At 39.9% G+C, this 243,785-nt stretch overlaps 7 protein-coding genes across 11 annotated transcripts; 2 read left to right on the top strand and 5 right to left on the bottom strand.

The window, feature by feature from the left end:
- Positions 1-9,960: 9,960 nt before the first annotated feature.
- LOC310924683 (aldehyde dehydrogenase, dimeric NADP-preferring-like) lies at positions 9,961-15,647 on the bottom strand. The gene is made up of 9 exons (XM_083886482.1): positions 15,489-15,647; positions 15,166-15,397; positions 13,971-14,056; positions 12,722-12,930; positions 11,921-12,038; positions 11,691-11,832; positions 11,435-11,601; positions 11,241-11,340; positions 9,961-10,291 (listed from the first exon to the last, which is right to left on the bottom strand). The coding sequence occupies exons 1-9, from the start codon at positions 15,642-15,644 to the stop codon at positions 9,975-9,977; spliced, it is 1,527 nt and encodes a 508-aa protein (XP_083742608.1). The 5' UTR covers positions 15,645-15,647; the 3' UTR covers positions 9,961-9,974.
- A 1,309-nt stretch (positions 15,648-16,956) lies between these two features.
- Positions 16,957-26,351, bottom strand: LOC310924680 (aldehyde dehydrogenase family 3 member A2-like). The gene is made up of 11 exons (XM_083886478.1): positions 26,300-26,351; positions 24,413-24,574; positions 23,868-24,099; positions 22,522-22,607; positions 22,222-22,430; positions 21,423-21,540; positions 21,058-21,199; positions 20,420-20,586; positions 19,698-19,797; positions 19,357-19,595; positions 16,957-17,324 (listed from the first exon to the last, which is right to left on the bottom strand). The coding sequence occupies exons 2-11, from the start codon at positions 24,572-24,574 to the stop codon at positions 17,304-17,306; spliced, it is 1,476 nt and encodes a 491-aa protein (XP_083742604.1). The 5' UTR covers positions 26,300-26,351; the 3' UTR covers positions 16,957-17,303.
- Positions 26,352-29,946: 3,595 nt separating this feature from the next.
- Positions 29,947-62,081, bottom strand: ulk2 (unc-51 like autophagy activating kinase 2). Its single transcript, XM_083886312.1, has 27 exons — positions 61,959-62,081; positions 58,208-58,300; positions 57,976-58,017; positions 47,772-47,804; positions 46,797-46,833; positions 43,012-43,185; positions 42,451-42,524; positions 42,258-42,359; positions 42,115-42,173; positions 41,167-41,249; positions 41,010-41,060; positions 40,816-40,904; positions 40,240-40,408; positions 39,077-39,134; positions 36,079-36,228; positions 34,646-34,791; positions 34,469-34,549; positions 33,550-33,815; positions 33,271-33,449; positions 32,942-33,051; positions 32,647-32,784; positions 32,282-32,523; positions 31,597-31,775; positions 31,346-31,464; positions 31,066-31,223; positions 30,826-30,961; positions 29,947-30,542 (listed from the first exon to the last, which is right to left on the bottom strand). The coding sequence occupies exons 1-27, from the start codon at positions 62,046-62,048 to the stop codon at positions 30,478-30,480; spliced, it is 3,123 nt and encodes a 1,040-aa protein (XP_083742438.1). The 5' UTR covers positions 62,049-62,081; the 3' UTR covers positions 29,947-30,477.
- Positions 62,082-65,883: 3,802 nt separating this feature from the next.
- Positions 65,884-69,708, bottom strand: tmem97 (transmembrane protein 97; the record flags this gene model as incomplete). Its single annotated transcript, XM_083886878.1, has 3 exons — positions 65,884-66,143; positions 69,327-69,471; positions 69,595-69,708. 3 exons carry the CDS (start codon positions 69,706-69,708, stop codon positions 65,884-65,886), a joined length of 519 nt encoding a protein of 172 aa, XP_083743004.1.
- A 5,559-nt stretch (positions 69,709-75,267) lies between these two features.
- On the top strand, positions 75,268-189,664 carry myo18ab (myosin XVIIIA b). Of its 4 annotated transcripts, none has more exons than XM_083886750.1 (46): positions 75,268-75,289; positions 101,116-101,213; positions 101,765-101,797; positions 102,334-103,488; positions 107,699-107,764; positions 108,241-108,328; positions 110,469-110,575; positions 112,245-112,421; positions 112,644-112,854; positions 114,325-114,467; positions 114,669-114,769; positions 115,418-115,481; positions 115,704-115,848; positions 122,863-123,033; positions 123,571-123,661; positions 126,424-126,616; positions 127,598-127,684; positions 131,102-131,243; positions 131,332-131,491; positions 133,504-133,690; positions 134,132-134,339; positions 134,616-134,725; positions 138,909-138,974; positions 143,916-144,044; positions 153,926-154,069; positions 154,750-154,839; positions 155,097-155,216; positions 156,699-156,810; positions 157,511-157,638; positions 157,942-158,096; positions 159,001-159,124; positions 161,162-161,269; positions 161,374-161,466; positions 163,411-163,521; positions 164,230-164,334; positions 165,181-165,327; positions 165,947-166,060; positions 170,035-170,151; positions 170,997-171,080; positions 173,556-173,693; positions 175,577-175,762; positions 175,906-176,045; positions 177,123-177,167; positions 182,258-182,380; positions 183,749-185,221; positions 186,868-187,007. In XM_083886750.1, the coding sequence occupies exons 2-45, from the start codon at positions 101,175-101,177 to the stop codon at positions 185,211-185,213; spliced, it is 7,722 nt and encodes a 2,573-aa protein (XP_083742876.1). In that variant the 5' UTR covers positions 75,268-75,289; positions 101,116-101,174; the 3' UTR covers positions 185,214-185,221; positions 186,868-187,007. The 4 variants fall into 4 exon arrangements, with proteins under 4 accessions (XP_083742876.1, XP_083742874.1, XP_083742875.1 ...); XM_083886748.1 differs by lacking the exon at positions 75,268-75,289 and adding an exon at positions 98,936-99,116; XM_083886749.1 differs by lacking the exon at positions 75,268-75,289 and adding an exon at positions 98,936-99,116 and having other exon boundaries at positions 183,749-185,225; positions 186,868-186,988.
- Positions 189,665-200,976: 11,312 nt separating this feature from the next.
- Positions 200,977-202,662, top strand: LOC310924369 (tripartite motif-containing protein 16-like; the record flags this gene model as incomplete). The annotated part of the gene is made up of 1 exon (XM_083886079.1): positions 200,977-202,662. The coding sequence occupies one exon, from the start codon at positions 200,977-200,979 to the stop codon at positions 202,660-202,662; it is 1,686 nt and encodes a 561-aa protein (XP_083742205.1).
- Positions 202,663-207,838: 5,176 nt separating this feature from the next.
- Positions 207,839-240,319, bottom strand: pipox (pipecolic acid oxidase; the record flags this gene model as incomplete). 2 transcript variants are annotated; one of them, XM_083886080.1, is made up of 8 exons in its annotated part: positions 207,839-209,388; positions 220,573-220,648; positions 222,120-222,269; positions 225,333-225,485; positions 231,222-231,404; positions 233,979-234,192; positions 238,047-238,195; positions 240,209-240,319. In XM_083886080.1, 8 exons carry the CDS (start codon positions 240,317-240,319, stop codon positions 209,258-209,260), a joined length of 1,167 nt encoding a protein of 388 aa, XP_083742206.1. In that variant the 3' UTR covers positions 207,839-209,257. The 2 variants fall into 2 exon arrangements, with proteins under 2 accessions (XP_083742206.1, XP_083742207.1); XM_083886081.1 differs by lacking the exon at positions 240,209-240,319 and adding an exon at positions 238,615-238,710.
- Between the last annotated feature and the right edge of the window lie 3,466 nt (positions 240,320-243,785).

Genomic DNA, 243,785 nt, shown 5'->3' with positions numbered 1-243,785 from the left:
CAGACAAAGGTGGCAGCTCCTCCCTCTGCCCAATTAGCTGAATCGGTCTGCACATGTGTCGCCTCGCAGCTGCATGGCCATCGTTAACGGTCAGTATTTTAAAAGCTGCTTGAGACAGAACTAAAAACAACCATCATCCACGACTGATCCACACATCGCAGCAAAGGTGGAGAAAGTACTAAAATATTGTACTCAAGTAAAAGTACCAATACTTTGATGAAATATTACTCAAGTAGACGTAAACATAGTCATCTGAAAATGTACTCAAGTAGAAGTAAAAAGTAGTTCATTTGAAATGTTACTTAGTTACTTTGTGTGGGGTGTGAGGGTAGTAGAAATATGACAAGGGGTCAGAAATCCAAAACTATTTTGTACCTCACAGGACACAGGATATTAAATAATTTTTGGCGCGCGCCCTCTATGTTCACAGTGCTGGTGCTAATCACATCATCATTCGTCTGGTTGTATATTTCCCCCCTGTAGGTCTTCATTGTGCTGAATTTTTATTTTTACTCAGTAACGGATAGGATTGATAAAGTAACTAAGTACAATACTTGAGTCAATACGTACTCAAATAAAATACAAAATCCTGATTTTAAATTGTACTTAATATGTAATACAAAATATGCAAAAAATGTATTCAATACAGTAACTTGAGTAAATGTATTTAGTTACTTTCCACCTCTGCATCGCAGACAGTGTGAAATGTATTTGAGGGCACATCGGAGGAGCACGGCTCTTACCGTGTGTCAAATCTCACACTTTCAGCTTCTAATGAAGCAATTATATATATTATAAGACACTGATGCATGAACAAAGTGAGCTGTTTATTCTACATTTAGATTGTAGCTCTACTTTAAAACAATTGCTTAATTATATCAAAGTATTCATTAGCCCATTTGTCCCTAGTTTGCATGATCAAACACGTTAAAACTACACTAAAACACAGAACTATATGCTAAAATTGCAAATGCATATTTATAACAACAACAAGCTAAACTACATTACACACAATTGTCAAATCATAAATATAAAACATAATCAGTACAATAAAGTTTTGGTAAAACTACACTTGATAAAACACAACTTACAAGTCAAATAAAAGTAATATACCTGAAGCAATTAGCTTCTGTTTTTCTTCAGGAGTTGACAGTTGAATGCGGATTGTCCAAATGTGGTCTTAAGATACAGTATTTTACAGTCACGATTCATGTCACTCCTGGTTACTCTGGTGCTATTGTGTCTCTGCGCCGAGAACATTTGTGAACATTTGAAAATGAGTTTGAGAAAACAAAGATGAATGAAGCTCTCAAAGTAAAGTAAGTTATGCTTTTTCAGTAATTGGCCATCGGATGGATGGGCTTTTTTATCCATTATTTTGAGGGCTCGGTTATACAGGGATGAGGAGTGTCTGCTTAAAGAAGGCGATGCTTGAGCCCAAACCATCACACAATAGGAGAGATGCAAAAAATAATTGCATGCATAAACATTTGAGCTGCCTGAGCATCATTGATAATAAATCCATTTATAAAATAACCACATATAGATGTGGGTTAGAGAAGAGAGTGACACTGCAGTATTAATACAATAACACATGTTACACACAGTGTGTGTTTGTGTGTGCTAATGCATGCTGTTGTGTTGTTGTGTGAAGCTCTTGTTTACTCCCTTCTTTATCTGTGCAAATGGTGCTGTATGTTTGAGCAAAGTGCCTGGAGTAACACAGGATCTCATGGTTGGAGGGGAGGCGGTTACCATGGCAACAGTTGCGAAGTGAGGCAGAATGAATGTCTGTCACTCACAGATTGCACAATGCTTCATTTTACATAAAGGGGTAGACAGACACAGGTGATGCTGAAAAGCAGCTTCATACACCAACTCTCCATCCCCTGAGAACATACATTCCTTGTATCCGGCAGAGATACAAGGAAACACTCATTTCAGACAGTAAATATCAGGATGACGTGCAACATTTTAAGAATAATGTACTGTCATTTTATCTTGTCGTAAGAAAGCTTTTTCAGGAAACAGGAAACTGACGTTTGTGCGGCTTTGTAAACCGCTCTCTCCAAGTCCATAGACAGAAAGAATAAAATAGACATAAATCACAGCATTTATTGGGGTGTGGAGCAACATGATTGACAGCTAGTGCTGTCTTATAGATGCATGATTGCAGGAGTTGATAGACACACAGTCGATGATCACTCAGTCAGGTCCACTGTCACTCTTTCAAGCATGGTTACAACATGACACGGGACAAATATACTAAACTGAAGGCTTTAAAATTGAAAGTTTATGGGTGACAAACACTGAATCCCTGTGTGTGAATGGTGTGCAGTGAATGTGAGTTGCAGTGTTGTTTGCAGTGTAATCACAGGTCACAGTCACTGGTCACTCAGCCTAAACACCCAGGTCACTTGTTTCCTTTGGTTGTTTAGGAACATAATGCTCCGCTCTCATCAGCAGCAATAACTACAGCAACCAAGGTTGTCGTGCAGACTGTGTGCATATACAAGGACAGATAAGAGCGCCTGATGAAGGAGGTCACGGCCACAACAAACAGAGTCTCAGTGCTTCTCTTTCATGCTGCCCTCTCTAAGCGGAGACAGACAGAATCAGGATATAAGGGTTTGATCATCATTTTCCTTGATGTGCTGAACAGTGAGGAAGCATCATTACTTGTGTTTGCCTCTTTTCACAAAGCCAGTGAAGCCAGAAAGAACAGGAAGGAGAGCAGATGAGTGGAAGCAGTAAAGGGTCCAAAATCAGGCACCGAGTGCTCATCCATGTGCTCTCCACCCATTCAACCATTAGTTCTGTTGTTTAGGAATAGGAGATGTGTCATTCATTTTGGTTTTCATTTGGCTGTGAACATCTGTATTAATAAAAACCTACTGAGTGATTGATTGAGTTTAACTGGAGCAGAAAAAAAAAAAGAAACCCTGTCTGTGGATTCAAAGGGTGGCCGTTTGCATGTACATACAGGTGAAATACTTTTATTAATTGCCACCACAGATGTAACAGTATAAGAGAGGGAGAAGCGTTTGATGCTGCAGCAGTCATTACCCTGGGTCTCAATGAGATTTTACCTGTATAAATAAAGGTTAATAAAAAATACATTTAAATTACTGTACTCTTAATATAGGTATATTTACTGTAAGTATGATAATCTGGCTAATATCACAGCTTAGGGGTGGGATAGTAAATGAAATAAAGCAATGCTTTTGCCCACAAGTGCCCGCAGGATTGAGTGAGTGAGTGAGTGAGTGAGGGAGTGAGCTGGCACATGATGCCACACATTCATGAGCGAGTGAACAAGTGGTGACAGGCTGTATGTGTTCTTCAGAGAGGAATGTGAGCGTGCTGCAGAACTGCTGACGTGACGACAGATTCTTTGTCAGAGAGCTTAGCCTTTTATCTGGCTAATGGAATTAATGCAGTGTGAGGTTTCAGAAAATATGAAAAGAAGTGTGTGTGTGTTAAAGTTGTGTGTTTGTGCATGCGTGTGTGTGTTCAGAAAGTCTTATGGCAAAAACAGCCCAGAGAACTCAGTGTTGAAAATAGACAATTTACCACTTCTGAATCAGAAAACACAGGGAAATGAGCAGTATTCGGATTATGTATTTAAAGCAGCAGTGTGTAACTTACGGGTGAGTTGTTTTGTTGATATTATTCAGTCTTCATGAACATAAATGCTGTAACATTACTTGTATGTATTCATCTGAAAACACTGTCAAAGCTCAGTCAAACGACATTATAAGACCTGAATTAGGGGGCATTTGTTCGTATGCAGCTGCAGGGTTTAACACGAGTCATGTGGAGCTCATAGGATTTATTTAAGTGTTGTGAGAACTCCTTTGACAATGATTTGAATGTAATGGACATTTTTTAATATATAAAAGTTGAAAACTACAGTTTTTAGTCAGAGTACCAATGCGTCCATATAAAAACAGTCCTGTACAAAAGTCTTCCATGAAAACCCTTATTTGTGAAGTTAAAGGTGCAGTAAACAGCTAATATTATCATTTTATTATTCATCCACAGGTAGTTAAAATACTGTAATCTCAGACCCTCTCAATCTGCAGAATATGACTACAGTTATAGATTCTCACTGACCTGCTTTTTGCAGGAAGTGCATATAGGTAAAAATGAAAAGCAAACAAAACCACTTCCCTGCCTCGCACTGCTGAGTACGTACTGAAGTGGAAAGAGTCAAAACTTTAATTTTAAAGTCCTTTCAGGGAACAGAACAGTGAAGTACTTTTATAATAATGATGTTCAATGTCGTTGATGACAATAATGATGACGATGATGTCTTTGGCAGAATATGTTGCTATTTTACTTTTCTGTGCATCTCAGGAAAGACATTACATTTGTACATTACATTTTTGAATAGAGAAGAAAATTTAAAGTGATCTTTGGCAAATTGTAAAATCAGTTTTTATAAATATTTTGATTACGCGACGGTGCAGTGAAGGATTTCCAGGGTGAACCCATGATCTTTTTTCTAGTCTCAATCAGGTGCAAAACCAAACCCACATTCATCACCAGAAAACGGATATCCTCACCCTAATTTCCTCTGCTCAGCAAAAACACAAACAGTTATGCATGTCTGTCGACATGTAAAGGAAATTTAAAAAAAACAAAGTTTGGTTCAGAAACTTCAGCTCACAGGTGTCTGTGGTTGGCAGAAATGCAGTCATGACGCTGGAGAGAGAATCACAGTCGCTCATGACCGACCTGAGGCAAAGCAGACGCTCACGACGACACGTGAAGACTGATGAGTGACTTGTGACCTTTTCTGGTAACATGTGGTGACACTGAAACAGTGCAGACGTGCAGAGACCTCAGTCTGCCTCCACCGTTGTAGAACGGCGACTAATCAGTGTCACTGACACGGTTTCATTACAGCAGCTTCAGTCTAAAGGACCGGGAGTGAGTTTATGTGTCCATATAAGTCAGTTCACGAGGTGAGGCATCAGAGGTCATCAGAGGTCAGTGGTTTGATCCCCAGCTCCTGCACTGCTGTGACTCATGTCACTGAACCCCCTGATCTCCTATTGTGTCCCAGTATACACAGTATCAAAACAGTGGTGATAACACATTTGTGCATATGACAATATTTCTTGATATTTTTTTCACTATCATTCCTGTAACACATAATATTATAACCAGTGTTAGGTTTATAGATAAAGTTAGATAAATGAATCCCAATTTGATTTAAATGGGACATATTATGCTAAATCAACTTTTTAATCATTTAAACCCTTATATTTGGTCCTATCAGTCGGCAAAGTGTGAAAAAAGATGACTCACTCATATTTTTGTGGTCCTCCTCAGTCTAAGTACAGGAGAAAAAACGCAATGTTGACTTCCGCACTCATTGGGACGTCACATTGCGCTAAATTCATGGAATAGTTGTCTCGCGGAGCTCCGCTTTGTCCGTAAAACACACAAGAGTGCAGGCGAGGGCAACAGTATGCAAAAACCGGAAGTCCTCGAAAAGTTCTATTCTTGGCTCCACAGTGCAGCACAGAGTCCTACACAAACTTGCAGCCTCAGAGGATTTATCTGTCCAGTGGATACATGTTATATATGACAGCAATGTGCCTGCTAGAGCCTGCAAATGATCACTTTTCCAAATGCTAACTGCTGTTAGCTCCCAGTAGCCTCTGATGGCTGATGTCAAGTTTACTTTTTTTTTAAGGTGGACCTAAAGAGATACTACTAAAACGAGTGTTCTGAACAGGGCTGTTTTGTCAAGGTGATTGAACTGCTGTGGTGCTTCATCCGTATGTTATTTTGAGCAGAAATAGGGTAAAACATGACCCCTTTAATGCATGTCATCTTAAAGTCGTGGCGTGTCATTTTTAGATAAAAACAAAAACAAATTTGGTTCACAGGACGCTGATGAAGCCCACATGACTCTTCCTGTTTCAACTTTCGAGTTGAACCTGGCAACATTCTCTGGCTGCACACAGGAAGTGATTTGCTTGATGTCAAGACAGAGATGGCTGCAAACAAGAGTATGACTGAAAAAACACACACACAAAGAGGCGTCCATGGGAAGTTTCACAAGTGAATTCTGCTGCTCAAGAAAGTCGGCCGTTCAGCAGTTTGACACTAGAGATCCAAGCCATTCTCTAGGAGCGCTGTGTGGGTTTAGCTGCATATAGAAGAGCAGTGTGAATGTTTGTGTGAATGAGCGAATGGCAAAACTCGACTGTAATTTGCTTTGTGGTGTTTTTTTACAACGAGACAAGAATATAAAGTCTAAACACAAGCAGTTTATCATCAAACCTTTAAACCCTCAACAGTCCTGGACTGCTGTTTCTTTGTGTTTTCACTCCTGCAGTGGAGCCAAAAAAACACTTTTACGCCTTTTGCTTGGACAAAATGCAGCTGCTCAGCTTTTCAATAACACTTGGAGACTAAACCATATCAGTCCTGTTCTTGGCTCACTTCACTGGTTACTTGCTAACGTCAGAATTTTGAAAGATTTAACTCATTGTTTTTAAAGCACTTGGCTGCGTCCGAAACCTTTTGGTGGCTCGAAGCAGAATCTGATTTAATTCTTGATTATTTTGAATGTTTTAATCAGTCACACAGTGGAGGCAGCAGCCAGCAGAAATTCATTGTTTTCAAGCTGTCGACATAATATTACATCTTTGTATGATGTGTCGAATAAGTAAAACACTTAAAAAGGACACTCAGCTCAGGCAATCTCAGTTTAAAACACTGTAGAGCGTGGCTGCCAAAGGTCCCAAAAACATGGAAACAGACACGTGTGCATGCCATGTTGCTTTATTTAACATGTCTCACTTGCCCACAAGGCAATAGCACAACGGCAACGCTCTGACAAACCTCTGCTAGAGTTTTTGTGGATTTTTTGCATCCACATTTGAACCTGACTGTGTTAAACACACATCATATACTCAAGAACATCAAAACAAATGCTCAGCTTACATAAATGTGTAATATCACAGGCGGTGATGAAGGTTTGTTTTGGTAAACACAGCAAACACTTGAAGCGAACACTATCATTAACTTGTTCAGAAAATTGAAATAGTCTGGCGAGGTGGGGCCACGTGTTGGCACATTTCTGGGATGGACCTCTCAACTAAATCTTTGTTGAGTTTTTTTAAGTTTTTTTTTAAGAAGAAGTAAGGTACTCACGGTTATGGATAGAAATGTAGAGGAGTAAAGAGTACAATGTTTGCCTCTCAAATGTACTTGAGTAAAGTCATGAGTACTCCCTAAAAACGATACTCGAGCAAAGTACAGATCCCTCAAAATTGTACTTAAGTACTGTGCTCAAGTAAATGTACTCCGTTACTGTCCGGCTCTGCTTATACCCCAGCTCTTATACACTGCCTTCACACCATCTGCCATTACTCATCCTAGTTCCTTGCCTTTAATAAATGATCTTAAACTGCTTCATGTCTCCAAGTCTGCCTGCTCCTGGGTCCTGAGTCAAATCATAACAAAGTGCAGCCTTCTGGGTCTAAGCAGTCATGGTCCTCACTGATCTGAAACCTCCAGTTTAAGAGCTTTCTGCAATACGTGTCTGCAGAGGTCCACTAGGGTCCATGTGGATCCTACATGGAGAAATCCATGAACACATCCATTTTGATTCCACACTGACTTCAAGTGCCCTGTAGGTACAACACTTTCAAATCCAGTTGGTGGCCACCTTTTTTTTTCACAACAAAGAAGACAGTAACCATGGAAACTGCTCCGCGACTTCTTCATGGGTTACATGTCAAGTTGACTCAAATAACGGATCAATGTTGTGATGCACCTCCACAAACAGAAAAGTTCCCTCAGAATTCACAAGAGACGATTAAAGGTTCTGTTGAAGTTACTGCAAATACCAAACACAGCCAGACTTATTATCAGTGAGGTCACAGCCAAAAAAAGAAGGTATTTTTTCTGTAAAGTCTAAACCATAAGGGCCACGTCATCCTTACCACGTCCCACATCTGTTAAAAGCCGCATCACATTTCTGCATGCGTATACATATTCCATTTGAGTAACAGCAATTTCTCACCAGGAAATCACCCTCATTTGTTTTGACTTGTATTCTTTGAGCGCTGAATTGTAAATGTGTGCGTGCTGGTGGACTTTGTTGTCTCTCTAACAGAAACAAGGGTTGGAGGACATGGTCTATGGAGGTATGCACAGATACATTCATTCAAACGAAGACATTCATGTCACATGGACCACAGCAGCTCTCAGTGGGTTTGTACATGGAAAGTATGAACTGTTTTATAAAGTTTTAGCACACAGCATCATTACATTATTTTAGCATTAATCATCATTAATTCTCAATGTAGGCAGTTTGTATTTTAATTGCCTGATTTTATTGAGTGTGCTTGTGTTATTGTGTTAAAGCACTCTTCTAACTTTGTTTTGAAAAGTGCTTTACAAATAGTTGCTTCTTTTACTGCTTTCTAAGCTGAAGGCTGATATCCACAGAGCCATCACATGGTAAAACTGTCTCTTTAGAGCTTATAGAGCATCAGAGGAGCAGGGAGGGTTTGCTGCTAACGGGAGCCTCACGACAGCATTAAGTGACTCTGGCCAAGTGGGATGGTACAAACTGCTGCACATTACTGTTGTTTGAAACTGTGCAACTTCACTCAGGGTCAGAACACGCTGTATTTGACTGTCAATGAAACTTTAAAGGTGCCATATGTAAGAATGTGGACAAAAACGGTTACTACATTCAAATTCAATTCCGGAGCTGAGACTCTACTGACTGCAATGATTGGTAGACGGCGGTAGGTGGCGCCACATGCCAAAACAGGAATATCAAAACATAAACATGATTTGCAGTCTGCAAAAAAAAATTTCATGCAAATATTTTGTCTGTACTGTTGTTGTTGTTGGTGAGTTCAGTTTGTTATATGAACATTATTCCTGAGTCTCTGTGACATATTAGGAGGATTTAATGGCCAGTTGTTTTAGATTTATTACATAATGCACCTTTAAATATTCTCTTAATTTAGCTGATATTCAAAAGTGATAAGAATTAGTACTGGATTTTACTTTTAATTTACTCCATATCTCTACAGTCATTTTAGCAGCTCAGCTTTGAACTAAAGGAGAGAGTCAGGGCCCAAAAACCCTGGACTGACCTACCCAAGGGTCAGAGTTCATCACTGATTTTATTTGATTTTTTATTTAATATTTCAGCCAATATTTTGGTTTGAATCCCTTTCAAACTGTGACTGCTATGATTTTGGTTATTTTATTTTGTTGATATTATGAAGCATCAATAAAGTTATAAAATAAAGTGACTATTTTCATTATCACCAGTAGTAGTAATAGTAGTAGAATCAGTTGTATAAAAGCAAAAGAAAATGGAGATTGTAACTTACTGTTTGAGCATCGATCTGTTGATGTAGTCTTGGCTCTCTCCTGCCATCTGGTGGCCAAGCATGGAAGAGGGCATCCATGGCGTGTCATCGTAGAAGAAGATGCTGCTCTCCTCAGTTTTGCCTCAAGAGAAGAATATGCTGATTTTTAACGTTTATTAAAATCATACACCTTCATGTTTTTACTGCAGTGTTATTGTAATTACCTCTCTCAAGTGTATAACCCAGCACTGATTTAATGATTGTAGGGTTAAATTAATGTATGTTGGAACGTGTGAATGTATATATTTATAACTTGCCTTTTGATCAGAACTTTGAGAATCCACAATATGAATTAGTAACATGTCTTTTATTTTATCAATAAAAAAGCAAAAAATAAAAAATACTGTTCTAAATGCTGTCAGTAGACAGTGGATTTAGAACCATTTACGACACAAAGAGGCTGTCGCATACAAAAAAAGACACAGAATAAATGAAAGTTAGTTTTTACAGTAGATTAAAAATATCCATTGTAATACAGGATTGACTGTGTGTTCATGTTCTTGTTTGCACAGAACACAAACATGGAGAATGTGGTTGTTGCAGTGTCTCTAGTTAGTAGTTGTAAAAGCCTCTCCAGTACCAGCAGGTACAATTGAGGCCTGCAGCTATGAGCAGGATGACCACGAGGGTGATTAAGAGTCCAGCACCGATGATGGTGGCGACGACAGCCCAGACAAGCGTCCTCTTGGACATGTCGATTAGAGGTGCCCTGAGGGCCATACGCGACCTCCGCGCCCGCCGGCGGTCCTGAGGAGGATACCGAGACAGGTTGACGTTCTCCATGCCCAGAGAGCGGATCAGACACGCCCTCTGGTGGCTTAGCTGGTCAAAGCTGTGTTTGCCATGGTAACGGCCCATACCACTCTGACCTGGAGAAGACACAAACAAGTCATGTGGTTTCAAGATGATATCAGTTAGTCCTCACATGAGAGTCTCATTTTATAGATGAAGCCAGTCTCACTGCTCTCTTATTAACCTACTATGGCACTCGTTGCAGATTAAGCACACAGGATTTGCATCAACCACAAAACATGTCCATACATTGTTGAAATGACTGCTCTTGATCAACTTTTCTTTTTTTAAGGTAGAGAGAGAGCTTATCTTGAAAGAAACAAATGAAAGTGGTCAGAGCGCAGCCCTAGAGCGCAAATGGGTGGTCATGTGTGGACCCGCAAAACATACGTCCAAAACACGTACTAGATTTCTACCTGTTTTGTCACCGTGGCTTAATGGGCACATACCTCTTCCTGCTGCACTAGAGAATGTACAATTATTAGCCATAGTCATTCCTCAGGGGCCAGAATTGAATAGCCCTGCACTACAGCTTTAATTTATTTTGAATTATATAGGTTACGGTGATGATTTGAGTTTGTCTACATCTGTGTTTCATAGTTATCACATTTGTTCTAATATAAATAATGTGTGTGTGGGGGGGGGGTGGCTTTCTTCTCTGGTTCTCTGGTTTCCTCTCACAGTCCAAAAATGTGTAGATTTGGGGATTAGGCAAATTGAACACTTTGACTGTAGGTGTGAGTGTGAGAGTGGATGGTTGTTTGTCTCTATGTGTCCCTGTGATGGACTGATGACATGTCCAGGATGTACCTCACCTTTTTCCCTGTGATGTCAGATGGGATTGGTGCCCCCACAACCCTCATGAATAGGATAAATGGCTAAATATTGCTGACTTTTTTAAATAAATAGATACATTTTTACTTTATAAAGTGGTGAAAATGTGTCTTAAAGCTTTTCAAAAGTGACATTTTGAAAATGTGTGCACCCATATGTAAACACTCAGTGTGCAGTCAGAGTCAAACTCACCAACACCTCCGAACGGGAGCGAGCTGAGTGTGTAGTGCATCATTACGTCATTGACCGTCACTCCTCCACTCGTCGTCTCACCAATCATCTTTTTTACAGCCTTGAAGAAACAGGAAACAGAGGAAAAGACAAACGTAAAGAGATCTTTATGAAAGCATGTATAATATCTGTGTTTTTCTGCTGTTCCCTCTCACCTTTTTATCAGAGCAGAAGATGTACATGGCCAGGGGTTTCTCTCGCTCGTTGACGAAGCGAATGGCGTCATCCATGTCACTCACAGTCACTATGGGCAGCAGAGGGCCAAAGATCTCCTCCTGCATCATCCTGGAGTGTGGAGGCACGTCCTTCAGCACTGTCGGGGCTTTAAATGCAGCATTAATACAGTCATCACACAGGAATACGGACCAGACACGACTGTGCACTGTTGCAGGTGGACAAAGTAGTCTCTACCTATGTAGCACTGCGATGCGTCACTCTGTCCTCCCAACACAGGAATATAACCTTCCATCAGACTCATCACTCTGTTGAAGTGGCGCTGGTTGATGATTCGTCCATAGTCAGGAGAGCATTTTGGATCAGCGCCATAAAACTCCTGAGACAGATTTAAAATGTCCTGATAAAGCAGATTTACATAGTGCACTGCAATGTGGGGTCAGAGAAGCTCAGAGATGAAACTTTACCAGCAGAGTTTTCCGGATGCTTTCCACCACTTGGCCCTGGATGCAGGGTTCACACAGAATGTAGTCTGGAGCGATGCAGGTCTGACCACAGTTGATAAACTTTCCCCATGTGATGCGACTGCACACAAACCAGATATGGATGCACAGATTATCACACAGAGCATACTCATACACACACACACACACACACACACACACACACACACACACACACACACACACATATATATATATATATATAAATATATATATATATATTTTTATATATATGCTGTCACTCTCATTCAGTTTCAGGTCCCTTTACTTTAAAAAGTCCCTTCACACACGTAGAGACCCATCACATTGTGGTACCACCTTACAGTTAGATGACTACCCTTATAAAAGAAACTCATACACATTTTAACTCATACATCAATCTCAAATCATGTACAGTATATTTTAGAAAATGTGATGTAACTTAACTTTAATTAGAAAATCAGCAATGTACCTTTAAATGGTGCAGAATCCTAAATTATTATTCTCAAATTGCATCATAAGACTAAAGGTGATGTTGTTCATGAAGTCCTAAATTACTCCTTAACAGGACTGCAGACACTTGTGTATAGCACCTTTATTAAATAGATAAAGCTAATGCTGTGGACAAGCTGAACCTCTAGAGGGCAGCAGAGAGTCATCATTTTGAATCACTGCAAGATACAATACAGAACCCTGTATTCAGAGCCCAAACCATAGGCTAAAACTGTCTAAACAACAAGTGTTGACAACTGCTGCTGATGTGTGGTACTCTCAGGAGAGCATTACCGGCAGGCCACTCTGATGTTGCATTTCTTGTCGATGTAACAGGGACACTTTCCTCCCAGTTCCAGGGTGACTGGGGTGAGGTGCTGAGCTGCAGCCTCCATCACCAGTTTGCCAACAGAGCTGCTTCCTGTGTAGAAGACGTGGTCGAACCTCAGCCTCAGCAGTTCCTGGGTCTCTGACGCTCCACCCGTTACTACTGGATACAGCTCCTGGAAACAAGCAGCATGAACAGGAAAGTCCGTCAGCTGCTCCGGCTCATCTTTCTGATAAAGATTCAGTTCCGATTAAATCCAACTGAATGTATTAAAAATTCAATTATAAACTGCTCATGGTCCTGTAAAAGAGACGTTTTTTAGCTTGCAGGGATTTGAAAAACCTAAGTCATGAAATTATACATTTAAACGTATCGATTAAATATTCCTGATGTCTCCCACTTGTGTCTGCCAATCACCTGTGTCTTCTAAGCACAGGCAGCACACAAGACCCAGTCTACTGAATTATTCTTGCAAGATGCTGACCATATGCACGTAGCTCATTCATCCACACTTCAAACAAAAAAAAGAAAAACTGTCACTTTAAGAGTGGAGCATGTCCAAAAAGAGCAATAACTGTGTTTTAATGCAGCTCAAACTCAGCCAAGTCTTGATAGTCTCTATAAAATATTCCCGCAAGTGTAATAAATACAGGTCACGTAAACTGTGCAAACTTGATCCACTGATGAAAACTGCAAGGTAAATCCAGTGGGACAAATTATGTAAGTTGACCTTGAGATTGATTTTTAACAAAAAAAAAGAAAAAAATCAGTTAATCATCACAGTTAATCAACAATACAATACTCACATTTGAAATAATCCTAATAGTCATAGCCAAAGGAAGATTTTGACCCCTAAAAAGATTCAAACTAATTTACCTTTATTGTCAGAAGACAATAAAATACAAACACACTTTTGTTGTCTCAAATGTATTATGTTTGTCTAGGGCCATTTTGGTCTTTAAATATTAGAAGTGACCAAATTTGGTTAGTTGGTAAAGCTGATGGCAATTCACCAATGGCAATTCAAGTTTGAGACACTTTCACATTGGACTGTAATGAGGCCACAGCGTTCGTAACCCATCTCTATAAAGTGTGGATACAAGTCCCTGTGCTCAACGGGAGAATTCTCTGGCAGTGACCTCAATGCCAGAGAATCAGAATACTGTGATTCACCAGGCTTTGACGTGACAGTAGCTACATGAGCATTGTTCAGACCTTGTCCAGATAGCGGGACAGCAGCGCCCGCAGCAGCAGGGAAGAATACTCGCTGAGCTCTGACGGCTTCACCACAGCTGCGTTGCCTGCAGAGACAGAACAAAGTTTTCTGTGAATGGGATGAGATCAGTGTGTGACGCAGAGCAGCAGAGGCAGAGGCTGAGAATGCAACGCTGCATGGGCTGGTTTATAGTTCACAGCAGGACATAATTCCCTCTCACTGTAACTTTGAGTTGTGATACTTTTATTGGCCGTTACCTCACAATATTATAATAATAAACTTTATACAGCATTTCTCAAAAACACACAGTTACAAAGTCCATTAGAATTAAAACAAAAGAAAAGTAGCGGAAGCACTCAAAGATCTTAAACCTCTGCCAGTGCTGCTCAGGTTTCTACAGTGACAACATCAAACAACATTCCCAGAACATTTTATTCAATCTGCACTTTATTTCTTGAGATTATGCTGTTCAAAGATAGACAAACTAAAATATAATAAAAACAACAACATGATGAGCTGAAAGGTTCTAAAGCTAAATAATAAAAGGTTATTAATTTTTTCCTCCACTTGTTTCCTCAAAGTCCAAATTCTAAAGGTAAATCAGAAAAATACAGCAACAACCTCCCTACAGTCCCTCAGATTTGATGACCCCCAATGGAGATTTTCACCCAAAACAGAATGATGTACCGTGTACTTCCATAAAGTCAGCTGAAAAACTAAGCAAGCAAGCTGATAACGCTCATCAGTGGACAACAACACAGCATTACCAGCTTCAGCTCCTGATTAACAGAGAAACCTCTGACCTACAGACTCTGGATCTCTGCCCATACCATTAACATAACATGTATAGACCACATGCACACATAAAAATGTATTCTGATTGTTCATGTACAAGTTTTTCAACCGGAGATAGCTGATCTTACATTCTGGATAAGTCTGGAGCTAACACAGTATTGTTGTTGTTGCCATAACTTTGTTTTTGTAAGGTAAGAGCGGCAGAGGTATATAAACCTTCAGCCTCATCCTACAGACTTTTGTAAGAATTTAGATGTTCTTTTGTCTTTGTGTTTTTACTACTACTAAACATACTCCAAATAAATCACTAGTCACTATATCTACTCTATCACCTGCACTGCACAACCTAGCAGATGTCTAATCTGAAGGTCTGCTCTGTGGACACATGAAGGTTCTTACCTGCAGCTATAGCACCAATCAGGGGCAGCAAAGTGAGGGCCCATGGGTAATTCCATGCTCCAATAATGAGCACCACCCCCAGAGGCTCTGGTTGAATATAAACCTCATCTGATATAGTGAGGACGCTCTTGTCCACAGGACGAGGAGCTGCCCAATCTGCCAGCTTCTCTATTGCAAGATTGATCTCATTCTCAATGCTGATCAGCTCCAGCAGCGGCGTGTCGTACTGGCTCTGTCGAAAAACACAGCATTTGGTCATCTACTTGACAAGTAAATTACAACATTCAGTACAATAGACAGCTGCACCTGCTGTTTGCACTCACCCTGTTGATGTCCTGTTTGAGAGCAGTGGAAATCTCAGTCTCTTTCTCAGTGATCATCCTCTGCAGAGCATTGAGCTGCTGCAGCCTGAATTCCAGAGGCCGAGTGCGGCCGCTCAGGAAGGCCTCCCTCGCCCGCTGAACCGCCTGCCTCTCCATGTCCACACTGACCCGCAGGAGAAGACAGGTGTCACAGCGGTGTGAACAATAAACCATTTCAAGAGGCATGGCATTGTCCTTAGGAATTTACATACTGGAATCTAAAAAGTTCCTGTATATTCTAGGACTGTACTCTACCTAAGTCTGACACCATGTTCACGTGGAATATTAAATGCACAGTGCACAACATTAAATATAGAGCAAACCAGCCAATGACTATTGAGCACTTCAGTGCTTTTTTAATGGTTTCAAACTCTGCAGTGAGAATTTCTCGGGTAGATAATAAATAAAGAAATATGTAACAAATCAGGGATAACAGAGGGTATTAAAAGTTAAACAATACACAAACAGTCCACTGTAAATAGGATTCGAGAAATTAGAAAAACAAACAATAAAAAAAGCATGTATAATTAGCATAGTCGAAAAAGTAAAAAAAGTATTATGTTTGTTTTTAAACACATCAACATCCTCTGCCCTCTTTATGAATGATTTAATCATTAGTTCTGAAGCAGAGAGGTGGTGCAGTCAAATGTTCTCATTGGCCCACACCAATAATCACCATAATAGAATATTTTGTCGATAATCATGACATGGTATCATTTGCATCCATCGTCTGACCGTTTGATGTGCATCATTTACACTAAGACAAACAGTGTGCAGTAATATTGTTTTATTTAAATTTTACTAATTATTTGTTATATTTTTCCAGTAAAGTGCAGGTGGAATAACACTTAAACTGCAGAGTGTATGGAATGTGGTTATAGAGGAGTTGTACTTACCTCAGTGCAGAGCAGCTTCTCTGTGAAACGCTGTGTCAGTGAGCTCCGTCTCCACTCTGATATAAGAGCAGCTCAGATGTCAAACACTCCTCTGCCTCACTGACTCTCACCGGCAGCCACAACAGCCACTGCAACAAAGAGACCACCCCCAACCACACACACACACAGACACACACACACACACACACAGACACAGTGCACAACTATATATTCAGTCATAAACATGCACACGGTAACTGCTGTAGCTCACTGGCGTGTGCTCTTTCTTTACAGCCTGTAGTTGAGCGAATTTTTAACTCCTGCCATCATGATAGTCAGTGTATGATAACTATAATACAACTGTGATATTACAGTTCAATAACAGCACATCTGGTAATAAAAAACAACAACCTTGGCATCGAGTAATCAATATTCCATTGCTAAGATATTCATCATAACAGTAACAAAGTCACACAAGCAAACCATTTCAGTTATAATAACAATGTTGATGTTTAATTTGACAATGAAATGTGATAAGTATACAAAGTGAAGTAACAGACTTGGCTTTATAAAAGCACATGATGTTGCACTGTGATGAATGTCCACATTGCAGGTAGTGTGTGTAGTTACGATAATTAAATTAGCATTGACATTGATATTACTGCAAATCTCCATTGAGGAGTTTAATCAAAAGTGTTACAGATTTAACTTAAGAACATTTAAACTTTAAAAGCAGCTTAAGGTGCAACAGAGATGACTTCAAATTTATTTAATATGAGGTCATGTATGAAATTATCTGGACCAATAAATGGCAGGTGTGGCCGGTTTCACCGGAGGTCAGGAGTCCGTGTTTCTGTTCCAGGGTCAGAGTCCAACACACACACACCACGGTTTGTGTTTCTCAGCCTCTGCGCAGGAACCGCTGCAGGAAACACAAGACACCAAACATAAAGAGAGACATCACACAGATAACAGATACTTTAACTGTTCACTGAACACAACATGTGTGCATGTCAGCAAAGAAAAAGTGGGGGTGACCCAAACAAAAGAGGCCATTTAACCTATGACAGTGAAGCATGCTGGGTAATTAAAGAGAGGGTAGATGAGGGGGCAGTGGGTGTTTGATTTCCTGGACAACACCATGCATTGTCTGCTGCAGACAAAGCCATTGTTGTGTGAGAGTACAGGACTGTGGGCCTGGGTATGTGAGGCAGAGTACTCATATCTGGATGTCTTGGGAAAAATCTGTCTGTCATTATTTAAATCATTTAAAAGCCTGTAAACAGTCACAGGACAAAAGGGCCACTGTTCGATTACATGCATTTCTCCTCTTCATGACACATGACTTGTTATTTGAAACATTAATATAACTTAATAACAATAAATAATGCAGTAATAATTAGCAAATTAATGTCCTATATCAATTTAACAAAGGCTCAATTATCAACACTGACTACTTAGACCTTTTTTAATTTGGCCATGCGATTCCATCAGTCTTTTATCTTGTCTGCACTGACTAGCAGTGAATAAACATCTGGGTTTAGAGCTTGGGTCAGACAGTGGAAAATTGAGGGGAATTAATCATTAATAAAGAAACAGCACTTACAACATCTCGACCTTTTAGTCAAGTCTTTAGTGACACCTAAAGGATGTCAGGCAATTTGCTTCTCATGTGTCTATAACAGTTTCTCACTCCTGGTCCTGAGGAACCACTGTCCTGCATGTTTTAGGTCTTTCCCTGCTGCAACACACCTGATTCAAATAAATGGTTTGTTATCAGGCTTCAGCAGAGCTTACTTATGAGCTGACCATTTGAATCAGGTGTGTTTGAGCAGGGAAACAGTGGCTCCCCAGGACCAGGAGTGAGAAACCCTGGTCTATAAGGTCAAAGGCAGAACCGTGTTGTCGTGTGACCACATACAGTACACACTAAGAAATCAAAGTATGATACTACACCTTTTTGCTCCAGTTGTACCTTTCTCAGTGTGTACAGGTACATTTTTGTCACTAGGGGTGCAGAAATGTTTCTTTAGAGGTACAAACGAGCAGGTACACATTTTAAAGGTACAGTGCTTGTACCCTGATAGGGTACAACTGGAGCGACAAAGCATTTGTACCTTTTTAGGTACAGTCTCGTACTTTGATTTCTTAGTGTGTATATATAAAAGTCCCTTTGTCAGAAAAGGTATAGGGATGTACATATGAGGAATTAATTTCCTAACTTCACTAAAGTCATTGTCACTGTCATTGTTTTAGGTCATGACAATGTGATGTTTACTTGTATGAATCTGTTTGTTTTATTGTTTGATGCATCTATTTTTGTTTTTAATTTGTACTCACAAATCCCAACAAATAACTGGAACACTAAAATATTCTGGTCCAGTTCAAATGTCAATAAATTATTGTAACCAAAAAGCTGTGATAAAGCTTGTGATAATTCTGAACTAAATAACATCCATGGTGTACGTCATGGTCCTGGTTTGTGTCTTTGAAAATGTTCCTACTGTACTTTAAAATCAGAGAAGGGCATAATTCAATCTATGGCCTGATTAAAGCTGTAGTAGGCAGAAAAAATGTTGATCAGTGTAATTCTCATCTTCAACTCTCACACATGATGAAGCACGTTTTATTGGGTTTATTGTCCAACTCTCTTTTAGATGCATTTTCCTTTGATTAAGTGTCTTTGCAGCATATGAGGTTATGATCAGTACTGGAATAACAACATTTCCAAAGAGATGTGTATGCACAGCTGCTCGGTAGAGCAGCCAACAGGAGTGCCACCTCTCTCTGACCTGCACTGTGATTCATCAAATTCTCTCCTCACACACTATATTTCTGTAAGGCTGTAAACAGGGCCTAGAGAAGGAGCAAACATCTTGTTCTATTTGTTAGATTACTAGTTTTACATTGTGCTGAAAATGCTGGACGAGGTTGTTAAGTTTATGTCCCTTTACCTGCACCACGATTGCTGCTATGGCAGTAAATAAGGTGAGCACTGCCATGCGGCGCAGTCTGCACATGTTGACCTGCTTGACAAGGAAGAACCGAGCCCAGCCCATTTTCCTGGCAGTGTGTGGAGGATACCGCATGTTGTTCACCACCTCCATCTTCAGCTTCTTGATAAGACAGCTGCGCAGGTGGCTCAGTTGATCGAAGCTGTACCGGCCATGGTAGCAGCCCATACCGCTGTTACCTGAGGAGGCAGTAAGAAGGGCATTTTAGCTTTGTTCCTGCACTTAAAAATGTTCATATACTGTAGCTGCAAGTGTTTATTTTTACAGTCACAAACACTCACCAACACCTCCAAAGGGCAGAGTATTGACAGTGAAGTGGACCAGACAATCGTTAGCCAGCAGAGCACCACTAGATGTCTCAGCAATCATCCTTTTGATCAGCTGTTTGTCAGAAGTGAGGGGTCAGGACAAGTCAGTCAGACAGAGCAGTTACAGAAAAAGTCACACACCAAAACCAGGGACACAAAGGCCTTGTTTAGAACCTTGTATTATCATCTATTATGATCACCTGGCACTAAAATGGGTCCTGGATGAGTCTGCTGTGACCATATGAGATCAGACAAGAGATAAGAGGAAGGTGATCAGTGATAAAACTGACCTTTATGTCACAGAAAAACAAACAGTGAACGGCAAGAGGTGGATCGTGCTGTGGTTCTGTATGTTTCGTACCTGTTATACATGTTAATTGTGTCACGAATTAGACCGAGCATGGGTCTTGTGGTTGCTGTGTTGTCTGAAGAAAGACACCGCCACCGTATGATGTCTGGCAACGCTACTGCAGCTTATACGCTACCTTCTTCTACTTCCAAGTCAAAGACAAAGTCATGTCTGACTCCAGTCCAACTAAGCGTGTTATACAGCAGTAATCGAACCATGAATCACATTAACCAGGTATGTTAGTCCAATTAAGACTAGCTCGACTTTAGTCGGACTAACGTGTTCACATGCATGTAAAAGCACTGAGGGACACAGCTGTGTCTGAGTTTGGTGATGGTGATTTTACCTTGTTGTCATGGGTGAAGACATAGACAACCAGCGGTTTCTCTCTCTCGTTAATGAAATGAATGGCCTCGTCCACACTGTTCACTGTGATGATGGGCAGGACTGGACCAAAGATTTCCTCCCTCATCACTTTAGATGTCCCTGTAACACCTGTGAGCACAGTTGGGGCTGAGTAAGGGGGAAAAAAGAAACAAAGGGTCAGTTTGAGGGGATCAAATCTCATGATTTTACTCTTGAGACAACATTTATTTTCTTTAAGTATATTTTTATAATTTACTTTTGTTCAATTGTTTTTCTTTTTTAACCAAAAGCGTACAACACTTCTGCCAAGTAAGTGCTATCTGCCTGTCTGTCTGTTCACCAATTTTCATGAAATATTATATAAATTAGCTTTTCACTGTAAGTTTGGCAGCTGAATGTGCTGTCAGAGCCTTTTCAAGTTTGGTTATGAAGCATTTACATACACAGATAGTGAAGAAGCACATGCTGCAAGAATGGAAACAAAGTTTTAAGGCCTTATCTTGGCATTAAACTTGGTAACAGTCTTTCTCTGAAAGTAACACAATGACATGTTGGCTGAACAACAGTGCCCTCTGCATCTGAGAGTGGTTAAACATTCTGTTGGGTTGTTTCACCTACCTATGTAACATTGAGATTCATCACTGTCTCCACCAACAGCAACTGTGCTGCCCTCCATCAATGCCATGATCCTCTTTAAGTGCCTCTGATTGATAATGCGTCCATAGTCCTCAAAGGTCTTTGGATCATCTGTGTAAAACTCCTGAAACATGTCACATTCAACATAATATTTAAATTTCAACTAATACAGAATCATACTTCTTCCAAAAAACATGGATTTATAAGAGAAAGAAAGGAAAAAATGGAGAGTGTTGTGTCCTGATGTCCAGGAAGATGAAAATATCTTCCTGGGATCCTTTTAATGATGTGTCAGATAAAAAATGTAAGTAAAATATTATTTGAAATATCATTTTTACCATACAAACCTTAATGTTCTTTTTAATCTCTTCTACTACTCTGCTCTGGATGGAGGGTTCACACAGGATGTAGTCTGGAGCAATGCATGTCTGACCACAATTGACAAATTTTCCCCAGGTGATGCGACTGTGTTGGGAGACAACAAACAGAAATGGTGTCATGTCTGAGAGGTACATCTTTCATATGAGCTGCATTAGCAAAAAACAGCTGATGTTCATTGTCTATGAGACCATTGTGGACCTCCACAATGAGATTGACATATTAAAAAAGCTATTTAACAAGGAGATGTTGTTAAACAAATATTATTCTGTGTGACAGGCTGGTAAGATCCAATCAACATCATCTCGATGTACCAGGAGCAGTCAACGCCAACAATTAACTACATGAACCCTTATCATAAACAAATGGATAGAGATGATTATTGTCATTGTCCGATCTGCTATGCCAGTGTATTTAAAGTTACTGTCAATTAAATACTGTGATTTAAGTCTCTCTTATGTGTCTGCTCTATATTCTGGCAGCTATCACATACCTAGAGTCTTCGCCCACTGACATGGGTCCCTCAGTGTCAGGTTCTGACAATAAAATACTTCCAAGTTGTCCAATCATGAGTATGTTGAGTTATAAAGCTTACACATTATGTGTCCCTAGGTATAGCATGACAAATTATCTCATCAGATTCATTAAGAAAACGATTTCTTTGTATCCATATATGTGAATGTACGCTGACAGCCACTGGAAGCTAAAAAGTCAATAAATAAGCAGCCAAAGCATCACTTTTGCAATGAGTTAAAAAACGACACTGACCGACATGCGACAGTGATGTCACAGTTCTTGTCGATGTAACAGGGACTCTTCCCTCCCAGCTCCAGAGTGACTGGCGTGAGGTGGCGAGCTGCAGCCTCCATTACCAGTTTACCAACTGTACTGTTTCCGGTGTAGAAAATGTGGTCAAACCTCTGCTTCAGCACCTCCTGGGTCTCAGTCACTCCACCTGTCACCACTGGGTACAGCTCCTGGAGAAGGTATATGCAGCCATTAAAGCTCCATGTGCACTCACAGCAAATGTAGATGATGGCAGTAAAAGGAACACAGTGGGAGACTCACTTTGTCAAGATACTGAGGGAGGAGGTCCTCCATGAGCTTGGCAGAGTGTGAGCTGACCTCTGATGGCTTTATTACTGCTGCATTACCTGAGAGGGTGAGGAAACTCATAGATCAGACAACTGAGTGCTATAAGGGTTTGCTTTGCTTAATCACATCATAGTGGCATGTTAATGAGAATCCTTAATTCATTATGCTCAATAAAAATCCTGTGTAGCAGGAGGTAGATGGACTGGTGCTGCATAAAGCAGAGGTTGTACCAGTCTGGTCCACTGTGGTAAGGAGAGGGCTGAGCCACAAGGCACAGCTGAAAGCAATAACAACAACAATTCATCAATTACCTATGTTCAAGAGCTTTGGGTAATAAACAACAGAGTGAGCTCATGTATTCAAACAGCTGAAATGACTTTCCCATTTCTTTGTTGGGAATTTCAGACATTGGGAGGGAGCTTGGAGTCGCTGCTCATTCATGTTTCCAGCATCTGATTAAGATGCCTCATGGGTGCCACCTGCTGGTGATTTTCTGAGCACCATGTGCAACTGAGCAAAGCATATACTGTTTTTATGGCTAAATGTGGATATTTATCTCCTTGCTATGGCTACTCCTAAACCTACAATATAATCAACAAAATCTCACAAGCCTTTGGTAACAGTTTACATAACAACAAAGTAAACATGAATAATATAGACTTATCAGTACCTCTACTAGACAAACTTACATTATGTTTTTCAGTGTTGTTTCTATCTAAATGATCATACAACTCCTTTCTTCCTGTTGCAAATTTCGTATCTCCTCTTGTTTACTTTGACGCTGTCCTGACTGAGCTCCTGCGGGTGCTATGTCTGAGCAGATAAAAAAAACCTGAACTTTTTGTTCACCTGTTCTTCATCGTCTAAGTCTCATCACTCAAATCGTTGTGAATCGATCCAAGAACAGGGATAAGGCATCGAGGGCTGACCTTAACATATAGTTTGTTCACACTTTTGTAATTTGGAGGTAATATGGTAATACCATCCTTTTATTTTAAAGAAATTTCCACATTAATAATGTACTTTTACAATAAAATAATTTTATTTCCAAAGAAATATCCAGAGAATAGTTTGTGTCATAACTTCACATGAAAATGTATGTGAATCTTAATGAATAAATACCATATCATAAAGTTAAAACACATCCTCCATTGTGTCCCACTCACATTTTTATAGTAATTACTAAGTTAATACTACTGCACATCATTAAGGCCTTTTATATAATCCGCATTTGACCAGTCTGAGTTGACTCAGATTAAGCTGATATACTGTAGTTTTCAGTGAGTGTACATGTAGGTGTAAATGGGTGTGTTTTTTACCTGCAGCTATAGCTCCAACCAGTGGATGGAGTGTAACAGCCCATGGGTAGTTCCAGGTTCCAATAATAAGTACCACTCCCAGAGGCTCTGGCTTAATGTAAACCTCATCTAATAACGTCATGGGGGTCTTTTCAACCGGCCGAGGAGCTGCCCACTCTGCCAGTTTCCCTATGGCCAGCTGGATCTCCCCCTCCAGTCCCATAGTCTCAAACAGCGCTGTCCCATGTTCACTCTGTAAGCAGGAGATGAGACAGAATCCAAAGTCAATCCTTCAATCATTGCATCAGGTTCATTCATACAATATACAGAGATTGAATCACTCCCCTCTCCCCATCATGTTCTGCTCTGTTTCTGTAATCAGCTCAAAGACTTAAAATCTAATCTTGCGAATAAGTGATGTTAAACAAAGTTGTAAAATTCATTCTGCTGTACATACAGTATAATCCTGCAATGTGACCTGCAGTCACCACACTCCCCAGACAGAATGTCCAATTTTCGGACCAGTTACAGACTATTGGACTCCTGTAGAGTTTTGGCAGGCTCACCTTGCCAATGTCTCTTTTAACAGCATCTGCGATATCCTTGTGTCTTTCTGTGATGAAGCGGAGCAGACTCTTCAACTGCTGGATTCTGAACTCCAGAGGTTTGGTGTTTCCTGTCCGGAAAGCCTTCCTGGCTCGATCAACAACGAGCTGTTCTCGGGACATCTTGGAAAGAAATTAGCCAATAATCAGTTTGACATTATCTGGAACCCTCAAGGATAATTCAAACATTAACAAATATCTAAAGTCAGTGAGAGCTAAGTGTCCATTAACTGGCTTGTCTTCATTGAACCCAACATTGGCTGCGCAAGATGACCTACACCACAAACCTGGTTACCATCTGGCTCAACGCTTATCCAGAGCAGTGTCTTGAAATGCATGACAATTGTACTAATTTCATAACTCATTACACAGATTGAATGTTTTTTGTTTAGTACTCTGATTTTTCAGCTTCTTAAAATTGAATATTGTACGGTTTGTTTGTATCATAGAACCAAGAAAAACAAAAAAAACAATACATCGAAAACATTGTCATTTCGCAGTCTGAGAAACCACATTTTCTGACATTTTGTGAGCAAACAACTGATCGATTAATTAGAGAAAATAATCAGCATATAAATCCACTGTGAATGTAATTGTTAGTTGCAGCCCTATTTATAGTCAAATTTAAAAGAGTATTAACATGTCGAGTTCAGGGTTAAGCAGGTTAGATAAGTTTTAAACCAGTACAGGTTAGGATGTAACTGCATAAGTTTTGAGCGATAACTTGAAATAGCTTCTGATAGAATAAGCTACTTATGCGAGTTTTGTATAAAAAGTAGCTTGTCCATCACTGCCTAGTTGTAACCATAGGGGATATGCTGCAGGACAACTGAAACAAACAGAGGACTCCACTGCTCACCCCACCTTCACCCCAGGGTGTCAGGGAACTATAGCGGCCCCTTACATACAAGAACGTTTTTCTCTCATCTCTGTATGTATAGTGAGCTCCCACTTCAAAAAGTTAAATGCATGCTCTGGCTTGTTTGTCTGTTCAAGGTGCTTGGAAACATGGCGGTGGAAGTGGAACCTTAATTCTAAGGCTACAAAGCAAAACGGTGGTGATTATACCCTACAAAGATACTTCTGGATAATATATTCAATTTAGTCTGATAAATCCTCCTAAATGTAACATGATTAAACTATGAACTTGGGGAAAACACCTCGAAAGGCAACAGAGCACTACATAACGCCAGTGTTGTGCCATAATAAGCACCCTGTCATGAACCTTGTTCTGTAAATTCTGTCTTTCTTTGCACATAATAGTTGCATGTGGAATACATTAAACACAGCTTACGCATTTATTATCTGTCCCTGTTTTTAGCATGACAACTTTAATTTACAGTTACAATTATGTTTCACGGATGTGACAACAGTTGGTGCTGCATAGGTGTTGTTTATCACAAGGTAAGGCATCACATGACACAACAGCTGGTTCTTAGGCTTACTCATCCAGGACGCACGCGCGCGCGTACACCCACACACAGACACGCAGCTGTTCTTGTTGGGACATCGCATTCACTTCCATTCATTTGGAGAGCCTAAACAAAGCATTAACATAACCCTGTCTAGCCTTAACATTAGCCCCAAACTTAACTAGCTCCTCAAAAATGAGGTTCTTCCTTTTTAGGACGGGGTTTTTGGTCTCCATAAGGACCACTGGTCCTGACACGGTCAGTGTTTATGAGGTAACAAATACGCACACACAATAACGACGAGCCTTGTCTGAACCTCTAATCCGCATTAGCTTGGTTGCTAACAGCTAACTAACTAAGACATGTTCAAGTGTTGACAGCGACGTGACGTTAATAAAATTATAGACGAAAACAAGCTGTAACAGAAGAGTTTTACCTTTTAGCCTAACTCCGGTCGAGCCAGTTATATACAACTACGTACACAAACATAACATCCTGTTGTTACTACAGTTATATCCGAATAGAGGCGTTACCCACTGGTCAAGAGTTACGTCACTCAAAAATGCACCAATCGACATTCAACACTCAGCGGAGCTCCTCCCACCTATCAAATGCCTGAGGTTAGATTTAGGGCTGCAGTTTAAGCCATTTCGCAGCTGAAAATCCTGCCACTGTGTTTCTGTTGTTATCATACTCGACCCACATAAATAATACAGAAGTGCACAATAGCATCCCATAATCAGAACACACATTAACCCTACGTGCATGGGTGTTAGCTGGACATAACTTACATCATTTTCTCTATGCATCTTCATCATCGTTTTATCAGTGATAACAAACATCAAGATCATTTAATTCCCTGCAAACTTAGAAACCGTAAAGTCCAGTGTTTGATCCTCGTCACTGATCATCACAGCACTCTTTTAGGCATTGTGTCTGATGTCAATGCCGACTCACAGGTGCCATCTGCTGGAGCGACTTGATTAAACAACAACAAGGTCATCTGCAAAAAATAGTAAGGTTCACTCATTTTGTTACCCATCACAGGCATGCAACTGTTTGGACAAGTCATCAGTATAAAGACGAAGCTCAGTGATTTGTAATTAATTGTATGTAACGCGAAGAGAATGCGTGTGGGTAATTACTGTTGTAGAACTTTAATAGATGTTTTAAATTTGCATTGGTACCACTACCAATATAGTATCTATTTATATACCTATATAGCTATATGTGTGTCAATGCATTTATTTGTCAACCTATCTATGTGTTTGTCAATATTTTGCAATTAGTGTATGACTGTGAGTAGTGAATGACCAGACTGTACTGTACCGATATCTCATGAAAATGAGACCCTCTGTCTCAATGGCATTACTTTTATAAATAAATGTGAACTATTTTCAATGTTTTTGTTGGAAAGCTTTTCAACAAAACTTAAACTGTACTGAAATATACACAGAACTAAGACAGAACAAAACACACACAAGACATGTTCATTCTTTTCCTTCTTTTAATAACAAAGAGTGTATTTGAGTTCCATAAAGAACAAAGAGAGACACCCATCAATGAGAGACACAAGTATAATGAACATTTCTCTTTGAAAAATCAAAGCTCGGAAAATTGCATCTTCAGGGTCGCAACTGACAGTGGGGTTCTTCGAAAATGCATTCGGGGTCAAAGTGGGGAGGCGCAAGACAACGGGGCACATACATTCAAGACTGTAAATGTTCTATATAGGGCAACATACAGACTGGGTACCCATGCTTTATCTAAAACTTACAGTCCATTGACAAAATGGTACAGAGCAAAGATGGATTTATATCAGCTTTATTCATCCCTCCTCACTCAATGTGTGTGCAATGAAAGACTGTGTGTGGTAACGGAAGAAGGAAGGGAGTGAGGAAAGAAAAACCCCTTATAGGTAAAGAAAAGAAGAACCGTACATCAGATTAACAGGACCAGAGTCCACTGGCCTATGAATGGGTTTATACACATTTATACACAGAAAAACTATGTATTGTATTCACACCTGTACAGGAGTAAGCGTACGTCTCCTTTCAAAAGAAGAAGGCATCTCCTTTTCCATCACTTACTCTTTACTACCAGTCTTAATGTTCACCTGGCAATTATGTGTATATACAGTCTATGTGTATATATAGTCAAACATACAGTACATACACTGTTGTGAGGACAGCAGACTTGAGGGGAGGCAGAGGGACTAGATAGATACTAGGCAGTGAAGATGGTGACAAGTCATGTCTCTCAGAATTTTGAGGAAATGAGCACAAAATCTGAAGACCTCGTGCTAATTTCAGAAAATTTCAAGAGATCCACTGAACAAATGTGTGTGTTGAACTCGACAGTGAACAGTCCTGGTAGAAAGAGTTCTCTGGAAAGTTTCAGAGCTGCCACAAGTTATGTTTTATTGGTTGGCACACCCCTGTTGTGCCATAGTAGGTTTCATTATCAAACCCTTGGCAGGCAGACATGAATAAAACGTATCAAATTCAATTATATACATATAAAGATTTGTGCTCATTGACTTACAGGCAGGGTGTCAGATGGCATCATCAACAAGCCCAAAACTCACACTCACTCAATCACTCATTCTCCTCTCCAAAAAAGGAATCATTGCATGAACCACATATAAATATATACAAGATTGCAAACATCAAGTTTTGTTAAAAGTAGCTACAGATATTGAGAAAACATAAAAAGCTCTAGTATATTTTAGTAGATTAAGCTTGTTTTTCCAGGTAACTTGTCAAGTAGTGACCATTCCGTTTTACAATGCACTCCATCACTGTGGCACAGCCTGCTGCCACGGCAATAGTCCAAAATCTCTTTGTCTGCACATGTACGCCTCGTGATGAGGTAGTGAGCCGATCAGTACGTTCCCATGACGTGATTTTGTATCATTTCAAATTTCTTGAAAAGTCAGACTAACATGACCAGATAAAACAATTAGGAGTCAAGCTTCTACTGAATGTATACCTTGAGAGAGTCAAGAAATAATAGAAACCAGTTAATCAATGGTAGACTCTGAATGGTAACAACAAACTGCATGCTCAACAGGAAGCCGCCTTATACTAAGGCAATCTGAATGTGGGTGTTTCACCCCCTGGTGGAGTGGAGGTGGACACCGTTTGGAAACGTAGTAACTGCTACACCAAACTCACATCAACACCTCCTCATCGTCATGAGCAACTTCATCATGTCACAGTAGAATAGAGGAACAAATACCTGTAATGTTTATTTATATTCTTTTGTGTTAGGGACAGCACTGCATTCAAAGTGCCTAATGAAAATCGAGCTGATAAAAGCCAATCAAAGTGTTCCAGCCGTGCGTTCTTATCAAACTCTGATTTGATTTCCTTATTTTTTGATGATAGTGGTAGAGAAATTATTTAATGGGTACATTCAACTTGTAGCCCATGTTTGATGCCAGAAAACGCTAATAGAGCTGACATTAAAGGGGTATCCCACCAATATACTGTTACAAACTCCAGAAACACTACCAAGATCCTATAATTCCAACACATGGATGCCTAGTAAAATCCCTCATCTGTCTTATTGACAAACCTGATGACATCGTCATTGAGATAATGACACTAAGAATACATAGGAAGGTACAACCATTTCCACAGATCGCGCAACGCTCTATGTGATGAACTAACTCATCCTACTGTGTCAAAATATATGTGATATGCCCCTTTAGTTACATGTATTTACAGTCCAGATGAATGGAAGTGCAGACACATTCATCTCTGAGAGCTGTAGCAAATGTGCCACTCTGCACTGAGGGAAACTTATGCAGTTGACTTTTTGCTGATGAGCAAAGAGCGAAAGCAGGAGTGATTAGAGTGATTAAAGACATTTTCCTTTACATTTCTACTTTTACACATTTACAGACACCTCTCCTCCTCTCAGTCCACTATAAAGTGCTTGACCTAACAAAACGAGAAAAATAAAAACAAAGCAATCCCAAATCTACTGCTTCATTTGCTCTCACGGCGGTCTAGTTTCTGTAACAGGAACATGTGTTTTCTGTAAATGTTCATGTTGTTTCTGAGTTGGATCCGTTACCGTGTGCATCCATTAGCCTTTTGTTGATTTCTTCTGTTTACTACCGCTCCAATACTTCGGGGTTTTCAAGACAGACAGGAGACTCAAACACCCATGTTTTTCCTCAACCAATAAATAAGAACAATGACAATAAAACAGTTAATAACCACTGATTTGATGATTTTTAAAAGATGTGTCGAGCTTGAGTTCGTTCAAGTTCACAACATATTCCCATGGTTCTGTCCATTCTTGTTTTCTTCGTGTAAAAAATGAAACGTATTAAAAAGACATGCACCTCAAAGTGCATGAACTATGTCCACATCAGGTTTCAGCCGTTAGATTCTGGATGTGTGGTCATCTTTGGTTGTAAATTTGTGCATCAGTCACGTGTTACAGTTCAGTCTGTGATGCAGCCAATAAAAAGAAGCAATGATAAATTCAGATGAATCCTATCAAATGAAAAAAGTGCTTGAACTGCTACATGAGGAAAAAGCGGCTCTGTGAAGAAGGTAGTCTATAGTCCGAGGACATGGTCCCTGTGTGTGTTCTCTGCTATTCATAGAGCGTGACAGTGCAGTAGCAAAGGGTGGAGATCCTGCGATCCACACTCGCCTTGTCTGCAAAGAAGATGCACACAAAAGAGGATTTCATTGAAATAAGAAGTTCAACCATTACTTGAATTTAGAAAAAGCCACTACAGGTCTGACATAAACACAATGTGTCTCATGCAAGAGCATTTCTGCACATAAATGAGATTGGATCACTCTAATTAACAGCATTCCAAAATTGCCTTCCTCTTCTACTTCTTCTTCTTCCATTTACTTTTATTCACAAAAATGTTTCATATCAGTGCCATCTAACCACTAAGTGGCTCCTGCAGTAAGTGTAGTTCAGACTCACATTTGACCACATTCTCAATGTCACTGGGGTCCTGCAGGATCTTAGACAGGCCATCGAGCAGCATGGAAGCTTTGCTGTAGCGGTAGGCGATATCCTCCGTCTGCTTGAACATTTCGTCAAGAGCTGCTGACTGAACCTGACGCGCACACACACACACACAGACAACAGTATGTTGGGCTAACGTCTACAAACAATAAGTCTGTTCACACTCAAGACAGTTTTTACGTGTCTGACTCTCACCATCTCCACAGCCTGATTGTAGATGAGCTTTTCTGCTGTGACACTGTTGATCTCATCCACAAATCGCTGCTTATCAGAGAAGAAGTTGTTGAGTTTGTCTGTCAGTTGCCGGCAGAGGGAGATGCAGGTTTTGTAACGCTCATTCAGATTCTTCACCACTGAGAGGAGGAGGGAGAGAGAGTAAAGTATTTTTCACAAACTTCCCTCTGAATGTTTACAGACAAAGAGTTTGAGAGCGTCTTTCTCTTCAGGTTTGAGATTGAGACTGACATGTCCTTACCCTGTTTGACAGCAGTGGAAGGATTGAGTTTGGCTGATTTAATCTGAGCCTTGGCCAGATGGAGGGAGGAAGCAAGAAGCTGCGCTGCCTTCATGTAGAGAACCAGCTGCTCTACCTGCCTGTAGAGGGCAGCACAACCACAGTGTATTAGAAGCACTGCAGCAACCACACTGGACAAAAGGCTCACTGAGGATACATGATGTTATTAATTGCACTACATGAAGTCAGAAGACACTCTGGTCATTCCTTACCCCCACTCTTTGCTGAGCTGGCTAATCTGGTCCACAACCACACTGTCTTGAGGAGGGTAAAGGGAGGCCGCCGACATGCCAATCTCCGTCCCTCCGGCTCGAACGGCCGCCATCTCCAGGACGCAGTCGGTGAAGGAAAGCATCATACGCAGGTGCATCAGAGTGTCGGTATGCTCACGCTGCACCAGAGCATTACAAAAAAAGAGATTTTCAATGCTGTTAGCATAACCAACTTCACTGTTAAGTGAATAGACCAATCTAAAATTGATAGTCTTCCAGTTGTAAAAGTGGATGGAAGTAGCAGGGGCGACTCCACTGGTTGCAAAAAGAAGTCAGTTTGAATGAAGGAAAATTGGCCCAATTCTCACTTGATTTATTACTTCAGTAGACATTTTCCTGAGGAGATAATGATCTCAATTGCTAGTTTTGAAGTCCTCTTCAGTAGAGCTTAATGTCAATTGTGTGATTGTGTGATTGACAGCTAGTATCATCCAACAGGTGCCTGGTTGCCTGGGACATCTCTGAACAAGGTTGTTTTTTTTAAATGATATGGTGCTGATCAAATCATGAAACTTCACAAAGGAAATTGGTTTTGTAAGTGGACGACAACGTCCACGTCTGTGGCTAAGTAATGGGTGAAACAATTTCTTAATTATTAATTAAGCGTTGCAGACTTCTCTCTCACCTCCATAAGAGTCTCCTCAGGCAGTTCAGGTGCTTCAAAGGTGATGAAACCTTCCAAACTTGGAGGGGAAGTCCCATACGGTACATAACGCAAACTGCTTGGTCCCGCCTCTGCCCCGTGAACAATTTGCCCACCTCCAAAACATCCTGGTGGAGAAGAGCCAATGGTCATGCCTGGAGGGGATCCAACATGGACCCGACCACTGGTGGAGCATAGTGAGCCAGCCGAACTGTTGGACCCCACTGAGGAAATGGAACAGATTGAGATATTAACTAACCTCTAATGCAGAAACACAGAACTGCTGGCTGTTAAAACATTTGCTAATTTGCTTGCACACTAGCTGCTCTCATGTGAATGGTGCTCACCAGAGGTGGTACGTGGCCGTGTGCACAGGTGGCTGCAGGTGGGAGGAGTGCTGCTTTTAGGCGGTGAACCAACAGTGAAAACAACTGCGCGGGGACTTGGTGACCCACCATGAGCAAGCCCGACTGGACCTGCAGGGGCTGTGGGGATAAGAAATATTTCCTTGTTAGTAATAAAGTCAGTGTGGTACTGAGAACAGTTTAGATTGTGTTCATTAATTATATTTTTTTATATGGAAGTAGAGACAGTAATCATCCCAAATAATGACAAAATGACTGAACTACAGTAAACTGATACCTGTGTCCATGGGTCGCTCTGTGTTTAAGCTCTCGGTGCTGCCCTGATATGCTTGCCCACCCAGAGTGATTCTGACTGGATGCTCAGACAGACGACCTGTGCTGACCGACCTGCAGAGAAACCCAAATCAACATCAGCACAACATCAACGGGTATCATTCGTTGAGAGAACCACAGATGAGAGTCAATGTAGTACACAGATCCAAACTTTTCACCTATTCAATGATGACATTCTTACAAGGTTTAAAGTCTCCAATTATAAGTGACAGAGATTGTGTTCCAGACATGTGTGTTAAAGAAATAAAGTGGAGTCCCATCAGTGAGTCCTACCTGCCAAACGTCCGACTGGCCTCAGGGGCAGCTGGCCGTCCAGTGAGATAAGGGCTGCTGAAGTGGGCACACATATCCCTGACATCTGCTAATGTCCTGGTGGGCGTAGGGCTGTCCGCCAGGGCCATTAAGTTACAGGACGCTTGTGTTTTAGGAATTTTGAATGGCGCAGAAATTATCTGGGGAAAAAAATTATAACAAAAAGCTTAACTTAAGTAACAGACATATTTGTGGTTTTAGATATGGGACGTCTACAAACTTGCCAAATACTGCACTCACCTTGGTGGGAGAACCAATAATGGTGGGCAGCGGAGACTTCTGCAGCCAGTCAGACATACGGGGGGAGGAGCCCAACAGTTTGGTTGGGGAGGAGCCAAGGTTGGCTGGTCGGCCAAGCTGAGGGGAGTGACTACACGAGGAGGAAGAAGGATGAACGGGGTCTGACAGCTGCTTGTGGAGCTTCTGTCTGGTCTGGTAGAACTCAGTCAAGGTAGGGGCACTCTGGAGTCGAGCCCCAAGCAGCTGAGAGGATGGAACAGGGGAACCTGGAGAGGATAGAGAGAGGAACTTGTGCGTAAACAAACTATCAACCAAAAACTGATCATACAGTGCAGTTGAACTCAACACTATCCCTATACTAAGTATTAGTGGAGACACTTTTATGAGCTTTTTTTTTTAATCACAAGGTCTGGTTTTAACATGTGTACTTACAGAGCCAATGCTTCAACTTATACATGTTAATAGGTCTTGAACTTAGACATATTACATGTGTTCAGACCTGAACTCAGAGCTATACACTTGTGATCCCATCACTCAGAACAGATGTTAATACCAAAGTCTGAACAGGGTCAAAGTCTGGTTGTTTGGGTGACTGTCCAAACAAATGGACAAAGTGCTGTTGTCTGTCTGTCTCCTCCGCTTTCCAAAATGGTCACTATGAAAGCCAACCTCCTGACACAAACATTGTAGGAGGTGTAAAATATCTGAAGTGTGACTGTAACCACAGCGTCAGAGACACGGACCTTGGCCCATGGTGACTCATATACTTTGGGGACATTGTGACGCAGAAAATAGACTAAAAACAACTCCTTACTGCAAACAGTGGTAAGGCTGCTTGATTTCAAATGTAATTTTAATACAGATAAGTTAAGCATTTAGGTTTTACAGTGAGCAGCTGAACGTTTGTATATGAACTTACCTCCTGAGGAGCTGCGGCTACGAGGCTCGTGGTTCTGCATGTGACAGCAGCATTGACCCAGCTGCTCAGGGATGGTGCCCACTGCAAACAGATTTGAAAATGTGACCGTTAAGATAAGTCCAATTCATGCCTGGAAGTTTTTACTGAAAAACCAATGTTTTGGAGACATGATCTTACCAAGAGGTGAAGGAGAGTATGGCCGGGAACTGCCAATGGAGAGGCGTCGTCCTACTGTTTGAGGAACATCTCCTGAGCTGGGGGACCCTGAGACCATTTTGGGGAACCCCATTGGACTAGTGTTGGAGCGCCTCACTGTGCCAGGCCTATAAAAACCACAAACACAAACAAAAAAATTATAACATCAAATGAATCTAATTTTCGTAGAAGGATTTACCAGCAGCCTGCTGCCAGAAGTGAAAGACCACAAAATAGATTTGAATCCCACAGAAACACTGTATGTGCGTGAGCATTGCTCATTTGCACATTTTAAATTGGTCACAAAATATATTTGGCACAAACACAGAATATAGTTCATCTAGATTTACTTCTGCAATTAGACTGTCAACATTACATTTCAGTAAAGTAGCAGATACAAATATATAAAGTGCTTTGATCAATAGGAAAAAAAAGCTGCTTTCAATGTTTCAAACATTCTCCTGCTGTAACCAACTCAAGCAATCTCTCCACTGCATTTGTCATTATGTGACCCCAGTTCAACATGAACATTATTTTCATTATGAAAAATTACAAGAGTGGGAGATCAGGTGAAAATAATTTAGGTTAGTTAACAATGAGCTGCATAGGAACTTCATGGACTCACTGAGAAGTGAAGAAAAAACATTACCAATGTGATCAACAAGAAGTATCCCACTTCCTAAATGAGGATATGGTTATAGGGCATTACTTGTACAGCATTATTAACATTTTTACAGTAACAATGTATGAAAATCTATAACTCTTTAAATCGTTTCCATAGATTTACTGTATCTTTTCTGAAAAGACTGACGTTCAGAAACACAACAAAAGCAGAGCAACGGGTGCAGGATGAGACTGTGGGTTATCATTAACTCCCATGGCTGCACACAGACTGACGCCTCAACTCTGCACTTTTAACATTAATATCAACATTACATTGATCCTTATCTTGAGAGCTACATCCTCGACACACGGTTTTAAATGAAAAAAACAAAACAACCACCAGAACATGAGGCCAAATACAAGTCAGGACAATAATACATCAGAATAATAAAGACATTAGCAGCACAATACAAATGATTAAAATCCACATTACCTCTTCTTTCTCCTTTCAGACAACAGAGTGTAAGTACAAACAAGAGAACTAATCTGCCTGTGAAAGCATCTCTCTTCTGCCTAACTGGCTGCTTTGTTCACAAAAAGATGTTTAAAAAAAAAAAACAATCACACCTAACAACCGACTGAGAGGGCACAAACTCAGGCTGATGTAATTACAGACCAACTTTATTGGCTGATGAAACAACAGCCTGAGGTTTCATTACATATGTCACTCCTCCTAATTCATTCCAAACTGATTTATACATGAGTCACACATTGATAGTTCAGTCTGGACTTGTATCACTGGAAGCTCTTACCTGGGGGAGCCGTAGAGTGTGGTAGTCGGGCTGCTAGAAAGGTTCTGCTTGATGCGCTGGTAGTTGCGGACCTGGGTGGGAACAGGGATGGGGGTGGTCTCTGTCCGTGGGGACACCATGGGGGTCTGTCCTGGTGTGGGCTGTGGTTGCCTGGAAGGAACGAAGGGGGACATGAGTTCAGTCAGATAGTCCACTCAAGTCTGCTGATGGTCCCATTAAATGATATACATTTAAATCTAAAAGAAAAATCTTCATGTGAATAGGTCTTTGTTTACTTCAGACTAGAGGCAGACTAAAAGGAACTAAGCTTAGCCTAGATCATGTGGGCAGTCAGTGGGTGAAAAAAGGGGGCTGGACTTTCATGTAAACAAAATGATAGGACCAATCAGCCTCAAGCTGCACAGGCTGGGGGCTGGACCAGAGGCGGGGCAAGCCAACAGCACATGTTCTCTGTATACTGTAGACACAGGAGGGGAAGTGAAAAGAGGCCCAGCTTCATTTGCATTCCTTTGTTATTCTGGAGGAGACAAAATGTTCTTAAACACAAAGTCATCACCGTGTCACCACAGTGGACCTCTGCTTACATACAGGAACAAAGAAAAAATAGGAGGAGAGAGGGAAATGGCTGTTACAGCGGAGAACCACTTGGAAACCAGTGTTATGTAATGATATGGAACCTGGGAGGGTCTACTGGGGAAAGACGACAAGGACACGTGAGCCAAAGACAAGCCCAGACAAAGAACCAAAAAGCAGTTGGTTTGTGTAGTTCTGAGACGCACTGTAAACTAGACCATGTGCTGTTCACTCAACACTAAAAGACATTTGATACTGCAACTTAACATAATGGAGGCTATTTGTCTCTAGGTTGTGAAAAGATTTATTGATTTCAGCAGAGGCTTATCATGGAGTTGAACATTGTTCTCTCTCGTTAAAAGAGACTGAGATTTGTAGGTCAGTGCACTGTTGTTTGAAAAGAAAGACGCAGATGGAAAATGGAGAGAGAATAGATCTAGAGTGAAATCAGCCGTCTCTATACTGACCTGGTTGTTACCAAGCAGCCCCAGAGAGGGGGATGGTATAACACCCATTTCATCGTAAAGCTTCTGCTTATCCTGCTCCCTAATTTGCTTGTCTTGTCTGGCTTGTATTTTTTTCTTATCTCTTGGCTTTCTTAGCAATGACTGAATCTATCTTTCTTTCTGTTCATCTTCCTCCGTCCAATTCTTCTTCCCTGACACTAATCAATACAAGACACACAGGTCACAGTGGATGAACAGGGTTGTGAATTGAGAGTTGTTGATTTGCATGCACCTCTAAATTGCATGGGGCAAATCCTATAATTAGAAAAAAGAACAGGTTATTCGTGTGTCAATGGTTAACAATTTATGAAAGCAGCAGTGAGTTATTTAATGGAAAAAGCCGTTAGAAAGGTAGAACAGGGCGGGAGGAAAACCGTCAAGCATTAACAGTTCAAGCAGGGTGAGATAGACAGGACCTGTTTGGCTTGAAGTTATTTACACCTGCAGAAAGGAAAGAGTAAGGTAGACGAGGTTTCACACAACCTCTGTCAGTTCTGGAACTATACAACACCAGAAACAGCAGGGGAAACTACTGGACATGAGAACGTGTAATATACTGTATATGATGACTATTGTTGTGTTACTAAAATTACATAGGACTCATTCATCATTCATTATGACCACTGTCGCGCTGGAAGGGACTTATTTTCGTGACTTAAAGTGTCTTTGTGTTTAAGCAAAGAAGTAGGTATAAACCTGTGGGATTTGTGGTGAATGTAGACAAAAATTGTTGAATCATGCCAGCTTTATAGTTCCAGTGTGCTGCTGTGAATTGTGACTGGGGTGTTTTTAGTCTTGGTTATCAGGTCCACACTGATCTTTCATCTTACAAATAAATCATGACATTAACAAACATAATTGCTTTTTAAGGCCCTGCAAAAACCCTCAAGGCCCCAGAGTCAGAGATATCAAGTGATATATGCATATACATGCCACTTAAATTTTACCTAAATTTGAATGTATAGCCAAAACACATAATGAAGTACATGGCAATGATGCAGCGTATAAAAATGGAGAAACTGTAAGTAGGCAGAACAACAATGAACTCTAAAGGTGAACTGTGGAGTCAGTATAATGAGTACTGAGGGTAAAGTCTACTAACTGTGGTTTGCACAGGTCTTGTTGTGAGTTGACCAACACAGCACAGCGAGGCATAATAACAACAGTTACACTTTTCAGATAGCGTGTGAGGCTATTGTTATCCCGCAGCCCTTGGTGGGTCAGGTGCTGTTTTTATCACAGCACCATCGTGTTGTTTGTCTCAGGTATGATGCAGATTTCAGGGTGTGTTAATGGAGTGCGAGTGTGAGCAGAGATAAGGCTGTGCCTCTGGTGGTCAAAGAGTCAGAAATAGCAACATGAAGAAACAAAGAAGGGAACATAAACACACAGACACACTCAGTATTCTGCCACACTTCCATTGCATACACAGTCTATTTTCCACAATGACTTTTGTCAACACTGGTGAACTGTCCAGGGTGCACCCCGCCTATCGCCCTATGTCAGCTGAGATTGGCACAACTCCCCCTGCAACTCTCATGTGGAGGACAAAGAGGTAGAAGATGACTCTTGTCAACATCTATGGATTTTTATGACTACACAGTCACAAATTAGTTCTATTTCATCTATTTCAGTCTGCCTTCTAATGGACTATGGATGGTTAATCCCTCAGCGCAGTGGTTCCCGAAATGACCTCCGAACCCCAAAATAACAGTCCTGGAGACTTTCATGATCCCAGCAGGTGGCTGAAGGACACAAAGGACATTGATTTGAGCTAGTTGGCTAAAAAAAATACCTATGTTTTCTATTGTGATCTGAACTGACCTGCTGCAAATAACACTGTAGCTTATCTGTCACAATGACTATGGGGTGATGTGGGTTTAAAGGGTTGATTACATTATGCACTGTATCATACTCACCCTCCACACATAAGGAACTCGCTGGAAGGCCTCCGACCAGCTCCTATCGGTTGGTCATCTAAGGGAGAAAAGGAGATCAGGGATGATGAAAGAGTCACAAATGTGTAAATCATCCGTAAAAGCTGATTGAAACAGCACTTAAAATGTCACCGACACTGCCAGAGCTTTTCACTCTGTCTATTGTCAGTGTGGAGGACGAGCAGGTGTGTTCGTGTTGCAGCAGGTGCAGAGCACAAGGATTCATTTTACCAGTGACTTGGGTGAATATGTGCGTGCCTCCCCTTTGTGGGCTGCAGTCTTCAATTACAACATGAAATGCTTAGCAGCTGTCTAATTTACAAGCTGTGGATTTAGTGACATGTGCTAAGTGAGTGTGTGTGAGCATGTGTGCTGCTGGGAGTGAGTGAATGCAATTTCTCTATGTCTGCATACAAGTCTATGTTGTATAAAACAGATGTCAGAGCATATCTATCCATTGATCTGTTGGACGTGTACATGCAAGTTTTTAGTTAGGTTCATACACTACTACATTTTTGTTTTAAAAAGTCATCAGCTACTTTGTTTTCATTTTCCAAACTATATCACAATATAACTACACTCCACCAGAGTTTTGAAGCCTCTAATCCAGTCACTTTTGGAAATGCTGCGAGCTCCATTTTAGTGTGAAAACCACAAGGCTGCTTTTTATTCTGGATGGGCAGAAACAGAAGCATTTGAAAGCAATGACACAGTCACGAGAGGTTGCTTCTTGAATAGTTCTCATTAGTCAAGACTCCATGATCAGCACTGCACAAAAGGCACCATTAACACTATCTGCCTCAGTTTCCCCATCTCATTAGTCTAATAAAAGAAATCCTGCACTTACTTATGACGCTGAACAACTGTTGTTACTTGTCTTGCAAACAGTGCAATGGAAAAATGTTCTCTTTACACAGGCACATGCATGTCTACTGTATGTGAATGGTCATGTGATGTACACTTACCAGCCACCTTAACTTAATTAAATGTAGATAGAAAACATGGTAGTATGGATGTAGCCTCTATGTACTGTGTTGTACTTGACCTTTAGAGGAATGGTATTTTATCTCATATCTTATAATGCATTGATTTCAAATGACACAAACCACGTGAGTTGTATGAATAGACTGTCTGATTACACTTACAACTGTCAATAGAGATGTTGGGCACCAGGACAAAGTCGTCAGTGTCGCAGGACGAGTTCTTACTGCTGGTGCTTCCTGCAGACTCTTTGGACAGCTGAAGGAAGTTAGGAGGACCGAGTGGAGGGGATGAAAGACCATCTTCTGCGAGAGTCTGCATGTCTGGGAGAGACTGTGTTTTCACAGGAGGAGAGAGACAGAGGAAAACGTTGTAGCACGGGTCCTGATTGATGCAATGTTAAGACATCCTGGCAACACTGTGCTGACTTGTCAAGTTAATGAAATCACATCATTACAGAGAAAACTGACATGCTGAGAAAGTGACTCAGCCTGTATTCCCACCACTGCTGCGAGATGAGTTGTGCCACTGAGAGATTATTTTAACTAGCAGCACCGCTTACACTAGCAGAGATTGTAGTAGACACATTAGTGACAGCTGAGCCAGCAGGGAATACATTAAGAGCTGTTTGCAATGGTGACTTTTTAAAAATTATTTGTATTTATATTTTTCATACATACACAATAGTTGTAACCCCCTCTAAATGAGGATCTTACATTATAAAGAAATATCAAACTCACAGGAGGAGAGTTGTATCGGATGCACGGCGAGCTACCACAGGAACAATCCGTCACTGTGTTAGAGGCGCTGGGAACCGGCACTGGACACGCTGTGGTCAGTAAATACACAGTAGTCGTGTTTTCAGGTTGAACAACAAAACATAAGCATAGACACAAGCATAGAGTGCGTTACATGTTGCTCGGGAGCGACTTACATTTTTTAATGGTCGATGACGGCTCCAGGAAAGGATGGCTAAAGAAGGCGTCTGCAGAAAGAGGAGTTTCAACACAAAACATTAATACCAAAATTGATATTTATCATATATTTGGCATGTAAGTTTTTAAAGGCATCCCTTTTATGTAAGCACTCACCAAAGTCCATCCTATCTTTCTGATTCCTCTGCAGTAATCCAAGTAGAAGGTCATTAAGCTGTGGTGAAGCTTCTCTTGGGATGCTGGGTAACGAGATCAACGAGAGCAAGGAAACATTAATGTGTTTTTCAAAGATGCCCACAGCCTGTGTCAAATAAGAATCTAGAAGTAAGAAATAAGAAGAAAGTTCACAGCATGTCACACTGTGCCAGAAATGTCTAAGGAAATACAACGTATTGCTGCCTGCAGACCAGGCCATTATCCGGCCAAAAATATCTTGATTGTCCTCAAAGAAAAAAAAATAAATGCACACAAATGTGTATAATGAAGGCCAAGGATAGTGAGATTCACCTGCTACTATTACACCTCACAGAAGATGAGACTGGGTTCAGTATCTGTATCTGAGTGCTATATTAAGTTACTGCAAAAGCAGATCAAATGAATCAGCTCTTACTGCTACTGCTGCTGCTGCATCTCCACATTAAAAGGATTTCAGTCACAGAACACAGGCAAGTGCAAGGTGTCAGTTAGTTTACCACTTCCTGGGACAGGTCAAGGGCTGGGGTGCCCCCGAGTAAGGCATTTAATCCCCATTGCTCCCCGGGCACTAAAAAGTTCAGCTCCTGCGCCCAGCTAGAGTGTGTTCACTACTGGTGTGTAAGGATGGGTTAAATGCAGAGGTCAAATACACTATCATTAATGGGTGTGTGTGTGGAAAGACTACTATTTCTAACTCTAGCTCTCTTCCCTGCTCCTGTTTCCATCTCAGGTTTGTTACTCGTTTTTTTGAGGATGGTTCTTGCACACACTCACATTTCTGTTTGATAAATGTTGGAGATTTAATTTGATGAGCTGTCATATTGCTGGCCTCAACTCATGCAATCACAACTCTCAATCACAGAGGGTAGAACAGAGATGAGAGGAGAGTCAATAGACAGTGTAACTTACATAGGTTGTAGACTCTTGTTCTTCTCATAGAACATCCTCAGATCTTGGGGACTATTGGCCTGAACAAATTAAGATACAAATTATCAAATGTAATGATACAGTAGTCTACAAAACATTTGTCACAAAACTTAAACAGGATTTACCTGGAATGGTGGCTTGCCGACCAAACACTGGTAGATGACTGTCCCTATGCTCCAAAGGTCGGCCTTGGCGTCATAATTCTGGGACATGATGACCTCTGGGGCCTGGGAGGACAGAGGTAACAGGTTAGGCTCTACTGTAATTAGACGTATGCTTCTATAACATACTGCTGGCAGAGCACACACAAACACTGACCATGTACATCGGTGACCCGCACAGTGTGGCAGCCATCATGTTGCTCTGGAGATATCGTGCAAAGCCAAAGTCAGCTGCAGGGAAAAAAAAACACAACATACACCAGTACCAGTCAGTATTAGTGTTATTATTACCAGTAACACAAACCACCATTGTTGGAGAGTGAAGAATACCTGGGTGGCAAACACATGAACTCAAAACAAAGCTGCGACTGTGGTGAGACAGCCAGCACACCTGTCAAGAATGTATTAATTACAGTAGTCCAGTTGCCAAAATATGATGTTTGGAGTGTGGACAGTCAAGGTTTTGTTAACAAAACATACGTACACATACACAAATAAAATGCTCTCTTCCATGGCCAGTGCACCTTTCAGAATGGATAGATGCATGACACCATTTCAATAACAGCCACCAAACAATATTACAGCTGGACCAACACAGTCGGTAGGTATACAAGCCAATTAAATCAAGGATCTGTTTTATAGCTTCAAACAGATCTCACAGGGAGTCACTGCTCCACAGAATATTTGCAAGCCAGTAATGTCTGCATGACTCTCTTACCTATTTTGACGCGAATGCCACTGATGTTTGACCTCTTGCGTCCAGCGTAGGATAGCAGGATATTTTGTGGTTTCAGGTCACGATGGATGATTCCTTTGTTGTTGAGGATACGCATGGCCGCAGCGATCTGCTGAAGGAACACTCTCAGTGTTTCTTCTCTCAGAGTACCCTTGGCTAAAAGAGGGGAGACAACAAAATGACTGTCACTCAAAATTAAGATCAAAATGTCATTGTCTGTCATTGTCTGTACACATGTGCTTATGCTAATGGAACAACAGCTGGGACCACTTTTGACATGTTCCTGCTTCCTGAAGCCTGGATTACTGTCTCAAAAGGTAGTCTAAAGGTCTTTCTCATTCTCAGACATGAAGTCCAGAAAAAGGAGAAAAGGAGAAAGTCCTTAATATGCAGGTGAGGAGTGGCACCCAGCATGTTCTGCTGGAGTTTTCACATGGACAAGTATGGGCATTATCCAGAGAATATTACTAGAATACAGTAAAATGTTCAGGCCAGGAATCGATGCCGACTTGAATTTAGCAGAATTTAGGAGCACACTCCTAAATTCTGAAAGAAGCTATACTGAGATGTCCTGTGCTTCTGCAGTGACATGATGAGGGTATTAGCTAAAAATGGTTTTCTACAATCAAGAAAAAGTACTTTACCTCAAAAGTGTATAATTAACATATTACAGTAATAGGGCCTATTCCCCAGAGGGAGTTAACTAACGCCTAATCCAATGTAAAACGCACTCTCTCTCTCACGTCAGCTTACCAACAATAATCTGGGATTTCAGCTGTTCTTAGCCCACAACAGTGGACTAATTTGCTGACACACCTGACACTGCTGTAACTACCAGCCAAATCTTTTATAAGCCAGATCTCATTATATAAGGAAAATACGGTCAGCAGAGTTCAAAGGCCTGCGAAACACCTTGTAAAACACAGAAGCCAGCCACTGATAAGAACATCGTTCGAGTGACTGATGAGTCCAGGATGGGGAGCCAGTAGGGCAAAAAACACTGTTAACGGTGTAAACACAAATCCACTTTGTGTTAGATCCACAGCTATCAGTGTCACACCACCAGAGACTGCTGGACGTGCCTTTTTTCTACGTCTGACCATAACCCACTCTGTACACTGCATGAAATGTGGGACAGCTCCATTAAGCAAACATTCAGTGAGATAAGGAAGGCAGTTCCAGCAGCACAATCAGTGCTTCTAACCATCCGTGTTTGATTATCTAAGAGATTTATTGGCAAACAGCCATTTATATGAAGGGATTTGAGTTTGCAGCATGGGAGCAGTGGGGTGAGCTGGGGACAGTGTGTGATGGGGCTGGAGGCCTCTTCAACATCAAGGTCTCACCACGCTTTCTGAAATCCATGCTTGTACACTATCCACAAACTGACAAAATCTCCTTTCCTGCCTTGCAGCTATAAAATCATGGCTCTCTCAGACCTTTCTTTAATTCACTGATGAAAAGTCTGAGGCAATTTTATTTGGTGCACTGAACTCTGTCTGGAAATCTCACACAGGTGACAAGAAATTCATCTTTGATTCTAAACTCTCTTTTGATGAGCAGGCTAAAGGTGTTCCTCAACTCAAAAAGATCTCCAAAACAAAGCAACCACTCATCTCCAAAATACAATGATTGTATTAATGATTTATGTATCCTCGACTTGACACTGCTACTCGGCTAATCACAATATGAGCACATCAGTCCTGTCCTTGCTTCCCTTCACTGGCTCCTCTTGAGCTTACATAATGATTTAATTATTATTTTTACTTCCCTTTAAAGCTTGAAATAGTATCCTTGATCTCAATGGTTGGGCAGGTACATGCCAAATTAGTTCAACAGTTGGAGCCTTACTGGTTATTCTAAAATCTGATCTTGTTATGTGGCACTCTCCTATTAATATTGCAAAAACATATCCCTACCATCTAATAAATAACATCTTAAAACCTTGTAATTTACTTTTGAGATTATTTAATCTGCATACATTTAGATTTTATTGACCCCACATAGGAAATTTCTAACTTCATAGATATTTTAAATGTGTTCTTACATTGTTTTGTCTGATTAATTTGTTTTTAATTATATATGTGGCCACATACTTTTAATCAACTGTTTCTTTGACTTGAAATACTTTTGCTACTTGTTTTATGGCAGTTGGCATCCATAATGTTGCCTTACAGGCTTGTTTTGTTTCCTCATTCCTCCCATTTCTCTTTTACATTAAAGCGTTAAGTGCTTTGTAACACCATGAAGAAAAGTGCTATATATGCTACTACTTAAATTCATACTCAGTAATGGTCCTCATCCACGTGGTCACACATATTGTGCTACACATAGACGACAGAATACAGGTATATGCCACCTGTCATGGACATGGGTGAAGGACACAATTTTTTGTCTTGCAGAAAGAGAAATTATTAATAGCATTTCGCATTTAGCTAAAGAGCGTTCAAGAGCGTTCATTGAATTCACCACATGTGCAGCTTGCAGCTAAAGGCTCTGGTAGACCACTTACAAATGGACCTTGAGTTTAGACGCTTTTCATAATTAAATGTAAAAATCCTACTAGAGAATAAAATCTCAATTTCCTTTAGTGATCATTCCTTGTAATTTCAATGTAAAAAAAAAATATATTTTTAATTTTAGCTTTGCGTGGCCTTACCATATTGATACAAACATTTTCCATAGTATACACTGCTTAAACAAACATGAAACTTGGCATTCTGGTTTTACTCTATTGCAACTTTACACCCTAGATGTCAGAGTGAGACATCCTTCACCCATGACATCACTGACAACAGCAATGGCTACACCTCAGTGGTAATGCAAAACTAGTAACTGTAACGCTACTGTCACGGAAGATATGATTGCATGAGCTTATGTCTTCTTCTTAATGTAGTGTTCCACTGGAGACGGCCTGCTATGTAACAGCATTTAATTAAATCTATATGTATAAATCTATATATTCTCATTTCACTGACTAGACCAGAACAAGGACTGAATAATTAGTGTTGTGTGTACAGTACGCAACAGCGTTTGGACTATTTGTCCATTATTTTTATTGCTATTAGAGGTTTTTCACCGTGCTTCCAAACACCACTTTCTATTATATGTCCATTAGGCACCTTTTACCCATCAACTAGAAATGATGACCTTTGTTATAAACTATCACAATGATAAACAGTGTGCTGATGAAGAGAGGGAACTCTTTGTGCAAAGCAGCAGTGGGTCCCACACACACAGCCCCCACATAGAAATCCTCAGAAACACACAGGCCAGCTCTCTGTCTCATACACATGCATGCAGACACACACACTCATACTCTCTAACGTTCTCACATAATACAGACTCTCAATATTTACACTTACTATCCATCACACATGGATAATACATGTGCAATCACACACATAATCCACAACTCTCCCTTCATAATAACTGCAGTCACATGGATATTCCTCATCTGCAACATTAGTTACTTTGTGTTGATGAACAATAATGTGAGTGTGTGTTTTGTGTGTACTTGAATTTGTTACCTATTTATGATCTTTTCTGACATAAACACTGACCTTGTCAGAACCAAGTGGTCCTCATGGAAACCAAAACTTTGTGGTTACGTAAATTCAGAGTTAGGCATAAACTGGTTATGATTAAGGTTAGGCATAAAGCTTCTCGTACTAAATGGATTAGGAACATGAGGAATAGCTGTGCGAACTAATGCATGTGTGTTTGTGCATATGTGTGTGTAAGAGCCAAAAAGGTATGATGCTTACCTTGCAGATAATCAGCGAGATCACCTCCATTACAGTACTGTGTGTGGGAAGACATACATTGACTATCAACAATTACATTTCAGATTAAACAATGTCCAAAGAGAAGCACAGTCACTTGAAACAGGCATGTATGTTAAAATGTGTCTGTGTTTGCCAAAACCCTAGGTCAGATTATAGCAGTCTCGTCGGTTAATCTGCTGAACAGCAAATTTAACTGCTGAAGTGCAGTTACTTCTCATGGGGGACAAGAACAGATGGATAAGGTTGGTGTGGTGTGTTACGAAAAAGTAAAATACTTGGAACAAATGACGTCAAATTGTATCTTTAATAAATAAATAAATCATGCCGACTTAGATACTTTTTGAAATATTATCAAAGTGCTGTACTGCAGAGATCCTCAAACTCAAATCTAAACAAGATTTCACTGAAAGACTTTCGTGGAACCTGATTCCTAGAAAACGGAGGGGTGTATTTTTACTGAGTAACTTGAGGTTGGGTAATGGTTTGTTTTCAATCTTGCAGCCAGCTGGGAGTGCAGCAGCAAAAAGAGTAGAGAGAGTGCTGGGGACGGTGCCAAGAGTGAGGTTGTTGGTGAGATAACAAAGGACAATTCGGACACAGTGTGAAAAGAAAATAAGAGAGGAGAAGGCGCAGCAGAAGCCTGTCAGGAGGGGGCAGTGAGTGCAGTAAAGCATGTGAGGAGGGGAATACTGATATTACTGTGTGTATGTGGTGACTGCTTCGGGTGCTTTTTAGTGGTTTGGGCAAATGTAAAGCTTATGTCATCACAAGCATTGCTCTTAACAGCAAAAACATGTAAGGTACTGGACCTAAATGTTTTTTTTTACTGTAAGTAACAAAGTGAACATTTTTTTTAAAAAGCCCCCCCCCCCCACACACACACACAACACACAGGAGAAGAGCATATGGGCTCTGACTCATGAAATATCCACACAGTCACGTTTCTAAACTTACCTCCATGACCAGAAAAACAGAGTTGGGTGTTTCCTGGAACAGAAGAGACAAAGAATCAGTTACAGAAGCTATTTATCCTGAAGCAGCTGTCCACTCCATCATACTCATACACACACGCGTGCACACACACACACACTCACACAAGCAAACAGCCGCTGGAGGAACTTGTTATTTATGAGTGTTTTCTTAACATGTATTTTAGGAATTGCTGTTAGAAATTAATACGTCAATGTGAACACACCTACTCAGTTAAAATGTAAATATAACTGTTGTATTTTAGGAAATGTATGTACACTTGCCGGCCACTTCATTGGGTACACCTGTTAAACTGCTCCTTAATACAAATATTAAATCACCAAATCACATGTAGCTATGATCAACAAAGATCAGAATTGCTTTGAATGCGACATGCTGGTCTAATTTTCACAAAGATGATGAAAAAAAAAAAATATTGGCAATTACAGAATATTGACTTTGGACAAAAGCAGCTGCCACATTAATACAGTGCAATACAATATAGTATACCTTTTAATAAAGAAGCCAATAGCTCCTCTTTGCCATTTGTGCAAAAAAAAAGTGGAACCAATAAAGACTGAGTAAATGAACAAGCCTTAAACCTCTACACTATTATAATATCTATTACTTAGGCCTCAAAAACATAGTTTTGTCATTCATAGAATGAAAATGAAGTTGACGTTTGCTCCTAGGCTGCATAATATTGAGTGATACGTGTTAAAATGTTACTTACACAGTTGTATTAACACAGAACGTAAAGGAATAAACTGCCAACTAAAGTCACTACAGTATTTTTTTTAAATAGTTTCCGTACAATTCAAAAAAACGTGCGACCAGTAGTTCCTGCACTGTCCCACTATGAATGTCATCTGACATGTGACCCCATGCTAATGAGCTTGGTTGGTTGGTTGGTAAGTAGCTCAAGTCTTTTTCAATCCTCTAATGCAATGTAACGCTGAACGTATCGAGACATCACCCACAGGAGCTGTGCGTACGAACACAAACGTCCATGTTTTTTGAGCATGTGTCCGATTAACCAATAAATATGAAGAAAAAAAAACAAGACACTCTGATTTCCTCAACATATTCTTTTTGTCATATTCTGCCTACTGGACAATTTACACAGACAACACCTCTCGCCCACACTGAACAGAAGCTACAGCCACATCAAACCATACTATTCACTTGAAAATACTGTGGGTTTTTTCCAACTGGGGCAGGTGGCGGTGGGGGATGGAACACCAGTATTCATGCCCACTGTATGTGTGAGAATGAGTGTGTGTTGGGGGGGGGGGGGGTTCAGGGGGATTACATAATGTGGCTGTGGTCTACAATCTGTAAAAGAGGGGGGATGGGAGCAGAGCATTGGGCCAGGGATACATCTGTCCTGTTTCAACACACGTGCAGAGTTAAATGCATGAAAAGGAAGAACATTTTTGCTGCTTATATCAATATCCATGTGCCTCAGTTTCCTCCGTTTTATGTGTGGCCTTTTCACATGACTTTAGCTGTTTTTCTCAGTCTGGTTTGTTGCCTAATTAGTAAGGAGTGAGATGAATTTCAAGAAGCAGGTGGTGACAGAGGAAAATAGGGCCTTTGCTTATGAGGGTTTAGAAAGGAGAAGCAGCTCACAGAAATAAATGTAACAACCAAACAAAGTGATTACATGAACAAATGTTTTCTACAGGTCACATACTACTGTCCCATTTGAAAAGAAAATTGCTGGACTTTGGACATGACTCAATACCAGATGAGGGCCAGGCTCAAAAACATCCCCTTCCAGAACAAAATATTCCAAAACAACCATCATATAAATAACCTCTCTGTCACAACAACCTTGTCACACTCACTGTAACATTTAGATGGTGTTTCGCAAGCAGGAGAAATTAATCATCATCCTGAGACCCTTTATCTTAAGATGTGACAACTGCCACAACATGATTACTCAGGCACTGAAACATAGGTGACACAAAAACAAAAAAAATACTAGAGTCAATGGAAGAAAAAAGAAAAACAACACTGGGTCTGGTCAGCTGCTCAGTTGTTGCGTCACACTTCAGCACAAGTAGTAAAATGTTACGTAACAAAATGGGGGATGGGGTCAAGCTATAGAGGATGGTGGAACTGTGTGTGTTTATGCTGGAGAGGAGGGGGTGTCACCCATTTGAAAGCCGGCGTGTTTCTCATACGCAAGAGACGAGCATAATCTGGAGTTTTCTGCACTTTGTGACGGGAGCAGCACACAATGACAGACGACTGCGTCAGTGGTGGTCATAAGTAAACCTTTATTGCGTTCCCAGGGCAAAAGGCCAGGACTGCTCGTTGATTATCCAGCGGAAGTGAATGTTGAGTAATGAGGGAGAGAGGCTGTTTTTTAACGTCATAGGTTGACAATTTGTTATTTTTCAGATATGCTTATATGGCCACATTCACGCCCCATAAGAAAGCATATTAATCACGTCACACACTGAAGTTCATATCTGACATTTCAGACACCGAATGCTGCATTATGGTATTATAATATATGAAGACAAAAGTGGCACCTCCATCAATTGCCTTACTCTGCACTGTTAACGTCTGTTCTTGCTTGCGAGGACAATCTCCCTGAAGATGTGCATAAAGGCCAATATATAGGCTATGTTCTGCTTGAACTGAATGTCGCAATCAACATGTCCTTGACAGTAGGTACTGACATCTGTATACAATTTGAAACTGCACAGTATTTGTCAAGGGTTACTTGGTCCAGGAAGGCCAATACTGTGGGGTCAATTTAGATTTTGTACGATTTCAGTCGTGTTTCCACCGAGTGGTTTGGTACATTTTTATTTGCGTTTCCATTAGGAATAGTATCAAAATAAACAGCCTCAATTGTTCAATTCTCGGGCACCACTCGCTTGGGCTACCACAGTAAAATGGTACGCTTCTGTCAGTCAGCTGATTTGGCGACAGAAAGACATCAGTCCCTTGTGACTGGTGTAAATATACGATGGATTTCTCATATAAAGCTTGACATATTGACAAACAACCACAAACTGAGCAGGAAAGAATGGACTGCTGGATGTCCACCATTGTTGTCTGCTGTGTTGCATTTGAGTTTGCAGCCAAGTAACGCCTACCATAATGTCCCAAACCGAACCGCCCCATGATGGAAACACAGCATAAATGACAATAGCTAATTATGTAAGGTTAACATGTATCTGTCAGTGTGGAATACCAGATTGACATGTACTGTCATTTTATCATTAATGGGCTCATACATGGTACTGGAATGCAGAAATGCAACTCTCTTTGAAGACAGAACATGGAACGTAAGCAGAGGCCTTAAATGAGCCAAAAAGCTTGAGAGGACGCACACATTGTCCGACCACGCTTGGGCATTGTGACGCATTTAAGAGCGCACAAACACTGCAATCAGTCCTGTCAACTGCACACCACAACGTTCTTAATCGAGAAACACCATAGCTTCACTGTATCCCTTTAAAGCCTAGACCACATTGAGGATGTCACAGCTATACTAACACGACCAGCCATGCAAACTGACTCCCGGATTGTGCTGCAAACATAGTTTGGGGCCTGGATTAATTTTTAAGACACGTTTTCAAACCAAAACACTCCAGTATGGAGTTTTAGATAACGATAAGTGAGACACATCAGGCCCATTTAAATAACTTTCCTGAAGTCGGTTGCTTTTTTAACAGGCATAACCTGCATTGAGAACACCTATACACTCATTTTGGTGTAAAAGTGTTTGAGTGCGTGTCTGTGCTTCACTGAGCAGTAACTAAAACTCTCAGGTTCCGTCTCAGTCGGATGAATACCTGGAAAAAGCAAAGCTATGCAAAGGAATGTAGACGGAGCCCAGGGAAGTTCACAATGCAGGTTTTCTAGGAAAAGTCAATGAACTCCAAAACAACTCTGTGAAAGTATCCAAGAACAAGAACAGCCCCTTTTTTTTCCCTTTTAAGCTGTCGTCATGTCAGTCCTGCTTCAATACCTTGTGTAATTAGGAGTCACACAAACACACAGTAGACTGGGGGCCCATCTCTGGGCAAGAACACAATGTCCATAAGGAGCAAAAAAAAAAATCTCAACCTACCCCCTTCCTCATTTGAATCTCCACCCATTTCTTTATGTTCCTGTTATGTCACAGGAAAAATAGCAGTCTTCATGAATACTACACATGTCTGATTCAGGTTTAGGAACAAAGCAACAATAAAACTGAATATTTCCAAAGTTATATGAAGAGATAAAACGCGACATAGAAAGTGACTCATGATGATTTAAAAGGGCTTTTTTTTCAAGATTTAAGTACAAATTCCTACTCTTTTTTTTGATGAAACGCACGTGGTGAGCCTTTAATGTGCAGCATGACTGAGAGCGAGTCATATAGCTGACACAAGACACCTCATCTACCTCATACATGAAGGAGGAGTTGGAGCTGATCAGACATGTGCTTAAAAGCTTCATCTGTATTACTACTTTTTGCTCCAAAAAGTATTAAAACACGAAAACTATAACATATCAAAGGTAACTGCATCCACATGACAGTTCATGTATACTGGTATGGTCGTGCAAGTGGAAACAAGCAGATTCTCTACTCTCCTTTCCAATGTACTTTCAAAAACTACTACTAACAAGAAACACAATGGTGAAAAATTAGTGCAGGGTTTTATTTCATGGGACCAATGAGGTAAAAGTGAATCTGAAAGTCTGGGTTAGCAGGGGTTTTTGTTCTCAAATGATAGTCGTGTCACGACTGTTGAGAGCCAGTCAGAAAGCAAATGTGGGTAACTGCATCATTGTCAGCATTTCCAAATTTCTCTGTTGAAGTCTGTTGTAATATCGGTGCCAGGTACAAAAAAGCAGTCTCAGACGAGTATATTTTTCAATACTGCATCTAAGCTGGAGATTGCTTTATCCAGGAGTGTGGCAGGACTAATACAACAAACTGTTGCCAACACAGTCTAAATGATAAATTGTAAACATAGATCTGTATACTACATTCATTTGCATATTGCTCATATGTCTTATCCCATATCATTAACTACACTGAATTCATAGATCTGACATGTAGTGAAAAAAGGTCAGAAGTCCTGAGAACTGCAGTTGATTCCTCTTGTGCATTGACCAAAAGACACAATACGTGCTGAGGTAGTGTGTTGGTGTGTCACACATTATGCCAAACATACAAAGGGCCATAAGCACTTCCATTCACTGTTTATTCAGTGTACACACCATCAATGCCGCTGAGTGAACGCAGTGCCACGCGGCAGTGTGAACAAGCACACAGTCAGCTGTAAGCTTCAGTGACCTCACAGAAGAAAAGAGAGTTTAGGCCCTGGTTTTAGGTTCAGGACAATGCCATTAACCAGAGCTACCAGAAATCCACAAATGATGAACATTGCAGCACCTATGTTCATCATTTGGCAATATTTTAAGTTAATTAAGTTCACATTTAGTGGATATAATTATTTACCATGTTCATTGTCTTAGTGTATCACATTTACATATGCCAACTACAGCAGATGGCTACAAGAATGCCATTAGGCTTGAATGCATCTTGTACCATAAAGGAAACATTAATATCAAATAACTTCATAGTACTGCCTTGGTTGGTTGTTGAGATACTAAAAGCCACAAATGTAAACCAAGAGGAAAAGTGCTACAGCAAAAGTTAGCAGAGTCACTGAGATTCATCCTGTGGGAACCATGGGTGTTTGCATGGGATTTGTAATAGTTTATATAACAGTTCTGGGTATGGAAAGATCAACTGACAGACAGAGGCATTCCTTAAGTAGCTGAAAATGTCCTGTACAGACATGGCTTTGTTAGGATTAGACTGACTTGAGGTTTTCATTAGCAGTCATTTTAAGAAGAGCAATTGGATAAAACACAATTATAATGTGGCTACTTATACTGTATATCTACAGAGTGCTTAGTGCCCACAATGTTTTTAGTCTGACCAAAAGCACAGAGTCAATTTTATACCCTTCTGGGACAAAGTCAATAGTCTGACTAGATTTTGGAATAAGTTTGAACTTTCTCTGGTCTCAATCCACACCACAGTGCCAGTAACCAGAGGTGAGCCACTGCATCAGCAGAATCATGCTTATCAAAAGGTCAGAAACCCTCAACATCATCATCCCTCTTTATGAGTTTGCACTGACTCAGGTTTTTTCAAATCAGGTTTGCTCAAGTCAGAGAGGTCGTTATTATCATCAGACTTTTATATAGGTAACTGTGCTTCACAGGTGCAATGTGATAAGTTCTGATAAAGCTGGGTCCAAATTTCAGTGTTCAGTTATTCCACTTCTTTCACCACGAGCGTCCTCACATTTTAACAAAGTTCTCACTTTAACCAAACCCATAATTATTGATTTTCTTGTACCAAAGTGTTTTGTGTCAAGTGTTGGAAATGCATTTCAGACAGTCTATACAAGAAAAGTCTTCAAATAAGGCTTTCAATGTCTATGTGATGCGAGTAAATCTGAAATTGGTTTCTGAATAAAAATAGAAGCTAGATGTGACTAAATAGTGTGCAGTTGCACCAACCAGCTCATATTACATTTCCTGTTCCGTTGGGTAAACCCAGTCACACAGCACATGGGCTGATGAAGATGGAAATAAGCCAAAGGGGGTGAAAGAAGAAAGGTTGATAAAGGGCAAAAAAAGAAAAAACTAAACCTATGGCATAAATGGTGAATAGAAACAATGGAAACGAGGAGAAAGAAAAGTGGGAGACATTAGTTGGTCTTGGTTAGCAAAGGGATGCAATACACCAGAGTCTATTGAAAGACGCCACAAGAGGAAACGCACACCATTAGAGTGGCTACCAAGAGACAGATCAATACTGCAGGGGAGTGAAGAAAAAGGTGACTCGTAAGAAATGAGACAAGACTCGGTGGCTAAAGCTGAGCAGAAGCAGCTCAGTAATTGTACATAACAACAGGAAACAGAAAAAGGATGGACTGAAGTGAAACCAAACAACTAACAAAGTGGGTTTTAATGGACTGAGAATACATCATAACAGGCACAGCAGCAATATCTCAGTGTCTGTCAAGTAGGTTTTTCCATGACAAGCCATGACAGTGGCAAAGTCCACAATTGATTTCTACATTCCTTTTTCCGGCAGTGCGTCCCCTGTAAATTTCAAAGCACTAAACCTTGGACAAATAATTGTATATAATAAACACCACTAAATACATATAGTATGAATGGATTCCAATCAGCCAATACTGTATTTTTCTTTTTGCATTGAAGCAATGGTTAAACATAAATGCTTGACAGAAGATCAGTGCAGCATAAAGGGAATGTCCAGAACTATAGGCCTCTATATTTCCACATTGCGTAAATCATTGGTGTTACCTCCCTTTTTGGTCTCAATACGACATGAACCAGCTGCTGTCAACCATTCCCTTATATCTAACATAAAAGAAGACAATGGTACACATCCAAATCTACATTCTCTCAAACAGATTTCTACTTGAAGATTTCTGGTTGAAGATTTCTACTTCAACCAGCAAGGCTTTACTTGTCTTCACAGCACTGGCTCAATTCAGTGACCCAGGAAACTTACATAATGACTGTATGCATTCTAAATCATCTCAAGTAATGCTGCAAATTCAATCATTGCTACATGTTCCACTTCTCACTTTTTAATATCATCTCTAAGATCATAGTCATTGTCATCATTGTCAATTGCTAGTTTATTAATTTACTTCGTAAATATTCTTCATATAAATATAAATATTTATTTGGCTGTCGAAGCAGTTCCACCATTAAATGACTGGACTTCCCTCTCACAAGAACAGGGCTGGTGGATGGATGAAATCATGAGTGGGAAAGTGGAGAGACAAATGAAGAAGTGGTAGGACGGATGGTTCAGTCAGGACTCAGGAGTGTCCCAGTGGGAGGCTGACGCAAATACAGTTAAGTACCACTACAATGTGGGAAGTGTTTCATCATCATTGCTGTCCATTTCTCCTTTTGGAATTCAAAATAGCAAAAACCAATATAACAAAAACTCCATAGGACTACTGGTAACAATAGTTTGAAGATGAGAGCTAGATTTAGATCCGTTTTATTGCATGTTCACACAGTGAGAAGCATAATTATCAAGTCAATGAAAATCCAATATTTCCCTGATGAGCTATGAAGGGATAATACTTTGCCTTTAGCATTGCGTCTTAATTTTTCAAAACACATTTTAATGGGAATCTGTTCAATGGCGAGCTCCTAGTCAGCTACAAAGGATTTGTTGTTCACATGTGCTCATGTAACATGTGAATATAGGTTCCTCAGATGGGCAGCAGATAGAGTGGTCTTTCAGATTCAGCACAATACCCTCTCATCCACTACTCTGACACTACTCTGTCATACATCATACTTACTACATACTGTACAACAGGCTTCATAGTTCGGCCAAAAGTCTCCTGAAGACTTTGCTTAGAAAAGCTTGTTGTTGCAGTTTCACGGTCAGCTCTATGCAGTCATGGAAAAAGTGTTTAGATGGGTGAGTACCTGTTGTGAGCACACACCACATGATAACAGATCCTCTGAGCAGCTATAACAAAGCAGGGCGAGTGATTCACCAAATGACCACATATGCAAGTCTTACTGTTTGTACTGTATAAACTTGAGTACTCAGTGTTGATTGGTTATAAACGGTACACTCTGTACACAGGTCCCTTTGGTGGATAAACAGAAAGCACTGCTCCACTGCTGGCGATGTTGCAAATGGGTATCAATATTGGCAAAGAGTTTTAGAGATGGAGCGATTTTTGTCAGGTCAACTGACACATGTGAAACAAATGTGTCCATCCATGTTCATCTGATGAGAGGAGCTCAGGACAGACAGCTGTGCTGAAGTATTTCAGACCTCAACACAAGTTTTTTTTCCCGCCTACTGCAGCTTTAAGAAAGTCATAATTCATCTGGGGAGTTCGTCTCCTTAGCCTCAGTTGTTTGAGTCATTGATTCAATAAGACAAAACTTTCCTGTGAGACCCTGCCTCCAGTTGACATGAATGCAACACATCATTACAGCAGATTTATCAGCAGTGCATTCATGCTGCCAGCAAAGCTGTTGTACTGGATTCACACGTGAAGTTCACTGAAGTCAGGAAACCAGTTTGAGACATTTACTTTGTGACATGCAGCAATATCATGCTGGACATAACCATTAGAGCAACTGCAAATTGTGGCCATAAAGGGATAAACATGGTCAGCAAGATGCACTGTGACATTGAAATGTGACACAGTGTTCTGCTGTTGTAGATAATCTGTCTAAAGGGTAGCTGCACACTGAATGGTTTTTGTGTGTTTGTTTGTTTTTGGCTCCACTGGGTTTAAACGGTCGAGTCTCTTATCGCGTGTGAGAAAATGTCAAGAGATCAGCAGTTTCAGTTTCAGAAATAATTAAGCCGGGAGATGCTTGATTCCACTTTTACCATGTTTAATATTGACACCATTATCACAACCTTCAGTATCCACCAATACCAAGATCAGTCCAACACAGTCTCTTTATTCCTTACTAAGCAGTTAATAACACAGTGGTACTGATGCATTGATCTAGCCATAGCCAGCCATTTAAAAAACACAAAAGCTACAACTGAGTCACAAAAGCTCTGCTCCCAAAAATAAAAACATAAACAGCCCAGGAATATGACTCATGTTAAAATGTTGCCGCTTCTTTTTTCCCAAACAAAATGGCACTTGGCCCTTTTGCTTATTTCCTCTTGTCTCTAAAAATAGTTCCACACAGCTGACATGGTCACTGCAGCGTAGCAGACATGTGCAGCCCTCAATCGGGTTCTGGTCACATGCAACAGCAGCCACTTCACTTTTGTGCTTAGTAAAGCATTTTTGAGGTATTCAGGGTGTTTTTGTTTTTTTTTTACTCCGAACAAGTGATTTTGTCCAGTATAAAATGATACAAATACCAGGTATTAGATGAGCAGATTCAGCACTTCAAATCAGGCTGGTTTGTCTGAAACCAATAATCATGCCAGGTGAAATAACAGCTTTTCCTCTTCCCTACTGGGTTTTATACATTGCATCGCTGCCACACGAGTGGCTGATTTCATTATTACCTGAATAAGCAGGCGTTCCTAATAAAGTGTCCTTTGAATGTATAATCCATGAATGCGCTCATAGAACGTAATTCAGAAACAAAGTAAAAACAAACCTACCTGTACATCATAAAGTGCCACAATGTTTTCATGCTGTAGCTCCTGTGTAAAAAACAGAGTAGAAAAACAAGATGCATTAGCACTGACACTGAACAGGCAGCAAATAGACTCAGTTGAATTGACAGATCTATCAGGGAAATAAAGAAGACTGCTCTCACAGTAGATCAACATCAAATTACTCTTAAAGTGCATAGAGCAGATAAGTGAAAGGCTTATTTAGTATCATACTCACCTTCAGGATTTTGATTTCCTTGCCTAGAAGGATCTGGGACTTGGACAGGTTCTTCTTATTAATGCACTTAATGGCCACCTCCCAGTCAGTCTTCTGTAGGGCAGAGAGCAGGAAGGACAGGAAATATTATTAATAATAATATTACAAACAGTACATAGTTTCATCTGACAGCAGTTCATTGCCAGTGCAAAGATTCACAACAAAATGGTAAATGGTAAAGTATTTATATAGCGCTTTTCCAGTCTTTCCACTCAAAGCTGCTTTACACTACAGTTCCCATTCACCCATTCACTCACATACGTTTCTCTATCAGTCATCTTTCATACCCACTCACACAGCCGTCAGGAGCAACGTGGGGTTAAGTGTCTTGCCCAAGGACACATCGGCTTGTAGACTAACGGAGCCAGGAATAGAACCCACAACCTTCGAGTTGAAAGAAAGGCTCATCATGGATGATTACTCAATTAAGACAATATATGAGAAGATAAAGAGATACTGGGTTGTATTCCACTATCAACCGCTGTGTCCTTTTTAGCTATGTTTGCTCAAAAATACTGATGTGTTGGGGGTGACAGTAAAGAAATCACAATCACTAAATATCATTCCAGTTTTTCCAGTATTTATCACATTTTATCATATTTGACATGGCATGTCTCAGGTTAAAGTCAGTCGTTCATTTCCTGAACACTTTCTGTCCTTACTTATTGTTTCAGGTCTAGTTTAAACCCATAATATAGACCATGTGCAGTAGATGGCCACTGTATCATATCATGATTTTAGCCTGTCCTCTTCATCTTTGATGACTCTTTTGCATAATGGACCAATCCATTAAGGGAACGATAAAAGAGAAGACTGTTATCTCCGTCATTTTATTGGCTTTTAAGACGAGGCAGTCTTTAACATTTAATGATGTCGTCTACCACCAAGCATTGTTGTGCCACTTTCTGAAACAATTAAATATGAGAGTTATTATACATTTGTCCGCCATAGCAAATAAGATAAATGGAAGCTCATACATATTATATATTTATCATAATTATGCTAAATAGCTCTACAGAGTGGTTATTAACTTTTATTTAAATGATTTTACACCAAACAGGTGCCTGTTAGTAACTTAAATCAACCTCTATTGCTATATTGTTGTGTGTATACAACATTATCAGCATGTCTGTGCAAGAGATAACAAGAAGGATGGGGGGGGCAGTTATTGAAAGCAATTCAGGTCACCTGAGGTCAACAAGAACAGTAACCACTGTTACTAGAACTAGATGTTAAGTTAGACCTATTTTCTCCCTGGGCTATTATTTCCAGATCAGCTTGTGAAGAGGACAACTTCTGGAGTTCACGTGAGCTGAAGGATGCTCAGGACGTGCTGCCCACGCAAACACCCAACCACGGAAACCAAAAAAAACTCAGCTGACTGCCATACTGTTTGTGTGTACTTTAGGTAAAGCTGAAAATCAAGCAAGTCATTATTTGCATTAAGTGACATGTTTTCACATGAATCTAGGTTAATATGAGGAGTCAAATTCTGCGGGTGAACACCACTGAGAGGCTGGCACATCGTTCTTTCTCCAGCTCAGTGATGCCCCTTCAGCCAAGTGTGACTAAACTGCTAAGGCTATACTTGGAGAAGAAAAGGAAGGAATTCATGTACTGCTGGAGGGTGAGAGGTGTGGGCACAATGCCTTGGTGATGCACCCAGCAATAATGGAAATTTAGAAGTGCAGGGCGGGCTGATACTTTCTGCTCAGAGTCATACTTCAGAGATGGAGGTATGCCTTCATTTTCCAGACTAAGATATGATCTCATTTAGAAATCATAGCCAATTATATGTGGCGTGAGCAACAAAGGGGATTAGCCTCGGTGACACTGCAGCCAGACACCGCTGTAACAAACAGGGAAAGATTCTAAAGAAACATACTTAATGTGGTTCTTGGACAATTTGACAAAGTGACATTTTTGTATGTGCAACATACATCCTCACATTACACATCCAATGTGTGACTTGTAATGTTTTGTTATTGATGATGTTTGATCATTTTGCTATCCATTCTTGTTTTGTCTGGGAAAAAAACTAAAAAATACAGTTTTTATGAGATTTATGATCATTGTTATTGATAGTTGTGGCTTTAGTGCACATCCTTTTAAATTCAGACACATGCACACTTGGAAATATTTTTGCACTGCCACTGCAGCAAACATCTGTGAAAATGTCAATTAATTGGATTTTGACAAAATAATAATAATGCTAATTTTACAGGTGTCCTATTGGGAAATATTTAACAAAAACAGAAGCACTGATGCTATGAGCTGAATGTCCTGCCTCAAGTCACATGAGGCTGCACAGTATAATAATGTGATATTACAGTGTAACAAGAGCCCATACCAACACTGCCTATTTGTCATATTATCGTCTGTTGGTCAGGTGGTTTCAACCTTCCTGTTGGGCCAAGGTGGAAAAATGCTGAACAGCATGTACAGGATAGGATGATGGGAATTAAATAGTAGATATCTTGGTCACATCATATTCCTCATCCATTTTAATACGATTGGTTATTGCATGTGACTAATAAGAAGGATGGACAGTGTACAGTGTGACTATATCAATTGTGACATTATCTTGAACACAAGTGAACACACGACACATTTAATTTTATATTAAAAAATATTATTTAGTTAACCGACAGTTGTCATGATGATCATCAATATCACATTTGTCGCAATGATTACTGATATTACTAGATTTCCCTTTCTTTTTTTTACAAAATTGTAATAACTTATTTTGGTCATGTCTTCCAGCCCCGGGTTCATACAAACACAGAATCTGCAGTGCTTCAGGAAGTGAGGGGATGCTAATATTGGCATTCATTGATAAAATGAGCACCATCTGTTTCATACCAGCAGCAAAGGGGGTAACATGATGTCGTGTGGTGCATCTCTGTCCCTCTCTCTCACACACACACACACACGCACACACACACACCAAGTGAAAACCACACTCCATTCAAATGGACTTCAATTTCAGAGCTTTACACTCACAGAGCCATAGGTTTGAGTGCTTCAATATGAATACAGCTTATGCAGCTCTTACATAAGGAGTGTATGTCCTTAAAAGCTGAGGAGAAACACATCACCTCATCCTCCCTCAGTACGTCAGCAAGACATTCAGTGCTGTCTGACTCATCCATTTCATGAATGAACCAGACATACACATACACTAAATCAGCCAGCATCAAGCAGCTGACATGACACTGATACCCCAGTTTGTACAGTCCTGCAACATTACATCAGCCTGTGTGTACATGTTTAGTTTCTGTTAATATTACCACCACCAAACATGGTGACAGCCCACACATACAATGCTGCAGGACTGCATTGTGCACTGGCACTGGCTGACCCAGATTTTCAATTGGCTGCCCACACCTGCCCCTATTAAATTCAATTAAAAGATTTGGTGTCATTGAACCAGATAGATACAGGATTTGCTGAGCAACACCATACATTCATGGGTGTACACTCGTCCATACACATCTATACGTGAGGAATAGTGAACATAAAATAACATTAAGAGCTTTAGCATCATGATAGCTTAATAAAAGTGACACATTTTATGTACCAGGGTAATACTCAAATCTCACTCCAGTGAATGCACAAAGAAGCTGATAAGTGGACTAAACATATAGTTAAGCTATCGTTTTCATGCAAGATATGGAAAGAAGGGGTAAGAAAACATTGCCGGTTTGTTTACCTTTCTGTGTCTTCCTTTAAACACCACAGCAAACGCTCCATGACCAACCAGGTCTTTCCTGCTGTACTCAAAATCTCCCACCGTCTCCATCGTAACGGGCCGATGGTCCAGCTGGTGCTGGCTACTGGTTGAATAGCCTTGAATGTTGCTCTGCTCTTCAGAAAACAGTCACTGGAGCAAATGATCCACTCAGTACCCGAAGGATGCTTCTAGTTATTTCATGTCGGGCTGCTCCGATGAGCCTTTTTGCATAAATAAGAGATGCAGTCAGGACATGGTGCATTCACGAGCCCCCTGGGTGAGTTAGGATGTTTGTGTTATTGTGCAGAGCAGACGGCTCTGAGCATGGCTAGCGACGATGCTGGCCTGAACTGTAGCACTTGTCCTCGACCGAGTTGGGTGGATGCAGTCCAGCTTTGCATTACTAACTGTGTCTACTAACGAGTTCTCGAGGACAGTCTACATGATGCCGAGCCTGTAGAACATGACCGTGCGAACATTGAAGCAGCAGCAGCAGCAGCAGCAGCAGAGAGCGAGCTAGCCTGACAGTGACATAACCATCCACTGGCTACACCTAACGTCATTGCTCATAGTAAGCCTCTGCTAACATCCTCACAATAACACAAAAAATGTCCGTTTGTCGCTTGAATTATTAAATCCTAAATTAATTACACGTTATAGCAACCTATAAAACTAAACCGACATTAACGGACTGCTAACAGCCTATGTTAGCATGTATATAAGGATGCAACACGAATGTCAACACATAGCTGCTGAGCGAGTTAGTCCTTATTTATGTCTTCCTCGACAACACGTACGAGTCCACATGACGCGTCTTTGTCCTCTTGAAAAAGAAAAAAAAACAACACTGACGTCTCCTCGGTCAGTCTTTTAATGTGAGCATAAAAGAAGAAGATTTGGTTGCTTGTCCAGTCACTTCTGAAATGACAGCGTCGTCAGTCTTGGAGGAGCTGTCGCCTTTACTTCATATTTGCTCCACGTTACGCTGCTGTACGTTAACCTGTTAATATACAGTGGACATATTAGACTACAGCGCTATGACATCAGGACACAGCGACAGCAGAGACAGCAGAGGCAGCGGACACGATGCTGTCTTTGACGTGAACAATACAGTTATCCACCAACAACTGCTTCCTGCTTTATATACGCTAATCCTTCCGCGGAAGCTTACTGTAGATGTCTCCTTCCGCTGCAAGGATTAGTCCGCTGAGTGCTTGAGCCGTAAGATTAGTTTTAATTACAAATCCTGTAATCGTAATGTAAAATATGTACAATATATATCAACATTTATACATTGCACAAACACACTTGTAATCACTTTATGTTTTACCCCAGGTGCCATACGGATATGTTAATATTTGTAGTTTTGTGTCCATATGAAAGTCTAAAAAAACACAATTTCACTGGTTTCTTTAATCTTCACTCAAAAGCAAAAGTCAGTCTTTAATTTAACCTTTTTGGCTATGATGTACACAGTTGTACATCAATTTAATTTTCAATAGCAGAACTGCAGTTATTGTGGCCTGGGTCATTATAATTACAGCTGCTAGGATAATACACATATCATTTGAATCCATGTCGATTACTGATACAAATAGTTCTGAAAATAAATTACCATATCAGAGGAAGTGATTGTTGCTTTACCCTGTTCTGTTGGAATATATATATATATATATAATTATTATTATTATTATTTTAATTTTAGTTCAGATTGATGTGTATACATTTTAGTAATATACAGAAAATGACATTTTAACATCTCTTCAAAATTATTCATTTAGCAATTTAAAATGATATTAAGTGTTGCAGATATGGCTATAAATCGGTTGCTCCATTATTCACACATTTGTAAGCAGCAATACTATTCAAGCTGCAAAATAGTGACACAGCATATATAATAAGAAACATGCAGGCAGGGAAGTGAGGTGCTCACTGTAGCCTCAGCGTTTGTTTAGTTCTGACATCCTCTGGCGGCTGAAAACATAATAGCAGTGCACTAATGTTCCCTAATGCTCAAACTCTAACTTAAGAGTTCAAGTTCACTGAGTGGAAAGGCTGACAGAACAAGTTGCATGATTTCTAAAGCCTCTCTCTGAGGTTTGACATATGATGCAGCATGTGCTGTTTCCTCTGTAGGACCTTTTCTGGCATAAATACTGACCTTGTCAGGACCAGTAGTCATCATTGAGACCAAAACCTGGACCTGACGTCCCTTTGAGGAACTGGTAAATTTTAGAGCTGTGGTTAGGCTAAGTCTCATGCGATAGGACAGTTAGAAAAAAACATATAGCCCAGACAAGATGCAGAGGTGTTGTTGTCTCTCTCAGATTACATGAAATTGAAAACAATGACTACTTTGTGTCTTCCTCATGTTAAACAAGCGTTTCTGAGTCCACTGCTCTGACAGGAAACTTTGACGAAGCTTCACATAACTATTCTATCTGATCAAAAGGCAGCAGGTAGGCAGAGAAACAAGAAAAACACCTCTCATGTTGAACAATGAACTGTTTTTAAATTGAAATGTGCAATTTGGGAACAGATAAAGAAACAAGTTATACGTGTTGTATGAAGATTGAGTTTATCTCTTAAAGGCAGATAATATTCATCATTCTTATGATAATGTGTTTGCATTGCACAGTAGTAATAGTAAGGCACTGTTCAATTTACTTTTATGTAAGCACCAAAACACAATCCCATCTCAAGGCAAGTTGCAGCCAAGTTGAACTAGAAAGGATATATGCTCCCTGAACCCACACTAGGACCTGAATTTGGACACACAATTGCAGACATTTTTGGAATTCATGTCTGTTAATTTACAAGACAAATTCTCCTGAAGTGTTACCAGAATTTGAAATAAGATTGACTGTATGTGACACAAATATGAACAGGTTGGATATTCATAAGTGAAAACAACTTTAGACACTGAGAACCTTAAGTAAGCCTACATGTAGAGAGCAAAGTCATCTATCAGGCTACTATCAGCTGTTTGCGATATGATAGGGCCTGATCATTAAATGTTAGGTGGATTTCTCAGGGGACCAATTAGTTAAAGAAGCTTACTCCAGTAACATGGTTTCTTTCAATAATGTGCTTCAGCATTCATTGGGGACTAAAGCAGGTGCTTCAGTAATAGTAGAATGAAGACGTATATGCTCCAATATTAAAACACATGAAAATACCACTGTCTACCACTTTATTCTGCTGGTGCAAATCCCAGCTGACAGGGCAAAAGAGGGGGCACATCCATTGTAGTGATGAACGACCATCTACTCACACACTTATGACTCACCTATGGTCAATTTATTGTGTCCAATTAACCTCTGGACATATGGGACGAAACCGGAGAACCTGGAGAAAACCCCACCTACACAGGAGAAGACCAGAGAAGCCACATGCATCACTGTGCCTCCCTGTTTTTAGTCTTTACTCCATAATTCTTTACACAGTTTTTTGTAGATAGCATATATAAGTAAAAAGTACAATTCATAAGTTATATTAAAAAATGGAATCTACCCATTGTGTCTCTTCTCTTTGATTAACCAGTTTATAATACAATTGTTGCTTTTTTTCCCCACAGGTAAGATCCAATCATGTACATGACCAAATTTGGTGCTGTCTGTTTGCTCTTGTGTCATGCTCGATTACACTTAATTACACATAATGACCCTTAAAGGAAGTACATTTGTACTTTTATACAGTTGATTTTGTTACTGATAAAGCTACATAACACATCCAACAAACAGGAACAAGAAGTAACATTGAAAGTTCTCATTTTGGCTTGCTGAACAATGTCAGTTTCATCCTAATTATATTGCTATGGTTTATACAACTCATACAAATTCACAGATCCATGAATATCACACATTCAAAAAAGTAGAGAATATCTCCTAAACTCAGAGGACGGTCAGTGCTTCTTGGACTTGGCTGACTTGGAGGTGGAGTTGTACGTAGAGGACATCAGCATCGTGAGGAGCAGCATCACAGGTACCAGCAGGTATGGAGAATAAATGGAGACCAGCCACAAGCGTTCATGCATCGTCTGGGGTCCAGGGTAGGGCTTCATTGGGAAATCATAGAAAAGGATATGGGCCAGGATTGGGAGCAGTGTAGTGGCCACATGTGTGGAATACACGATGGCAGGAGTCCTGATCCACTTGCAGCCACCTGACAGGAAACATAACAGAGCATTTAGGCTGATGTTACATTACTATGTTAAAACATACTGTCTATATAGAGGCTATAAGAATGTACCAAACAGAGCCTCTTATATCCTTTTATGAAATTTGGAAATACGTCACAGTGACTTCTGCACAATTATCACTACTTCAGATCACTACTTAAAATGCGATATAAAATGAATCATAACTTTGACTCAACAATGCATAAGAAGACGGCAAGAAATGCATTTCGTAAAGCCTGAATATGGCGACCTATAAACACACACATGTCCATATGAGGAGTTGTGTATTATTCCCACTGCAATTGATCATGGGTGCGTCAGCGGCACATAGCCGTGCTGTTTGAGCACTAATGATTAAAAGATGTTTAAATTCTAAAATCCTTTTGCTTTTAAAGTCCGACAACAATTTTAATCAAAAAATACATACTGAAAAAACAGAGTGATTGACTTGGGTCTTCCATAATCTCCAACTTTAAAATACAGTGGTGTAAATAGGCTGAGCAAAGTCAGCTATACAGACTTTTCACAGGAGGCAGATTTATTCCCAATAAGATAATTTGCACTGTCATTCTCCAACTATTCCTCACACATACTTTACACACTAGCATAGTGAAATGATTAGATTTAGAGAGAAATTAGATTAAGATGGAGCAATAGCATTTAGCAATTAGCACTATTTAATATAACATGGGGCCTGTTGCACGAAACTAGGATAAGGGATTATGCCACTTATCCTGGCTGAACATAGCCTCAAGTAGGTTGCACGAAAGGAATGGCGTTACCAAGTTACCATGGCGATTTATTCTTTGCAGTTAGCTAAACAACAGGATATGTTAATACTGCTGCTCCAAGTCAGCTGCTAATCTGATCAGACATAAACGTGTTTGACATGTTATTCATGATCCTTTGGGAGTTTTATTAACCTGCATTAAAATATAACAGTGAGTAGTGTACAGGTGGTTCAAAGTTATTTTAATTCTTGAATGATTGCATGAAGACCAATATATATACATATTTGAGTAAAATGTTTTTATTGTGATAATATCACAACAGTTGTTGAGAGGATTACAAACAGCTGAGGTTGTTTCATTCAAGTCAGTGAAGAGAGCAATTAACATTCATTCATTCATTCATCTGTGTCACAATTATGTTTTAGATGATGGAGCTCTGATACTTAGATGGACTTTCTGACAGTAAACAGTGTTTCAGGACAAGTACCTGCATGAGATTATTGATTAAATATTCGGTGATCTAATTCAAAATGAATCGTCACACATCACAGATGATCTGTCAGGAACTACGTTATTATTATTTTGTGGCATTTTCTTTTTTGACAGTTATCGGAAATGTAGGTGATAAAGTCAGTCATCATGCATTTGTGATTTCGCTGCATATCACCACATGAAACTTTATCTTTCATTCAGTTGCTTTTAATGCAGGTAATAATGTGTCTTCAGTAACTGCATGCACCTATAGCACCTCCTATTGGCCATAAACTGCTACAACACAAATGTCACTATAAGAATATTGGTAACCAATATTGGTCATTTAACAAATCACATTCTCTTAGTGGGAAAACTCATGTTGTGTTACAGTTTTCTCCACGCCAAATATAAAGCACACTACACTGCAGAGTAAACTTTTTTTAAATTATTATTATGAAACTGTGATACAGGTTACTAATTACATTGCAAATATGATGCTGTCAGTAGATGTTTTTCCTTTTATATGTGTTATTTGTTACGGAGCCCCAGACATGACAATGGGAAGAGAAAAAAAGTTCTCAGGAAATAGGAAAAACATACGCACAAAATACTAATTTGTTCCCACGAAGTAGGTATAATGTGCGCACAAACTGGCCAGCTGGTTAAGCAAATTGAGCACACCCTCTCGAATGTCTCAGGTAGAGGCAGAGGCTACAGCTAGATGTAGAAAGATGGAAAGGGAAAATGTTAATATGATTGAATTTTATTTTAGGCTGAGAATGAGCTACAAAGATATTCTGAAAGCCTGGCATTGCAAGGAACCATTATTACAGAGAGACATTTAAACAGAATATTGAGAGCCAGGTTGATATTGGTGTTTCTAGAGAAGGTGCGCTCCATTTGCTTACCCATCTGTCCTGGAATGATTTTGAAATTATCAATTGGTATTTTGTGCGCACATTATATCTACTTTGTGGCCACAAATTTGTATTTTGTGCGCACGTTGTACTTATTTCGGGGCCACGAAATTGTTTTATTTAGTGCGCACGTTATACCTTTATTGTGGCCACAATACAATACAAATTTTTTTTGAACATGTCATGTCTGGGGCTCTGTAATTTGTAGGATACCTATGCTTTTTTTTTTTACATGGAACCTGATGTATCCAACCTCAGTTTACAGTATAGTACAGTATAAAAATGGTTACTTTGCTCAAATAAGCTCTGTAAGTATTGGGTTACTTATGCATTCAGTCGTCAACAGTTCAGCCAGACTTATTCTCCGATCTTAAAAGTGACTGTATTGTATTTTTAAGTGTCATCTCTTCATACGTTTCCAGAATAAGCCATCATTTGCTGGTGATGCACATGAACTCCATTTCTGCATCAGTAAATCTGTGATCAACCTCACGGTCTACTACTTCAAAGAGACGTGAACGCACACTTACCGGGATAAGTTACACCTGGCTTGACCAAGCCGTGGCTTCTCATCCTGGTTTGACTAAGCCAGGATGAACTTTGATACTCAGATATCGTGGATATCTTCATTCTACTTTCATGCAATAGGCCCCTGGTCAAACCTCATACCCTGGTATTTACAGAAGAACAGTATTTCTACTGTTTTTCCACCAGAGGAAGCTCACGTACCAATGGTGGAACACGTACCACAGTTTGAGAACCATGAATTTACAGCAAATGAATCACAAAAAAATCACTCACTGTGTATTGCACTGAACTTGGAACTGTGTTACATTGTATATTTCCATGTTTTGGATTTTACTAGTTGCTATTATTATTAGTACTAATAGCAAAATGAGTGTCATAACAGATCCTGCTCTCTCTCTCACACACACGCGCGCGCGCGCACTCGAGCCACGTCTTTGAAGTAGGGCGGGACTTTGGTCAACCCTAACCCTGATTGATAAAACAAATGCATGTGAACTGTGTTAAGTCGCTGTCTGACCTTTGAGGAAAGCATATGCTGCAATGGGAAAGAAAGGCAACTGAACCAGAGCCTCGCATAAGATGAAGGACTTGAACCAGTGCGGAGGGTCCAGCATCATGGGATCCCTGAAGTCCTCAGCATACCACCTCAGCAGATCTTTGAGCTGCAGGAGAGAAGGACAAGAACGAACACCACATTTAAACAAGAAGCCACTTCACAATTTTCCCCACAAACCGACTTATAAATGAACCTGGGAAGCGTCAACAACAGCAGAAGTGTCACTCACCGGCTGAGGATACACATGTTCCGGCAGCAGCGCCTGTAAGTCGATAAACAACGTGATAGGAATGTGTGAGGCAAAGTAGAAGAAAAAGATGATTTCTAACACACGGAGAGACATTTTTGTTTCTCTGTGAGTAAATGTCAGGTTACTACTGACTGTCTGTCAGCAGAGCTGAGCCGTAAAAACTCGTGTTGTCAGGATCGATCTCATTGGCTCTCACAGGAAGGCGGGGCGTTCCGGGGGCGGGGAAATTGTTAGGGAGACCAATGACCACTAATGACAGCCTCGTCAATTCTCTCGTCAAGTCTTTGGCCCGCCTCTGATTGGTCAAAACTCTCTCTTCATTGATTGGGCCAGAGAGACCTTGTAAATAAACTTAAACTGTGAAGGCATATACTCTATGTAAGCTATTATTTTATATTTTAATGACAATGGCATGCACAGACATTTTCAGGGGCGAAAATGAAAGGGGCAGCTATTGCACACAGGTGGGGCAGGTGCCACTATTCCACTTAAGGCAGGCTTGTCCAAAGTGTGACCTGGGGCCAAAGGCTTCCCGGCCCTGGGGAAGACCTCTTTTTGATTGGAAGTGTACTCATAGGAAACAAAGTTGCTAGGGCATCTTATTATATCTTATACTTTACACTAGAAAGGCACTAGAACATTTTTTCATTTGTATTTTTGCTTTAGAGGGCACAATGTCATGCTCCACCTCGTCTCCTCCTGCACTTCCTCCTTTCCCTCCTGCATGCAATCCTCTCACCTGCATCGGTAGCATAACCCGGAGGGCGGGACATCGCCTGGACATGGAATGACTGGTTGGCTGAAGTTGGCAAAGAAAAGCTGGAACTAGATCAGCGACGTGGTCCTATACTGACGCTTGGTGGACATTTTGTAGAACTGCAGTTTCATAAAATAAAACAACAATAGGAAAGCCTTGTTTACAAACCGGAGGACGGTTTCAAGAGCTTGTGTGTTTCGCATCAACCCTCGGGAGCTCCTGAAAGAGTCATAAAATGTGAAATAAGTCAGAAATATGGATAATATAGAAAGTTAAAGCTACAAACACCCTGACTAAACATGTCATTTTCTGAGGCCTATAAATACTTTCCACCTTCTTGAAACAGCGTTGTTATGCTAATACACATGCAAATCATTAAACCCTCAGAGAGACACATATATCTACAATTTACTTTTGTTGATTCTGCTAGAGTTTATTGTTATTTATTGTAATTATACATTATATTGTGTTTAGACATTGGTTTGTGTGCATTTTAAATCTCTTTTAAAGAGCCAGTCACTTCTAGCTAGATTTGTACTATTTTATAATTTTTCCGTCTTATTTTTATGTTTTTATTGTTTTAATGTTTTGTACCTTTAACCCTGTAAAGCACTTTGGTCGAATCTGGTTCTTTTTAAATGTGCCCTAGAAATAAACTTGACTTGACTGATGATAACTTTTATTTTATTTCCTTCAGCTCTGTTCCACTGCAGCCCCAGGGCAGGTGTTCTGACATTTTGCTATATTTACTTTTACCATATATATATATATATATATATATATATATATATATATATATATATATATAGAGAGAGAGAGATAAAATAGGCAAATTTTACACCATACAATGCTCACCTTATAATGTGCTGTGATGTATTTATAAGTTAATTTATTTGACAGCATAGGCTGCCTGCAGTTTTCTCAAGTGGAAAGATGACATAATAAAAATACCTATGCTTTAATTCACTGGTATGTTGTTCTGATATGTACACTGACAAAATACTAAAATACCCAGTTTTAGACAGTGGTATGCTGTTCTGATGGGTTAATTTACCCAAAATAATAAAATACCTGGTTTTACACAGTGTTATGCTATAAAAACCTATCTAAAATAGTTTTGAAATATATACCAGTGAGTTGCATGAATTTCCTTCGATGGCTATTGACAAAATAACTAAGTGTGTTCATATCCATGAAAAAAGGAAATGAAAATGTTTTGTTTTAATAAAGCCACATTTTAAAAGGGAACACTAATGAATCAATAGTATGTGACCCTCATGTGGAGGATAAAGCAAAAGTCAGGGCATATATCTGAAGAAAAGATCTATTACCTAAAATATATGCAACTGTTTTTGTAATTGTTCTCTGATTGTGCTCGTTTTTTTTGCTTTGCAATTAAATGTATTTTTGGGGATTATTATGGTACACATATACAGTTATTCCATGATATGTATCTGCGATTAAAATATGTCATGATAAATGAAGGTGAGAATTCTAAAAAATTGTATGAAGAAAAAATACAGCCTCTTCTGGTGCCAGGACTGATAACTCGACATAACTGTGGCTACACGGTGTATCCAGCAGGGGTCGCCTGAGTACCGCCTTCAGCTGTTGTCCCGGAGCTCGCGACTCTGGTTGGCCGTGGGAGCAGCCTGCTGTGATAACGTTAGCTGGAAGTAAGCAGCCAGTCTGCGGCTTGTGTTCCCTGCGAGCCGAGCCGCGCTTCATCTGCTGTCCCACTGAATAGTGAGTATTCACTCATGTGCTTAGAGAGTCAGAGGATATGTTTTGTTCGCAGACAGCTGTGCGAAGACAATAATTAGTAGAGCAAACAGACAGGCAATAAGGCAGCAGATAGGCGGTCGGGCTTGACTGGGTGGTTTTCACTGGATCCCAGCGCGTTCCAGGGTTTGCCTTAATCTAAAAGGAGGGCAAAGCACTCAGGCTGTGACTGGAGCCAATTAGGCGAGTTAGCTAGCTACAATGGGAGGATAAAACCCTGATGAACGGACGCTTTCTTGTGTTTCTCTGGAGCTTCTCTGTTTTCATTTGCGGCAGGATAAAGTACCAGCGTTATAAAGGTAACGTTGCCCCTACCTACCAAACAGTAGCGCGGCTAGCTAATGTAGCCGACATGCTACACCTATCTTAGCCCTGTCATGCTTTTTGTCCCGCTGACTTCACGTTTTAAACGGAAGCCGGAGATATTTGTGTATAGCCGAGGGTCAAGTAGTAGTATCGTTTTAACCTCGGCGTTAAAGCAGATCAACACGAGTTGGCTTTAATGAGCTCCGTGGAGCTGAGACACTGTTTAAATGTTCCCGAGCTTTTACGTTGACACAAAAGCAGTGCTGTCATTACGGCCCTGGTCGCACTCTCTCTCTCACACACACAATAGTTTTTCTTTTGGTTTTTAGTTAATACTTTATATATAGACAGACACTGTGACTTTGTCTCCTGTGTTGTGATAGAACATGTGTTCATTCATCACTGAGTGAGCAGCACAGATTTAAACAGCAACTGTTTGACACAGTGTTCCTTATCAGAGATAGACCCCCCCCGTCACTGTGGCGTTCTTGAAAGTAAAGTACTGTGCATGATTAGGATGATTTAACCCATTTTTTTTCATTTGAGATTTAAAAGAAAGAAAAAAAAAAAGAGATTTTGAAAAATCAGTAGGGCTTTCTGATATGACTGGGTGTTGAGCTCCATGACAGTGTAGAATACAGGATGCGATACATGATGGTCCACGATACCAATGACAGCACGATACACCGATTCTGTTGTGACAATCAATACATTGCAAAACAATCCTACAGCGATACATCACGATATCTGTCTAACTGAAGAAAACAAAGTGTCCGTGAAAAGTTTATGAACCAGGATTTATCTGTTTATTCACAACATAGAGAACAAATGTATTGAATGTGGATGGGGCATCTCTGCCATTATCCTGCTGTAAACTCCCATTTCTTCCGCCAGCTAACTTCCACCCAAGTTTCCCCTTTGACCCACTCCTAGAATACAGTTTGTGTATAGTAGGCCTGAATGAGTTAGTTTGTTGATTAGTGGTGATGTTGAACCACAATTATCTGCGATGTTACATTACTTCTCCTAAATTCCAGGGACCTGAAACATTGGGGGAAAGTAATTGCAGGTTTTTTTGTGTCTTATAAATAGGGGCATATGATTTTGCATCCAGTGTGATTAAATTGATCATGATTGGTTTGGTGTTTTGGTCTTTTGCACCACCCACCCAGTAATGCAGATTGTAGCACGTTGACCCTTGGGTCGCCTGCAGATTTAGTCAAACACAGTGAACTGCAGCTATGTTCAGAAATCCTGAACGTGATCAGGCTCTGTAGTGGAGATGTGTTAAAATATAGATGTCTGAAAGTGGAGAGGCAGTTGAAGAAGGATGCTGGTGTGGATAATTTTCTCCTAGAGGCAACTGAGCTTCAGCCAAATTTAGCCAACCCTCTCTCTCTATCTGTCATTTTCTCTACCACTCTCTCACACACGATTTTTCTTTCAGTTTTCATCCTTTCACTGCTGCTGTGACTCTGCTGCTCAGGGTTGTTAGGGTTACAGTACATCAAGAAAAAAAAACATGTCATGTACCTTAATAAAAGATAATTAGAGAATAGAAAAGAATTTGTGTGACAATGTTAAATCATTGTGAATATATACTTTATTGATATAATTGAAATTTATGTTGTCCAGCTTTATGTAGTGTACAAATATTCAATATTGTTTGTATTTGACATGGTTGTGTCTCCTTGTCTCTTTCCCCAGGGGATTTGTCCCTGTTGGTCAGAACCACCTTCCTGGTGAACGGGACTTCCAGGTCTGTAAGGAAAATACCACCTCGTTGGACAGAAAAGAAGCATTTCGTTATTCATCATGTTTAATCTAATGAAAAAAGATAAGGAGCGGGAAGGGAGTAGGAAGAAGGATAAAAAGGAGCGAATGTCAGCAGCAGAGATGCGCAGCCTGGAGGAGATGAGCATGCGACGTGGTTTCTTTAACCTGAAGAGGGAGGCGAAGCGTGAGTCCAAGAACAAACTGGAGATCTCCAACCCCATTCCTATTAAAGTGGTAAGCAGCCAAGAGTTCACTCTCACTGACATCGAATCAGACGGCCTGAGCAACCGAAGCAGCATGGTCTTCGATGACCAGCTCAGCACTGCTAGCTCCACTGACGACCTGAAGGGTGAGGGTGGAGGAGGACTGGATGGACACCGCAGCTCAGTACATGAGCGTGTGGCACACTTTGGTGCACTTGCCAAGCAAAACTCTGCCCAGGTGGGTCAGATGATGAAACGCTTCTCCTTTTCCTCAAGGAGCAAAGAGGAGAGCCCTTCTGAGGGCTCCACACCTTCAGCTCCGAACTCTGCTGCCCCTTCCCCGCACGTGGAGAGCAAAGTTTTCAGCATGCTCCGCAAGCACAGCATCAAACAACAGCCTGAATCTCCAGCCACCAAAAAAGTCTGCATCCCCGATTTAGTTGACAAGACCTTCTCAGCACATCTGCAGCTCCCTGCAGTGGTCGCACCCAGTGCACCAGAAACACGCGCGCTGGAGCTCCAGAGGCGCAACACTGGTGACTTTGGATTTTCCTTGCGGCGCACTACTATGCTGGACCGCAGTGTTGACGGGGGAGTGTACAGACGTGTGGTCCACTTTGCAGAGCCTGGCGCCGGCACCAAGGACCTGGCACTGGGGTTGGTGCCAGGTGACAGGCTGGTAGAAATAAATGGAAGGAACGTAGAGAACAAGAGCCGCGATGAGATAGTGGAGATGATCCGTCAGTCAGGAGACGCCGTGCGGCTGAAGGTGCAACCAATCCTGGAGCTGAGTGAGCTGAGCCGCTGCTGGCTGAGGAACACGGAGGGGTTACGCAGGGATACCAGACATGTAAGCAGCTTGTCTACTTTCTATGTACAAACAGAAAAAATGCACCTTTACTCTCCAAATTCAGGTTTTTCAAGCTCCCACCATTTTGGCCAACAAATTAACTGCGGCACCTGGACAGCAGTGTGCTATGTATTCTCAGTGTTTGTGTCCTGCTATACTGACAACCTTCTTCTAGGATATCATCTGTTATTGGCTGATTTGGACGAGTAAAATGCAATGGCAGCTTCTATGAGTTTCAAGTCTTGGATGTAATATGTTAAATTAGTTATTTTCTCACTGAAATGTCACACTTTGTGACTTATACATTCAGTAATAATTTGCTTAGATGCATTGATACAATTAATAGCTGGGAAAGTGCACATTTAATGTTGCTTGTGTGATCTTGTTCATTTCTCCATGGTGATCCAGCCTCTTGACTTGCTCTTCTCTCCTTAGAGCAGGAAAATGTCGAGCATGAGGTACAATGTTTGTGTCCTTATTACAGCATCGTATTTAAGTGCTGATCATGATGTGGGAAAGCATGGTACTTGCTGGGGATTTCTACACTCGTGTTCCCACTTTAACAGCATATGGACCTATTATTGGTTTGAAAGGTGGAATTCCAGAGCTTCAGAGCTCTTATATTGAGCTCAGTGTCCTATTGTTCTTGTTTTGCAGTGGTCAACAATGCTGCAGTGAATCACCCACACATATGAGACTGTCATTGAATCAAGTCTGTTTTCATTGCACAATCACATTTGTCTTGGGCAAACATATAAAATAAACTTTTCTCCCTAACAATGTCATTATTATTTAGAGTCAACTGAGGTTTGCTCTAGACCTATTCATTGATTGGGGGATTAGTTGTGGTAGTTTTGTATATGGCCAGCAGTGGCTGCCCTGATTTGTGAAGATTGGCATATGGAACTTACTGTAGGTGTTTATTCTATTTATTTATTTAACAGCTAATGGTCAGCCAATTTGTGTTTAACATGAGATGTTTTCTCGTTTGAGCTATTGATACAGAATTGCCATGTTCTCTCAAGTCTGAGTGGATTTCCTGCCAAAGTCCAATGTGCTGATTTACATTCACAGAAAGGCAACTTTCCTGTTGCCTCCATTGTTTGTTTTTTTGCCACCAATGTCATAGATATTGATCAATAATTCCACTTTTACCTTTATCTGGGAAAAACTAGACTTCTGCCCCCGTCTCTTGGCTCTTTTATAGCCTTTTGGAAGTCTGACCCATAATGGGAGACTTTGACCAATCAAGGGGAAGTTCACAACAGCTCTGCATACAGGTTCCTCCAATGAAATATTACCACTCCAGCACTGGGAACATATGCCAATGCTGCAAAGAAACCTAAAAAAGGAGAGATGCCTTAAGAGAGTTGCACAATAATATGACTGTCAGCATTGGTGGAACATTTCAGTGGTTGCATCTTCTGCCACATGTAAAACAAGTACATATTTCAGTGTCCATCTGGACAGAGTTCTGCAATACCAAAATGTTATTCAACAGTTTTTGAGTGATCCTGCCAACTACAGCTTTAATTTATTGACAGTAAAACCTAAGTGATGTTCACATTAAAGCTCTTCCTTTGGTTCACAGGAAATAATCCCTTGTATTTCTTTTAAGCTTTTAATATGAAAATCTGCACCACATTTTTTGCATACCTTGTTAGCAAACACATTTATTATTGAAAAATCCATCTGATGATATCCTGCTTTGTATCATTGTTAGATGATGGCCTTTGGTTGTTGAAGCATTAGTTGAACCAAACCAGTGATAATGTAACAACAAATGTGTAGTGACTTTGTTTGTCATTTTGTTGTGTAGCTGTACAAGCATTCTTATAAGCCCTTACATGTGTCCTCCTCAGGTTGCAGATGTCTTGCATTAGCAGTAGCGGAGTGTCCACCAGTAGGCTCAATGTCTTGATCATGGCGCGTTTGGCAGCATCAGAGGGTTTTCTTTGTTTGCCTCCGTTGGCCATGGTTCAAGGGTCCTTGTGACACAGTGAGGCTGAAAAGCAGCTCTAACCCCCCCTCCTTTTCCTCACCACAATTGAATGCATCTGCTCTGCGAGGCAGGGAGTGACTATGTGTAGCCTGTGTTGTCCTTTTCCTAAAGTAAGACGGGAGCACTGACCGATTGTTGAAGCCCTTGCTCCACAGTGGCTGTTTGGTGGAAGACTCCCACTCAGCCTGTGTCATGTGAGGAGTTGCTTTAATGATTTCCATGGAGCAAACAGGAAGTAGACATATTGTTTTAGTATGTATAGGCAGTGCCATTTCAAACAAACTCAAACCTTACTTCTCTCACTGACTGTGTGTGAATTCCAACATGGTAGTGTTGTCTTAAATTGAACATAGTAGTTGTTTACTCACCGGCCCACATTCAAGTGAATCAGAATAGCCTCAAATAAGTAGCCTTAAAATCATTATCATGACATATGATATAGCTCTTTGTACTATGATGTCACTATGCAGAATATTGTGTCATTATACTACATCGTATCTCATGTCTTACTTGCTTTTAGGGCTAAATGATCTAATGACTGCTATTTAACTTATAAAGCTTCAGTTTAATTTTCACTGTGTTTTGAAACAAACTGGGGCATTAATAAATGGCAACATAAATATATCAACTACTGTACTCTAATACAGTACAATTAAGTGGCACTGAACAATCACAACCGCTGACTTTGTTATTTGCTAAGTGTTGTTTTAATTTGCAACGTTTATTAGAAATGAATTCATTGATCAGCCCGACTTGCTATACTGTAACATGTTGTCATAATGTGAATTAAGATGTTATGTACAGTTGACATGTGACCTATTTATGTGGTTAATGAAATACAGAAGTCAGAAAATGTTAATGTTAGCCTTTCATGTTACATTATTGATGATGTTGTTGTCCTCTTGAGGAAGACGGGTCCGTGTAACATGTTTGTGAAGACACACACACACACACACACACACACACACACACACACACACACACACACACACACACACACACACACACACACACACACACACACACCATCCTTTTACATCACGAGCCCTTGATTTGTGTCTGTGTGTTAAACAGCAGGCCTGTCTCTGTCTCTTTGTCCACTTTTAACGGATCTCACCAGCTTGACTGCTGGTTCAAATAAAGGCAAACTGATAGAAAGGAACATCATTCAGTCCTGACAAAAGAATTAGACAAGGCACTGCATCTGCCAAGTCACATAACTCCCAACAACAGTTTCTCGACATATACACTAACAACAACACTAACCCAGTAATTCATTGTCCTAATAGTCAAACCTAAATTTCAGTGCATATTTTAACATCACTTTTGTAATACCTGAAAATTTACATGGTATCTTTCAAAATCTATCATGTCCTTCTGAAGTTCGTTTTGCCCTGATCCCAGTTCTTTACTGGTGGGTATCAGCTGATATAAAGTACAGTCTGTTACTTAAATATTCACCACATTTCACCACGTTTCTGATAAAACTTTCAGTTTTCATGCATTACTTGATTTGAATCTGAGGATTCTGGTTTAGTGTGACTTGTGAGAGCCAGAGATAAGATGAATCATTATGTTGGGAGTTATGAAACAACAACAACATGACATCAATGATGATGACAAGTGAGATACACTGGTGCTGCTAGAAGCTGGTTCTCTTTAAAATTAACTGCAGGAATTGTACAGCGGAAACTGCCAATTTATCATCTTAATTGCATCCCTTCAACACTTAAGTTCACAGGGTTTGTCTGATTTAAGCCAGAACACAAACCAGCGTTGCCATGAAAACCAAAATGATCAGATATGAAGTAGTTGATGTCTCAGGTATGAGATAGTCGGGCCTTGAAATAATAGGATAATTTTATGGACCAATGTTTTATTCTGATCTGATAATGGACTGATGATTATTCTGAAAATGCATTTCACCATTTCCCAGAACTAAAACACAGTTTTTAGCACTTGGTCAGTGGGGACAGTGTTATCATAACTGACATGTCACGATAAAACAAAAACACAAAACAAAACACGATCCACTAGAGGAATGATTTGGTTTGATAAAGAAATGCCTTGTCTGTTTCCAGCAAATTGCCACAGCTGAAATCATTTAGCACTGTGTCAGTCCATATAAAGCTGGTGCCAAGAGTGTTCCACACAAACACGAACAACACATTAAGATTCAATCAAGATTTGGAAGCAGACAGACAGGATGCAGGCTTTCTTGTAGCTGTGACCAACACAAGGCAGGATGTTCCAAAAAAAGCATAGTTGCAACGTCCTAGGAAAGCAGGAGATCTTTTCCTCCCTGAACCAACAAATAAGACAATCACTGGCTCGTGTTTGGTTAAGGCCAGCTGCACAGATCATTAACTCATTTCACTGCTCTTATCGGTTAATTTTTATTGATTAATCCAAAAATTAGCTGATAAACGGATAGTTGTGTTAAGTACTGCAAATATGAGAGAAAACTGTAGTTTGTAGCCTGAAGTCTGCCCCACACTAGAGGATTTTCAAATCTGACTTGATTAAAAAATGTGAGAGACCTCAGACATGATCATGATTAAGCACAGACTTGAAGGCACTAGCGAATGTCGAAAGCACCAGATTGGTACCAAAATCTGGCCAATTATCCTCTCGGGTGGGATAGGGATTAACAGATTAATTTTTCCCACTTATGAATAAAGGCATAAACAAGAAGGGAAGACAAAGTGAGAAATCAGCCTGGTCCCCCAGAAAACATGTTATTTTACTGCAGATTTGTCTGCAAATCATGGTGACATCAAAAGTATCTAAAATTAGCAAAACAAAACATTTCCCATGTCTAAAATTACATGGCGCTCAAATATTGTGAGTGGCAGTGAGAGCCAGATGTCCACCAAGTGGCAGACCACAGTTTAAGAGTACGTTAAGACATCCCTCTATTTTGTAACGCTGTGATTCATTGTGTTTTTCATGGAGAGGATGTTGATGCTAACAGTAAAACTCATGGTTTTTCCAAGCCTTAACCAGGTGCTTTTTGTGCCTTGACCTAATCACAGGTAACCACATTCATAACCACAAAACATTTATCACTGACATTTCAGCCAAAAGCACCACAAGTGGTTAAAACACCGTCAAGCTGAAATGCACATCTGTAGACCTGTGAATAATTAACATAGTTTTGGTTCAGAAACGTGAGTTCACGCATATCTGTGGTTTGCTGACACGTACAGTTGCAACATATGATTCTGGCGATTGTGCCAGAGAAATAAAAGCAGAATTAAGAAACTTGGCAAAATAAAAAGAATGATAAGTTGTGGTTTTTGGTTCAAATCACATTTCTTTACATTTCACATTGTAGCTCTTTTTTGTAATATCACAACATATATTATGGCTCAAACATCATCGAACACCCACATAAGAACTGTGTCAGAGAGTGTCTGTTGATCCAGGAGAGAGAGCTGAAGTTTGGCGAGTGCAGACATGCAGTGAGGGAAAAGGATCAAGATCGAAGCCCAGGACATTTGTGCAGGGAAAGCCGAGTTTAACTGAGTGCTGACACGTCGTTTCTTTAGATGCAAACTTGCACGTAAGCCACGACTGTCTGCAGAAAGGTTTTGAAGGAAAAGCTTTGTAAAATCTAAACAGGAAATGAAATTAGTAATGCTCTCAAAACAATGTTCAATGTTGATGGGAAAAAAACTTCATACCCCTTTGTCCACCATGGTCTTCCCTCAATAGTGCCTTACTAATAAGCTACACCATAGTCATTGTTATTTTGACCCACTCAAGAATCTGTTCTGACTGAAGTCACTTCCCATTTTTTTTCACTTGTCCTTAAAAAGCTTTCAAATTGGACAATGTTATTTTTGAACAGGAGAGTATTTATATATTGTGTGTGGGCACTGATGGATTAAGATACAAGCAGAGCGTAAAAGGCTTATTGCATTGAATCACTACTTGTGTTTAGAAAATCAGTAGGCATCCTGTATACAAAGCTTAGAGATGTCTCGGGCTGATAATGGGGACTGGAAATGGTGCCTTAACATTATTTTGTTGTCAGTGTGAACCATTTAATAGACTAATTTGGTGTGTAATTGAGGGTACAACTTGTATTTATTTCTCTTATTTATTTGGTTGTTTATCAGTAAGTTGAAACAGAAACGAACGAGAAACACTAGAGAGATAGGAACTGATGATAAGCGTACCTGGCTGGTACACGGGGCACTTGGTGTATCTTGAAACATAATCCACCAAATGTTTTGCCTTTGGAGTGGTTAAACAATTCAAAAGCCATACTAGTTATGAGGATCTATTCATTTGAAATCAAAGATAGCTAATTTGACGGTGTGAACAAAACATTCCTTCATTCCCAGTTACCCGACCACATCTGTGTGCTCTCCGCCTCAGTCTTTAAGTATGGAGTAAGGAGTATTAACAATCAAAGCAATATAAACAAAGGTAAGTAGGTTAGTCATGCCTTATTTGTAAGGCTAGATGAAATGTCGTCTTTTTTTGTTGCTGTCATATTTTATCTATGCCGCTTAGTGTGGTGTCTTCGTATCATAGCAATATACTGAATACTGAATTTGAATTGTACGAGTGGCTTTGTTGCATGTTGCTCTTTCATCTCATGTTTCCTCTCAAATCCAAATTTCCAAAAAGAGTGGAATGTGTGTATGAGGGTCTGAGAAAGCTGGAGTTCTCCCTATTTAGCTTAATGCAGTATATGTTAATTTATTCTTCCAAACGCACTCACAACATGTCTGTTAATTAGGATAATCAACATGTAGGCACTTCAACAAACATATTAGTTTGAAAATATGCGTTGATTTAATGCCTCAACTATCTTAAACATGTAGCAGGAAGCCAGATGAAAGAGACCTGGAAGGAGCATTAGAGAGAGGGTGTCCATGTAAAAATAGTATGAAGCCATCTTCACTTGTCTTAACAGGCTGACTGGAATCAGTGGGAAGCAGGCCTCTCCCTTTAGGTCTCACTCTGGTATTTGTGGAATCTGCTTTGGAACAAATAGACCACTTCCTGACCCTCTCCCCATGGGATTCTCTTATGGAGGAAGAGGAATGAAGTTCTGAGGCTGATGCAAGGGGAAAGAGACCTTGATGTCTATGTGAATGCAGTTGATAAAGAGCATTGTTTTCTAAAGCCGGCCAGTAAGTTGTTGGTTCTTTTACAGTGTGGTCAGAAAGTCTGAAGACCCCTCACTTTTTGCCCTCATTGTGTTGTTGTTTCGTGTTCAAATGGCTCAGCTAAAGGTCTCTGAGGAAAGCAAGGTCTTAGGTCTGATTATACAAAATGTAAACTCCATTGTGTTTGTTGAACACCAGGCACTGTTCATCTCCTGGTTAACACCACTCTGATAGTGCAGCATGGTGGTCGCATCATTGTGTTGTTTGGATTTTTCTTTAGGGCAGGAGACTCGGTCAGAGTGGAAGAAATTATGATTCCAATCAAATAGGGAATTGAAGAAAACCTGATCATAGAGTACATGCCCTAAGAGTGGGGTGATGGTTCATTCTTTTCTTTAATAATCACATTAAACAACTAAGATGTAAGGGCTCCACTGCAAGTCTCTGACTGTGTAATTTTATATTAAATAAGTTTGACCATTGCCATTCAAATACTTCACAAATATTCTCCGGCGGTTAAGTGAGCTTGTACAAATCTTTCACTGTGAGCGATAGACTGTTTAAGATGGACGACCTCATTTTCTGTCACCATACAAATTAAACTACAATATGTGGCATGAGCACGAGTAGCACCCACACATTTCCTTTTTAAAACGAGCAACATGAGAGTGTAATAAAACCCCAGCTACATAGAACACAGCATGACGACATCAATAAACATGGAAGACGGCCTACTCGGTTGTGGAAGACTTCTTGCAACAACCGTTGCCTATACCTGCAACAAAAGAGGAAGCCGAGAGTGAGGCTTTTGAGGAAATTTCTGGTGTGATGACATATGTTTGAGTTGATAGGCAATGCCAGTGTGCTGCAGAGACCTGAGAAATGCAAAGGGAGTTGTTGCATCTGAATGGTACGTCAGGTTTGGGTGGAGCAGGGCAGTGAAAGAATATACAGATTGGATAGAAATTAGTATATTCCCTGGGTACAAAATGAGTCATCAAATATCTCAAAGCGGATTTCAGGGCGTAGCAACCTCTCGAGTCCATTAGGAGTTGTGGGAAAATTGATCTTTTGATATTATAGGGTTGCATACGGATGTGTTGGTGACTTTTCTCATGCGACATAGACATGATTAAAGCTATAAAATGTTGATGTTGCTGCCATGTGAACTGCAACTGGAAAAAGTACCCAGAGTTTTCTGCCTACGTGCGAAGAGATTTTGACCAAAATGATTTGACACTCAATTTCCATGCGATACGTGCTTTACTTAGCACAACTGAAGGTGTCATTACTTCCACCTGGCTCTTCCTTCCATGTCTGAGTGACGGGTAGCTCACTTGGCCTGCTTAAGTGCTGGGATTTCTATTAGATCACCAAGCTCGGAGGGAATAATAACACAGTGATCTTGAACATAAAATATACACCGCACACTTTGGCTGAGGCTCAAGTTACTTGAGCGGGAGCAGCTTGAAGTGGTGGAGGCGGAGTTGATAGGGATGTAATTGCTGATGTAAAGGAGTCGACAGCAGACTTAAAGAGGCAACAAACAACTATGGTGTCGTTTCCTGTTTGGTGACTGTCCTAAAGACACAGCAGAAACATGATGCTGTGAGGCCACAGGACCTTTTCCTCAGGGCCAGTGTTGTTGTGTTGTGTGATAATAAACACCCCTATGTGGAAAACATAACATATCATGTGAATGCTATTCTCTTCATTGTTTTGGATACAAAAGGAAGTAGTTCCTTAATGCTCTGACATTTTTTACACATTTTTCACCTAAAAAAGGACATTGTGAATATATAATATAATATAATATAATATAATAATATAATGAACACAAAATCATCATCCAGTGTTTATGTATCTGAATGTTCACTTTTGTTTCCTGTATTTGGCTTTAAACTTCTATGTTTTTTTCCTCATACTGCAGTCTCCAGTCTGCTGTGACTGTATGGGAAATTCAGCATGAATGTAAGTCTGTCAGAGGTAATATCACATGAGCTCCTGATATAAAAAAACCCGCAGTATACATATGTGTTCTGATTTGACTCGCAAAATACCTTTTAAAGGCGGGTTTTCAATGGGCGCTCGGGTGATGATAGGATAAGGTTGCAGCAGTTCACCCAGTCTCACTGACTCAACTCACTCACCTCAGGAAAGAAATCAAACACAATGACAAATGCTTTTCCACCACTGCAAAGCTCTCGGCTTTCCTGCTCAAAGTTGCGTGTTTGGAGAAGAAGAAGAAAGACTTGCTCTCTGTTCTCAGCCGGTGAAAGCTCTTGTGGGGGTGATTAGATCGTTAGCATCACATGACTTATATGAGCTCAGGAAAACATCATGTCACAACAAATATGAGCCATGTCAGCGCTGCTTTCATGTGTGAGCATGCTCTTCATTTAAAATTATGAAAAAAAAGACAATGCTAATTCTTTGCTTCAGTGGAGAGGGTAAAACTTAACTCTCGTGACGGACTGCTTTGAATTAGTTGAACCACAGTTGAATTCATGGGTGTTTGCACATGGGAGCTAATACTTGTCATCGGAAAACACAGTCTTGACGGTGAGGATGAGAAAGTGAAATTATTGATGAGAAAACAGCCTCAGTACCCATAGTAGTTCTTTCAAACTTAACTGTGGAGGATGCTCTGTGTTTATCTGCTGCTCTGGCTCTGTTGTGTTGCACTATAATTCCTTAGTGGTTTTAATAAAATAACATCTGGATTGTTTTTTGTTTTTATTCAAGTCCCCTGGGCTTTGAGCTAAAACAACCATCTCTGAATGCTACACTTATTTATGTAACCACATTCTTCAAGAGAAAAACTAACCAAACCAAAACCAAAAAAATGCATAAATCAGAAACAACTGCCTTTGACTGAACGTTCCAGTGTCTAGTGTCAAATCATCAGGTTTTCTGTGGAGCACAATTCCAACATCGATGGGTGTGTCTTGTCAGGGTATAGGTTTAGTGTGTTTGCATTGTAAACGAGCAGTGCTGATTTTAATTCTGGTGCACTGCGGCTGAGATGAACAAGTGCTGAAAGGCTCTGTTCATTCCTCGGTGTTTCCTGTTTTCTTTTGCTGTGTGAGAGAGTTCAGAGAGCAGTCACGTCTGGACGAGACAGCAGATGGGAATGCTGCAGGACGAGTTGTAAAAATATGAGTGACACTTCCACCGCTAGTGACACACACACACGCACACACACTGATGTGCCAAGTTCTCACGCAATCATAGACAGAACTGGTGCTGAAACTCAGCGCATATGTCTAAAAATATCAAACATCAATCAATACAACTCACCCTGCGTATCAGTTCAGGTCTTCGCCATAGAAAACAGTGGGGCGTAACTTGTAAGTATAGGCAAATTAATTTTATCAGCACTGCTTGACTCTCTCTGTATCGCCTGGCAACATTCCTGCACTGCAGAAGGGAATTCTACTGTGACGCAGTTTGATGGACAAGTTATTCTTGCCCCCACCTGCTTCTGCGCTGCCGCTGTATACACAATGCAACTACTAGCTAAATGAACACACGCGTACAACCAGAGACCGATCTACCTCTCTGTTGTCGGTGCCTTCGTTAGCCTTCACGTAAAAAAAATATTAATCTGATGAGATGCTTATTGGGTATTTTCAATTGGAGGTTTTCTGGTCTAGTTTGTGTTAATGTGGTGGTTGCTTGGTTAATATATTTGGTTTGCTTCAGGATTTTTCCAAGTTGATTTAGAACCGAACAAGAAGGCTTGAACAATCTTCCTCAACCTGCTGTCACCATGAGATGACTGCAGATGAGCAGCTGAAATTGGTGTTTCTTCAGCACATTTGTTGTGTAGATTAATGGCGGTCTCATGAGTTAATCCTCTAAAACATGTTAGTCACCCATTACTCTGTCATGTCTGTCAAAGGATTATGTCATCATGCTGCTTCTGATGTACTAAATGAGAAGGTTAACCCTGCACTGATAGGCTTTTAATCCTCTTTACTTGGTCTCCACTGCTGATTTGCTCTTATGCCGCCCACTGCCAAGTAGCTAGATCAGATTCTCCCATCAGATGTTACATTAATTAAAGTAGAGCTGGCATTTTTAGTGTAAGCGAATTCTCACACCTACCATACACATGGATTAATGAGTTGTGAGGGAGGATAGTAGGAATCAGTCAATCATGGAATGCAGTCCAAATGCCTGTCTTTATGCTAATATCCTGTCCTTTGCCGCCATTGCCTATCCTCTCCCTACTTCACCTAATAAACACCTTTGGACGTGGGTGCATTGATTCAATGTCAACGGTCAAAGGTCATGAGCAGAGAGGACCACCTCTTTGTTTTTTATTGCTACTTTTTTCCTCCTTGAGTTAGACCACTAAAGACAGAGACTCATGTTATCATGAACAAACGCTCAGCTGTTAAACATTCTGTAAGACGTTGGAAACTTTCCTTAAGAATATGCTCCATGTTGACATGACTGCATCGCGTGATCTGTCAGCTGCACATTCATGCTGGGAATTCTCCTGTTCTACTCCATCCCGAAGATGATATCTGTATTCGCATTTGGGGACTGGCGAGGTCCTTTAAAGTTCACTAAACTAATATTAATGAAATCAACATTTATCAGACCAGGCAATATTTTTCTTTGCTCATTTGTCCAGTTTTGCTTAGGGTGTGTCCATCTTTCAGAAAATGCCATGTGAGTGGCTGAGATACGGGGGCCAATAGTGCAGTGTCTCTGTCTTGGTCCAGTGCCACAGCTTTTTTTGCCTCACTGTGCCGAAAAACGCCTCTGTCAGCAGTCTCCATCCCTTCTCGCTCTCTCCACACTGAGCACAATGACACAGCAGCACGGTTAAAGCACATTCTGCCTAAACAGAAGAACCTGCTGGTGTCCATGGCAACACTGTGCTGTTTGTTCTCTTGTCTTATTTACAGTCTTATTAGGAAGTTGTCATATGCCTAGAGAGGGCCTGCTTAAACCCAAAGATAAACTATGTACTAAAATTGTCACAAGTATGTGTAAATGCCTCATCCCACCACGCTTCAAAAATTCTGAACTATCCCTTTAAGTGCAACCTTTAGTTATAAAACCCTGCCTTTCCACACATAGATATAATATTAGTGCTAGGTTTGCTGAGACCAGTGTCATATGGCATTGATATGAGTGGCCTTCTTTAACTTTATGGAATTCCTCTGGGATACAATTACGCTTTCATCTACAATAATTACAGGTTCCGAAAACATCACAAATGAAAATGGTAGGATAGAGCAACCAGTAGATCAGTGGTGGTGTCAGTGTGTTCAGTTCCTCACATATAAGACTGCTGATTAAAGGCAGTGGAGCTTCTGACCATTGTCAAAGCGTTTTCCTTGGGTAAAAATTAAACAGGCATTCCCCTGCAGCGACCTCATATATTATGTGGATATATAATAATCACGACCATCTTTATGTTGTCTAGTGTTGACATTTCCTGTGTCCAGAACATGCCAAACCACTTCAGTATGACCACCGCACTGCCAAAGCCAAGCCGGATAGAGGGCACAGGAACTCCCATTTGCGGTCCTCCCTCTTGAGCTATAGGAAGGATGTTCTCACTGTTTACGCCCGGAGCTGCGTTAAGGAGGAAATTGCAGAATTGCAATGGAGGAGCATGTACATTCAGTCTCCACTTAAGAAGGAAAGGGTTGGTCGGTGGCAAGTCGTCATTCTTATAATGTAACCAGTAATGAGTCTCATTCTGATTTGGATCATATTTGACATAAGGGGCCCTGCGTTTGTAAACCCGGTCAAGTGTGCAGTGCTCTCCTGACTGTGAATGTGCCTGTCGCACTTGGACATTCAGTACTCGGAATTCAAATAAACTATGACTGTAGGTCCCATTAACTTTTCTGCACAGGTTGTGGTCTTGTTTTCTGTGTGTGATAGCGTGTGATTTTATCGGTCATCATAATAAAATATATAGTCACATCTGCCTTTAATTACCACAGTAGTCCCTTCAATGAAATAAAAGAAGGGGTAGTGTTTTTGTGGTGGTGTCCATATATTATTTTAACTTTCAACCATCAGTCAGTTTCTATTTAAATTCACTATTTTCCGTGCAAAAATGCTGGTTTGAGTGCTGGAATAGTTATCTGCTCGATCTCGATACACAATGACATGAATGTGATCCTCGTACAAAATTGGGCGGATTAGATTTTCAAAATAAACGTCTTCTGGGCGGACCACAGTAAAATAAAACGTGAGCAATTTCCGTCACGTCATCATGATTGCATATTTGCTGCCCTATGCCAGACTCTTAGTAAATGAGACATGTCTGTTATCCTGGTAATGTGATATTGGTGGAAAGACACTGAAGGATGATGGACAGGACAAAGGTTGACTTTTTTTTTTTTTTTTTTTAATACACCACCAAGCTTATGTTTCAAACTGGTTAAGCTTGCCTTGATTGTGATTTTGATTTTTTTAAGGGTGCACATACACACTCGACTCCAAGGCCATACTTCAGCATGTCCACTGCCATTTAGCAAATCAGTTCTTCAGTTTCCATCTGAGCAAAGAGGCCAGTGAATGGCTCAGTATTTTATTTACTATCCCCCAACTGACCTAAGCCCTGGGGCTTTTGTCAGCCAGAGAGAACAGACTGTGTACCCAGCTCTTTGTTTACTACAGTGTCCTCCTGTCATTGCTGTGTGTGGGTGTGGTTATAACTGTGAGCAGCCGTAGTGGCACTGGAATAATTAACGGAGAACTTAAATTACTTGAACTACTTTGCATAATGACACCCTGAATGAGTCAAAGTGTAATAATATGTTAAATGTCCAGTCATTGACAACTTATGAAATGCTTCACCTAAATGGATCAAGACTTACTTCACAATCCCATCATTTCAATGTCACATGGCAGTTTAAGGATGTCTACCAGACTACTTCACAGTATGTCCTCCTTTTGAGAATTACCTGAGGACATTTGTTGTGATAATAGTAGTGAGTGTTGGACTGCACTTTATACCTCTGTGTTGCTCTTTCACTGAGACTTTAGGACAAGAAACCCATCCAATACTAATATATTAGATGGATTGGCCCAAAATCGTAATATGGACTTTTGGACACTCTTGACTCTCACATACTTCTTTTCTCTTGGACCCTAAATAAGTCTGACATTGTCCAATACTTTGTATCATGGACGCATTGAATCATTGCAGAATGAATGACATTCTTATCATTCTCATTTGTACTTCCACTCTGCGAAATGGAATAGAAAATGAATAATAAGATCAAATCAACGTCCGTTTTGTCCACAACTGTCAGCTGCATGTTTGACTGTGAGTACAATTGAAGCCATAGATTAGAAAGACCTTGTGGACCCAGGGTAAGAGATCCGAGAGTTAAGACTGTGAAGAAGAAGCTACCTCAAATATTCATGTAGTGGATGGCAACATCTGCAGCTTAGATTTAGTGTTTGTGTAACTAATTTGGCAGCTTGTGTCTGTGGCTAAATTCTGTCGAAAAGACTGACCGAACCCACAATTTTAGTTTCAAAATCACATGTTGATGGTTCATAATAGACTCTTGCAAAACAGGTGACAGACATGCACAGATAAGCCACAACATAAATGTCAGTCATTGGTTTAAATTGTAAGGCCTATTGCTTGAACACATCTGATTACACAACTCAAAAGGATCCATTGTTGTATCAAAATGACATCATCTGGGCTGTTTTTCAGCCTCGGCAAAAACTCTGCCAGACCCAGATCAAAGGGTATCGTGAATAGGATTGAATGACATCTTAAAAGTGCGGTAACAAACATCGGTGCCATTTAAGTCAGAGTGCTTCTGAGCAAGGACAGCAGGAGGAATACTTTTTGAATCTATTATGAAATTCAGAAACTGCACTCTGAATGCTGACGTGTATTGGCTCTTATCACCAATGCAGTCAATGCAAACACACATTCTTTCAGCCACTCTCATGTCAGACAGTAGTGGTTTGAAGTCGATGACCTGCGTCCAGATCTGATTGCCAGAGAGAGTTTTGAGGTGGTCCCTGACCTGACATTATGACTGCCATCGCTATCGCCCACGTACGCACACACACACCTCAGGGATTACTGCAGCTTGTCTATTCATGCCTGGAAAGTAACAAGTGAACCTCATAAATGTTCATTGTGTCTATGCGGAACTATTATTCAGTCTACTAAAACAAATTTCATTTCTTTATGAGATTTTAATCCTCCAATCCTTCTTCAATGTTAAATGAAGTAAAAGTAGTCATGACAACACATTTGCATTTGCTTGTTTGGATATACTGTAATATGAGCTACTTGTATTGGACATGGAGTGACACAGGCTTTTTGTTGATATGTTGTTGCTCATAATTTCCTTGTGGGCCATTGTTGAGAGTGGTAAACCATGTCTGTCTGCTGTTTTTTAAAATTCTCGCTGCTTGCTTCAAATGCCTTTATCTCTAAATGTGAAATGTGAGTTTTAGTGATGCTGCCCTGACACGTCTGTTAAGCAGCTTTGTGCTGTTCTGTCCCAGTGTGTGTGTGTGTGTGTGTGTGTGTGTGTGTGTGTGTGTGTGTGTGTGTTCTTGTACTTGCGGCATACTGAGGACCAGTGAGGGTTTTTAACCAACAAAGTGAGGTCATTTTTACGGAGTGAGGACATTTTGGCCGGTCCTCACTTTGTTTTCATTGAAATCACTTCCTTAGGTTGCTATAACATGCTATACTCAATTTGTCAAAAATTTTAATTTTGGACGACTTTTTCTCAAATTTTGGACCATAATTTTTTTTTCAAATTTCGGACCATCATTTTTTTTTCAAATTTTGGACCATAATTTTTTTTTCAAATTTTGGACCATAATTTTTTTTTTTAATTTTGGACCAAATTTTGTTTTCAAATTTTGGACAAAAAATTTTGGGTCAATTTTTTTTTTCAAATTTTGGACGACATAGTATAGAATGACGTTTTTGTCAATTTTTTTTTTTTTTTTAAATCTGGGTCAAATTATTTTTTTTTAATTTTGGGTCAATTTTTTTTTTTACATTTTTGGTCAAAAAAAATGGTATATGGTATGACATAGTATAGTATGCCGTTTTTGTCAAATTTTGGAGCAAAAATGTTTTTTTAAAGATTTTTTTAAATCTTGGACGACCTAGTATTGTATGACGTTTTTGTAAAATGTTGAACCAAAAATTTAAAAAAAAAAAAATCAAAAAAGTTTTCCAGTCCTTTCTGCTCTGGGGCTCCACCTGCAGACATTTTATGGTACTGCAACCAGTAGTTCTTTGTAGATGTCATTCATGAAGTAGATATTTGTAATTGTGTTGATTTATAAAGTGGAAAATGCTGGTCCTCACTTTGTCAGCAACCCAGTCCTCAGTATGCAGCAAGTACAAGAATGTGTGTGTGTGTGTGTGTGTGTGTGTGTGTGTGTGTGTGTGTGTGTGTGTGTGTGTGTGTGTGTGTGTGTGTGTGTGTGTGTGTGTGTGTGTGTGTGTGTGTGTGGTGTGTGAGGTGTGTGTGTGTGTGTGCTTTGTATGTTTGAAGTGTTAACGGATTTAGAGAGGTCATGCGCCCTTGTATGTGCTTATCTAAGTTATTTTTCAGTTGATATTACATGTGTCCAGACAAAGACATCATACGATCTGTTTGACCCACTTCTGTCTCCCTTTTATTTAGTGATTTCTCTGTTGCAGTTGACGGATATCTGTAGGTCCACTAATACAGACTGCAGCTCTAGAATTTTAGCTGTGCCCAGTCACTGAACATCAACTGCTCACATGTTTAACAATGTATTTCATATTTATAATGGATTTCTGACTGCTATATATATATATACTATGCTGCTATGCAGGGGTGCATGTGCTTTATCTGACAGTGAGTTAAGCCTGTGACATGTTTAGTCTAGTTTTGTCAAAAAAAGCCTAAGGCATAAAGAATAAGCATACCTTAAAATAATAATAATAAAAAATAAATTTACATTCCAAAATGTGTATTATTATTTGTGAATGTGAATCTCTCTTGCTTGTCATACAAAAAACAACTACACAGTAGATTTGGCCACTGTTGGAGCTGTTTGTTTGATCACTAACTACTGGGTGTGGTGACCACACGTGCAAAACATCTCAGCGCTCCGCTCCCTCCCAGTAGAACTGTCAGGTTTGAGCTCCGCTTTGACTCAGCAGCTGCTGGGGTACATGTGGCAGAGCTTTAAATGCTGTGTGGTCTCAGGTATTCATGATGCAATGCACTATAATATATCTTCATATTGGTGTCGAAAGCCTGTGTTTCATTTACTTGTTCTTGATAAAGATGCAGATCAGGTCAGCGCTCACTGTACACGCTCCTTGCACTGATAACCAGCTTAAGACTCGTAGGTATGCTATCAGTAAAAACAGGACTGCCAGCGGGGACACAAGAAAAAAAAAAGATTTTTCTTCAGAATACGTTTGCTGCTTTATCTCACTGTTTGACAACCACTTTGTAAACTGATCTCTCTCCTGCACGAATGTCTGTCTGTAGAGAACATCAGGTTTTTTAGCTTGTGGCGTCCACTTTTGCCTTTTTTTGTTAAAGTTGTGTCACTGAATATCTGAACCAAGTATTTCAAACACTTAAGTCACAAACTTAACATTTGAACTTATTGGTGGAAGCAGGAGTGGATCAACAAGTCATGTGTTTCCATTATTGTCTATGGAAGTGCAGGGAGTGAGTATAGTTTTCGAAGTGAAACAAACTTTATTTTCCAGTCAGAAAAAGACTTCAGTCTTAAATATTGATTTTGTTCGGTAAGCCTTTTTTTTTTTTTAAGTGGCTTGTTTTCCTGATGTCTCAGCTGGCAGCTGTGTTATCAGTGAGAGCAACCCTCTGTGTCCCAGACTTGTTCTTCACACGGGAGCATGCACAGTGCAGTCGGCTCTGACCATGTCAGTAAACTATCTCTTTAACATAATTGGTGTTTGTTAGAAGGCGCTGAGCCGCACTGACGTCCAAGAAAACTCTTCAAACAAGGTGAAGGAGAGTGTGAGGCTTTATTATGCTGAGAAATGACTGGTAGGTCACTGTGTCCTTCACCATTAATCCTGAAAACATGGGAGTGGAAATAAAATCATCTGCTTTAGCAGTAAAATGATTGAATGCACTGATGGATTGTGTGTGTATGTGTGTGTGTGGGGGGATTTGGCTCTGAGATTGTCACCATCTGCTGACAGCAGAGAACATTAGAGTCCATTCCTCTGGGCCCGTTGGTGGAATGTCACATGCCACTGCAGGAATGTACATTTTATTTGTGTTACATTAGAGGCTGTCGGTCTGTGGGCTGCTGTGAAACTGTTAATCGACAAACAAATAAACACTCATCTCCTTAGTCATCATGTTGGTAGTAGGAATGGAAGCTACAGCACACAGCAAACTCCCCCCCCCCCTCTGCCTGTAATTGAGTCAGAATTAAAGTGAGGAATGGGGTGTGGATGCTGGCTCAAAATCTTTGAAAAAAAAATAAAAAAATAAGTGCTTAACAAAAGTTTAATTTTAATAAGGAATGGCATGTTTTTTCAATGTCCTTATCTTGATTTGGCTAATTTAATCACCAAAAATAGAAGAGAATAAATGAAGCCAAGAGAAAAAAAACGAGTCACACCCACAGCCTGAAATGCATTCAGAGATAAAGGAAGTATTGAAGTATGTGTGAAAGTGAAGTTACATATACAAGAATTTTAAACACATTGTTTTCATTTGAAGTCCTGTCACGCAGACATCATAGCCTTTACTGTAGTGTATCAGTGCATGGATCATGTACCATTTCCTGCCCGGGTTTCCTCAATTACTGCCCACAGTTGGAAAAAACCGGGTGTTGTCGAGCGTCGTGTGTTGTGGATACTTTACTTGTGATGCATGGCAGCGCAAAATAAATGTATCAATAGTTTATTAGGCGGCCGTAACACTCACGTTCCTGTGAGACTCTTTTGTTTGATACTGTATGCTTGTGTTGAAAAGCAACTTATTGCGGCCACGGTCCACAGAGTAGCGTCATAATTAATAATGTAATACCTGCAAGTTGAGTACCTGTATTGAGTGACAGCTGCTTAGTGTGTAATATTTAGTGACATCTAGTGGTGAAGCTTTGGAAGCAACATAAAAAACATTTTTTTTTTTACTATAGTATAATGGAACAACGGCTGTCTTGTAGAAAGATGGTGGGAAAGAATAGCAGAAGACTCCATGATATAGAGGATGTTTATTTTTTTTAAAATATGTTTTAATGATCAACTTTGAATGAACAGATGTCTTTTCATGTAAGATATGCAAGGTAACAGTTAATCTAAATGACTATAGGGTGGATTTCTTTTGAGAATAATTCAGTACTGAAAGTTACCAATGTTACTACTTCATAAACATACACAGGCTGTACATTTTATTTATAAATGATGCTGACTCTTTCTCGGATAAACTCTGATTCCTTTATTCTACACAGTGGATTTTATTTGTCATATGTTGTAAGCTGTTTTTATATTTTTATTATAGTTATCTTATTGATTATCAGAACTGTGTGTTGCCTAATATGCAGAAGGTGAACCCTGTTGTCACTAGTGAAATGGAGCTTCACTCCTCAGAAGTCATTAAAATATCTCCCTTCACATGTGTGCAGCAAAGAATGTCCATGTACCTCAAAAACAGCCATCAGACATTTTTGCTAGGTTACTCACTACTCACTGGAACAAAAAAACATTTTTGTGAGTCAAAAAAAGAAAAAAAAGAAATTGGTTCTTTCATTTCTCATTTTCCCTAGATTGAATGAACGCACGGAGCAGAGTGAGTGCGTTGCGTCTGTGTCCTGCTGACTCATGTTTTCTGCAGAGTCCTGTGGTGATGGACTGAACACGGATCATTTCCACTCTCTGCTTTATTCTTCAGAGCAACGTTTACACTGTGTACCAACCACTCTGTTGCTATTGAGTAAGTTGGAGATAAGGCTAATACGTTATTTGCTTGTACATGTGACACCTCCCATGCTCCATTCATTTCACTGCATACTTCGTTTGCCCTCTACCTACATCACTTAGGCGTTTACTCCCCAGAATACCAAGGCCGTTTCTGTGAAATAATGGAGGCTTTGTGTGGCTGCAGGATGTCTAACATATGTAAAGCAGTTTCTAGTCCTCTGCTGCCATCTGCAGGTCTTACAGCAGATGTGTTGGTGGTTGGATATAAATATAGAGCTTCATCAAGTCTCTTGGTGGTTTGGATCTTCTAGTCTGGGATGTTTGTCCTTGTGAAGGCAAATAGTCTGCTGTGGGTTTCGAGGAGTCTGAATTTGTAGTGATTTTTAGTTTGCTTTTGTAAGGAAACACAAGGAAGTCACTCATGTATAATCAGCCCTGCTTCACATACTGTACATAATTCGGGGATAATTTGCCTGTGTTTGGTAAGTTCCCTTCACCTGTTTCAGGAGGAAGTTGATTTGGACACCAATGGTTACAACATAACAGTTGACTTCAGATATTTGATGACATTTGTGATCAATTATGATGGTAAAATGTTTGCAGTGCTGCAGAAATCCACTGACCCAAGCTTGATGAGATAATATTGTGTCATATTCAATTAAGCCACAAAAGCAATCAATTGTACTAATGTCCACTTGCAATTGCAACATCTGTCTCCAGCTTCAGTCATGGTTCTCGCATGCTGATTTCCACGGTCTATTCTATCCATATTCTATCACTTTAACCTCCACATGAGGGTTGGGGGGGGGGGGGTGCTGGTGCCTATCCCAGCTGATATAGGGGTGAACGGCAGGGTACAACCTGAACAGGTCACCAGTCCAACACAGGGCCACATAGAAACACACAACCATCCACTCTCACACACACCTACAGTCAATTTAGAGTGCCCAATTTGCCTAATCCTCAAATCTACATGTTTTTGGAATGTGGGAGTAATCTGGAGAAGCAGGAGAAAAACCATTCTGATTTTGATGTCATATGTTTTCTATTTTAAAAGGTAACTCCAGGCCAAAGCCTATATTTGAAAGCTGTAGTCCATAATTAGTTTATGAAACACTCTCATCTTCTATCACTTTATCTCAGCTGACATAAAGGTACAAACTGTATTTGTTAGGGTTTTCTTGATGTCCTGATAGCCATTAATGAACAAAGTTGTCTGGAAAAGAAAGTTGTTGTCTGTAGCCCTTGCAAACCGAAATAAACATGACCAATCTATTGTTTTTTTTTTTGTCAATTGGGTTCAGGAAATGTACGTGTAACAGCTCGCCTCCGTTTAACATGTTCAAAAGATGATGGCGCTGCTGCCTGCTGATGTCATAGGCAATGTGAAACCCTTATGATGTGACACTGTTACCATGTGCAGCGCCTTGTACCAAGTGCTGTGTTGCCCCTTAACCATGTGGAATGAAAACAGTGCAAACATACTCCACAGCTTTGTTCCTCCTTGATTCAGAGCCTTAAGCAATGAACAAATCTTAACAAATGACTCATGAGTTTCAGGTCACACCTTTTTGTTGCATGTTTTTTATGTCGGCTTTATCAATGCACTGACAAATGGAAGATTTCAAACTAAAGACGGAGTTCATTTTATTTCCATAAGACCACTGTAGTCATCTTTCCATTTTATTTGTTATAAATCCTCTGTTATAAATGTTATAAAAATTTATTTTATATTATAATATTAAGACCATACTATACTTTTTTTTGTTAAAGCAGTTGAGTTACCAAAGGCAGCATCATGCAAGACGGTTTCATTCAGTCTGCACTGCAGACTAGTTGTATTTCCGGCAACATGTCAACATGCTTCCGCTTTTCTCTGTGCTGCCTTCTTCCTCCTTTCTGCTGCACAGAACAGTTCCACACAGGAAGATGATGCAGCTCACAATACACACTATAGTGTAGATACACACTGTTGATTTGTTCTTGGGTGGTAGGGACAGCAGTGGGTGGATTTGTGTGGGACTAAGCTGCAGAATGATCACTGGACGAAGTGTAAAGGTATGTTCTCGTTAGACTGAACTCTGAACATGTTCTTGAACAAGCAATTATTGTTTAAATAAACTAATGCATTGAGCAGCGTCTTACATTTTTAGGCTGTAACAAATTTGACTGATACAGAATTTCAGTCAGTGTATTGGGAAACTGCTATAGTCAATGGCTTGCAGTTTTGACCTGGGACTTGTGGTGATTGTATTTATTTCCATTGCAGTTGATGAGATGTTGGTGGCTTTATTTGTACAGTGGAAAAGAAGTCTCTTGACATGTGAGATGTCTAAAGTTCTGATATTAAGATCCCTCCTTAATGATTCAGTCACGGGTGTAAAATCTAAATCTAAAATTCACCATATGTGATCAGATCTGGCACCCATGTAATGTCTGTTCACAGGAACAAAGTTTTGAATGACTTTGACTGCACTGAGGTGTCTGCTGTCGATGTGTTTTTTTTGTGTGTGTTGATTGTGTATAGATACATTTGTGTACTGGCATGAATGACAGAGAGGGAAAAAAAAAGCATGACACAGACTGCAGTAACATAGGATTTCAACATAAACATGTCCTGATGATGCTCCAGAGTGTGGCCCTAAAACAACCCAGAATGTGGATTATGTGATTGGATCTCTAAGGACACAGTCAAGATGCATTGAGTGTGTTTTGACCTCAAAACTTAAAACTTAAAGCTGTTAGCATGTGATTTGTTCAATCAGGATGGATGTTAATACCCAGGTCTAGACAGGGTCATAGGTGAACATATTTCACATTATGTCTTGTCAAGCATGTTGACTGGTGTTGGCATTACTACTTCATGTCGTTGTCTTTGTTTATTTAAAGCAAACAGTAAATTCACAGATGACACATTAGCCATGGGTGTCGCATGTGTCATTCACACATAGGACACTTTTGCTGAATTTGCTTGTTCCTTCTTGTGTGATCTGGCTTTGCATTGCATGGTCCACAGGAAAACAGGCTTCCCTTACACTTCACTATGCTACAGTTTAAAAAAAAAACAAAAAAACTGTATTGTTGGTAATACTTTAGTCATTTGATAGATAATTTGTAATTTGGCTGTGTTCCCCAACAAAGCACCACTTTCTGACAGTTGTGTCACTCACAGTATCACTTTAAGTACCTTAAAACATAATAAACAACTGATGGACCACAAAATAAGTAGTATGATACAATTACATTAACAGACCCTGAGCTGTGTCACACACACACGGACACACACACACACACACACACACACACACACACACACACACACACACACACACACACACACACACACACACACACACACACACACACACACACACACACACACACACACACACACACACACACACACACTGAGGCAGCTGAAAAGACAGCAACTGTGGGACCATGTGTTCACCACTGTGGCTTCTGATTGGATGGTGGAGGTGTCTTGGGGAGCTGATGGCAGACCTGTGCTGGACGCAGAGCAGAGGCTCCTATTTTTACCCAGGCTCAACACGCTCATATCACAACAGCTGTCCCCACATCTCTTCTCTGTCCACTGTCAGGAATAGCCGGCCCATAAGAGGCCTCCCCCTCTCTTTCAGGTCCGCTGCAGCAGTCATTCTCCGCTCTCTCCATCCGCTCACTTAGATCTCCTCAACTTTGGCTACATACTGATTTGACCGGTGACATCTGGGGGTTTCGGGAGTTGTGGAATAACTTCACAAACAGGTAGAACAATTTAAGCTGTACATTAAGAGCTGGGATTTTTTGTGGAACATTACTCAGTGGTGGGGCCTTGAGGCTCCACAGCCGGTGGGACTATATTTAGACTAGTGTTTGCTATGTAGGGGCAGTGTGATTGGTCTTCCAACTGAAAGTCATATTTTATAACGGGTGCTTTTGTGCCATTGTGAAAATTATCTTTTCCTTCTCGCTATAAATGGAATTGTGTGGACGATAAATTTGGTCTGTTTGATGAGGTGGTTTTGGGAGCTCAGTGTATGAACTGCTTAGGTTCACACTTGTGCACCTGGTTTTTAGTTCAGACTAATGTTTGGTTCATATGATGTGCTTTTTATTTTCAGCCTGTTGTGCTTTCACTACTTGGACAGTTCCTGTGATGAGGACTTAACCTCTGTATCAACACCTCATGTGTTCACATGGAATTAAAAAAAACAGCTTGACTTAATTTAATAACTACTACACCAACCCCCACAAAAAATCCTCCTGAATTTGCAACCAAACTGATTAGTCAGCTCCATAGAACAAGCATAATAGCTTAGTCACAAATCTTAATTCATCCTGAAGTAATCCGCTATGAGATGATCTTTGTATTGGTGAAATATGGGGGATTATAACACACCACTTCAGATTAGATGTCCTCTTTTGATCCCCACAATCTGTGCTCAGACACAAGTCAGACTTCCAGATCCAGATCAGGGTTCTCTTATTTCGACTTGTCTGTGTCTTTTAGTCAACCATAAATAGTCAAATATGAAAAAGAGTGACAGTCGTGACAGATTAGGTTGACAACATTTCAGATGAAGTCTAGTGTTTGGTCCGTTTGTCCTCTCACAGACAGTTTTCAAATTGAGTTTGTTGTTTCTCCATGAGACATGCTTTGGTTAATTCATATTTGGAGGTGATACTTCAAATTTGATCATTATGTATGAGAAAAATGACTTATTCTGTGATATGTGTTTGAATATGGATTTTTTTCTGTACTGAAAACTGTCATCTTTATATATTACCCCTCAGATTCAGTGATTTGAACTTCTGAGTTTAAATGATTTGAAACTAACACAATTAAAATAGTGGTGGTGAAGTAGCCTCACATAAATAAGGTTTCTGGTTCACATTCCAGTTTAACTATGTATGGGTTTTTTGTTGGTACTTTAGCTTCCTCCCATTGTCCAGAACATGCAGGTGTGGGTGAGGTTAATATTGTAGACCACAAATTGATCGTTGCTGTGAATGTGAGTGTGAATGGTTGTTTGTCTCTGTATATTGGCACTTGAATAGGCTGGTGACCCTGTCAAGTCTGTACTGTCTAATCCAAAAATAATCCTGTTAGACAGTGACAAAATCCTCTCAGTTCAAGCAAGGTCATTAGAAACCATTGTGCATGTTGATTCCCTATCATTCAACTACTTTATTGACATGAATCACTGGTTTCATTTCCAGTTAGGCCTAGGTGGATAAAGGAAGAAATCAGCTTGAATTTGTGTACGTTACGTTGTGACGTGGCTGAGTAGTTTACTATGATATACTAATGAAGAATAGTAGAAAATAATGTCACGGAACTCTGAGACTATGCTGTTTATGATCATAATGTTATTTTGGTTTATTCCTGTCCTCTCATGGCGTTTACAGTTGTGTTCTTGCTTTTACAAAACAAATCAAGAAAGATCCAGTTCAGTAGAATTGTTTTGTTGTTGAACGTTCTAAAAAGTGTCCAAAGATACAGCTCACGAGTAGTTTTTGTTGGATAATCTCTGTTTCCTTTTTTGATAAGTTTAGATTTGGTGAGTTGGGGTTGCTTTTGCAACTTGTATTCATTCCTCAAAATTCCACACTTACCATGTCTCCTGTCCATCCTCTGCTTTTTCTAGATCCTATTTGTTGCTTTGCCGTCAGCCTGTGGCTTGGCCTGGCAGAAATGTCTATGCTCATCTGAAGATCCTAATTCATCTGTCCCTGTGTATTCTCACCACTCTTCTTCTCCTAGTTTCCCTCCACATCATCATCATCTCATCAATCACTGCCCATGACAGCAGATCAGCCAACATGGCATTCTCATCTCGCTTTTCCTTCTGGGAAAAAAAGGGAAGTCTCATTTGGACATTTCATAAACACTGCATGGTTTTCCAGCTTTGTACACTGGGATTCTAACGTGTGGCCTTTGTGTGTCAAACAATCACACTAAGAAATTGTTGCGTTTTCACTCACATGTATATATTTACTTTAATTACCAAAGGTGGAAAGTTCAAAGCTCTGTCAATAGTAAAAACACAACATTTTAAGCAACAATGCAAGTTATATTACACTATCAATCAACTGTAAATGTAGCACAGTACTTGAAAACGTTCTGATTCAAAGATGCAATGTAATTTCTGACTTCCACCTGCGGTAATTGCTGTTTTTGGTGTGATTTTGAGCCACCTGAGCACCTTTATTGGACACAGTACCAAAGCCATTCAAACACAATGAGCTTGACAGATTTTGTTTGTTTCCAAGAGATCACAATTATTTTTATGCTAAAGTTGGCTCGCAGAAACTTTGCATGTTTTGAGACTTGCACGGTTGTGTGATGCACAGTAGTCTCACAAAATGTCAAGATTTTGACCTGGTTTCCTTCTTCATATTAACAAATTTAGATCAAAGAAGAGAACCTCCCAGAAAGCCCTTGTGTAAGTAAATTGAAATATGATAATTAATTCGTTTTGACTGGGTATACTGTATGTAGTGTAGCTGGTCTTTGTTTTTAACAGTTTGAACATTTAGTGAATCCAAAGGAGTGTATATTTTTTCTGAAATAAGTCATGACTTATATATTCTTAGTCAATCTTGCAGGGGTAAATTATGTCTGCTTTTTGGAATATCTTTGTTGTTGAATATCAGTTGTCACGCTGAATTGAAAGTTGTGTGGTTGACTTCTTGATAGTCTTTCACCAAATACCATACCTGGTTAAATATCTCTGTTTGCCCTGATAGTTTCTCATTCCTTGAAGTGGTCATCTGATTTTTATAGAAAAAGCCAAACAATACTGAATATTTTATCAATAAATAATATTATCTCATGTTGCATTAGTTGTACCAAGTTGTTGGGGATAAGGTTACTTTTAAAAATCATGTTCTCACTTTTAATACCTTGGTTTTTGATTGCATGGATTTCAGTTTATTGTGTCATTTACTGATACTTCCTCCTTTTGCTCTTTATGAGTAGTCAGAAAGTAACGGGCTGTCCAGCCGTGCCAAGTCAGTGCCAGCCCTTGATCCTGGCAGGGGGTTATTCCGGGTAAAAAGTCCACCACCGTGTCCCAGTACGGAGTCGGGGGCCAGGGTCAGGAGTCCCTCCCCTCCCAGGCTCAGGACACCTGTTGTGCCAGAGCACCATAAGGCACCAACAAAGGTAGAAGAACAATTTAAAAGCCTCGAAAGACCAAACGATTCTGGAAGTCCAGAGCCAGCTATGGACAACGAGAGACAGCAAAATGGAATAATGGGTAAAAGCGTGGTCAATGGTACAGGCAACAGCTATGTCAAAGATCCAGGCACCATCCAGATGGATGCTACCGATGACCAGGGTTATGGACATAAGAAAGTAGTAAAGGTGGTTCGTCGTGTTGTCAGGAGGATCCTGCCTACAGAAGATGATGAGACCCAGGGGCCAACACAGCCATCGAACAAGTCCCTGCATGCCACCAAACCTGCAGCACCAGCTGTCGTGTCTAAAACCCCCATGAATTCAGGGTTCTCTTTTAAACATGATGGTATTAAAACAGAAGAAAAGGACGACATCTCACATGGACTGACAAGCCTCATGGTCAGAGGCAGAACACGAGAGCCCCGTCCACGAGTACGCAACGAGGAACGAATGGAAAAAATAGAGTTAGAGAGGAAACATGAGAAGAAAGAAGAAAAGGTTGAGCAGGCAGAAACAAAAGAGGAGCACCAAAAGGACAAATCTACAATAAAACCAAAGGAAGTCAACCCTAAACTCACAAGCTCCGGTCCAGTTACACAAGGGCCCAAATCAGCTGTAAATCAAACCAGCGTGACTTCAAAGTGCTCAGCTCCAGCTTCTTCCAAATCCACTCATTCCAGACCCTCACCTCTTACACCTGTTGTTGGCTCGACCCCAGCTTCCAAATCCACACCCTCGTTTCCACCTGGTGGCTTCACACCTGTATCCAAATCCACCGTTTCAAATCCTCCTCCAACCACCTCAGTTACCCCAAAAGCTTCCACCCTCTCTCCTTCATCTCGTTTCATCCCTGTCCCCAAACCCTGTCAAGTTGCTACCCCTGCCTGTCTGAGTCCACTCTCACCCCCTCCAAGAGTTCTTCACATTAAACAACCTGCTGTCTGTCAACAAGAGGTACAGTAAGAATGTCCTCACTTTGCATGTGTGGTCTACTTTTGAGACATAGATGTGGAAACTGCATGGCCATTTGAAATGCATGGTTGAAGCAGAAGAGTACCGTGGTGTTTGTTTGCGGACCCCACAACTATGTGTATCTTCACTGTGGTGCTGAGTCATTCAATAGCCATTGTATACAAGCAGTGGAGCATGAACGGTAACATGAAAATGTGTGTTTTGCGTCCACGAGTGGTGTGGTTTGAAAGTTGACTTCAGAGTCTGTGTAGCCAATGCTGGCCGGTTAAAGGTCAGTAATCGGTAAAGCAAAAATATAAACCGAGATCAAGTTAAGGTCTCAAGTTCAACACCATAGGCTTCATCTTGAGCATGCAGGAGGCAGGGCCCACTCACCCATTCACTCGCTATGGATTATCTGATGCTTCTCCTACTTCCACTTCACATGAGCTCACTCAGACGTTATCTGGACTAGCAGGAGAATATGTGGAGAATGTATGGAGGGACCTCTGTGGATATTTTCGATAACACAAACGGTCTCTCTGGGGAGTCTCTCGGGATAATGTCCAGACTGGGCAGTACTGATGATGATGCTGACTCCATTACTGGTGCAATCACTGGTTTGCAACCTCCTCTTGACCTGGACTTTGTCTTGTAAAATATTGTCTAGAATGCCATGACATCTGCTGATAACATTTTCTTCCAATGGGACAAACCCTATGAATGACTCCATTGCTTTTCTTGTCGTAACCTTTGGATGAACTACATAAAAGTCAAAGCTGTATGATGTTTTCTTGACATATATTCAGTCAGTGAGGCTCAAAACATTTGGTTTTGTACAAAAAAACAATACAGTTTATTGTATATTTAACAGTGTTTTTTTGTGGTTTCAAAGCAGAATCCAGCAAGAGGTACATGACCTAACATTACTGTCCAAGAAGGTTATATATGTCAGAAATGGCTGTATAAAAAAAATAGATTTCAGGAGAGCTATTAACTTATTAGTTGTTTCACTTACTGTATAAGGAATACGAGTTGCATTAGGAGTGGAGATTTTCTACTGCCTTTGAACAACCTAATAATACTATACATTAATTTATCATTGTGAAATTTCTGTTCGCTCAGTATATTTGTTTCCACTTACTTAAGTCTTAAGTTGTTGCAAATAGTTTTCTCCTGTGCTATTGATATTCGTGCGTGCATGCAGTTTGAAGCACCTTTGTGCATTTTCTTCTTAACACAGCGTTTTTGCATTAGTGTCCTCATTAATCCAAACTGCCAGCTTCATGTTGATGACCCCAGTGTGTGTGTACTGTATGTGTGTGTGCAGACAGATTTTCTCAGAACAAAACACCAGTTTGTGTCAGTTGTGATTGACTCATCTGTACTGTATGTTTTGTAATTCTGTGTCGACTTATCCTCATTATGCTTTGCGTCTGCTGACTCAGTTGGCTTTGCTTCAATGTGTCGCTTGCTGCTTTGACTTGTAGGAGGTGCCACTCAGTCCCACCGAGGAGGCTCAGAGGCGCCTGATGAGGATCTTCGGTGTCCCTGTAAATCTCCTTGCAATTCACGTGCATATCAAATCGTGTGTTGTCTGCGTTTCGTGTGTGTCTTGTTGGTTTGTGTCAAAGTATTAGCATGGTGTCTGTTGCCCTCATGACAGGGTCAACAGTTGGTCTACCAGCTGTGAGTCATGACGTAGTGAAATGTTAATCCCCTCTGCTGTCGGGGCTCCAACTGTAACCCTTATTTCTGTGACGCTGCAGGTCCTCTGAGTTTCACCTCACGCCTTCTCACTTACTACTGTTCTACTTACCCAAGTATGGCTGGTCTCTCAATCTGAATCTCAGTTTCCCAGTTGAAGCTTTGGGACTCTATTGCCGGTGTCTCATGGCTTATTTTTGGAGAATCACTCGAGTGGAAAATTACCTACACACTCAGAGAATGTTTTTAGTTGAGTTAATTTATTTTGGTCCTTCAATTGTGAGCTCTTAGGCAGGTCTTTGTTCAGAGTTTTATTGCATACTTATATGTACCTAAATATGACACAGCCAAATTTCTGTCAAGCCAAATGCGGGTCCTGATATATTAATTTGACGTAATCAGGTTAATTAGGGAGTCAATTTAAACTGGCGACAGGTGGTATAATCACAGGTGGTATAATAAAAACAGATTAAGACCGATTAAAATGGACAACCTCAGTGTTTTCTACACTAAAAAGAATGAAGGGAAGCGAGCCATTGTCATAAATTAGAGCTGAATCAAGATCAGAGTGCTGCTGTTTCAGTTTGGAACAAATCACGATTACACTGATGCTGAAGTTAGTTTCTGAAAGTGACTCATTAACTACACCTTTGAATAGGCTGTCCAAAAAAACAGTTTTTCTTTTGTATTGATGATTAAACCAGGAGATGAATCACATGTCACTATTAATAAAAATCGAAAATGACATTTTTTCTGTAATTAAGTGAATTGACAGTCCAGTGAGACACACCACCTATTATTACCACACTAACACTAATCTTATTGTTTTCTAATGTCTTCCTGGTTGATAGTGATGGATTATTCTGTTTAATGTATATAAATCCACTCTGGCTTTGTTCCTTAGCTTAAAGGCATGCTGTGTTTCTACTAATATCTTAGCATTTGGTCACTCTTCTCCACCCCATGATTACTTAAGTAAAAAAAAAAATAATTTTCACGTTTCATGTAGCTTTATATATTCTGATCCTCTACATTTGCTGGTTCCATGTTGACCTTGCCTTCTATTCCCTCCTCATTCTCTATCCCTCTCTCCATGCTTTACTCACACTGCTGTATTTGCTGGCTGCTGTCGTCTCTCTGTGGCTGCTTTGTGGCTAAGCTGGAGCCAACAGTCAATGTTTCGTCCTCTGTCCAAGTCCATGTCCCTGCAGCTCTGCAGCCGCAGTGTTCCCTCCAGGTACAACAGCCTCTATGTCCTCCTCTGGGCCCCCTGACTAGAATTTTTACTTGTGTGATGTGGTGGAGTATAAGACTCTGAATCCTTCTAACTTTTCCTCACTTTTTCAAACCTGTAACTGGTTTCTTATTCTCAGTTGTACTGTAATTCTGATTCCTGTTTGATGGTGGCCTTTTCATGCATGAGGAGAACCACATTGAAAGAGTGTTCGTTTACTAACAGTCAGGAAATGCTCATACTATTGTAATATTTTTTGTCTGACGTAGATGTAGAATGTCTTTTAGGCAAGGAATAAGTATTGTGTTACATAAGCAAATTAAAAAAAATAGTATTTCATTTGAATATTATAATCCAATATGGCCCATATATTTGTGATAATCTTTTTAGGTTTCTTTTGAAAATATTTTTTATTACAGACTATAAACAAAGATAGTCACTTCCTCCCACTGTACAAACATTTTGCCAATACATCTCGGATACGGGTGCTACCATCTCGTAAGAGCGATGTCTCTTGGAGCCAAACGTCTGCAGTAGTTATCATACTGTATCTAAAATATAAACCTATAAAGAAGAAGAACACAGGGACATTAGTGCTATGCTGTGCCTTAAAATTAAAGAAACCTTCCACAGTAAAATAAAACAAAATAAATATGGGTCTGTCTTCTGATTTAATTTTTTGGCTCGGTCCATGTCCCTTCTGCTAAATTGGAGGAGAATGGGTTAATGACCTGTGTTGTAGCCGGTCATCTGGATGTAATCTAGCCTCACTTTGGTCCTTCTTGATTCACAGTTCATGGTTTTGTTTAGTATTAAATATAGAATTATTGTTGTGTTCTCAACATGAGCTGCAATTGATGACACAATAGCATTGTGTTTATGCTTGTTCCACAAAGTATTGGACTCATGGAAATAAACCTGAATGAGCTGTGTATTTTTGTTCCCGCTGACGCCTGTTGTAAGAGAGTGAGACTAATACTTGTGGTGCGGAGCATGTAAAGTAATATGTGTGGTTGGTTTGTGCAGCTTATTATGATTGCTGATGTCAACCTTTGACGTTCAGTCGTAATTATGAAGTATTGTTTTGGATCATATCAGCTCCATGACAGTAACTGATATCCTAGTCACACGTGCTGGACATGTCCAACACACTAATGCTTTGTTCAGATGCAAAGACAGTTTTGCATTTGATCTCTGTTTGCGTGTCTGTATAAAATGTGTTGCCCATTATAACTGTAAACTCTGACCTCCTCATGCTGGCCAAATCACCAGGGATCAGTGGAAGAGGATCCTGTGGCCCTTCTTCAGGCATCTCATGCTGCAGCTCAGCAAGCCCAGGTCTGGCCTGTACTGTGCCTGAGTGTGATTCACGACCAGCTTGTCCCATATTCACCAGTGTTCACTGTCGAGTGTTGTGCTGTGTTGTGCTCTTTCCCACTGCTTGTGATTTCCAGTGTGTTTTGTTTACTTTTTTCCATTAACGTTTTAATTTACTGTAAATATTTTTCTTTTTGTTTGTATTTAAAAATAAATGTCTAATTATTTTGATTAATTTGCTTCTAATATGTGTTTCTCCTTTCAGTTATTTTTTGTTTCTTCTGATCACTACATACCCCTTAACCTTGTTAAGTTCACATGTTTTTGGTTTGAAGTTTCTGACACATTTGACAAGCTTCCCTCCCTCATTACCTTTCAGCATGTACTGGTTTCAAACTGGAAATATTGCATTTTCGTTGAAACCTGTGATAAGTGAACATATTTCCTTCATCTTTGCTGTTCAGTAATGTATTTGTTTTGCCTTTTATATCCACCAGGTGAAGACAGAGGAGCAGATTGCAGCAGAACAAGCCTGGTATGGATCAGAGAAGGTCTGGCTAGTCCACAAAGATGGCTTTTCTCTGGGTAAGCTGTCATTTGTTTATTTATGTTTAACATTCTCTGTATCTCCATCTTCATATTTCAGTTCATTTCCAAAAAGCTCTTATTTAACGTTGGATACATTTTATAGTTGTAGGCCAATGGATCTCAAATGAATAGTTTTTAGGTTTTATGAGGTAATTACACATCGTCAGACATGGGTTAGGGTATGTTCCTGGTGCTGATAAACAGCTAGTGAAAACATGAGTGCAAGCACAAACAAAAGCTATTTTAGCCGATCACGAAAGGACTCACCCAATAAAATTTACATCAGCATAAGTGTACGGTACCTTTAGAAAAATGCTTGCTGCTTTATCTTGTCATTAGACTTCTTTTTGCATCAAGGCACACAGGATTTTTTGATCCACTACTGCCCTCAGTAGTCAGTTCAACTGTGTTATGTTGTGATTTAGTGTTTAAAAGCATTAGTTGGGTTTATATAAGTGACACACACGTACCAGCAGAAGCAGCGGTAGACCAGCAAAGTAAATACAAGAATAATAATTCTCAATGGACTTTGGTCTGGGAGAGAGAGTAGTACAATGTGAGCTGGTTGATTCTCTTGTTTGAGTATTTTGTTAAGTGACTAACTGGGTTCCTGCCGTACCCAATTTTGCAGGCATGTTTTTTTAAACACACACACACACACGCACAATGTCCCTCGCTGCTTTTCAACACAGGAAGCATGTAGAACAGCCACCTATATGCTATGTAACCCCACCTCAGAATACCTGAACTACTTTTTTGCATTTCCTTTTTTATCTGTTGACTGTGGTAAAAACCTGTCATTAGATTCTAATATTTTCAGTGAGCAGAGTGGCCAAGGTTATGGTGGTTGCTCAGACTGTAGACACAGGGTATGTGCGTTCACACCAGCCTTGTTTAGTCCAGTTAAACCAAACCCTGGAGTGTTAATGCCTCTGATGCAGATCATTTGGTTCTGTGTAAACACAGTTTGAGACCTTATATTTGCGAAACCAAGGAACTGGACTCTAGTCTGCTCATCTTGGACTGCTTGCATGTCGACACTGTCGTAATTCATTCTGGAGATCCAGCTGCTCTATCCCCACCTTTTGACTAGAATACTAATATAGCCACAACCTCAGTGTTCTCATCTCAACTGAGAAGGGCACATTCATCCACCGTCTCTGGCAGGTCGCAACTTTTATCTTCCAAAGGTAAACAAGCACATTTAGCCGAGCATCGTCACCTCAGTGTGGCACGAAGCTGCCGACTCTGGCAGGACTTTGCGAGCGACACCTGTCATTCAGGACCCTGCTACTCAAGTAGGGGCAAGTTCACAGTTTTCCGGCACCCTGGGATGATGATGTGGAGGACGAGGAGTTGGGGTCTCTTTGACCCAGAGGATGACCACTGTTTAATTGCATAAGTCCCTCTGACTTTGTTCTGATTATCAGTGGTTCTCCAGGTTCTCACAGCTCTTCACTGGGGAATGTGGATGAAGCTGTAGCTGCTGCACCATGCCTGCCTACGAGGCAAATGACAGCCTTTGGGGCACTGCTCATCACCAGTGTAGCACACCAGATGAGCATTAAGCAGCTAGCACTCCATGATGTAGAAATTGCGAGGGATTTGTCCTTTTGCCACTTTACATATCTGACCGATAACTAAGCACTTTTTCTGTGCACATGACTTTTGTTTACAATTTATAGTGTGTTTGAAATGTTCCTTTGTGAACGTGAACCAAGCAGCTGAAAATTTTGCCTTTTAATCAACCAGCCAAGATAGGACTGGTGTCTATCTAAAAACAAAGCCAACAAGGCTATTTGCATCTGATGTAGTTAGCCAAATTTGACATTTACCCCCCATGCTCTCCAAAACATAGGTCAATTTAAACTTTTGATTTAACCTACAGATGTTATTGTTTTTTGGGTGAAAGTTATTTGCTTTACCTATTTATCCACAACAACCTTTTCATCACACAGCATTTGAAATCTACCATTTGAACATTGTATTTGTATCTGCCAATTTTTTTGGAACCATTCGTTGTTCCATACTTGTCTAAATAAAAAAAAACTGCTCTGTGAATATTTTACAAACAGAAGAGTGTGAGCACTTTAGCAGACTAACAGCTGTCACTGCATACTGTGATTTCTCTGTTCAGCCACTGTGGTGAAGACAGAAGCTGGCTCCTTGCCAGAGGGCAAGGTGAAAATCAAGTTGGAGCATGATGGGACATTGCTGGATGTGGACGAAGATGACATTGAAAAGGTACAGTGAAGTACACTTTCCATCGCAGAATAGTAGTTGGTGTTTAATAATTTCTTCAGTAATTTGTAAGTGATCCCCCAGTCAAGCAAAAGTATAAATATAATAATAAGAAATGGAATAGAATAAGGGTATTTTCAAATTGTGTAATTGTAAAAAAGAAAATCTCATCTGTTGAGCATGAACAGACCTGATGACCTGAAGCAATCTCTTCATATCTGAAACTCTTTGCTGATATTTACATGTTAAGTGTGAGACTGTCTTTTAGATTCCTTGTTTTTGTAGGGGCATCCATTACTGGAACATACCTGTATGTAAAGTAGGTGTAGATTGGATCACCTGTTGTTGGTTATTGTGGAACTATTGATCAATTATTCTTAAAAACATTCTCCATACACAACTGCAATATGATTTCGCTTTTAAGAATTCCTTGCACTCCCTTGCACAGATTTGAAATGTTAACAATTATAGTGTGTTTTGACAAAACTTAATAGAGAAGTACATCTGGCCACGGACAAGGACACGTCCCAATATTATAATTCAGCTGCTACTATGTTCAATTAAGAAGAAATAGATGTGAGCTAGCCTGTAGCTAATTGGCTGGAGCAGGGCCACAGAGGACACTGATTGCTGTCATCAGTGATGTGATGGGAGATGAGATGATGAGAGATTGTGCAGTTTGTCGGTTGGCAGCAGCCAACTGTTGACATTTGCGACTGACTGCAGCTCTTTTTCCCACTCAAATGTTCCTCTGCGTCTCTGAAGGCGAGTTAAACGACGCAAAACAACTGTGTTATTCACGCTGTTGCCAAGATTTTGACAGTGAGACACGCTTAACATAACCCAGCGGTCATTGTGTTGATGGTATGATGGCCTCCCTGTTCAGTGACCTGTTCACTACACATCTGCAGAAGAATTATCAGTGTAACTTTAGTAAAGGGAAAGGGGAGGACAGATGGTAGAGGAAAGTCTGTACCCATAAGATAAAGGCTTTTTCTTATTGGACAATATAATGACATACAGTATGATTTAAAAAAAAAACAAAAAAAAAACGTGGATGGTTTATATTCCTCTTTACAGGACCAGAATATTTGTTGTTTATGGCATAAATGTGTCAGTACAGATGCAATGGTCACAGCTTTGTAGTTTCAAAGATGTAAAAACAACTGCATAAGACTGAAATCAAGGTTGTGACAAAAGAATGTGGTACACATTAGTGTCCTAAAAGATGACATACCCGATTACATTTAAAGGAAAGGATTGGAATACTGTGACAGAAGGGAGCGCAATGGAACCGGCAGCAGCAGCAGACAAGAAGTTAACTGAAAGTTAATTAAAAAGATGACATTGTTGAGATCACTAAGAGCAGCTTTAATTACATGATTGAAGCTTCAGGAATGGAAGGTTTGCGTCAGGTACAGCCATAGTTGTATTTGAATCAACCAAATACTGGTGTTTTTCTCTTTGTCTCGTAACACTCCTCCATGCTGATGCCACAAGGTTGAAACACAGCAGTCATCCAGTTTTGTCCTTGAATCATTTTACAGGACCACTAATTCCAATGCACATTGTTAGTACATTACCACCCGGATCAGTTTAAGATGGACATCCTTCTGTCTGTTGCTAGTTTGATGTCATCACTACCATCTCTTTCTCTCTCCTCTATAAATAGGCCAACCCTCCTCTGTATGATCGATCAGAGGACCTGGCTTCACTGCTCTATCTGAATGAGTCCAGTGTGATGCACTGTCTGAGGCAGCGCTATGGAGGCAATCTCATTCACACCTACGCCGGACCCAACATGGTGGTCATCAACCCTCTTAGCACACCCTCCATGTACTCTGAGAAGGTACATCTCTGATTAGGATAAGCAATTGAGTACTTATTTGATTGAGTGTTCTGTGTGTTCAGAACAGTCTATTTTCCTGTGTTTTCCTTCTGCAACTACAGTCTTTGTGGTTCGTCTTCGTTTCTTCCAAGGATATGGGTGATCTACAGCTGAGGGCTGTATCTAAACGTGCTTCTTTTGTGTCTCCTCCTTACCGCTGTTTGTATCTCCTGCTCCCATCAGGTTATGCACATGTTCAAAGGCTGTCGGCGCGAGGACTCGGCTCCTCACATCTACGCCGTGGCTCAGTCGGCCTATCGCAACCTACTCACTACCCGGCAGGATCAGTCGATTGTGCTGCTGGGCAAGTCTGGCAGTGGCAAGACCACCAACTGTCAGCACCTGCTCCAGTATCTGGTCTCCATCGCAGGAAGCACAGGCAAAATCTTCTCTGGTGAGCCTGCAGACACAGAAGAGGGTGGTTGGGGCAGAGAGAGGACAGAGTGACATAGTTGTAGAAGTTTTTTAATGATGTAAGAAAACCTCCCGATGAGACTTGACTTTGTTGTCGAGTCCTGCTCGTCACGTGACTTGGGCTTGATCACTGAGGGCGTAGGATGTAGTGGCATCTAGGGGTAAAGATGCATATTGTAACCATTTGAAAATCTTTTGCCTTTTCACCTCTCCAAGTGTACATTAAAAACTACTTTGGCCTTTAGAGGCAGAATAAAATGCAAACAGCCAAATCCCCACTTAAGCCTACACACTGCACTTGTAATGTTCTTATGCTCAACACGAGATACAGGTATGGCAATGTGCAGAGTATTACGTCTACACTCTCTGTTGAGTTTCTTAAAGAATGCTTAAATTCAGATTTAATGAATCATGTCATTATGTTTTACTATCTAGACAAAAGCAAAGACACCCCAGCAGTATTTTACTTTTATCCTCCTCTACTCAACAATTTTATAGTCAAGCACCTTTAAGCTGATACTGCACCTGAGTTGGAACAAGTTGTTTGTTGTGCTCCAGTAGCTGGTTCAAGTACGGCAGTTAATTTCCAGCAGCACTCACAAGATCGAGTGTTTAATAAATCCTACAGCGTTAGAGCAGCCACTGCACGTTAATCACAGAGGGCTATGCGTGTTTCACACAGTAAATTAGTTTTCTTTTTTATGGTGAGGCATATGATGAACTGATGAAGCTGAGAGGGAGTTTGTGTTGTGGTGGTGAGGGTGTCAATGATCGTACAGAACAGATTATACAGATGATTTTACAGATATTTTGTGTGTTCCTACAATATTGGAATTCCCTGTCTGGTTTTTGGCCTTGAATACCATCAGTGATCGGGAAATATGATCGCACTGGTTGATGTTTGTCTGCAGGTTTTCCACAACATATGGGTGCTGCCAAATTACTTAATTATTTATCTACTGCTGTAAACTGTAGTCACATTTTTACCTAGCTGACAATGACAATGGCTTGATCTGGAGCAGTTGTGTTTTTTAATTTCCTATTCATGTGTGTGATGTTACAGTTGGTCACATTATATTACAAAACCAAGGTCTGATCTGCTCTGGTTTTGTACAGGTTTATTTTGAATTGAACCATATAGCTTGTCATTATTATAATTCAATTACTATATGATACATTTTCACAAATAATTTTATTCTTGTTTTACCACTATATACAGACATTTCAGAGAGTATGGAATCAGGAAAATTGCTTCAAAGTCATTGAAAAGGTTATGGATTTGTAAAAATGCAAACGAACACATGTTAAATCGCAAGTTCACATTTCTTTTGGTCACCCTGTTGTCGTGTTCATTGTAGGATAATTTCTGTGTATAATACTGTAAGAGCATCATGTGTATGTGGAATAATTTTTGGCAATGTGTTTGTTTTTTCTTTCTCTTTTGGCACAGCTGAGAAATGGCAGGCTGTTTACACCATCCTAGAGGCTTTTGGCAACAGCTCCACTGCTATGAACACTAACGCCAGCCACTTCTCCCATGTGGTGTCCCTTGACTTTGACCAGGCTGGGCAGGTGGCCTCGGCCTCCATCCAGGTTATACAAATAAATGCACGACGACTATCACCATCCACACCATTCCCTTTTCTTCAAAGTCACTGCGACTCAAAACAAAACAGAAATATTCGCTCAATAAAATTGAAATAGTCTCAACTCTGGCATCCTCTCACGCAACTACACTCACAGTTTAACCTGTGTAACATCGCTCTCTGACTCCTGTTGTGTCCTGCTGTTTAGACGATGCTGCTGGAGAAACTGAGGGTGAGCAGACGACCTGAGGGAGAATCTGCCTTCAACATCTTCTACTACATGATGGCTGGAGCTGACAGCACCCTCAGGTGACTCTGCCAAAGCCTCTTAATCAACAAAATCACTTTTTTCATTTCCTGTTCAGGGCAATATGACCCAAAATTGTGACAAGATTAGTTGTGTATCCTGCGTGATGTTACAAATAAAAAGTAGAGTCAGGATTACTTTTATTTGTTAGTTCCTACATTTTTCACTTGACACTCAAATTAAATGGGAGATTATACAGACAAGCATACAGTGGTGTGCCTCTGTACTCTGGATTGTTTTGACACAGATCATGTGTTTTTGTCTTGTTTTAGGTTTTATTGACCATATTATGTCTTTATCAAATCATCTGATTGTTCAGCATTTTTTCAACAATATTAAGTCGGCACAGAATCAACAGTTCAAATGAAATTTATATGATAACATCAGACACAGTTTCTAAAATGAATGTGACCTTGAAAACTTCAAGATTCAAGAGGTTCAATAATTCTTTATTGTCCTTGTGTGTACACAGAGGAAAATTTAGTTTGGTAGTTCTTAAATTTAAAACACACACGACATCATTATAAATATGTGCCAAGGTTAAATAGCATTAAATACAACTGAATTAGAATGAGACATGTCCGCAACACTCTGCAAACCTCAGCATTTCACTCGTCACTGATCCAAGTATCTTCCTCCTCTCTTTCCAGAACGGAGCTGCACTTTAACCATCTGGCTGAGAACAGTGCTTTTGGGATCTTACCACAGTCTAAGGTAACCCTACAAGCTTTACCTGAAATTAAATAAAAAATATTCTATATTATCCATAATATTGTATCACCATCCAGTCAATGTCAACAGATATTTGAGCAAGTAGTAATACACTTCACATGATTATATTTAACCCTTAATCTATATTTTAACATAATGAGTACATTGATGATAAGTTGTTAGATGGAGGTTCAATGGCGTAAACTTTGATCCCATCTCCTCCAGCCTGAAGACAAGCAGCGAGCCTCGCAGCAGTTCACTAAGCTGCAGGCGGCCATGAAAGTGCTGGGTATCTCTGGTGATGAGCAAAAGGCCCTTTGGCTCATCCTGGGAGCCATTTACCACCTGGGAGCTGCAGGAGCCACTAAAGGTAGCAGCTCACAAATCACTGACTGATAGAAAGATTCTTTAGTGTGTGACATCTCTGGAACATTGTCTAATGATTACACTGTACTGACCATCAGCTTTTAAAAGGTACTTTTGCTTGTAATTCTCTACTTTGCCTCTCACAGAGATATTTAGACATGAATTTTGCTCAGAATCAGAATACTTTATTAATCCCTGGGGGTGGGGAATTGTTTTTGTTCACAGATGCTCTGTGCAAAGTAGGAAAGAAATACAGCATGAGGAAATGAGAGCTCGATATACCGATATAAGTAAAATAAAATAAAACAGTAAAATAGGCAATAAGCTAAATGAAATAAAATAAACAATAAAATAATACAATAATAAAGTAGACAATCTGGAAATATATACAATATACAGTGAATGTAAGTATAAAAAATGAAAAGAAGTTGAATGAGGATGGGTAATTACAGTTTGTTTTGTTTATTTATAAAGAGTCTGATCATCAAGACTTCCTGTGGCAGCTTTTAACAGAAGAGAATACAGTGAAAATTCACTGATTATTTTCTGCCCTTTTGACTGCAAATGAGCACAAAGGTTTAAACCTGCTGACTGATGCTGATGATACTGATGTTATTTAAAATGTAATCCTATGTATCAGATCAGTGTACATAAGGACATCATTTCAAAGATTGCAAACTATTGTGTGACCCAGTTCACATTTGTGTATAATGTTTCTGATTATTTTTACCGTCATCCCTGTAACACCTACTATTTTATACATTTTATTGAAAACCTATACATAATGAAAAGTATGATTAAATTATGCAAATATATTTGGAGATTCTCCCATGAATCTCCTACGACCCATCTGTGGTTTCCAGGCCCAGTCTCTGGGAATGACTGTACAGTATATTTGGCTTTATATAGGTTATTTTTTATTTTATTTCTGTTAGTCTTTTGAAACAATCTTATATATCAAAGTAGAAAACAATACAATGGAGGCCAAACATAGGCAGAAAGAAATATAAATTATTATTATTTTAATGGGTTTTGAAATTTAAAATCAACCAAAGGAAACAAAATGCCACTCAACCTACTGCATTGTAACAAAAGACTCAGATAACAGATGTGTCGCATGCGCTTTCATTAAAGCACCCAATGTGGTGGATTTTCATGGAAAGGAGTACAAAGAAAAAACTCAATGCAGTGTTAAGTCCATTCATGTGTCAAGACTTTTAATTAAATTCACACTTCATTACCGTCACCCAAAGTAAGAGACAATGCAGGCTGTTAATACAAAACGATGTTAAGCACAGGCAGTTTTAACAATGGCAACACAAAATTACATTATCGCATTACAATAGAGACAGACGGATAAATCCACACAGACACAGTCACCAGCATCGTTCGTAAAAAAAGTGAACAAACATGGCTCTGATTGTTCCAATCCTGATTGCTCTGATCCTAAATACAACTGTCAATTTGGACCTTTTTAAGATAGTGGTGTTTTCCTGAAGGACAAGACATAATTCTTATTTTCACATGACTGTGTCCACACGCTCATCCACCTCATTACTTATTAAGCACAATGACATAACCCTGTTCAAATCATCATAAACTGTATGGACATCACATCAAAAGCAAGGAGTTGACTTACTCCTAATTGCCACTAGGTGTCAGGCTTGACATTTGAATGCACACACTCCCCCTTGGACACGTGGAATGCTATGACAGTCATCACTGGTAGCAGCATGGTGCCGTTTTAAAACAGATTGTTTTTTATTTTGTGGCCAAGAAAGTGTGTCATTATAAGAGGTCAAATTAGAAAGTTGTTCTCTCAGTCTTCTGGTTACAACCAATGAAAATGATTTTTACGCTATCTGTCCCTTCCAGCCACAAAAGCACTAGTTAGACCCACTGTGTTTCTACCAGACTTTCATTTTGTATTATTTTCCTCCTGCACAGGATCATTGTCATTTTAAAAAGCTGAAAGTAGGGATGAACCGATCCGATAAAATCACTAGATAGTATATCCACAAAAGAAAACGATTCAGTTCTTAATTGTCACATTAAAAGCACAGACTGTAAAGAAAAAACATGTGCCATCATTATTGTCATATAACCAGAACATTGTGTGAGTGCTGTAATCAGCTTTGTGGACTTATTTTAAGATAACAAAGGCAACACTTACTTCAATTACTTCAAATGTGCTCTCATTATTCCCTTTTCCATTCCACAAACCTACTAATGACCCCCAAACGTATGGCTGTTGTCTGCAGTCAGAATACTATATATAAAGTCGACAGTCACTCCTGGGTCAAATGACTATTTAAGCCGAGTCACCAAAATCCTTATGTTTGTCATCACACAGCCACTTTAGTTAGATGAAGGCTTAAACTATCGCCACACTAAGTGCAATGTGTGTGTCTATAATGTTAATGTTTTTGCTCAAATTTTTGCTAAGCTATTCAAAAACAAATGAATACAAAGAAGGAACTTAATGGAAAATAAAGTTTTGCATGGTTCCGTTGAATAACTTTCAATCTTTCTTCTTTCCTCTGCAACTGAAATCCTCTGCACACCTCGTCTGAGACTAGATATATAGTTTTCCAACACCTGTGTCGGCATGATAATAGTCTTTAGACAAAAGGAAAATTACTTGAAGCTTTAAAAGCACAACGGCTCTGGGATTGTGAAAGTTCTGAGTGTGTGCTGCCTGTTCCTCTGCTCAAAGGATGTTATTTCTGTTGAGTTAATCGTCCTTTTCTTAGAAAACCTCTCAAGGATGTCAGTCAACCCACATAGTACCATTCCATTGGTTTCAACTAAGTCTTTTTTTATTGATTAGTTCATCATTCAGGATATTATCAATTAACGGAATTGTCCAGTGTTTGCCAAAACTTGCTCAAAAGCTTGTCCACAAACCAAATATACAGCTTCCTGCCTGTCTGTGCAAAGAACAATTATATTTAAAAGAAAAGAAAAACACTTGAGCAATTGATCCATTATCAAAAAAATGTCCAGTTAATTATTCTTAGTTTTTATTATTATAAAAACTACTGACCTATTTATTGCTACAGCCCTATAGTTCCACTTATGTCTGATTTCTCAGCTCACTCTTCTAAAGCATGATGGTGGATTGTTGAATGTTTACTCTTTCCTGCAAATGTGACTTGATGAATTCATGAACTGTGTTTTTTTCTAACCTCTTCCCTTTACTTGCATGTTTGCATGCTGCGCCCTATCAAACACAGACGGCGATGAAGGTAATGGAAACACTAAAACAAGTTGTTGACTGTTTTTCACTTAAGACTTTATTTCAGAGCCTCTCTTGTTTCGCACTTAATGCCTTTATCGTTCTTTCCAGTCATTAGTGTTCTTTTTTGTTCCTGCTTCTCCACTCTCCTTATCCCTTCACTCCTACATGTATGTTTTGTGTTTGTGTCATGTCAGTTCTCCCTGTCTCGCTCTTTTTTTTTTCTCCTTTTTGTGAGATGAAAATCACAGACGCCAGAGCGTAGCTGTCCCTTTGAAAACCCCCCTCTCTCGGACGCCTCTGCATTTCGCCCACATGTCACCCTGCAACACATTCTTAAAAGCAAAGTGAAGCTTATTAATTTTCACTTCTCTCGTTAGTGTTTTGACTTTCTCCCACAGAACTTGTATTTCTCGGCTTACTGCACGTGCCCCCTTTGAATTTCTTTTCATGGCACTGGCTCCTGTTGCTCCTCTGGCTCAGTGACTCAGCCTCTCTGATTGGCTGGCTCTGCGGGCTGTCATGTCACCATGGTTCAGTCTTACGCATTGGGCTTTCAATTGTCTCCGGGCCAAATAGAGATGTTTTGCCAGAGTCAGGCTATGATGAACAGTGATAAGTCTAAATCTGATTTCTTAGTTATGTTTTCAGTGTGCTTACCAACACCTCTTAAAACATCTTAAAAAATACAACTTTAGCGGCCAAATTTTTGGTTTTTGAATGCCTACATTGACATATGATGTTCTGTAATGGTTACTATTATGTTTTTGGAATCCGGAAATATACTTGCTGTTTAGCTGTGGATTGTGGCAGATGGGTCATGATCACAGTTGTTCACATATAGTTGCTCTGCACTGAGCATGTAAAACATTAAAGAACACATACATAACATGTATGGCATGCACACCAGGCACACAGGTTTCCCACTCACATCTGTGAAAAAATAGGAAGAGGTCCATTCATCTTGGAAAATCCGAGTTTAAGACATTTCGCTGATGAGGGTGTCAGGGTCAAAAGAAAAGCAGGTAAGATTCCAATAATGATAGGACAAAATGGCACTTACAGACCCAGATGCCCTCAGCTGTTAGTTCTGTGGCAGTGTTGTCTACACTTACTATAACAGTGCGCCCCTAGTGGACAACCTAGGAACTCCAGATTTGTTTTTTTTCATATTGCAAATTTATCTGGTGGGCCGGACTCGACTTGGACTTGACACCCCTGGTTTAAGGTGTATACTTATCTCTAAGAAATCCGATTATTGACGGAAACCTAGGTGTGTTAAACAGGTTTTTCAAAAACCAATAACGACATTAAACCGATGAAGAATATCAGTTTATTCCATTTACATGAGCCCTTGAATAACCAGATAACTACAAAAACCCGAAAATAATCGTTTTTTTAGTGTGCATGTAAATGCACTCAATGATTGCTGCTCTGTTCTAGTTTATTGGATCATAGTTTAGCTCAGCTACACTGTCCACATGGTCTCTGTACTGCCCCTACAGGCTGACACAAGATATGGCAGACGTACGTCCCTGGCCTTCAAACCTTCAGTTTGTAATGCAGGCATTTTGTTTTAAATTTAAAGCTAGTATTTCATTGGAGTTACTTCAGTAAATGTCATGTTGGTTTTGACAGACTGTTTGATGGTTTGCATGATTAATGTATGTGAAATTGGTCGAGTGGCACTTTAAATTCATAGCAGAGTTGTTTTTTGCCACAAGAGAGACAATGAAGGGTAAAAGCTTTCATGAAAATAACTTATTTTGGGAACACGACAAAGTACAGCACCAAATTCTGTGATCAACTTGTCAGTAAAGATACCGGAAAACTCATTTAGCCTCATGATAATGATGGACACAATAAGGTTAATATATTCCGTTCATGCTGCTGAATGAGAATATCTATTTGAAATGCAGGATGTGACGATATTAGTGCCACATAACTTTGTACCACATGAATAATAGAGGACACAGTGTTAGGTACGAGCCAAAGAGTTCTCCACAGATATTTCCACTAAAGAATTTGCTATAAAATATTTTTAGACACCTTCTCTGAATGTTTTTGCGCACAAGAAGTGGTATGAATTTAAGGCATTAGACATCATTTTAGAGCTGCAACTGATGATTATTTTCATAATCAATTAATCTGTTGATTATTTTCTCGATTAATCGATTAATTGTTTTGTTCATAAAATGTAAGAAAAGGTTAAACAACGTTGATCAGTATTTGTCAAACCTGGAAATGATGATGTTCTCAAATGTCATGTTTTGTCCACAAACCAAAATTACTTTTAATGATTTATTTGTTATATGGAGCAAAGAAAACTAGAAGAACAAAGAAGCTCAAACAATCAGAAATATTGTTTTAATCATGAAAAAAGCTTCAAACCGATTAATCAATTCTCAAAATAGTTGACGACTCATTTAGTAATAGATTATTTAATTGTTTCAGCTCTACATCATTTAACATTTCATTAATCTGACGTTTGAACCCCGTCCTCTTTATGCAGACATTATCAACACATGATGAATTGTTCATAACGTCATGATATTACAACTCTGTTTTTTAAAATGTATTTTTTTAGTGTGTAAGTCACAATCACGAAAAACACCGTAAGGAAAAAGGCTGATACTTAAATAATGAAATATTGGAATATATAGATCAGGTGCACTTGTCCGTCTTCATCTGATAACATCATGATTTAAACCAGATTTACAGATTTGCTGTCAAACATTCTCAGCTATTTTTAAATATGAACTCTGAGTAACGTCCATAGATTCAGGTCTTTATATGTTGAGTCATTGCCTGTCATTGCCTGTCTTGAACATAGTAACGACAGCAGGGCCATCTTCAGAGGATGCAGATAACGCGGTGGAGATTGGCTTAAGCTTGCTGGACACTCACCCTCTTACTTGCTGCGGATTCTCCAGAGCTCACTTGGACATTAACCGAGGATTATGCCACAGAGCTGGCAGAAGAATCTGCGGACCTTTGTTTCCCCAAATTCAGCCCTAACACGCATAATCTCCGGAGTTCAGTGCATGGCTGATAGCGGCTACTTTCATGTTCAGTAAATCACCGTGATACTTTGACGTTGTGACATTGATCCCTTTCAGACCTTGTATAAACATCCCTGCTGAGTGATCTGAGCTGCTGCTCTCTGGATGACTTTTGTTTGATTTCAGATCCATTCTGAGTTCAAAACTCTTGAGACCTTTGTTTGATGAAAATTTTAGAAGGTCAACCCTTTCAGGAAACAGTCAACACTGACAATCCCAGTAACATTTGCTGAGATAATATTTTCTTCTTTCTGATATTTGATTTGCAGAGCTCTACCTGATGGTTGGCAACTAGATAGATAAATGAGTGAGCAGGGTGTTTCTTATAAAATGCTCAGTGAGTGTAACTGTTCTGCTGATGACAAAACTCCAAACAGCTCAGCTGTCAGTTTTCACATAGTCTCACAGTTCTGTCTGCTTCTGTCAGCAGGAGAGAGAAATCTCTGCGTTGGTTGAACCGTACAGACCTGCCATGAGACATTCTTCTCGGGATTAAATGCCAATGCTGTGGTCGATACTCTTGTTTGTTCATTTATAGCATGTTTTCAGTTTGTGTTAGCTCTAGTTCAGAAAAAACCCCAAAGCCATGATGCATCTTGACAGAAACCACACACACGTTTCTTTTGTGGATCTGTGTTCAAATGCCTTTTTCATTTAGCCCATTAATCCTCCGTGTGTCTGTCATGTATTTAAAACACATTTTCTCTCTGATTTTTAGTCGGACGTCGGCAGTTTGCCCGCCATGAATGGGCCCAGAAAGCAGCCTACCTGCTGGGCTGTACCTTGGAGGAGCTGTCCTCTTCTATCTTCAAGCACCAAGCCAAAGGACTGCAGCATTCCGCCTCATTCCGAGGAGCACAGGATGAGAGCGGCCAAGGCGACAGCTCAGGTAGAACTCAAAATGCAGCATCTTTCGTTTCCTCTGTTTGATCATGTTACTGCTGATGTTGGTTTTTCATTAAAACCTGTTATGTTCAGCTATAGTTGTCACTACACTGAGGACAACTCAAAGCCTGGTATACACTTAAATGTGTTTGGGCTGTCCCAGATGAAAGATGCCCAAATTGGACAAATCTTGGTGATTTCTTTGGATAGTGGCTCCTAAATGGTGGTCCTACTTTCCTACAAAGTACTGTGAACTTACTTTGTTCTGTAAAAAAATGTTCAAAGCATGTTACAAATGATACTTGGTTCTACATTGCTTCACTAAAGCCAAATTCACACAACGTTATTTTCTTTTCAGCTCAGCTCCTCTTATCCTCTTATATGTATTGGCTTCAATAAGACAGAAATGTAGCCTGGAGGAGTTGTTTTTGATCCTTGTTTGTTTGTTCCAACGCTGTTCAACCGTCTGTAAAGCAGTTCTTGAGAAGCCCATTATTGAGCTTGTTACTGACACCTCCCTCCGTCTGCCCCTCTGTTTTAGGCTCTAAGGTCACAGCTCTGGAGTGTTTGGAGGCCATGGCATCAGGACTCTACTCTGAGCTCTTCACTCTTGTCATTTCTCTCATTAACAGGTCAGACCTCACAATATTTACCCTCAAATGTAAAACCAAATGTTTCTGTTTACTTTGATGTAACTTTTATATGTTAAAGGTCCCATATTATGCGAAATCAACTTTTTAGTCATTTAAATCCTTATATTTGGGACTCTGGAGGTCCTATCAGTAGGTAAATTGGGAAAAAAGATGACTCACTCATGTTTTTGTGGTCCTCCGCAGACTAAGTACAGGAGATAAAACACGATGTTGACTTCCATGCTTATTGGGACATCACAATGCGCTAAATTCCTGAAATTGTTGTCTCGCGGAGCTCCGTTTTGTCTGTAAAACATGCAAGAGTGCTTGCGAGGGCAACAGTATCCGAAAACCGGAAGTCTGTGAAGTCCACGAAAAGTTCTGTTCTTGGCTCCACAGTTCAGCACAGAGTCCTACACAAACTTCCAGCCTCAGAGGATTTATCTGTCCAGTGGATACATGTTATATATGATGTCAATGTGTCTGCTAGAGCCTGCAAATGATCACTTTTCCAAATTACCAGTTGCCTCTGTGGCTGATGTAATGTCCTGTCCCTTAAGTTTCGTTTTATTTTATTTTTTTTTTTTATTTTTTTTTAAAGCGATACTACTAACCCAAGCGTTCTGAAGAGGGCTGTTTTGGCAGGGTGATTGAACTGCTGTGGTGCTTCATCCTTATGGTATTTTGGCCAAGAAAAACGTGTAGTTATTGTTATGTAACAAAACAGAGTAACTATCCAAAAATTACAGTACAACCTTATCAATAACGTGGCTTTAATTTGCGAGCATTAGGATCAATTTCAAAGCAAAAGTCCTGGAGTAATGGCAGGAAGAACACAATGGGGTTCGATGATCCAAATTCACAAACTTCAATAACGTGTGTGTGTCCATCATTAGCCTCACGCAGAGCGGTACACCAGTGATGCATGGACATCGCCAGGTTGTCGATCGTGGCCTGGAATGATTGTGGAATGATGCACATTCAGTTATGTTTCCACAGCTGTAACGCTCAACCCAGCACTCAGCATGCCAATGGCACGCTCCCTCATGATTTGTGACATCTGTGGCATATTGACAAGTGACAAAAGTCCACAATTTGGTGTGCCCTTTTATTGACCAGACCATAAAGAGTGTCTGTGTACTGTAGGCATATTGACCACCACTCTGCCATGCTCCATGACTCTCGTGAGTTGAAATACTCAATCTGAGATTGTCGTCAATAGGAGTGGCCAAGTGACACTAGACTACTGGGTTTGAGCAAAACAAATCATTACATAAACAACAAATGCATCAAGAATATGAGCAAATGTCATGACTTTCTATTTTTGTTCACCATTTCAAGTTTGTGCGTTTATTTTTGTTGAGTATAAATATAAGCAAATGTCCTTTACATTCAAACCTTTTCTCAGTCACATTAGTTCACACAATGCTGCTCTCTCTGTTTCTCAGTATAGTGATGTTTAGATGCTGCCGTGCTGAATAGAGGAAGTGATTAGTTGTATGTCAGGACAGTCGGAGGCAACAGCAACATTGCATGAGTAAAGTGAGACGACTTGCAAAGAGGATGTCGTGACTGAAAACACAAAGTAGTGTCTACAAAAAAGTTTCTTAAGTGAATTCTCCTGCACAGAAAAACACTTATTCAGCAGTTTGATGGGGCTAAATTCTTCTTGTACAAACCCACCACTGCGCTGCTGCTGTAGTCCAAACGAGGCAGAATAACAACAATTCACCTAATATTACTTTATTTCTGCCTTTTGTGATGCACCACAAGTCACAGCAATTAAAAAAGCACAATTTTGTTACAAAAAAAATCAATACAGGTTGTAAAATAACAAATGTATATGTGAGTAAAACTGTATGAACTCATTGGATATTTTCTTCTGTGCTCCTTGTTAATACAAAAAAAATTAAAAAAAATTCATTCAGGAATATGTTTCACTTCAACGTTTCAGCACTTGTGTCAATATTACCCAGGTGGCTGTGAAACCAATGTGCCCTTTCACTTGTTTGTAGTTAATTTCCTTTCCCCCCCCCCGCGCCTCTGTCTCAACGTCTTCTGCTGCAGTTCTTTGAGAAACCCTGCACACAAGGCGATACTCACAGATGTCAGATTTAATCAGGAGAGTTTCACATTTATCTTTCTTTTCTATCCACACTTTACTCAGTGCAGTGCTTCTTATGCTGCTGGCTGCCTCACGACTTCACTTAGCGTTTGAAGAAAGGCTCATGTTTTTTTAATGCCTGTGTCCTGCAGGTTTTTTTTTTTTATTTATGTTTATGTTTGTTCAGCCCAGAAATCATCACATTATAGAAGTTTGCCTGAACTTTTCCAAACAATATTGATCATTACAGTTTACACACCCTTTATGAATGTATCTCAGACATTAGCATTTATTTCTGCTGGATCACTTGAGTATAATAACAAGTTGAGCAAATGAAACAAACAAAATCTAAATTTAAAGCGCTATAGAACCACTGACATGGAAAATAAACCTTGGCTATTTCTTTTCATAAAAGGAAAGTGTTTGCATTAGCATAAAGTAAATAGTCTTATTTATAAGTTCTTACTATGCACACAAACTTTTCCTTTATTCTCTTTACAAGTTTTATATTTGTTCAGATAGTAGTGGATCTGTTTAATCAGAAACAGATTTTCTCTTTTTTGTACCTTTCGTAAATGTTATATCGTTGGATTCTAGATAAAAGATGTTTTAGCTTCCTAGCGTCCATTCTTCATCATAATATATCTGTGTTCCTCAGGGCTCTTAAGTCCAGCCAGCACTCGCTGTGCTCCCTGCTGATAGTGGACACTCCGGGTTTCCAGAATCCTCGGCTGGCTCAGCAGCAGCGGGGAGCCACCTTCGAGGAGCTCTGCCACAACTACACACAGGAGAGGCTGCAGACCCTGTTCAATGAACGCACCTTTGTCCAGGAGCTGGAGAGATACAAGGAGGTGCTGCCAGGCTGACAGATCACAGTATTAAACAGTAGCCTGAAGGGAACTTACACACGTCTGAGATTCTGTGGAAAATCACATTAATTAGATATCGTCTATATCCATATTTTCCACAAGTGCTTGTTGTGGCATCTACCCTTGCAGAGAAATTAGCTTTATTAAAGATATGTTATATATTTTCATTATGCTCATAAAAACACCTAATTCTTAAAATATTGCATCAGGCTTTTTACAGTTCAGGAATTTGTAATTTGTAAAAAAAAATAAGTAATGCAATGAAACAGAGGATAACAGATCTCACTCAAATAGCAGAAATGGTGGTTATGCGGGCGAGTGGGACAAGAGAAGCAAATATTAAGACATTAGTTAATTCGAAGAGCAACACAACGCCACCACATAACACCATTGGCACTTTTGTGCCTTGTTATCCTCATGTGGTGGCTCAGACATGAGCCCCACCTACTACCTATGTTGGTGAACTAACTCTTGATATTTGCTTAATTTAATTTGATGGAAACACAGATTCATTTAAATTTGGTTAAAATTTAGGATACATATTGATCGAAAACGCACTTAAACCGTGTGTTAATATAGAGCGGAGGCTCTAAAAGAAGATACAATCGCAGATAGTTATTTTTAATCCCCCCTGCATGGTTATATACCTACTACAAGTAAATATACACTGTAATCTTCCATGTTCACATGTTCAGAGATTGGTTGTAGAAACCCCATCTTTTCCACTTGACTTACCATAGTTGAGTCATATTAATCAAAGACTAACTTAATTATACGTCTATGCATAAACAAACAAATATGATTGCATAAACGTTGCACTAATTACACACACAAATACCCACTTACACAACCCAATCTACAGTCTAGTCCTAACAAAATGAGCAGCTACACTTGTGATTTATTGATGAACTCCTCTTCTGTTGTAGATCACTAACCTTAGCCTTTGTCCCTTCCTGCGTCTAGGAAAACATAGAGCTTGCTTTAGATGACATAGAATGCAGTACCTCACGGTCTGTAGCAGCTATCGATCAAGCCTCGACCCAAGCTCTGGTAAGCATAAGAATCCTCACCACACTGTTTCTGTTCTGTGCATCTCTGTGCAAGTGATTGTGCCATTGTTTTCTGCAGTTACCAGAGATTGTCTGTTTGAATCTCCCTCAAATACATAAATACAAGTCAAGATGAAGTGTAAACATATGACTAATCCAGTAAAGAGCCCTGTTCACTGCACAAGACGGTTTTCAGATTAACATATTGAAAGAAAAAAAAAAAAAGGATATCAGGTGGGGAAGATTTTTAATTTCAGATTATCCAGTCGACACTCGGGACCACACATTTGGCTTGTAAACAAACATGTCCTAGTGGCAAGTGTCAAGAAAGTTGTGGGATTAAACATGACTCCAGAATGATCTTTGAAGTACACTGAATAAATAAGCTTTTAACAAGCTTGTCCCTTCTCTAAAGTGATGAGCTCATTTGCGCTGTTTACTCTCGCATTTCTTATTTTTATTCGTCTGCCATGTATTTGTTTTTACAACCCACAGCATTTTGTCAAATTAAATTTCTACCCTCAGAGAAAAAAGTAGACATTGATCATTTATATGCTGTGCCAGGCCTCGTGCCTCCATCCACTTAATTTGGCTCTTGGTGCTTGTGGCTCATTTTAATGTAATTTGCTGCATTTCTTTTTTGGAATTCCTCCGACTCCAGTATTATTGATTGGAGTCCAGTTTGTGAGCAGTTTCACTCTTGTTGGCTTGAAAAGGTCTCAGTCTATCTGCTCATAAGTTGGCTTCTTGTTGCAAAGGCCAATGCAATCAATAGTGCTGCGAGGGTGTTTGGTTCCAGGTCTTTGCAGAAAAAATCTGCAGCAGTGCTGTTTTATCACTGTCACGTGTGGTATCAAAAAGTAACTGCAATCGAATTTACAGTTGTTTTTCATGTCCTGCCATTGTCGAATCAAACTATTTGAAAAAAAGACTTGACATTGTAGGTACTCTGATGTTAATTCAGATCACCCTTGACGTTTTTCTTTTAAAGCATTCACTAATTATTTTTCCTCTAATGATCGAAGTGGCGGATCACAAAAGCCTCATTGAGAGGCATGTTTTAGTTTTGGAGACCTTGTAGGCAAATTATTAACAAAAAGTCATTTGATATTCAATAACTGACATAACAGAGGTGAATTACCGGCTTTGTGATTTGTGATCAAACTCTAATTATCTCTGGAAAGGTTCAAAGTTGCACTGCAGGTATCGCTTCGATTTTCGGCAGCACAACACAGTGTCTCGCCTTTGCTCTGCATTTGTTCGTTGGCAGACGTTTCATCTCTTTATTTAGACAAAATGATCCCTTTCAAGGACACTAATTTAAGAGTGTGCTTTTAAAAATAGACTTGAGTCACAGAGGAGAAATTTAGTTTAAAAAAAGAAAGAAAAGAGCAGCAGTCATGAAAAGGATCGGCTGCATGAGGCAAAACAGATGGTTTCAACACTCTCGATCTTAATTTCTTTCATAGATCCGTTTTCTTATGTATGAGGTGTTCTCATACAACAAGCCACATTTGATCCAGTTAACAGAAAGACTGATTGCACTCAAGATTTAAGTGGAGAAAACTCTGCTTTTTATACTTACACACATACACACACCCGCTCACCATTGTAGATTATACTGAAAACTTCTTGGCTTCAGCTTAGTTTGGATCTCGTTTCCCATGAACACAGGTGATCTGTGAGTAATTCCTAATGATCTTTCACACGGGTTCAGCAACAAGGGAGAAAATGAATGCCATTCTCTTCTTAATACTCTATGTACTGATTTGGTAGCATGAAAAAAAAACCCAACCCATTTTGCTGAATACGGATTCTGCTGAATGTGTATTTGCACTTTTTGGTGGAATAATTGCTCATGAAATTGCAGTTTCATCGATCAGGAGAAAAAGAAGTGTTGAGATTTCCATGCTGCCACTGTTGATGGCTGCTATCTGCAAGCATTTCATCTCTGGCCAATTACTGTGACTCAACGTCAATGTGTTGACTTTCCACACAATTTACCGGCTGACTCAGCCATGATTTAGTTACTTGTTTTGAGACTAACAAGGTTTGAAGCATAACAGGGAAAGTTAATATGGCTCAAAAGTTAGAATGCCTCGCCTTTGTTTGTTATGTATCCGTTTTCGTCTAATAAATTGGATCAGTTTGGTGTTAATACATAAATAAGTGCATGCTTTACATGCTTCTAGATGATGAACAAGGGATAATAGACCCAAGTGTTTGCTTTGTGGAATGTCCTTGACTCAAAAAAGGGTAGTGATTTTGGTTCTAGTGATTTTTGGGGATTGCAGCTCCTCTGCAGCTGGTGGAGGATTATTTCTGTTCCTCAGTTTACCTCAGCCATTGATTACTCCCTCACAGAAATTCAGTCGCACCAGTTTCTTATTTAAATCTCTATTTCATCACTGTGATCAAATGAGAGACCGGAAGTCGTTGCTGGACATGAACGATCTCCCACAGTCATCACCAACTCTGTAATAATTAGAAAAGTAATATCACTCTCTGCTAAAATTTAGAACGGGAAATATTATTTTCAACTTGATGCTATCGGAAAGAATGAAATATGCTCCTGATTCGCAGACTGATGAGAACGATCGTCTCCATAACAATAAGTCTGCCAATTACTTGGCAAATCAAATTGGACAAAACAAATGGAAGGCAACAATTTCAACTATTATGACTCAGCGGGGAACAAATAAAGAAAGTGTCAGCTTATTTCTCTCCAGTATTGATTTACCAGAGAAAAGCAAAATCACCCTTTTCAGAGGAGTGACTTTTCAAACCTCTGTTCAAAACCTGAGCCTGATTTCAAAAGCTGGCAAGGGATTGTGAAGGTGAAAATAGTGTTTTGCAATATAGATATACATAGCTTTAAGTCAATATTCATTGTGCAATAGATTTAAAGCAATTGAATGGACATCAATATACAACACAATTAAAACATGTTTGTCTTTATTTTAATACAAATATGAAAATGTAAAGGTATGAATAGTTTCCAATATGTATGAGTAACATTCACACAGAGTGAACCAATTAAATAGTTGAATAAATTAAATAGTTGTCTTAGTGATTTGCTAATTTTTTGAAATTGTGTTTTTTATTGGAAAACAATTAATCTACTGTGACAATGTTATTTACACATGTCTGTTTACGCTGAACATGAGCCGCATCCATGGTCACAGGGAAACACAAACTCAGTATTGCTTAGATTAACTGCATCAGGATTGAAAACAAATTGAAACAGAAGGCCTGTCAGGTTTGGTTTGGGCTCCCTTAGCAGTTTCGCTGGAGTCAGGATCAGGAATAGTGCAGCCCAACCCATGCGGTTTTCTATTCCATAACCTACATTTTTTTCCATCAAGTGATTGTAAAAAGAAAAAAAATATGTGACATGGGACCCTCCTTTCCATCACAGGTCCGCACTCTGGCCAGGACAGACGAGGCCCGAGGCCTTCTGTGGCTGATGGAGGAGGAGGCTGTTCAGCCTGGCGGTTCGGAGGAAACCATGCTGGAGAGACTCTTCAGCTACTACGGCTCTGCACAGGGAGAAAACAAAGGTGAGCACTCAACTTGTTATCAGCAGCACTGTGCACGCTCTCCTTACTACGGCGGGAAATTAATGAAAGCGTTTGTTGTGCTCTGCAGGTGCCAGTCAGCTGCTGCGAGGAGAAAAGCCCCACCTCTTCCTGCTCGGCCACAGCCACGGGACGAATTGGGTGGAGTACAACGCTCAAGGCTGGCTGAGCCACGCTAAACATAACCCTGCTGCCCAGAACGCTGCCACACTGCTGCAGGACTCCCAAAAGTATGTTAAAAAACAAGTTTGTCTGTTCCCACTGGTCAAAACACAAGTGTGTACAGGTTTTTGACGAGTGGAAATGTGTTTTAAATGGTATTCATTCCTCGGTCAAATGTTTTTATTGGCTTCAGCTTCGATCGGCATCAGTGGGAAAACAAGACTGGCGTGAACACACTAATTTCTTCTTAGTTCATAAAAAAATTAGCCGTCCTTTCTGCTGCAGTTCCTCGACACACATTATTTTTTAGTCTATTTGCATAGTCTTTGGTCATGAATGATGTTTGTTTTTATTCTTCCTTTAACTCATTTTTGTTTCGGGTGCAATTGTGACGTCACAGGGGTGAAAACTGGTTCAGATCAACCACTAGCTATGGGACTGATGCCTTTTTTTTGCCTCCTTGGCGGAGGTATTTGTTTTCTTTGTGAGTTTGTTTGTTTGTTTGTCTGTCTGTCTGTTAGCAACATAACTTGAAAAGTCACAGACGGATGAAATTTCCAGGAAATGTCCGGAATGGGACCAAGAACATGTGATTGAATTTTGGTAGACTATCACTGGTTACAACACTCACTGTCTGACCATAACGTTAACGCTGGTTACAACACTCGCTGTCTGACCCAGGCGCACTGCCTTGGCGGAGGTCTGCGCTCTCTGAGTGCTTTTCTAGTTTTTGAATGTGAAAGAGACTTTAGGCACATCAGAAAATCAGATTTAGTAGAACAGAGTCAGTTGTGCTCATTGTTCGAATTACACTGTGACATCTGGGGGGAGCCCTCGGTGGCTACGCTACAAAACGCATGCATACACACATGGTGTAATTCAATCCAATGGTGGTGCTTTATAATCAGTGTCGTTCATATCTACATGCATGTGCCAACTGTTGCCAGCAGTGTTTCTGTCTCTTTTAGGCCGTAAGTTTCACTCGGCCAGTCATTTGTGTAAATTTTAACTAAAAAGAAGGACACGGAACTCCATGTCAGTTGACTTTCTAGGGACTAACCCTCAACAAAACCCTGTAATATCAACTACCATTACGGAACAGAAAAATAACAAGCCAACAGACTGACAACCTAGAAATTGCCAATGAACTGAAAAGGTTAGTGATAAATCATCAGATGTGGTTTACCCAAACAGAACATGTTCTGTCTTACTTCTACAAGTATCTCACCATGCACCTAGTTTTGATTTTCTTCACTCAAGTTTTAAAACTTCTGTCTCTAAGGCTTTTTCCCTCCAAACAAAAACAATGTAGGTCACTGGATTCATTACCCACTTTGATTTAGTGTCCCAACAAAATCCGTTGTGACTTAAAACGGTAAAGATTCAACAGTAGTGTAAGTCTGCAACTGTTAGTTTATTAATTAATTAATTAATTAATTAATTAGTTAATTAATTAATTAATTAATTAATTAATTAATTAATCAATCAATCAATCAATCAATCAATATTTTTTTCAGTCATGAAAACATTTTTATATTGAGGTTTGGGAAACACCCACATTTTATGGACCATTATTATTTGAGTTGAATTGCGTAAAATGAACAATTGTTCGTTGTAGCCCTACAGAATTGTACAAAGTTCATGGAAATGGTAGGGAAGACATTTTATGCTCATCAAGAACACCAGGACATCTGCACACCCTGTTTGTGAAAATGGCTAAAGACTAAATCCTGGTTGATACATTTTTATATCAGATTTTAATCAAATGTACAAATAAAAGGTAAAAGAAAACATTTTTGTGTGTTTACATCCATTGCTGAAGTTATTTAATTGAGATAAGTAGATGTGAAGCAGGTCACTTTTTACAACTAGACTAGCAGACTAGCATTAACTCTAGCTGTAAAAGACCATGTCAGGCTCCACTCCATCAGCCTAGAACAGAAATGCGAGGCTGCAGTTGATGCAGTCTGGTCTGAAGAGTCAAAATCAAGTCTCCACAGTCCAGGCTTCTGCTTGTGTAACAGTATAAAGAATATTTGAATCACACTTCTAAACATAATTCATCTTAATGTTTCCACAGGAAGAACATCAGTGGGCTGTTCATGGGCCGGGCCAGTGGGGCCACAGTGTTGTCAGGCTCCATTGCTGGTCTTGAGGGCAGCTCCCAGCTCGCCCTACGACGAGCCACCAGTATGAGGAAAACCTTCACTACAGGTGTGGCTGCTGTCAAGAAGAGGAGCCTCTGCATCCAGGTCAAACTCCAAGTGGTAAGCAAATAAAACTCAATACTTGTCATCATTTTTGTGGTGTCTAGTCAACAACAAAGGCGAACTGGGTCAGTTATTTTTGTTCTTGTTTATTGTCAGGGATTTGGTGAAGAAGTTGTTAAGATGTTTTTTTTTTAAGTTGAACACTTTAACCATTTTAAAATGTAGTACATTTTTAATTTGATAAATTAACTAGATGATCAACTGTGGCCACTTTTAAAGGGAGAAGCTGAAAGAAGAAGTATATAAATTGAGTGTATTGATTGTATTTTAAAATGCACTGTACAAACATAATCCTCCCATCCACAGGTGTTTAATTTTCCTGTATTTTGCATGAGTTCACCTCCTCTCACAACACTGTGGGCCTCATCACACAGAGCTCGACGATGTCACGTAATCCTATCAATGATAAAGTCACAGTCACTTTTTTCCTGCTTTTAGGATGCTCTGATTGACATGGTGCGTCGCTCCAAGGTTCACTTCGTCCACTGCCTGCTGCCCAAAGCAGAAGCGGTGGGAGGAGGTGGTGAACCACGCGTGACACATGGAGAGAGCGCTGACTCGGGCCTTATGACTCTAGATGTCGAACTCCTTAGGGCTCAGCTTCGGGGTTCAAAGCTGCTGGATGCTCTGCGCATCTACAGACAAGGTAAGAAGTCGCTTGTAGTAAACTGTACCTTTATCGTCTTTATAGGTGTACATGGTAACGACTGACAATAAGTACTTATATATTTACTGTTTATCTGTAGTTGATTTCATGACAGCAAATGTAGATTCTAAGAGTTTTGGATATTTACTGATTTTATTGTAACAGGTAGAATGTGTGCAACTTGTCTCTGTATTTCTTCTTATGAGTATAAATAGCATTTTACATCTAACATTGGCTCTCGGTTAACCATGGTGTCATATCTCTCTCTCTCTCCAGGTTACCCAGACCACATGGTATTCTCCGAGTTCCGTCGGCGCTTTGATGTCCTGGCGCCACACCTCACCAAGAAACATGGTCGCAACTACATTGTCACAGATGAGAAGAGGGTGAGTTTTAGTAGTTTCCGTTCTGTAGGGTTCATTTCCCACTCTAAGATCTAGGAAAAATACCTTACTTTGTTGGTCCTGGTATCATGGATTTTAAAGGATTGCCAATTTTAAGACTGAAATCAACTTTATATGCAACCTTGTCGATGGCTCTCTCAAACTCAAATGTACTGGTTCACACTGAAAACACGATTAAATATTTATTTGGTGTGTTTTTCAGTCAAAATGAGACACAGTGTGGCTTTGCAATGCTCTGACTCATTATTGCGGAGGAATAGAATTCATCAGGGTTTCTATACACATACAGCATCTGTTAATAGGACAAATTCATTGTTGGTTTTCCTCTGCATATTTTGACAATAAAGCGATTATCATCTTTGTATTATTCCAGTTTGTTTCAGTTGTGCAAAGGTTTTTGGCAGTGAACGTGCTGCTGCATTTACTGATAATATCATAGCTTTAATTTATCTGTTAACTTCATTCAAAGTGCAGGAAAGAGAAAATAGCCTAAATTAAACCTGTGTTTGGTGTGACTTTAAAACAACTCCAGATCTCTGAGGCACACTGGTTGGGCGCGTTCGTGCTTTAGCTTCTTCAGTCTCTTTATTCTCTTTATACTCTTTATTTATTATTTTAGTGAGGGGCTCATTGACATTATCAGTCTCAGCCGTTCCCAAACTTAAGAGCGTTTCAGCCCTTTTTTTATTCCGTAAATGTTCTGCAACCTTAATCACACACTTAAATCACAGCTCTCATGAAGATGAAAGGATCAACAATGTCCTTGCATAATATTTCTTTCATAATTGGACAGAAAATAATCACGAACTTGAATGATTCCTTTGCCTCTGTAAGATACAAAACAAATTGCCCCATAAATTATTCATGAGCTGTCCACCATAATCCAACCATATAAACGTAATTTGCAAAGCAACTTTAAAAAGAATATATTTTACAATATGTTGAAGCTAAATTACAAAACTGATATTCATGCATTACATCGTGGCCCACACTTTGGGAATCACTGATCTGTACTATCAAAACAGGTGAGTCTGATTATTTCACAGAGAAAAAACAACATCCATCCATCTTCTCCCGCTTTATCCTCCACATGAGGGTCACGGGGGGTGCTGTGCCAATCTCAGCTGAGCATTTTTCTTTTCAAGTGATTTATGTTCTTTATTTTATGTAATAAATCTGGCCTAAATCTTGAAATGTATTTGGTTTATTATCACATTTTCAGGTAAATGAGAAAGATGTTCGGTTGTTTGTCTGTGCTTCACGTTAATGATGTACCATAGGTGTAACATATCTTTAGCTATCTGCAGCAAGAACTTAGCCAAAAGGACAACATCGCTGACAGCCAATTAAAGCATTTTCCCACCAGCACTGTGAATGTTTAATGAGCGTGCCTGATAAAGACACACGTTATGGTTTGTATATGGGCTATTAGCTGAAGAACATTGTTTGTCCGGACTTACAGCGTGACTTAAAGCTTTGATTACATTTTACGACCAATAAATGCAGAAAACTGGGTCATTCCAAGGGAGATTTTCTTGTTGCTATAAGAAAACACACATACATCACTAGATTTTTATTTCAAAACAGATACAGGTCTTTTGTGAATCCTCTATGGAGATGCTATTTAGGAGGAATATAAATTACCCATTCTTTTCACAATATTGTTTTGAGAGATGCTGTTTTGCATTTGGTGTATTTTTGCGGTAAACACATACATTATTTATTCATGTATATGTGTATGTATATATATATATATATATATATATATATATATATATATATATATATGTGTATGTGTGTATATATATATATATATGTACGTGTGTGTATATATGCATATATATATGTGTGTATATATGTGTATATATATATATATATATATATGTATATATATATATATATATATATGTACGTATAATGTATATTCATATAAGTATACGTATATATATATATATATGTGTGTATGTACACATACATACACACATATATATATATATATATATACAGTATATATCTTATTCAATTGGAGTGTGTTGGCCCTTTCTGATTGTGCTAAAGTAATTATTTTTGACTGACGGGTGATGATGTGATTTATCAACATTGCCCGTATTCATCTTAGCGTAGAAATTATTGCTTCACACCCACCAGTGAGTACATATAAAGAAACTTTTAAAATGAGTGCCACAGTATTCTTATCTGAGAACACGTTTGAGTATAATATTCATATGTGGCTACATTTCTTTATCAACCACCATCTCTGAGGAAAATCCATTTCACACAGCATTAGTGTGTGTGGCTTTGTTGGACATGGACATCACTCCACTGAGTTATGTGACTTTTTTTTTTATCTTCTTACTCGCCTGTGTTATTGCACAGTCACACCATTCCAAGCCTGAAAGTAGAACAAGGTTTTTGTCCTAAAACAACGTCTGTATCAAACTTTGGCGACTTCACAGGCGATTGATGACCCCCATTCCAAAACTAATCCAGAAGTTGTGACTTAGATAAAGCTGTTAATTCAATATTGATTTGATATTTCATAGTGACATCATTGCTCCCACAGGGCATCCATTAAAAACCGAGTGCTTTAATTTCATAATTTTTTTTTTTTACAATTCAAAATTGGTGTAATGGCAAGATGGAATCGGATGACCTGCCTTGGCAACCCCTTAAGGCGGAAGCCGAAAGAAGGAGATTTTTTACGATTATCACAAATCACAGTTATTGGTCAGGAAAATAGTTACATGACATCTTCATATCGTCCCATTCCTAATCGTATTGTGATGAAACTATGGATTCACCGCCTTTGCACTGTGCTGCGTCACTGGAGTGACTTCCTATTTGCCAAACAAAGAAATTGTTAAAATATTGAAGCTGTAACATCTGGATAGTCACTCATCATCCACTACATTCAAATCCCTCTGTATGAACAGAATCACTTCATTTTACCTCTCCTCCTGCTCTGTTCTCGGCGCTGTCCTCTTCCTGCTCCAAGAGCGCTCTTGTGTGTAATTAATTATGATTGTGCAGGCTGGCAGCATACGGCTACTGTACTGATTAATTACCAGCAGTGGGAAGAGCTCTTTCTTTCCTCCTCTCCTCTCCCTCTGCCTTTTCATTCCCTTGTCTCTCTCCACTTTTTCCTTGTCTCATTATCTTTCCATTCCTTTTGTTCAGGCATCAGAACAGTTTAGGAACATCCCTGAGCATATGATTAATGTCTTCTCCTCATTGTGCTCAAGCAGTATATAGCAGCATGATTAGCTTTTATGAGTGGGAGGTGGGGCTGCTGGAGGGAAAGCATCTCCACATTAAGACCCTCTGAACTTAGTGTGTGCAAGAGATTATTGTTTCCCCCTCAAGAAGGTATATGATTATTTTTTCTGCTAAAAAATGAATCGGATGGATGATTGTCTTACCTATTTTCCCGTTTTATCTAATGTGGAACGTGAAAGGAGAGACTCAACCCAGTGGGATATACAATGGAGTCGGGAATAAACAGAAGAGAAGAAAGAAAGCAAGGAACAAAAATATGAAGGGGGATGAACAATATATTTTTGTTTGGTGTGAACACACCATTACTTTAATATACACTAATAGTAACTATTGCAGCAAACAAAGTCACAAAATGCCCAAATGTGATGTCCAAATTACATGAGATGATCAAGATAAGGTGTCACAAAACATTCAATGTTTTCTTGACAATGCTCAATTATGATTTGAACTTTGTTTGTGTGTTAAAATGTTTTTTGTCATGCAGCTCTCTGCAAATTCTTCTATTACATTATTCCTGTCATTATTTCATATAATAAACAAAAGTAATAATCAATATTAAAGTAAATGACCATCAATATCAACTTTCTTAATGTATATTCCCACTGTCAGCCTTCATCCATCACTGCGGCCTGACACAACTCAAGAATCCTGAGAGAAAAGGGACCTGAGGGTTTTCTATGTCAGACTTGTTTTTTGCTTTCAGCTTCCTTGAGGCAATCCAAGGGGAAGTTTGTGTGTGTGCGTATGTAATGTCCTTTGTTGCTATGACACCAGTTCATCCTCCTTTGGGCACCCACGTCATGTGATCCTGCCAAGGTCCGAGGCCCAGAACAAACTGGGGTTGTTTTTGTTTATCTGCTTACTGAGTGTTTGTTTTGTTGGTTTGCAGGCAGTGGAGGAGTTGCTGGAGTCCTTGGAGCTTGAGAAGAGCAGCTACCACATGGGGCTGAGCCGGGTGAGTGACTTTTGGAACACATGCACACCTTTCGTCTCGCTATACACGTCAGAGCTGTTACTCAAATCGTGACCGGGCCTTCATTAGCATCAACTTCAGACAGAAGCCGTAAATTGAAACGGGCAAAGATTAGAGACCATGATTAATGCTGATTAATTCCAACCATGTTGGGATTCACTTGAAACTTGTAATGTCTCATTGGATGAAATCCCTTCATTTCCCTGAAGGATTTTAATATCAGACCTGTGCAGGATCCACTACAATAGCTTTAAAATAATCAATGAACAGCAATTCACTTGAACTTCGTCATTATGCTATACATTTCTATACATTTTATGTTTCCCAGACATATTTTCTCTCCACTCTACAGAGTAAATAAAATCAGAATAAATACATCACCCTTAAACAGACCAGGAAAAACTGTATATAATACAAATCAGGTGAAAGTATTACCAAGGACTAAATCCAGGTATGAGATAAAAGTGCAAAGAAAATGTGCAAAGAGATGAAGTTGAAGTGATAATGAGATTAAAGGGAAATTTGGAAGCTTGAATGAATATAACCTCTGTTCAAAGTGAAGTAGGCTTTCAAGTTGAGATGTGCAGGATGAGTTTTCATGACAGCTCTTTGCACATACTAGGTATGAAAACAGTGTTTCTATGAAACAAAATACAGCAGCAGGCATAGTATGAAAACATTGTGCAGCAGTGATGGACACAGTACTCATTATAATGTGTCGACCATTGAACAAAGCAATGTTTTTATTTTCTAGAAAACATACCCTTTGCTCTTGATGTCATGTTTTAGAGGCAGTCGTGAGATCATTGCAAGAAACTCTGAAATTTGACTTCATAGCAAAGCGGCATGGGCAGCTCGTCCTGACAAGACAGGCATGTCTTTTGTGTTGACATCAAGTCCTGGCTTCAAGTCCTGCTGTCTTGTCACTCTGTGACACCCTCAGCTCCCTAGATAATTAGAGTTCTTTCTCTCCATTCAATTCACCGACTGCTCTAGCAGAAGCCGTGGTAGAAATAGAGAAATCGATGCTGTTTTGGTCCTACATAGTGACAAGTCTTCACTCTTCCATTCTGACCGTCAGTATTCCTGGTGCGTCTTGTTTTTAATCTTTCTCCTTGTATGGGCAGGGTCTGATCTTTGTGGCTCGCTGTGTCTGTGACCCCTGCCAAGCGGCATCAGACACTGCCAAACTCAAACTCTTTGAAATAAAAAAAAATAAATAAAAAATACACCAGCTAATCACAAGGGGAAAGACAGGCTGATGGTTTGGTTAATTAGATCTGTGGAGGTCTGTGGAATAGAGAACAGTGCTCCTGTCATTTAGAGAAGTTTCTTGGCAGCTATTGTGAGGAGTTTAACCTTGTCTATGTGTTGGTGCAAGGTGTGTGTCACTCTATAATCAGGCCACATGCTTTCACAACTATATATAACTATATATCAATGTAGCTTGTTCTCTGTTGTTTGTGTGATACACGTTAGTAACGTGCATGATGCACATAGGTCCACACCACCCACATGGACACACAGGACCTCCAACCCACACACTGGGTACGTCATTCGTACACTGTAATTTGTCCATGTAAATCAATCACAATTTGGATAAATTATCTGCATTAACCTGGATAATTACAAATATGTAATGCCTACTGAGTTGAGCTAGGTCATAGAAAGCACACACTGCACCAATTATCAACATTTTGAAAAAAACACTGGGTAAAAACAATCGGATTTGATTAAGAGCTATGTAACAATCATTCACATCACATGCCATTATCCAGCTAGTTATGCGGCAGATCTTAAGGTATTAAGCCAAAAGTGGAGCTTAGATAAAAACAACATTTAAATGATGCTAAATCAACATAATCTCATAAGTTGTGTTGATCTCTTTGTTTTGTCGCGAAGAGGACCCCACACCCCATTCCTAAATAGAAAGCACAGCAGGATTAGTTGAGATAAATAAACACATTGCATGCTATTCTTCCAGTATCCCAGGTCATTACCACTTTATAATAAGGCTGCACTTACGTATTTAATTTTTAACACTTTTAAATATTCACTGTGCTGCTGTACTGCAAATTCCCAGTACAGCAGTTGGCATTCATAGTGTGCTGCTGCCTTCTTCTTCTCTTTCTACTTGTTCTTCTGGCAGAATAGCCTTGAAGTATTAAGTGCAGATCAGATTTTTCATGAAGTCAGGTGGAACACTGGTACCCAACACCAAAAAGTTTCTCAGTTCAGAACCGAGTAAGTTTTTTCCATATGTGCCTGCCTTCTCCAAAGACTGCTACTGGTTGGGTTAGATTAAATGGAGATTCTGAATTGACTTTAGGTGTGAACAGATGTGTCTCTGTCTGTTTATGATGAGCTTGTAATCTGTCCAAGTTGGACCTTGCCTCTCACCCAATATCAGATGGGAATAGCTTCCGATCCCCCAGCGACACCTCAAAGGATAACACTGGTCAACACCAAATGTATTGTTTAAGTTTTTTTTGCTGATTTAGGATCATTTTGATGTGCTGAAACCAAAAATCACATTGGTTTTGCTCAGTCAGATCAACTTTCTGAACAAAGCTACTTTTTTTTTTTGTTTACGTGTACTGCCAAGCGCTTTCTCAAAGTACAAATGAAACTTGGTTGTAGTCGATGTGTTAGGCAAAGCAATAGTAGACGCTTTTTGTTGAAACAGCAGTTATCCCTTGCAATACATGGCATTAGGACACACAATCCTTTCAGTTATTGTTGTACTGCAGTTTTATTGCAGGGTGGATTATGAACCAACATTTAAGTGTCGCCCATAACACATGAAATGTGGACCACCTTTTACTGCCAAACTGTCCCCTTGCTTCGCTGCCAACTTGTTTGTGGCTCTCTGCCTGGTATCATTTGAGCCATCCCTGAAATGACTAATGGGTCTCCAAGGAGCACAGCATTTGTGTTCAGATGTGTTCTCTCCTCTCAGGCCGGTTTGACATCATCTGCTCACGGCAGCATTTCCCACAGGAGAATTTAGTGATACTGGGTGAATCATGCTGGTGAAGGGGTAGAAATAAGGAATAGCTGTGTTATATAAAGAAGTCGCTTGTGCTTCCCCAACCATTACACTGTATATTGAACAACATTCTTAATAAAGAATGCTAAACTGGTGCGGGAAAGTGAGTGGAAAAACGAACACAGGTTTTCTTCCTGCAATAAATAGCAGGAAACCTGCTCTCAATATATTGTAGACCTCAGCAGGGGTAGATTTTATCAGGTGAGCCTTTAGTTATAGGTGGCTCAAATCTGTTTGTCCTTTTATACCTGCTTGCAGCCATGGTATTAGTGATAGGGAGCGTCCATGTCCCAGGCTGCTTTTTAAATTGTCGATTAAGATCTAGGTTTCGCAGAAGAAAAAAAAAGACAGGCGCTGTACATGGGCCTGCTGATAAAACTGATATAAACAGTGTCAGAAGAAGCACTTCTTGGACTCCCAACCGTTCAGCAGAGACGAGCCATCTCCGACTTGGAGACAGTTATGGTTTATGCCCTTAGTAGTGAACTTTTAGGAGCATTTAGGCCTAGATAAAACCAGTCAGGAAACAAAAAGGTCAGTTTCCTCTTAGAAACAATTAGTAAGAGATATAAGTGAACAGTGATGCTCAGTGGTCATGTTCGGTTATTTCAAAAGAGCGAATGAAGTTAGCAATGAAGGGGGCATATGATAAATGGTCAGTCCTCCCAGCTTATTTTAGTGAGATTACAATATCTATCATCATAACCTTCTTATACAGCTGAACCTAAGGGTTCACAACCATTTTTACCAGTTGTCAGACCTGAATGACATCCAAACAGACAGGCCACACAGTCAGTGGACACTACAAACATTCAATAATTGGACTTACCCCTATTTTTAGTCTCAAGTAATGTACATCTGGATCTGAAAATGCTTGCAGGCTGTGTAAATATTTATAACACATTCTTTTATAGACAGGAAGTCCCATGGTGCACATGGAGTCTATTCTAAGCTATACGTTTTTGCTTTGCTCAGCCAGATTTAATAATTACTCTCAGCGTAAAGAACTGTCACATTGTCTCAAGGACAAAGCATCAGTGAGTGTACTTATATAAAGAGCTGCCAGGTAATTTGGCAGCTGAGGAGCAGTGCAAAGGTGTCTCTCCTAAGACACCAATCATGTAGGAGGCATCATAACAAAGATTTTTTTTTTTACAGGAGACCCGGTGTCAGCCCATCCTCATATGAAATTGTGCTCTCATGTTCTCATTGGCATTCAGGAAATGGCACTGCCTCCCAAATGAAAGACACTCGAAACCTTTTGGATGTGGTTAAAAATTCGGATCACGTGGTGGCCTAATACCAGACCTAAGAAGAACTTTGGATTCAGTATTTTGTATTGTTCAGAGCTGCATTTGAAGAGACAGATGCCTTTGTACTTTCCGTTAAGCCAAACTGTGCCAAAGTGTGGCTCACTGATCAGTGCCACATGATCAGTATATAGCCACTGCGTTGTCTAGGCTTGCAACTTGTGCCAAGTATCGGTTGGTGGGTAAAACATTGAGGATTGCTTTTTATGCCAAAACCGGTTTGCAATCGCATTTTATTTTATGCAAATCCTCACCTAATCCACCTTTGCTAAGCACATTTATAGCTGTATTGAGATTTGGAGTTGAAGCCGTTGTCATTATGTCTCCATCCATGATTTGTTTTGCACAAAAAGTTGCAACAATGGATAAAAGTTACTGTGCAAAGTTTCACGTTTTTTGTTAACGGAATGGGGGCCACACAGTATTATTCATAACTGAAGTTATAAGTAAAGTTTTTCACTGTCACGTTGCCAATCTTTGTGGAAACTGTACTCGCCATGTGTGTCTTCTTCAAGTGAGGAATCACGCTTGACTTTGTCTGCAACCTTTCTTCTCCACCTGCAGGTCTTCTTCAGAGCGGGGACTCTATCTAAGCTGGAAGAGCAGCGGGACGTAAAGACCAGAAGGAACATCTCTCTGTTCCAGGCTGCCTGCAGAGGATACTTGGCCCGACAGGCCTTCAAGAAGAGGAAGGTAAGAGACAGTGGGAAAAATCCCATCTATATATCTTAAAGATTTTGGGCTTTCTTTCTTATGATTTACATCCTTGAAACCTTTCACTGCCAAAATCATTTTCGGACAAACCTGACGGCATGGTAATTGTAATGAATATTCAGGAAAAACAGTTCAGATCACGACCTCAGTAATATGTATTTGTGTGAATTACTGTGAATGCAAATTCTAAATGGGGAAATTAGCTACAATATATCCTGATTTAAAGGGGACATATTATGAAAAATCAACCTTTTAATCATTAACTCCTTATATTTGGGACTCTGGAGGCCCTATCAGTCAGCAAAGTGTGAAAAAAGATGACTCACTCATGTCTGTGGGGTCCTCCTTAAGGCCACATTATACTTCTCCGACTGCGTATGCGTTATCCGTCTGCGTCACCACGTAGACCACTCGAGCATTTATACTTCTGCGTCGTGGTGACGGATAGGCGCTGCAATTTCCCGCCCGATCAGTAGGGGTCGCTGGGCAAGGTTGTTGTGCTTTTGGCTACAGTGAGCAATGGCGTCCGAGGGAGAAAGACTGTTGTTGTTGAAACAGCGGCCGTTTCTCACTTTTCTGTGTCCCGCAACGCAGTTTTAAGATAATTTGAGGCGAGAAATTGGTCATTTAGAGTCTAAACATGTGCTGTGTGTGTTAAGATATGACGTATTTATAGTTTGGCAGCGACGAAGTCGGCGGGGATCAGCTCCGCCCTCTGTAGCGTTCGGCGCTCACTGTGAGCCGGCACAGAGCAGCTTAGCTCAGCATGTCCTGAGGACCAATTGCAGCTCTTGCCGTCTCCGTTGTCCCTTGACGGAGTGACGGACACTTAAAAAATATTCCGTGCACCCGGAGACGACGCAGAGGCTCTTCGACAGGTTCTGCGTCGACGCAGAGGACTCTGCGTAGCTACGCAGAGCACTTTACGCAGGAGTATAAATTGGGCTTTAGTCTAAGTACAGGAGATGAAACACACAATGTTGATGCCCGCACACATTGGGACGTCACAATACACTAAATTCGTGGAATTGTTGACCTGCGGCGAGCTTCTTTGTCCGTAAAATACACGAGTGCGCTGGTGAGGGCAACAGTATCCCAAAACCGGAAGTCAGTGAAAAGTTCTCTTCTTGGCTCCACAGTGCAGCACAGAGTCAAATCAAACTTCCAGCCTCATAGGATTTATCTGTCCAGTGGATACATGTTATTAGGGCAGTGTGCCTGCTAGAGCCTGCAAATGATCACTTTTCAAAATGCTTACTGCTGTTGGCTCCCAGTAGCCTATGTGGCTGTCATTTCCTGTCCCTTTTCGTTTTACTTTTTTTTAAGGTGGACGTTTAAGGTGGACCTAAAGAGATACTACTAAACCGACCGTTCTGAAAAGGGCTGTATTGGCAGGGTGATTGAACTGGTGTGGTGCTTCATCCTTATGGTATTTTGACCAAAGCATGTCACAGACCTGTTCATTAGAACACCAGGGAACTAGGTTAACTTTGAGAAATAGGGGATAATATGGGATCTTTAAAGGAGCAAACGGACACTTTCTGGTAACTGTTGAAAAGAAGGGAAAAGAGCAGTAGCAAGACACTGGTAAGGACATAGGTACTTTCATTCAGAGCTAGTGATGTGCCGATGTGTTGTCATGATAAGCACCCCTGCATGAAAAATGTGATACCAACAAACCCCCCATTGTTTTGGATACTGAAACACAGTTCCTTTGTGCCTTAAATCGAGTTGTCACTGCCACAATCCCAGTGGGTAAAAGAATAACAGCGATAGCAAGGGACCAATATAGCATGCTTAATGCCAGAGTATCAAGGTATTTCTGACTTGTAGTATTAAGAGGTAAGACAGAGTTTCAGCTGTTGTGGCATTTTATCTTGAAGTTCCTAATTAACTGTTTGGGAATACTTATTTATCTGTGGCCTTGGGAAACTACTTGAGGAATCTTGAGGGAGAGAGCGCAGTGCTGGCAATAGTAAAATGATTTCCTCTGAGATAAACTTCTGCCATCTCCTTTATTTCCGTGTTGCTCCTTGTCTCCCTCACCAGCCCCTGGTTCCCCTTCTGCTTTAGCGTCACATAAAATCTCCGCTCCCAAGTGATCAGCTGTCAGTCTGTCACAACATAATGGACAGAGAGCTGTCTGCCTGCTGCTCTATTCCAGACTCATGCGTACACTTTTCTGTATGCTTGGCCAAATTACACATTTTGTTGATTTTGTTGAAGGGGAAATAAGTAAAACCCATAGGCTGTGCATACAAATGAATCTAGTCATCTGTTCACTAAATAAACTCCTGTTGTGAAATCCATGTCAGTTTTTGAAACGCGAAATTCACAGACGTCACCTGCACCCAGGCACCTATTAGACAATACCAGCTGTCAATCACACATATGTGCTGTGTTTGTCTACTTTCTTCTCAATGGTAGCATAACTTTAAAATTTACATTATGTGCTATTGAAGAAGACCTAAAAGTAGTGATTGAGACCATTAACTCCTCAGGAGCAGTCGCCCCCTGGTGGCTAATTGCTACCGCCGTCCTACTCCCTGGGCTTTACTTTTCTAAACTAACTAAGTAATTCACACTATGCTGATCCAGCCAATCAGCTCCACGTGACTCTCTGTCTCTGTACAGTGTCTTGTTTTTGTGTCTGTGGCAACATTCGCTCGTTGCACCCAGAGTGATGCATTGCACGTCACAACTGAGAAAGTCAAGGTGGAGGAAGCACACCGTGCAAGTAAAGCAGGATGGGATTGTCATACAGTTGTAGTATGGCTGAAAACACCAGCTTTCAGAAACTTTCAGAAATGGATTCCACTGTTAAAAATAAACCTATGCGTTAAGTAGGACTTCACAGTTGTATTTTAATCATGATCATGATATCAGCTTCTCGTACATGTTATTGTTTATTGAAAAGGAGTGCTCTGCCAACAGCAATCGAGAGCTCCCTGGTGATAGAGGTTCCACATTTTGAGCAACTGTATGACAGCACATGCTTGTGGTGCATGAATCAGCTCCAATGTCACCTAAATTTACTTGCACATCCGCTGATAAACTGATTATGAAAGCAGTAATATTTTGCCCATCAATTATGCATTACCTCACGCACCCACAACTCACCCATTTTTAATCTGAAAATGTTTTTTTTTTTTTTTTAATCAAAGCAAGCACGAGAGAAACAGCACACCAAACTGAAATATAATGCAGCACCAGAGCAAAACACAAAATCTGTGATCTCTTACTGTATAGCATTATGAGAAGTTTAAAAAACTTTGATTCTGAAAGTGTGCTGAGATGTATGCACTGTGGTAGGCTGCCATATTATAATAAATAAATAAATGTCACAAAATAGTAATTGTGTGTGCTAAAGTTTGGGCACCTTTCTACTCATTAAGAACTTCATTAGCTCATTAGGCCTTAAGACACTGATTAGCATGTGCAGGGGAAGGTCAGGGACAGTAGGCATTTTCAGCTGATGACAATTTCAGAGCTGATGAATCTCTCTCGCTCTTAAAACTTTGTGGCAACTATGGACTCCTCCAGGCAACTGGCCTAACATCTGAAAAAAGAGCTAATTGATTTCCTTCAGAGTAGCAGGGGAGGCTGTAAAAAGACATCAAAGCTTGTCAAGCTTGAAATTTTCACAGTTTGAAATGTCAAGGACGACCGTGGAGGACATGACAGGATGTAAAATCCCCCAAAAAACTTTCAGGTTAGTCTGGGAAGAGAGGTAAAGCCCCCATGACTGTAGAGGAGCTGCAGGAGGTTTTAACTATCACAGGAGTGGTGGTGATTCAGACATTATTTTTTGGAAAATGCTGTAACCAGATTAAGTTAAAAACAAGCTTTTCTGACCACAATATCCGGAGATGTGAAGATAAAATGGAGTCACATTTGATGGAAATTATGACTGTAGTTTGTAACTTTTGAATACAAACATTGTCAAATAAGTTATGACAACCTAGTACTTACCGTAAAACCTTTTGGAATGGCTCCCACTGTCCCTTGAGCTGAACATCACTAAAAATCTGTGGGTAAATCTTAACAATCCTGTTTGTACGTGACGGCCAAACATTTCTAGTAAAAGACTCTCAGCTGGCTGCAAAAACGGTTTAGAAACTGTTGACTAAGAACTAACTACACAAACTTTTTTACATTATAAAGTAGGATTAACTCCTTTTAGACAGTCTACGTGTTTACACTTAAATGCCTCTTTTCAATAGTTCTCAATGCAGCAGGAATCACTAGAGCAACAACAAAAATTAAATCCCTCCCCACAATCACCTCCTACTCACAATCAGTGTTAACAGTTTCTGATGGTAAACAGGAAGATGGCCTGCCTTCAGTGATCCCTGGTACTTATGTTGGTGGGCGAGTGCTTTATGTGGCTAATGTAGTTAATGTGTTTGTTGAACACCATCATTGCATTTTAGCTTTATAGGATGCTTCACAGTCAAATGAAAAGGAGCTCAAACCCAAGGAGAGGCATTTGCATTGCAGCCAAATGAGCTTTTTGGATGCTTTACAAGTTGCCCTTGCCGAGGACTTTGCAATTTTCTTCTGTCTGCACACTGTGGGCCGTGTGTTTGTGTGTGTTGTTTCACCAGAGTGAGCCTGACAAGTGGAAAACCCAGCTGCTGCGCACTGACTGCCTCTTAAAGAAGCCAGTGGGGATCTGTTTACTTTTTCTGTGTGTGTGTGTTTGTGTATCCGTCACTTCACAGAAGTTTTGATGTTGCTTGTGTGAGTTTTTTATTAATTTGTTTGGTACACAGTCTTTGCCTATCTTGTAATTGTGTGTGCGAGCTTTGTGTCCCTGTCCTGCTCTCATTACCATGTCAGTTTATTCCTTCTTGCCACACTGGGCTCAGGCCTGTCAACTAAAATTACTTTTCTAGGACATTTGGGTTTCACTTCACTACTCAGTCTTCCCTGAAGGACTTAGTGTGAGCCTCCACTCTTGGGGTAAATAGGAATCTCTTATAGTCGAAGCCACTTGGAGTTGATTTGATTTTTTGTGACCACTAAGAGCAACTGATTGCCAATATTGTAGAACAATATGTTAAATATGTTTTCTCCTAAGCCTGAAAACAATTAGATTCAACATGGTTATGTGTTCCCAATTAAAAAAAGAAACACGGCTATGTTGGTAATTGCCATTGAGTGTCAGTCAAAGTGCTGATATGCATCATGCTTCCTTTTGGCAGGGTTAAAAGTATCTAGTAGCTTTGGTGGTCTCAAGGAAGATATAGGATTTTTAACACAAATTCCATGGCTTCACTCTAGTAGTAGGAGGAGGAGGAGGGTTTATTGACATATGTTTGTATAAGTGAATGGTCACTGTAAAATAAATAAAATATACTGTATATTGAAGCTGTTTTATGTTCTTTTAATCTCGTGTAGCTATGTCTTTACAGCAGCCCGAACTGATGAGTCAGAGCTGGCATTTCTGTTTGAAGCAGAGGTTTATTTTTGTAAATTAAGCAGAACCGCTCCACCCATATAAACCCAACCAATGAAGGAGGAGGAAGAAACAAGTTATTACAGTAGAAGGACGTGAAGATGTCTCCCCCATCTTAGTAACACAAGAGTTTGAAGCTATGGGACTGTAAGTGCAGAATAGCTAGTTTAAAAAGAGACCACATTACTATTACACCCCAAACCCTCCTTTCAGACCTCTTGGCAAAGCTCTGCCAAAACACTGGAAGTTGTTGCCCATTGTGGATCCAGCTTGTTGTGAAGACTTAAGTCACACACCACGAGAACAAGGGCAGGGGGCACGTAGGTATGCAGGTTGGACAGACAGACATAACAGCCCATCATTCCATGTGGTCTGAACAATATAATTGGTTGTATTTGTACAGTACTGTGAGGGCTTCAGAAAACGTTATCTATTTATTGATCGCTGTCAGTATGTGAAGAGGATTTCAACAAATAAGATTTCATAAACAGATTACAGACCCTAGATTTAAAGACTAAAACTTTAATTTATTTAACTCTGACTCATATTTTTTGTCACTGATAAACATCCACATTGAGCGGTCGATTTAAATACACTTATGCCTTCTTTATATTACTACACAAATTCAATTAGTTTGGTACTCCATCTCGTCTGTTTGCCTGCCCCAGGGTACCACCCCTGTTTCCTTCCAAGTCGTCCCTTCTGCCCAGGGGAGCAGCGTTCAAAGCACTCCAGAAAATAAATGAGAAGGAGAATGAAAAAAGTTGCAAAGCTGGGAGAAAGAGAGACTATGCCTCGCCATGCGGGAATAGACAAATAGAGAGAAATCCTCTGGTTGCTTTGAGGCCCTGCAGTCTCTCTCCTCCGTCTCTTTCTCTTTCTTCTCGCGGGGAATAGTTGAGAGTGGAAGAGCATCAGGGATTCCACTGCCAGTCAACACCGAATCTAATTAAATAGTTTCCTAAAGGCAGAATTTCAGAACCTGGTTACCACAGTGCATGAAATCACATTCTCCAATCACACTAGTAACCTGGTTAAGTACACTGAATGTCAGAATGAGTCCTGATGCAGCTCTGGACACCAGGAAATGGGTGCACTGACTAGAAGATAGAGATAGGGAGTAACAAGGAGAGATGACAGACATATCAACAATCAAACAAACAACAAATATTATGTTACAATATAAATAAATAGTAGGAAACGGAGAGAGAGAAAGAGGGTACATGAACCAACAGCAAAGAACAATACAAAACAGTACAACAATAAAATGGGCTTCAAAGAACACACTTAGGGCCTGATTTACTAAGATTCCAAATAGGGAGCGCTAAATTGCGTGCGCGAGCTTAAAGACTGCGCCTGTTACTGGATTACAGTTTGCGGGTGAACTACTAAGATTGCAACCGCAATTGACTACAGGCGCAGAAGTGGTTAAGACCGCCCTATTTAAATGAGGATTTTGCGCTAGTCAAGGGTTGTCAACATGAAGAAAGAGCAGACTCAACGGAAGCGCAGAATAAAATTTGAAGCCACTGAACAGAAGGTACAGCTGACGTTCTGCGATGAGCAGATAACTGGGATCTAGGGATATGACATCCTTGTTCCCCGGGTCCATAGGACCTTTTATATTATTATTATTTTAATCATGCGTCGGTATGAAGGACAGCTCCATCATGACGTATCAAACAAAGAAAACTATGAACTATGGCAACGATGTTGCCGTAAAAAAAAAAAAAAAGGTGCTGCGCTCTCCTCCTGACTCACCTGCAGCTCACTGACAGCTGCCAGGGAGCGCTCTGCTGTTTCTCTCAAGATTACACATAGGTCTACTTTCAATGGATGAGTGACTTTTTTGTCAATAAGTAAATAAATAAACAAAGCGGCTCATCACAACGGCTTTTTAGTCCCAGTCCGTCCCTGGTTTCATCTGTGTTCATTCAGTCAGGTTTCCATTACGCGTGCCAACAGCCTTTGATCTGACGTCGGAGGCGACGGAACAATCAATATAGATGATATATCTATAGCTGATTCAGATAGTTGCATTAAATAGTGATTGTTGTGATTATTTATTGCATTTAAATGTGTCTGGAACTGTGGAAACCTGCCTGCGAGGTTTTGGTGACGTTTGCGCACTGTGTCGCCTGCGCTTCGCCGTGCACCGAGAGTAGACCAGGTTAGAGCTGGACCCATTAAGGTAAAGCGGGGTTCCTTGTTCCTCCGGTCTTAACCGGGGAACATAGGTACGACCCCTCCTTGAACCACAAGGTGCAGACCAAGGTAAGCCCATAGCAGTACAAACACGCATTTCTCCCCTGGATATATATATTTAATTTATTCAGATATACCAAATAAGAAATGAATGTGCGTCATCTGTGAACGCGTAGTTGAACATGCTCTGGAAAAGCGTAATTTCCTGATTTACAAAAAGTACAAAAAGGTTTATGGATTTCTCAGAGACAGAAGCACATGGCTGTGGTTCATGTGTGGAACCGCAGCCATGTGCGTGCAGTTGAGAACTGCCTTTCAAACGTGCTAAATATAGACGCAAAAATAAACACCGCAATCAGTTTCAGGTTTGATAAATCCCTTTGCGCGTGCTAAAATAACATATTTACATTTTCTCCTCCCATCGCACGCAACATTTCGTGTAAACGCCCCATATTACATATGCATTAAGGCAAGAACGCTAAATGGGTTTCGAGTGCTATTTTGCCCGTCTGAGGGACGCAGTCCTCGTAAGACCTGTTAGTAGATCAATCCAGTTTGCACACGTTTTTGCATGCGCAAAGCGTTAGTAAATCAGGCCCTAAGTCTCTATAATAAAACCAAACAGAAGAAAAAGCACAAGGAAAGATGGGGCCAAATGAGGAGGGGAGAGGAAGGGAGACAGGAGAGAGAGCAGGGGTGTACGAGAGATAGGGAGAGAACAATTAGCAGAGGATGAAATCATAGAACAAGAGAAAAGTAAATTATAATAGTCCATGACTGTGCAGTGAGGCCAAGTTGTCTAATCTAACTAGTAATAAAAGCCAGTGAGAAGAGATGCTGTAAGTCTTCAGGGGTTCTTTGAATTGCACATTATAAAAATCTAACCCTTTTTAGATTTATGTATAGTTTTTTTATACTTCAGCAGTGATCTTAATTGTAGGGGTGCCATACTGTAAAGATGTTTAACTAGTTTCGAAGAATAAAGAAGAAAAAAGAAACATATTCTAGTGTTTTTGTTTTTTTCTCACCCGACCAAGACAGGTTTTGAAACCTATTACAACCTTCCAAGTTCTATTTGTATTCGATCTAGTAAACACAGGGAGAAAATACAAATTCCACACAGAAAATGCCTCGGTTTAACTGGGATTTAAACTTGTGTCCTTCTTGACTGTAATTTGACGATCATATAATGTTTTATGACATTTTTGTTGTTTTTGTGAGTTGGTCTATATAAACTGCATAACATGGCAGACAATATCATTTTATGTTTACAACCGTCAACAGATTTTGTGATATAGGCAGATATTACAGAAACTCCACGTCATTAGTATCATAATGATAATTGAAAATCACCCAATGACCTAATCAGAGACTAACAATAAATAGATATTCTCAGTCACATATGAACCATTTATGGGGGGGGAAAAAATCCTGTAAACTCTCTTTGAGTACCATTATTTGTCAGTCACACCAACCCTTATTGTAGAATGCAATCTGTCCCACTTGTGTGTTATGAATGGCTTTCCAGATAACCTGCAGTTAGAGAAAATTTCTCTTGATGCCTCTTCAACAAGCTGCAGGTATAACACTGGTGTTTGGTGTTTGCTTGAAACATTTGCAGAGTGTCTGATAAACAGCCGTCAGTGAATCCACGACTGTACAAATGCCAAAGTGGGCAGAAAGGCCGATGATTTTAGCTTTGTGTAGTCATAAAGGGCTGGTGTGTGCTGGTAAATCCTCTATTCAATGATGATGTTATGCGTCTGTTTCTGTAGAGGAGACTTACTTCAAGGGATGATTGGGATATTTGAAGTGGGGTTGTATCAAGGTAGTTATCCGTAATGTGTTACATGCAAGTGATTGTGCTCTGCTGGAAAAAAAAAAACAGATTTGCACTAATGTCTCTCGGTGGTGATTGAAGATAACTTGACTCTGTCCTTGACAACAGTGCATCCTCAGTGGTGACCTAATCCTACGCACGTGGATATAAATGAAAAGTATTTTCTTTATTCCGTTATCACACATTTTCAATAATCTGGACATTTGTGTTACAGTAAGAGATTGAGTTCCATATTGTTGGAAGTCGGTTTGGTTACAACAGAAATGCAGCACAGCACTTCAAAAATAGCAGCAGTGTTGCATCGCTTGTTCTTCCTCTGCTTCATGTTGCTGCACTTTGTGTTTTGTGCGACAGATCCAGAATTTGGCCATCCGCTGCATCCAGAAGAACATCAAAAAGAATCGTGGTGTCAAACACTGGCCATGGTGGAAGCTCTTCACCACCGTCAGACCTCTGATCGAGGTGCAGCTCACCGAGGAGCAGATCCGTGGAAAAGATGTGCGTATACACACACACACACATACACATACATGGCTTTCCACACCACTCTTTGTGAGAACCCATCATACTGCATTCCCTACCCCCTTAGCCTAACCCTTAACTCATCATAACCCAAAGCCTAAAAGCAACTCCACCAACTTCACAAAGTCAATGTTTATGTTTCAATACAACAAAAACAGTATTTCATAATAAATACTTAATACAAACTAAAAAAAAAAAAGTTAACATCATAAATTAGTAATACCTGTAAATATATTATAAACGTATAAAAAAACATACACACACAAAGGAAATACCAAGTAAAGTAGTACTATTTTCGTTCAAGTCGCAACTTAAGAATTCATAGGCTTGAAATAACTTTTCGTGGGAATAAAAGACATAGCAAATTATTTCCCCCCAGAATTAATTCAGTCCATGTTTGCAAAATTCCTTGATTTTTGCTCATTCTGTCTCTCAGAAGGTTTGCTACTTTGAGTATTTCTTAGATAATGAAATATGTCGTCATATCAGACAGTTAGATTTCAGAGGTAGCAGGAAGCTTGGTAACACCAAGTATACCTCTATAACTTGGCACAATCATGGTAATATTTAGTTGAAATGTTGTGTAATAAGCTTTATGTACTGTAACCTCGCGAATGTGGTGTTCTGACACTAATCTCTTGTCTAATCATCTTCAGGAGGAGATCCAGCAGCTGAAGCAGAAACTGGAGAAGGTGGAGAAAGAGAGGAATGAGCTGAGACTCAACAGTGACCGTCTTGAGAGCCGGGTAAACACACACAAAAATAAAACACATGTGACCAAAAGAGGATTTAGCTTGTGTCTGAAAATACATCGAATTGTAAATATTTTCATAAAAAGACATGAGATGTTTTGAAATCTGTGTAGGTAAATAAAATATTGAAAAAAGATGGCCAAATTATGTAGTATCATGTATGCAGCAACCTCACAAATTGTTATTAAACATTTTTTACTCAATATAAATTACGATATATCACGTGTGCATGTATGTGTGTGTTGAATTAGATCACAGAGATGTCATCAGAGCTGGCTGATGAGAGAAACACTGGGGAGTCAGCCTCCCAGCTGCTGGAGACAGAAACTTCTGAGAGACTGCGTCTGGAGAGGGATATGAAGGACCTGCAGGTAGAGACATGAACATGCACATACACGCACGCACACACACACACACACACACACACACACACACACACACACACACACACACACACACACACACACACGCATGCGCACACAATCTCACACTGATGGCTACAATTTTGAAATCATATTGTCAGGCCATTTCTTCATCACTGTCCTCCCCCTGCTCCCTTGATCCACTTGATTCAGTTTTTGACATTTTGACTGATGATCCTTTTTGAGAAATTCTTCCAGTCAATGCTTGGAAAAATACATTGAGGGGCTGTAAGTGGCTTAGCTTTTAGAAAAGAAAGAATTTTCATGCAGGGGCAATATGGTTGTTGACACAGAGGAGGAAAGAAGAAAGGCATAGTGTAGTGGAATAGACCCAAAGTGTTAAGCTATGCTCAAAATCAATACCGATCAACTCAATTTCTTTTTTTAAGGCGTTGAAATCCTATTTCATGGTACAGCAACATAGTAAGTGCATTGTTTCACACAGTTCCTTCTGTCTCTTATATTTATTCTAACGCAGATAGACAGACTAATCACAAAAATGCACTGACAACACACATCTATACAGTCAAACTAGTCAAACTATATTCACAGCGAGGGTAAAATTAGCAGAACTTGAAGTTAGATCTGATCACAAGTGCTTACAGGAGACGCATCCATGATGCATGATAATGCCAGGTGTAAATGTGACCCCTGATACACTTCTAATGACTGATAATGGTTATGGTGGTGTGTTATTGTGCCTGTCTTGTCTTACTCTTCTCTCCAATGGGAGGCTTATCTTCATGAAAAAGCTTGGCAAATGCATATCTTATGCATTCGGAATCCACAAAAAAAGACCTATGTTAAAACGGTTCACGCTCCAGCTTCCTGCTGTATGCGCACTAAGCAAGTTCTCCAGTATGCTGATTTATCATCTGATGACATTATCTGAGAAAGCCAATAAATCTATCTCAAAGGAGTGTTGTTGAGATGTACTCTATTAGACTTGCTGGATAATTGGTATTGACCATTACACAGTGCCTATTAGAGAGCAGCAAACCAAATTCCTCACTTCTTTCCTCAGTATAACAGAGCTTTGATTCACTAAGGTATTGACTGATTCACAGGAGTATCACTCCTGTAACAAATAAATCAACTGCAGCGATGGGTCCCAGACTTTTTCTGCAGGGAAAGCCAGCAAACAGAGTCAGGGACTGGGCCCCCTTTGAATTGTGTTTGACAGGTTAATTATTCATAGCGCTGACTTCAGATGGAGACGGATCATTATATTAGCCAGAGAAGAAAAAAAAAAGACTCAACCAATCGCCAATAGCTGATGTGTTTTTCCATCGACCAACCGTAGTGCGGTTTCATTTTCTGTTTTACACTGACTTAACACTCCTTTCCTCCTGAAGCTTTTCTGATTCAATCTATGGAGACAGATGTGTTCACACTGTTATTAATAAATGTGTAATTTCTCATGTCCACCAGGGCAAGTTTGACACTATGAACAAACAGATGGAGTCCATGGAGATGGAGGTGATGGAGGCTCGACTAATTCGGGCTTCTGAACTCAATGGAGAGATGGATGATGATGACTCAGGTCAGATACTCGTTCTGTACCAGACCTTTCCTCAGCTCTTTACATCACTGATACTGCTAAATTATAACATACTATTTCTGAAGGGCACTACAATTCGTTCATAGTGTTTATTTTGATCCACATGTTAAATATTCTAAGAATAAACCATATCAGAGGGAAAAGCTTTTTACATGCCCCACCCCTTCACAAAATGTAATTCAAATTGGACTGGACGTTTATGCAAAAAAGGCTGACACACAGAGACAGACAGATGGCACCAAAACTGACAAACAGTATGTGGCTTCATTTATCCTGCTGTTTCTAAAAAAAAGGAGTGTTATTAAACTCTATTTATTTTTAGTTATACATTTGTCTGTCTAAAAATGTCTTTTAAAAAATACACTTTAATGGGTGGAGGAAATAACCCAGCAGGCTTCGTCGTCTTGATTTGGGTTCATGTATAAAAATACATGAAAACCATTGTAAAACAAATTGCACCCAGAGTGTTCAGGATATTATGAGTCATAATGTTTTCCACTGTTTTCTTCATTTGCATTAAACGTGTGCATGTTATGCAGATGAACTCAGTTGTCTTGAAATCTTCCCCTGCAAATGAGTTCTATTTTGAGCTGTGTCATATGTATTGAAAAGTGAATGTTACTTTAATGAAGCACATTAGCACATGAAAGAAGGGAAGACTGTAAACATGCTGATGTGACAGGAGGAGAGTGGAGGCTGAAGTATGAGCGAGCCATCAGGGAGATTGAGTTCACCAAGAAGAGACTGCAGCAGGAGTTTGATGACAAGCTGGAGGTGGAGCAGCAGAACAAGCGGCAGCTGGAGAGGAGGGTACGTGGACGCACTGCAGAGAGTTTCACTCATACATGCTTCCCACTTTTAAAGCTGTTTATTTAGCCATCATGTCACTTCTCCAAAAATCAGCACCATACCACTCTACTACCTGTGTAATGTACAATGCATTACAATCCTTTATTCAGGAAAGGGGTTTTAAAGGGTTCTCTGGATCAAAATGTTTCTTACTGGAACCATTACTGTTACCAAGAACCCTTGAAAAACCCTTTCTTCAGGAAAGGGTTTTTGCACATTGTACAATGTACAAAACAAATATGATCTGTCTGTGTGATTGTGCAGATCAGTGACCTGCAGGCAGATAACGAGGAGTCCCAGCGAAATGTGCAGCAGCTGAAGAAGAAAGCCCAGCGACTGACGTCAGAACTCCAGGACACCAAACTCCACCTGGAAGGCCAACAGAGCCGCAACCATGACCTGGAGAAAAAGCAGAGGAAGTCAGTGCAAACACACTCAAAAGTCTGTAAATGAAACATAAACCTCAAACACCGGTCTTACCTCACTCTGACATAATATCACACAAAGGGGGTAGCTCAACTGTTTCATCATGTTATGATATTTATTTATATATAGATGAATGAATGAATATCTTCCGTGTGAAGAGTTTTTCTGCAGAAATAGTTTTCAGTACAATTCAGTATAATCTCACAAAAGGCAGCTACAATATATTTGGGTTCAGTTTTGATTCAAAATCCATTTAAAAAAGTCGACTGATAACGTTCACATCCCCAATGATTCCTGTCTGATCACTGTTATAAAGACATAGCAAGAAACCAGAAAGCTGGTGTTGAGCCATCATAAGAACTTGGGCTTAGAACTGGGCTGTTTTTCATGTCAGATTATAAGGTGAATGTTTGTCTCTTCATTGTTGTGGGATATGGCAGTTATTAGTTATTATTTTGACATGAAAACCCTCTTCTAGTGGCAAAGACAATTTAAGCCAAGCTTAAAGCCAGCTTTAAATTACAAACATAATATTTTTTTACAATATTGATCCAGATCAATATATTGTTACATCCCAGGTTCCCACTCACTGAGTAGCTGTAGTAACAACTGTAAAAACAAGATCTACTGTGTAGAAGTCTCCATAGGTCATTTGCTCTCCTGCGTACCTGTTTGAGTGTGTGTTGTTAACACAGACACATAATTTCCTTTGTGACCAGCTTGGCACATTTTACAAGATTTGATCCTTGTTTCTATTGTGACCTTTCACACTGGTGAATTTCCCCTTTAATTCATATCTCATCAGAGTAACAGTAGCTTCACTTCATTAGTGTTTGGACAGTGTTAATCAGTGGATCCTGTGACCCTCCGTGTGTGTGTGTGTTTAATTGTGTTTAGGTTCGACAGTGAGCTTAGTGGTGCTCAGGAGGAGGTGCAGAGGGAGAAGAGTCTGAGGGAGAAACTTGCCCGGGAGAAAGACATGCTGACCGGAGAGGCTTTCAGCCTCCGACAGCAGCTGGAGGTTTGTGTTGGTTTGTCCAGTTTGTGTCACCACACTTTGAAACGATGTCTGTATTGAAATACAGTCTTATGTGTGAAAGGACTAACAAGCTTTACAGTCAGCCTGTTTTGAAGAGACAAATCAATTATAGTTTATTAAAATTGCTAATATAATAAATGTCCAGGAGCAGAATATTTTAATCCATTTAGTTTAATTTAGATTATTATACCTATAGCATGCTCATTGCTGGAAGATTATGTCTTATGTTGCACTGGGATAATTTATTCATGCTCATAGGATTCATAAATTAGGGCTGAAGGATTTGGGTTTATCATAATATAGGACTATTTTTCTTGAACCTTAATTTTGATGTTCACTGTTTATTCTCAGTTCCAAATGTACATTTCATCCTGAAACACAGCCTTTGCAATTTGCTAATTTTCATTTTTCTTTGAGGTTTTGGTTTAAAAACAATGAATTGTTCAGTCCTATCACTTACATGAAAACTGGACAGCAGCATGGTGCAATTTATAGTTAACAGGGAATTATATTAAGAAGAATGTTTTTCTCTGGTCATGTGTGACTGTGGAACTGTTCATTTGGAACTCTGAAGAATCTGTGTGAAAACAGGCTATGAGCTTAAATTAGATTTTCAGACATCAATTAATTAAGGGTAAGGCATTGCTCACACAAAGTTACTTCGGAGGATTGCTCAAATTGTTTTCCAACAAGCCAGAACCCAAACGAACAAACACCAGTGTCGAATAACGAAAATCAAATGCAAATTGAATTGATGGATTATCATTATGATACAAAACAAACAAAACATACCAAATCCCCAGTGTTCTGAACTTGAGAGTAATTTGACGCCCCATACTTTTAGCCACTCAAGTCTTCCATGACCATAATGAGAGAAGAGAAGAAGAAAAATCTAAGCGCCCAAATAAATGTTTATTTTGTATTACTTAAGGTCTGTCTATCTGTCTTATTCTCTTTTCCCATCCATTAACTTGAACACTTATCTATACAATTAGAAAAGGCTGTGTATATTTGTTATATGCCTTCACAATGGCTGGTTAACACAGTAGAGCAAGTCAGCTGACAACCTCATAGCCACATGTGTGTGAACTGTGTTCTCTTTATTCCTCCTGTCCTCACTCCACCCACCCTGAAATGCGACATCCACAGTCATGAAAGACAGAGAGCGGAGAGGCTCCTTGAGGAGCTCTGACCAAGTGTATCACTTGTGTATCGTATAGGCTTTTTGGCCAGACAACACCATGAGCGCAGCATGATTTATAATACAATTGGCTATGATAATGACTTCTGAGAGTGGATTTGAGATTAACTTCAAAAACACAAAGTAAAAAGTTAAAAATCCAAAATGGAATGGTGTAGCAAAATCCAAAAAGTTAAATAATAACCAGAACAGAAATAAAGAGATCATCATCAAAAGATCATCATTTAAAATGGTTATACAAGCTAGGGGTTTGGTGTAGTTGTATTTTAAATGAAGTCAGAGATGCTTCTTTGTCCAAAAGAAAAAAAGTATAGCTTGTGAATCTTATAGTTAAACATAAAAAAAAAAAATATATATATATATATATCTCTTATTGTAACATCATCATGAAGTCAGTAGATGACAACATAATACTAGAGAGTTATGGCACCATCAGGACTCCAGCTGATTCATTTTGTGACTCGAACAACTTAATACTAAGATGTCACATTAGGCGTCAGGGTGGAATCATGCTCTAACTTTAAGAATCTTTACATCCTGCACATGTTCCTCTGTGTAATTTAATAACTGCTAATTACTCTGTACAAAGGTGCAAATCTAATGGAGGTCTGCAGGTGTGCAGATTTGAACTGTGCGTGTCTGCACAGCAGGAGTTTGTAATTAAGAATGGAAATTGTGAAAATGAGTTTGTGTGTGTGAGAGGAGCTACCTGCAGAGCTGAGGAACCATTTGCTCAGCTTTCCCTCGTCTCGTTTAAAGTTAGGTGTGTGTACTTGTTCCGTGTGACCACTGTATGACTGTAACCATCTGTCCTGCAGGACAAAGACTTGGAGGTGTGTGCACTCAACCTGAAGTTGGACCAGCTGGAAGCCGAGCTGCAGGACCTCAACTCCCAGGAATCCAAAGATGAAGCATCGCTGGCCAAGGTCTCCTTCCTTTCTTTTCATCCTCTTTATTTTCTTTGATGGATATTTTTTTGTGTCATATTCGGTAACGTTGTTGTTGTTATTATTATTACTTTATTATGCAGGTGAAGAAGCAGCTTCGAGACATGGAGGCCAAGGTGAAAGACCAGGAAGAGGAGCTGGATGAGCAGGCCGGAAACATTCAGATGTTAGAACAGGTACAGACTATTCTCTGACGGCAACAATAATAACAGTGCTGAGAATCACAGGGTAATTCACAATATGACACAATAAGCTTGTTTTTCCCAATGTGGGCTGTGGTCCACTGATTGGCCGAAAGGTGGGCCACAGCCCCTCACAAAAGTCTTCAAAACATATTCTTTGCCCAGAGGAAAATCATTATAAATCAAATCATAGTAAAGTATTTCTAATAGAATGTGATTTGACAATTTAAAGACCTATGCTGTATGACCTATATTTATTTGTAAACGCATATAAGGCCAAAATGGCAAACCGGAATATTTTAATTACAGTGTTATTTATTTACTTCAGTGCTGTGCTACATTCTTGCTCATGTACAGATCTGGGCACGAGCATTTGAAGTGTTTTAGAATTTTTAAGGACCTCAAACCTCTTGAAGTTTGGAAGCTCTGTGATGTGATACAGTGATGTGGCCCACAACAACGATAATATCACAGTACAGCAGTTTTGTAAAATATATCATCACAAGAATTCATCTCAATATCTGCCTGATAAACTCATATGCACAAACTGCTCCTCAAAAGGTACAGTGCAGGAATTACCTTGTTTTTACTGCTGTCTGCCAATATCCTGCTGTCAACATCTGGTTCAACTTGTTAACGTCTGTTCATGTTACAGTCATTCCTGGGATAAATGCTAGTGAATTAAATTGGCAGGAAGTTAGATTAGGCCATTTCTTACTGAATATTGAAAACCATATTGCATCAGGGCAATGATATATGTCAATATTAATGACATTTTCCCCAACCCTAGTCAAAAAGATAAATATCAGTTTTTTTAGACCTGAAAAAGAAAGTGTGGTGTCGATGAAAGGTGTCTGTGGGTTGTTCCACTAGTGTCACACATTTTTTTAATGGTAAAAAAAAAGATAATTGATTATTGCAGAGCTGTAGTGACAGTGACATTTTACAATGACGATATACAGTATGAGATGGAATGGCTGTGGAGACAATGCGGCAGTTTGAGGTTTAGCTCATCATTTAGCTTTGTCTAACACATTTGTTGTTAGGTTTGCTCTCACCTCTTTCTCAGTGCTGTACTGCAACACATATGTTGTCTGTTTTATCCACAGAGGTGAGAGTGGGACATTTAGCAGTTAAAGAGGGTGAAATTTCCCCCATGAGACAGGAGAACTGGTTGTGTGAAGTGATGATATGTTGACATGCTATTTCTGCTCGGCCTAAATTGCCATCATCACAACACTTTTCTGTCAATTTTTAACACCATCTACATAATAGCTCACCATGGTTATATGAGTCAGTCCAATGTTTTCTCTGAGCTCCACAGAGACACTAACAAACCGTCCTTTTAGTGCTGGGATTTTTAAATTAGACAGCACTGTGCTGATGAATATTTTATTTGTTTACTTGTGTTCAGGGTTAATTAAAGTATTACTGTTCTTGTAGCTCTTTCCAACTGACGAAAATAATCTGTCTGTGTTTGGAGATGTGTTAACAGCCATCGAGCCAGTTGGTTAAAGGATTAAAGCGCAGACAAACGCACAGTTTGCTTTACAGAACAGACACGCTACCATAACAGTGTATTCATACAATGAGGTCAGACAGTCGGAAGAAGTAGATAGTAGATGAGAAGTTTGCCGATTTTTGCAGCGTTGTCTCAGAACGAAGTTCAATAACCCAGACAAAGTGGTTATTTCACTCTCCTCGCACAGTAGTTTCACATCCTGCTCTTAATTTTATTATTGTGACAAAGCGTCTGCCTCTTTGGGTTTGAGAGGAATTGTTCCTTGTCTTGCCAACGTTAATCCTGACATTTTTATTGCCAGAAGCGAGAAGGCAATTTGGCAAATCCTGCAAGTTTCTGTAAAGGTTCATTCAATCCCAGTTGTTCTTTCAACCCATTAGTCATTGCAGCGCGTATAATGTCTGTTTTTCTTTCAGGCCAAGCTGCGTCTGGAGATGGAGATGGAGCGCCTGCGCCAGACCCATTCCAAGGACATCGAGAGCAAAGATGACGAGGTGGAAGAGATCAGACAGTCGTGCAGCAAGAAGGTGAAAGTTTATTTCACATACAATAGGTTCCTATTTTCTGTATTCAACATGTATATATATGTTTGCTATTATGTATTTATAATTAATGCTAGTACTAGGAATTGTCAAAATTATGACCAATTATTTTTAATAACTCTGAAAGATCTTCATTCAGACACAGAAGTTTTCTTCACTTATATCATTTCTTAAGTGCCTTTGTAGTTTTGTTACTCTCTCTACAACCCATGCCTCATTAGCCAATGCATACTGAGCTTTTTCCAAGCTTGTGAATACACAAAGTGTCTTTCCGTGACATTTATGCAGTGATGTATGAATTAATGACGGAGACTTGTGAATGTGTAAATGAAGGGGATATATAAAAACAACCAAGGTTATAATTATTCCATTTTTAGAGCCAATGTGACCATAAGATGTAAGCATTATATCTTAAAATCTGGTACAATTACTTTTAAAATTAAGTAACTGTACCACATTTTAAAATATTTAGAGGAAAGCATATACAGGACCAAGAGAGACATGAAGGCAAAAGTTATGACATCACATTAAAAGTCTTACTTCACATTACTCTCTTACTTTATGCCAGTTATCACAATAATTGTGTACTGTTTTATGTACACCACTTCACGTTATTTATTAGTATGTGATCAGAAATAATTCCGATTTTACTCATATCTGTGTGCCTGTTTTTGTGCGTGTTTGAATGTTTAGCTGAAGCAAATGGAAGTCCAGCTTGAAGAAGAGTACAGCGAGAAGCACAAGGTGCTGAAAGAGAAGAGAGAGCTGGAGTCGAAGCTTCTGTCGGCACAGGACAAGGTAAATACAGCAGATACAGTGAGATGGATCCGGTCCTGTTGGAGCCAGGCCACGATTACATTACATGTCATTTAGCCAATGCTTTTGTCCAAAGCGACTTACAATTGAGTACAACAGCCAGGGGTGGAGTTGATCTTGTGACCATGATGTCTTCTGCAGCGGTCTTAACCACTGAGCTACTCCACGCACAATCTTAGAACATAAAGCAGATCACTCTGTCTTTCTGAATTTCAGATTGAAGGGAAAAGTTTTTTTTTAATCGCCTGACATGTTCTAACCAGGCTTGACCTGTGTGCGAGTACATTTGGAGTTGGATAGGAACAGAATATTAATGATGTAATTTGTGCTAAAGCTCCAGCATCACTGCTCTCTAGGTGCTGGATATGTGGGGGATGCTCTGTAGATGAGAGAGTAATTTATGCTCAATGAATCACACAACTAGTGAGGCACCAGCATCGATGAAGTCAGGCTGATTGAGGCTGAGTTTTAACAACTACAGCTACAAATACCAACAAAATAAATAATCTTGGGCTGATCAGGTATTTCAAAATCATTTTACATGAAAACTGCTTACTTAGGTGTAAGTTGTAAAAAGTTTTTTTTCTGTATAAATTTGAGTATACGTAATAAATCCGCATTTTTAATAAAACATGAGATGATGTAGAACACATCTGTTAGTTTATATCAGTAACATGGTTATAAAATATACTGTATCTTTGTTAAATAATCCAAAATGTCTTAGGTTCAAATTTGAATGAGTTGGTCTCAAACTGGTGAAAGAAATTCAGTCGTCTCCTTGATACACTGTATTTGTGCCATCAGCAAAATTTGTGCCCTGTTTTTCAGGTGAGAAGTGGTGACATGGAGACTGAGAAGCGTTTGAGGAAAGACCTGAAGAGAACCAAAGCTCTGCTGGCCGACGCTCAAATCATGTTGGACCACATAAAGAACAACGCACCCAGCAAGCGGGAGATCGCCCAGCTCAAGAATCAGGTACAGCCATGACAACACCATTTTATCACCTACATCACTTCAAAAAGGCTTCTGATGAAGAGGTGGGGGTTTTATTTATTGACAAACAACCATAACTCATAAGGCAGGGAGAACCATGTCTCTTATATGATCACGTATTGTATCACTTACATGATATGGAATATCGGTGTGGATTTTAATCACTACTCTTTGTAACTGAGTTCAAGTGGTAAGGGCCAATGGTTAAAATGAGCAAATGCTTATAGTGCTGTTTACATAGCATGTATTTTTACTTCAATATTTCACTGACGGCAGCTTTAAAATGAGCTTCTGAATCATGTTGATGACTCACTGACTTGTAATAAGGGAGATGGAGCCTCTGCACCTGAACCTCTGTCCTTGCCCTATGTAAATTTGGTGAGTTTGAGTTTTGAGAAGTGTGTAACTTTGTGATAGATATTCAAATGGACACAATCGGACCAAGCAAGTTCAAGAGTAATGCCTAACTGAGATTATTTAAAGAATTAGAATTCCTCAAACATCTGCTTTGATCATCATGTGTCTTTGCTGCAACGATGGCACATCCAGCTTGATTTACTCTGAGGCTGCTGATCTGATACATTTCCTGTGTCCGTTGCAGCTGGAGGAGTCAGAGTTCACCTGTGCAGCTGCAGTTAAGGCTCGCAAGTCCATGGAGGTGGAAATCGAAGACCTACACGTCCAGATGGAGGACATCTCCAAAACAAAGCAGGCGGTCAGTACATCTCTCTGGATCTCAACCTCTCACCCTCTCAAAATCCCATTCTGTCTCCTGGTCTGATGCCACTACAGGTGGCAGTTTAGATCTAGTTTATGGTCTAGTTTATGGTCAAGTTTATGGCGTGTCGTTGTTGAACAGGAGGAAGAAGCTAAAGCTGTCACAGCACTTGGAAATGATCGTCACTGGTGTTCAAGTAGGTTGTACTTTGAGGATTTTATAAGGCTGTGCCATCTGTGGTGGTAGGAGGGCAGCAGTAGATATGTCAAGGCGTTGCCTTCAGCCAGAGATAAGGGGTTATAGGACACATCTGTTCCCTCACAGCTCATCCTCTTACTCCCACTGTGCTTCATTTTCTGGTAGAGGGTGGAGTGCAGTGTGATGGTTGCCTTCGTATTTCCTTGCAAAAATGCACATTTTATTCTTTCTGAATTTGTTTCTCTTCCCTACTTCTTTTCCTTTCTTCTAGTCTCTACTGTGACCTTTACTTTTTTTTTGTGCTTTTTGACTTTGACATTTTTCAATCCAAGCTCTGTTCCCATGGCAATGTGGTTCCTAGGAGTCGTTCTCACAGCCTTTTTCATTCTTCACACCCACATGTACCCCCCCTCTATTAATTTACCCCCAGTCTTACTCTCTCTACTGAGGGATGGATAATTTGTCTACCTTCACCCTCGGACAAAGAGTCAGTAAAGGGTGTATCGGCACACTGAATGAAAAAAAAAAAACATAGTCTAGTAGTCTAAAGCAATTAAAGTGGCTGTCAAAAAAAGTGCTAAACAGTATACTAAATACAGTCCATTTTTCCATTTTCCATTTAGAAGTATAGTGATTGCACATCTAGCTGAGGAAGACAGCCTGCCCACTCCGAGTTGGGCTCTGTTGAATTTCCGTCCTGTTTTTTTCTCTTCACTATTGCCAAGTGCCTGTTTATAGTGTGATCTGTTTGGTTTCTCCCTATAATAGGTTAAGTGCCTTGAGATAATGCATGTTATGATATGGCTTTATACAAACAAAACTGAATTGAATTTAAATGTTTTACCACGTGTTCAAATCATTATACCCGTTAAAGGTTAGTTTAATGTGAAACCAAACCAAAGTGAAGTATTCACGGTTATTACGCAGAAACTACCACAGATGTCCCGGTAATCACTACACTTCTTGACGCAAAAACGAGGTGAATTATCTTGAGTCTAACAACCATTTAAAGCACTTTACAATGTAGATTTGCCATGTACTCATTCACACTTCTTCACACCTTCATCACATGCTGCTAGCACAACCCCCAGGAGAAATATGGGGTTAAGAACAACATCGGCTGGCAGGCTGGAAGAGCCAGTTATCAAACCGCAAACAAAGAAGATGACCTGCTCTATTTCCTGTGATTGGTGCATTTGATATTGCCGTGAAAATAAATAGAAACATTTTTGTAGCCCTGATCCCTGGTTATTACACAGAAACCATCACATTCAGTGTACAGCCTGTGCATTGAATAGGAAGGAAGAGGGAAGGAAGGTTTTTAATGATGGTGGAACTCAAAACCCCCAAGTCCAAATACCATAACTTTAAACAACGACATACCACACAACTGACTTCATTCAGCAAGCAATCATATGTGTTTAATCTGCCTGAGCAGATGATTGTGATTCATCTGCATTCACATAATGTGAGACTACGTTCTTTGGCATGCGTCACCCACTTATGTCCCATTAACGTCATATAACATTATGTAGAAGGTATGTGGCCCATCTCCATCATCATTTTTATGTTTCTATATTAGACTTTGATTAGAAAATTCATCTACAGACATGAAGTTTTTCACAAAATGTCGGGTCCATTAAAAAGGGAGTATCGCAGAGGTGTTTGTTTTAAAATGATGCCTTTGGTGTTGACCTGTGCTGCACAATGAACACTGCTGGGAAGGTAAACGGCTGAGAGAATTAATGATGGATGTAGTTACTGTGATTTTTCTTCTTTTTTTTTTTTCTTTTCTGATAGATCACTCGCCGTGCTAACGATAAAGTCATGCGAATTCAGATTGCCCACCGTGTTTGCCATTCTTCCACCACTCTCTTGGCATAATGACAATGTTTTGAGAAAATTGTCTCGAAAGCTTTTCTTTTCTGCAGAGAGCCTCAGTGTCTGAGTGGAAAAACATGAACCATTCCACATAATTGAGTTGAGATTGTGCTGACAGCCTATTGTTAAACGTGTTAAATGACAGTTTGATGCTACCGACTGCAATATTTGTTTTTGTTTTGACTTTTTCCTTTTCTTTTTTTTTTCTCAAGTAACCGTCATATTTTTCCTTGATGGTCAGAGCTGGAGCGGCTTTTGAACTCATTGAGGTTGAGGGATTTAAAAAGGGGAAATTGAGACGTATAAATGAATTCAATTACCCTTCATAATCCAAATCCATGTTTCCAAGTTTGATTCTAAGAGAGTGATTTTAAGTAACATGATGCCACAGTGTGAGCTCTTTTTTTGTCCCTGACCCCTGAGTATGCTTGTTTGAGGGTTCATTAGCGTTTTCATACAGTCACATTAGTGATAATTTATTAATCCATTTCCCTGCACCACCTAACCCTCTCTCACTCTCAATCTGTTGTACTATAAACCTGTCATTACTGAAATAGAATTACTCAAGCACAATTCCGTCTCTCAGCTGAAGGAAAGAGGCAGTCACTGTTTGTGATTAGTGGGACCCTCGATAGCCTCTGTTGTGCCCTGTGATCATGGGGTTTTGGAGTTCAGATTCTATAAATGCTCTTATCCGAGAAATGCCTCTCCTCCATAAAGTTATATTAAAAAATTAAAACAAAGGATAAATGGGAAATGAGTCAAACAGGATGATGATAATCAATAATATCAATAATTTAATAATGATTAATTAGGGATTGCCACAGCAGATCCTCTGCCTCTGTACTGCCCTATCGCCTCATTATTACGATTACTAGCCACAACAATATATTGGCAAACTGTTTCATGTATCACTTTTAATTAACTTTAGAAATAGAAATCACCACAGTACAGAATAAAATATAAGCATATTAATCTCATGAAACATTTATGAGGCGGTCGACTAAAACTCGTTCTCCTGTGTGTGTGGACATGCTGTGCGAAGAATAAGACCTTTTACTGTTCCTGAAAGGCATTATTCACATAAATATATTGTCATTTGGAAAAAAAAAATAAAAAAAAATAATAATAATAATTCTGTTGTGGTCCTACGACATGCAATATACAGAAAATGTACAAAAGAATATAGTAACCAATAGATAACATCTATGTTATTACACTTGATTATTGCTTTTTTGTTTTAACAGTCCATTTCACAGATTTTCTTCTGCATTACACAAACTTAGTGTAGTAAGGGATTAGTAAGGGACGTGATACATTTTTATCCAGTCTCTGTGTCATGCGTCAGCTAAAATAAATATTACAAGACTTGTCTGAAGGTTTTATCTTCTGGATAATTTAAAATACGAATGTTTCCTGTCAGTGTACCCCTCTTTCCCCTTCTGCTTAATTGCTGCTGCCTCCAATTAAAGTTGATATACAGTATATGAAGCATTAATATTGTTTATGTGCTGTTGATAAACGTATACTATATCAAGTGTAATTGTAAATTCTGGACAAGTAAAGAATCACCTAAAACTCCTTTAATGCTTTCTAAGTTTATACGGAGCTGTACAGTTTATGACAATCAGCTCTTTTCTAATATGGTGCGTTGTAATAAATTATATTGCGTGTCTCTTTTGCAGAGTGGTTCGATGCCTGACTCCAAACAATGCACTACACCGTGATCGATGCACATGTCTAAGCATATTTCATGCTCGATCATGCAGAGTACCTTTTAGTTTTATCCTCCATGATTGCAATAAACAGATGTTACTTTGCTCAATCACAGACATACTGTATTAAGAAAGGTGCATTTTGACACGATTTTTGTTTTGCCGTCTCTCCTTCAGCTGGAGGAGCAGCTTAGTCGTTTCCAGAGGGAGAAGAATGACCTGCAGTCCAGGATGGAGGAGGACCAGGAGGACCTCAACGAGCTGATGAAGAAACACAAGGCTGCCGTGGCACAGGTCTGCTTTTCCCCTCTGTCACTTTCATATCAATGCCTTACTGGAATAATTAAACCTGAAGATTACATTTGCTAATTAATACTTCCATTTCCTTGTGAGGGTTTATTCATTTAATGATTCCTTGATATGTTTAGTTAATAATGGATATACAGACATAACATTGCATTAATTACTTTTTCTAACTGGAACTCACAGTTGAATTGTTAATACAGAAGTTACATGGTTCAAAAGGCTGTGTGCCAATATTATGACTTCAGACTTCCATTGTTCACCACAATGTCATGCTAAAAATCAATCCACATTTAATTTGGAAAAGGTAACAATCCCAGCATCAGTGCTTTTCTTAGAATTGTTTTAACACCACCCTTCTCTGCCCAGTGAGTCTCCCACACTAATATGAATGTGGTTGCACAGACAGATGAGCAGAAAGTGGAAATGAAAGTGGAGTGGCGGTGCTTCCGTTCCTGATGGGCGATGAGTGATATGATGAGTGATTTTGTTCCAGTGGCTCCAAATGAATTCATCCTTTCTGTCTAAACAGCACAATTCCCAGTGGGACTGGGTCTGGTAGAGTGCTTCATCTGCTGTGAAAAAAAAGCACTTGGGTCTTGACATTTCACACAGGTCACATTGAACTGAAATGTATTGATTTGCCATCATAAGACTTTAAAAAAAAAAAATCCAGATTTATTTGTCCTGATAATGTCACTGTGATGCCATCATGTTTTACTGGATCTGCTTTGTATCTTTTATAGTTTGGCATTTGATTTATTTATTTAATGTCCATTTATTTAATGTCATTCATTCTGATTCCTGACCCCCCCATGTTGTTTTTTTGAACACAGTCAGCCCAGAACTTGGCTCAGATCAGTGACCTACAAGCCCAGCTGGAGGAGGCCCTCAAGGAGAAGCAGGAGATTCAGGAGAAGGTAGATGCTGCCTTTCTGCTACTGGCATATACATCTGAAAGCCAGATAGTTGAGCTTTGCTGTGCGTCTAAAAGCATTTGAAAACACAAGAAAGCAGTGAAGCAACAAAGAGTAGGAGTTCAACCCTTTCACAGGTCAGATTCAAAAAGCAGAGGTCAGAGGAAACCAGCAGGACTCATGCTAAATGATCTGTGTTTGGATTCGTGTTTTATTTACAGTGTTCCACTCAAAGCACTTTACGCAGCGGTTCACACCCACACATTGATACAGGGCATCGTCTGTATATGTAGCACTTTGGGTGTCTTCTCCAGGCCACTTCACCATGTAGCCCGGGGAGTAGTGTGACCCACACTAACCCCTGAGACACACCAGTGTTACACTACTGAGCTAGTGTTAAGCCCTGAGGTTATTTCACTGTGGAACTTCTGATAGATGCTAAGAAGAAAACCTTTAATTTGTTTGTTCAGTAAGATGTAATAATGTCTCAGTGGTATCTAATTGATAAATTGGAACTGTACGTTCCCAACAAATGCTGTGATATACACTGAAAGGAGGGCAATTGAACAAGGAAAATAGACATTTGAGTGTTTTACTCTAAGTCGTCCACAGCCATTGCAGACATGAGCGAGACACATCACAGTTAATGGTCCAAACATAAGTTACCGATGTAAATAAATATTAGAGTACAGAGATTTCTTGAGCAAAGAGTGGCATCATGGAGCCTCTCTTTGGGTCTGCCTGATTTTGTTCACCATGTTCATGGTACAATATCATTTGAACTCTCCCCATTATATTCTCGACATATTAACTCAATATTTATAGAGTTCTGTATATATTGTACATGGCTTCTCATGTTGTAATTACAAGTTCCACTTTAATAGTAGACACAGCAACTAACAAGCACTTGGTAGTGACAAGAAAGGAGTTCTTCACAGTGTCTTTGTGCCTTTGGTTATTCTTCCAACAAAACTCCCTCCGCCCTTGGACTTGTAGGAACTTGAAATACAATACATAATGATACGTCTGTAGCTAAATTAGGATCAAATTGAACCTTCACTCAGTCTTGACACAATTTATGACTATTAAGATTTGAGAGGCCCAAGCCTGAAGTGTCTGTCTTTGTTCATATGGTTCAGAATGATTGATGTCTGCCTCTGCATTGAGAATTCTTACCATTTAAGACAAGGGTCATGACTGATTTAAAACGTTTCAAGAACAGTAGCCATGTGTTTTTTTGTTTTTAGTCTTTTCTTCAAGAAAGATTAAATTGACCATTTTTCAGATATGAAGTGCTGGGAAATTGGAAAGATTTTGATGGATTTTCTGCAGATATACCATATCTATAATTAGATCAGTTACTGCCTGTAGAACTCCGATTAGTAATTGTTGTTAGTTGTTATGATTATCTAATGTCAACTGAGAAGTTGAAGTTGCCACTAGTGTATTGTCCTTTAAAAAGTTCCATTTACAAAAGCTGTGTAAAATGTGCAGCGCTGCCATCGCTTGTTTCCTTTGCAAAAAATATATACAACCCTTGATGTAATTGATGTGTCATTCAAGCAGGACTGGCGCTTGCAATATGTGACAAAGATGGCCAACTTAGTTTCCCAACTCAGACAAGCAATAAAGCAGAACATGCTAGTGCTGTCATCCTTGTAATGACTATTGCTGAATGAGTATTTTTCTCTGTCAGACACAGCTGTACCTGACAAATCAAACCCAGTGGAGGGGAGGAGGAATTCTCGGGGGGATATTTTGTCTTTGCATGACCCGTCCACACACCATCTGAGACCTCTGTTTAAGGGCACATGTCTAGAGACAAAGAGAAAATCCTTCAGCTAGAGAGCAGATCTGTTTCACAGGTTTCCTTCCTATAAAATGGCAATATCTATATTTCATCTCAGGAATTATTTCGAGGACATGTTGTCTTGTCTGTTCTAATTCTCTTCCAATATGAATTAAGCTTTTAATTAAACATTATTTTCAAGAATTTATAACCTTGAACCATTTATATATTTTTGGCTTATTTTTAATGGTTTTGTCTCAACATAATAAAGAAAGCTATATTTCTAAATAATGTTAATGATTTGGTTCGCCTGGCTGAGCATAAACAATGGAAGTGGGGAGGATGCAATTGGCAAACTTTATATAATTTAGCTAATCCAAAGTGTCAGAGCATCAAATATCCAAAACACTTTGTTTTAGTTGGATAACTGGGTAATGAAAAATGATAAAGGAGAGGAGATGCATTTTCTGCTGGAATACAGGAGCCTCAAGTCATCAGGATCCAAAGATATGCAGAGTTTGGTGATGACAGTTTTAACATATGAAGGCTGAAAAGTAGTGAACCCCAGAGACAGCCTTACAGCACCTAATTTTTAATTTCCATGCTTTATGATGACACAGTAAAAATAATATGATTTTATTTCAGCCACTTAAAAGAACATTATTAACATTTGCATGTGATTGTCTTAGATGCAAGCCCTGCAGAGCCAGCTGGACTTCCAGGAGCAGTCCATGGTGGAGAAATCCCTTGTTAGCCGGCAGGAGGCCAAGATCCGTGAGCTGGAGAGCAAGCTGGAGTTTGAAAAGACGCAGGTCAAACGTCTGGAGGTGAGACCTAAAGACAGATAAAGAAGTGCTGGTCTTGATGGTGGTGGCAGACATCTGTGTGAGGTAGCTCCAGCATTTAGAAGACACGATGGTTGGTGGTGGGCAGCTGAAATGTGCTTCTGGGGTCAGAGAATGACTGCAGAAACAGGAAAAAGGTGATGTAAACTTCACATAAATGGCTGATTTTGCCTGCAACAAAAAGCACATGTAAACTCTAAAGGTTACCATTTGCACTTTTCCAGGGATACATTAAAAATGCTCTCTCGCCCACTGCTGAAATGACTTTGTACTCAATTTTGCAGGTTGAGTTTCGCAGTGAGTATATGTGGTCATCACCAGGCACATTCCTTCATCTCCTTGTGCTACAAAGTCAAAATAAATATATTTTTAGGTAGAAAAATAATGATTTCTCGCTGGTGAAATGTGCTCTGTTTAGAAAATAGAGGCATGAGACTGGCTTCTCACCAGCATTAATACTGCAATGAGCGAATATTTCAGATTGCCTGAGTAGTATAACTCATCAATGCGAGAGGTAGCAGTGGTGAATCAATACAGATGTGAGGAGGCAGACATACAGCACCCACTCACCAAGTGAATCGTGGACAGAGTGTCCAGTGTGGGAGGTAACTCGCTGAAAAAATTGCTGCACCATCGAAATACACACACTCAGTGCAGCATTAAGACTACAGGAGTAATAGGGGACGAAAGTCACCTGCACCACCGCTGCATTATTGATACAAATAAGGTCATCAATAGTCAAACTTCTTCTTCTGAGTGGGTTTTGTGTTATGCTCATATCCATCTCATTAAACCACAACAGAAAACTGTTTCTTTACCCTGGCTTTATTAAAATGTATTGATTCTCATCTGCTATGATAATCCGGTTTAAACCAGGGATTAGCTGATGCACACGTTTGATTTTTATTCCTCTGTGGAGCTCCATGACTAATATGACCTTTGGTAATCTCTTTCGATATCCAGCAAAACATCTTAATATTCTATCATGATTATTTTTTAGTACAAACATTCTTGGTCTCAAGTGGATGAACTCCTTCGCTTGTGTGACTTGTTCACTTTTACCAGGTTGAAATGTCTCAGTTGTTAGATAGATAAGAGGATGAGTTGTTTTAATAATGCTTGTGATGGTTCAGCTTTTTACTTAATGTGTTCAGTAGTTACGTGTATGAGCAAATGAACTGCTAAAGTAATGGCATTCCAACAAGACTCAGCTTTACTTTGTATGAACACGTAGCGGCACGGGCCTAGAATCTGGACCTGAACCCGACCCTGGCAATAGGGGGTGGGTAGTTTTTCAGAATTTTCAGGCCAGAACACAAATCAGAACCTCCCATAACATGTAGGCTGTTAACGTTGCAGACATTAAAATAGGTTCTGCTCCTCCGGATGCTATTGCCCTCATCTGCACTCGTGTTTTTAAGGGCCCCTTGGGCCTCGGGCTCCTGTGCAAGGCTCTAGTATGGACTACTAATAAGCTCATTTTGTCATACTAATCTGCCAAACAATGCAACTGTTGTTTCAGGTACTAGTGTAAAAGTTAGATCCCGAGGTGGCCCAGAGGCAAAAACACAAATTTACCTTAGCTGCATTGAATTATGAAGTAAACAATGTATTCACATTACAAAGTAATCTCCTTGAAGACTGTGTTTACATGCATTTGATTGGAAGGAAAGCGTGAAAAGGGGAAAAAAGGAAAATAAGTACGGGAGGTACAAAGAGTTTTCTCTTGTGCTGTATGTCGGGAAGCATGTTGAGGGTGCTTTGACAGCAGGAGGCCGTAGCTTGTTTTGTAATGTTCCTTATAAAGTGCACAGTAGTGTAGATGCACTGTAATTATTGAATCGCGTCTGTTCATTGTTGTGCAGAGCCTCGTAGCTCGTCTCAAGGAAAACGTGGAGAAGCTGATGGAGGAACGAGATCAACGCAGCAGCAGTGAGATCCGAGAGAAGGAACAGAACAAACGTCTGCAGAGACAGATCCGCGACATCAAAGAGGAGATGGGTGAAGTGGGTAAAAAGGAAGCTGAGGCCAGCCGCAAGAAACATGAGCTGGTAAGTATGTGACAGCCATCCTATAAATGACGAAACAATCCATTCAGACACACCCACCATTTTAGAAGTGTCATCATGGCATTGATCACTGAAGCGATCATGGTCAGCTGAAAAGTCACTTCTGTCTGTTGTCTTCCTCATAGGAAATGGACATAGAGAGCTTAGAGGCTGCTAATCAGAGCCTCCAAGCTGACCTCAAGTTGGCCTTCAAAAGGATTGGTGACCTACAGGCAGCCATCGAGGATGAGATGGAGAGTGATGACAATGAAGACCTTATCAACAGGTACAATGAAATTAACTTGTAGACTTTAGGTTAAAAGAAGATTGAAGACTTAATTTGAAGTGCCGCTTAAACGAGGACTTTCAAAGCCAACAGGCATTTTTCCAAAGATGAATTGAATCACAAGGCACACACTATTTCCATGTGTGGAGCCATTTGTTGTAGGGTTTGAAAACCTAATCTTGTACATAAGATAAAGGTCATTGTGTTACGTTGTGGCCAAGGGTAACTGTGGTCTTTGTGTTACTAGAATATTAATTATGATATTATCACAGCCAGAGTAATTCATATTTTACCATGAATTTAATCCAATAATAGTTCTTACTTGTCCTTCTTAGTACCAGTCACCAACAGTCACTTGTAGGATGTCTGACTGCTTTTCCTTTCAGGGCAACAAATCTTCCAAATACTGTTCAAACGTGGTGAGACAGAAACCGTCTTGAAACCTTTAAAGCTCATAATTTAAGGACAATCTCTGTCCAAAATGTCCTGTTATCTGTGCCTTACTGCTATTATATGCTACTGGCGTTTAGTAACATGTGTCATCTCCTTTCTCTGCACACATTAATCACTAAATGAGTGTGTCACCTTAAAGAGACAAGGAGGTTTCCCAGCTCAAGCCTGTTGTCTCTGAATGAATGATTCAGTCAGGGGTATTATATCCATCCAGTAAAATCCCCCTGTTGTTTTTTCTTGGCTTCATGTAACGAAATACAATCTGAGATCTGTGCTGAGCCTTGAAACGGTCCCCAAAAGAATGAGATTCCATGTGAATCTCTGCTCTGAATGTGAGACACAAGATCTGGATGAGCTGGACCAAAGAGATGCGATTACAGATATACTCATGCCAAATATTGATGTTTAAATTAAAGAAAATACAGTTCTCTAAACAGAGTTTCCTCCCAATTTGACTCAGTCGGTGTCATCACGGCATCTCCTGTGTCTTCTGAGATTATTTCCATATTTTTGGCATCCTTGACATTTTTTTATTTGATTCTTGTGTTTCATTGTTTTCTTTTGTGTTGTCTTTTGTTTTCTTCTGTTTCTTCCTCCACCCATCATCACCATCTACTCGAGCAGTTTGCAAGACATGGTGACAAAGTATCAGAAAAGAAAGAACAGAACGTGAGACACTTGAAAACCCTGCCCCCCCCCCCCCCCCCCTCACCACTGGAAATGATGCAGCTTTCTACAGTCTTCGAATATTTAGTTGAGATGCTGATAAAAACTGGCGAGAGAAAACCCAAAGTTGTTATCTGGGTTTTGTTTCAGTCCAGTTAATCCATCACTTCTGGCTATCACACTGCAGCAAAGAGCTGATATTCTCAAGGAAAAATTCCCTCTGACATATAAAAAAAGAGGATATTTGAACTACATCTTACTATTTTGGCAGCTTTTTTTTTTTAGACTCCTATAACAGTTCTCAACTATTACCGGGCCCTCAGAATCATAGAGAGATTGCTTAGTTCCAGATCCACATGTATTCAACAGTTTAAACAGAAATGTCTTATAGAAGAGGTCGATATGCTCCAAGAGATATCTAATGTGACTTTACATGCGAAGACTTGAGAATAATGCATCATCAACAGTGCTGAGATATTCCCTCATAAACCCAGTTTACTCCACTATTCACTGCATGACCTCACATGCTGAAATGCATGAATACCACTGACAATACATGACCTAAAGCCAAAGCATGAAGCACAACACTCTCCAAGTGAGGTCTTCCTCACAGTTCTGCTTTATGTCACTAAGAGACTGATCCAGCTGTGTGCGTCGCCTTGCTTTTGTCTGACAGCGTCATGTCAGACGCCGCTGTTGTTATGTTTGAACAGCAGCCAACCAGTCAACCTCTCACTCCCCGGGGCACTTTTAATTTTTCATCACCCTGCTCTGGAGCCTGATGTGACTGTGACTCAGCAGTGACTGCCCTCCTGACAGGAGTAAACGAGGGTGTGTTCCACATCAATCTTTGACTCGCACTTGCTCAATAATGCAGAATCCTCAAACACTTTGACAAAAAGCTGTCTCGCTCACAAGGCAAGCAGCACACATGCAGCTTTAACCTCTGGCTCCAGTCTCCTGCCCGTGTTTCATTATCTGACATTTTAAATTATTATTAATCTGAAGTAAAATGTGCAGTGTTTGTTTTTTTTCCCCCCAAGATTTTTTAATTAGCGATTACCACACATTTCAGTAAAAAAATACTAAACTCCTCCACTTCAGCTAATGGCTGCTAATGTCAAGGTGAAAACCACATTGTGTCTGTCATGCATCATGTCTATCGGCTTTAACAAGCTAACTTTCCAGACCATAGTTTATTTTCCAATGTTACAGCATGATTAATGTCAACTTGCTTCACTGTGGCAGTTTTATTCAGGTACCTGCAGCTAAATAACCTATATAAATACTTGATTGGAGGTAGAGTATTAGGTTTTTATATTTATTTTACATGCAACAGCAATAATTCTAACAGAAACATTTATTGATTTAATCAAACGAGAAAACTACTCTGTGAATTTGGACGCTTATTAACTACCGTACTGGGCTACATTTGATAAGGCTTGCATCTGTTATTCATATTGTTATTGAATTTGTTAAAATCCTCTTCACATCGTGATAGACATCAATAAATATTAAGTTGTCTGGTAAAAAAAAGAGAGAAAAGCTTTCACAATACGGTTATAAACCCGGGAATGATTGGTTGGTGTTCCTATCTGTCAGTAACCGACCACACTCCAGTGTTTCCTCACAGCATGTTTACAGAGGAATATAGTGCCGAAACAGAGACAAAGTTAGAAAGCAAGTAAAGATAAGAAAATACAGAAAAGAATGAAATTGACAGTTCAATTCCCAGTGTTTTAGAGGTAGAGCTTTTAACAGAGAGGGTGGAATGTATTGGCTGCATTGTCATCAAAGTGTACCCTGCTATCTCTAGCTTTTTCCACACATACAGACAAACCAACCAACAAACATATCAATACCATGCCATGTGACAATATCTGGAACTCTCCATCATGGTCTGTAAATGGTTCATATTTATGTAGCTTTTTTCTCCTCCTTAAATATACTTTGCACTTCACTTTTGCATCCGTTCATTCAACATTCATATAGTGCATTTATGTCACAAGTGTCATACCCATTCACATGCTACCAGCATGGCCATTAGGAGTAATTTTGGGTGACTGCCCAGGGACACGTACGCATGTAGACTAGCGGACCTAGAGGACGAGTTCTTTTGTCAGTGTAAAATGTTGTGCTCCTTAGCCTTGTATAAGACACCCAACACATTTATTTCCCAGAGTTATAAATTATAAATGCCAAGATAAATTTGTTTACTTTTTGTCTGATGCTTTTGCCGGCTTAGCTGTCACTCAAATGTGTTCTCAGCCTGCCCACTCAGCAGCATGAAGAATGGAGGAGCATTTCTTTCCATCGTTCTTATTTATTTGGCATTTTATAATCCATTCATTCTTTCATTTTCCTCTTCCCGTCCAGTGGCATGTCACATTCACAGCAGGCTAAGCTATTTACTGCAGACGTACATCTCCTCAGGATTGTTTTCCGGCTTCTCCTGGGAAATACTAAGGCTTTTCTAGACCAAGTGTGATATAGTATGCAATCTTTGTAGTGTATTGAGGTTTTATCTTTAGGGTGTCTACTAGTTGGATGTCCCTGAAAATCCTCCAATTAAAAGAGACACTCTGATCAGAAGGAGCTTATTTTAATTGCATGAGTGGGTTTTCAAACAACCAACTCCACGTCTCTACATTCCAGGAAACAGCCTGTAGCATCAGGTAACAGCTTCTCTCAGTCTCACTTTCTTTGCCTGCCCTGTTATATAAGATTTAAAAAAAACAAAAACGTTTTGTCCTTTTGTTGCCTAGTTATGATTATTTTAATGTGTGCAGTTCATTTCAGTGCTCACTTCAATGGTCGTCTTGCTCATTAAGTGTACAGTGCTACCTTTTCATGCGCCACTGTGATTTCCAGATTGTTTTTGAGAGGATTCATATGCCTGCATGTGTTCCAAAGCTACAGGGACTTCACGTGGCCCACAGCGTCGTATATCGCAGCCATAAACAGCAGTGTCTCTAAGACCCAGGGACACAGAGGAGTAGAACTGAGCAGGACGATCCATAGATGCTAATGATGAATGTAATAGTGTGTAACAGAGATGTACAACCAGTGGTGGCAGAATGTCACAGACAATTAATGTCTCCTCAGCCCTCTGTTTGTTTGCTTCCCCAAGGCTTTCACCAGGGCTTAACTAATAGTATGGTGGCCGAGGATATAAATTGTAGATGACACCATGTATGAAGGTGCTCAATTACGTAGAGCCCACCATTGTGGTTTTGGCCATGGACCAGATTGGTGTCTCTGAATGCATCATCGAAGACTTGTAGAATATACAATGTTATTTATTCAGCAACATTCCTTAGTCACTATTGGACTGACTATTGGAGAAGACTAATTGGTATGATAATTAGTACACTTATTTTAATAGCTTTGTAATAGTTGTTTTTATGAACATATGAACAAACTGTATTTCATTCATATAACCTAAGAGTTGAAAGGTTAAGGACAGCGCCAATGTTAGTGCACAAGTATTCTTGAACATAAGTAAGTGGAATTTAGCAATGGAATTATCTCGTTGTCTGGAATATGAAGAAGCATACTGATTCACATTAAATATGACAACATTTTCACTGCTTTTTTTTATGCTGTCTTTTCAAATAAGACTGCAGTGCTCAAGACAGACAATAGCCCTCACTGTCATCATTTATGAGGGCTGTAGCAAATCCCCAGTCTAATAGCTAGCTCTAATAGCTTTTGCTCATATTTTAACTGTACATTTGGAGCTGTGTTTAGTGTTTTGTATTTGCTGTCGCCTATCTTGGCCAGGACTCCCTTGAAAAAGAGGTTCTTAATCTCAGTGGGATTTTCCTGGTTTAAAAAAAACACAAATGTTTTGCACATTGCTTCCTTCCTTTGACCCATCTTCTACCCCCATCATGGCAGTCTATTATTACCACTAAAGCTCACTGTACTACATAGTTGAATCCTATTGGACGAGCCATTGTTTGGATTCCCCCCTTTGAAATGTACAGTGATTTGTCTCTGACTGCTAATGATTTTAATTAAAGGTGGTAGTGGACCATTCTGACATTTGTCAGAAAATACCATTTTCCCCTCTCTGTCTCCACAATATGGGAGGCTTTTAAAACCAGTGCAGATGAAAACGGGAGATTTCGAGCCACCCCTCTGATGTCTCTGTAGGACTATTAAGCTGTAACAACTTAATTTCAAAGCACCACACAAGCACTGAGCTTTGACAGCACTTAATGAGAGTTGCGCTCTTTTCATCCGTGTCAAATTTTATGACAAGCCCTCTATTTTACACCACGACTCGCAGTGGCTTGTGAACGTGTAATGATAATTGAGGGGAAAAACTGTGCAGTGCCCAGCTGTGTACCAAATCATTCTGTCAAGAACTGGAATTATGAGCTTATGCATAAGACTGTGTGTGTGTGTGTGTGTGTTGCTGCAATTTTCTGCCCTGCTGTTATGCAGTTAAAAAAAAAAGTGTAGCAGTAACCCAGGTGTGCATTGTTTTTATACTCCATGTCATCTAAAATGATTGATTTACTATGGTAAAATTCATAAAGCTAAGAGTGAATGTACATTGACATTTTGACGTGATGGAAACTATAATATGCAAAAGCCACAACGGCATTACTATTCCATGTTTAAACATTTTGGGAAACGAGAATGGTATAATGTTGGTTTGGTGGCCCGTTGTCAGCTACCTGCAGGACTATAGTATCACTCATCGAACAGTGACGACAGTGAGTTGCTGAGTGGTGTTTATTATCTACACAGCCTGGCATCGGCATGTTTGGGTGTTTACTGCATGTGCTGTATTTTATCCAGAATAACTGCCTCAATCCTCCTCTGCTGCCAGACTAACAGATAAGTTCTTGTCTTTTCTGTCTGGCTGCAAAACCAGAAAAACAGACGGAGAAGTGCAACATTTCTGCCAATGCTGACTTTTCTCGACTAACTAACATGTTTTTTTTGTTTGTGTGGTTTTTACCTAATTAGGCCCTTTCTAAATAAAGATGTCTGTCCCTGTCCTTTTCATAAGCTGCTTTTTCATCTTGCTTTTACTCTGCTTTCTCTTACTTGTTGTTCTATCTTTAACTGCTTGCTAGTCAGGGGGATTCTGACACAGATTCTGAGGTGGAGGATCGTGTGGATGGGGTGAAGTCGTGGTTGTCCAAAAGCAAAGGTTCTGCCAAGAACCTGTCAGATGATGGCAGTCTCAAGAGCTCCAGGTCAGTACAAAACAGCTGGTATCACTATCTTTTCAGCAGCTGATGGAGAGCAGTAGATTGCATCAACATTTGAATGCTTTTGGACTTTGGATGAAATGGTTTGCATGATCTGACTCTGGGGAAATAAAGCAATGGGTGCAGAATACTTTGTTGAAAAGAGGGTACTGCTGTTGATTAGATGCATTTTTCAATCTGCTTTTACTTTATCCTCACCCTCCAAGGGAAAAAGGTTTTCTTTCTAAAAAACACACCACCTCACTGGTGGGTTTATCAACATGCCCAATGGCCAGCTGGCATAGTCTACCTGAGACACTTGCTGAGATTAATGGATGTGTCTGCAAGCTGACAGCTTGAATTGCCCCAGATTTGTCTCCTTACTAGAAGATTAAACTTCCCTCTCTCAGTTGAGGCACTTCCAACTTAAAAAAACTTTTTAAATGTCTCTTAGCAGCAGATCCCCTTAGGCATCACCTGCCTGATTCAAGCGAGCCAGCACTGGCCCCTACTGTAATAATAACTAATAATTCTAGTCATCTGAATTGCCATCTGCACAGTTATATGGGAACAAGTACATTCTACATTCAGTCAATTCAGTCATTCTATTTTAATGTTTATTACATTTAACAAGTTACTTATTATCCGTTAGATGTAAGTTTTACATGTGATCAAGTTTACCCAAACTGTATTTCTAAAATCAAGGGATGCCCTGGGTAGTGTTAATTGTGTAGCACCTGGGTTTAACAACAACAAAATAAGACTTGTGCAATAACGATTACTCTCTCTCTGTCACTGTGTATGCACATAGATTTTGTTTTTACTAGAACTCAATTGCTGGATTTATTCCTTAATCCTCAACTCTACCGTTCAGGCATACACAGGAGAGACTTTATTTGCACAAGTGCAACAAATAAGCCGTCATCTTTTGTCTTGACAAAATGGATGTGTTTCTGCCAGTCTCCGTAGAATATTTGTAGCTTTCTCACAGAATCTTGAATCTTCTTCTTCAGATCTTTATCAAATCTGTAACAGTCAAATTCAACAACACTCAAACATTCCTGCCAAAATCTTTTCAAATTCCCAATTTATTTGTTTGTCCCCAGAGAGCCATACTGTTATTTTGTAATATCACTGCAGTGTGAGAAATATCCCTGTTGGTCCCCAGGCAGTTTTCTCCACTTGCACTTTTGTTGTCCTATTTTGCTAAATGTCATCTTTTATATTTCTTATCACCTTTGTTATGATGATTTTTCATTATATTCATCTTTTTACTCTCCTTCTCAACTCTCCTCCACCTTACCCAATGTGTCATAATTTTCTCTCTCCCACTTTTTTCATTCCTTCTTCCTTTCCATTGTTGTTCCTTTCTAGATTTGCCGTAAATGTAGATGCAAAGGAAGGGAAAGAGGGTAAGGACTGGAAAGAGGTGAATAAGGATGGCAAAGAGGTAGAGCCAAGCAGGTCAATGTCAGTGATCAGCTCCCTTAGCTACAGAAAACGATCCAACCTTGATTCTAAAGGAAATGCCCTGTTCAGTGCCCTCAAGGAAAATACAGAGACAGAAGATGCACACAGTTTCCTCAGGGCCAAACCCAAAACATCAGATCTCCAAGATGACACCTACTCTGTCACCTCCAGGAGAAAGTCCCAGGCAGGGGATGACATGAATGGCAGAGAATCAGTAATCTCCCATGCCTATTCAGAGGCCAACAGCAGAGCCAGGAAAGGCATGGATAGTCGGTGGGGCGACTTCGACAAAGAATCAACCGTTTCATTTCCTGCATCAAAAAGGGCATCCACACGCCTTGGGTTGAGCCCAGAGAATGATGCCAAATCGACCATCAGCTTAGGTCTTTCAAGCCCGCTTGGATGCCGCCAAAGCACCTCACGCCTAAATGAGAGCAGAAGTGGGTGGTCGGCATATGGTAGCAGTCCCAGTAGCCCTTGTTTTAGCAGACGGTCAGGGGGTCGCAGTCCCGGAAGTGTTAGCAGAGCTGATTCTCGTATGTCACTGGCACGCAGCTGCCGCCTGAGTGAGTTTGATGTTGACGTCGATGACAGTCGAAGTGTTGCCTGTACTGAGAGGTCAGCGATCAGTCCTCACTCCACTGGCCGCAGTATTTCCATGCCACCACCACAAAGCCGATTTACTGCTAATGATGACCAAGACGATAATGTAGATATCAAACCAGTCAGTCATCGCAACTACCTCGACCCTGACCTGGAGAAAGCCATAAATGAGGTGTTGAGTTTTAAGCCAATTAAATTCAAGCGCACAAGCTTAGAAGACTCAGAGGGTGAGGAAGAACAGTCCAAGATTGTTGAAGACAAAAAGAGTGTCCAGAATGGCGAGAGTTCTCGCCCTGCCAGTAGTGTTAGACGCTCTGCGTCCGCTGTGGACTGCATGAGGTCATCCCGCAGTGCTAGCAGCAGCAGCAATCGCCATCGCAGCAAGAGTAAGAAAAAGAAGAGAAGTCACAGCTCGGACACCGACAGCTCAAATGATGGCCATCGCCACAGGAGCAGCTCCAGGAGAGGATCTAAGAAGTCCAAGAAAAAGTCCAAGAAGAGGGATAGATCTTCATCCACTTCGTCATCTTCATCTTCAGATTCTGAATCTGATTCCGAGTCGAGCTCTGGCGCCTCCACTATCTCCTACCGAAGCGCAAACAGTGTGAAGAGGGCCCCATCTCGAAAGGATTCCAGCCCAGAAAAGGATGAAGAAGCTGAGCCACAGAGTGAAAGCCAGCCCCTTAACAAAAAGGATGACAAGAAAAGGAAGAAGAAGGTGGACAGCCTGTTGATGAAGTACCTGTACCGACCCGACAGTGACTGAGGAAGGCAGTAGGTGGTTGCCTGATGTGGACCTAACCTTAAAGAGTGATGCATGACGATCTAATCAAACGTTCAGCCTTTTCACAGTTTTGAATTCTTATTCATTGGCTGTGTTTTGATGACGGTGTGCAAGGCATGCTAACAATTTGTGATGTGTATTACTATGTTTTCTTAGTGTCAAGCAAAAATGGTAATGACTGCTATCTCTGTGGACCACACCTCTGGTGAAATGCTGTTATGGCTTAAAGGTGCAGTTAATGTGGTTGTGCCTTGAATTACTCCCAAGGTGTCACTTTGATTTATGACTCCAGAAAGGTAAAAATAACGGTCAATTAAGAAGGACCATAATAATTTTTTTCCTCCCTGCCCTCATAACTGCAGGCTTAATTAGACCTCAGGCATTGATTAACACAACACTAAGGTGCACAGCGGAGCACAATTAACCCTCGGTCTGCCATATTTAAGCTTTCTGACGCACAGGTTAGGAGGTTTGTTGCAGCATTTGTTTCATTTCCTGCAGATTTGCTGTTATTCATTTAGATTGGATTCATTTGACAAATCTAAACGATTTAAGATAGAATCTTTATGCAGTACTTTGGTGTTTGACAGTTTTGCATGCTATCAAGGTAATGCATTGCATCAGTTTGCTGAGATTTTGTTTCCACAAGGTGCTGGAGGACAACTACTGTGTGGCAGTTATGAGACACAAGAAAACACAAGATAGACACGAGCAAGTGAAGACAACTACAGTTATAATAAAACCAGCTAAAGGCATTATTTAGAACACAATAAGAGTTATATATAATAAGAGTTAGACAATGAGGACTGAGGAAACAAATGAGTGATTGAATTGGTGTTCCCGAGACACATTTTGTTGTGTTTTAATATTCTCTGGTCTTTGTGAGTGACTTAAAGCATTTATGAAATTGTATTTTATGTTTTTAAAATATGGCTCAGTGGTCTGGATTATTTCCAGTCCAGGACTTTACACCTGTGATCACATACCGACCGGATAGCACTTCACGACATGCATTTACACCTGGTATTAACATGCGTCTCTGGTGTCCACATTAAAGTCTGATGGGTACGTCACCTCCCTCACTCTGCTTCTGCAAAGATGTCCAGCAGCAGATGACAGCATCACAACCTGTGTTGAAGTCAGGCTGCTGTATGGACTCATCTTTGCTTTACGAAGCAGGGGAAGAAGTCGTCTTCGATAAGCAGAAAACCAAAGAAAGCAGAGGAGACTGTGTAGTTTTGTTGCAGCTTTCATGTTAGCTCTGTTTGGAACCATGTACATATTTCCGTTCAGGCAGTTGTGGATCTACTGGAGACTCGTTGCATTTACACTTTACACTATCCGATTGCAATCCAGTCAGGAAACGCGTTTAAATGCCAGGTGTAAAGGGAGCCATTAGTGGCTGGAAGATGCACTGCAGCCAAATGAAAGGTTAATTCAGATTTTTAAAAATAATAACTACTTTACCTTCACACACTGTCAGCTTTATTTCACTTGGTCACCCACTCTCACTTTTAATGCAATGCATGTGTTGTCAAGTTTTCTCACAGCAGAGCACCAAGCTATCCTAACCAGCGAACTATGTTCTGTTCAATTTTGTAATAACATCAATGTCCTCTGTTCTCTCTTGCTCCAGCCCCCCTGGTCGAAGACACTACTACTTCACTAGATCTGACGACGAGGAGGAAGAAGAAGAAGAAAAAGAAGGTGCTTACCACTCTCGATACCGATATAGCAGCCAGGTGAAAGATGACGACAGTGAGGACAGGCTTTTTGAGACCACATCATAGTCTTCGCTCACATCGTCCACCTTGGAAAATGCGCCGTCATTCAGCCATCGGTCTGTCTTGCATGCACAGCCGACCACAGCTGTGGTCAATTGGTCACAACCACAAAACCTGAACACTCACAGGCCTGCAGAAAATTTCAGACGATGAAATGATGTAGTTGTTGTTAACACTCAGTCGGCTGAGGCAAATCCTCGTGGGGTTTGAGCACAGTTTGACAAACTACACAATCATTTGGACTCTTCATTCATCAGTCTGAGCTCGCTGTCTGCACACACACACACACACACACGCAGATTAACCTCTCCACTCTGCTGGCTGCATGCAAGCAGCAGTTGCTTGGTTTGAGCAGCCATCCTGTTGAACTCCAGTCATGGTTGTAACTGAGCCAAAGAACTTGAGGTTGTAATGATAATAGCATCTTTCTTTCCCTCTCTTTGCCTTTGTCACTCTCTCTACATATAGTACACCACAATAATGTATATTTCCACTGTACAATGTATTGCCAAAAAGCCTTTGTTCCACGTATGTATGCATATTGTTTAATGTATTTCCATTTGATGCTAATTCCCGGAAAAAGTTCCAGCTTTTTCTTCCTCCTCTTCTCCTGGGATTTTTGGGATAAGTGCCATTTGACTCAAATGGGCTCCTCTACAGCTGGTTTCTCTGCAGCTGTGGCGCTTCCTGAACTGCTGCACTCTAAACTGAAGATGCAATCATTATCATCTGCTTGCTTTTTGTTTGCCTGAAAAGTTTTCTGCCTTTTGCTGGCAAATGATCTCTTCCTCACAGAGGAATAGAATTTCATCACTTTCCGCTCCTCTCTGCCTTGAAAGCAAAGCTGTTTTTTTTTGTTGGGGTTCTTTTTTTTCACCCTCATTTTGAATCTTTTGTTATTGATGTTTGACAGATTTTTTTCTGCAGAAGACTGCCTTCCAGAAAATCAATTTCCATGGGTTTTACCTCTGTCACATGCTCTGTCTTATTTTATTTTGACTTGATTTGAATACACACTTGCCAGACATTAGTGAGGAGACGTTGTCCTTGTGCTTGTTGTTGACATACCGTCTGTGTTTTGGGTTTGATGTGCTTTACCTTTCCAAAGGGAATTTATTTAACCTTGGGCACCAATCATTTGTTGGTTTATTACAAAAACCACTGAGCAAATTTTATCCTCAGCCAGCATGATGAAGGAACAAGCTGGTGTTATTCTGTTTTTATATATATATATATATTGTGAGCAATCCCATGGCAAGACTTAAATTGGTAATGTGTTTTTATCTTTAGTTATAGTATGTGTGAGAAAATGTAGGTTCAAAGATGTACTTGAAATGTTTTTCTCAGCATTCTGGCCTCAGCATCATGACAAGACTTCACATTAAGCCTTTGGTTCCTACAGAAGATGTAAATCTTAAAAATAGTTGTCGATACCATTTCCTGTTTCCTATATTAATTAGAATGCACTGTCAAGTGCTCTGATGGCTCTGCACCAAAGTTAATTGCGTTGTTTTTGTTGGCCTGTGCTTCACCTCTCCACAAAGTGCTGTGGAATAGAGTTGAGTTCTTTTTCAAATTTAACAAACCAACAGATACCGGTGAAAACGTACCCACCATGTCCAGAATTTGGCCTTTGAAGTTTTTTAGCAAACAGTCAAGATGCTCCTGCTCGTCCCTGTGGATCACATGTGAAGCACCCTGCTTCCTGGTTGCTACATAGATCATAAATCATCACAATAGTTATTTTTTTTCCCATCAAGTTTGTTTTGAATGAGTAATTCAGTGTCTTGAAAACAAGCAAGCTGTCGTGACTGTCGGCTCAGATTGACTTTCTACCCTACAATCAAAATCACCAGCATCTGCAATGTTCCATCCAACGTCAGTCAGGAAGTTTAACCACACTTAAGCTCTCAAATAAACCCACACAAATAATCAATGACAGTGCAGAGTAAGTCGTGTTGCAGTTACACACTGAGAAAACAGGACAGGACAACAAGAGTTGACCACAGACACAGAAATGCTGATTAAACTTAAATGTCACCAGTCTTCTCCTTGTAGGCTTCGTCAGGTACTTTAACTGTAACTTCATCAACTGGACTCACTGCTGCAGCCTGTACAAGCAATACTGTGAAATCATTGAGGCCTCTTTATTGTCAGGTTTCCCTTTTTATTATTTTTTGGGGGGTAAAACGCAGTGATGCTTCAAAACAGCAAGTACTTGCAAGAACCTGCATGTTCATGTTTGCTCAAATGTTACATCACACTCTTTGGTCGCCTGCCTGTAATTCACTGAAAGTGTCATTTAATATCCAGATGGGTTTGACATGTTTGGGCCTGGAGGCAAAAGGAAATAGTGGACGTTCTTTATTGTGGGAGAAATTTGGGTCTTCACCTTCACAAATGTGGTAAAGTGTTTTTGTTTTGTTTTGTTTTGTTTCTTTCTCGCTCGCTCTCTTATTGATCTTGACAAAGTGTCTGACTTCAACAGGAAAACAAACAAAAGAGCAGACCCTAACATTGATGACTGCGTACAGTATTTATATATAAATATGTGTATGATTCATGCTAGCTTTGAAAATACTTCATGTTTATTTTCATTATTGAACAAATTGACCACTTGGTATAAATTTTGCATTATAGTTTAATATATTGTAAATAAACAATGGTGATTGTTTTAGTCTTGCGTTTGAGACTGGCTTTTTTTTTCCACATCCCACACTTTACAATGGCGTCAATATCTTGTGTCTGATTGTGTTTTCTCAAATGCGCTGATAAAACCACTGAGCTGTAAGAATTAATGTGACTAAATATTAACATGTGAAGCAGCAGGATTTTCTGGTGGAGAAGTCCACTTCACACGTAGATGATTTCACAAGGTCAGAGTGATAAATACAGGTTTTTATTTGTGATGGAAAGATATAAGATTAGAAAAATATTGAACGCACTCGAACAGAATCTTGGGTTCGTGGCAGACAAAAAGACAAAAGCCCTATATCATCTCCGGGTGGATAAAGCACCGAGGTCCAGTGTGGAAGAATGAATGAGAATCTATCTATAAAGCCAATTGCATCTGTCTGTCTGTGACGGGCATACCTCGGTGATCGTCAGTCAGATTGCCCTAAGACTTTGGATATGGGTTGAGCATGGCTCAACCCATATCCATATTTTCCGATGGTGTGCATCCTTGATTTAAATTTTTTGGAGGAATTTTAATTTTCACTGATTTATCATGCACTTTTGCTGGTTTATCACGCTACACTAGGCAGACAGCGGCTCATCAGCAGCAGCTGCGCTGTCTGGAGGAGGGAGGTGGGAGTGAAGAGGCTGTACTCGCATTGGGTGAGACATTTTTACACGGGTTCACCGCAGAACACGGTGTTCGACTGAAGCGACGAGGTGTCCATTCACCAATACGCGAGCACATATTTATTTTGCATTAGCATGCTACTACTTTGCGGCGAACTTGGCGAACCTGTTTCCAAAGGTAAGCTAGTGAGGCTACGATTAGCGTAGGGCTAACATAATACAAACACTGTGCAACCTCATTAGGCACAAAGCAAATGTTTTCATTTTCGATTAGCATTAGCGTAGCTTGTGACTGTCAGACACGCTAGGTTCCTTATCATGCATCACCATAACTGAAAAATATTCCTCAGCTCCCACTATAGGAATACATACTTCCTACGGACAGTGCACTAATAACAACAAACAGAGGGATCCTCAGCTCTATTCTGCTTTTCCTAAGGAACTAAGGTCACCTTCACATACCAGAAAAGATTGAAACACACTTGCAAAACTCTCCACTCTGCTTATCTCTGCTGTTTCTTCTTTGGTTTGTTGGAGACCTTCACCATCATTTGCACTGTCAGCCCTTCAAAATGTGAAACATCTGTGTTTGACAGCTCGAACCGACGGCCTCCGTGAAGCAAGCCCCTTACCTCAAGTACATATAAAAGGCTTACGCAAGGATTCTAAAACCAAACAATAAGTCATGATACACTTATACAAACAAACGTATGAGTAGTAGATTCAATGTTTGCCATGCCAATAAAATATTTCAAAGATTAGTTTCTTTTGGCTCGGCTTTCTTAGAAGAACATTTTACGGCTCCCAAACGGCTCTTACTTAGTCTCACTCAGAACCTTCTTTTTTAGCCTAATTTAGCAATTATGAAAAGTTTGTGTATTTAAAAAAACAACAAAAAAAACCCACACATTTTAATCAATCCTTTAAATTAGCAACTGAACACAGGACATGCACCTAACCTAACCCTGCACTGTGCTTTGCAGGCTCCAATATCTTTGAAATGTAGCCACATGCTTCTCTGCTTTTGGCTCATTTTCCTTTGGGTTTTTATTAAGATGATCTGTCAGAGTTCCCACGTAAATGTGTCAGGCATGAATCATTACAGCCCCTAAAAAAGGTAAAAATAACCCATAGGGATAGTTTTTTACATTTTATACTTTGATATAATAGGGATTATCTCAAGGGCAGGAAGTTTAATCTTCTAATGCAACACATAATCCACAGCATAGAAATAAACTGGAATGGCATGCCTGTCTGTGATTTACACTTTCAACGTCAGCTTTTAACTTTGATGTTGACCAGATCAAACTTTTTCATAAAGAGATAATGTTTCTGTTCATGTCGCCTATAAATGAATAACTCAATATTGAGATGTATCATTAAAACTGTGTTTGCATGTGAGCGTGTGTGTGTTTGTGCAGACTTTAACGTGCTCACACTGTCCTTGAAAAATTGTGGCGTGAGATGTAATCTTCCTCTGATCAATATTCAATCTAATATTTTGATATGTGATGTGTGAGAAGTGCTCTGCAGCTTCAGATGAGCAGATAAAGGCCATCCTGTTGGTTAGTCAGATTTTTGTGCATTAACTTTTTCAATTTTTTAAAGGTTTAAGATAAAGGCTTTATCTTCAATTGTGAGGAGTTGACCACATCCGTTGACTTTATTTTATTTCTCATACGTCCACACTTGACTCTCGACAAATTAGAAAATCATTTTTATTCTCCTTATGAATCAAGTTACTTACTTACAAACCAGTGGAATCGCCTCCTGATGGACTTTTCAGGGAATACAGCATCAGCTTCAGTTTGCGGATACAGAGACTATGCCCGTTTTTTTATATACAGTATAGACATATTCTAGCCAGCATACAACCTGCAGATTTAACAATCCACTACCTCTAGCTTGTTGCAGGGTGAATTTTGACATGTTCTCTCCACTATCTGCTCATTAGCTCTGGGTAATAAGTATAATTAAAAAGCCTCCAGCTGAAATAAGTTGATCAAAATGTGCTGGCATAAGACTAATGAAGTCAGATAAATATTGACTTCTTCCCTCATATGGACTTGTAGATGTACGTATTTAATTAAGCATCAGTTGTCAGCCAAGGATGCGGGAATTCTTGCATTCTGACATTTTGTCTGTGGGAAAATGCGTACAGAGGCTGAGAGTTCAGGCACATGCTGCTTTTCTCTTCACGGGTCAAATACATATTGCTCTTTATCTGTTTGCTCCCTGCCTGCAGAGAAGTCTCACTGATGAGCAAAACGCAGCAGGATGCAACCAAAGGCGAGGTCAGATCATCTGTGGAGCTGGTAAGTGATGGTGAGTTCTTCCTCTCTGTGGCTCTTCTGTAGGAGAACATCCCCACACGGCAGGAGCTGCAGCTTCACCTCTCGCAGCTTCTGCCTGGTGGCGAGGAACCCGTACCACTTCTGCGCCGCCTCAGCAATTCCAGGTGGAGATTCAAACATCAGGTGTTTCTGTCTTATATTCCACAGGATTAAAAACTACACTCCCTTAAACAGCCTTCCTTTGTTTAAATTTGTTTTAAGAACGCAACATAAATAATTCCTCTTCCTCCTCTGGCCTGTTTCCCGAGAACTCTCCCTGCACTGGTGAAAGATTGCACATTATTATCTTTTGTACCCCTCTTAATCAAAACTACACGTGGTCATGAAGTATTCATGAGGTGAATGATGGAAATTAGCCTTTTAGCTATTGTAGCACATCTCTGCCTGCAGAGAGGGAGCGGCGAGGACACACAGACGGTGGGAAGGCGAGCACGTCTTTTCCCCTGAGAGACAGACAGTGACAAGAAGACGTTGTAAAAACATGCCGTGCCTTCCGCGTTTTCTTCTGGCTGCCTCGACGCTGAGCTCATTACCCTTCCAAATGTGGCTGCTGGTTCTCGCTTTTCCCCTCGGGCTCAGTGGCTGACAGTCCGTCTTTTCTTTTAGCTTACTTGCAGTCAGTTCCTCTGACCTTGTGTCAAGCAAACGGCCGTTCTGAACTGTCATCCGCTTTGGAGAGCAAACCACTTGGTACTTGGTTTGTTTTCAACACGAGGGAAGAGAACATGGGAGAACAGGTCAACCTTGAGGCCCGAGGTCACTGCCTGTGGCAGGGCCGCAATTAGGCTGGAAACCATGAATGAGGTGCTGTGCTGGGGTCAGAGCTGCTCTCTGTTTCACCCACCAGCAACTGGAGGGGTGTTTAATAATTTCTCCCAATTTCAATTAGTGCAAAAGAACCCAACCTGAATTAAAACAGAAAATAACAAAAAAAAATATATCACAAAAAAGCATTGAGGGAAAAGTTGGAATATCGATGAAAGGAAAATGGGAAGAGAGTAGGTACAATAATGTTTCACTGCACTGGAAAAAAACAGCAGGTGAGAGGAGATACGTGTGTGGACTGATGAGCAAACCACAACATTTTCCAGACTTAATGCAAGAAGCAAAAATTACTACAATAAAGCCTCTTTCACATTGACTGTAGCAGACACAATACATTGAATACATTAAAAAAGGCAGTTGACACCTTTCCCATTGCCAGTGGTTGTTTTCACTTACTACTAATTTTCTACTGCTTTATCCTCCACATGAGGGTTGTGGGCGCTGTGCCAATCTCAGCTGACATAGGGCGATAGATGGGGTCAGACATAGACACCACATAGAGATAACCATCCACTCTCAAACTCAAATTTAGAGTGTCCAATTTGCCTCATTTTTTTCACAACTGCATTACAGAAACAAAGCAACACCGCCTTGTACAATGGTACAGTCACTCAGTCAAAAAAAAAAATTCTCATGTAATTTTTCCCTTTTTTATCCCATAGTAATTGCAGACGCAAACTTCTTTCACTGGACTAAATGGGCTTCTTTAATTTCAACACTTAAACTCCAATCATATCTAGAGAGGTGGAAGTACAAAGACCGTTTCCTCTCCACGAGCACCTAGAAATTAACAGAGCCATAACAATAAAGCCGACTGGGAGGCTCCTAAGACGTTAGCATTCAGTGTTAGACATCAGGTGCAAACAGCTTTTAAAGCACACAGTGTTCCTTCAGCCACATGAATACTCAATACAAAGCTGACACGCAACCATATGGAAGTTTGAGATGGGTTTTTAATTTGCTGGCTGTTGCGAGCAAACAATTTACAGATGGCAACATATGGAAGATGAAGATTAACATCAAACTAAATGAGCACAAAATTTCTCACATCATGTTACTCAGATTTGACGGCGGATTAAAGGTGTCGGCTACAGGTGACGGGCAAACTTTTCAGGAGTTTTATTCACAGGGTCAATGTTCAGTATAGTTGCAGGCTGGAATAGACATATAAACGTTCTGATCTTTGACATGGGATATAAGAGAACCTGACAAGATATACGTACAGAAAACAGTTCACCCATTCATTCAGTTTTATTTGCAGAAGGTTACGCCTTACAGCTCTAAAGTGTCTTCACGAGTGTCGTCTCTGTTGTGCTGTCAGACCCTGTACCATCTGTGTTCAGTTTGCAGTAACCATAGAAACCCTGGTTTTTAAGTTGCTGTACACAAACACCAGTGTCATAACCGCTATCATCGTAGTTTTCTAAACATACGCCCAACGTCTTGTTTTTGCCGTTGTTTTCAAACCAGCAATCATCACACAATGTGCTTAAATTCACTCGCAGCAACTGTTTGAATCCGCTCTATTTCTGTTGCCAAACCGACATCATAATCTGTGATTTCCTCAGGTATTCTGTCACTGAAGAGTGTTCTCTTGACAGTATCTTCATCATTATTTTCCAGTTCTGTAACAGCAGCACGTCAAACTGACATAAACAGCTTTACTTAGTGCTTTAATAAAACAATTACCATCTTTTAGTTCTTGTTGTGTTGTCTTGTTGTTCTTCTTATGTTCTTGTTCTTAATGGAGCATCTACAGTAAAACTCAAGTCTCTGTAGACATGGCTTCACCTTTATTTGACTCTATATTTAATTCAACATCTGAATTTGTTCCATTTTCGTAGGATTCATCTACTTTGCTTTGCTCACATCGCATGAAGAGCTTTCACGTTACACCTCTTATGCGGGTGCTGTTGCTAACTGATGCCTGATGACTTAACTGGTGAAATGGATGACACAGATTCATGTAGCATGCGGTGCCTGCTGAGATCTTTGGTCTCTGCAGATCTCTGCCGATCATGCTGAGAATGTGGAAACAAGGCAAATCTTGAGAAAAACCCCACAAAGCGTACATCAAACTCTTGAGGTTCGACATGGAAACTGTGTGCTATAGTAACTATGAAGACCTGAGCAAAATAAAGTTCCCATTAGGAATAAATAGAGCGTAAATATCAAGGCAGTGCCCTGGTTATTGTTGCATTACTGTCTTCTGCTATTTTTTCAACAGAGAAGATTTTACAATAGCGTACTCATGACTCATGAGTACTAATGTTTATATGATTTATGTATGAACAATCAGGATCACATAAAATGGATTCTACTGCTACTTGATTAAGTGGAAGTGAAGTATCAAAGAAAAAAAAATAGCAGCATGTAATATAGTAAAGTTATACTTTAATATCCAAAGGACGTCTAAGTACAATTAACCCCTCTGAATACACTGATATTGTACATTGCAAGGCATCAGATGCATTTGTTCCCTTATATTTTAGGAATACATTTGTTTGTTATTATTTACTCAAAATTCCACTGTCATACACTCTTCCAAAGATCAGACACGTGTGACTTTATCTCCTGAGTATTCCACAGTGAGTCAGTAGCAGCTTGACTGTTATTGGAAGAAGAAGATGACTGACAGCCAACATGGCCGCCAACCGAGGCCTGTGAAGTCAGGCCTGCTGAGTATCTATTGAGAATCCTGACAATCCAAAGCTGCTCCTCCGCCTTTGTTGAAGATTTAAAGCAAGCTTTTACACTGAAACGCAAACAACCAAAGATTTCTGTGGAAACTGAATCATCGACTGCAGTTGCATAGCAGGTGAGTTCAGCCCTCACACACAGGTACACAAATACATTCATGTCTTTCATGCCTAATGTAGAGCAATGGTTTGGATGGAAATCTGTGACCACAAACACAGCATTATTAGTGTCAGTAAAGACCACAGTGAAGCAAAAATCAAAGTTTTCTTCCGTTGTTCATGGCGTTTGCTGCTCTTTTATTCCTTGGCTGCTGGTGGACTAATCTCCTCCAACTTCGTGCACTGAGCTCGCGTGTTGCCTCTAGTGCACAGCTGCAGAGGTCAGGGTCAGCTGATCCTCAGTCACAGCTGTGTGTGGTGTAGATCGGGAGGACAGGTGAAGCAAAGGCTGGAGGAGGCTGCTGAAGACTGACCTTATGTCAGGGCTCATCTCTAGGGTTGTGTAGGAGTGTTCGGAGAAGGCCTCTGAGCTACAACTCTGAACTCTGAAGGTCACCAGCAGCTCTCCACATCACACTTGCGGCCAGCTTTTTTTTCCACACACAGTGCATGTTTACAGCTCTGTGCTTCAAAGAATTTTAATAGGACCTATTTCCTGATGTTTAAATTGCACTGTAAACATTGATTCAAATCTAACTGGTTATTCTTTGGGGCCACAAGGTTGCAGTAGGGTTAGCACTTAAAGTTTGTATGTTCTCCCCGTGTGTGAGTGGGTTTTATGTGTGAGAGTAGATGGTTTGTCTTTAAGCGGCCCTGTGACGGACTGGCCACCTGTCCAAGGTGTACCGCGACCCTCATGTGGAGGATAAAGCATTATAGAGGATGGATGGTTATTCTTTGTCACATAGCTGCATGTACAAGCTGCTGTATCTCAAAAAGTTTAGATGCACATTTTACTACACTTAAAGGGACACTATGTAGTATTTATGGGTTTATATAACCCAAAATCCACTTTTTTATACATATTATGTGCTCCTGCATTGTCTAGTCGATGTATAATAGTTTTTGTTTCATTTTCGTAGTGTTTCAAAAAGTCATGTAAAAAACCACGGTCGCGGGCCGCGGTTGCATTGCCACTGTTAGCAGCGAGACGCCATGTTTCTACCGGAGCCTGTAAGGACAAACGCGAGAGAACAAAACAAGCGTCTCTTTACTTGTAGCGGAAGTCCCACCTCCACTCTCTCCGCTTCGTCTGCTACGGCCGCGGTAGCTCGCCCTCTCCCCCGCCTCCCGAACCTCATCTGCTGACACGGAGAAAGACGACGAGGACGACATTTGACCAGCTGCGGATACCGTAGCGCTCACGGAAGGGAGGGGGTGAGCAGAGCAGCAGTTATTTGTTGTAAATTTCAGCCTCTCCTCTAGATGGCACCATAAACTACTTACTTCACCTTTAATTGAAATGACTGTATAGTACACCTGGCAGTTTTCCACAGCATATATTTTTATTTTTAGAGTTTAAAGTGAGATGGCCGCTAACAGGCTGGAGTGTGACTGAGAACACAAAGAAATGATCATGAAAAGAAATGAATTCTCCTGATCTAAAACCCAACTGTTTTGCAGTTTGATGGGATACACACTTCTTTGTCCCGCCCGCCCCTGCACTGCTGCTATATACACGCAAACGCTCCCTCAGTCAGGTGTGATAGTATTGCTTGACAGAGCCCCTTTTAAATGGACACACATTTTAAATAATGTTTCATTGTTTCCACTGAGGCAGAATAATAACAGCACCGATAACAAAAATGACTTTGAATGAGAGGTTTGTCCATGTATTAGTCAGGACGTCCTGTAGCTGACCTCTAATCTAAACAGCTCAAAGGATGAAAAGTGATAACAGGGACTGATATTCTCTTCAACTCGATGATCTAATAGACAATGTTGTCAAGGTTTTGTTGTGAGAACTGCTGCAGGTAGAAAGACGTTCAGGACCTTAAAAAAACACACATTTTCAGTTGAACTTTTATAATTTGATAAGTTTCAAACATTTTCACAAACAAAGTACAATATCAGCTGAGGTTGATACGCCTGATTTTATTCTTAAGCATCTACAAATCCCATTTTCTGGGGATTTATTTTTCTTTGGGAATTTAAATGTCTCTCTCTTACTCTTTTCCTTGATAGATGAAGCCACAAAGATCATATTTTGCATGTTGAGTTTTTTCAACATCCTCTTTATAAAAACAAACTTGTCACAGATTTATTGTTTCATAAATGTAGTTCACTTTCTTGTCGCTTCACAAGTGTTGATGTGACGTATGAAACATTATGGTAGAGTGTTAAATTCAAACATTATTTTCTGTACATAATGAAATACAACTGTAACATCGAGGCTCCCAGTGTGCAGCTCCATGTGGAAATCTAGTAGGTATTTGTGGAATCATTCCGAAGCAAGCAATTTTAGATTCGGAGCATGAAGCACTTAAACTGGAAATTCACATTGGTAAAACTGAATTTACCTTCTCTGATGGATTTAGTGGCCCAAATACAACCAACACTTGACTGTGTGTGCAGGTAAAGAGCGAAGGTTTTGAGATTATTCCATTTATTATCTCAGATAAACACTCAAATATGTTGACTTGATCGAATACATTTAATTTGTTTGCTCAAATGAAAGTTTTTGACTGCATGTCATTTCTCTTCACAATGCAATTTATTTGTTCGGATAAATATTTTTCTCTGCTTCTCATCTCAAACTGCTCCCTCAGGAATGAAGTACAAATTTAACACCACATTGATTCCAGTGACACGTCATTACTGTGAATCTTTGGTTGTTGTCAGTGAAGGACATGGTCTCACCTGGCAACCGACACACACAGACTTGTTTTCATGTCTTACTGAGAACACATCACCGCAAAGTACCAAACTAACCCTAAAACCAGGTCTTAACCCTGAAAAAGCCCTTTAAAGCTGTGGGGCCCAGACACAAATGTCCCAACAAGGTCAACATGTCCTCACAAACACAGGATTGTACGTTTACTTGGACCTCACAAAGAAATAAATACAAATACACACTCGTCATCGTGGTTAATCTTCGAAAAAGCAAGACTGAATGTCTTGGTCGTTTAGTTCTTTCACAGTCATGTGGCTGTTTGCTGAAAAGGTTAATGAAGGACACTGATGTTTTTCAGAGAGAAGCCAGGCTGGTGAACAGTCTCATGTCCTTTCACTGCACCATCAGAGAGCAGGATTCATTCCTGTTACACATTTCTGTCCCACACATCACCAGGACGGATAAGATAAACTGCTGCTGCTGCAGGGCTCAGTAATCAGTATGATTTAAAGACTCAACAGAGGCAGAATAGAAGCGTAAAAAGCTCACAGAGTGGTCCTGTTGCACATATGTTACTTATGGAGGTCTACTTACGTACATTAACTTGTTTTTATGGTCGAAAACCTCCTAGTTGCTGTAAACGAGCCGATAGAAATTTGTCTTTTCTGACGCTGTCCTGAGCCATGATATTTCAGACATAAATCTCACCCCCAGAAGACAGAGTGTGTTGTGATTGGCCAGCCAGCGTAGAGCCTTCCCAACTGTCTTGTGATTGGCCAATACCCGGAAGTGACATATTCAGCTCCCCCCTCTGGAACAGTGGATGCACTGCTACTCGCAGTCCCTTTTATGACTTTGACCCGGAGTCAGACCCAGAGTCAGAAGACACTCGTGAAACACCTTCACAACGGACGTTATTCTTCTTCTGCAGTTCAATGTATGCAACCAGATGTGCCAGGACTAGTGCCCGGAGCAGGACGATCTGCTGTTCCTAAGAACCGGTGTTTACGTAACCGGCTTTTTTCAGAGATCTCGCTGAGCACGAGATTACAATAAAACACAGCGTTCTCAGCAGTGGCTGAACTGTTTGTTTTGAACCTTCAGGGCTTCTTAAACAAGGTAATGACGCAGATACACACTAAAAAAACAGTGTTAATTGGAACTTCCAGTTTAGGTCAGCTTTAAGAAAAGGACTGGTCTACTTCGAATAACTTCTGGCAGGCTGTACACCAAGAGGTGCAATGCTGCCCTCCACAGGAAAAAAAACATTATTTCATTTCATTTGACCTCATTCGTTAATTCATTATCTGCCACTTTATGCTCCACATTAGGGTCGTGGGGTTGCTGGTGTCGATCCAAGCTGACAGGGCGAAAGACAAGTATACAATGAACAAACAACTATTTACTCACAGCTACGGTCAATTTAGAGTGTCCAACTAACCTCTGCATGTTTTGGACATGTGGGAGGAAACATGCACACAGGGATGCAAACTCGCAAACTCCACACAAAAAAAGGCCTGGACTGGGACGCAAACCAGCAACCTTCTTGTTGTGAGGCAACAGTGCTGGATGTGCACCACCATGTGGATCATTTCCTATGATCTGTAAATGTAACCATTGCCTTCGGTCCTCCATACCAATTCATCTCTTATTGGAAAAATTACAGATAGAGTAAAAAAAATTTTTAAGAGCAGAAAAAGTAATCAGAACAAACAAAATGTTCTTGTGTTCAAATTGTTGAAAATGGCAAATAATTAATGCTGACCCAGTGAATAAAGAGTGGCACTGACTCTGAATCCTTACCTGTATGTGATGTCGTCAGTTTTCTCATTTCGATCCTTTCATCTGTTATGAGACAACCAGAACCTTATAATTTATGTATTTAAAACACAGCGTACCAACTGTGGTAAACACAAAAGAGAAAGAAGACTCCAGGTGTGAGAAATGGCGCATAAAGGAGTTCAGCTAGAGCGGGATGCAATCTGCTGTTCAATCTGTCTGGATCTACTCAAGGAACCGGTGACTATTCCCTGTGGACACAGCTTCTGTATGAACTGTGTTGAAACGCACTGGGACACAGAGGATGAGGAGATGATCTACAGCTGCCCTCAGTGTAGGCAGACCTTTGAACCACGGCCTGTCCTCATGAAAAACACCACCTTAATAGATTTAATGGAGCAGCTAAAAAAGACTGGACTCCAAGCTGCCCCTGTTGGTTATTGCTATGCTAAACCTGAAGATGTGGCCTGTGATGTTTGCACTGGACGGAAACTGAAAGCTCTCAAGTCCTGTTTGGTTTGTTTAGCCTCTTACTGTGAGAAACATCTTCAGCCTCATTATGACTTGCATCCTTTAAAGAACCACAAGCTGATTGAACCATCCACGAAGTTCCTGGAGAACATCTGCTGCCGTCATGGTGAGGTGACGACGATGTTCTGCCACACTGATCAGCAGGGTGTCTGTTACATCTGCTCTGTGGATGAACATAAAGGCCACGACACAGTCTTGGCTGCAGCAGAAATGACAGAGGGGCAGAGACAGCTCCAGCTGAGTAAAACAGAAATCCAGCAGAGACTCCGGGATAGAGAGAATGATGTGAAGGTGCTGGAACAGGAGGTGGAGGCTTACAATTGCTCTGCCGATAAAGCAGTGGAGGACACTGAGAAGATCCTCACTGAGCTGGCCCCTGAGCTGGTGCGTCTACTGGTGAAAAGCAGCTCTGATTTGTCTCAGCAGATCAGATCCCAGCAGGAAAGTGAACTGAGCCTTGTTAAAGAGTTTCATGAGAAGCTGCAGCAGGAGATCATCGAGTTGAAGAGAAAAGAAGCTGAACAGCAGCAGCTCTCACACACAGAGGATCACAACCGTGTTCTGCTCAAATATCAGTCCCTGTCAGCACTCTGTCCGTCGACACATTCCTCCAGCATCACTCTTCGTCCTTTGAGCTGTTTTGAGGGTGTGACGGCAGTTGTCTCACAGATTAGAGGTCAGCTACAGGACATCCTGACTAAAACATGGACAAACCTCTCGTTGAAAGTGACTCAAGTCAAAGTTTCACTGCCACAGCCAGAGCCCAAGACCAGAGCTGAATTCTTAAAATATTCACAGGAAATCACACTGGATCCAAACACTGCACACACATGTCTGTTATTATCTCGGGGAAACAAAAAGGTCACAGTGACGCGAGAAAGTCAGTCTTATACCGGTCACCCAGACAGATTTACCTACTGGTGGCAGGTCCTGAGTCAGGAGAGTCTGACTGGATGTTGTTACTGGGAGGTGGAGTGGAGAGTAGAAGGTGTCGCTGTCGCAGTCACATACAAGAATATTAGAAGATCAGGGAGATCGGATGAATGTGTGTTTGGATTAAATGACAAATCCTGGGTGTTGGACTGTTACCCGAACAGGTTTGACTTTTATTTCAACAGCGTCAGCACTAATGTCTCTGGACTTGTGTCCCCCAGAGTGGGCGTGTACCTGGATCACAGTGCAGGACTTCTGTCCTTCTACAGTGTCTCTGACACTATGACTCTCCTTCACAGAGTTCAGACCACTTTCACTCAGCCTCTCTATGCTGGAGTTGGTTGTTATTATTATGGCGACACAGCTGAGTTCTGTGAACTCAAATAGACTTGAGCTATTGATTAATTCTGTTTTCATCTTTAACTCCTTTGGTCTCAATGCTGTAATCGCCTGCCAATCAAATGTCGAGGGCGGGTACTTTGACGTCCTGTCACTGTTGTTTGAGCTTGTTGAAGTGGAGCTGGAATCAGTGAGCGAGATCCTGACTGTTCTCCACAAGAAAAGAGAAACCTGTCTTTGTTCTACAAACGTGGCTACATGAAGTTTGGTGAGGTTGAAATGAAGGAATTCGAACAGTTGGCCGGGGGAGCCAGACTTCAGAAGAGTATAAAAGGAAAAGACAGGATTTGACAAGCTCAGGAGGAACAGAGAGTGGGATGCAAGGGTCAGGAACAGATGCGCTGCAAGACGGTACGTGTGTGGCTGGTGGAAAAACAGCCAAGGACGGAGCCCGTTGCAGATTCTTGCCATTTCTTAAAAGAAGTGGCTGTGATAAATGTGTCGGGGCAGATGAGACAACCAAAGCATGATAAAGTTGCAGGTGATTCTGTTATTATCAGTCTGCTCTCTGACCAGGATCAGTTTGAGGAGTCTTATCTCCACTAAACTAAACATGCATTATTGTCTTCAGGAGGTAAACACACAAAAGACGTAATTGTAATTAAAAATCACAGTATCTTACGAGTGAGTACCTTGGGACTGACAGGCTGAACTGTGAAGCAAAAAAGGTATTTCGCGCCGACATTATTTAAGGAAACACATCATTTGAACAGTGATCGAATCTATATGACTGTGTTTCATTGTTTTGTTGTACTGATATTTAATTATCTTGCCTGTATTCTTAATTAGCGGTGATCTCACTGTGTCCTGTTATATTTTTATCTGGTTTCGTTATTAGTATGTTTAGTTTGTTTTAAAACTGAATTTCAAACTATTTTCTCATCGTGTTGCACAACAAATCTACCTGTGGGTATAAATAAAGTACTTGAACCTGATTTATTAAGTTTACACATTTTTGTTCTTTAAAACTTTATTTTCATCCAAACATTAATGTGACCTGTTTCACATGGGTACTCTCGGTTTCTAAATGGTTTATTTGTAGCTGTACTGCGTAACTTTTGTTGTCAGACATCTCCTCACCATGGCTTAACAGTTTTTTTTTTTTTCGTGTCTGCAGTGATGAGTTAAGTGAAGCTTCGTACGGCAACACTGTCACTGAAAACACAGAGAAGATTCTACTGCTAAACATAAATGTGGATATTCTGTAGGCGTTTTTTTTTTTTTAAACACAATCACGATTTTAGCTTCTCACAGTTGTGATCGCACACCTACAGTATATGACTGTGTCTGCACCTCGGCACCTCACAGCTCTAAGCTTCCTGGATGCAGTCTGGACAGTTAAAGACAGATCAACAACACTTAAAACTTACCAAAGTATTGTAGAAAAAACCTGCAACATCTCCGTTTCTGTCACTCTCGCTCCTGTGGGTATGAGTGACCGGGGAGGAGCGTTGTAGAAAATCTAGGTCAAATCAGGACACTCAAACTGCAGATTGGAGACGAACCACAAGAGTACCACTTCATAAGTTGTTATTATTAAACTGTTTAAACAGACATAAACCTCAAAGACACATTTTTTTCATAGAAAAACCAAAATTTGGATCTTTGACCTCTGATGTGACGATGCCTTTGAACTTTGTGACGCCATCTAAATGGAAGGACTATGGAGAACTAATACACTTAATATCACATTTTATCTTCTTTTGATTACAAAACTACAGTTTTTGTCTTAAAATGTCACTGATAGAGTTGGTTGCTCCATTTATTGTAACTTGTTAGGTTGCCAATTGGTTTGTTGCCTAAATGCTGTGAATTGTGGGTAACTCCCTTGGACAAAGCCTATAATGATGCCAAATTATGGAACGTGACCATAATGTGTCCTATGGCCTCACTGATTGACTGTGAATGTGCTTCAGAGTCTGTGAGGGTGGACAGTAGTGCCAGTCAAACAAGCAATGGTGGGACATATCTGCGTCATCCACCTGTTTATATAAAAAGTTTTAAGCCAATTGTGACAATTATTAAGAAAATTGCAAAACCATAATTATTTAATAATTGTGACAGAGCTAATGCTTTGAGAGAACCCTTTCAAATTCCCCACAAATGTTTACTTGGATGTGAGAATGATGAGAATAATCTTTGTATCACAGTGGACTCAAAACAAAACAATCTGTTTCTGGTCTCTAAAATCTTAAATTCCTTTTAAGTCACTGTAGGAGGTCAGATGGAGGGTCAATCAGAGCTGCTGTGAGTGAGTGGGCCGCCTCACAATAGACCAAGGGTGTCAAAGTCAAATGACCTGGGGGCCGATGAACGTCTAGTAGGGGGCCGGCCTGGAGAACAAAAAGTGGGGGGAAAAAACAACTCTCAACAACTGTTGAGTTGAGGCCATGGTCTTCCCGCCAAGTTTCGGAAAATTTGGTGGAACTCAATCTATGCTGAAGTTATAGGGCACTTCCTGTATTGTGGTGAATGGTCAAGTTCGCCAAGGGTTGCCATGGTCACGCCGTTTGAATCCGCAAAACCTTTCGACAACTTTGCTAACATTGCTCTTACATAGATTTGTAGGAACGTGCATAGATTTCCTACGTAGCTTTGTAGAAACGTACATAGATTCGCAAATTGCCAAAATGTCCGCCAAATTCAAAAAGGCCGTCTTCCTGTTGAGTTGAGGCGATGGTCTTCCCACGAAGTTTCAGGAAGTTAGGTAGAACTCAATCTATGCTGAAGTTATAGGGCATCTAGGCATATAGGGCTTCCTGTATCGTGGCGAGTTGGTTGCCATTGTCACACCGTTTTTGAATCCGCAAAACCTTTCGACAACTTTGCTAACATTGCTAACAAACATATATTATACAATATTGTGTCACCTCGCTGACAGCTGTGCCTCAGCTACACACTGTGCTCAAAAGATGGTGAGGTCGAGGGCCATGTTTTCATTATAACATAATATTAAGTGGGGGGCTGCAAATGGCCCAGGGTTTGGCCGGCAGTTTGACACCTGTGCAATAGACCAACCTGAATGAATGTGTCTAAATTTTTATAGTTGTGGGCGGAAACCCACACAGAAAGGTCCCAGACTGGGAATCAAACCCAGAACCTTCTTATAGTGAGGCAACAGTGCTACCAACCCAACTAAGTTGTTTTATTTATCTACAGAGTAGCACAAAAACTTCCTTTTGCTACCAACAGGTGTGACTTTGATGACATAAAACAGAATAGAATATAAAGCTACGCAGACACAAAAGTTCCATCTGTTAGTAGCAGAAGTGTTTTATTGCTAATGAGTAATGTACATATTCATCTATTAATGTCTTTGTTTGTACTTGTTTCCTGTTTTCTGAAATCTAATGAATGCACTTGCTGCTTGTTGACAACAGGGTAAATGTGGACAGAGCAAACAAAGTGGATCATCTTCTTGAGCAACAATAACTTAAAGGGCAGCCTTGTGAAGGGTAAATCTCTGTGACCCACACTTTGAGAAACCAGCACACTAATAAAACTTCAATAACTTCACTGTGCAAACTTAACTGTACGATGAAGGATTCTTGTATGTGGACTGGATGCCATTATAAGCTTTGCAACTTGAGTCAAGTTCGCACAATCCCACTTTCAGAGCCAGAGGATCACTATGATCCATTGGACTTTGTTATGATTGTTTCAGTCACATTCAGTCCATTACATGACTGACTGGCAACATGATGTACTGTACAATCTTCCATCAGTCTACCACTGCCTCAGCTACAATGGAAACAAAGAAGTGACACAAGATATTCTGTGCAAAGCACTAGTGGCACTACTAGTCATGCGCCATTTCTCACACCTGGAGTCTTCTTTCTCTTTTGTGTTTACCACAGTTGGTACACTGTGCTTTAAATACATAAATGATAAGGTTCTGGTTGTCTCATAGGACTTTCTCGCCATTTGATCAAGCACATCCACACCGAACTTGGTGCTGTTGTGGTAGGTCACAGTGTCTGGGTTAGAATTTTGCCCACTCGTGATTGTCATAGCCGTGTGGACAGTGCTCAAAATGCAGACATTTTTCTTAGTTTTGCCCTGATACACGGCGAGTGACGCGATGTCACTTTTCAGCACCTGTGTTGTGAACAGCGGCATTTGCGCCTTATCTGTGGTGATGTTCCTGCCCTATACTTCGATTGTGATAATGCCATTGTTTACTAATGCTTTTTACTTAGAGTTTCACTTCATACCTGGATAATTACCTGAATTAGTGAGAGTAGAAGCAGGAGTACGAGACTCCAGTCGGCATTTTTTTTGCGAACAGGCAGAAAATGAATCGCTGTCAGAGCTCACGTCAGACGATCCCACAGACCACTCACTCCCTGAAGCTGCATCTCCGTCAGACTCAGCTTCATTCATGCTCTGAAGTTGGACAGTCACGTTTATTCTTGAATTCATCATTAGTTGTTTTATTTGTGCTTGTTTGCAGTCAAAAGAAACTCAAGATCTCGAGTTTCCAAAGAACGATGAAAAAATAAAAAATAAAAATCATAATTTTTTTTCATATTTCTTGGAAACTCGAGATCTCGACTTTCCAAAAAATATGTAAAAAAATAAAAAATATGGGGGCTCCGTACAATTCAGCTGTTTTATACAGCCATTTATTTAAATTTCAGTGGGGTTTTAGAAGGTAGATTTTGTTCCAGAGGGGTGTTTTAGTTGGCCCTGCCTGATGATTACTAGTGGTTGAATATATTCATTTGCATGTTTAATGTACTTGTAATTCTTTAATTTGCATAATGGTCCTTTGCTATCAGTCTGAAGTCACTTAGAGGCAAGGGAGCAAATGGCTCAGTGATCTCTGCCATTCCACAGCATAATTTCCTCATTCCTGCTGATGGCCTTGGTTGGCATCGATTGTAATAGGCCGTCTGATTGGTGATTTAAATGTTTACCACTACATGGAAAAATACAACCTCCTGATTCATTCCAGCACAAATGGTTTGATGGCTTATGACTTTTTAAACATGTACTCAGCTGGCAGAATGGTGAATGCTGCGACGCGAGAGTGAGGGTTACAGAAGCATGTAATCATACAGGACAATAAGAACAAAGCTTGTTTTATTACGATCCATGTCACAGATGGGTAATTTTACAATTGCACAACACATCTTAGAATCTTGTTGTTGATAATGGTTCTCTTGCTAAAACAATAACGGTGCTCTTTACTGGTCGTAGCTTTTGACAACCAGACAGCTGATTGATCGACACATAGTTCCGTATTTCATCCATTCAAACGCACAACTGGATGCAATATAGCATCAGTGCAGACCAACCATATGGTGTTAAAATAAAAGTGACAAAAAAAAATAATATCTATATTTCAAATGCAGCTCTACAGCTTCACATCCGGCTGCTGTCAGTGAAATCATTCAGCTAAAATCTGTGTTAAATAGTATTCTATATTCACACAGTTTCAGGGCTCTGACAGTAGATCAAGAAGAAGACTCTTTTCCACTTTATCCAATTAGGAGGTGGAGGAGATGTTTGGCTGTTTGTTGCTGAATAAATTCTACTATGATCATGAAGTAGGAGGAGAATAGTGTAAATTGTTAATGCACTATTTTAACATGCAGTAAATTGTAAATATCTGCAATATATTGAAAGTTATTCTGGAAAACTGGGCAAAATCATCTTTTCTGGTTAACATAATCAAGAAAGACTTAGGTGTTAAAGGGTTAAGAAAACACCTCATAATGTAAAGATAATGATAGACAGACGAGTATTTTGATATAATCAGGGGTAATGCAACACAGGAATGATACTGTTTTTATGGTCACCATCATTTTTAAGAATGTGTATGTAAGTTTAATAAGTGAGGAAAGCCCAGAGGGTATACAAGTTTAATTGTTAGATGTTAATTTGCATTGTTGCCATGTTGCCAAGATACAGTAAAAGGTCCTCAAGTCCAGGCAGTGAACCACACAGTGTTTTGATTGTTGGTAAACTGATTACACAATGTTTAAGTAAACCATTTGTAAATGAGCTATTGTTTCTTCTCAGTTTTACACTGTTAGAAAGGCTGGGCTTAATGACATGTACACAAAAGTTGTTGCTTAGGTGAAGTGACGCAGCTGTAATCACACATGTTCATCCCAGACAGAAGCATCCATTTACACTATAATGCAGTAAGAATATGATTTATTTGCCCTCATTAAACAGCACATGAGGCCTGAACATTGAACAGTTTGTCAGTGATTTAATGTGTTGCTGCTATAGCTGCTTTCAGACGTGCACTTAAAATCCACTGAGTCAATTTTCCAGATAACACAGAAGGAAAATGTCACAGCGTTCTATAACTCATACTTGAGCCAAGCTCCATAGCTCATGTGGATGCTGTATACATTCACCTGTCAGGCAAAGTGTCCAGAAGCAATTTGTAAACATCAAGAGTTAGAGTTTGAAAACAGCTTATGATTGGAGATCACTTTTGGTGATCATGTTATAACCACTGTGCGATTGAGTTCAATAACTTAATTAAAAGAACTTACATCCTCAAATCATACAAGAATTTGTAGACATCTTGAGGATACCTTCATGCTCGAGCACCGGCTCAAATCTACAAAGCTGATTTCATCTTTTCCTGGAAGCGTTTGATGCGGAAAGGTGAAAGGTCATGGGAGGGCACTTGTCCCAGGCTGAGTTCACTCAGAAGCTTGCCGATGATTGGTCCAAACTTGAAGCCGTGACCTGAGAAGAAGAGAAGTCAAGACAATAAGCGATGTACATTCACAGGTCATTAAGCTATGTCAGATGAATGGATGAACTAATGAAAGTGAGTCATGCTTTTGCACCTTGTAGCCTATAAATAACCTGCATCTCTGGGCTTTTGTCTGAGTCAGGCGTTGGATTCAAGCCACACATGAATGAATGCATAAAAGAAGAGCAAAGCTGTTGCGATGCCTGTCACCGAGCATCTATTCACTTTGGTGAATCGGGACTAAAATCTAAGTAAGGATGATTTGTCCTTTCTTTGCATAATGGTTTCTTGTGCTCGAGCCCAGGGTCTGAGATGAGGGCATCTATTTTCAAAATGCAGCCTGACTTTTCCTGTTGCTAAGGTCTGAGAGGAAAATTTTTTGAATGTCAACCGGGCTTGAAGAATGCAGCTCATTGCCATCTGACAAAGGTCTCAGAGCTCCCCTGGATTCTGTCTGGCTTTGAAGTCATAAAAGCTTGGCTCCGACAGTTTGGCCATGTGAGTTTTCATCTCACCACCGAAGGAGAAAGAAAAACCTCAATAGATGGCCGAACCCACAGGGTGATTTTGTAGCCATGGCAACCCCCCAGCATTTGCTCTAAAGCACTTGTGTTGGGCTTTGATGACAAATGCACAATGTGAAGGAGGGGGAGGAAGGCAACACACTTTTTCTTCTGTTTTATTTACAAGCCCTTTAAACTTGTCAAATATGGTCCTGAGCTTTTTTTTTTTTTACTGGGGCTGTTGAGAAGCTACAGTGCTGATAATAATTAACATTAACATATAGTATATAGTAACATGAGCAAGAAACTCACCAATTAAACACTCAGGGTTAGGGTTTGGTGATACATCAATGCTGGAGGTTTAATGCATGTTTTCAGGAGTTTCAAAGTATTGTGACAAGATAAGAAAGCAGGCAACTTCCTCCACGGGGACCTGAGCTGTGAGAACGTTTTTTGCGACAGAAAAAAAAAAATCTGTATTTGAGCTTTGTAATAATAATAATAATATTTTATTTTATTTGTTAGGATTCACTGAAAACATTCATGGGTAAAGACTACGCTAATGAATGTGCATTTTAGCCAAAAATTAAACAGAGTGAATTAATTAAACACAGTGAAAGCAGATAAAACACTTTTCAACTGGTGAAAAAAACTGATATACCCAGTCTTTTGGCCATTGGGTATAGGGTATATGTTCAGATGTCAGTATATCTTTGAGTGTGGTTCTTCCAGAGATTTTTCTCTCCATTAATGCCTAGTGTTTGCTCATTGTGTGATCTGTTGGGCTTCTTTCTTTCCTTGCCTTACCAGGGAAGACTCCTTGTAATATTTGATTAAGCTTGATTGGACTGTGCTATATAAATAAAGTTTATAATTATTATATAATGCAGTCTCCATGGTAAACAACATTGCATTATCTTTGACAGGGAGACCATCTGGTGAGATGATATTAGCATTTAGCTCAAAGGATTTCTTAACCTAAAGCACAGCCTTGCATACCTGCTGGGGCTGCTGCAGACAAGACATTTATTTCTCAATTTGCATCTCCCAAGTGCCCTGTATTGTTTCTCTGCAATGTGCACATTTATGCACATGCACACCGTACTGATTTACAAGTGGTGGTAAGACCAAAAAAAACAAAAACAATCAAGATATGCAAAGTGTCTTCAGAGGCAGGGAAGAGGCAGTGTGAGAAGAGTTGACATGTTCTAAAAGGACACAGTGAGTTTTGGTGACTAATGCTGGGAGCAAACATTGTTTGTATGCCACTGCACGTCATAGAAGATAAAATGGGAATCTGCCATCCCTGCTTACTTCACAGAAAATAATGATAACATTATACATAATCATTATAGATATAATTTTAATGAGAACGACAGTCAGAGCAGAGGTGCTGGCAGTTTTAAACATTACCATTAAGTTTTATTTGCCATTAACACACAGGCATGAACTGGATGTTTTAATATAATTGTTGTTTCTTCTTTGTTGATTTAGATTGTTTGATAAACATACCAAACATTTTTCCTGTTCTGACATAGCTGCGCGTTGCTTTGATCCAGCTCGGTGTGAGTCTGGTGAGAACTGTGTCCCCTCCTACCTGTGTGTATGTGTGATTTCCTGCCACCTACGTGTCTCATTTATTCACCCCTGTGTGTGCAATTACTACCACCAGGTGTCCCAAATAATATTATGAAATATTTGTAAACAAAACTCTGACATGCCAACAATCAACATAAATGGCTCCTATAATTAATGTGAGGTATATTAATTTGTTGTTATAATTGAATAGCGATATGCTGCGCCATGATCTGGCAGATGTACAATCTCTACTAAATGACTTCCTGGAGCAAAAACTCCATACAGTGATTATACTGTAGAGCTGTGTCTGACATCAGAAGCTGTGTGAGAGCCGTCCTTCGTCAGCTGCATATAGACAGTGGAGGCTAAATCTGTTGGATCCTTTGTTGCATGGGGATGGAAAGACACACAAGTTGAAGTTTTGAAGAAGCCACTACATGCTTCAAATCACAGTATTGTGGGTCTTAAAACCATAAAACCAAAAAAAAAGACACATTTTGTCATCTGTATTATTTGGAGCTTTTGAAATGGGTCAGCAGAGACATGGTGCTGTGAGGCAATCGGCTTAATCCTAATTCTTTCTAACCCCAAACCAAAAGCATATCTTGGCCTCAGGAATGGTAAAATCATTACTATGCAAACCAGTGGTAATTCAAATCTTTCTACTTCTACTTCTGTTCTTGTGCTCCACTCCAAGTAGAGAATTGTGAGCAGGTTATTAATTTGAGATATAATTAGGTAAAAGACATGACAGCACGGAGAAATGGAAAAGTGCCAAGATACACTGAAGGTAATTGTTGGAGAAGAGAGGAGTTCTTCCACCTTTCACAATGGACGAAAACTAATTAAAAGTTAAGGATCTATGTTGTTAGAATATGTGGAAGTTGCGGTGTGTCCAAAGAGACGGCGCTCTGCGGCTCTGTGATAGCAGTTGGATGACACTGGTTCCTGATCACAAGACAACAAGGAGTGCAGTGAGAACACAACAGCCTGATGAAGGTCATGTAGATGACAGAAGCAAAAGTACGGATTGTACATTATGTCCATGATTGCTGTGAGTGATCTGAAATAGGTAGATTTGCTACAAGCTCACGTAGGATCTGTTATGAATGAACAAACCTGAAGGTTGTTCTTTCTCAGCTTAGCCTCATGTCACAGGTTATTATTGTTCTCTATATATAATCACATTTATTTCGTTTTTGACTTCTTGGTTGATGTTTGGTGGGTTAGTTTTTTGAATTTAAATCTATTCTGCAGTGAAGAAGCTATAAAAACACTTTCCTACTGATTTTGGTGTATCAATGAGCAGCCACTGAGTCATGGACACACATTTTAATCTCCAGTAAATAGCTGATTCTAGAATTTGACGGCATTTTAACAAAGACCTCATTCAAACCAGGTATTGACATCCATCCTCAGTGATACAATCACAGGCAGATGCTAAGTACATGTCTGAACTCTCCCAATCCATCCCGAATGCATCTTCAAATCACAGAAACCACATTCAGACGGGATTTGAGGACACATCTGGTCCTCAGAAGATGTATTTGAATAAAGGGCAGGTCAGATAATTTGTGTTCACAGGAGACACATCTGGGATGCATTTTAATGCCAGGTATGAAGAGTTGTACTTGTGCCTGAACAAAGTTGTTCCTGTAGACTACATTTGTTGGCTGTTATTGGGGGCTCCCTATCTCAGCTTGAGACCCCCAAACAATCATCATCTTTACCCTTTCTGCTAAAAATGGCACTCTGCCCACCCCCCCCCCCCCTGCAGATACAGATATGATCATCTCCTGCTCCTGCATGCAGCCTGGACTTTAGCTCCCCTGTTTTAAAGGAGTGCTGGTCCCTCTAGTACTTAAATCAGGTTGGCTTGGCTGTGCTTCTGGTGTGTGAGCTTTTCAAATGGACTTTCAGATTCATAGGTTTTGAGCCCCTTGAGAAGTGTTCCATATATTTTTATCACCCCCACAGGTATAAGGCACTTTGTCTTATCTGTGGCGCAGTCTTATTCAAGGCAATCCTATCTGGGACTCTGGTCATTTCTAAAGACTTTCATTGCCGCCACCATGCCAACTGTGAATCATGAGGTGTTGCACAGATGTGATGGTGACAGCTTGATGAACTTGTTGGTTTGGTCAATAAAAACCTTTGGGTTTGATGAGCAGAATGTTGCATGGCTCATGGCTCAGATACAATTGCTGGTCCCTCTAAAGAGACCCCATACCACTTTCTAGCCTTGGTTTGACTCAATTTGGGCCTTTCTCATCCAGTATTTATCCTTCTTTGACTGCGACCCTCAGGGCTCTGACCTTCAGTAGGTCACACAGATTTTACCTGCAGCTGGAGCTTTTTATGTTCGCACTTCACACATGTACACATTCCCTGCTCTTCACACGTTTTTGCTTCCAGGTTATCCTGGAATAAGAGATTCTAATTCATGTGGCGGCTGCTTCTGCTGTATCTGTGCTGTCCTGGCACACATCCGAACAAGTCTGGTTTACAAGGAAGTCGCTCTTCTCTGTCTCATTGTGACTCTGACATCAACAAAATCTACCCACATATTTGTGTTGGTTGTTTTCCTGTGAATATATTTGTGGCATTTCAAATGAGACACTCTGCAAATGTGTAGATTCTACTCGAACAGACCTAAACATCCACAATGTTTCAATACTTTAGGCAACTACTGGGGTCCAAGCACTTAGGTGTAGATTAAAAAAATCTTAACTACTCAAAAGCTTGAACTTTTCTCCAAGATTAATTAAATGATTAATGACAAATCCTTATGATGAAGTCTGTCAAGCGTCTGTCAAATGAGTTCGCTGCATTTTGTTGCCCAGTGATTTTCCAGATAGCTGTATAACAGAAAATGTTTCAGAAGTTTCACAATTCTATTACTTAGTTGCATTGCGATGGGATAAATGCTCTCTGCACCCACCTGTGCCCGTGGTGCCACTGTACACACACTAATGTTCCCTCAGTCAGGTCTGATTTTCAGATGAAGGACACATCATACAATACATATAATGTTGCTTGGTTTTTGATCACAAAGCCAAAACAGAAATAGAATAATGACATCAACAGCAAAAATCACTGGAGGATACACTGCACCGTTTAATCATAAACATCTTGTCCTTCATTTATTAATGTATTCATTTGACTTCACTGTAACTCCTATTCGCCTATATTTGTTTGACTGTTGTCCACCATTTTGGTCAAGACCAAAAAGTTGGAGTTGATAGTTGGAAGCCCTGTATGAATGGATGATGTACGCGGGCCGTATTAGCTGAAACAAACAAAACCACACACATGGCATGATTTCTGATTCATTATCTTTAGAGAGGGGGTGTTGAGTTCATGGTTTCTTATTCCGATTTGACCAGGCCTGGCTGTATGGAATTTGCACAACTCCAAGCAACCTGGCTTCCTCGCAATAAGACATGCTAATTGGTGGTTAGGTTAATTACAGATTCTAATTTGACTCTTTGTGTGAATGTGAGTTTGTCTATTTCTGTATGCTGGTGTTGTGATAGGCTGGTGACTTTGCCTCTTATTCAGTGTTACCTGAGACTGCCCTCAGTTTTACACAATTAGTGGCATAGATGGACTTTTTATTTGGGGACCCTGTTGTATAAGATGAAAAACTACCATGGCCTTATCAATGATAGGCCGTCTGCACTTTGTCAACAAACTTAACTTACTCTGGTAAAGAAGAAACTTTTTTTTTTTAAAGAAGTGTCCACATTAAGACTCTGGGTAAGCTGGGTCACAGGAAGCCTGTTTTTGCACTACTAATTGCCAAGCATGATCAACTGTGCATTAATAAATAATGTCCTCTGAGCTGAAGCCTTTTATTAGTTCCGCTTAGATTCATATTTCCAAAGTGCCTGGGCAACACTTCCCTCACCCTGCTCTATATACGTGCTGCTCAGCATACCTGTACTAATTACTGCTAGATGCTTCACCAGGTATTTTTTTCCCCAGACGAGCTTTAAATTACCCACTGCTGCCAGTTCAGATAACCTGATCCACATTTCAACAACCTATAATAACAAACACTTTTCAGCACTTCAAGAGGGTGGTATTTTAAAATGTTAGATCTGTGTGGTAGGCTTTTTGTCTTCATTTTATTTTAACTCCTCACTCAGATGTTGTATCTCTAACTAAAACATGTTTCAAACTAAGAGACAACAGCACCGTCTCTAAAATGAATCCTTCAAGCTACAAAGAGCTAACTATTCTCAGGTCTATCAATCTCAGTGGGGATTTGAATATGTCTTAATAGTGACTATTTTAGTTCCACATTTGTTTTTACCAATCGTCAGTTTCAGCTACAACTGCGTCACAAACCAACAACTACGGATTTATTGCATATGATTGATTCAATCTACACCATATATGGTACAGAGCTTATAACAGTCTTTACCCCAAAATTAACCTGGCATATTCACATAGCCATATTACTGCTTCAACTGCAGGACACTTTTCATCTGGTTACCTATTCACATCGTCTCTTTAGCTCCCTTTAAATTGAGAAACCCTAAAATCAAACCTAACCAAATGTCATTTGTAAAACAAGAGTGTAAAAAATGGAGTTGACCTGCCATTTTAACACTGAGCTGCACACTAACACACCACCAAAAGAGAGTGAATGGCAAAAAATGTACTTTAGTATAGTACATTAGAAAGGATATTGTCCTGACACTAATATAAATCAATGGCTTTCCCCCCGAAACATAGGTTTATAATGAGCTGATATCCTAGGACTAGATGTTAATTTTTATATTACAATAGCTATTCTTTATGAACAGAGAGGATAAAAATGTGACTATGATCTTTTAATGAGTGCTGAGTGTTGCATTATGGACTTTCTGTAGCCTTATGATGTTGCTAATTTAATAGGTTGAGTGAAACATCAAGTGTTTTTAGACCAGTTTAATCAACAGGAGTTTCTAACGACTGCTGTATCACATTCTGCTGCCACAGAGGAAAATCAACCAGTAGCAAAAAATATGTCTCTCTAAAAAGACTGAAGAAAGAACCAGGTATATTAAATGTCAAGGAGAGTAATTAGATGGAGAGGAATGAGAAGAATGACACGACTCAGTCAGCTGATTTGTGACCCCTGGGTCAGCTGTCCATAACTTTGATTTTGTTAAGCAGCCAAACTCCTTAAAAGTGTCAGTGTTTGTGGGAGGATAAGAAAGTGTGCTATTGGAATCCATTTACTGTAAATCTAGATAAATCAATGTTATTTAGTACAGAGCGCAGTGCGATCACTCACAGTTAGGAACATTTGATGTTTATTCAATATGCTACAAAGTCATGTGAAAAACATAATGCATCGTTTTACACAATGGCCGCACAATCGTGCAGCTCTCACACACATACACACACACACATACACACACACTTGGGTTCTCCAGAAACCTAGCAAATATACTATATTCTTGGAAAAATCCGGTCAAAATACCAAAGATTATTTCAAAAATGCTCACAGACCAAATCATTTATTTAGCACCATAAACACTTCTGCTGAGTTTTACTGACCTGAGCTGTCCTGAGTTAACACCTGAAACTTTTTTTTATCAATAAGGCCAGCATTAAACTTCAGGCACTATCTCTCATCAGTAATTTAAAAGACCTCACTCTCATGCATTTTTTTTTTTTTGGAATCCATCCTTCTTCCCCTTTTGTTTAATGCACTGTAATTTCTCACACAAAGGCAAGTATGGCTCAATACCTTAACAAACCCCATTTGACACATTTGGCTCCAGTATTTTATTTTGAATAAACTCAAACCTCTATAGATGACAGCTATATCTCATCTACTGGAGACAAAGTGAAATTTAACCTTGGATCCAATTGCGTTCAGTGACACTCAGTCTTCCTCAAAGTTATGTCCAAGGGCGAAATGTCGTTTCAAAACCTCTCCCTATGAACAATTAGTATGCAGAGTTTGATCCAGTACTGAGTTGGCATTACTGAGGGAAACAAATGATTTATCACTGTCACCTGACACCATGTCATTTTTAAAGTTCCCAGACCTTTCTATTTAATGCAGTTCATGTCACATGAACGTGTGTCACAAAAGAGCTGAAGGCATTCAGGACAAGCCTCTTGATTATTATGTATTTTCAAAAGATAATCCAATATAATATTAGGAGTATCAGATAAATAACATTCCCATTCTCCTGCTGCTGTTTTTAGAATATACACTATTCCGTCCATTGCTCCACTGTTGATGAAATGCAGCTGAATTTCCCCTGGAAAGCATGATCTACCATTTAGTTTGAGTTGTCTTTAAGAGCTGGTCGACCTGAAATGTAAAACCTCATATTAAACAACAGCAGCAGAAGAAGTCGCCTGCTGTTTTACGCGATGCTCTTCGCTTATTATCTTTAAATAACTGTACCGTGCAAGAAATCCTGGAAATCAGTTTTGTTATGTGGACTTCATTGGCTGATTTAATCGTCTTTCACTTAATATGCTATGCTTATTCTTTGTCTTATTGTTAAGCCTCTCTTACTCGGGATGAATCACTGAGAAGGGAAAGGTTAGAAGATTATTTTAAACCACCACATAGTGAATGTGTTATAATACTGTTCAGTAATCTCTTTTGTCATGTGCAGTATAAAACCCAGGGTTAAGTTAAGAAGTACAATAAATAGTAACTACAGGAAGGGTCAGGTGAGGTGAGGTTACATACAGTATTTGTCTAATAGGGAATCGCCACATTTACTGTTATGGCTGAAAGTGACCTTGACTCTGTTTGGCTCATATCTGTTAATGGCAATCAAATCCTAGCTGGTAATTTGTTCAGGTCATTATGATCATCATCTGTCCCCATGTTGCATCCATCCGTGATAAGACAGCTGGTATAGATCAGTGGTACAGTCCACACACCTTGGTATGGCAGGCTGGGGTTCAAATCCCAGTCAGGGCAGGGCAGCTAATACCCAGTGTGGGCCTTTAATGCTTCTTGCCTTTCCCGGATGTGAGAATTGATCAATGTAAGTCGCTTTGGATGAAAGCATCAGTTTAATGTCATGTTTCCTTCCATTTTGTTTTCAAATTCTATAAAAGCACATCAAGTGTCGGTAACACAAATACAACTCCTTTGAACATTGGAAGACGGTCTTGAAAACTGTCATTACTTCTCACAGATTTGCTATAACCATTTCCAGAAAGAGGGGCCACATTCCATGTACAGAGCACATTTCCTTGATTTGTTTTTAAAATCTTTTTACTCGTTACTACCAAAAAGAAATCAGAAGAAGAGTTGGTAATGGTCTGTGTTTACAGTAGGTTACATCTTTCACACCCAATCACACACTGCAAAATTGGGTTAAGTATCTTGCTAAAAGACACATGATTTACATTAGCAGAGCCAGGAATTGAACCCAGAACCTTCCAGTTGAAAGACAACTCCCCTTTCCACTGAGTAACCATGGCTCCATCCTAACCCCTCACTTTTTTAAATACTTTTACTTCAAAAACTTAAGTACATTTTATATCAGATTTTGATACTTAAGTACATTAAATGTCATATACATAAACTGAGTCGACCCCTCAGTCAAGTCAATTCAGTGGGAAGGATTGTGAAACACTTGGAGGTGGTTCTTTTCCCAGCAGACTGCTTACATTAAACCTACTCATGACTCATGATAAGATGATTAATGTTCTTCTTCATTCTGAGCTGGTGCACAAAATGAACTTGTGGCTATGATGCCTTGTGTCGCAATGTGAACAAACGTCTATTGTTTCTTTCAATTTCAAAGTACCCAGTACTTTGCTTCACATACATACAGATATGAACTCTTGAGCACACACATTTTCAAACAACCACACACACACACACACACACTCATTTGATATTAATCTCCTTTCACAGTGGGAAATTAGACGACATACTGAGCTGATAATGTAAAACAGTTTAGTTATTTGCTATAATTTTGAAACTAAAGAAATCTTGTATTGGATATTTTGTTGTAAATTAACTTCCTGCATCTTTTGTGCCAGTTGTCTTTTGACTGCTGTGCTTATTTCTCAGGACAAGTCAAAGGTAACATGATGTACTGTAATAACTTATGTGATCCTCTAACTTTTCATATAATATCATTTAAGTGTATTTGTTCCAGTACGTTGGCTTACAACCAAGTGCAAACTTATTTCATTTTCATCAGGCTGAGCTGCACTTTGTGTTTACTGCTAATGAGCAAACGAGACCTGTAATCTCAAATAAAGGACATCAGCATTGCAACCATGTTAAAATTATGGAATTAGATTTGTGTCAGTATTATCAAACACTTTTCAGCAAACAAAAATAAGCCACAAAATCAAAATACACAAATTGCAAATGATGATTTCATCATTCAAAATTATTGTATGTTATTTGTCTGAAAATACACTTCTTGTTTGTGTTGACTCTTTTGCGTTTGCGCTCCCTGGTTTTTCGATTCTGTCCATGGGCCTTAGGAAGCTGCCTGCTGTTGAGTCATCCGACTCAGGTACTTGGAAATATAATTGTAAATGTAATAATTGTAACAAATTATCTTTGAAATATTACGGATGAGTCCAGACAATGACTCCAATCATAGCCTAGCAAGTCTACTTCCGGTCTATTGAGCTGTCACCAAAACCCAGTAGCCAATCAGCAGGCAGCTTTCTAAGGCCCGCCCATGGACAGAATTGCAAACAAAAAAAACAAGTAAAGCAAAGAACAAGTTTGAAGCCCAAATAGAAAAGACTCAGAGCAAGCGGAATTCCAATCATTGCAAAGAAATAGTGTATTTTCAAACAAATAAAATAGAATAATTTAGATTTTTTGCAATTTGCAAATTGTGTATTTTGAATTGGTTCATTTTTGTTTGCTCAGTCAATAAAGTCTTGCTTGCTTTGTGAAAATGTTTGATAATATTGACAAAAATTAAATTCTAGACACTCTGCCCCAGCTCAACCTTGTGGAGCCACTAGTTTTAGGCTCTCAGTCTGCACTGCATCGGCAACAATGCAATGCCTTTTCTTCACAAATGTCACCACTTTTATTTCAGTTTGAGCGACTTTGTGTGATGCTGTGGTGTTTTGTACCTGAGAATCCTGCTCCAATCACAATGTTGTTGTATGTAGGGTGACAGTCCAGCACAAAGTGACGGTCAGGAGTTAGCTGCAAAAAAGATATAAAAATATATGATGGTGAAGTGCTGTTGGAAAAACTGACAAACTCTGACCATTATACAGCAATATTGATCCCACATGATCTGGCTTTTTTTTTAGCCAATGTTGTTGTGCTTTGTTTTTGCTTTGAAATGGAAATGATGCCTTCCAAAAAGTATCTATATTACTAGAAGTCTGGTGGTTAATATGCATTGTTTTAGTCAGTTATATAGTTCACCACTTGACTGTCAACAGCTGAATAGTTGAGTATAATGAGTATACTGTCCGTCTAAAATCCTCTGCAAACATGGCAACCATAGGAATGAAGACATTTCTGATTGACTTGCACATGGACACAGAGCTGCTGTATATGGAAACAAGTGCAATGTCTGCATATTTATTCAAGAGTGCTGCAGCATTCTTTCTCCCATATCTTCATTTCACTACATGCAGACAATAAAAGTGAACACACTGTACTGTCCATGGAAACATTTGACAAAGACGCATACTCTCTCCATATGGCCTTTGCAGCTGGATCTGTCTTTGTGTCTTTGTGAATAATAGGAAATGTGATGTAATGTGTTGAAAATAGTCCAACATGGAATACACGAGAACCTCTGCTCTTTGAGAACTCAAAACATTTCACTGCAACTTGAGAAACACATGTCATTTAGCTCCCTGTCCTGTCTTAAGAATCAGTGGTGATGGAACGGCTCACTGGCTGTGAAGTGAGAAAAAGAGTGTGACTGTCAGGTTTTTCAGTGGCATTGGACAAGGTCACAGATATTATGTTTTCCTCCAGCCTCAGTATGTGATTGTGGTAAGAGCAGCGCGCTGTGTTGCTGGAGGGCAGAGTGGCTGCACAATGCCTGCACTACTGCAAAAACACACACGTACGCACACACACACAAACTCAATCTGCCACCTAAGAATGGCTATGTGAAAAACATCCACCAGTAAATTACATACAGTCAGACTGAAACCTTTACACTGTAGACTAAATTTGGAGTTTAACTGCAGAGTGATGAACTTGAACTCATTATGAACTGTGTTTAAACACATACAGTACTCTGCACAATGTTTAAACAGGTGGGAAAAATGCTGATGAAAAATAATGCGTTTGCAAACACAAGTTCCAATTGTTCTTTTTTTCAATTTACAAAATCCAGAGTGAGCTAACAGAAGAACATTCCAAATGAAATCAATATTTGGTGTGATCACCCCTTGCCTACAAAACAGCTAGATACACTCGCACAAAGTGAGTGGTTTTGTAGAACTGAAGTCAGGTCTATGATTAACTAATTATACCAAACAGGTGCTAATGATCATCATTTTCATATGTAGCCTGAAACACAGTCATTAGAAACATCTGTGTAGGAGGCTTAAAACTGGGTGCTATTTTCCGATGACACACATAATATCACAGCCCTTTACAGAAAGAGCCATTACAAACACTGTGATATTCAACTGTGGATACTTACTGTATACAAGCAGCTCTCCACCACTGCAGGCTCAGGGTGCAGGCCGGGGAAACAGCGGGCGATGTAGCGCTGAAGGATGTCAATGTCAGACCTGTCTGTCTGCTTGTCTCTCTGGTCGGGGTCTGTCAGACTGCCTATGTGGTGGCATATCTGTAGAAAAGATGTTATTGTCAGTATACTTTCTATATAATTATACCAACATCCGGTTCTCACAATTTGTTGGTAAGGTGTATTCTGTATATTCATATGTTCGATGTCTGTATGGTCTATATAATAGTCCTTTGTACATAAAATTACTATATTCACATTGTAATTTGAGTGTAGTGTTACGCCCAAGGACAATTTGTATTCAGGGATTGAATCCTAGACTACTATCCTAGATGGACTATCTACCTCCTGATCCACAGCTGCCCCCTAACATTTATCTGTGATTATACTGAGCATAAACTCTACCACTTCCGCTACTTTGTGCAGTTTCTGTCTCGATATTCACTGTCATGACCATCGCCACCAATCAAGTAACAAGTCCAAGCAGTTTAAGCCAGAAAGTCTTCATATCCACAGCAAACCCAATTCAATTCAGAGCAGCAGGTGCACCATCTGTGCAGTGACACAGAGCAAAAGAAACCACCAGCACAACTTCTCTGCTCTCTTCAGAGCAGGCAAAATTACCCTCTCTATTATTATCTTGAAGGTATTAAAAGGGAATGATTTGGAACATTTTTTTTAGGTGTGAAATGAGTTTGTTATAGCCTTTCATTTAGTGACAGCAACTCATAAAACATGTACACAAACATGAACTGAAAATGATGAACTGAAAACTGCGAGTGCATGTTCATGCTGCTGTCAGTGAAATATTAGTGGTTAAAATCTGTGTTAAATAGCTCTGTATTCTGACAGCCAACCGAGGAGAAAACGTTTCCAATATCCCACAACACTTCATCGCCTCAACTTTTGAAAGTTGGGCTGTTTGTAGATGAATAAATGCCCTTCACCAACAAATACATTCATGAGGTGATGTAGGGAGGAAGGAATGCTAACAGCACCAATGGACAGAAAGTAATTCAAAGACAACATCACTGACATTAGGTATAAGGCATGTTCAACATTTTGCATTAACACCACAAAATCACAATGCAAAGAAATAAAATATCAGCTGTTAATATTAATTTACAAGTCTATGCATTTCAGAGTCAGCTTGTTTTTAAACTAAACAGTAAAGCTGTGTGATATGAGGAAAATGTAATACAGCTGTTGCATACTGCAATGACAATATGACATGTGGTAAATAAACAAATAACTGAAGTTATAAGCTGATATTGGGTTGGCTAGCATTTGCAGATGCTGAAAAAAAAACAGCAACAAACAAAACCCTGAACATCTTACTGCCCCCTTTAAAACATTTTCTGCTTCTCTAAACAACATTAGATATAGTCTCAAATCTCATCTTCTACCACTTTATCCTCCACATGATAGCCGGGGGGGGGGGTGCTGGTGCCAGTCTCAACTGACACAGGGCAAAGGTGGGGTACACCCTGGACAGGTCGCCAGTCCATCACAGAAGTAACACTTAAATAAATCATTTCAATCCAACTGCAAAATCTCATTGCAATTGTCTGACCATTTATCTTCTCATTTCTCTGTCCGCTACATAGGCAGGGTTTCACATGGTGAGGGGAGGATTTAAGTGAAGGTAAATTGCTCCAAACAATGATCTACATTTACATGGTAAATGTTCGATATATTGTGCAGCCATTCTTATTTGTTGTGTAGAAGTAAGTCATGGAAAGAAAAGCATCTCTCACTCTCTCTCACACATACAATGTGACTAATTATAATATTCTTCTCTGCTACATTTTCTTTCAAATGATGTTAAATGGTCCCATCCCTGGGCGCACAGTAGCTTTGGTGACTGTGTCTCAGAGTGAATAGGAGGACGTGGCATCGCCATCTGTGCCCCCCTCCCTTCTATGCGTGTGGTCTGCTATTAGGCTGTGAGCTCCCGCTGGCCTGCCATAGTGCCCGAAATAGAGATGTGTCATCGAACGCAGCACTGCTCCCACAACTCATCTGATGTTGAGGACGCGTTTCACTTTACTGATGACTTTGCAGCTGTTTTTTTTTGTAAGTGGAGAGCAACTGTGTCCATGTGGCAACATTCCAGCCAAACTGTGGGCCATCTATGTCTGATAATGATAATAATTGCAAGTGCAACATCTGTGGTCATTTGTCTTGATTCAAACCAATAGAAAGTATATTAAATAGTACACAGTTAGTTTTCAGCCCTCCGGGTTTGTGTTTGTAAACATGAGAACTGAAAACAGTGTCGCCAACTCCTAAGTAAGGAAAGTAGCTATTGGCTGTCCTAAAAGTCGCTAGAAGTCGCTAAATGATGACAATGCCTAATTTGCATAATTTGCCATTTGCCTGATATGATCACATGTGTGCCGTAACATGGTACAGATATCAGTACTGACACATATACATAGAGAGAGAGATACATAATATATATAAATATAATGTTATGTCTGATAATGGTGGCAGCCATGCGCGTTTCATTAGCAGCCTGGACGCTCTCCTCTCTGCTCTGACTGCAGACTGGGACTGCTGCGGAGGCGACTGTTAGACTAACCGCCTGTGAGTGCTTTGGGAGGGGGAGGCGATCCCAGCAGCACACGCTGCTTGTTGAGCACAGTAACTGAGTGATACGTGCTTTCATGTAAGTCTCCAAACACCACAAAAGTCGCCAATAACGCCACAAAAAGTCGGTAGATTTGTAGGCAGGTAGGAAGTTGGCAACACTGACTGAAAATGACCTGAAAGCCTGATTTATACTCAACTCACTCAACACTTAAGATTGCTGTCGCTTGACAAAAACTCGCACAATGTTTTTTATGCTGCGGTGGTTTCAGTCATTTCAGTGTAACCACAGATCTGTGCAAGAAACCAATCTGAGAGCCAATCAAGAGAGCACCAGAGTGTGATTGTATATATGATGTTTGTATGTGTAAATACAGTATGTGATGTACATTTCAACTTGTCACATAATATTTATTACCAAGCCCTGTTGGCCTCAGTGTGCACACATTTATAATAAATCAACATTGCTACAGTATACTTTAAAACGCCACCAACAATATCTGAGGTGTAGTACAGAATCTAGAATTCATTCATTATGTAAAACCAAAATGGATGATCAGTTGTGTGATGTACCTTCATAAGGCCTGGGTACTCATTGGAGGGGAGGCCATAAATGTGCTCGTTTGTCTCCTCGCTCTCAGTCGTAATGAAGCTGGGAAAACGCCGCTTCACGTCATATGATCCAGGAACCTTCTCTTTCCAGTAGCACACGTTGATCTTCATCACCTATCATAGAGGAGAAAAACAGTGAAGCCAAAACTACCAACATATTCTCCATAAAAGGACCATAAATCATCATTGTGTAGTATATTGTGAACCACATTTGAACATATTCTTATTATTGTGCACAATGCTTTTCATACAATAATCCAAGATGCTGATTACACAGCATGATTATTGTTGGTGAGCCTTGGAGTCGCCACATTTAAAGGCCACTCTGAAATGTGCAGTTCTTTCACACAACCCAATTCCACAATTTTGGGAGAACATGTAGTTGTCATGGTAACTTCAGGAATGTTCTCCAGAGCAGTTGCTTGTGAACCTAATGTTCATTTCACCATCAAAGGCTTAGGTTAAGGGAAGGGCAGACATAAGCTATAGACAACAAACGCAGGTGTATTTTATTGATGGGAAGTTAAATGCAAAGAGATTGATTCATTGTGATGAATCAGAAACACTGTCTCATGTTGCAGCATGATACTGCACGGGCCTATGTGGCAAGGATCTGTACACAACTCCTGTAAACTTTTTACTATCAAGGACTTGTAATGTAAACTACCTATGTATATTTCTTATCATAACACACCAGCAACTTCAGCACCAGGTCTACCACTTTAACCCTTTAACTTCTAAGCCTCAAAATGTCTGCCTGCTTATTTTAACCATAAAAAGGCCAATAAATGTCCTGTGAGTGAGTGCTTTTGCCCATTTTTCCAGAATAAATTTCAATATCTGGCATTTATTTAGTGTATTAATAATTTAAAATTAAGAAAAACAACATTTTACTAAGAGAAAAATGATGTAGTTGTACATTATATGTAAGTTTGAAATTTGAACAGTATGAAACACATTTAAAATGACACTTTTTTGTCTCAATGTCCAAAAACAGGCCCAAAAATTATAAACTATGTACAGGCTTTTTTCCAACTTCTCTCTTCTCTGGCGATAAAGATGCCGTTTCGCCGGCTTCCTGTAAAAGTGCAAGCGAAATCACCGTAATATCCACAACTTCTCAGCTTTAAGATACAGGTGGAATTTTTTCAACAGATAATATGTAATTACGTAGACACTGCCTTCTTTAAACACATTCAAAGGCATTTTCTGGACTGTCATGAATGAAACATGTTGTTTTAGATAACCTTTTTGAGTTGGTTAGGATCTTGTTGGTATGGCGTGTATACTTTATTATAGCTGTCTTTTTTTTTTAAACTCTCCTTTAATTACCTCCAATTAACTTTTATATTCTGTTGTGTGTTTTATAGCTGAAATTGTTTTGTCTCCATAACCATTTGTACTATTTATGCTGCAATCTTGACCAGGACTCCCTGGAAGAAGAGATCTTATATCTCAATGGGACCTTCCTGGCTAAATGATGCCTAAATAAAATATAATAAAATAAATAAAGCATTCCCCTTAAATATGATCTAAGCCTAGACATTTTAGAGTGGCCTTTTAATGTGACCAGTCCGAGGCACACTGGAGTAATAATCATGCTTTTTAATCAGCCTCTTGATATGTGTCAGGTGGATGGATTATAGTGACAATTTTTTTAATAGATAGAAATAAGCCGTTTGTTTGCATATAAGACATATTTCATAACAAAAGTGTTGCATTTATACTTGTTACGTATGTTGAATGTAATTTCAGTCAGATCTGAGCGAGAATACACACTCCACTCAACACTCACAAGGCAGCCCAGAGAAAGGCAGGACACTTTTATCAATCACAGGGCAGTTCGGAAATAGAGTGTCGACACTCCTACTGGTTTCTGGTTCCACTACACCTACGTTTTATAGTCTCCTTTGTAGAGTAGACTGCAATGACACTATGGTTGCAATTCCACCAGCTTGGTATAGCCACATTGTCCCTTTTGGGTCTTGCATGATCCATCCATCCATCCATTATCTACCGCTTCTTCCTCCACCAGAGGGTCGCGGGGGGTGCTGTGCCTATCTCAGCAGACATTGGGCGATAGGCGGGGTACACCCTGGACAGTTCGCCAGTCCATCGCAGGGCCACATATAGAGACAAACAACCATTCACTCACACACCTACGGTCAATTTAGAGTGACCAATTCACCTAATCCCCATATCGCATGTTTTTGGACTGTGGGAGGAAGCTGGAGCACCCGGAGAAAACCCACACACACACAGGGAGAACATGCAAACTCCTTGCAGAAAGGCCCTTGTTCCGAAGTTGTTCCAAACGGGGCTCAAACCCAGGAACCCGGGTCTTCTTGCTGCAAAGGCAAGAGTGCTAACCACTACACCAAATACCAAATACACAAAGTGATGTTCTTACAAAACAATCTATACAGCAATTACAGATTATTCAGTATGGGCATCCACATATCCAAAAGTCTCACACATTAAATATTTATTTTACAAATAATCAATCCTAAACTTGTTGTTATAAGAAGCCGTAAGCATGAATGAGTACACACAGGCATACAATTAGCAGCCTGGTTTCAGCACTGCAACTACATACTGGTTAAATCTTCAAACACAAACATGCATAACAACTACGCTCCCTCCTCCTCATCAATTTCTTTTTTTCGCTTCAATAAAAGTGCAATTACAAAGGCAGCGCTGCGGCAGTATGGTGAGAATCAGGATTTAATGAAATGTACACATGGTTATACAAATGACGTCGATCTGAAGGTGGCAATAATAAGGACACATTGTTCAGGAGCTCTCAGTCTAATGAACCAGCCGGCCGTGCTCTCGTTCCTCGGGACCATAAAAATTCAGACTGAAGTAGTCTGGCGAGCCAATGAGCTCCGAGTCTGTGCTTTTCTACCTGTTCACTCAGGCATGGCATAGCCCGGCGCCCACCCCCCACACCCCCAGCTCGCTGCAAGCCTGAATAATGCAATTCCAATATCAACTCCAGCTCCCCACTAACAGCTGTCTGCTTGTTTTTCCATCACTTTTTTCTTTTCAGAATGTGTGGCATATTGCAAGATGGAGAAAAAAAAACACCCTGCCTTGCTGACTGCAGCTGAATCCAAATGTTTGGATATTACTTCACTCGCAGACTTCACACAAGATAACATCATTGTTAGGTTTTTGTCATATAAATGCTTACCAAACAAACAGAATATGATTATCAGTCTCATGCTAGTTTTTGTACAGCTATGCTATGCTATGAAGGTCCTCAGCTGTGGCTTTAATGTTGATGTGTGAAGTGACCGTTGAGATGGAACATGACCTTGGATGATGTCATCGGCCCATTTTTTATTATTTATATTTTATTTTTATTTCACTGCCATTTTTTGCCTTTATGAGACATTTACATATGTTTTCATATACATCAAAATGTAACTCATCTATATATACTTTTGCAGACAACCTTTGATCCTCTACCCCAATGGTTCCTTACCAGGGGGTCCAAATCCCAACTTGAGAGCAGGGGGCGTGAAGCACTTTTGATTCCATGAATTCATTGTCTTCTCCATATGAGGGTCACGGGGAGTTGGAGACAATCCCAGCTGACTTATAGGGCGAAAGGTGGTGTACAGCTTGAACAGGTCACCAGTCCATCACAGGACTGACACAGACCAACCATTCATTCTCAATAGTGAACCTGCACGGGCCTAGAATCACCCAAGACCGGTGCTGGTAATAGGGGGTGGAGCCCTAGATCAGCCCGTTTTTTCAGAATTTTCAGTGTGCTATTGGACCTTATCTGATCACTTTTAATGGTGTAAGTAGGCATATTTTGTTTCCTTTCAATATTAATATATTAAGTTTATTTAGAAAAAGCATATTTCGGGTTGTTACATTGACAATTTTGTTTTTTGAAGAGACTGGGCGTGTTGCAACTGCATCGGTAATGTTGGTTGGGATAATGTGATCTGTGAATCTAAATGACTTAGTTAAAAAAAGCCAGAGCCGACCCGAGTCCGAGGTAAAGATGTATTAATTGGCCCGAAGCCCGGCCCTCAGGCTGTCTGGCCCCTCGGGCTCCAGCACAGGGCTCTAATTCTCGCATTAATACCTACGATCAATTTAGAGTGTTTTTGGACTGTGGGAGGAACCTGTGGGCACAAGGGGAAACCATGCAAACTCCATACAGATTGTGAACCCAGGTCTTTTTGCTGTAAGGCAACACTGCTAACCACTACTTTTAAGGGTGTAATAATTCGTATACCTAAAATATAGATGATTCAGCATTTGATATCATAAAAGTGAATATTTAAACGAAAGAATAAGAGAATATATTCTCTTTTTTGTATTATTCATACAGTGATTTATGACTCGATGAAAAGAGCGAGGCGTTTTCTCTGTCAAGACTTCTGATTTTTAAGCTGGATTTAAAAATATATATATTTTGGTATTTACTTGGAATTGTGCACTGTGCATTGTTTTGGTGACTTCTTGTTTTACTTTGGTATTTGTGGGTTCACTTCCTGTTTCCCTCCAGTCTGATGACCTAATTAGTTTCACCTGTGTCTTGTTTGTCTTCACCTACTGTATTTAGTTTCCATGTTTAGAGCTGGTCTGTTTCTTCCTTGTTCTTTGCTTCAGTGATGTGTTCCTTCCTTATTTCTGGTCCTTGACTTTAACTTTTTTTACCCACGTTATTTATTTTACTTAATATTTTTTTGGATTCCTTTTGGTGTCGAGTCTGGGGTAAGGTTTGATTTCTGTTGTTACTACTCAAGCCTTTATATGAGACATATTTCTCTATGTTTACACATTTGTCCTCATTATTCATTGTGGAACACTTTGTCGAGTGTAGTTTAACACAAGTGCTATGTGCTCGACGACGCTTAATGATTATGATTGAGATATTCCAGTGGTGGTTCAGAGGTTCTTGTCATAGAAAATATGCTGTTAAGGGCCTGACACACAATGAATGCTAAAGCAGACTGAAGAACTTACACACACTTGATGAATACATTGGGGCTGCAACTAAAGATTTCTTTCATCAACTAATCTGTTTATTTTCTCAATTAACTGATAAGTTTGGTCTATAAAAGGTCAAGAAATGTTGATCTGTGTTTCCCAAACCTCAAAATGGTGATGTTTTTAAGTGGCAAAATGTTTTTTTCCACAAACCAAAATATTCAGTTTTAATTTATTTGTTATATGGAGCAAAGAAACATGATAATATTCACATTTAGAAAGCTAAAAAATCTGAACTTGTTTTAATGATTTAGAAGAAAACCCACACATAATTGGGGATTATTTTAGTAAATGATTTATGAGCTCCTGAATAAATAAATACAGACAACAAAATTGAGGACAATAAACCTTTTACCATCACACTTGTAAAGACATGTAAGGCTACATTTTTGTGTTAATCTCTTCTTCATGGTTGCCCCCGGTACCGAGTATATTGTGACCCCTGACAAGCACTTGTATTAATGATGTACATGGCAATTGTCTGACTGTTTATCCATTGTTAATGCTTTAGAAAAGTCATCTGTCAACATGGATGGACATCATTTTTGCAAGAAAAATAAAGGAGGAGCAGAGATGAGAGAAATGGACAAAGGCCCTCGTCACAAATGGAGCTACAGTCTGAAAGACAAGTTCACCAGTGAAGACACAGGTCAGTTAACTTGAATCTGGGCTAACTGCATTTTTTTTTCTTTAAATATTTGACGATTGTTTTGTCTGGCCTTGTACATGTGTATGTGCAATGAATTTCTAAGAATCATAATATTCACTTGGATTCACCAAACCTTTAAAAGTGACAGTCTTGCATATTTAAGCAGTTCTATGAAAGTTTACCTCGAGTGGCAGCTGAAATCCGGTGTGGGCCAGCAGGGTGTTAGCCCATGGTCCAGCGGTGATGACTACACTCTTGGCTCGATAAACGCCAGCAGTGGTTGACACTGTCACAACAGGACCAGGCTCGATGTCTGTCACCTTCTCATTGTCTCTTATGATTCCACCCAACTTCTTAAACTGCTCCTGGGAAGAGAAGTGGACAGAATTTACTTCAGTATTATTCACTAAATGGGGGACTTGTGTAGTGATTTCTCAAGGGGAAAAATATTTAGAACGGATCGGATTCTATGATAATTAATAAACTGAAAACAAGTTTTTCTGTGGGAAGCTTTTTGGCACATTTTTGTTGTGCCATTTGGAGATTCTTGTTCCACATAATTTGTGGAGAAATACATTTTTTGTGCTCTAGCTTTTACTTATATAAGATGGTCTGTAATATTAGGGATGTTAAGTTGCTGAAAATGAACAATTATGGCATAACATAATAGCAGAACTACTTTAAGTGGATTAATGTAGCTTAAACTTGTTTGGTATGGCCCTGTTGTTGTTTTTTTCAAATTCTCAGATGTGCCAATTACTCTGCCAACTGTTTCAGTACAACCAATTATATCAATATAATCACAACTGTAATGCAATTTGCTCCAGAAGGAGCACATTTTATTATGAAAGCTGCAATAAGCAGTTTATCAGGCTGGCAGCTACAAACAGCAATACAATAGTCAATATACTGTCAGATAAGATCAGGTTTATGCACAAAACAAGCTTGTGATATATTTGCCTAGCGCAGATAAGTCACACAAGACATTATGATTAGGATATGGAATTACAGAAAGCTGATTTCTCCAGTGATTTTCCTTAGAGACCGATACCATCTTGTCTATGTGTCCATGAATAAGAGTTTCTCATCATTTTGTCACGTTACCAACTCCACAACAAAGATGTCAGACATGTTTGTTTCTGTGACAACTGAGATGAGAAGAAACAAGATTGCCTCAAGTCACAAACAGACTGAACAATAAAACAATGACAATAATAATCACAATACATTGTCCTTCAACGGAAATAATATAGCAAAACCTCAGTTTATATTTATGATTTGTTTACGCGTTGTGTAAACACATTTTAACACATTTAATCACTTTAAATGTTTTATGTCAGATCAGTGATTGTTTCACTGTATCTTAGTTTCTTTAACATTGATTCAGATTTTGCAACTATTATCATTGTTTTGTTTTGAGTTTGAAATATTCTAAATGAGAGTAACTGAGTTACTTCTAAATATAAAGAAATGTCATTGGATTCAAACCACTCTCAAAGGAGCTCTCAGAATGTTGATTTAGCCTCGGCTCCTCTGTGTTTGGAATTCTTTGTAATACGTAGTAAAAAAACAAAGAAAAATTCACATTTATGAAATCTTGTTTTAATAATGAAAAAAGCTAAATCCTCCACCCATCCATGCACGGCTGCTGTATTCACAAACGCTCCCTTGGTCAGGTCTGTTAGTATTGCATGACAGAGCCAGTTTTCAGATATGCAGCATACAAATATTGTATTGTTTCCATTCACAAAGACCAAACAGAACAAACACAATAACATCATGAACAAAAAACACCAAATGTGACACATTGAAGCTTTTAGCGTTAGATGAAAAACACTGACAAAAATGCCACTTTGACCCAATGGAAAAGAATGTATCTATGTAACTGCAACATTCATCAATGCATAATAGCAAAGGCAAGAGGCTAATAAAGAGCAATTGCATGAAAATGCACAACGCAACAATTTACTACAAATGTTAATTTATAACCGACAGCTGATCCACAAAGAAAGTGCCCCAGCATCAGTCAATTGAATGTGACACCTCAGTGCAACAACAAAGCAGTATGTTGTGGTTGACTTGGCCACCACAGTTGACTCCTGTTCTCCCCCAGTGCTTTTTGTCAGCGCTGACAGTGAACACTAATGTGAATTTATTGCTGAAGATACCAATGGTATGAGCCGTTATTAGATTATAACAATGGCCATGGAATACATTCAATGATCCACATCTTTTTTGTCTGCCTGGTTCTCTCTGTATTTATTGTGCACGGAATCAGAAAATATTTAGCTTCTTTTATTTTAAATTAATATCACAGGTTTGCACTCATAAGATCCTTGTCTACAGTTGGAACACTGGAACAGACATGAATGTACTGTATGTTTGATTGTAATACAACTGAAATGAGCTCTCATTTTAGCTGGAGGTAACAACCACATTATATCTGATATATTAATAATATATCTGATACAATTTCCCTATCACAAACTTGAGTATCTATCAATGCTGATATTTATGTGATGGTCTTTTTTAACCAGTTTTAAACAAAATTTACCAGCGAGCCATTGCAAAACTACAAATGGCAAATTTATTTATTTTATTGAAGCATGGACAGGTAGACCCTCTAATCATATCATGATTCAGGGGTTTCAAAGGTTAGTTGATCACCTTATGAAAGTAAGCCTTAGACTTAAGTCAAGCTCATTATGTAACGGGTTCTTCCTTGGCCCAAACGCTGCCCCCCAAAGGTTCATGAAATTCCAGTAAGAGACTTACATTAAACTTGCTTGTAAACAACCCGACAGACATCTCTAAAAGTATTTGTCCTGAGGTATTTATTAGGTTCTAACTCTGGTTCAGAGTCAATCACTTCCACTCACTGCACTAAAACTATTTGGACTCGCCCTCCCAATGCTCTACAAATGTCGGCTGTCTCTTACCTGTACAGTCTTGAGTACACGGTCTGCATAGAGAACTCCAGCATTAATATCCACCACGGCTCCATCTCCCTCAGCCAGAGTGACATTGGGGATGTGCTGGCTGAAGTTGTCACGGGTCAGGGTTACTATAGGAACCTTGTTCTTCTGCAGGGTGCTCTTCATCATCTGGTAAGTATGGCTGTTCTCAGGCCCCATCACCAGGAGCCCTGTTTGTCTAAGAGAAAAAAAGTAAAGCTTGTAAAATCCCAGAAATTTAAAGGTGCATTATGTAATAAATCTAAAGTAACTGGCCATAAAATCCTCCTAATATGTCACAGAGACTTAGGAATAATGTTCATATAACAAACTGAACTCACCAACAACAAAAACAGTACAGCCAAAATATTTGTTTTTCTTCAATTTCTTGAAAGTGAGTTGTTTGCTCTTGAACGTGAATCTTATTTGTAATGTGACAACAATGGTACAGTTGGAATCTGTGCAGTCTCTGCTGTCCAGTTTACACAATCACACTAATTCTGCGGTGCTGCTTTTCAATGTTTACACTGTAACGGTGTTTTCTGCTCCTGCTGCTTTGATCGATAAGTGTTTAACTGTGTTTGGTGAACATAAGAATGTTTTTTATTTAGCTTTTAGCCAAGTTTCTGATCTTTCTGTGAATATGCAGCATGTCTTTGTTTATTGGTGCGTACGACAAGGGACCCGGTAACGGGAGTGTCGTGGAAAGAGGAACAAAAAGGAACAACTTTTGGAATAACATTTTGGATGAATATTTTTGGTAAATAAATGGAAAGAATATTATCTATAGTCTTAAGGGCCACTTTTCTTGTCAGCGCAATAACTATTGGAGTTCCCTTTGTTTGCCTGCATAGTTTTGGCCCCCAAATCACCATGTTGAATTATTAGTCTGACGAGCACATCTGATTCTTGTGTGATGGCTACTTTTATTAACGGCAGAAAGTAAAATGCTTGAAGCTAATGGAAAACAATTTACAATTTGAATAATACAATAAATGTGAACAAATAATTGTAATTCATCACCCTGCAGCCAGTAGACGCGTTTAGAATGGCATTGCAAAATAAAGTTTAATGTGGTCAAAGCGGGAAAGTTTGGAAGTCGGTCTGCATTTATTCATAAATTCACGAGTGAATTTGTATACACAGGTTCACAATGAATGAAAAGCATCTCTTTCAACACAGTGAAATCCGATTACCATAGTGTGTTCATCTTGTATGTGACGGCCATCTTTTTCTTTCGTTTCGAATGAAATAAATATTACATGGCAATTGACTGTGATAGACTGGTGACCTCTTGTCAGTCTTTAACCTAGTGTCAGCTGGGTTTAGCTCCAGCCAACTCGCCATGACCCTAAGCAGGAGAGCTGATGGATGGATAAACCAATGTCAAGCAGTGCTGTATCACAGTATGTATACAGTGTTTGAGAGTGCATTGGAGAGGGATTCTCCAAGCTCATTTTAGTAACTCATCTGACTGAAACTGAGTCAGAACATCAATGGTTTCCTTAGAAAATGTTTGACACTTTATTACATCAATATAAAACATTCTCCAACTGAAAATAACGTTTTGAAATGTCTCACTCTCCTGCACCAAAGTCCATAGATAAAATCAGTGTATGGAGCTCAGAGAAATGCAGAACCTGCTGGGGTTCAGACAAAATTTTTTGCCCGATTTTTACCCACGAATTGCAGTTGGGGACAGACGGCATGGCTAGTTAGCACATATATCTGTTAGTATAATAACGGTGAAGCCGAAATTTCTGAGCCGACTCTGAGCGAAATCAGGTGTTCAGTTGGCTTCAGTTTGTTTGACAAATCACGTAGTCAATGATCCATGATCAGGCCCAGTAGTTAAATGTGTGATCCCAGTCTTTCGGTCGTCTTGAAAAAAAACCAGCTGAAATCAGTCAGTGTGAACTCTAAGTCTTTCCAAAATTGGTAACGACAGTGAAAGTTTTGTAGTGTGTCCTCAGCTTCAGTTTGTATCACTATGGTGGGATTTCAAACACCAAAGTCAGAAAACAATACTCCTGTGTGCTGTGATGTAAAATCAGATTATCTCTATGGACTTTGGTGCAGAGAATGAACAGTTTACAAACTCCAGAAAAAGCTGTCCAAAAGTGAGATAAAGCCAAAAGGAATCTTGGAATTAAGCAGCTGTACATTTTGTTGAGAGACTTTTAAGTAGCTAAAAACATAATCAACACTGTCCACACTGGAAGCCATGTTTATAGAGCCAAAAAGCTTCCATATTTCATCCAACCCTTCTGCATGGCCCAAGACCCACCATTGTTCATCATTATTAATGCTGAGGAATATATTACATAGCTCCTAAATGTTATAGCCAAACGACAATCAAGTTTTTGACTGACTATCTTGGCAAGTTTCCCATACAATTCAAACTCATTTTCCAAACATGCTACATCTTGAGATGCTTGTAAAATTAACATTTGAAGATTGAACTGCAGGTTTAAGGCTTTTACAATTAAAAAAATGATTAACTTTATTACATAATTCCATATGTGTTCATTCATATTTGTGATGCCTTCAGTGCGAATCTACAATGTAAATAGTCATGAAAATAAAGAAAAACCATTAAAATTAGATGGTTTGTCCAAACTTTTGACTGGTAGTGTGTGTAGTATGTATGTATACAGTATATATAAATATATAATAGTTTTATGTGAACCTCTTTGTTCAGCCAAAATGCTGACATCCTTTTTTTCTGTGAAGATAAGTATGATGGTGCAGTGAGGCCATTTAGGTTAAAAAAACCCAACAAACTAAAAAAATAACCCACAGCTGGTGGGAAAGGTACGATAGTCTTTGACAGTGAAATTGTAAGTGTGTATTCAAGAGATTATAAAGGCAAAAATTTACAAAATGTGATTTTAAATGTTCAACACACAAATACTTCTCATCCCCACCCCAAATATTATTTATAATACTTATATTACCCAGATCTGACCTTTATATATTAGTGTGTAACTAAGACCCCAGTTGTTATAAATTTAAATTAACCTTTAAGATAATCCTATCGAGTATAACTATGCATTAAATTCCCAGTTGACAGTCATAGCTGATTACTGCAGAGTAATAGGTTGTGAAACACAGGCTGTAATTCACTAATCGGCTTGATAGATGACTGACTCGCACTTTGCCAAAGGTGTTTCCTGAGGGCTGCTCCAACATCTGTCAGTAGCCATGAGGCACAGACGAGCCAAGCCAAAGGCTTCGTCCATCCATAAAAGGATTTTATGACTACTTCTCATGCCTGTGTGTTTTGCGTGACAGAAGTAAAAGCAATAGATTGGATAGATTGTAAATATGATGCCTCGTTTAGTTTGACTATGAAAGCAGGTGATCGATCGGTGGCACCAATTCAGGCAGTGTATATATGTGCACACGTCGTAATGTAGATGGAGGTGATATAAATGCCTTGAGGGAGGATTTTAGCTTTGCTCTGGGGCAGATTCCGTGGCTCCATCTGACCCAGAGACAGCAGCAGAAGGAATTGCCCACAACAACCTGGGCATTTCTCTCTGATGCCCGCCCAAGGGCACAGGTGGCTTTTAAGTTGTGGACCCACCAGTAATGAGCTGTAGCACAGGGACAGGAAGGGACACCTGGGAGCATAATGGGGGCGTGTCTTGGTATTGGGAACCATTACCCTGTGAATGATGAATTGGTGTTAAATTTAACTAGCTGGTATTTAAACAAACTGAGGAACTTACAGTGCAGCTGGAAGCGTGTGCACTGTTTGATGCCACTGCCATATTTGTAAACACACAAGCTGCCAGGAATGAGAATGAGAGGTTCAGCAAGATGAAAAAGCCCCCGAACCTCATTGAAAGGCAGGGGAGCTGTCAAGAGGTGATTCAGTGACACTGTCGGTAATGAGAAAGTCATGCATATATGACTCCTGTGGATTGAGTTGCAGTTTTTGTGCTTGCATAGCACCTTGAATGTGACAAATCTCTGTGTTCCAGTGAAGCTTTTGGTATGTTCTGTTTAATGGGTTTTTGTTTCACTGTGATTCTGCCGACTGCTTACCTGAACAGTTTGACGCCTGACTTCCTCTCCAGCTGAGCCCACAGCTCATAGCACTCCTGCATCATGTGAGTGTAGAAGTCCTCCTCGTAAGCCTTGCGTATGATGCGGGTTTGGCCATGGGAGCTCCCTCGTGTGTGGGGCAGGATAAACTGGAATTTATGCACACGATATCACTTGATAATACATTTGATTGGGAAATGACAGGATGTACAACAAACTACAAACTACAGTCTCTACCTCTGCAAAAATTCAAGTGTCTTCATATTCTAACAAGCATTAAATTTAAGTCAGTTTGACGTTTGTTGTTGAAACTGTGACTTTACCCTACTACTGCTCAGAGAGAGCATGAGAGGACTATATACTGAATGCAGAGAGTGAGAACGAACTTGGAGCAGTGACACTTAACACATTTATCTGGTCTTTCACAGTAAAGCTTTTAATATAAATAAATACAGACATTAATAAGAAATTTTCTTCTGCTCACTTCTATGAGTGATTATCCATCCCCAGCTTGAGCTCACTGAGCCTATTTCCAAATAATTGAGCTGTTATTTTTTGTTTTACTAACCAGCTCCTCATCACTGGCTTGACCCCTGTGTGTCTGTCACCACGTGGTCGCTGCATTCAGGACTTAAGTTATGCCCAGTGCTCAGACTTGGAGAGAAAGCAGGGAAGAAGTGGGGCTTGGTGAAGTTGAGTGAGATCCACAGGGAGAGTACGACTGGCAGCAGCTCTAAGATATGGATATAATGTATCACGCATGAAATTATATCAATATTTCGCCGAGCAAACGCTAAGGGTATATGGATTAGGGATGGGCATGAATATGCAATTATTTGTTTTAAAAAACAATGAGAGAGTTGATTAAAAAATAAAAATTAGACCCCTCAGAAGTGATGAAATTTACCAGGGTTGTTGAATGCATCCTGAAAGCATCTCCTTAGCTGCTCCTCTTCACAACTCAACATGCTGTGAACCCTGCATTACTCTTACTAGCTCTCATGTGCTGCAGCCTGTCTGTTTTCTTGAAGTGGAGACTTTGCCCTCAACAAGATTCTTTCTGAATGCAATAGTAATTTTAAAGTCTGTCAGGCAGGTTTGGCTGGAGCAATGACAATGACTCCAGCCAATGATCATGGTGACATTGGTTTGAGAAACACGCTGCAGCAGGATGGAGTGTTATAATACCCAGTCAATGTCAAAATGCTGTTTTACTTGAAATGCCCACGGAGGTGTAGAAATGCCAGAGAGGACAAAACAAATCTGAGCCATCAGTTTTAACATTAAAGTTGGGTTTATGGATTGATTATTGTGTGCTATTTACATCAGGGAGAGATGTTTAAAGGTGAAGAGGCTCTATTTGTTCACAGCTGCAATAGGAACTCTCTCACTCAGTTCATTCCTTTTACAACTTTTTAATTTTACTATTTTAAGTACCAGAACTTAACACAAGATGTCAATACTCTGTTTAGGTTATCTGTGCAATTCATTATTATGGCCCAGAATAATAATTTTTAAGGGTGCACTACTTGACGTTAACCCATTAACGCAAGAGCCTAGTATTTGTTTCTAATATCTAGTTTGTATTTCTTATTGTAAAACAACAACAATACCTATCGGGTAGATGATCTGCTGTGGTGCCCCCTAAAGGGAGACGCTGGCAGAAGGTGAAAAACAACAACAATATACTGTATATTAAGTGTTAATGTTTCTTCTTCTTCCCACATTTGTGTCATGGAGGACAGCATCGTAAAAAGGGACACCAAATAAAAATGGTCTGTGTGCTTGAAGTTTAAATAATTGTTGGAAAATGTGAACGATAATCTAAATATACAAGTTGGCAAAGTCCAGTTTTTCGTTATTTTAATACTGATTAAATAATTAAATAAATAGGTGTTGTGAACATCACACATTAATGTAGTGTTTACACCTGATCACTTTCTAATATTGCATAAAGTTATGTAGTAATGTAGTATTTACTAATTAATAATTACCAGGTCCAATACGTTTGAGTATAAACACAAACTTTCTCTTGTGTTGACCTCGTGTTGAGTAACAGCGTCATGTTATGTAATCTCTGAATGACATGTGAGAAGTTCACCTTAGAGAAAAGTTCGTGGTGCCGCGTGTAAATGTCACGGAGTGAAGTGAGGGACACTCACCTGCTCCAGTAAAAGAGTCTTCTGGTTCTTCTTGGCCAGTTCATACGCCGTGAACGAGCCCTGAACACCGGACCCGATCACCACACAGTCATACTCGCCCTTGGTAGACATCTTGGTGAAGTTTTATTATGACAGAAAACACCTCCTCAAGTGTGTTCAACACGCTCTTCTGGAAACTGGAACCCGCCCAATGAAAAGTGGAGGAGGAACGAACGTATATGTATAAAATGTGGCCTGAGTTTTGACTGCCAGGATCATCATGACAACTTTTGCTGCTCAGTTTTTGTGAGACTTTGCTTGTTTATGGTAAACACTGAGGACATATTTTTTGGCTGCCTCTGCGCCAGATTTGGATTGACACAGGGAAAGTGGGGAGCTTTACAAGTCAATAGTGCCTGGCAGTCTATGTGTAGGGTAAAGAACACTCATAGACACAGACGAATAGTTACAGCAATTATTTATCAATGCGATTGTTGTTCATCCACCTGTTTCTCTTCAGTGATGGACGTTGTTGATAAACACTTTATTTTTATTTATTCAGTCATGAATACTCCCACCAGTATACTAGTATGTCTGCCAATATATATGATAATGTTAAAAAAATAAATTCAATTAAAAATTCAAGGTTGCTCTTCAGCTGAGCATTGTTTTAAATTTATTCTGTCAATAAATAATAAATGCATTTATTATAAATGTGACATTAGGTTAAGTTGAGAGAGTAGCAATTACTAATATTACATAGCTGTCAATCCTAAAATGGTATAGCCTCTTTAAACACTTAATGAATAATGAAAAAGAAAAGAAACATACATAAAGCTATAAAAAAAACAAACAATTACAGAGCTCAGTTATACGCACGGTGCATTGTGTGCAAACTATTTCTGGCAGTCACAGTGTTAAACCGTTAAATAAGTTAAACTGTAACACAACTGCATCACAATGAAAAAAGGACAAAGTCCAGAGGCCACTACAGCACAACAATGGGTTGGTCGAGGTCCAACTCTGTTGTTGTGAGGGTAAATATTCACATTATTGTTATGTTATGCTTTTCTGGTCATTATGATTACCAAAGTGCTTTACACTACAGTTTTACCATTCACTCATTAAAACACGCACACACACATTAATACAGTTTTTGCAGTGCTGCCATGCACCTTTCACACTCATTCACACACTGCTGGCACAGCTGCCATGAGCGATTTAGGATTAAATGTAATGTCCAAAGATCCATTGACTCGCTCCATGCACTTACTAATCCACAATCATTCTTGTTGGCCCTATATAAATATAGAAATTACATGATTAATTAAAGCATAGTGAGAAGCTATACAGTACAGAGTATACAATTAATTGTACTCTTTAAATGTATTTATTGTAGCCATACATAAAAGAGCTGAATCCTATTATCAGCCTTTCTACAGTCAATGTCGGTTGGATAAGTTCCTGTTAATATTACTCATAAACTACCTGGCTAGTGTCTGGCTTATTTATTATCTACTAGTTGCAGGAGTGAATCAACATGGGGTGCAAAGGGGGCCAAATGTCCTGTAACCTGGAGCCAAGCTCAGGGCACACAACTGACAGACTTCGATAAAGATGTTCTAGTTCTGAGTAAATCCAAGTTTGTTCAGATTTTTTATCTTAGCTGTTTTTGCTTTAACCCTTTAACACTGAGCGTATCGCAGATAACATGTTTACACAAGCGCAGTTTGCATTACTGTTATTACGCATTTGTTTGTGCTATCGGAAACATTCCAACAGTTTCTGAAAGCTGAGAAGTTGTAAGTTAAAGCCAATGTGTGGTTTTGTTAATACATTATTTTAACATTCAGTAAATTGTATATAATTGCCAGATATTGAAAGTTATTCTGGAAAAAGGGCAAAAGCACTTACTCACAGGACATTTTCTGGCCCTTTTATGGGAACAATAAGCAAAAAAGGCCAGACGGACATTTTGAGGCTTAGGTGTTTTTAAACTTCATAAAGAATCGACTGTATCTAATACTTTTTTTGAAACGGGGTAGGAAAAACGGCCAATTTAATCAAAAGTGATTCTTACTGGAATCCGCAGTTTTTCTCTGGGCACAGAGAGATTCAAAGCATTCATCATCAATCTTTTTTTCATCCTCTAATTCTGTGGACAGCTGGAGCCTCAGTCTGAAGAGTTCTCATTTGCAATCGATCAGTGTTGCAATATCTTGTCCTCAATGACCTTTCCAATAGAAAGGTACAGAGGTATGATGTCTTCTAAAATCATAACTACACCTGAATTGTGAAGGCAAAATTCCACCTTGGTCGACAAAGTGCTTTTCTATTATCATCTATAATGTACACCTGCTTGTACTTAAGATAACAAATAGCTTTCAATATTTTTACATTAATAAATCATACGATGTTGGTAATGTAAATTGGTTTCACTCATTTTGTTATTTCATTGTGGCAGAATAAAGGGGCTTGAATATAACATGATTGTGATATTTTTCAGTGAGGATGGTTTGATTTAATGCTGTCCTTTTGGGGAGCCTTAACCTTTGACCTGAAACCAAAATGCATGGTTTGGGAATGTGGTGGACGAATTTCAGTCCATCCATCCATTTTCTACCACTTTATCCTCCACAGGATGATCGTGGGGGTGCTGTGCCAATCTCAACTGACATGGAGCAATACGCGGGTCACACCTGGAACCATATCTTAAAAAAATACTAGTATTAGTGTTGGTGTATACACCACCATAGCACCAATTCCTGTAGATCTAGGATGAGGGGTTTGGACTTCTAATTGGAGCTTGGAGTTGCATCAGGATGCCTCCTGCGCACCTTAAATGGGAGGTGTTACAAACAGGCCTAAATGGACCTCATGGTATATTCAGAACTCACTCCAGGTTTTGTATATTCCATCTTTCCTGGGAATGCCTTGGCCTCCCTCTTGAGGATGATCGGACAATAAACCGTATCTATCATTTTGTTTCAATTACTGACTAATATTAAAATGAATAATAATACTAATATTGAAAATATTAAATAAATAACTTTGATAATAAAGTTCCTTTGAGCACCACCCTTAACAATATAAAAATGGGAAAATGTAGCCCTTCCACTGATTCAGTCTCATTAATTTAGTTACCAGCAACTTAGATTATGATTCATGATGATGAAGGACATTGATTAAATAATGCCCCCAATTGAGCAGAACATTTTGAAGTGTGGTTTAAGTATGTAAGAAGCTGAATATTTGTGATGAAATATGTTTTATAATTTATTTGAATCGGGAAATGTGCAAAAGTTTTGTTTCATTGATTGAGATTTTCGGGATTGGCTCCAACGACCCGTGACCCTCATGTCGTGGATAAAATGGTAGACAAAGGATGGATGGATGGACTTTGTATTTGTTATTTGTTATTTTTACTTTAGATTCTCCTTCCTTTGTGTGTCTGTGTAGTGTCACTTCCAGCCCCATTGTTTTCCCTGATTGTCCTCACCTGTTCCTGTTTTCACCTGTCTCCCTTTAGGATTAAGTATCATGTGGTTCACTTTATTCACTGCCAATTCGTCTTGTTAACCTGGCGACCTTGGCTTTG

Source organism: Microchirus variegatus (genome assembly GCF_963457635.1).
Source record: "Microchirus variegatus genome assembly, chromosome: 3".
Lineage (NCBI taxonomy): Eukaryota > Metazoa > Chordata > Actinopteri > Pleuronectiformes > Soleidae > Microchirus > Microchirus variegatus.
This window is presented reverse-complemented; position numbering and strand designations above follow the sequence as displayed.

Coding starts and splice junctions, on each gene's coding strand:
- ulk2 (XM_083886312.1), bottom strand. CDS start 62,048: ATGGAGACGGTGGGAGATTTTGAGTACAGCAGGAAAGACCTGGTTGGT. Junction 41,061..41,166: donor GAAAGATAGGATGGACTTTG/GTGAGTGCTTAC, acceptor CTCTTTCTGCAG/ACGCCTTCTTTAGCCATCCT. Junction 34,550..34,645: donor ATACTCTCCTTCACCTCTTG/GTAAGATCATGT, acceptor ATCTGTTTGCAG/TGGGCACCATCCCTGAGCAG.
- myo18ab (XM_083886750.1), top strand. CDS start 101,175: ATGGCATTCTCATCTCGCTTTTCCTTCTGGGAAAAAAAG. Junction 126,617..127,597: donor AGCTGGAGAGATACAAGGAG/GTGCTGCCAGGC, acceptor TCCTGCGTCTAG/GAAAACATAGAGCTTGCTTT. Junction 161,467..163,410: donor ACATTCAGATGTTAGAACAG/GTACAGACTATT, acceptor TTTTTCTTTCAG/GCCAAGCTGCGTCTGGAGAT.
- LOC310924680 (XM_083886478.1), bottom strand. CDS start 24,574: ATGTCCCGAGAACAGCTCGTTGTTGATCGAGCCAGGAAGGCTTTCCGG. Junction 21,541..22,221: donor GACATCACTGTCGCATGTCG/GTCAGTGTCGTT, acceptor CTCCCAACACAG/TCGCATCACCTGGGGAAAAT. Junction 19,596..19,697: donor TCTGCCCTTTGGAGGTGTTG/GTGAGTGTTTGT, acceptor CTGCCTCCTCAG/GTAACAGCGGTATGGGCTGC.
- LOC310924683 (XM_083886482.1), bottom strand. CDS start 15,644: ATGGAGAGGCAGGCGGTTCAGCGGGCGAGGGAGGCCTTCCTGAGCGGC. Junction 12,039..12,721: donor AACATCAGAGTGGCCTGCCG/GTAATGCTCTCC, acceptor GTTTGTGTGCAG/TCGCATCACATGGGGAAAGT. Junction 11,833..11,920: donor GCATCCGGAAAACTCTGCTG/GTAAAGTTTCAT, acceptor AATCTGTCTCAG/GAGTTTTATGGCGCTGATCC.